Source organism: Battus philenor, unplaced genomic scaffold (assembly GCF_028537555.1).
Source record: "Battus philenor isolate CCGP_79_NKW_IND1 unplaced genomic scaffold, ilBatPhil1.0.hap1 SCAF_1, whole genome shotgun sequence".
NCBI classification, from domain to species: Eukaryota; Metazoa; Arthropoda; class Insecta; order Lepidoptera; family Papilionidae; genus Battus; species Battus philenor.
The window spans coordinates 13,489,290-13,762,801 of record NW_027181661.1 but is presented as its reverse complement, the minus strand read 5'-3'; the positions used below and the strand labels follow the sequence as shown (position 1 = coordinate 13,762,801).

The following is a 273,512-nucleotide window of genomic DNA, read 5'->3' as shown; positions in this document are numbered from 1 at the left end:
AAAGTAATTTTAAAATATTAAAAGTTTATAAAATTTCTTTAATTTTCCAAATATATGGTTTATTACATGTGGCCGAAAAAAATGGAGATGTTTTTTAGATTTTCGGTTTTCTGTAACTCTAAATTGATGATCGATGATAAATCATTGCAAAGCCATTGTTTTTTTATTACAAACTCTTAATTAAAATTATAACGTGAAAATGGAAGATAACATTTTCGAAGGTTTTTGGTTTTCGATATAGACGAGATTAATCAAAAGCATTACAGGTCAAATTTTATAAAATTTCGAGAATTAAAATACATATTATATAAAAAATATATAGTATAATACATTAAGATTGAGAATTGAGAAATTGACTCATTGAGAAGTGTATTGTTATTAAAAAAGGTTATTCTTTTAACCAAATCGAGCGAGTGCAAATTTTTTCCAGAAACCGACATCAAAACGGAATGTGTCATATCATTGAATAACCATATGACTAATCGGATCGAACTAATCATAATAATCGACCGCTGATCCTTGCATCGCATCACGCGGACATTGCTATGCAATGAGGATATACTAAGTAACTGTTTTGCACTTGTGAATTGACCGGCACGCGGGACGGATCTCTGTGCCGGGGTGTACTTACGCGAGTGTTTTGTTACTGTATGGTTAAGTGACACTGTTGTGATGTCTAAAGACGGTCCCAGGTTAAGCAGGCTGGGAGTACTGGCACCGGCGGCTTTGTCAGCCTGCATGGACGCGTCGGTATTGGCCGTCCCAGCTGCAGGTGCCATAGTTTCAACAGTCCTGAAGGAGCTTAGCAAAGCTTTTATGCTTAAAAAGTAAGTTCTTTTTATAATTTTTACTATCAATTGTAGCAAAAAAAATTTGATGCATCAGCGAATATTTCCTTTGCAATTTTAATATGTTGTTACTTCTATATTTTAAATACAATTATTGAAAAACTTTTTAACTAAAACTCTACTGGGGTCTGTATATTTTTGATTAATAATACCAATTTTATAATTCCTAAAAGTAATATTGATAATTGCAAGTCTCATAATTAAACCGTTTGCGTCGAATATTTAAAATGTAACTACATGAACACATACATACTTGTATATTGTTATCTGCTAGATGCATAGCGTCGGGTACTGGGACTTCATTCCGTTTATAAAGCGTGCTGGTTTTTGTAAAACTTGTCTTTGTGCTTGATACCCGGTGTATTAATGTTTTATTCATTTTAAATTAAAAAATTGTTAAGATAATATAAAGAATTTAAAAGATTTGATATTATATTTTTTCATTTTTTCAAGTTGTAGTGCAAATAAAAAAGTGCCATGAATTCAAACGTATTTATGTTAGTAAATATTATCATTCTTTAATAATATATATTAACTTCTTGTACAGCATGATTAAATATAAAAAAATAATTACAATAATTAGGATGTTTCTTTGAATTCGACATTTAATTTTCTACTTGAGGGAAGTGGCACCTTTGTATCGTTTTGTAAGAATCCCCGGAGTTAGTCATTCGTAACCGGATTTAGTAGAGATAAGAAAATTTGAACATTCTCTTGGTTTACGTAGGGTCAGGGAAATCCAGTGCGTTGTCTTCCCATCATCATTATAAACATACAACCTAAGAAATTAAAGCACGTTCTACTGTTAATTAAAATAAAAACTATTTAATGATAAACCAAGTTATACTTTACGGTATAATAAAACTTCTGACGTTATGCATTATATCACATATCTAAACTGTAGTGTTTTTTCTTTATTCGAGTAGACAACAATCGGTTCAGATTAGACAACAATATAGAAAGTATAAAGTAAAAACACAATCAAAACAAAGAAGATGAAAAATGAAATTGAAAAATTTCCCTAAACATCGAATTTTTTGTTAACTAATAATGTACACTATTTTTTAACTATGTAGCAAAAATATTTTGTATTAATATACCTTGGTAGATTCTTTACTGTAATATCTCGTAATTAAAGTAACACTCGTCTAGTGCACTTTCCTAATATTCAAAATAGATAATATTTTAAAAAGAAAACAAAAATCAATAATTATGTTGTTATTCTTTGATTTATATACCATAGCTTATGTTTTTATTTATGTTTAAACAGATCACGTGATTTTTTCGGAGGCTAATGCCCTATTAGTATATAGGTTTTTTTATTGATATTCATTATTAAGTAACGAAGTAAATTCAGTAAATTCTTAACGATAAACATGACGTAAATATATTTAACATGGACAGTCTACTTCTTAATCATTAAGATGTGGGTGGTCGGTGTCAAAAACGACTGCAAGGACAACGCGGTCGGAGGTTAGGAAACGAGACGTTACTGTTTCTTTTAATAGACATTTATTTCCGATTTGTAAATATTTATTTACAAAACGACTAATTTTTTAAAAATAAATAGTTATATATCATTGGTTCCTGCCATGTCTGTAAAGTTGTAATCACATCATAAAAATCACATCCTTACTAAAGCAGCTTCTTAGTAGGTATGTGATTTTAAGCTAAAAATTGTGTTTACTTAAAGTGTACTTGATTTATATAGGATTGAATTATACAGGAGTAATGGTCATGACCGCCAGATAATCAAGAAATAATTACTTTAAAGTAGTATTGAGTACACGGTTCATCAAAAAAAAAAAAATCAGATTCACCTAACAAAAGGTTTTACTGCGCAACATTCTAGAGGAAGCAGGAAATTATTTGGGAGTTCCTGCAGGAAGTAGCTGTAGCTGTTAGAGCAAATTAAGAATATCTGGGAAACGAAGCGGAATATAAACTTTATCTTGCTTAACGTTTATTACTCATATAATTTCTAACAATAATCGCTTATTTAATCTTATTATTTAACTAATTTATTTTTATTCTTAAGAATATATTGTTTGTCGGATCGACACCCAAATATACGCAATATTGTCATCTTATAATATCAATTAGTGACATGCTTATTATTTCAGATTGAGCGGAAATAAATATAGTAAAATTATTTTGTTTATTCTTGTCGTCATAATCAGCTAAAAGAAATAGAATCGAGTATTAATATAATTTGGCGCCATTACTTTTAGTTCTACACGTTATAAAAAAATATTTTAATAATACTCATAAAAGGTACCCAAAAAAAAACTAATATGATTGACATAGAAACATAAATCTAATCAAAATATACTTAATTATTTATTCGAGTTTGTCAAGAATTTCACAAATATATATTAAATATATTCCACGTTATACGTAAAAAACTAAAGATGATATTAACATATTTAAATATTAAACACCTCTTCATTTCATTAACAGTGTGCTCAGGTTTTAGTTGTTTTGTTATTTTACTACGATGAATAAGTGCTCCTTTATGACATACTTATATTAGTTTTAACACTTCTAGATTAATACTATTCTAGTCATAGTCTATTAGCACTTAATTCTTGATCTTTGTATAAATTACTAAAATTTACATACGAATAAAGATTTAAATTAAGATTACATAAACAATTAAATATGCATAGTATTACGTTAAGTTGCGTGGCCTGGTTGTTTGCACATTACAATATGGCAATAAATTAGTTCGATGCTGAAATAAATTCATATTTTATTATATGTTAAGTGCAAAAAGTTAATAATGGATAATATTTATTACATACGGTTCCGGTATTTAGTTTAACAACAGCAAGAAGGATAACCTTTGAGTTATTACATATTGAGGTGGACTTGAAGTTTTACATCACATAAATACTTCGCCTGGGAGCTATCACAGTACTAACTGACAAACATTATTGAATTTTCTCAGAGTTTTGAATGAGAGAGGAGTAACTCTTTTAACATACTGTAACATTTTAAAATTGTTAATAAGGACTTTATTATGGTTCTCATTTAACATTTACTTACAAAAGTAAACAAGTAATAATACCTTTAGTTAGTAAACAATTACTAATAATAAATTTTATGACAGTTTCTGTATATTCCGTCAGATCTCAACGAATTCAATCTTTGAAATAACGTTAATTTTTCAAAGTCGATCTAATAAAATAATTTTGCACCTTGTAAAACATCTTTTTACTACTGTTGGAACTTTGTCATTACAAATATTTGTATTTACAATGAATATATCTATTTGTTGTGCTATAAATACTTGCGCTATTAATAGACATAACTTTTGTAATTTATATACTTATTAAAAGATATAAAATTAATGTTAAAATCATTACAAGTGTATAGTGCTACCTCAAACAAGTAGCAGTTAAAACATTTAATTCGAAATCTATCAGTTATTATGGCAAAAGAAAATGCGATTGCATTGTTCCTTGTCAGGAGAGTTTGCAAAAACTCTGAGAATTGTTAGTGTGATGCACGCAAGTCGCCGTGCGCAACCGGTTCCCACGTTCGTCGAGATAGATAAAGAAGAAACATGTTTCATTCTGGTTTTAGTTTCTTATATTGAGTATAGCTATTTGATACATATGCTAAATTACCTTTTAAAAGTTTTAGAAGATACTGAACAACAAACTGATTTCTTCCTTCATTACCTTGGAATACACAAGATTTTACTCGAATTTCCTTGTGACTGTAAGTTGACGCAGGAAAACCAGGTTAGATGGAGTATTTGTAAAATAAAATCAGCATTACTTGATTTAAACTAAGTATTTTAAAGAGTTATAAGTTTTTAATTTTTATTGTATTCATTTTTGATAATTGTATTTAAGAAAACTTGTAAATATTTTTATATATCCGTGTCGTATTTAGGAAATAGAATTTACTTTTTTGTAATATGTATCCAATTAAAAGTCTGCACTTGTTCGTTTTATTTATCGATGTTACAAAAAATGTGTAACGCATACGTAACTTTAAAACGATAAGTGTGTATGTAAATACTATTCTACGAGTATATGCAAGGTCGTTCGCTCTAGCAAGGTTCACGAATGTTAAGGTTAACGCCAAATCTGACTGGACTTCTAGCATTTCATTTAAAATATTTAAACAGCTTTGTATTAAGACATTTGTTGTAACTTGCACTGTCAATGCTTAAAAGCTTAGAGGACAATATATTGCAATATAAACCACACATCGAGGAGAGGCTTTGAGAAACTCGACAGTTTGTCTCGATTGCTCAGTAATTTACATTGCAGCCTTCAATGCCATTCGGCAATGGTAAACGCTGTCTGACAGTAAATAGGAATGCGGTGTATTTACGCCGAGTATTTATAGCGTACGAAATTTTCTTTCGGCAAACATTCAATTTTTCATCTATAAAAGTACCGCAAGTCAATTTTTTAATAAATGTTTATGTTCTTTTTCCTAACTTTAACGTGTCAATTTATTTCTTTATTTAACTTAAACTATTGTTTCTTTGTAAAGATTTGTTTGTCACGTCGAATTAATATTCGCGTCATAATATTCTTATTTTTAAGAAAAAAGCTTGATATGAAAAAAATTATTTATCATACATCATTTGTTAGATCAATGCATAGACTATCATTGATTGTTTTTGTCAAACGGACTACTGTTTCATTGTGCAAGTTTATAAAAATGGGAAATAATTACCGTTACAATAGACAACTATTGTAACAGAATACGCGAGTAATTGCGGTAGTCGCCGTTATTTCAAAACATTGCCTAGGAACGTTTTATGATAATGATTTTTATCACAGCTGTTATTAAAAGGTGGTGTCAACTTCCTCAATAGTCGCCCTAAGATATAGTATATATACTATTGTTTAATAAACCCAAGAAACATCAATAAAATATATGTATTTCTCAGGTAATAACTTAATTGATTTGTCTAAATATATTTAGTTTATTATATATATATTTATTTATTTATATATATGTATGTATGTATGTATGTATGTATGTATATATATATACATACAAATGTTTAAATATAGTCCTCTGAAAAGTGAGTTGTAAAATGACCGACCTTTACACGATAAAACTATTTACGTTACAATCATCCTTATAATGTATGAACGCTTTAAGAAAAAAAATTGAAAATGGTGTCCTTCAACAGGTGGTTCCATGGGACTATGTCGGCTAAGGAAGCGGAAAATCTAATAATGGAAAAGGGAAAAAATGGGTCATTTTTAGTGAGAGAGTCGCTGACCCATCCCGGAGAGTACGTTCTGTCAGTACGTGTCAGAGGCCGTGTGTCGCATGTCATGATAAGGAGACAGGTAAGATAATTATAATACAATTTATATTATAATTTATATATACTATAATTTATTTTCTTGTTTCTTGAAAATGTAACGACGAACTCACTTTCTCTTTGTACAAAACCAACCATGTTTTGTTAAAAGCACGTAAATATGTAATAGAAATTTGACCAAAGTAAACATAAAGAACGACTTTTTCTTTGGTCATTACTCAAGAAATCCACCTTCGACGACTATGAATCTACTAGATCGCAATTGTTATTTTGTTCCTATATTGTAACACCATCCTTAGTAGGTCCATTTTGCATATGGTTGGGGGTCACATACCACTATTAACTTCACATAACACTTTTAACTAGCGCAGCAGCAAAAAAACAAAAAACATTGAGAAAAATCATTTATTTCTTACTCTTTTATCGTTCTTCGTGTGATCCATCTTTCTTTTTTTTCTTTCTACAATTTTCTATCATTCGTGCTTATTTTTCGTTCATTCATCGCCTCTTTCCTCAAATATCGCAGATCCGGGTTATATCCCATTTCTTTACCTTGATTTATATTTTTTTTGTGCTCTTTTCTCTACCGCTTGTTTATTTACGCAAGTAACTGATAATAAAATTAATACTGGTCGGTCAGTATCACTTTTATTGCCTCTTCCACTATAGTCCTACCAGCATTTGAGGAACGCTGGCCTGTTATTGTCATCTTTCATTAGTAAGCCGATGTTGTCCTTTTTGCCTAACCAGCATTCGACACAATAGCCAGTGCTTCGACATGGTCTCACGTCAGCCGCGGCGTCAATCCTTGCGTCGGCGTCGACTATAACGAAGGCGTTGGCGCTTCATAGGTGATAGCGTCGGCGTGGTCTAAAACGGAGGCGTCGGCGTCGGCTATTAGGAAGCGTCGACAAAGCATATAGCGGCGCTGTCGACGATAACGAAGGTGTCGGCATCGGCATATTGGAAAGCGTCGGTGTTGACCACAACGGAGGAGTCTGCGTCGGCTATTAAGAAGCGTGGGCAAAGAGAATAGCGGCGGCGTCGACAATAATGTAGGCGTAGTCGTCGAAATGTTGGAAAGCGTCGGCGTCGGCAAAGCAGACTGCGTCGGCATCGACCGGAATGTAGGCGTCGATGTCTTCGGGTAAGCGCCTGCGTCGACTAAAAGAAAGCGTCGGCGTCGACATTGGACATAGCGTCGGTTTCGGCATTGTTTATAGCGTCGGCGTTGTTATAGTTTACAACGTCGCCGTCGGTGCGGTTGCTAGCGTCGGCGTCGAAAACACCGTAGGCGTTGGCGTCGGTGAGGAGAAGCGAATGCGCCGATAATAAGGAAGCGTCGGCGTCTGCGAAGGTTATAATAGCGTCGGCGTCGACTGTAAAAAAGAATCGGCATAGGTGTTAACATCGTTGTCGACAAAAAGGCGTCGTCGGCGTCTGCGAAAGCACGTCAAAATCGCAGGTGTCGACGACGGTACATGCACGGCAATGGCAACGGCGTCCAGAATATCACGCGTCGGGCTCAGTAATGCATCGATATCGGCGTCGGCAATGATCCATGATAATATAATTTTAATTTTACTTAAATATCATGATTCGTAAATTCGGAAAGACGGTCATATGATATTTTATGCTTTGTTCGTCAGTTAATAACGTAATAGAAATAATTTTAAAATCTAATAATACAGGACACAACTTTCCCATTCCACTTTTTGACACTTTCACGGGTACTACAGACACCTGTTACGTACGACACAAGTTCACTTGTAACTTGTATCATCGATAGCAATTTGAAAATACGACTCGCTTATACCAGGACACCATGACTATGCAGGATGGTTAACATATAAGAAAGTACTAATCGTATGGTTATATTGTATATATTACTTATGTTTAACATAAAAGAGAGAAATTTTTAGAAATTAACTTAAAAATTATTTTAAACATATTTGAAAACAACCTGAATTGTTTTGCATAAAATGAATTATAATGAAAATATTAGATTTGCAACAAACAAATAATCATTAAAGAATAAAATTTGATTAAAATATATTAAGGTAAATTTTTTGACAGAGCGTGACGTAATCAGAACGAATGGTTACGATGTCCAAATACAAGGAGGGCATGAATATTAGGAGGTGTTACGGAATGTTCCCTTTGAAAGCATGCTGTTTGACATTTTAACTTGAGTTTTCCCGCTACGGTAAAAACTTCTTCGAGTACACAAATATAAGAACTAAAATAATTTTATTGTAAAGTTTCTAAATAATCACTATTTTTAAAAATTACCCCTAAATGGTTTCGTACATTTTTCTTATAAAGTGTCCTTTTTGACTTCTTTTTCGTCGTATAAACCATGACGACTGGATTTTAGTTTTTATGGTGTATTTTCGTATTTTAAAATGCAAAACGAACGTGAAAATATGTCTTAAATACATACCTAAAATAGCATTTTACGTGTTTGTTTATTTTTCGTGAATGAACAAGAGAACGACTAGTATGCCAAGCACGAGCTTTTCCGATGAAATCATTGCCATATCTAAAAAAAAGTAATTTACTTCTTTAGCTATATGGATTCCTTTATCAGATGATTTTTGGTATTTAGTATCTCTTTTATTTAAAAAAACAGTTAATTTATCAACCCTGTACAGCTAAAATTCTATTATACTGTAACTACTTACGCAGTGATATTTATTAATTAATTGTGATTATGACAACAAAAAATAAAAAACAACAATTAAAACAAACAAATGTTTATTTATGTTTGTGTTTTTTTAAGATTTACTAAATTAAAAATTGACGAATAAAATATTTGACACGACGTTAGTAGACATTTTCACGAGCACCACGACGACACCTACCGATAATTTTAATGTAACTAGTATTGATTGCAATTTGAAAATACGACTCGTCTGTACCAGGGTACCATGAATATGCAGGATAATAAACAAACACCTTAATAAAATAAAAGTTGTCTGACACTAACTAATATTTTTTTTTTCGTTAACGTGGAGAATACTTCTTTAAAACTACTTTATCAAACAAAATACCAAAATAAATTTTTCGCATATTTTTATTATTAAATTTCAAGTGATTTTTTTTAAATATATCGTTTATGACTAAGTAAATGCATTGTGAAATTTACGGCACTCATAAGGAAAGGAAGTTTTACGAAGGGCTCGGTTTGATATTCGCGCCCTTTGTAAAACTGTCTTTTAACGAGAATTTCAACATTCATCAAGAATCTTAACTCACAATGAACTGCTTTTGTTAAATGAATAAAATTCCTTAAAATGTATATATACATAACTTTAATGTTAAAATTAACGTCTGTCAATTTTAGAGAGAATAGTCGTGAACAATTTCGATTCACCAAGTCAAATTAATGCTTTGTTGACAGTAAATTTCTATGGAAATGGATTAAAAAAGGCTTTAGCTAATCCTTAATGACTTTAGTTAATCCTGTGAAAACTGTATTCTTTGTGTATTTGTGAAAATCGCTGCAGCTAAGGCTAAAGGCTACCACTGTTCAATAATATCAGCACCGTATTATAACTTTTATTTTTATTAGACTTGTAAAGTTGCTATGACGTTCCTAGCTACCAATAATCACGCAACACAATATTTTAAAAATATGGTCGGCATTTTTATGACTTCAAAATTTTTATGTAACGGTGTTTGTTACATTATTTCCTGCAAAAAAATAAAAGAATTTCCAATCTCATTTAGATAAGTAATAATATTAAATAATAACCTTACGGATTATTAATTTCCCTTTTTGGTTGTCTACAAAATATAATCGATTACCTAAATTTAACGCCATAGTGTTTTACTGCCTCTTCCTAATATCTTAGAAATCGAAATATCTCTATCAAACAATAGTTCTAGGAGCAAATTCACATCTGTGAAGAGGAATGAAGATTGGAGATGTGTCAGATTTGCACTTGGACAGTGTTGGAATTTTTTTTAAAGGAATTTGTATTACAAGAAAAAGTTTCAATTTTGATTAATCGTTTTTTTTTTTGTAATGAATTATTATTTTGTTTCTCTATAATATGAAATGAACGTTGTTCTCTTTATTATGTTTGATTAAAACTAAGTAAATTGTAGTATTTTTTTCTTTTTGTATCGTGTGTTACGTATAAATTCGTTTTATGTTAAAACTAAATTTAAAAATCAACTGCTTTGTCATTTTATACCTTAATGTTGTACATAGAACGCGAAAAAAATTAGAAAAAATTATTAAAATGTGACTAAATTAAAACATACGATTTTACTACATTTTACTATTTTGCCTTATTGATATGAGATTCTGATCCGAGTTAAATTTAAATTATCGTTGTAAACGCTTGGAATAATATTAACAAAACTTCTTAATTAGGTTTCTTTACATAAATCTCTGAATTAATTTTATTTGATACTGAGGAAATTTTAATTCAAAAAGATTTTTTGACATGACGTAGGTGGAAAATTCGTTCTCTTATATCGGGATTTCATAAATGTTTCAAAGCCTTCTGTGACGAATGTTCGTAGTTGAGTAAAAGGGATGAGACAACCTGTAGCGTTTATATTGCGTCGCATTTTGGCGCCAATTTCAAATATATTTCCATTATTTTAAAAAATGTTCTGCTCTACAATTGTTATTTACGTTTTAAATTAAAATATATTACAAATTAAAATTATAAATCAAAATCATACAAAAAACTACCTTCCAGGCACTACCATGAAGCCTCTTTAACATTTTTTTTTATAAATAAATACATGTATTATAAGGAACATTTAGAATCTGAAAATATAAACAATAAAATCCTATATAGTTATGCTGTCTTGGTAATGCGAGCTGTATTTTCATGGTAGGATCAATACTAGTTACGCAGCTCCACCGCTTGGTGTCGTAACCGCAACGTACGAACGAATGTTAGAAAATTTTCTTCAATGAAAGCCGTCATTCAATTAAAAAGAAATTTCAATTAATTTTCAAATAACCACCCTGATATTACCATTGTTATAAACCTTTACTTTACTGCTTTATATGTTCGAAATACCCTAGTCGTCTGTTGTACTATATGGTTTTAAAAAAGTTCGTAGTATATGACTACCTAGTTTCTGTTATCACTACGAATAATTCTTAATCTTGCATTTAAATAAAACGAACGAAGAACGAACTTGATATGTTAGAATATACTTGAAGCAGAAGCCAACTTACGCAAGCAATATTGCTTTTCCGGTGTTTACATTCTTTTTATTTAACTTGAATAATTAATTGTAGTTGGAGCGAAAGGAATGAAGTTTTGTCCTCAACAGAAACCATCGTGCGTTTATAAGCCCCGAGTATAGAAATATACTAAAAGCTTTGTTGATTGATGTTGATTGCTTTGAAGAAAGCACCTAAGGAAAACGAATATTACTTGTAGTCAAGCATCAATTGATAATGGCTCATGATAACAGAAAAAAATGAACAGTAAAGAATTTGAGGGAGGGTTTGCTTCGTGTCGAAGAGTGTTTTTTTTGTACATTTCAATTAGACATACTGGCATCTATCGGATAACATTATGATCAATAGTGATTCGTAAACTTTGAAAATCAAGAAAAGGGAGAAGAGAAAAGGTTAAAATAGCTATACATAAATTTTGTGGTCCTTTTTACATATGATATTTTCTATAAAATAAGAAAAAATGTTCCATTTTGTCGAAATTTCTCCAGTAATGACGGTAATGTGCAATTATTATTTAATAGAATTAAAAAAAAAACTGCTTAAGTAGCGAATAACTGCCAAACATTTGTGGCATTGGAACAAATCGTTTAAGAATGATTGAAGATTATGTATTATTTATTATCACGTAGCTGTTGATATTCTGTTTATCTTGTTAATGTCTTGTAAAGTTATGATCTCCTAGTATAACAGAGTCGTAATTTCCAAAAAATCAATAACCTATAGTTTGTTTACTTATTTCACCGGTAGAGGTCGTTTGTAGGTTCTTCGAAATTTCAAAAATAGTGTCAAATATTTATTTCTATAATATAATAAATATTTTCTTTGTTCAAATTAGTTCCTTCATTTTGAGTAATTTAAAAACAAAAACCTCTTAAATGAATGCTGTTTTTATTAATCAGATTACATATTTTTAGAATTATTAGATATTTATAAGCCAAATTGCGCATGCAGTTTTAAGTTACTCGCCTTATCCCTTTCAGTCAATAGTAAAGGAGGTTCCTAGTATTTATGAGCTCTGAATACAATAAATACAACGACGATTTATACTGATCGGTCAGTATCACTTTTATTGCTTCCTCCACTATAGTCCAGCCAGCATGTATGATATTTTATTCTTTGTTCTCGTCAGTTAATAAATAATATTATAAAAAATAATTTTAAAATCCAGGACACAACTTTTATTCACCATTCCACTTTTTGACACTTTGACGACAAAGTTCAATGTAACTTGTATTGATTGTATTTTGAAAATACGACTCGCTTATACTAAGACACCATGACTATGCAAGATGGGTAACATATAAGAGAGTACTAAAAAGAGAAATTTTGAAAAGTATTTTTTTAATATACTTAATTTTTCATATTTTCCTAAAAATAACCTGAATTGTCTTGCATAAAATGAAATTTAATGACAATATTAGATTTGCGACAAACAAATTTTATCATTAAAGAATGAAATTTGAATTTAAAAATAAAAAAGAATGTTTGTTGTATGTAATAATTTTTTTTTAGCAGAGCGTGACGTAATTCAGAACGAATGATTACGATGTCCAAATACAAGGAGAGCATGAATATTAGGAGGTGTTACTGAATGTTCCCTTTGTAAGCATGTCTGTTTGACATCTTAACTTGAGTTTTCCCGCTACGGTATAAACCTCTTCGAGTACACAAATATTAGAACTAAAATAATTTTATTTTAAAGTTACTAAATAATCTCTATTTATATAAATTATAATATCTACAAATGGTTTCGTATATTTTTATTATTAAGTCTCCTTTCTGAATTCCTTTTGGTCATATGAACCATGACGACTAGATTTGAGTTTTTATGGTCTAGTTTCGTATTTTAAAATGCAAAAGGTAACGTGAAAATATGTCTTAAATACATATCTAAAATTCTTATTCTTTTTTTACGTGTTTGGTAATTTTTCGTGAATGAACAAGAGAACGACTAGTACGCCAAGCACGAGCTTTTCCGATGAAATCATTGCCATATGAAAAAAATGAAACTTACATCTTAGCTATATGGATTTCTTTGTCAGATGGTTTCTGGTAATTAATATTTCTCTTATTTAAAAAAAATCCGTTAATCTATCAACCATGTACAACTAAAGTTCTATTATGCTGTGACTACTTACTTACGCAGTGAGATTTATTAATTAATTATGATTATGACAACAAAAAACAAATAAAAAACAATTTAAACGAACAAATGTTTAAGTTGTTTTTTTAGGATTAACTAAATTAAAGATTAACAAAATAAAATATTTCTTCACATGACGTTAGTAGACATTTTCACGAGCACCACGACACCTATCGATAATTTTAATGTAACTAGTATTGATTGCAATTTGAAAATACGACTCGCCTGTACTAGGATACCATGAATATGAAGGATATTAAAGAGACCGTAATAAAATAAAAGTTGTATGACACTAACTAATATTTTGTTTTTCGTTAACGTGGAGAATATTTCTGAAAAACTACTGTATCATCACAATATTTTAATTATTGAAATTCAAGTGATTTTTTTAAAATATGTTTTGTTTACGACTAAGTAAGTGCATTGTGAAATTTACGTCACTCATAAGGAAAGGATGTTTCACGAAGGGCTCGGTTTGATACCGCGCCCTTTGTAAAACTGTCTTTTAACGAGAATTTCAGCATTCATCGAGAAACTTAACTCCAAATAAACTGCTTTTCTTAAATGAATAAAATTCCTTAAAATGTATATATACGTAACTTTAATGTTAAAATTAACGTCTGTCAATTTCAGAAAGAACAGTCGTGAACAATTTCGACTCACTCACACAAATTAATGCTTTGTTGACAGTAAATTTCAATGGAAACGGATTAAAAAGACTTTAGCTAATCCTTAGAGAGTTACTTGTGGGTTTTCGGTGAACATAAATAAAAACTAGATCGAAAAATACTTAAAAAAAATTGCCCTATTGATATGAGATTCTGATCACAGTTAAATTTAAATTATCGTTGTAAACGCTTGGAACAATAATAATAAAGCTTCGTAATTAGGTTAGGTTTCTTTACATAAATCTCTTTGAATTAATTTTCACGAGCAATTGACGTAGGTAATATTTTCTTTGATACCGAGGAAATTTTAGTTCAAACTTTTTTTGATATTACGTAGGTGGAAAATCCGTTCTCTGATATCGGGGTTTCATAAATGTTTCAAAGCCTTCAGTGACGAATGTTCGTAGTTGAGTAAAAGGGACGAGGCAACCTGTAGCGTTTATATTGCGTCGCATTTTGGCGCCAATTCAAAATATATTCCCATATTGTAGTCGACGCCGACGCAATCGCCGATGCCGACGCCTACGTTTTTTAGTTTTGGAGACGCCGACGCTGTTTACAAAGCCGTCTTCGATGCCTCCTTTTATAAATGCCGACGCTATCGTCCAAAATACGTCGGCGTTATCGTCTTCATAGACGCTGACCCCGACGCCTCTTTTTTGATTGACGCCGACGTCGACGCATCATTAGTGTAGACGCCGTCGCCGACGCGACAGTTTTGGTCGACGCCGACGATGTTCACTAAGAAGACGCCGTCGCTGTCCCCTGGGCAACGCCGCTGAATCCGCTGGGCCTACGCTGATGCTTGCTTTTTGTAGACGCTGACGCTATCTATAAAGCAGAGGTCTACGCCGACACTATCGTCTACGAAGACGCCGACGCAATCGTCTACGAAGACGCCGACGCTTTCCTCTAGGCTTCCGACGCCTCCAGTTTTGTCGACCTTGACGCAGAGACTGACGCCGCGGCCGACGCGAGACGATGTCGCAGCATGGGACGTTGCTTCTGAATGCCTGTTAGGCAAAAAGATGAGGACAACATCGCCCCGCCAACACTAATGAAAGATGACCATTGTCATTACAGGCCAACGTTCCTCAAATGCTGCAGGACTATAGTGGGAAGCAATTAAATAACAATAATAGCAGTCGACCAAGTTTTTGGCTCCGCTAGGCCCGTAGTGTGATGATAATAATTAATCATATTTCTCCGGATTTGAACGCGGCCGCGGACTTATTATATCGACGCTCTATATGTTCTATGTCATGATAATGTCGGCGTTACATTTTGCTTATTGGTTTTATTTGATACGCTGGGTACCAGGATTTTATTTTTTAGTCGATCGTAAAAAAATATATCGATAAAAATAATTGTTTCGTGTGATTTGTTATTGCTTCTAGTCTAATAGAAAGTTTCACCTCGATCATTATGCCTTAGAACCGTAGTTGTGTACGAATGTGTTGTCATAGTTTTGACAACCGGCGTTAGCGGAATATTATAGGGTTTTAGCTGATATTATTTCTTGTTATCCCTTCGGCAGTAAATTGTACATTTTCGTCAAAGAATTGAAAAGGCTGTGTAACCGAATGTGTGTAAAAAAATCTTCTAGAGGTATGTCTCAATTAAAAATTCAGTTTTTTTTTTTTAATACGGGATTTAACAGTCTAAATAACTATTTGAAATTGTAATATCGTTACATGAATATATAAAAAATATTATAAAGGTTTTCCACTAGTTGAAAGTCGTTAATTGACGACGAGAGGATTTTATTTTCTCTTTATGAGAGTCTTGATATTTTACGTGGGTGGATGAGATGATACTTGAACCTATATATATTGCGTGCGCTAATTGGCTCTAATTTAAAATTTATTTCATTTGATTACATCGTATACCGATCAGTTACTGTGAAGGAACGAACGGTGCAGGTTTGGTTACAGTGTTCGGGAAGATATGATGTAGAGACTCAGCTCCGCGGATAACCAGAAAACCAAGTCAGTATAACATGATGAAATAGATTCGAACTGCGCTATATGCGACAGGCTTTAGTGTAGGTGTCGAATAATTTTTAAAATTTTTCCCCCAAATTTAAAAAGCTAAAAACCCCATTGCTTTTAGCTTTTTAAATTTGCTTTCAAAAACCATTTGCTTTCAACGTTTTTATACAGTGATAGTTTTTGGTTGGGAGTTCTTATACATTGTAATTACAATGAAAGCCGGACTAGTTGTAGTAAAGTAGCTGAGGCTTTTCTAGCCAGAAATTTTCATCCAATACAATATAAAACAAAGCTCTTGATGTTGAAATTGATAGCAACGCTGTATAATTCAGAATTGATACTTATTCTCGGTTGATGTTGCTGGGATTAGCCCATGGGCTTTTACAGCTTCATCGTAGCTGAGTTCATGGAGCGGCGAGTCCGTGAACTTAAAAATTCAAAAACAAACAAAGCTGAAAGGGCGCGTACCAGTTGCATGAAGTCGTTCGCACGTAGAAAAGCACTCTACCCAAGTAGACCTGTGTAGTGTTGATTTTGTGTGTGTGCGGCTTGGGACGGCAGCGTGGACCACAAACGGGCCAAGGAGGGATCAGGATCTAACCTCGGTTCGCCCACCCTGTTTGCGGTCAGGAAGCAGGGCGGCCGCTCCCTGAAAAAGAGTGTTGTGGAGAGGTGAGTAGCGTTTGGTTCTGTTGTGTATAACCCAGTGCCCTGTGCGGAGTGTAGTAGATGCAGTGTTCGCTGGTGCTGTGCAACGACAGTTCAGACTCGAGAAGCTAAGTATTTCTCAGGACTTTTTCCTGAGACGTAATCAATTTTATTTTTTCAACAATTATATAATTTAAGAAACTATCTATTAACACTACAATCTTCGTTATTCAATACACTCTCATTATTTTGCCTTTTTAACTGCTACTAATGCGCGCCTCACAACACTCATTGGACTGTGTGACCGCAAACCTTAACCCTAGTTGCATAAGTTATGTCGTTTTAAAGGTACATCCAAATTATTTTTTCCAACATTACCACTTGCTAAAGTACCACACTTAACCATCACACAATACATTTAAAAAGATTTTTTATCAAACACTTTCAGTAACTACTATCAATCCCCACCGTACAAATTAATATTTAATATCCTATTGACACACTGGGAGATTATGTTATATCTATTACAATATATGGAAGTCTTAACGATAGAAAAATAAGGCGGCAAAAGATAAAGTGAATAAAAATGGGAAATACGTTTGAATTTGACGCCAAATTGCGCACGCAGCTTAGAGTTTCATATCGCCTTATCCCTTTCAGTCAATAGTAAAGAAGGTTCCTAGTATTTATGCGCTCCCAATACAATAACAACGACGACTTTACCCATTCATACATTGTGCGGACCACTCAAAAAAAATTATTTCCGACATGATCTCTATTTCAAAAATAACCCTGAAAGCTGTTTCTAATTTGAACGAACGAATTCTATTAATACTTTCTATTAAGCAAAAACACAAGCATACCTTATAATAATTAAACAATTATTTAGAAGAAGGCTTAATTTTTATAGATATGTTCATTAAACTCTACGCATGCATACGCCTGGGACCATCACACCTCTGGGGGTGTTCTATGATTAATTAAAAAATAGAAACGAATAAGTAAATTAAATGGCGATTCGAACTGAAATCCTATCACATCCCATATGTGCATTGCAGAAAAGTCACAACTATGATACTGTCACTGGCGCGCTTAGGACAGAAAATATCTTCTGGTGATACGAGTATGTTCATTATGCACAGAACCATGATATAAATATTTTTGGATTTTCTTTGTATTCAGAACTTAGTCGTAGCACGGTCTATTACCACGGACATAGGCCTCCTCATGGATTCACAAAGAACCCATTGGAAGCGGCTTGCATCTTGTGTCTTCCGACGGCAGTCTTAACAAGACATGCTTGTGCATGTTGTGCAACTTGTGAGGTGCATACATGCTCATTATATATCGCCTATAATTGACACTATAAGGTAACAATTAGCCGATACAATATAATAACGTCAGGCGACGCATGTGACGTAGATTTTATTTTAGTGTATTAGCTTGCGGATTTCGCATCCGCGTGCCCTGAGTCTGATGAAGCTGTAAAAGCCAAAATGGCTATCAGCGTGCAGCAACAATCGAATATAAACATAAATTACATATTATATTACATTTTAACACAAACAATTTTGTTGTTAGCGAAAAAAACAAATGAACTTTCATGTTGGGCTTTTCCTGATTTCATTTCACAACCTCTTTGATTATTTTTATTCAACTTCAAAGAAAGGACTTTCGTGGATTGATTCCCTCTTCCGGTATACTGGAAGCTTATAAACGTGTGAAGTTATTCTTCGGCGAACTACTGTAGTTGCGTAAAAGAGATGAATCTACCTGAAGCGATATATTGCGTACGGATTCAATTTCAAATATTTCCACATTTCTTTGATTCTTACATACTTTACTATCCCAACATATTTACCAAAATATTTGTATTATTTATAAATTCGCACAAAACTATGTCTACTTCGGTTATTTATAGGCATCACCAACATTTTTAAAAATCATTATAATCCTAATTTAAATAATAAATTACATACAAACGTTACACAAGTTTAATGTTCTAAATAAATATGCCACAGGTCGTAGTTGATGCACCTAAAACTTTCAGAACTCTATTGTATTTTTTATCAATAGGTTCTTCACGGGTAAAGGTTTTTTTATGTTTTGTCTCTTTGCGTCTCCTGTGGCACTCTACTTCCGTGGCTTTGCAAAACAGCATATTAGCAGGAATCTTCCTGTTAGCCGTAGATCTGCTTATAGTGTCCTTTAAAATTATCTACAACTCTTTCAGACCGGGGAAACTTTTTCCTAAATGTTGAGAGATATTATAATGTATCGTAAATAATTTTAAAGCTACTATCGCAGTTAAGAGCAAGGAATCTTTAGTTGATTTTCTTAAATAAGACATTCACTAGAGGTAACTAAACGTTTATGAGTTCCCAGTAAAGCTGAAACGTAACTCCGCCCTCGCAAAAAGGATACATTTTTTTTTATTCACGGAGCAATAAAAAATATAATCATTCTTTTGATTGACGGACTCTTATAGTAATTTGTTTTATATGTAATAAATAATAACTGTTTTTTTTTCTAATACTGTTTTAATTAAGAAAAATAAGGCATACATACCATCCTTTTTTAATCTCTTTAAAACCTAAAATGTTTTTTGTTCTGTTCTTCTATTTCTTAATTAAATTTCTGTAATTTAATATTACATTGAATGACGATAACTAGGTTTCCAGCTATAATCACTTCACAGAGAGAGACCCGCATAAATAATTCTTCTCGGCGGTAAATGCTCGTAATAAATAATGTCTTTCCAATCCTGAGGAGTTTGGAAGGGCGTTGTTAATACATACGCAGAATCACATTATTGTTAGATAACCTGGGTTATGCCAGTTTGTGAAGCCTGACTAATCTTCGACTTCTTTCTTTCGTACGTTCTTATTGTATGTGACCTATTTTTCATCACCAGTTATCACTCACTTCAAGAACGGTTCGGTTTTATTATGAATGATTTTTTTTAATTATTTAGAATATCAAAAATAACAAACCGTCGATAAGGTTTTTTTTTCAGTGGGCTCTTGTGCTATTCAAATTCTGAGCTTGTCAAGGGTCAATTTTCAATTCTATGGCTACGTGCTTATTGACACTGCAGTACATATAAACAAATAGAAAAATACCTTTCTAACGTAAGAATTTTATAGAAAACTGTCAAATGCGAAATGTTACGTCAATGTCAAATGCCAATAGTCATTATATTTCTCAAGATTTTACAACCTTCATACAAAAAAATATAATTAGATCCTAGCGTCAGTCAACGGTACGGTCTTGTTATCTTGTAAAGTTATGGAAACCTAGTATTGGCCAGTCGTATTTTAAAATAGTAGTCTAATTTGTACACGCTAATAATAACCGTTACAAATCGCACCACCCACCCCTTTTAGTTAATAGTAAAAGAGGTTCCTAGGATTTATGAGATCCTAATAAAACAGAACAGTCAGACCACCCACGTAGCTATTTATTTCATTAATGGCGCACTGGTTTGTATTATTTGAGTGTAGTATAGTAGTTAGTATACTTAAATATCAAACGTTCAAAACTATAATATTATTGAAAGCATAGTTTAAAACTCTAGCAAATATTTTTAAGTTTAGTACATTTGGTAACACACTGTGACCACCTTACTAGGAATATTCTGTGATTAAAAAAAGAATCGAATAGATAAATTAAAGGTTCCATATTCCATAAGTACAATGCAGAAAAATCACGGCCATGTTTAGGGATGTCGAATGATAAAAACGTAACGGGTTGGTACGATCTCAGCAATAGGTTTAGCACGTTGTTAAAATGTAATTTATTATAAATCCATGACAGTTTGTGTTTCGGAATTTCAAAATATTGGCGTAATAAATTTTCTGATTAGGGTAACATTTTTCTTAAATATTAGGAACTTGCTCGAAAAGCAACTTTAAATTTATGTACGGAACTGTGCCGAGGCTCCCCGAGGTGCCCTCGAGCTTCGCCACCTTAAAAGTGATTTTGAATTATCTGCGTCGGATCAGTTATCCCATTAGTCATGATATTTTTGAAGTTCAAAACATAAAATAATTTCTAGCAAGCGTCAGACAATATTATGTGCTTGATAATATCTTATAAAGTTATGGTGTCCTAGTATTACCGAGTCGTGTTTTCACATTGTAATCAATACTAGTTGCATGGATTTTATGGTAGGTGTCGTGACGTCAAAATGTTTGTCGTATGGACGAAATTATTCACATTTTCATTCCTCTTCAAATAAATCAGTTCTATCGAGAAATCTAAATAAAACCTCTCGAAAACTGTTTTTAGTTATAACCAAAATTAATAAATTCATTTTAATTAGTAAGAAGTAGTAAACAACAATAGTTGTTACATTATAATCAGGTTTGACATTATTAAAGTCACGTAAGATCGGTCATCGCGGCGATTTTTAAGGAAGACCTACGTCTTGCGGTGTATGTCTGTTAACTGATGAGATTATGATATCGTCGTCGTCGTTGCGGGCCATAGACGCCCACTGCAAGACACACAGGCCTCATTGGAAGATAACCATAATCACTCCATATGGTAGGCGGGTTGGCAATTGCAGTATGGTAATATATGCAAAGATCTCTGCTTGCCCATCCTCTGAAATATTTTTTGTGAGCAGCGGTAATCCTATATAATTAATGAACAAAGTGCGATATAAGATATTTAAGACTGTATTTCTGGAAACGAACCCGCAATCTACGATCACAAGTCTCTGTCTTGTACCGCTGGAATACCACAGCACAACTTGTAACGATGTAATTTCTATTAAATCACTTTAAAGGGTGCATGGTGCATATCAATAACATAAACAGAAATCACGAGGAAAACTTAACAACAAACATGTATGGTAAGAGTGATGGATTTTTTTAACAAATTACTTTTTTAAAAAAACTAATACGAATTAAGTGAATACAAAAAAAAAGCTGAGCGCGTTGTTTAAATTTTGTAAAAATGGCAGAATTATACAAAAGTGTACATTTCGGCTGGGTAGTCATTCATACGTAGGAAGAATAAAAGGAACGTTTTTTTGAATTAGGTTGTAGAGATCAAAATAGCTACGGAATTTCAATTTTTTTTCAGCGTCTTTATTTTTTGTTAGCTTATGAATAACATTCTTAGTAACACCCCATATACCTTATTTGAATAAAATAATTGGTTTATGAAATTACTAAACTTTATGACAATAACTTTTATTATAACGGATAAAATAAATTTGAAGTAAACGATGTCGGAATCTGTCACAAAGAGTTTTTGAAATTAATGATTACGATGCCTAAAAACAAGCAGTGTACAAGAACTGGTTTCTATTGTAATTAAAGTACATTATAACATTTCCACTTGAATTTCGGAGTAACGGCAATATTTTTTCACGAAAACACCATTGTCTTTTTATATAGTACTGAAATCATTGTGGTAGTAAAATCCTAAGTAGTAAAAATTATTCAATACTATTTTTCTCTCATAATTTCGCCTTCTGTAAGTTCTATGGCGGTTTAATTATTTTTAGAGAATATTTTAAAGTCCTGATTGCGTCTGCATATCTTATTTAAATGAACAAGAGAATGACAAATACGCTAAGTGCGAGTTCCGCATTTTCTTGGCAGGTTAAAGTTGCTACAATAAAAAATGTAAATATTATTATTTATTTGCTACACACACTTCTTTCTCAAAAAATTACTAATAACTTTTAAGGAAGTCTTATTATTTAGATTTTGTCGCTTTTACAACTAGTGCGTAACATTATACTTAAAATATTTATTTTGTAATTTACTTATTACACTTAATAAAATTAATAAATTTATCATGGTTAAAAACAAATTAAATATTTTAAAAGGATATTTTTAGATTTTTTGAATTAAACTAGATTGAAAACCTATAATTATTTGTAGTGACGACACACGCCACCTACCGTCAAATTCTATGGAACTGGGTATTGATTGCAATTTGAAGATACGACGAGGCTATACCAGGACATCATGACATTACAGGATGTTAACAAAACAATAATTTATGTCTTCTAGACATGTCTTTACACTATTGAGTAATTAATGCTCATAAATTTTAGGTCAGGTTTTAAAGTATTAAAAAATATTGAATAAGTATTGATACTTAATAGCGACAATTCAAATAATTCTCGACATGTGTGTTCGTTTCAATTAAAGGAAGTTTTCGAAGGTTTCGTAAGGATGATAGGTTAATTACCTGAACGCAATTTAATAAAAAGGTGACAAATAATATGTCTGATTCAAATTTAGTTTGTCGTAATTTTTTAAAAATGTTTTAATGCTTTGACCCAACAAATAAAATTTGAATTATTTTTGGCAATCATAAGTGATCATTATGTTGCTTAGGCCCATGATACTGAATTTTCAACTTCTTATCAAAAAGCACCAGCATTACTACAGACGTGTAAACTATGACGAGGAAAATCGCAAATATCCGGCTTGATTTGGTAAATTGCTTGTCCTCTCTGCTTCTTCACCAACATTTCACTATACAAAAGTCGGTTTCCAAGTTATCATATGATTAGAAATTTTGCATCATCAACGGTATTCATAAGACCTTGCTCCACCAGACTTGGACCCTTTCTAAATTTGGACCACCTTTTGCCAGGAAAAAGTCCAATGTTTGAGAAGCAAAAAATTTTAAATATTTTAGGTAAGTAATGAGTGATTTAATGACACAATATAACAACGATTTAAATCAACACTATAACTGAATTTTTTTTTCAAAACTACAGTAGAGATTTAATAAAATCATAACCATTAATCATAATTATATATGTTATTTGGAATTTGTACTAGATATCATATCTCATAAATTTTACAGCAAGTGCTCTAAATCTTTCATTTTTGTTTTACTATTTGTTAAATACACAAAAAAAGTAAAATGTATTTATGGCTTTCCAAATGACAATACTTGTTTGACAGAGACAAACGTCATTGATGTGAACAAATAGGTCGTTCCTAAAAGCATTGCACAAATAGTGTTAATTAATCACCAAAAAAGAAAATATAGTATCAGATATTTTAAATTGATTTTAGTATTTTTTTGGATAGAAGATTCAACAAAAAATAGAAGTCCATCGACTTGGGCTTGAGCATACACCAAACAGCAAGAGAACAAGGCAAAGAAATTGTTATTGATGCGGTGAAAATATGGTGATATGTTTTGGTTATGTAAAAATCACGACTACTGCAAATAATCATCATTACGATATGATTGAGAGAAGTGTTTTTGTACCAAGTTTATGAATAAACTTATTGTTTGTTTGTCAACTGATTTTCAAAGCCTATAAGAGCTCTAGCCGAAAAGAACTAGTTAGTTGTTACAGATGTCTTTAGCATGATCAGTGAGGTTAGGAATAATATGGCATTATTGAATGAATATTATTTCATTGGGTGAAGAAAGTATTGCCGGGTTAAGTTGTGCTGTGCACTTGACGAAAATGTTGTGATAAAGAAGTACTCATATACATATTGCGAAGAGAAACTGCTGCATTACAGAAAAGCAGTGATCTACTAGATATTTAATACACAGACAACTATGTACCCATGAAGAATTTGTTTATAGGTGGCTCAGGACATGTTGTCTGTTTACAAACATAAACAAATGATAATTTTGATTAATTTTCTTATGTACAAAAAATGAGGCTTTGAAGCATATTTTTAAATGTTACATGTAAAAGAATTAGATCTATGCAAATTTGGGTTCAGAGTCTTGAGATGAAGACACCACCGATTCACCAGTTTTCTTCTTAGTAGCTTCCTCATGATCAATTTCATTATTTTTTTTCAGGCTGTTCTTTTTTAGGAAAGTTTAAGGAGCAGTACTAGGTGGTGTTGCACACTTTGAAAACTACATCAGCCCAGTGAGAAGGTGACCATCCATGAGTCCTTTTGCTCTTTACTCGTCACCAGTTTATATACAGATTCTTTGTAGCAGTGGTCTAAATTATAAAACTCCATGTGAGCTTACTTACCAGGGTACTACTCTATCAGATTTTTCATTAGCCTTGTGATGATGGTTCAAGTTACTAAAGAGAAAGAAGTGGGATAGGGTATTCTCAATGTATCTTTAAAAGTTATTCAGATAATATAACAAGACATTTAGTGATACATTGGTTGTTAATCTAAATCCTTTTGATTTAGGATAATAAGACCTGTATTGTCTACAGTTTTTGTAGAATTGCTGTGTAACGCAGGATCCAGTTACCTTATGCACAGTAGAGTAATTTTAATCAGACTAGTCAAAATAACTATGAAAGTTTTAAAGATAGCTTTTTACTTAATTGTAAGTTATCCGTTTCTAATGAATATGAATATGCATATAATATAATGCTTAGTTGACAAGGAAGCACAGTACTGATCTAAAAGAGTTATGAATGTTCCTCTGTTTGATTATAGATTTCGTTGGAACAGAAGGAGCAAGGAAAGCAGCTGTGATAAAGGAGTTCCAATGCTTCAAACACAGCATGGAAGTTATATTATATATAAAGTAGAACCATCTGTGAATATTAAGATACTACATTAAAATAATTGTCACACTGTTTAATATATTTTTATATTATTATAACGAGGTTGAAGCGTGTGCTGGTATGTTCAATTCAAAATCAACAACTTGAGATATATAGGAAATAAAAAGAATATTGTAAATGTTCCTGTTAATAAACTAGAGGTTATAATGTTAATAAACGCAGATGCTTCCAAACAAGCATTTTTGGTAAAATCAATTCATACTGTATGAGATAACAAGAAATGAATGCTATTGTTCTTTTCATTTGCAATCCGACTGAAAAAAATTATGTAAATCTAGTTTTTCTTGAAGAACCAAGCTCCATACTTTAAATAATTTTATTAGAGAGTTTATTATCATTTCATATAACAACTAATAATTACAAAAAAGAGATTTGCTGTATGTTGAAATGTTTGCTGTCTTGTTCACGAAATATTTATTAAAGCAACAATTGTTTTGTAATTATTCAATGAAGAGCTGTGTGCCATTTTTCAGTATTGTTGGTGGTTATGTAATATTTATTAATCAACAAAATGCATCTAGTAGTGCCATCTATGGTTATGATTTGTAAGTTCTAATTCTTATAATGGCAACTGACTGTCATATTATAACTATAATTAAAAAAAATAATATCACTAATGTTCTTTGAAAATGAAAATAAATATATTCATATATTATTTATTTAAAGGAACCCTTTTATTGGTAGATCATCAGCTATAACATAGCAGCTATAACCCTATATTGTTATGCTATCCTGGTAGTGCTAAGATTTATTTTCATGATCAATACCAGTAACATACATATATTTTCCTCCTCAAATGTTTTCGTCATTCAAATCTGGTCACATTATTCAATCAATGAGAAACATCGAAAAAACTTTACAAGTTCATTTAAATTATAATTTTAAACTTTATTTTCTAACTATTTATAGCATGTACATTTATTTAGATTGGTATTGCTTAAATAATAGATAACAACAAATTTAAAAGCAAATAATCAAAAAATAAAACTTTTCTTTAATGAGAGAATGTCTTCACAACACACCTATGCTTGCGTTAAGTTTATGTGTAATTCATTCTGTTTTATTTAACAAATACTACTTTACTTTTTACTTTCGCGAAATACCCGATTTTTCGCATATGTGGTTATGTCAAGTTGTTAAAAAAAGATGATGACCGAGCTTTATTCGAAAGAAAAAACGACTTGCATTTGGACAGGCATGTGTTGGCGCATGGAGTGTGCGCGTGCGGAGTGCAAAAGTGGAGTCATGTGAGAGAGTTTTGCTGTTATCGAATGGTAAGTCGGTCACAGACCTCACCTGGTAAAGTTATCGTACGATGACAGTTGGTTAATACTTACCCTTGACCCGGATAAGTTGAACAAACCATTTGTATTTTGATTATTATATAATGATGTATAGCGAGAAATAGCTTAAAGACCTTGTTGTGATGATGGTGGTCGTGGTGGATCTGGAAGGGTGAGTGTAGAGGACTCTTCCGGATGAGTGATCCGGCCTTGTTAGTCTATAAATCCTAGGGCGATGGGCTTGCCTGTTTTACATGGAAGCTGTGCCCGGGGTTTTGGGACTCCTGGGTTGAACTGGGTATCCTATGGTAGAGGTTACACTATTTATGACGGTAGAGTCTTAGTGTAGTTTTCTTTTACATTATAAATTGTAAGGCGGCGTCAGTACTGGTCTTAAAGTATTATACATTTTTTATTGTCTATGGCCTGTTTTTAGATCATATTCTAAGGTTTCTCAAGCTATTACATAAGGTTTTTTCATAACTATTACTATCGCATGTACTTACTTTTTGTGAACCTGAGGACAAGCACGTTGAGACCTAGATTTTCAAACTAACAAAGTTGAATGCAAGTACAGTGCAGTAATACCAATATACAAGCGATCTCTACCTCCGATATATAGAAGATTCGGTAGCGTAAAACGCAAAGTAAAAGAGGTCTAACGTCAAACCCTAATATGGCAAAGGTAGAGGCCTTTATAAATAGGGTATATGTTTCGATAGTCCTAGCCGTATCTTGCTCTATTATTTTCTGAAATTATTTTTTAATTCATCTAACTTATTTTGTACGTCACTTCGAAAACCTTTGAGAAATGTAATGCATAAAAAATAACATGAATTTATTGTTTAATGTTAATATTTCTTTACTAGTCCAGATTAATTATAAAAATATATGTATAATACAAGTGGATATATGTGACAAATATGTTTGAAATTGGAGCCAATTTGCACACGTAACATTCGCTTCAGTACTTTTAGTCAAATATAAAAATTCCTTAAGTTTTATGAAAAGTACGAAAACCTTTCTGACAGACCTTTCTGCACCTATCTACAGATATTTTTTATTGACCAGCAAACGTTTATGAACTCCCAGTATAACAAAAACGTGAGTCCACCCACGTTAAAAATATGAAGAAAAACGTTCTCTCTTGAATGAATGAGGTAAGTCGTTCGTTCTAATTGAAAAAAAGGTACAAAATAATATCTGATTCCTTTCATATTTTTTTAATACTATTATTGAAATTTATTAAATGTGTCACACGTTTTTTTATATCTATTCTTCATTATTTAGTAGCTATCGTAAAGAGAAACAAATTAATCAATCAAAATTATGATTTTGAGTAATATTTAAAAAATTCTTCCCTCAAGTATAACGCAAATGTTTTTTCAGTTCATTTTTTCCATCAAATTCAATATCACGTCGAACTCTGTTTTTAATATTCATATCAGATGATGGCTGCAAACTGGAAAATGATGTAAGGTTTTTTGTAAAGTAATAAATAAATACAAAAAATATTCAGGCGCTGTAAAATATATCTCTTCCTCTTATATTTATAACTAAAATTGCGTACATTCGCATGCACTTCTGTTTTTATTTGTCATCACCCCATTCAGCACCGCACAAACTGTAGATTTCTGAAATATGGGGAATGAGACAAATGTGAGGTTTTTAAGGCACCGGTGGCCTTCCCTTCGAAAATGACAACTTTAGAAATCAGCCTTATTGTTTTTAATTTGCAAAGAAAATAAGCGATATGAGTTTTTGTAGGACCTAATGTTTTAAAAGTCCTTTAAAATTATCTCCTCTCAATCATCATAATATCTTGACTGTCGTAGGTTTTATAATGGTTCCTTAATCATTTTCTTTAAAAGTTACAGTTGACAAAACATTTAACAATAAATAAAATTGCGTAGAGGGATATAAAGTCAACTGTCTTTTTTGTTCTCCACTATTTCTCAAGCCACTAAAGATGTTAAAACATAAATGAATTTTTAGATCACAATATGTAATTTTAAATTATAATTGGAAAATAACGTCTGGCACATGATAACAAAGCTTTCGTCGCTGAAAATAACATTCTGACTGGACAACCTTTTTTTATTTCATGGGTAAATTTCTCGCGGGATAATATTCCGTTGCGGGGACACGATATACCTTGGCATGTGAAAACTACGCGACGCCTTCATATACTACCCTTATTTTAACAGGGGTTGCCTAGCGCTTGGTTTAAGGGTAGAGTTGCATATCCCCACCCATTATCATAATGACGTGTGTAGAATTAGTTCGCGCGCCACCGCAGAGCAAAAATATGCGTATGTCGGATCACCCATAATCCGTCGCTAATGGCTTGTTAGTGGGATTGGCGAAGGGTATAACGTCCTTTGATGCCCAGGCCACGGATGAGTATAAGTAGTTCTGATACTCAGATAGCACGACCTATTGTAACTCTGCCTACATCAACAGCCGCTGCAGCGTCACCTAAATTTTATTCTGAAAAAAAAAGTAACGGTAAATTGATATGAGTAATTAAGTGACAGTCTTACGATATAGAACTGTATTTTTGTTGGTTTTCAGGACTTTTCCTAGTACTGTAATACCGATTTGAGTTTTTTATGGCGGTAAAAGTCTATAGTAAAAAATGAAGCATTTATTGTAAATTCATAAAATATTAGAAACATTGAGAATTTTTGTAAAAGAATGTGTATATTTTTCTATTTAATGGCATTGTAACTATCCAAATGCAAACCATGTCTCAAAAGAAATATTTTTCTCAACTTTTTTTCTGTAATAATTCAAAAGACTACTATTAAAATAGTGAGGGAAAATATTACATTCTCAGTCATCTTATGTATTAAGGTAAAATAGTTTAAAACGCAATAAAAGAGGTATAAATAAAAGGTTTTTTTTATTATCATCAAAAACTTGGTCTTAGTACAGTCAATACTTCTTTTCAATAAGTGAATAAAACAAAGAAGTATCCGCCGGAAACAACATGTTGATAGACACTAAAAACTTAGTGCTGTGGTGAACCTTTGATCCTGTGATGTTCAGCAAGACGTTTAGAATAAGGAGGAGGTCGCAGGAGACCATTAAAAGTATGGACAAATCTGAAGGAGTAGATGAACTCATTGGACGCAAACATGGAAGATCACCTTCACCCGGCTGAAAAGGATATGTACAGTAATAAAATTTATTTTAAAGTTTAACTAAAACGTGGACAAGATTATATCAGATGTTTTCGTTCTTTCGCGAAATTAGTTTTGAATGAATACTATATTAGCTGCGATTTTTTAAAATATATGTATAATCTAAATATATATAATTTTTAGCTAACCACAATAATACTAACTACTAAAAAATAATAAGAGCACAACTACAACATTTTTGATGAGTATCCTTGATGATGCTTATAAATAAAGGCCGTTATATAAAGTTAATAATAATTGAAAACCTACATTTGTGTGAATTTGTAAGCAATATATATTATAGATAAGTCAAGATAGTAATGTTACTTCAATAAAAATAAAAGTGCATTTGTCATTTGAAACTGCCGGGCATTAGAAACGCAGGAAATGTTTTGTCCTATATTGGTAGGATCGTCCACAGTCCGAACGCATGATGTCATGAGTTTGTTGCAGCAAACTCAAAAAGGCAACGCGGCGACGTAATCTTGACACGATTGAAGAGTTAAAAACAAAAAGTATGAAGGTTATACCGGAAAAACCCTATTCCCATTGTTTCAAAGGCTGAAAAAAGCGTTTGCGAAAGTGCGTTCTATCGGATGGCGATACTTTGAAGGAGATGAATTTGATTTGCAAAAATAAATAAAAGATCTACATTTTATAAACAATTTCTCCTTCCTTTTTGATCACAGTATTATATTAGAATAGTGGAAATAGATAAGTGCCGGTGGCAGTTTACTACTTATGATGTAAAAATAATTGGCAATTCAAAAGTGCTTGTAAATGCTTAAATGAATAAAGATATTTTTAATTTGAAATTTGAATGTAATAAATAACTAGAAAATTTTGTCGGAAAATTGTATATACGAATATGTTTGAAATTGGAGCCAAATTGCGCACGCAATACTTAGCTTCAAGTCGTCTCATCTCTTTCGCTCAACTACAGTAGTTCGCCAAAGATGACCTCCAAGCGTTTATGAGCTTCCAGTACAACAGAAACGTAAATCCTCCTACGAAAATCTGATCATTGAAAAAAAATATTTCAAGTCCTTCAAATTAAATTCGAAGGAGTAGTTAGTTACGTACAGAAATGCAAAAAGAAGTAAATTAATAAACCTGAAAGCTATTATTAATTTTCGATCAAGTATCCGTAGTAAATCTTTAATTTGGTAAAAAATAAATAAATAAAGAGATATACTATAATATATTCGTGTAAATTATTTTAAGGTGCAGGGTTTACGAGCAATTTTCACATTTATGTAATAATTAAAAAGAAACACGCTATTTACGTGAATACCACGAAAAACATAGTATTTTGTGGAATTCAGGAAACAAAAATTCGAATTTGGATCGACAATGCAAATGCGAAAACGTAACGTTTTTGTTGTGTAACGTAATGATTGCGTTTTAAGAAAGAGCATAGGTATCGAAGAGATCGTTCACCTACCAGCTATGTTTTTATATTCGGTCACGTACGCCAGGTATCGACCTCACTGTAATACACATATCACCATCTTTTCTGTTCTTCGGGTCAGTAAATAGTAAACATGGCTGTGACTTTTCTACATCGTGTATATGGAAGATCCATATTGCATATCTTCTTTGATTTATATTTAAATTTACATTTCATTGATTTATTCGCTTCGCTTATTACAAAACTCCCGGTGGTACAGTGGCCCCAGGCAGAATTCATAGTAACCTAAATAAAATGCAAATAATTCTTGTCTCCTATAACTTATTTTAAGAAAAGGTTTTATACTATTTTTATTTAATAAGCATTATTTGGAATAAAAACAAAAGGCTGTCAAATTTACTCTTTAAACTAGTTAAAGAGCTGATGTCGGGAACGTTTGCTTTTTATTCTTCACTGGTCGGTCAATCGAACGTATTTACGTGGGTGGACTCGCTATTGTATTTTATTGGGAGTTCATAAATACCAAGGAGTCACCACCTTTAAGGAGTAAAAGGGATGAAGTGATCTGAAACGTGAAATTGCGTGCGCAATTTGGCTCCAATTTTAAAACATTAGTCTCTACATTAAGAATAATGATTTGTGTCGTTATTTATTTACATTAATCATTAACAGTATTACCTGTGAAATAATTAGACGTAGAAATATCACGCAGCGTTTCACCGAGGTTTTAAATACAGATTTTCTTGAAATGATTGCTTGGATTAAAAACAAACTTTGAAACTAATCCTATTGAAAATGCACCGAAATAAAGATATGCAGCTTCTTGGTTGAACTGTCATTCCATTTCATTCTTTGTGTAAAAACTTATAACCTTAAATTGCGTTCTCTACAATTTAAAAACTTTCGCAATTTTTTTTACCAAAGATTTTTTAATTTTTTTTCATTTGTATCTTTACTTAATTAAATTTATTAATCGGATGACCTTATGAGATATTGCTGCGTATCCAGAGGACTTGATGTATTATAAAAAAACTTGGAAGTCGCTAAGAAAATGCTCCTTGCACATAAATTAACATTTCAAATAGTGTAACTCATTAACCTTTTTTTAAAATATTTTTTATAGAAAACGTTACTGATAATCATAACATGTTCTTCAAATTATCTATTGTTATTTTCGTTTGTTAGTTTCCTCTTTTTTATCTGTTATAACAAATAAGCAGCAGTGTTTGATTATATAATAGAAAAACACGTATCCTTTACAGGCGTGCCCTACATATCAGTTTTTCAAGTATGCCGATCGCGAGATCACGTTACGTTATAAAAGCTTAAAGCTTTTTGTTATATATACTTTTTTCAAATAATATCTATAACGTCAATTGAACTTTTATTTTTTAACACAATTTAAATATTTTCTTGTTTATATACCTATATGTATTAAGTAAGATTTATAAATTGATTTTAGATAGAATTACGTATAGTTTTCACGAGGTTTTTTCGGTTTCTATAAAATATCAATCAATTACTGATTTGATCAAAGAATATCTGACATGAAATTATTATGCATGGAGCCCCCTCCAACCATACCGGTGAAATTCTATGAAAACTAAGGTTTTATATAATATAAAATATATATTATTTATTTATTTGATTGCATTTGAACATGCAATACGTCGCCGCTGTACTAGGACACCATAACATAGATAGATATTAACAGAACAGAATAAAATGTCGAATATTACTTACTAACTAGCTATACCTATTCGTTTTTTTTTTCATTAAAAATTTTTTGATCCAATATTAAACCACGACTGATTATGAATTTATTATTTTTTATCACTTCGTTTTGTAAACGATTTATTGCAATGCAAAAGTATTGAGACAAATGTCTTTAAAGCAGTTGTTCAAATTATTTTTGTGAAATTTTAAATAACACATTACTACGGCATGTCAAGAAAATTGCCAGTTATAATGAGTCAATAAAAAGACCTACCCTTTCAATATCTGTTCCCAAAGTTTTCGAAACACTAATATGTCCATTTACCAATCATATTTCTGGTAGTTTTTCCGAGTTTCGGCATGGATTCAGAAGCAGTTTCGGCAGCACGACGCAACAACAACTTGTTCTGTTTCTGACTTGACTCCGTAGTCTTGTTCCGTAGTTCATAAAGATAATAAGGTAAATACTGTCTATGCTGATTGATTTCTATGGCGCTTTCGGGATATTTAAATATAAAATTTTACTTTACTCACTGGTGATTCAGAGAATACACAGTTGGTTGCAGTCGTTTCTCTGTATATCTTCAAAGTTTGGGTTAAAAATAAATATCGTTTGTAAAATTAAGCCGAGCATTGACATTATTCATAATTTGAAAAAAAAAATAACGAAGAAAATACTTCCACTGTCCACTGCTGGACCTAACCTCTTCTAAAGGTTACCAATAGGACCGGTTGGAAGCGGCCAGTCTCGAATGTCTTCTGACAAATCTGTTGACGTTGTTTTACGTGCGTGCTAGAGCCTGAAGGCTCCAGTAGCTATCTGTTCTGCGTGCCATGCGGCATTAACGCTTCAACTTGTCAATCCGCTGGGCTATTTCAGTTACTTCAGTACATCTAGGGATCTACTAATTCCTGATTCGATCTTAAAGAAATCCTGAGCATAGCTGTCTACATAGCTAAAAGATAATCTTAACTAAGAAACTCATTGTTTGGATGGACACCCGTTTCCTAAAATAACAACTTTCACAAAGTGTAATAATATTTGTTAAACTTGTTAGCTTAATTAATTTATATTATAGCTATTGTTCTTTTTATAATAGAAACCGTCTTCTGAACTTACAAATAATATTTATTTGTTTAAGAAATGTTTTCGTTTATATAAGGAGTTATTTTAAAAAAGGTTTATTTATCTGTTTTTTTTTTCATTTAAATAAAAGTGGTATTGCGATCGAAAACATACTTAATATTAATAATATAACTTTCAAGATTATTTTTAAACTAGTTACAGAGTCCACCAACTGTCGTCGTCAAGAATGTTTATTTTTCTTTGTGGTGGGGTCATTCAGTACGTATTTTACGTGGGTGGACTCGCCGTTCTGTTTTATTGGGAGCTCATAAGTACTAGGGAATACCTTTATTATTGAGTGAAAGGGATAAAGCGATCTGATACAGGAAATTGCGTGCGCATTATGGCTCCAATTTAAAAGACGTGCATAGTTTTTTTTATCAACGGAATGTTAATTATTGCTAGATTAATATAATATTATGAAAACAACGTTAAGACGCCTCAAGAGCTATGCTTTGATATAATTATATACTCAACTTCTCGTGTCTATCTATGCTGCCATTCCATTTCATTATTCAGTTAAAAATTAATAAAACTATTTTAAACAGACTAACTAAAATTACTTTTTGTAGCCATGTTAATTACTCAACTTTAGTTACCTAAAATGTAATGTTGTTGTAGAAAATAATTTCCACTATTATTTTCATTCGTTATTTGTTATGACTGATATTAGAATCGTGATGTAGATGTTTGATAGGTCTTACAATAACTTAATAGTTATATTATATTTAATGTGATAAGTATCGCTCAAGGATATTTAAACACAATTTTTTAAGCAAACTTAACTCGTGCCGTTGTTTCGTTATGAATTTAGATTATTTACTACACGAAAATACCAAATACATGCCATTTACAATACCTGTAAAAATATTTTTAGTTTTTACTACTACTAACACGTATTTATTATTTATTTAGGTTATAATTGAGTACACTTTTAATAGTTTTTCTAGTTTTTCTAAACAATAAACCGATTATATCAAAGAAAATATTAGAGGTGAGGTTAGATACTACGACGACCTCTACCGGTAAAATCTATGTAACTGGGTATTGATTGCAATTTAAAAATATGGCCCGGCAATACTAGGACACCATAACTTTAGAAGATATAAAAATCGTGAAATGTCAGAAACTAACTTATAATTTATTTCAATTTTTATTATATTTATATTTTATTTCAATCACTAAATAAATATTAGTTCTCCAGCACATAACAAGCTTGGCAGTCCATGGTCTACTCATGAATCTTAAGGCTTCAGCGGTTATCTGTTCTACGCCTCATTGCCCTCCTATTACCATTTCCATTTCCAATCTGATGTTGGTAGGCTGTGTCAATTGCATTCTATGAATCTTTCCATTCCAGAATCGATATCGTAGAGAAATCCCGAGGATAGCTCCTCCATGGCTAAAATGTTTTAGATTATCTCAATTATACAACTCATTGCGTGCTCTCTAATCAAAAATAAGAAACAATGTTAAGAATTTGTAATTTAAGGTTTCAAACCTTAATTATTTCAGACTGTAATGGCTATTGCGCTTTTTTGTAGAATAAAAACTGTATTGTAATATTTGTATATTATATACGTTGTTATTATTTGCCACACTCTCCAAAATGTCACTCAGCGATAATTAAAAATCCGCATCAATAAACACTTTATTATATATGTACGGTCCGAGATCCTTATTATTAATAAAAAGAGGATCTTTGGGATCTTTTATGTATTTATTTATGTTTGTGTCATTTTCCTTGATGTTTATTTTTGAACTTATTATTCACAGAACGTTCTCTATAATGCTGTGTTTCTGGCACAGGCCTATTCACAAGATATGGTAGAATTTACTAACTTACAGAAATTGAACTATTTTGTAAATAAGTATTAGTTAATTCGGATTTGTTTAACTATTTTTTCTCTTAATTTAAATTAAGTATTTGTTACTGAAACATACCCCTTTCAGGTTTATTTTTAACGCATTAACTGTTATCGTGATTTTTTTTCAGTGGTCAAATCAGATCATTCAGTCAGTGACAGTTCATTCATTCATTCTCACTCACGTACGATTGATATTTACGTAGATGAACTCGTTGTTCTGTTTTATTAGGAGCTCATAAAAACATGGAATCTCCTATAATATTGTATGAAAGAGATGAATGAAGATAAGAAACTGCGTGCGCAATTTGGCTCCAATTTCGAATATATTTACAATTTTTATTAAGAATTATGAGTATTTATTTTTGTCCAAAGTTCCATTACTATTTTCTATTATAGATTCTATTCGATGAATAAAATAATAAATTGATAAGTGACTACGATATTTCTCTTTTTGCATTATTAATTAATTCTGGTTATAATAAAGTTTAAATTTTTATTAATTGCTCTTTAATAAACTTTTTTGATGTAAGAAAATAACCTGTGGTGAGTGAGACACATACGACCCCTATTGGTGCAATCTACGTAACTTGGTATTATTGATTGCAATTTGAACATACGATTCCGCAATACTAGGATACCATAACTACAAGACATTCAGAAGAATAAAATATTATCAAACACTACTAACTATATAAATAAGTTCTTATTATGATTATTCTTTTGATACATAAATTAAGCACATTAAAAGATTTCAACAAACATAAAGAACTATTTGATATAGAGAAGATATAGTAGAATATTTTAATATATCTATTATGTTTGAATAAGTAGTGTGCTCCGCGCTCTTTATAAAAACTTTATTATCAACGAGTGTTTTTTAAGTAATATTAGAGAAGCTTGACGCAAAAAAGACCGTAGAGGAAAAATACTATTTTTAATAATTTCTTTTCCTTAACGGTTTAATGCAACATTACAAATAATTAGGGATATTAAATTATTAATAATTTTTTTCCAGGGACACGTTCCAGGACACGAACTTATGTTTCTATTTACTTTGAAGTGGATAAAGAATTAGGGAGACGCTGTCTACACTGGCTTTAGTAGCGCATTCGAATTACTTGCACACAAAATTCTACTGTACTCTCTGTCCTCCTTTACACCGTCTTTCACCACCATCTTTAAAGTAGGATGCATATTAAGCAAGCTATATAAATATAGAGTAGCAATATTCGCATCTATGACCTCTGTTTTCTGTTCTTTTTTCTTCTATTCATATAGTTACTGCAAGACAATTTTAACGTGTTGCACTTTAGTTGTAGAACTAAAACTAAAGGTTATATTTTTTAACATCTAAAGAGGCCGGTCACTGTTTTTCTAAGCCTTTATTCAAGAAATAAGTAAAGTACGTGGGTGGACTCGCCGTTCTCTTTTATTGGGAACACATAAATACTAGGGAATACCTATATTATGGAGTGAAAGGGATGAAACTATCTGTAAAACAATTTGGCTCCAGTTTGAAATAAGTTCCTAATTTTTATTAAGACTTATGAATGTCTATTTTTTACGTTTTTTATTTACACCAATCGATGAGTAAAATCACGTGGCGTATCACCGTATCAGCGTATTAAATATAGATTTGCTTGTAAGCGTTTAAGAAAAAGTACACTGTTATAAACACTACCAATCGGCTTGTCGGCGGTCTAAACTGTCATTCCATTTCATTCTTTGGTTGAAAAGACGATGATGATGTGCACTAAACTTTTTTAAACGTTATTGCGTAACTAAAACAGAATCGCTAAAGTTATGACATTTCAATTACTATTTCCTTACTTGTTTATTTTTTAAGTTTTCCTTTTGATTTTTGATATTGAATTATGATGATAATGTGTTTGTTATAAGTAATTTAAAATTGTATTTTTACACACGCACCTTAAACAACAATTTTACAAGTATCCCAATTACCTTCCCAAGTGATATTCTTTTTTTTTTTCAACTAATTACTTCAATTTGCAAATTTTACTTTATTAACTAGGATTCAAATATTATTTTGCAATTTATACCTACTACATATATTAAGTAATGTTGATTAAAAAAAAACAAATTTGGATTATAATTAAGCATAGTTTTTAAGAGGTTTTTTACTCACGATTATGGTAACTAATTTGGTTGTAAACATAATACGACGTTTCTTATTTGTATTATTATTTTTTAGATACTTGCGTATTGCTCGTTAGTATTTTTTTGGTATTTTAATGATTTATGTATAATGTTATAAGAGTTATCAAAAAAACTAAATTAAATAATTGCAACATGTAGAATTTTTAAGGAATGATAAAGCTTGGTAATGAATTTGAAATATAGCTCGTTATTAAGGCACATTATTATTATAAATAAATAACATTCTGTATTTTCAGTGGCACTTTGTCCTTATGGAAATCGTTGTCTAAATTTTACGATCTTGGTTTATGTCTCGGTGGTTACTTAAGGTGCGTAGACACCATACTGGTGAAAACTTTATAATAATTTTTTTTTATTTTGAAAATTCGATTTGGCCACACCAGGACACCATAAGTATGGAAGACAAAACTGTAGCAAAATGGTTATCACCACACACACTGTATACAATGTACACTAAATATACGACGAAAGGAAATTGGTTTGAGCAAGTCAAAAATTTCCTTATGACATTTTCCGACAAACCTTTATTATCAACGAGAGTTTTAGTAATGATCAAAGTTAAGCTTCTAGATGATTATTACTGAAGCATAATTTACTGAAGAGGAAAAATACTATTTTGAATAATTTTGTTACCTGAACCATTTTATAACTACTAATGATTTGTTACATTACTTACGCAGTGGTTGAATCTTTTTAATGATAAGCGATTTGCATGAGCGAAGTAAAGGCTTACGTATGTAAGTACGTACGGTTTCGAGAGCTTTATAGATTGCCATTCTATTTCTCAGTGATATTTTACTCCCGCTGTTTAGCAATGGATAGAGCCGACGGAGGACGAAGGCTTTATTTACATTTACACCTGTATATCTACGCAAATCTTAGTATCTGTCATTAGGTACCTACAAGGTTCTATTCTTGTAAAAATATAAGTTAATAATCAAATTTATAGTTGGTTCGAAAATTTAGGGAATTTCATTAATTTATTGTCTTTTCATCTTTAGTGATTGGTTGAGATCAGAAATGGTGTCATGAAAGAAATTGATATAGTATTTATGTGTACCGGATGCTGAGCTGTAATATGACCTCGATTGTTGCTCACTTCTAGAGTTCTGATACAAATAATATTCATAGCATAAATATTTTTCAGTCCAGTTCAATAAAGCTATATTTTCCGATACATTGCGCTGATGGGCTCATAATTCTCATATATTAGGCAGTAATGAACGTTTAGATTACGTTTAGGTCTTCTTTGAGGAAAATGTGTAGTTAAAGTAATAAATCAACCTGTAGCCAGCCTTAAAACAAATGATTTTTTTTACTCTTATATCAAAAATGTTTCGATTGTATCATATTAAAATTTTTATTGCCTACTTATATTAATTTTTAGTAAAGGTTGTAAAACATTGTACCAAGCGTGTTGTTTTCGTATTTAAGTAATAAATTGACTCCTCGTAGCCTCTTATTCCTGAATTCTGCGGGTTATGATCTCACACATTCCGCTGTATAATCAATCTCACGGATTAGATCGCTATTATGTTGGTTAACTATAAGGTGCCGTATACCGATAAATTATACATGTCGTGTCAGTGTGGTACAAATAAGGCCTCTGAATTGGGCTGCGCCCATATTCTCTTCTGTCCTCTACTTCGCGGGTGATCAGGTTGTCGGACTTAGACCCTCTGCAAGGTATAGTCCTCCCTCAAAAATCGTCACGCTGACTTTTACTATGTCGACAGTTCACCTAGTGGGGGTTCCAGCCACGCCGCGTCTACCGGCTCGGGGTCGGTACTCTAGACTCTTTCGGTCGCAGTGGCCATCAGTTGTAAGAGCGATGTGCCCCGCCCACCACCACTTCAAACGAGCAACATACTTTATATAAATCTTAAATTAGTTTTAGAATAATTCAGTTTTACTTCGTTAATTTCTGATACCTAAACAAAAGTATAAAACAAACGTTGTTTGGTAGAGATTGCCTCGAGAGATACGGCCGCCTCTTGCTCCTGTTAATGTAGCTAATTTTTTTTAGTTATTAACTTTTTTACATCTAGAAGAAAATCTTATATTTCTTCTAGATGTAATTTTTTTGGTGAATAAAAATATGTAAAATAAATAAAATAGATAAGCACATATAATATTTTATAAAATAATGTTATATCACCAGTATGGGGAGACGTTACATATAGCGCTAAAATATGATGGGTTATCTATCATCTGCTTGGTTCATTTATAAGCCTGTATCAAAAATTAAAAAGAGTATGTTATCTATAAATATACTATGAGTTGTTGTTGTTGTACTATGAGTTGTATCTATGTAGATGTACTGTATGTTGCTTTATCTAGAAGCATTTTTACAAGGTTTATTTACTAAAATTTATGACAATGAATGTGGTACGCCTTATTCATAAATCAATGGTTACAGATACGAATATATTAAATAATGTTATGAAATAATACACTAATTAAAAGCGTTTAAAAATTTTGGATTACTGCATATTATACATATATAATTATTATTTACTATCTGTCCCTACAGAAATTTTTTGTATTGTCTTAAGTTAGTGTAATCACTTTATATAGAATGATCGGAAATAGCTAATACGTTCTGTAAAGCTGTAAAGCTTTAACAACTATCACCCATCATTCTTTAAATATCATATTTATAGTATTATTTGAATGACCAAGGGATTCCCTTGAAGTATACCAAGTAAATAAAGGCTTTATACCACATTAACTAATGTAAGGATAATTTGATAATTTGATATATTTCTTTCCCGAAAGATTTTTGATAACTTTCAAGTATAATTATAATTAGGCAGACTTTGAAAGGTTTTTTTTAGGTTTCGTACGCCATCTATCAAAAAATACAAGTAACTATTAACAACTTACTCTCGTATTGATTACTTTGAAAATACGACTCGGCAATACTAGGACACCATAACTTTACAGGATATCAACAAGAGCATAATTTTACGTCATCTGAGACAATTGAAACATTAAAACGACTTCACAAATATTGCTTTTTGTCATTGATTCTAGATGTTCTGATATTCGAGCTATTTTACATGTTTCATTATTAAGGTAATTTAAATAATTTTTGAGTAGTTTAACACTATTAACCAATGATGTTATATTATTTTCTATCACTTCATTACAAAAACGGTTTGTTTCAATGCTACAAGTGTTACAAAATTATGCAGAGCCTAAATATAAGGTGTATTTAGAAAATAGATAATAATCCTAAAGTCTATATGATCATTCTATTATTAATACAACCAATCATTTTTTTACAAGTGCACTAATTAATACTTTCTTCAAGGTTAGTATGAAAAAAAATGCGATTCTAGTGCAGCTTGCATTTGCAATATCAAAAAAAATATTCGTAAGCATTGCTTTTAGAATTTGCGGTATTGATTTAAAAAAAAAAACAATATTTTTCACATGGTTCAAATTTTATGTTTCCTGTTGTCGTGCTGGAACAGTATCATCATCATTTATTTAGACACCAGATACCTACCTAACAATATTCTGTATCAAAGAGTAATTACTATAGAAAGTTTGTTTCATAAATATTATTACATTATTTAAAGGTTCTCATCAACGTCATTAGATTAGCAACGTTCTTTGTATAAAAAATGTTAGTTTTTAGTCGTAATGTTCATTTGTGTACAGGATTTGTTTAAAAGCGTCTGGAAAATCTATATTCATATTCACTCGCTAGATCTATCCTTAACCTGGTTTATTTATTGTAAATCGTTGTAGCTAAGCAGTAAGTTCGTATGCTGAGAATGTCTACAAGTAGAGACGGTTAAACTAAATAGTGCAATACCTATGCAGAATGCATGTTGTTTAAATGCAATATCTAAAACACATTGGTGCTGGCCGTATAAATAAAATAAATAACTGTAATTTTTTTACTTAAGTCGATATTGATCAGCGTTGTTTGTGTTGTATAAAAATGGTGCTTTTAAATTTTTCGTGGGTGGACTTACGATTCTGTTATACTGGGAGCTCATAAATGTTTGAAGATATTCTTCGAGGTAAATCTGTACCCGAATGATAAGGATGGCGCTACCAGCGTTACATTGCGAGCGCATTTTCGTTCCTACTCCAAATATGTTCGGATTATTATAAATTAAAATATTTATTTTGATTACATTCGTAACTTTACTCGTAAATTAAATCGATTTAAATTACGAAATTAATTTAAATCGAAGAACTGATGATGCGTGCCCGTTTGAATACGTGACATTCGCGGCGCGTGTGCCGGGACAAATTTGATAATTCGCAAGCAACAATGTGCGTACTTTGGTTTAACGGAACGTTTAAATAAATATTATTAAAATCCTTTGCAAATATTTAAAATACATGCATTTTTAACACCTATGAGTTCTTATAACTCACGCATATTAGATTTTTTTTAAAGTGATTAGCAATATTTTCACTTTATTTTCTAGTGCTGCGTATTATTTAAAAATACTCGTGTATCACGATTTTCATAGAGAAAGTTTTCTCTTTTATGTGTTGGAAATAATGTTTTTGCGTGTAGAGTAAGATTATTTAGTAACAATATACGTTATATATAACAATAAAGTTATAAAAGGAATTATATTCCGTAGAAAAACTTAAAAATTTAAGGGAAGAGTTATTTTTAAATTAAGCACTTAATAATTAAAAGTATGTATGAAAATAAAAAAGTTTTAATGTTTGGTATACGGTTAGAAAAAAATATCTTTTTACGTGATAGTGAATTTACAGCAATCTTTTTTAACACTGTTTTGAATTACTTAAAAGTATTTAAAATAGATAATAAGTTTATTTATTTTAATTACTTTATCAAGGTAAATTTTTAAAAAGAAAATTGTTATTGGTAGCAGGAGCAAAGGTTAAATACGCCTTAACTTGTGCGAAATTTTTGAACATGCATTCTTCAAAAACCTCTCGTGAGTTTTTATTTGGGCATATTTTTTACAAGTGTTGGCAATTATAGGAATGCTTAATATTGATAAATTTAATTAGCGGAAATTTTGTTTTAAAGGAAAATTAGCAGCTATTTATTGAGTTTGTTTGTTGGTCAATTTGAATCTTGATCTGTTCATTAAATAGAGTGATCTATAAGGTAGTAGAGATGCAAATATAGGAGAAGAAATGCGCTGGCGGTTCATGTAACTTGGGAATTATAATAAGTAATGATTTTTATTGCAGTAGAAATATCTAAAAACACTTAAAACAATACTTACGAAATTTGTCATACTTTGCTTTAATTTCGCAGTAGTTTTTCGAATTAGCGGTGAAGGAGGGGCAGGAGGAGGAGAGGAGTACTAAACAACCAATGAATGACAGACACCAGCCGTTCGTTAACTTGTATTATTGATTCAATTGTAGAGTTATGACACAGGCCTACCAGGAAACAATAAACTTAAGAAGTATTCCTGACTAGCTACCAAATAAGATTTAAAAACGATTAATTTATTATGAATAACGGCCGGCTATCATGTGGTGTCTCAAACAGTAATCTCTGTTAATAAACTAGAAACTAAAGTTTTTTTTAACCTGATGTCTTCGTCTTTAATCGTCCACGTGGGTTTTCTATTAAAAAGGGTAAATTTTCTGACTGACGTCGCTCAATAGCTCATTCTTCATAAAAAGTAGGCATGAACGAGAATTGTTAATAAATTTGTACCAACAAGGAGTGATGTAATAGGATATATCATTTAAAAGCGTTGGTCTAATTACTGCACTATCTACATTAACTACACGCTCTTCAACAATGACATGCCATTCGTCAAAAGTGTATTAGACCTAGTCCTTTTTGCAGACGACACCTGCATCCATACATTTGGCGTCGCTACCAACATCATCACTAAATGCTTCCAGATAGTAGGAAAATGGTCGCGGAAATGAAAAGATGTCTCTATCTGTTAGTAAACGGCTGGAATAAAATGTAAGCTATAATAAAACCTGTTCTAACATATACTAGCCTGTGCTTCGTGCATGCAAAATCGCATGTCATTCACACACGTAACATCTTCATGCGTAGAGTCACGGGATGTAATGCCTGTGTCTGTAGCGAAGGCTTGCATGTACTTAGGACTGTCAACGATCACCCAGTTCTTAACACGGATACATAACATAACATGGGTGTATATGTATATATATATATATATATATATATATATATATATATATATATATATATATATATATATATATATATATATAAGTATTTATAGACCTATTATTTTGATAGCAACCAACTAAGTCGAGGTTCGGCTCCTTCTGGGTACCCGTGAGTCGGAATGATAAACAGGTAGTATCGACGAGTGATAGTCCAAGTCCAAGTCGAGGTCCCTCATGGGGACCCTCGGGCCTTACTATGATTAATAAAAATGGCAATTATAGTAGTATGAATAGAAAAACCTCATAACTAATTTTTAAAACAATTTTTTTTAAAAAGATTTGTATGATTCGTATTGTTGTTATGTTTGAACTAAATTGATTTTTTATTATGGATATTTGTTCGCTATACAATATTTTACAATGATAACAATTAAACGTATCATGACTTGTTAAAAACGTTCTGTGACATAATAATTTTTTTGAACATTTATTAAATAGATAAAAGCCTAACTGGCGTTCGTCAATCTTCATTATGATGTCTCTTTGATCGAAATCTGTTGATGTAACGTACTTAAAAGGGATTTTGATGCAGTTGTACTGCCGATACTGAATGAAAAAAGATGATCATAACATACTAAAAACCTTTATAATTTTATAATAAAATTTAGCCTATTTTAACAGGAATTTCATTTTCGTTCAACATGTTTGGTATTTACGATTCCTGAATACAAATTAATTAAAAGTTCCTGAGTAATCAGTATTATAAATTAAAAGTGTGCGAAAAATTCTTATTTCATAGGTAAGAAACGTTACAAGTAAGTTTTACAGACTATTAGGAAACATTTTTGTTCGAAGATAAGAAAAAGAGCAACGGGAAAATGGAAAAATTGGATAAATCGCTTACAAAGTAATCATTTATTTTTATTATAATCATGGAATCATGGAAAATAAACCGAAATTGTGCTACGTTTTATTTTTGTAAGTAAACTAGAAATTCTTAAGAATATTTCTTACTAGTTATGATATAACGATCGCTTATTATTGTACAAAACTAAGATTAAAATATGGAAAAGAAAGAAATTTAAATAGCTCAGTATTATGATTGACAGTATTTAAACTAGTTCACTAACAACGCACGTGAAACAAAGGTTGTCACGAAAACGGAAAATTATACAAAAATGCGCATGTAATTTCACAAACACGATGTTTTTGTCTCTTTCTTATATTGGCCTACTTTGTTCGAAGTCATGAAAATATGTACATAATTTTGAATTTAAGGACGCTGATAACTTCTGATCTTCATGAACTCCTGGTACAGATAGATAAAAGCGTGGACCCGATTCAAGGTAACATCTGTCAACCACGGCCAATTCAAAGTAAAAAAAAACAACGGATCAGTTAGTAGCTAAGCGAAAAAGGAGGTTTTGTTATTGATTTTAAAGTAAATTTTCGGATGGATGGGTATTGTTTTTATTTTTTCGATATTTTCAGATTCGATTCGTGAATTTTATAGCTTAATTTATTTGTATATATGTGTATTTTACATCCGGGATAGAAAATTAAACACAATGACGTACTTTGAAATTAATAATTAATTAAATTGTATTAAATAATTATTAAAAAGATTTTATGAACGTTATTTGTAAATCGACTTTTTCTTTTTTAATAAATAAAGGCTTCATTCAATTTGGCGTGGAATCAATGTCTGGCATATGATCTTAATAACATGTCAGGATATTATAGGTGTTACCGGAGATTTTACAGAATTTATAGGAGTTACCATGTGGTAAATTTTGGTATTTTGGTATTTCGGTAGTTTGGTAGTTTGTTTATAGATTTAGGAGTTCTTACATGTGTGAGTAAATTTAGAACACGCCTACTTGTCTAGTTTCATGCAATGCCAGAACTGGGAGTAATATCACCTCTCACTGTTTATGGACTCCTTGTAGTGATGCATTAATTTTTTGCAATTCTCGCCAACGGAAAAAATAACCGGGGGGAGGAAATTGAAAAAAAATGTACGCAGACGCTTCAATAATACATTAGTAACACACATTCAATAATAATAATATTTTTAAATGTTTAATTTTAACTAACACAGAATATCTCACCTGTTGTAGTGTGCTTGCCTGTGTGCTTAGTATGTATATTATAATTGTAGAAAGGAATACAACATACAAAATTTGTTAGTATGTTGTAAAAATTTCAGAAAAAGTTTATTGACTGACCTACCTGGAGAAAATGTTTGCTCTATTTTGTTGAGGCTTCGTGTAAATTATAACTGAAAAGTTGATTAACATTATAATTTTAATTTATTTGCTTAAATATTTTTGTGATTTAGTTGTTTCTATCGAGTTAGAATTTCCAATTTTCATTACTTTATTTTAAAAGGTTGAATCGCTCATTTGTGCGTAGCATCCATCATGAATGAAAAAAACTTTATAACCAATAATGCTGCTCTACGTTCATGATTTCCTAGTATCAATTAAAAACTTTTTAACAGATGCGCGAGGGCTTATTTAAAATTTTTAAAGTGTATGTATGTATGTATATATATAATATATTATATAAGGTTAGTGTAAGTAGTGTATATAGTAAGCAAGCAAGAAGTGTCCTATTTCTTAATAAATGTTTTTTTTTAATAATTCGGGTTTTACGAAAGAAGAAGATGATGATTGGATGGATAGTTTTGAAAGTAAGAAGCAGCAAGATTTGGTTACTTAATTGCAAATAAATGCCTCTCCTGCCTAAGGAATTTTAAACGACTAATTTACCATTTGATCACGACTACTTAAATAAAGTTCTCGTTTTTACGGAAATTTTGGATATTTTGTTTGACCTATTTTACAACTAAAATGCATTTAAAAATTGAAAAATGTAAACTGACAATTATAAGGAGTCATAGAGGCAGGAGATATATTTTATATTCAACAAATTTTATATTTTAAAAATCTCACTCTAATGTTTTGTTTGTTGTGCATGCAACGAAAACGGCAAGGGTTTTTCATTTTTGGAGGTTAGAAATGCATATTCATAATGCAGCGCAACAAGGAATCCATGAATACAAAGAGGTAGGAGGTTGCAGTTCAAACTACTATTGCATTGATAGTTATGTAAGAAAAGAAGGCGTGTCCAGTTCTTACTCACACTACTGTCGTCTGCATAAACCGTGTGAATAGATATGAAAGTGCACACCTATCAGAGAAGTGGATAAAATGACATGCGCAAAGAAGTTCTTAATCCGCGCTGAAATTGAAACTTATTTTGCAGAGATTCAGAATGTCAAATGTGAAAAAAAGCTGACGGGTAAACAGCATTTTTCCGAAACTAAAAACCAATACGTGGAGAATATTGGTCACTTTCTGTTGGCACAGTGCTCAAAAGTATATAATTTTGACATTTTTCGGACACACAGCAAAAACTGTTGACATTAAAATACAGATCCACAACATGTGGTCTTCTATGAAGACTGCCACAAGCGGGTTAAACGGTATAAATAGCTTGAGAAGTAGTTGCCTAGCGGCAGAGGACTAAGACTTGCGAACGTAGGTCGCAGGTTCGATTCTCGGGATACAATTTTATGTAATTCACACTTTGTGCATTAATTATCAAGTTTCAGAGGACGAGCAGCGTACCTGTGTGTCCTCTGCTTACCATAAATACCACAGTGCGATTACCAACTCATCTGTTAGCGTGGCTAATATGGTGTTATCCCTCGTAGACATATTTGAGCGAGGTCTATGCCTTGCAGTTGGTGTCTGTAATTAGGCGACGATGATGAAAGTGCACAAGGGCTGAACATATTACTGGGAGCGCATCTGACCTCATAAAAGAACTCACATATATTCCCTGTGTCAGGAAAGTCTACGTTTCATCCGAGATAAGCCACAAACTACTTAATTCATAATCGAAGCTGGGGTTCCACACTCCTCCATTACTTTCCTACTTCAGTAGCTCTAGCCCTAGTGCCCCGTGTGGGAAAAACAGAGCCCGTTATAGTATTATTCGGACATGAAATCATTCATGGCACCCCAAAAAAGGTTGGAACGTTTAAAGCAACGATTGTAGTTTTCAGTGAGGACATTAAAGTTGTACAAGAACTCCAAATAGTCACAGAAATGGAGGCGGAAGTCTTACTAGTCATTGAAAATATGCTTCGTAGAGGAAGCAAATGACATTTATCGATTGACTCTTAAAAGGTACAAAACGCTTTGTACCGCCGGTACAACGGGTGTAATTTTTTTTAAAATTTAAATGAAACATTAAAAATAAAAATATTTTCTACATTTAAAAGTGTGCACTGCAGAAAGTGTTATATAAAAATTACAACTTTATAAGAAAATTTCTGAGTTAAAAACTACATACATGCGAATCTTTGATCAAATTATAATCTTAATTCTTCTAAACATGTAGTAAGTAGTGTTTACGAAAACGATCTAAAGTTTGTAACGAAAGTCAATTTTTTTGTTTATGAATAAAGAAAATGAAATACTCTTTTCTTTAAATAGAATATATATGTATTATACCGTAAGGTAGGACAAACCAAAAAAGGCAGAGGTTATTTATTAGGTACATGATATCCAAAAATCTCTGTCAAAGAGATATGGCGCTCCTTTTAACATAAAATAAGACTACCACATAAAGTAATAAATTATGTCTAGAAAAAAAAGTAGAAAATATTCAACGCGATATTAATTTCTTAATGATTAAAAATTTTAATCTACAAGTTAAATAAAGTAAAGGAAAAGTTTAAAAAACTATAGAGAAAGTCCGTTAAAAAGTTACAAAAACGTTACTAGGAGGCTATAAATTATAAAGAGATTGATGATATTGATTGAAAAATGTAAAAGTGATTCTAATGCGCATGACAGTCAATGGGTATAAGAACTACCAATATAAAAACTCGACAAAATTACGAATAATGAAATAAACTCCGGTTGTTTACTTTTTTAATAAAATTTTTCAAAAGCGCATATGGTATATGATTTAAAAATAACTTGGTGAGTAGCTTAATTAATTATTTATTTCTGCATTAAATTTTAAACTCCTTTTTATCTTAAATCTGCTTTTATAATAGTCGATCTAAGTCATTACAATTATACCGAAAATTTACTGTAAAACTTTCCTACATTGATGGAAGTTACCTTGATTAATAAAAACCTATATTAATGACGTAAGTAAAATGTAAGAAGCTAATAAATTTAAGTGTCACCAAAGTTTTTAACGATGACCTGCAAAATAAAAAGTTAAGTGTTCAATTCTCACTAGGAGTTTCTAACTAGCGCTTTCTAACGAATCCTTAAAATACATAAATTTAACTTAATGGAGGATGTATTGAGTTCGTGAATAATTGAAACAACCGATTGATTTCACACTGTTTAGTATTTAACTACAAGCATGCAAAATGTTTATAAAAATTAAAAAAATCCAAATTAATATGATAATTTCATAATTAATTTTGGGCGCCAGCAGGAGTATATCAGTGTATTTACTGTGTGAGGAGTCTTGGCCGATAGCCTAGAAGACCAGAGGTCACCCAAATTCTTACTCGTAGACTCCGGGCAGATACCTTTGAAACGTGGATCGAGAAGTAGAAAAGCGCTTCTGCCAACCTAAACGGGTTAGATGTACTCTGTGATTGTATTCACTGTTGTTTCATTGCTATTATTTTTTACTTTTATGTATACTTATTTCATTCACTTCAAAACGATTTTTTCAGTTACTTCTATGTTTGTGTTGTAATTGTTTTGAAAAAAAAAATACCTTCAAATCCATAAAAATTAAAAATTATTTATGGCAGAACAATATTTAAGAATGAAAACCTTTTTGGTAAGCATTCATTCACGTACGGACGGAGGACATAAGGCTTGTTTAAGTAAAATTTGCACGACGAAAAAAGGTTTGATGTAATTTTAGTTTTTTGGTTTTGTATTAGGAGCTCATAACACATTAGAGATAATGATACAAATAATTGTGGAAAAAAAAATATTTACTTTTTTTTGGTTTTTAAATAACGAAAGTCGAAAATCGCATTTGTAAACAATTGGTCATATCAAACTGATCTGTACCAGGAGTATATAAAACCGAAGAAGTGCCTTTGTACAATGTTGTTTTGTAAATTTTAGCAAAGTTAGTTATATTGATTGCATTTCATACTAGGTTTTTTCAATAATATTTTTATATAAAAATAAGTAACAAAACACTTCTAAAAGTTTTAGTGGCTCCATCTAGCGATGTATATTACGTTTTATTCACCAGTTTTAGAAATTAAATTACTGAAATAACAAATATTAATGGTAATCGATATTGAATTAAATAAATTTTGGCTACATATTTAATTAATACAATTCCGTGCCCAAAACTTTTTCGGTTGGCAGAAAGTTTCAAGTTTAAAGTTTTCTGTCGAATTATAATTAATTTATTTATATTCTGATAGAATTTGTGTAAATATTGTTAATGTGTCACAAGTTTTGCAGATGAAAACTAAGTAATGTATTATCCATTAAAATTATATGACAAAGATTAATATTTAATGACAAAATAAATTTATATCTTATCAATTATAGCGGTGTACAAGTAATTTATTTTTCATTGTTATTTGTCTATGCAACAAACCGGCTATATTAAGTTTGTTTGTTACATGGGAATACTATTATCAGACTATTATAACAGTAAGGAAAAAAATCAGTCGAAATAATTTAAGTTCATTTGCACGTTTGATGTATTAGATGTTGTGCTGCTAGCCGGTCTAGGCTTTGTACAGCTTCATCGAAATTGAGCCTGTGGAAACAGAGGACCACGGCTTAAAAATTTTACGCTGGGGATCATACCTCAGTTACTATGAAGACGTCTACACGCGTAGAACAATGTGCATCGAGACCGCCGGGGCTCAATGTGTCCTGGCGTTGGTACGGGGGAGCGTATTATTTAAATACCGCTTTAAGGGCGGCGAGAAGGGCCGAGTGGTCCGCAATACAGAGCGCTCCGAGGGACCGGAGGCTGTGCGGAGTTATGCGGCAAGAATGCAGACCTTGGCTAGGTATTTTGCGGGGGCTTTAAGTTCCTCTGCAGACGAGAGGGACTCGGTTTCGGATTTGGAGGGTTTCGGTTTCTCGTGAGCAACTGATAGGGCGGTGGCGTGCTTGCGTCTCGGGTAGAGTGGCTTCGTCCAAGCTGAAGTGGCTGGGGGCGGAGGAGTGAGAAGAGGTTTCGAAGCGAGCTTCGAAGTATTCTCCGCGAGAACTGAAGAGGTTGGTCGGACGGCGACTTTGGGAGGGCACGAAGGTCGACGTTCGACGGAGGTCGAGGGGCGGCCTGCGCGGCGTTTTTTAGGCGCCTTAAGACAGCCCCTGTAGTTGACAGGGTTGCCTTCGGTCTTACAGAGGACACACGCGGGTGGTGTCTCTGTGATCCCCTAGGCACTTGACGCACCGGAGGCGGGAGAAGCAGTTGCGGGCTGCGTAGCCGCACAGCTGGCATCTGTGGCACTGGCCGACAATGCCTCTGCGGTGAGGGGCCTCGAATGAGACCCCTGAAAGAGAGCACATTTGAGGGCGAAGATTTTCTTTCCCTCGGAGACAAGCTCTATAGTTGCCATAATGAGTGGCATGGGGAGCTTGGTGCGCAGAGATGTAATGCGCTTCGCGTCGATGACGGGGATGTCCACTTTTTTGAGGTCGTCGATTACGTCGGCGATCTCTATTTCAAGCGGGAGGCCGCGGATAACGACTCGAAGTCGCTTATCCTCGGAGAGGGCGTGCGTGTGGAACAAGATGCCTTCCTCACACAGGTGGCGGGTGAAGCGACGGAAGTCGTCGACAGAGGTGGAGCTAATCATAATACCTTGAGTGGTATTCGTAGCTTTGGCTTTACCCATCTCGTTGGCGAGAAGCCACGAGTGAAAGGATTTCCTCGCTTGTTTGTCGTGGAGGAAGACGGGCGTGGAAGGTTTAGTCTCATTTTCGGGAGGGCCTTGGGAGGCCACTTGTTGGGGTTGGGCGGCCGGTTGCTTAGGAGTAACCGTTAGGGAGGGCTTGCGTACGGCTTTTTTGGCTGAGCTAGCTTAGTTTAGAAGGTATTGCCGCGGTGAGTGGGGGAGGTAGCAGCACGAAGTGACCTCTTCTTCTTGCCGGTGACGAGAGTGAAGTCGTCGGTTCGGGTGACAGACTTCGGTCCGTCGATCTCCATCTCCGAGTCCGAGCCAAGATACTCAGACCCGGAGGTGTAGTCCGACGAGCCGTCGCTCAGGTGTGGGTCCTCGACGGGGAGGGATTTTCGCTCTACATAGCCAGGGGTGTCTGGTGACTGCGGGGTCTGGTGTCATTCAGGAAGCGGATGGGACGGCCCTTGGCATCTGCCTTGTATTCGTTCGGGTATTTCATGGGCATCTTATGACCGAAAGTAATGACCGGATATTCGCCGAAGGGAGGGCCCGTATAATGACGCCAGGATTGCGCCATTGTTGGGTGTAGTGGTGAGGTTGGGATCGAACTACTCAGCATCTCCCTGCCGAACAACAGTGGGGAGGTAAGGACACTGCGAGCACGGAACGAAGGAGAGCGTTGGATCGCGGTAGTCGAAATGAAGTGACCTCGGAGGTAACTCTGGCCACCACTGTGCCGGACGGCGATGTCCGGCGGGTTGTAAACCTGCGTTCCTGAGCGTCATAATGCGTCAGCAAATCTAACTAAGCTCGGCGAAGACTGAACCCTAAATGGTCGTACGGACGCGGAGTCGCCCGGCGTCCGTAAAACGCGCCTAATGGCCCTAGCTTTACTTACCTAATTCTCTAAGTAACTCAGGCGGGGGTGCCCCTGGCGGGGAGGACAGTGCCTAGTCACACACAGACTGCGGCCTCGCCTCGTGGCGGCGGATAACGGCGAAGACGCGCGACGGGTGTTGGAACGCGGAGGCTCAGAGAGCGGGCAGGCCGCCAAATGTTGACCGAACACGTGGCTTGGGTGCGGCTTGCTTCTTGACTTGGCACGACGAAGGAGCCGTCCGGACCGAAGCGACAGGAGCAGGGCAGTTTGCGACCGTTCACTGGCTGAACGTGCGTTCACTGTCGGTTTCTCAGGGACGACGTTAGACGTTCTCTAACAGTTAGAAACAAAAATCTGTGTCAGCTACTAAGGGAGGCGGGGAAGTCTGAAGACACTTCCGACACTCCAAACGCTGATTGCAGGGTTTTCTCGCACTGAAGTGCAAGAAGGCGGACAATACGCCGGCAACTACGGGACGCGGGAAAGTCCGAAGACACTTCCGACACTCCAAACGCTGATTGTAGCGAATCCGTGCGCAGGGGCACAGGATTTGACGGGTAGCAACAGCAGAGAGGGCGGCGGGAAAGTCCGAAGACAATTCCGCACTTCCAAACGCTGTGCGCAGGAATTCCTTGCACCGGGGTGCAATGCAGCGAATCTAATTGCAACTAACGGGAGGCGGGAAAGTCGGGAGACACGTCCGAACGCTCCAAGCGCTGAGCTCGCAATGATGCGTGTATTTTATGCAAACTAAGAATTTCATATGTATAGCAAAACAAAAATTTTGACTAATATAACATATCTTATATTGATGACGACAATGATGTTTTATTTCATGATAATAAGATTTAATATATTTTTATTTTTGATAGATACTGATTTTTGTCAGATACGATATTTTGATCTTACATCGTATTATTAACATTGTACGGTGTTATTTTAAACATGTATAATTTGCAATAACAGATAAAAAAATATCAAAATAAAAGAACATTATATTATTTGACATTAGACCTTAAATATACGTAAACGTTTTATCATTACATGTTTAGAAAATTTGGAAGACTTTTTGTAGTAACACATTTTAAAATATCATGAAAAGAGAGAGGACATTAAAAAGGTTGGTAATAAAATCGCAGTGAGACTATTAATTAACAAGAAAGAAAATAGAGTTGAGAAGTTGAGACTACCAATTCTTTGGGTGAAATGCCTCAGACTTTAGTAGAACAGGCACAAGAAACTATTTCTGTTTTTGCATTATTCTATTGTTTATATTGTTTTAAATCTGCCTAGACCTCCGGAGGCGAACACATCACGGCCTAGTTGTGCTATTATTATCTTTGAAGTCAATTTTGTTCTTTGACGTTTTATGGGATCCTATTATAAAAGCGTATAATTTGCCCATATAAATAATTTTTAACCCGAATAATCCTCGAGTATAATAAAAATAACTAAACACAAAAACAATAAATAAAAATAAACCACAGTTCCTGGAAAAATCGGTAACGCTTTTAGGGACATGTAATTTTTAAACAAGTACTGAGAAGTAACCGTCAATATTTTAATTTTTTAAAAAAATATATAATAAATATATGGATGGCTTTTTCTTGCAGTACAAAAATCGCGTTTATAATAAATGATATATCTGCTCCAATAACTAACTGCAAACGCGGGCAAATTTGTCCTTTGTTAAAATTTCTTCGTTAAAATTGGAGTAGTAGTTGCCTTAGTTAAAGTTAACTGAAATTTATTATTAGCCAAACTACCATAAAATTTAATTATGCCTAATAACTAATGTTCTAGTTTAAACACTACTTTCAAATTGGGTAAAGTTCATATTTATGTAATGTAATATTTATATTTAATAATAATGGGCATATTACGAAGATAAAACTTTTGAGTACATATCGTTTGTTCTTGTATATGAATACTTATAAATACCACCAGAAAATTGTGGTATTGATAAAGTGCATACACAAAACACGAATATTTTCACTAAGTAAATATAATAACGTATTTATGATTTTTGGCGTAATCGTACTTATGATAGAAGGTCCACAGACAAGATTTTTTGTGAAATAAACACAATTTCACTTTTTTATTTAATTGCAAATATCACAAACTTAACTGTAATGTTACAAAAACAGAAATATAAGTAATAGATTTTAAAAATAAGATTCTCCTTAATTTAAAATTGAATATCTATACGACCTATGTAATTGGAATATATAAAAAGTAAAACCCAAGCCAATCAGAAAAACATTACAGCTTAATTAAACATTGTTTTCCTTATGGTCTATTTTAATAAATGTTAATAACGTTCCTGTTCTTTTTAAATAAACCATCGAGTATAGTTTTGTTGGGGTGTAGAAAAAATATCTGTTGATGTTGAAGCTAAGAAAAGCTTTAATATTAAATACTTCTAATATATTTATTACATTATTTTCTTTTAAGACCAAAGTAGCATGATTCGTTTTATTATCCAATAATCTATAAATACTTTGAGCTTTTGCGATTGCGTTTAAAAGCATAGAGACCTTAGTTTAAAAACTTGATAGTTGTTCGCGCCTATATACAGAAAACACATTGACGCTTCTATGTATGTATACGCTTCTCGGAAATCTAAATTGACAATTTCTTGATTTAGTAATACGGTCTTTAGTATTGCAAAGCCTATATTATTAAATATACAAATGCAGATAAGATAACATTTTACACAAATAGACATATGATATAATTTATCATGAAAATAGTTCTTTAATTTTCTTTTAAAAAAACTATATCCGTATTTCTTATTAATTTTCTTAACTGTCAATGGGATCTTTGTTGAAGATTCTGAATCGATAGTGATCGAAACTCAGACGTACACAAGTATAATACACGTTCCAAATGGGACTTGATTTTTCTATCTAAGGCGTTTTAGATCTGCTTTTAAAATGATTACTGTGTTCAGCTCTATACTGCACAGGATTGATTTATAAACACGATTGTCTTTTTAACGTCATTTTAATACAAGGAATGACCGCAACCATTACGAGTCTGAAAGTATACTAGTACAAACAACTTATGTTAAAATGAGCAATTTAAGTAAAACAGGATTCATGCACAGGCTTTTTATAGTAGGTGCTCTCATTACTATTTTTTTATACAAATATATGGATAAAAATTTATTTTACAACCTCTGTGGTTCATAAAAAAGTTGAAATCGATGTTGTTTGTGTGACAAAATCAGTCAGTGCATCACAGTGAAATCACAGTGCTCTGTACCAGGAACTCATAGAATCAAAAAGGTGTAATTGTTAAATGTTAGATACAGATGAAAAGTTTTTGATAAGTAATAATTTTTGAAGTAATTAAAAAAATAATGGAAAAAATTTCTAAGTAGCTGTCTAGATGACATTTAACTGGCAGCCTATTTTAGGCACTTGAATTAAAGTTAAAAAATCACATGAGATTGACGTTTTGTGTTGCTACTTTTTAAACATTAGATGATATACCTGCTCAGCTAGGTACCGTTACCAAGTTCTGCACACAAATTTACTAAAATATGCTTTATGCAATGTTAATGTGAAAGGGGGTTATTTTTTTTAATCCATAATTTTTTATTGAAATTTCGTCAACCGATAAAATATACGCAGTTTTCATCTAATTTAAAACTATTCTCAACGTGGTAAGTCTTATTTTAAAAAATAAAATTAGTTTTTATTACATTTTAATTATCAGTTTTTTTTAGATATAAAAAATATAAAAAATTATCAGTTGAAAGAAAACGTTACAAAGCATAATTGTTCCAAATATGATGAAAGTTAAAATTAATTGTTAATGATTTAATCATTTGATTTATAATGTTTATATTTAACATTAAACAAATTTTTAAAATATTGAGTGGTGGTGAATAAGCCATTTCGTAACCGCTTAGTTCTATAATTAAAGTAAAAATTTATCAAGGCTTAATGAAATTAGTTTTTCATGTTTTTTTTAAAAGAAAAATGTGCGGCAATTAAAAGAAAACCCGTTTAATATTTAATATCCAATCAATCAATCAATCATAAAAAAGAAAACAAAACAACTCTTCTTACTTTTGAAGTGCAGAGGTGCATAGTCCTGCGAAATAAGTACTAGGAATATATGAAGACCAGAGGGTTAATACTGCATTTTCTTAGCTATAGAAATAATTTATTAACTAACGTATGTCTTCCCTCTCGCTTTTCCTAGAGCAATTTAATGAGATACATGAATGACCGCCGTCCGCCGAGACACGCCTTTTTATTGATATCAAAACTGTTGTTTTAAAAATAATATAAACGCAGTCTATGTCTATCTGCACAGCAATTTTTGGTTTATGATATGACTTGTACGTAACAAACGTACAAGTTTCAAAGTTTATCGAAAAAATACTAATAAAACCTGACGATTTTATAAATCTTTTGACATTACAAGAGATGCCTATTATTATTTTTTAAAAAAAATATCAATTAAAACATACATTGTTATTGTAGACAAAATGTAAAAAAGTAAAAGGTCTATTCAAAATGTCTGAATGGTGATATCGGATTTGCAGTCCTGATATTTATGGGAACGCTTAGTATTTATTCAGTGCAGTGCGTTGTTACGTTGCAAGTGTAGGGGTTGAATGGCGAAAGCCATAACAAAAATAAAAGATTATTAAGGTATGGATTGTATGTATAATATTCATCATTTACAAAAAAATTGTTTTAAAACAATATAAACCTATTTATATTATGTCAAATCATCAATATCGATTATATTTGTCAATGACACAAGGGAGAGTCCGCAGAAGTTATATTAAATAAGCCATATTATCATAAATATAATGCGACAGTAATTCCGCTTTTGAAAGTTTTGTAAGTACGTGTTACATAAAATATAATTATCTCTTGTCGTTTATTAATGAGTTTAATTTAATACATATATATGATAATACATAAAACACAAATTGAAGTGTTAATATTTATAGTATTTAATTAACATACATATACAGTATACATAAACTCTCGTTGGATGCTTGGTAAAGCCGTCAGAAACAACTTATAAAGTAATATGATGATTGATTTGGTTATCCGTACAATGATCAAACGTCAAGCTTCGTTATTATTGTAATTAAAAAGTAAATAATGGCTAGTCATATCAACGAATCAGGAACCTTTTTGTCAGTTACGGCCGAAACTAAATATTATAAAGCAATCTCAAAATAGCACTACCAAAAACTTTTTTCTACTGTTCCTTTTTAAATATTGTAAAAAGCATAAAATATTAATTATTGTTTTATTTTGTTAAAATAATACAAACAATGGGAAGTCAGTATCATTCCTAACGATAAACCATTCAGGTCATATGTATAAGTTCAAAAGATAAAATATAAATTATTCGGAGCAAGACTTTAAATGTTATTTGAAGCATATCAAAAACATCGCACGTGCCATCATAAAAAGTTTATTTATTATTTATTATTACAATGGCCTCCTTTACTGTATTCATATACTTTAATGTACAGTTTAATAATTTTTATGCATTATACCTTATACTTAAATTTTAAGGGGACAATTTTTTTTAATATTTTAAACGTAAAAAACATTATTATGATTGAAAGACAATTGTTAAAATTTAGCTCTGTACTGTACATAAAACAAAAAACCATTCCAAATTATTAAAAAAAAATAAGAATAAATAAATGTCTGTCGGTTTATTTTAAGCGTATTTAAAAATAAACAACTATCACCGTATCGATTATACAACTAGTCTAGACAACCAGTTGTCGTCACGAGAAATGTGAACACGTGTTGTCGTCGATTGGTCTGTATGTGTGAGATTCTAGTCTGTCTAGGTCCAGACTAAAATCTAGCCTTCTATATTGCCTGAATCTACCAGGATCGCATAAACGATAAGATATTTAAATGTTACGGAGCATGCGCAAATCGTATAATAATGTAGGCGTTGTTGTCGGCCAACTAAATAAATAATTTTGGACCTAACTTCAAAACCTCTGTTTTATGGAGTGAAGTTAGCAGTGCATATTAGCGCATAAGAAATACTAGGGGAACATAACATTGATAGAGTAATAGCGAATGGTGCGACATATCTGCTTCGGCGCGAATGTAGCAAAATGCAATCTGCATCTGCGCATTAAGCACTGTCTAGATTTCCTCCTCTTGCAGGTTAGTTGCAGTGCTTGCTCGATTTAAGCTAAACGTTATCTGGACTTACATTAAGATTTAATGTATTTTGTGTTTGAGTAAACATATTTTGATCTCACGAGACAGGTAATATTTAATTCATTATAAAAATTTGTCCACAGATTAGTTTTTTGTATTAGTAATCACAAAACAAATGTTCTAATAACTTACGCGGCTTTAAAGAGTATATACAGTGACCAATTTTAGTAAAGAGCGTCTTATGTAGAGTAATAAGTGAAATTTTCCTTCTCTTCTTATTTTTATTGTCAAACAAAACTATGAAAACTGTAAAAGTATTTCCAATGTGAAGTTTAGCTATACCAAAAGTAATCTATCAACAACTCGTTCTCTCATTTCGCGGTCATTGAATAAAGTATTCAAATTAGGACAATATCAAATCAAAGTCAAATATTTAAGACTTCTAGTATTTATTGATTTTTTAACTGTTATTATTTGCTATTCGAATCATCGTCATCCTGCAAATTAAGTGTTTAGTAAATAATTATAGTACATCGGTAAGTAAGTTTACCTGTTTATTTTCATTAAGTTCAATGCAAATACCGTATTGTATCATGCAGAATGGCCAGAAACACTAATGACTGAATTTATTTATTGAATAATTATTCAGGATACAAAAAGCAGATGAATAAATATGTGTTTTTAATTGTTTAAATGAAATACCTGTTGCTAGTACAGCCAGTAAAAGTTATTATTAACTTGTTATTATTAAATGGACTCTATAAAATTTATAATTTTGTTTAAAACAATTTTCTTTCTGGTTGATTACCATTTGTAACTATCTAAAAAGGCTAAAGAAATATTCTTCAGTACAAACTTCAGTAAAATAATGACATCATTATTTTACAAAAATATTGCCAGAATAAAAAAAAAAAACATTAATATAAAGGTCATAAAAAATCACATTATTTTTTATTACTATAGTTTCCATAAATATAAAAATATCATCTCCATCATTTTAGAGGAATAAGTTATTATCTGTATTGATCACAGGTCTGAACGTAACCGCCTTGCTTCTGGTAATCTTAAGAATGTGGAAATTTTTTCAATAAATAAATGAATAATGCTATTGATAAAATACAATATAAAATACAATAGAATTGATAGTATATTGTACGTGTACACTGTATTTATAACAAGTCATATAATCTACTAGTGGTTTGTTTTAATTATAAAAGAAATAAAAACATTTATTTTCATAATATTAAAAATGTATTGTACAATAAAACGTAACCAGGAAGCAAATATTTATCATGATAATCATCAACCATTATAATCATAGCAGCCGATTGACTTCATGTGCCAGGCATAGGTGTCTCCCCAAGAATTTTTTTATAGAAAGAAGCAAATAACTATACCAAAGTTATAAATACAAGTTAATAATACAAATTGTCATTTATTAATTTTATGGTCAATATAATAGTTTAGTAAGATGAAGAGCTTTTTAAATAACTTTGACGTAATTTTAAAGTTAAATTATTGTGCAAATAATAAATTTATAATTTTCCTTAACGATTGTTGCACCTACGTTAATATGTTGGGTTAAAGAATTGCGATACAAAATCCTTGAGATACGATACACAGTCTGATTAGTTTAATAATTTTGTACCTGTTGCGCCTCGCATGATTCGCAACAGCTGCGGTGTAAATTAGACTGTCTCTTTTAAAAACAAAGGTTTCCATTATACGATGTAATTTCCGGTGACCAATTAATATTAAATTTTTAATTGTTTAATTATCTCCTTTCGCAGCAAGACAAATACGACGTGGGTAGCGGTGAACAGTTCGACGATTTGGTTGGCCTCATCGAGCATTTTAGGTCTTACCCAATGATCGAGAATTCAGGCGACGTTCTTCGTCTATTGCAACCAGTAAGCGGTACCTGCCTCAGAGCCAATGACATCGATCAAAAAGTCCTGGTTAGTTTAAATAGTATCTGTTAACGGATGGAGTTAATGATAGCTTATAATATTTTTAACATTAATTATAAATTGTAGGCCGTTGATCCCTCTTACAATTCTATTTTTTTCCAAAAGTACGAAAAATACAACGGAATTATTTCTGAATTAAAAGAATTACCTATAAAATTGCAGCTTTTTATATACTGGCTAATGCATTTTAGGCGTAAAAGTAATAACAGGGTGAATAACTAAACTTTTGTTATCAACTAATGTATGGCACACTCTGTCCAAAAATCAATGACTCACGAAATAACAATATAACAAAAAACTACTAGGCGCAGGCAAAAGTTTCATCCATACGTTATCGACATACTGAAAAGTCGAACTTAACGGCTTGACAGCTCGTTTTTGGTATGAGTCGAGATTCGGAACAACCTGTCTGAGTCTATTTTTCCTGATAAGTTGAACTCTTGAGCCTTTAAGAGTAGAGTGAACAGGTTTCTTTTGGATGAGCGTGTACCACTTTTGTCTTCATCTACACTTTCCAACAGGTGATATGGAAGACAAACGCCTATTCCATTACAACTTTATAAAAAAATTAAATAAAAGGTAATATATAGAAAAGGCATCTTCAAAATCTGAAAAAGCTTTAGAGCTTTTTGTTGACAAATAAGCTTACACGTTCACCTCTTCAAAGCTTTTACATTCATGGAAACATAAAATTTAATTAATATAGTTCGTTTTGGAAAAAAGCCTTTATATCATTGTTCATTTACACTAAATAGTAATTGTAAAACTCATTACATTAATCTATGACTTTTGAATTTCATAATTAATTGCAATGGAAAATGTATGTTTTTAATTTTTTTAAATAACTATGGGTTCCGTTGCTTTACGCAAAGTAAAATTTCGTCTAACTTTGCAAAACAAATAATAATAAAAAAATATTCATTGAGTTTGTATCCTATGTACATAAGTGAAAATTACAGGAAATGGAAGATGTTCAAAGGCAAGAGAATAAATGCGGATTCGATGGAGAGTTCCACTCCCTGAAAGTAATTGAAGATTTAAACGTTTTTACTGCTAACGAAGCTATGAAGTTGGAAAATTTGAATAAGAATCGTTACAAAAACATACTTCCATGTAAGTCGTTTTATTTACATTTTTAAACATTTCTAACTTCCTAAGATCAAACAATTTCAATTCCTATAAATATGGTAATAAAATGAAAATTATCAACTAACGGTATAAGATACATGTAAGATGTAAAACTAAAAAAAGATTAGTTAAAAATGTGTGAGAGATTCACTAAAAAGAGCGTCTGTGGAAAGCGGTCATTTAATTATATTAATTTTTGAAAATTGTTAACAGATGATATGACAAGGGTGATATTACGTAAAAGAAATGAAGATCCCAATAATTCGGACTATATCAATGCGAGCCATATTCGATTGTCAAGTTTAAGCAGTTCATCGAGCTCCGTGCAGTCGTCAAACGAGAGTCTCAACAGCGTCCAGTGTATGAAAATTCTTTAGATTACCACTTATTCGCTTTCCTCTTGTTGAACAATTTTATGCTATATATACAAATAATATAGAGTACAAAGAAGAAAAATGATACGTATTCCTTATCTCAAAAAATGGAATACACTTAATTAAATATTATATACGTATGTCTTCGTATATGTTATAGTCTTTATTTATGTTATACATAAAAACTTACATAATATTGAGTAACGTTAATTTTTGGCTTGGTTTGTTAGTCTTTGGTTTCGGTATTTTCTAATTAAACTGATCAATAACATATCCTTTTCCTTCTTCTTTTGTTCGGCTTATGGACGCCCACTGCAAGGCATAGGCTTCCCCCAAAAGATGATCACGATGACCGGTCCTGCGCTGCCCGCTACCGGCGACTTCCCGCGGCTTTAACTATATCGTCAGTCCACTTAGCGGGGGACTTACCCACACCGCGTCTACCGGCTCGTGGTCGCTGCTTGTGACCTTATCGGCGCTAATGGCCATCAGTTGCATGAACGATGTGCCCTGACCATAACACCTTCATACGAGCAATTCCTCGAGCTACGTCAGTGATCTTGGTTTTCCTGCGGCTCTCCGCATTTCAGATTCGTTCTCATAAGAAAATGTTGCTCTAATACAAATATTTGTTTATGACTTATTTTGTTATCGCGCTGTAACACCCACCTATTTTCTCCCATTTTCTTTACATACAATAACACATAACAAAATTATAATTTTATTTTATATTAATAATTCTGTATCTTTCAGCTCTTATAATGAACAATGACACGAGAAAGGTACCGCCACTCGTCACAAAGTCATTGTCAGATGACGCTCTCAGAGAAGTCAAAAAATGCATCAAGTTAGACAAAATAAATGGAAATCTTCGTCGCAATATAGGTAATGTGTAAATACTTAACGATATTTCATATTGCAATGGAATACTTATATATATCTGAGGCCAAATTTTAAAAAAAATTTTCGTTGGTGCAATCTAAGCAAAATGTGCTTACGTTATATTGTACTAAAAAAACCGCCTTTTAAAGAAGCCTGCTATCTAGCAGAGTTAGCGATGTAAGGAGATCGTTTCCAACCAAGGATAGTTTAGGAATCTATAGAGATTTAAAAACAACAGCTGCGTTTTAACAGATCTCTTTGATATCTGTCAGGGAGGCCACATCAGCATGGGAACTAATAATTCATGTATTTATAACTAAAATCGATTGTACTGCGATATCGTGAACTCATTCTGCATATACCAACAAAAATTGTTAACAAGTTTGTAGGTACATCAGAATAAATATGACACATGGACGTCCTCTAACTCAGTCCTTCGTGACTTTGAAAGCAGTCGAAACTTCGACAATACTATAATAGTATTATGAATGCTTTATAATCAGGACACGTAAAGATTTTTTTTTCATTGCGGGTAAAAGTTATACGGCAATATAGTAATTTAAACAGGTTTGTAAAGAAGGAAAGTCCCTTTCTATGTTTTGACTGTTTTGCTTTGACTATTGACTTATAATGGTGATGATCAAAGGGGTTCGTTAAGTATGTGTCTAGTTATTCTTGGAAAAATGCACTAATAGGTTTTGTTCGGTCTAGTTCAAACAATATTTTCTGTTAGTGGTTACAATGTTGTACAGTAAAGGGATTTTAGTGATGGCAATATTTTACAAAATAGTGCTATTATTTCAACTTAAATTCTTAAACAAAGCAATAGACCAAAATTGAGCGATATTAAAAATTAATTAAAAAATAAGCAGGAATTTAATTTCCTAACAAGTCATTAAAAATGAATATTAGCGTTTAAAATTAAAAGATATATTTATTATAAGCAATGCATTTGAAGCATCAATAATATTCGTTTTTTCTGATCCGTTACAAAAATATCGCACGAGCTATTAGAAATCGGATACATGCCGAGAATCGTTACGCAAGAATATTACATATTAGGATATGGTGAACATATTTGGATATTTTCTTCATGGATGGTAGACAGCTATGTTATTATAAATCAAACAAAATAAAATGATTACTTAAGTCTAAATACTCGGTGGAACTTTCGCCGAGCTCGACGAATTCTCTATTTCATTATCTAAATAATGTAATGGCCCGAGCTTAAAATTACTTAGTGTTTTATATTGAGCGCGTTTAAGGTTCGTTTATTTTGAGTCCTATAAAACTTAATAGATCTTGACAGTGACCTTGTAAACTTGAACTTGAATACGATATACTTCATCAATGTTTTTGCGAAAAATATAAACAATGTTATCTAATACCATACATTAAAAATACTGACATTAATAAAAAAGTAATGTCTATGTTATTAATAATAATTTCAGTAAAAGATAAAGCTTACATAGCTACTCAAGGTTGTCTAACAAACACCGTGAACGACTTCTGGCATATGATATGGCAGGAAGATGTCAGGGTTATTGCAATGATCACGAACGAAGTCGAGCAAGGAAAGGTAAGTTTTTTTACTTAGTAAAAGGTTTATTAAACGTTCCTGGATTTACGAATAAGAATAAAAATCTGCTTTTTATGAAGTTATTATTTTATTTTTATTAATTATTTTTAGAGCTCGCTTTCCGAACTTAAAGCTTACCTCCTAGATTCTCCTTATGAGTGAAATTTCATAAAAGCCGTTCTTAATTGGCCTTTTCATAAATCGATTATTTTTATTAAATTTTAAGTCTTATAGTTCTAGATACATTGCAATAAGTTCGTATATCGATTGAAATCTGTTATATATGTTTATGTAGATAACTACCCTAATAAACAAAAACGGAAATGTACGATTTTTTATTTGTAAGATTAAATATTTTTTTATAATTATGAATTAATATTTAAATAAATCACCAAAATGTTTTTGAAAGGATAGAATGAAAAATGTTTTATTTAACAATATCTCTGCCTATATTTTAAGCAATCTTAGCGCTATAGCAACTTAAGCAGTGGTATTGAATGAGTAATTATATAAATTTAATGATAAGTGATATCGCAATTACATTTCCAAATAAAAAAGTAATCAGCAAAAAATTAATCGTAACAGATAGCAGTTCAACAAAAATATTTATTTATTATCATTTGCTTATTTACATTTTATGGATCCATATTTAACTATAAAAAATAAATAGTTTTCATTTCAGTTAAAGCAATAACATTTTCCTAAAAGCAGTGAAATGACTATTTTCAGAAAAAATGTGAGCGGTACTGGCCGCGGTCGTGTCAAGTAGAACGATACTGTAATTTTATAATTAGATCAATATCAGAGACATGTTACGAAGATTACATTCTACGAGAGCTTGACGTCAGCGACACGGTCACGTCAAGGACTATATATCATTACCAGTTCACTGTAAGTTTACACCCTACAATTATTTTAAATAAAGTGAAAACAATTCATTTATAATCACACAATGATCTGTTTTTGATTTGACGATTTTTACTTGTAAATATTATTATTTAGTTTTTTATACAAATTGGCTGTCAGTTAGTGAGCAATAAAAAATGTTGTTTGTTGTTTTGAAAATATTCAAAATAACTTTCACATTGTAGAAACATCTTCCTTTATCAGGACAACTCATCAGCAAGTTGTTTAGTCGTTTGAATGTCAAATAAACCACCGACTATTTCACTATGGCAGGTGTGCATTTTTTTTGTTCATCTATTCTCCTTACAGATCCGACCCTGCACCATGCGGCATTCCTAAAAATAAAAAGTTCAAGAAATTTTTTTTGAATTCATACAACAGTTTTACAGATTCAGTGATGTAGAGACTGTCAAAGAAATTACTTTGAAAACTAATAATTCATTTATAATTACGTTCTGACTAACTTGGGAACTTACACTTGTTATTTGCATACTTACATATGATAGAGATAATACAAGTAAATATAATTTTCCATGTAATACACAGGAACTCTCTGGTATCTAAAACACAGGCAAGGTCTGACTTAGATACTAGAGGTCACGTAATGTAATATAATATTATAATTATTAAATAATATAACATATATTTTATAATAAGGTTCCAATCCTTTAATAACTATTCATACGTTGCGAAATAATAAAAAGTTCTCAGTTTTAGCGGTCATCGGTAATAAAAACTGTAATATCAAATAATTTTGTATAATACTTTGTGTAAGAAGTGTCTGAGCTTATATAAACAAAAGCTTGAAATTTAGATTATTTTTACCTGTCGAACATGGTTATTTACAATTTCCCAGAATGTCATAAATACCAAGTGCCACTCATAATTACGATCCAATCAATTCCCTGTACCGAACAAGAAAAGGTTTGTTTACACAAATTGAACGTAAATTAATGAGTATTTAAAAAGTACGTAGAATTCTAAATTGTTATTTATTAAAATGTTTCGGAATAACTTTACAGGCGTGGCCGGACCATAGCGCCCCGCCAGAACCAGATGGATTACTAGCATTTTTAGATGATGTAAACAGAAGAATGTTCCAGAACGCAGAAGACAGCAACGCACCGGAACAGGTGAATAATTATCATAGCCTTTTTCTTTTAGTAAAAGTTTGTACGGTGACTTAACTTTTGTTAAGACGAATAAACACAAGAATGTTTCACAATTATAAATTCCAAAATTATATACCTAATTTTTAGAAAATTGTTTGTTTGGGCAATTTACGCCTAATTTTAATTGTCACGCTAAAATCAAGTTTTACGAATTATAGTCGAGACGAAATGAGCTTGACTTTTAATAATTTACAATTGAAGCTATGAACTGGAAATTATATGAAAATCTGAAAATTTCCTTAACAATACCTTCCATCACCTTTTTAATATTTTTTTCAATATGTTTTCATTACCACTGTTTTCCTTTTTGTCATTTTCAGTGGTAAAGATTGAGCCATTTACACCTCTTAACACCGATAGTATGGTCACCTAAAATATTCTTAATGGCTAAATATAATTACGACAATTTATTACACCTAACTTATTAGTACCTTATTTACAATGGCTGTACCTGCACAAGGTATTAATTTTTGACAAAATTGACGTATTAACACTTGGCACTTTAATGACACTGAAACTTTTTAGAACTGGGCAGTTTAAAAACGTATATTTTTAATGCAGTTTCAGTTAGCAAAAAAAGTCACGATCGCCTTCGATTAGCTTTTGATTATGAAGTTCAATCCTATTAATAGTCCGCGTGAGTGATGCTATTTTATAGTGACTACTCAAACTAAGGTCTAAGTTAACTAAGTAAGTACTTCATAGAGTAAAGAGATAGTCTATACACCAGAGAGAAAATTCAGGCAAGCTTAGCTATTCTTATGAGAAAAATTCAAAATATCTTGTATAACCATTCAGGAGTTACGAAATTTTGTACTAAATGAATATCTCTCATTTCGACTGAAGCTTTAAAATATAATCGCATTTATTGGTGCCGTGAAACGAATAGTTGGGGCTATTAGTAAAATTTGAATGACGAAGAAGCCTAAGGAAAAAGATTATCTTCCCATTCTTTCGTCGCACAGACAATATGTTTTTATTCATTTAAAATATTCATTATTGTACAAGTCAGAAAGGAAATATAAACATGTATATTAAATAAAAACAAGAAGTCGATGTGTACATACAAACATGCATGTAGTTATTTATATATTGAATATTTATTTATATATACTAATTATAAATACCAAAATCGCATAGATAAGTTCGCACTTTGCCTGAGAGAGAATAAAAAATTAAAAAAGAAAGTACTTAAACAATAGATAAGGTAATACAAGCGTTCTCGACAATATGGAAACGATAAAGGTAGGGTGATACACAGTGGCGTAGCTAGGGGGTGGCGAGCGGGGCGGCCGCCCCAGGCACCACAAGTAGGGGGGGCACCAAAGTTGAAAATAATTTTTTTGAATTTTTTTTTGAATGATGAATAATGAAATGTTAAAAGAAAAATGAAAACCATAAATTAAAGTAAATAACATAAAAAGAATATCGAATTTTACTATTTTTATGCTAAAAAAGTTGTTAAATAATATGAACACTAAAAAAATAAACGGTTACGAATTATAATATACACAGTGTTTAAGCCTTTTCATTCACAAAACCCATAGTGTTTTTTAAAAGGGCCCTAAATGACAAAATAATAAATTATTACATTATTGCAAGATTATTTAATGATAAATAGATTAAATAATCTTGCAATAATGTCAATAGAACATGAACTAGACGACACTATTGATTGCAGGCCAAAAAGCGAGAAATGTTCGTTTATAAATTTACCCAATAAATTTTATTAAGATCTAATGTTATTTTATATATATTTATTATTATTTTGAACCAAAAAAAGATATATTAACTACATTTTGTTCTGAATTTTGAAATTATTTTGACTCTTTAGGGGGGGGAGGGGCACCAAGCCCCAATCTGCCCCAGGCCTGAAATACCGTAGCTACGCCACTGGTGATACATTAGCCAGAGATGTCCTATTGCTTTGGAAAAGTTCGAGAATGTTCGTGCATCACTCGGTTCGCCGATTGAGTTTCGGACGTACAACCGAGTATTTGATTATAGCAAGTCTGTAATTGTTGGGTCATATTTCCTACAATCCCGATTTTGAACTATGCGCCTATATAAATAACAAAAGTAAACTTTCGTAGAGAAAGGTAATGATTTCTCATAATATTTTTAATAGGACTGTTTTTTAAAAAAAATAATCATTTTTAACTCGAAATTTCATTAATTTTTATAAAGGTAAATCTTAACTTTGAACTCAGTTTATTTTCTTAAAAAAATTCTATAATACGACCTATCCAAGGTGCTTTACTTTTTGCAGATACTCCTAAATACAAATTGCTGCCAAAAATTACAATCTTCTGTACCGAACTAATAGATCTTGTTTACATTAATAAAACCGGCGTATTTATAAAGATATCAACCTAACTTTTGATTGTATTCAGACTTATAATTTTATGTGTGTGAGATGATCGCTAATAACAGCATAATAATAAAACGATGTTAAGTGATATATTCTAATCTAGATTTATATAATACATTTACTGTTTTATGATATGTGTTCTCAGAACGTGTTGTGCGTGCATTGTTCAGCGGGCGTCGGTCGCACCGGCACCTTCATTGTCCTTGACATGCTGATCGACAAGATTAAGACCTCTGGTGAGATGACTAATTTTATTAAAACTCTATATCAGTGCATATTTTCCCAATTTTACCAATTTTTTGTTAGTATAAGTATAAATCAATTTGAAATAATGCCAGTTGCTTTTCGTTTCAATGCCTAGCGATGCGAATGCTAATTAAAAATATATATTTATTATTATTTTTAGAGCAATACATTGTTTTAATTAATGTTATTAACGTAAGTTTTGCTTGGCAGCGGTATGTATGTATACAAAAATATTGCGTAGACCTTATACAATATTATAATAAGTACTTTTCAAAGTATGATTTTAGCACGAATCATAAAATAACAATATGTTTTTTGTATTCTTAATAGTTAATGTTATTAATTCCTTCGCCTTGCAATGGGAGTCTATCGGATGGAATAGAATTCGAATGGGCAGAAGTAATAAGTCGTTACTTTTGTTTTTTTGCATGCTGTGCTACAATAGTGTCAAGGATCTCCTAACATGAAAATATCATAAAAATTCCTTGATTTAATACGAAAAAGAAATGTATTCTTAATTATAATAGAACTACAAAACAGCAACTCAATGCAATGCAATTATTTATGTGCTGATAAATTATGCAGTCTCTTCTCTAACTACATATATGTGTGTGTGCTTAGCTTATCTTTTGGCGGTTTCATTAGTTTATCAAAAAACCATGTATTTATTTGAATGTTTGTAGGTTTTAATTGTGACATAGACGTCCATAACACTGTGAAGATGGTGCGGTTACAGAGGAAGGGTATGGTGCAGAACAAAGTACAGTACAGATTCATTTACCTGGCACTTCAGAACTACGTAGATAGCAAGAGTATACAATTTAAAAAAAAGGTTGGTAATTTACATTTTAATACAAACCTTAACTCATATTATACATAAACAATTATTATAAACGATTGGCAAAAAATGCATATTTTAAACAAAAAAAGAAAAACTGTCAACCAAAGGAAGTAGGAACTAAAAGAGCAGAGGCCTATAAAAATAAACGTTAATAAAGTATGGGATTTGTATGTAATGTGTGTAGACATACGTGATTAGTTTTTTTTAGGTTTGTTTAGTTAGTTTTATCCCAATATTAGGTTATTTTTAGAATTTCGCATTTTTAACTTGACAAACAAAAAAACATTATGTTAAAATGATTATTTAACTAATGATAAAAATCAATTTTACTCATTTATATTAATTATGAAAATGCTAAACTCGATAATAATAAATTTCAATTTTATTTTTATCTCAAATTTTAAGATTTTTTTAGACATCTGGCTTTACTTCAGTTTTATTTATATATAGTAATATAGTCCCTACATTTTCAAAAACTTTCTAAGATTTTGGACTAAGTGCATAATCATCGGAATTGTGTCTGTCGGGAAAAGTTCATATAGATATATATGAATTGCTTTCACGCGTTAGAAACGCGTAAGCCCTTTCCCCTCTTGTGTCGGTAGTCGATCGAAGCTTCGCAGGGGTGCGTGCTCGCTCCTTGTGTATCTGTTATTGCGCTCGACGAAAATTATTGTCTATTTTCATTCAGGTTATTCGTGAACATCACAAATAATCTTTATCTTTAAATAGCTTAGAATTAGAAGGCGATTTAATGCCATCTAATTGATGTTATTATAACTACTGACTAGATCAAATAAGATTTAAATTGTATACGTAATATGTATACGTATACAAAAATATGTAATTTATACAGATTGATTGAAATTTTAGAATTAAATAAAACGAAATTGCGATTTTTCTGGGTTTATTTCATAATTTTAACAATGATGAATTTATTTAAGATAAACATTTGCGTTAAATTAGTTAAATCTTATAGAAAAAAAAGTATGTTGAAACTACCACCAAATTATTTTTAATTTACTTACTCTTACGTATCTATATAATATACACTTTTATAAGTTTTTGGTTTCATTGCTATATACACAGACACACCCATTTATACAAACGTCACTATTATATGCACTTATTGCACACGCACTAATTTCATTGCGGGATATGAAGATGCGGTACACTATTTTACACGTGTCCATACATGTATTTTATTTTATTTAAAATTTATTTTGTGGTTTTCAATTTGAACCGCATTTCGACAACAAATCCTTGTGACCTATTTTCACGCGGCTCTAGCCAAGACTGGCATGCCTACTGCGTGAGCTGCGTGCGTAGGGTGTTTCCCCCTGGTTGAACACTTAATGAATAGCAGCTGACATAAATCTTTATCAAAACATGTATTAAAAAGATACTTAAAAAGTATTTTCTTTTCTTAAAAATGTCGATTACAATGTCCAGTAATTAAACTATTTTGTATGAATCTTGTTATTAAAAATTGTGAAGATATACTTGTAGAACCATGAAGTTTATCATAATTACGTTTAACTATTAAACAAGTCATATTTCCTTAAAGTTGAAGTCAAAAAATGCAAAATAAAATATTGAAGAAATCGTTGGTTTAGAATAGAACCGAAAACCTACGCTCTCGTCGCTTATTTACGTTTCTGCCGACAGAACTACTAAACTTAACATTAAATCTCTCGTGTACCTTCAACTGTGTAGGGAATACCGTAAAAGGGTTTGTTTTTCGCAATTAAGTTAAGTTTTTTATCCTTTGTTTGTCGGTATATGTGTTCTGAAAAAGTTTTTTACTTTTTCTCCTTTAACATACGTCTGGCCAGATTTGTTTGCTTATGAAACCAGTAGTATATTTGTCTGTCTAAAAATCAAACATTGAATATCATTTACATTTTCATTTAATTGTTTCATTTAACAAATTTTATACGTTTTGAATCTACTAACACTTTGCAATGAAGGTAAATTCGCACACGGCATCTAGGTTCCAAATTTATACCGGTTTCGTAGTTGGATTCGCAAACAAACGTTCATTTGTCTTATTTATTATATTTATTTTAGAAACATTTTATATTTTGCTACTTTTCCTTCTTCGTATAAATTGTTTATTTATTTGTTATATTTTTTTATTTATACTTTACGGTGCCATTTTCACTTCTTTCCGTAGAAAAATATGGAATACTGAAAAATCGTTTGTTTGTATAGACGACAAAATTAATTAAAGTAGATAATATAATTTTTTCATATATTTACACTAAACAATATTAAGATTTATATGGAAATTACACTGTTTACAAATTTGTAAAATTGACTATATTCTGTGCATTACCTTTTGCGGCACAATTATTTACGTGCAACGTTTATAATAGAAGTTAAAAAATATAATTACCGACAACGTGACAATATCTCCAGTTACGTTTATTTTTTCTATCGTGAATTTTAGCATTTGTTACAGACATCTATTGAATAGCAGCGAGGCAGTAAATTCGAGACATGAATTATAAAAACAGTTAATGTTATCACATATATAAGTGAAAACACATGATATTCACAAATTTGTATCAATAACATAGTAAACACAATTGTATTAATACATGTAATTTAATACCACAGATCCTTGCTTCTCTGTATTTATCGCTAGAATGAATAGACTATGGATATATTCGACTGTTATTGGGCGCCGTTAAACTTTCTGGATTTTAAATTCTCGCAACATACACTTTTACAGTTTGTTCAGTGTTTCCGTATTCGATATGTCGTTTTAAAATGAATTAATCTTAGGGTACTAATGTAGAGGACAATAAATCTTATTGTTATTAATATTTCTTTATGTTCATATTTTTGAAAATAAACCGTCGCGATTGCAGATTAAAATAGACGAATCTAGTGTATAATAGGAATTTAATTGATATTATAAATGTCTAATCAGTACAGTAATGAATACTACATTAAGTTAAATAATAAGTGGTTAAATACGAAAGTGCAAAGCCAGTCAAGCATGTCCCTTGCGTTGGGCGTCCACCGGCTAATATGATGACTGTGATGTATCACTACTTAATATAAAGATTACCATTATCAATATATTTATTCATTTTACGTGAAGTTGCCTATGGTAGAACACGTAATTTATGAGTCACGGTAGAAATTTTTTATGAGATTCCTTTAAAAAAATTATTTTAAATGATATTTACTTTCCCTTACGATTTTGGCGACAGACTGAGTCATTTAAAACCTCTTTCAATTTTTTTTATTCTTTTTATATTGTCAGTTTGTATTGCTATGCATTTTGTCTTGCTCGTTAGTTCCTTAAGTCTATTGTTACGTATTTTCCTGTTACCAAGTTTTGTAAAACTATATTAAAATTGCCACCTTCATTTTCATTTATCTAATCCGTTTATATAGTCCACACGCTCGCCAACATTTTTGGTCCGACTATATTACTTTTTGTGAGACTACAAATATAAACCATATTTAAATGGTACCTCTGTATCAATACATCACTCTAACGACCCGTTGCAGTTAGTCATCAATATTAGAAATAGATTGTAAAAAATTTATAAAAGTGGTTTTAATTTTCTTTTAATTTATTTACAGCTGGCCATACCGACACCGGATGCATGAAATTCTAAGAAGACAGTACAGTATCGGACCAAAGTGCTAATATAATGTAAAAACTATACGAGAAGTGATTTTTATCAAAGAGATTTGATTTCAAAATAATTCAATTATATACATTATTGTAGCGTCAGTAGATCATGTGTGAAATATCATTGATGGTAATAAAAATTGCTGTATATTTGCTTAGTGATAGTAATAACTTTTAAAATTATACGTCTTAAAAATATCCGTATTTCATTGAATTTAGAGAAATTTATTTTCCTCTTGATATCTCTTTCCATTTAGATCTTCTTTATTTTTATTTCTCTTAACACGGCAATTACGGAATAGATTTTTTACTGTTCAATAAATGACAAGTAGTTTTGCGTGCGTTTAAATAAATTTTAAATTCTTTAAGCTATAACCACCCGCTCATAAAATACTATATATCGTGATCATTAGTTTTTATATTTTCTATTTTTGATTTGCGAAGACGTGCGCTTATATTTTTCTACCTTTCACAATCGGATAGTTCTTTTTTTTAAACATTTATCAATCATCGCAATGTGTTGTGGATTTCTTTACATATAAACCACTTGATTCTTTTGGTAGTGAGTAAATTATGATTTCATCTTTTCCATATCTATTTTTATGTACGACCTCTTAGTTTTTGAAATATATCTTTATGTACATCAAAGTTAATTTAATCCCCACTGCAAATTTTTTTACCATTGACGAGATATTTAGTAGTACTTGACTACTTTTCTAGTAGTACTTGATTAAATAGGAATATGATATTCACGTCCGTCTACTAACAAAACTTAATATTGTCTTGTTAGAATGTTACAAAGAGCTTAAACAATGCTTGGGCTCTACATCAAATTATACGAAGGCTAACGCGATTCTATTTTCAAAACACGATGTTGCTATGCTTTTAAACACGGATTAAAAAAAACATTGACGACATTGATCACTTTTCTGAAAACATTTGCTTCGCATTTACTCTAAATTTTAATAGGAAACTTAATTCTTATACTAAATTCCTAGTATCCTGAATATAAGCCTAGAATACAGTTCAGGTATGTAGTTTTTTTATCTTATTATTCGCTCTACCTTTTGTTCCTTTAAGTTAAAATCGACATAAGCTGCATATTCAATAATTTATGCAACTTGGATTTCTTTCAAAAAGAGTGTAACTGAAGCTTTTAGTAGAGTATTATTTCATTGCCTAGTGCTGCAATAAACAATTGGAATTATAATAAAATACATTATTAATTTTTTTATTTTTTAAATTTATAATTTTTAATTATATACATTATATTTAAATAAAACAAATAAGTTATTTTCTTTCTTATTTAATTTTATTTATTATTATTTTCTTTTCTCTTAAATTAAATTTAAAGTATCTAAATTTAATATATCTTAAATGGATTTTATTTTCTAGAACACATATATAACACAGTAAAAGCTAAACATGCTATTATTCCCTATCCATCAATAACAAACGCGGGAAGAATGCAAAATATAACGGTTATTCAATGTTTATTTTTCCCGCCACTAAAGATTATCTATCTACCGAAAAGATTTCGAATACCGCGCCAAATGGTATAACTAATGTAGTAGCGAACTATTCGATAGCGAAGGAAGCATGCGCACGTTACGACTTGCTCATTGGAACGTATTTATAAATAACGAAATCGATATGTCTTCCGGCAAATCACAAGGCTTTGTGGAACAGTTAATGTAGGTCACCACAGATAACCAAAAACGCTATTGCGCCTGCGTGTTTATTTAGCCTTGACGTATCGATCTAGGATCAAAGCGCCACCTTTCGGCATATGGCATAACCTAGGAATATTTTATTTTATTTTAGCCCCCCGAGATGTCGCTCGGATTTCTTAATGATGAAATCGGAAATTTCAAACAATTATCTGATGTGTATTGTGTTTATACAAATATTAAATACGTTAATAAGTAAACCATTGTTAGTTTAACTGTAACCTTTCTGTGGTTTGCCACGGATAAAATGGTTTTATCATACTAGAAATGAATAGATAAATAATACGATTTTTTTCTATGTATTATGTAATTTTTGGAATCCAACTGATAATAATATCACGTATTATTATAGAGCGATTTTAGTTTTATATAAATTCATCCAGTTTATCATGACCTACCTACATTACACGCAACGAAACAACATTATTTGCTATTACTTTTTATACGAATATTTAGCAAACTCAAACAATTTTGTTGATTTCACAAATCTGCTTGCATTTGAAAACCTTCACTCAAAATTTCCCAGTTCTATAAATAATAATTAATATACTATAATTCATAGAATCATTGTATATAAACTGCTTGATGAACCAGTAACGCAAGTTTCTACTTCTATGTATTCGTATCTTCACTCCGCAAAACATTGTAACCGATGTCTTGCTTTTTGTCATCCAAATCGTAGTAAATCATTTGGTATTGCTTAATAACATACCAGAGGAAGCATAGTCACCATAAATTCTAGACCACGCCTAGCCTGCATTTTTGCAATCAAAACGGAAAACTAAAACGTTCTAAATATCGTTTTTTTACTTAATTCGATTGAATCAACATTATAAGAACTAGTTTTTACTATTAAAACTATGCAAAATGGATAATGATGATGTAATATCTTTATAAAAAATGTTTTAGTCTCTATATAATGTTTAAAACTTTGAGCCCTGTTAAACGTAATCATTGTTCAATGTTCAATTGACAGTTGGTTTACTTTTTTTTTGTTAAACGCGTTTATAGAATAATTAAGTAAGTCTTACAACATTCCGCCTTAGTTAGCATGATTACATGTGTAATGAGATGTATAATTTTGTCTGATAAGGTGTTTAGTTCGTATAAGGTTTAGGACAGGTTTATGTGTTTCTAAACTACAGTGTAACCGTCGAATGAGTACAAGTATCACAAAATACGAATCTTATTTACCCAGTTGATCCATTGTATGAAAAATTATTTGTTTTCCTAACTTTTTTACTTTTGACTTCAAGAAGACGCAATACCATATATATTGATTGTATCATCAATTAACAAAATTCCTTGTAATATCGCAACCGAACTCTCATGTGTTAAAAATTTTTATAATGTAGCAGTTTATAATGTTTAAATGCTGACCAAATGCAAAGTCTAATTCTTTTATTTGGGATATCGTACGTTTTAAATAAGTTGGTTAATTAAAAACTGTTCTGTAAAGTATCCTTATCTGATTGTATTTTTATAATAATCGATTGTAGTGTGTACATATAAACATACAAATATACTTAAGAGGTGATAGGTCTGTAATATAGCACACGTGCTCAATGCATATGGTTCCGACATGTAATATCTATATTACGTAATTACATTAATTCTAATTATGTCTCTCACGTTTGGGAGAATACTAACCTAATAACCATCATCGAATAATATTCAAACAAATCAGCGAAACGGTTCAACGGCTAGGAAATGATGTGTCTAAAATATAAAATAAAACATAGTATGCAGACTATGTTTTATTTTACTGACATATTAGCTACATTTAAATCTTGATTTCAATGTAATTATTTTAATAACGGCAAAATAAGAAGAATAATACGACCAAGAGATAGTTTCAATCGACGATAAAATTCTTGGAAATATTTTCGTTAATTTTGTTTCTTCGTTAAGATTCAGAGTAGGTAAAGACGATTTCTTTTCTATTGTCGCTACATTGCACTTAATAACATTAAAACTGCTTTTGCCCATTAATCAGAATAGATTGGTTTAAATCGGCGCGTTTTTAAGCACATGCGGTATATCTGTACAGGAAGAAATTATAAACCAACCGTTTGGTAGATCATTTCTTGGTTGCAGAAGTATTAAAAAAATTGTTTGTTATGTCCGTGACCTTATAAAAACCTAGATCATATGTGCTTGAGGTGAAAGAGTGACATGAGTGTTGACATCGGTCAATCATTTTTAACTTTCGTCTGCGCAGTTACGTTATATTGCATGATCTTTTCCATAAAATTTTCTTTTTTTGAAAATGTTTTATATAATACCACTTTTCGATTTGCATTTTACTGTTGAATAAATCATATGTTATGTGCCTCCGTGAAATTAATTTTAACAACAGTGTCCCACTTCCTCCTAGCATGGGGGCAAACGAGGGGGTTAAGTAAAGAAAATCGATTACAAAATTTCTCATTTCCTGGAAACTGAATGGATCCGCCCATAGCTCTCTTCTGATGCAGTGGACCTATCAGAGAAAAGGTCATGTCACGCCCCCAACCAGTATAAGCCACTCGCTGTGTAATTCGCTTTACTAGGAATTTATGGAAACTAATTTTGCTCTACATTTTATAAAAGTGGAATTATATTAAAAAGAAATATTTTATATGATAAGTGAAAATAAGAACAATTTCCATTAAAACGAGACAATCGCATTGAAAGTTTAGAGTTATTACATATAGTTAAGTCAAATAATCGCCCTGAGCAGTTAACACAGCACACTTTTAATAATTATTTGAATGACTGATGCATGTGCTGTCTTTATATTGTATTCGGTTGTACCGTAGTTTGCTGCACCGACGGTTTGAAAACTGTATTCACGCGTTATTAATTCACACGTCGTAAATCAGTCTGATGTCGACAAATATGTATTATAAAAACTTGTACACTTTGGAATCTGTTTAGCAGTAATCTACTTGAACTGTTCATATCCATTTTAAATGTGTAGGCTTTTTTTTTAAAGTATTAAAATACTAAGCGGTTACGCGTCATACAAAATAGGAAAATTGTAAAGGTGTACAGAATTATTAATATATAGATAGACTCAAGCAAGAGAAGGATGGATCTTCTGACATCAAAAAGTTTTGTTAAAACAGACTGATTTCCGCACTTTATTATAGCCGGTCTAGCTCCCCGAGAAATTAAAAAAATAACGATATAATTGATGACGCCGGCAATCTGGATTAGTACGTATGTTGCAGTCTACTTCTGTTCCCTGCACAGAGGATTACTCTTACCACCTAAAATAAACAGATTTTTGTTATAAAGACCATGAGTAGGAAAGGCCGCTGTCACCAGATACAGTCAGGGTCGCAACAGCTGGAGCAAGATTTTGGAGAGTCGGCAGCAGATAGTGAGCTTTTATCCATTGTAGTGTTACAAGGTTCTTCCTGTTTATTTTAGTATTTTATGGCTGTTTTAGAGCCTCTCGTTCTTCCTATTTATTAGGAGTTTTAGTTACAATTTCGGGACAAATTTTGTTCAGTTTTACATATATTTTTTATTAATCTTTCTCACTTCATTCTTCGCAATTTCTTTTTGACTTTCCTTACATCCTTTACCATCTCTTACATACATCGCGCTCTGATCTTCTTTTACACACCGCCCTATTTCCTCCATCTACATTCTTAGTAATATTTATCTTTTATTTAACAGTATCTTTTTTCGTTTTTTATTCTTTATAAATAATTTTAATTATGAACTTTTATTTATTTATTAAATTACATGGGGTAGTTGATTTGATCTATACATTATTTTCTGTATTTATAGTCGGGCTTAAACCCGACCTTTTATTTTTATTCCTATCCTTAGTCTGCTGCACCATTTCCTTACAATATTTAAGAAATGTAAGGCAAAATTCGTCGTCGCTCAAGAGGCAGGCGACACTTTCTTCCATTATTTTCTTACCTCTTTCCGCCCCGAGATTAAAGTGTAGCCTTCCAAATACAGGATAGCCGGCCATAATGTGCACCACGGTCTGGTTCACTTCCGGGTCACCCATGTAGGTACTCAGAGAATTCCCTGAGAAGCATCCGGCGTCCCAGAAAGGTGTCTGGGAAGAATTTCCTCGCTAAGGATGTCGTCGCTCCTTCCGTATACCTCCTATTCCATTCGTTAAGTGTGTCCAGACTAAACTAACGCTTGACGAAGGAAATTGGTTATCTCTTGTATTTCGGTCTTTTTTTGGCCTTTTATTTCTATTAGACATGTGTCATTCATATATTGACCTAGAATTCATAGTGTGAATTTTAAGGAAATGTCAAAAGTCTTGCTTAAGCTTTTCTTTTAACACTACGATACTATCGAAAAGGATTCGAATGGAAGAAATTCCTACCTTTCTCCACACCTCATTGGCATCTTATAGTCCGCGGCCATTAATGTTAGAAAATCTTCGTAGACTACCTCCGGGATAGCGGTATATGGGACGTTGCTTTCTTTACATAGAATGTTTGTTTTACATAATATACAAAAAAAATACATTTAATGCAGTTTCACAATAAAACCTGCCCTCGAAGGCTGCGATAATTTCAATGATCATTATTAGAAGTAATAATTATAAAAGTATTGCGGTGAATTAATTATAAATTTGCAAAAAGTCTACACTTACGTTTCAATATTAAAAACGCATCGAATTTTATTTCCGATTTTCAAATTTAAATAGTTATCTGTTGTTTTCTACATAGATAAATTAGGATTTTCTACTTAAGTCGCCTGGTAGTTAAGACTTAGATGTCCGCAGAATAAATTTTATAGTAAAGCGGTTATGAAAGAGCCGCTTTTCAGATTTTTATTTGTTCCCTTTTTGTTTTTTTTTTCATTAAAACTTCCAATATATTTTTAACAATCTCCATTTAATTTAATGCAATTTTATTATTATTATTATAATAAATACTTATTAATATAGATATCGTTTGTGTGTGTGCATGTGTTATATGCTACAGTTATAAATTTTAGTCTTTATGTGGCTTTAACGCTTTCTATCAAAAATTATCCGATTTTTTTTCTCACAAATGCTTATTTTTTTAAATCTCCAATCTAGACGGTGTTGCAAAACTTGAAAAAAAATATTTAAATAAGTTTGAATTCATAACCGATAATATTTAGTTTAAGCAACTTGTCTTTTTATATTTATTTAACGCGTATTTTTGAGTGTCTTACGTAGCTTTTCACGGTTAACATTGCAATTATGTAGAAGTACGATTTCAACGAAAAAAATGTTTTTGTATTGTTTATATATTTATGATATTCATAATCTTACTATCAATTCCCGGGGAAGAGAGAAAAGAAGAATGCTTTATCTACCTTTTAATAATGCATTCTTAAGAACTTTTCCATCAATATGTATCCACTCACGAGTATCAATTTTCAGAGCCGCTTAAGTTTTATGGATACCATTTTTAAAAATGTGAACTTAATTAAAAGAGTGAATTTATTTGACACTTGAATAAGACTTCGGAATTTACTTTTTCCGCACGCAAAAGTTCACTAATTGCACAAAAATATTCTTATTTTGCAACTTCATACTATTTTGTTTCTTACTGTGCAACATTTAATTTTATCACATCTGTTGTACATCTTTTACATTTAAATCATAAAATTGACCGAAATTTGTTCTGCAGTTATTGAGTAAACATAAGGTTTTTTTATTTGGAGTAGCTTACAAAATTATTTAACACTTTTATAAAGTTTTAAAGCTAAGTTCGTTGTAAATAACATTCGCTAAAAACATTGCATACGAAAAATTCAGCGCGTGCAACGGGAGATACGTCTACTCTGGGTGAATGTCGGAGACAAACTGTCGCTTAATTACGTAATAGTGATGTTCTTACTTGATTTAAAAAACAAAGTTGTTATTAATCGAGTTTTTATTTTCAGAAAAAATATTATCAAATTTTTTCTTAATATAAAGTAAGTAAATCATACGTTTTTTTTAAAAAAAAAACTACTCCCCAATAGTACTTCAGTATTATTTTATTCATACTGGTTGAATTCTTTTAATACTTATATTTATTGACACAAGCATTAAATTAGCTCAGTAATATTTATTCCAAAACAACAAGAAGAAATGACATAATACGAAAATTCAGTTATTGAATTTTAATTTAGTAGAGTAAATCACCGAATCCCAAATTAAAAATAATTTTATATACACTTTGTTCTGTACCCGTAGAAAAGTTCACACATGAATTTCAATCCGCTGAAACCATTACATACGTTATAACATATTTTTTACTTAGTTAATGAGCAACAGATTTTGACCAAGCTGGCGGACCCAAGTGGGCCTTTGCATGAGCGGAGAACACCTTGCGCTGCTTGGCTATCACGCATCAATAGTTTTACTGTATGACATTACGTATAATTACATACAGCAGTTCAATATAGATCATTGAGATCTTTTACGATCGTTGAGAAGATGTTAAAATATTTATTTGAAATACGATGTATGGATATTTCACTATCAATTCACCTTGAATAGTACACAGCCAAAGTTGATGCTGTAGTAAACAAACGATTGTAATATGTAATAATATAATATTAACTTACATTATTCTCTTAAGTGACCTCTTTTACTTTTAATCTTCCACGTTACATGCATTACAAAAGATGTTTATCATTTTATTCTTCAGATTATATATTCATTTCAATTTATCGATTCAGAAAGAATTATTATAATCTGTTATTTCGTAGATGATAAACATCACTATTGACGATTTTTCTGTTTTATCTATTAGCAACGAGACATTTTTCCTTTGGTCGCGGAGATTGAATTACGTATGATACTTTTCTTACAGAATGTATATTTTCGTATTATTTTATATACAACTTAATTGAAATAAATTGTGTTTATCTATATACAAAAATATTGTATGTATTTAGGAAAAAATATTAAAGTCCGCATTTGAAATGTGTTTTTCTGTTTAAATGCTTTACATAATTGTTTTGTAAATTAGGAATGTAAAAGGAAATGCTATGTTATAAATTTGTCTTTCTGTCTGGTCAAATAAACAAATCTAGTTTTTAATTAGAATTAAGCACTTTTATCCCTACATTATGTATACAAACTGTCGATTATATTTAAAAAATTTCGATAGAAACAAGGTTCATTATTTCATTATTTATTTACCAATAATATTGGTTTTGTTTTCACCTGTACGTCATCTCTATAAATGTGTCGTATCTAATATTATTTTTGATGCAAGTCATTAAATCTTTGATCTATGATGAATGAAGTTGATCGTCAATGTTTGTAAAGTATACCATGCGTGATTGGCTTACGCAATATATTTGTTTAGATGTTTTTTGATAACAACAATCGAAACAAACCACAGTAGCAATAATAACGTACGTATGACTGTCATATTTCGCCGGTTTGCTGAAATATCAAGCTTTATTTTATTATAGCTAAATGGGTTTTGCAAATCAGTCACCAAAAATTGTTAAGGAAAAATCCTCTTCTTCTTAAATAAAATCTATTCTTTATATAGTTAATCTATATTACTGAAATTATTATATATTATAATACTTAAAATCTGCAGCATTTTTAACAAGAAGTGAAAACATGTAATCCAAGATTCGTTCATTCCAAGAGTAGTTAAATTGAATTCACACAATTGGTATGATCCCTTATAAAATATTTTCAATTTTATGGAGTCGTCTTCAAACAGTTAAATTAAAGAAATCTGTAATTTCATTTATAAAAGTATAATAGATAGCGAACATATTTTTAAATTTGTTAACATGTGCCCTGAAATTGAGTACTTTGATAGGAGGTTTATCACAATGAAACAAGAGTTAACTTGACGTGTATATATTTATTTAAATCCACATTAAAATATTTTCAAGCTATGATGGTTTAAATTTACAAATAACATGTATGTACTAGTATAAGAAAACAATAATAAGTGTATAACAATAATTAGCAAGGTCTTAAACAACAAAAAGAATATCTATTGTTTTAAGAAAATTAATTGTTTTAGGCTCCAAAATTAAAACTACAATTTTTTGTTTACATTTGGCACATTATAACTTGTCAAATTAAAAAGAACATTGCTGTCTAGTAAACCTGAATTTAGTTAACGAAATAATGCATTAAAATAAGTTAAGCTTAAGCTGAAAGATAACTTTTAAATAGGAATGTAAAATTAAATACAAAATAGTTCATATTAATAAAATTACTTTGAATATAGACTGACGAATAAATTCCCATTGTCTTTTCAAATTGCACATCACTACAGTTAAAGCAGTGCACAAAAATATTCCACTTTGACTGGAAACAGTCATAGGTAACGGTGAACCTTGTGCTTAGTGAGTATGCAATTCTTTCGTTTCGTCTTAGGTGTAAGTCTGATCAGTGATCGGAAATCAAATTATGACTTTTAAAGTAATTATAATTACTGTATCCCTTAAAAAAATGATCATAAATGTGCTCTAGAGTATATCTGGTATGAAAATTAAATATTAAGCATGTTCGAGTCAAACAAATTTAGCAATATTTTGCAAAAACAGTAATTTTGTGTGCTTAGTTGTTATGAGTCATTTTAAGCTAAGTAATTAAGTATATTCTAAAAAACAAAGTGTTTGTTAAAAATACTTACACAATTTTGATTCATAAACCTGCCCGATATAAATTTTATTGAACTACATTTCTATTATTTTCTTATTTGTCGAATATCGATTAATAACAAAATATCTTCTAATGTCGTTGTTATGCCAAATGTCTAAATAAAGATATGATGTACAACTTGAACAGATATAAAAAAACGTTTTTTTTTTTCAAATTACTTCATTATAAGGTAACGCGGGAGAAAACAAAGTAATCAATCAAAGGTAGTCCAGAATTTTTTGCTTGGAAACGAACACTTATAATACCTATAGAGTTACCAAAAACAAATGATGTACAGTCACATGTTCGTGATTTAGACATAATTTGATACCTATATCTCTAAAACATAATCATAATTTAGATGGAGTAACAAGGTATTTCATATTCGTTTATTTAACACTATCGGTATAATATTCATAAGGACAATGGGTAACTGTCATTTGAATTAAATTAATCATAAATATGTGCTCAAAAATTGTGTGCAAATTCAAATAGAATATTATAAGTAAATGTGAGCAATTACAGCACGCGTTCAGAGCTCGTCAGTAACGTTCAATTCGTAGCGACATTCTTAAAACAATTTATTATATTGTTTTTTTTTTTTACAAATTTCATAAAGCTTTTTTTACATTACACTGAAAATCGAAGTTTACGACAAAATGACTGAATACAAGAAAGCAGACCGCGTGCTCCGATTGTAGTGCAACAAATAGGATAAAGCCGCTAAAGTCCAATTGATACATATCTAGTAGTTCAGTAGTATTATATACCAAAATTCTAGACTAAATATTTTTTGATGAAAATATATCCGAGTCTAAAAATAAAAACACGATAGCGCACAAGATCAATATAGCAATATCATTGTTTGTTATTCGATTTTACCAAAATCACTTTACTATTAATTAAGCGAAAACATTTTACTACACTTGTTGACGGTTTGTCGGTGCGAGTACAGAAATTTTTATGATAATTTACTTACATCAAAAATTACACAAGGTTTGCTTACACAACTTGACATTCGTATCGTAAAATTATTATAACCAATTAATTTATTTCTAAATGCCGTAAATTATTTTCAATATTGATTACATACATGTGTCATTTATCAGGATAATATATTAATGGTATATCACAAGTATATAATATATAATACGTATAATAATACATAATACGTAACAAAAGATAATAAATAAATATGAAAACATTTAATGGTGTTGAATGTATCAAGAATTACGGAAAATATACAACTTATTAATATAAAAGCAATAATCCAATATTTTCAACAATTCCTTCAAATACAGTTGTAAAAAGTTTAGTCAAAAATATTAGCTTATTATTAATATTATAATTAATCATTAATTACAATACTTATTACGCTCTTCCTACGTATGTATATTTCGTTGTGCCAAAACTTTGCGTTAAATGGAATATCATAAAAAGAAGACCACATTCATTATATGACAAAAAATTTAAAACTATTTTTACAATAAATGATTTGGCACAATCCATATAGGAGAAAGATATGGAAAATATATGAATGTGTTATTTATTATTAGTCATATTAATTATTTATGGTGCTTATTATTATTCACTGTTTTCTATAGAGTAGATAGAAATAGCGAGTGGCTGTCGATTATAATTTTTCAGTATTTGATAAGGTTTATAACGTCTTATGGTTTTATTCATATTTTGTGACAGTAAATATATGCTACGACTTGCTCGTGTGCCTTAATACTTTGTATTGGAAAATTAAACTCACGAAGAATCATTATGACTAAACATAAAAAGCTAAAATTTCTCCTTATGATTAACTTGGAGAAAGTATTTTCATAATAAATATGTGTCGTGATGTTTTTTTGTAAATAAATATTTCTGAAATGATTAAGATTAAACAAATTTTAAATATTTAATATAATATTATATAATCGTAATATATCCAATAACCAAAGAACCACAGCAGTTTATAAAATTAAAAGTAAGTTATAAATTACTATTAAGTCGGACATCCTAATAAAATATTTTAAGTCAAAATATTACAATATCGTATCAACAAATAAAACAATAACATAATTTTCATATTTAACAATATTTTAAGCTATAGTTTAATTTAAATCGATACCATTGACATAGATTGGGATTATTGATATTAAACTACATTTTTTTTTAATTTTTCTGTTACATTTACTGACGTCAAATTAGGTGGTAACGTTATATCTGCCAACTCTTTCCGGTTTCAAATTTATTCAATTCTCAAATTTGAAACTGAATAGGAAACAGGAGTTTATTAATTATAGGAGTGAGGGACTTATAGATATTTAGGAATAGGATATGCTTTACACTACGATCCCGTACATCAGCGTAAAATTTGCTATTGCCATCAAACAAGAACAGCGCTTTCAGACAAATCAAGGGTACGGAATAACTCGCCGCTACTAATAGATAACATATAATATAAAATTAGAATCAAAATTAAAACGCGAGTATCAAAAGCAGTGACTGTACGGTCACAGTATGTCAGTCTCGTAAACTTTATTTGTGGTGGCCAGCGCATCGGACGTTTTGGGCAATTGTGAATTATGGATTTCAGAAGCGTTTATATCGTTTATTTTTCTATCACTATCTGCTGCCAAATGAGTCATACTGCCAGATATGTTGGTAGGAGCTAGGTTTAAATTCATTTTGCTTAGTAAATTTGACTCACTGCCAGTTTTTTTTAGGTCTAATTGAACATTTGGCGGTAGAGTAGGTCCACTTCTATGTATCATTTGTAAACGAGCGTATTGTTCTTGAAGAGCCTTTTGTTTTTTAAGCAGCTCTTGATGTCTCTGTTCAAGAATTGCTTGTCGTGTATTGCCCTTTTCGTCATGGTTAGCGTCAGAGTTTGAGCGGCAAGAATCGGAATCGGCCTGGGGTGGGGAAGAAGGTGATGTAGGAGAAGCAAGAGGAGATCTTGATGTTGTTCGGGGTGGCGGAGGGGGTGGCGCTCGTCGCGCAGCCATTGCTAGTAATTCCGGATGCCTCTCGGGCACGGGCGGCTTTGGTGGATGCTGGCCACGTGCTCGAACAGGTGGCGAAGCATCTGTGTCGCTGCCACTCGGGTATGAATGTAACCGACGCAGAGGACCATCTCCCCTCCCGCTACGCTCCGCTGGTTTTGAGAAGGTTTGAAGTTCATCTAATAGCGCGTCGAGGGCGTTCTCTGGACGCACATCAGTTGTTCCTCTGTTTGCTGTTGTTCGCACGGGGACGACGCTACCGGGGCCCTGTTTATTAGTTCATTTATTTTTGATTAAGTTACGCATTTACTGGTAAAAAAGCGAAGTTGCAATATTTTCTCGAGAAGAATATAACTTTCGTGATACAAATAACATTGAACTCGTTATTAATTGCAACCACGCCTTTAATTAATATTTTAACACATACGGAACCAAAAACATTTATAACAATCATTCAAATTAATCCACTGATGGCACTCAATATCCACGATAATTATTGATAGACTAAATTAAATGCTTCCACAATCATTCAAAACAAAAAATTAAAATTGAAAGATATTAGGCTCTTTTTTTGTCGCCAAACTTTTGCCACGTCCTTAGAAGAGATTGCTTGCTTTCGCTAATAAATATTAACGAGTACTAGGACTACTGTTGTACTAACCAGCAATTTGGCCACAAAAAAAGAAAAAGTGTAATTGATCTGCTTATGATTTGTGATAAGTTAAATGTAGTGACGTTATGGATAAAGGGTACAGGCGAACATAGATGATTGTAAGATATTATACATAAAAACCTTATGCTATATTCGAATGAAGTGATACAAAAGAGTACAATATTTATCAAATTTTAGTGATTAAAAAAATGCACGAAAATACTTTTAAAAATAATTAAACTCTTAACAATTGATTTGATTTTGCCATTAGTCAAAAATTTATATGAAACATCTTGTTTTACGTGTCCTAATGTTAGCAACCCACTACGTAACAAAAGAAGCTAAACCGTAGTGACAGCTTTAAGATATTAACTAAAGTAAAAGCTCATGTGATCCGCACAAACTACTTCGAAAGTTAACGCGATACTTATGATTCACTGTGCTCCTTTATATAATAATTCAACATATTAATATAATATCATTATGAAAGCAGATAAGGTTCTAAAGAATATTAAGTAAATTACCTGTGCTCCAGATGCTTGGGTTAGTCTATTTCTTATCACGATTTCAGTTAAAAAAGAGTGACGTTTGTGAATAAGGATAAATAGGAAATTACGAAACTTGAAATTCTCAACGTGTCTTTTCTTTGAATTTTAAGTAAATGGAGATAGAAGGAAAAAACTGACATACTTTCAAAAAGACTCAAAAATTAAGATATTATATGAGTAACACCGCAATGAGAGGAAGAGGGTAATGAGAAAAAGGAATAGGCAATGGAAAGATTACTACGGAGTTTATTGCAATCCAGAATTTCTAGGTTGTGAGCTGCTTCTTCTACAGTGCTGCAACAAAAATAAAACAGCAAAATGCACAAACTATTACAAAGCAATCGTATCAACAAAGACATGCGTGTTATATCTAGAACAACAGTTACTTGGTCAAACAAAATCATAATCGTACGGAATTATATATAAAGTTCATTAAACTTTTGCATTGTTTGTCCAATCGACCTTAAAGAGTGATCGCATTCTTAAAATTTTTAAATCGTCAATATGATCATATTGATAGTATCAAAACAGGTTAATTATTTGTTAACCTGTGAACATTCTCGTGGATAAGGAATAAGTTATTTTTTAAGCTTACCATAAGTTACAATAGATTCGTACTAATGAGAATCCGCAATGACTCTTTAGTTTTAGTATCTAAACATGTTTATATAATACAAGTCATTTAAATTTTCGTGCTACAATAAATATATGATTCTACGATAAATATCTAACTTGTCATGCGTTTTATTTTCTTATGCATTCGTATTAGATATTTTGGACGTTCCGTACGTAGCCAGTGTCACAATCATACAATTATATTTTTTTTCTAAAAATATTAAGCTGCGAATCGATTAACGGCCACGATATATTTACAAAATTTCGTCTAAGTTTTAAAAATGTTTACACACTGTAGCTGAAAGTTGTACAATGATTTCCTCAATAAAGCTAATGAATTATTAAATAACACTTTATAGCATTTTGTAGTTTTTAGAATGCTCGAGTAATCATAAGACAACTTGACACCACAGTGCTTCTTGCAAGTTACGTCTTCTTAAGTAAATATACGTAAATATATGTAAGCATGCGTACCGATTTTTCAAAACTGAATGAACTGTAAAAAATATTTAAAACTTCGTGAGTTCTTAATTGGTCAAACAACTTGAATTCTTTTAGTAGAATTTTACTAAAGCATCGTGTACCATTGTGCATCGACATGCCTACATAAAGTAAGCGATGTGTTTAATTACATACAAATATATGAATACTTAAAGATAAAAATAATGTACGGACGTGGAATAAAATGTTGAAAAAATATTGAAACGCAGTTAATGAATACAATAATGATAAAATAATAGTAATAATAGATATATTACGAAGAGATGTATTACTCGTTAATAACTATGGCTTCCCGGAAGTATTGGCTCTGTCTCCAGGCGAACTGATGGGTACCATGACGGAAAAAAAGACGATGAAATCCATAATTAAAATAACACGATTATAATGACACATCGTAAAAATTATCTCACAACAGTTCAAAAGCGTTTAACGAACAGTGTTAAACAAATTAATAGAAGTGTTAGCTCTACTGCATATTTTAAATTAAGTTGTTTGTTTTTTACATGAAATAATTTGAAGATATAAAAACGACGTTTTACGTAAAGGATCATCTGTCGGCATATTCCGGTTTTATTTACTATATTTATTGGTATTGAAAAATCTATGCAAACAGAACATAATTTAAACCGCCTTCCATCTTTTTCATATTTATTAAAATTGGCATTATTTTCCGGAAGCAAGGTATTTTAATTTGTTGCAACGTTTATGGACAGTGCATTGGTTGCAGGATATGTGCAAAAGAATTTTAAATTTTGCTGTATTCTGTTAAGTTCAAGTCATCACACTCTGTACAGTTAACTTAAAACTCAAACTTTAAAGACTTGTGAAGATTCTTGTTAAGATTCTTGTAGCCTTAAAACAAGGATTCTAGGAAAAAAAATAGCTTTTTTTTTCAATATTAAACATTCTTGTCGATGTTTGCGTTTCATTTTAATCCTATTTTTGGGTGTACCAGAGTAAAAAGGGTTATTTTTATACATGTAAAAATAATACGCGTATAATTCAGAAAGTAAAACCGTATATTTCATAGTAGGAAACTATGATATGCAAAAAGTATTTCAAAAAACTCATTTACTGCAGAGCGTGATGAAAGGTAGACTAGTTGAATATTTTAATTTTGATGCCAATTTCGTTTTAAACATTTTAATACAATGACGAAATGCAAAAGGCATTTCAAAAGTATAATTTTAACGCCGATTTCACAGCAACACTCAGAATACATCGGAAATTGAGACAAACATATATACATACAAACACACACACATATATATATACATACATACATATATATGTATATATATATACACATTTTTACGAACCATACAATATGAAGTTAAAAATAAATGGATTTTTCTAATAAGTTTATGTTTCTTAAAATTAAATGAACAATAAGCTACTCATCTTGACTTTCATAAAGTGAGAAAGTAAAAGTGTGTGAAAAGAATAGAAAATCTATATTTCTCCTAGGAAATGTGAAGAAAAGCATGCGATTGGAGACAGAGAAACAAAAGGGGGCATGCACAGTTGAAGAAGCGTTAAGTCAAACAAATGCACCGTTAACAATGTCATATACATAATTTTAATATATGTAAGAAGCCGTCAGGGTGACGGGGAGCAAAAAAAATTATCTTTAGTCTCGCAAATAAATTTAAGTGTTGGAAAAAAATGCAAATTTTAAACTTTTGGCAAACCTGCAATTGTTAAGCGATACAAATTGTTTAATATTTCTAAAACTGAATTAGCAGCTTTATTGGGCTGTAAATTAAAGAAACTGTCAATATCATCAATAAAATCTCGTTGGTTAATTAATAGTAAAATCTGTTTTCTTCCCTGCAATTGTTATTTGTTTGTTAATGATCTAAAATTTAACATTAAATTAAAATATTTGGCAGGAACAGTTCCGTTTCAATACTATGTTGGTTCTTTTTTACCTTATTGTGGGAAGTAGGTAAATGGCAAGTAGTTTCAGGTATAAACTCATCGGACGCTGGGCCGGTCGTGAGAGAAGAGCTTTGAGACGACACCGGGGAAATTCGACCATCCGCGATAGGAAGACGTTGTTCTTGTACGCAGGCCAACCTGAGTACAAATCTTAATTTAAAACATGCTTACTCTTAATAGTTTATACAAGAAGTCTAAACTCTTGCGCTATATTTTTATGCGCTATATAATTATAAAAATTGCTAAAGAAAAAAAATATAAAATTTTGTAGACTTAATGTTGAAAATACCTTTTTAAGGTTACTAAAGTTCCTGTTAATTTCTTGCAACGACGTAAAGCGAGTTCTAAACGTTCAGGTTCATCTTCAAGCATTTTTTCCTTGCGGACAACCTGTTGTAAAAATAAATATTCAAATGAAAATGTTTATATATAAATGGTTAAATAATATTTGTACTTACTTTTTCCATTTCAGATGCTAATTTTACTTTCATTGTATCTTGAAGTATTGGAAATTTAAGTTTCCAATCAGCGACAGTCTTACTACTTTTTGAGAGTACCATAGCGATTCGTTCAATGTCAGCCATATTCACTCTCGTTTCCCTAAGATTTTAAAACATTGCTATTTATATATTATATCGCTTAAAACTTAATTACACGGTTTATTTCATGGGTTATTAGTAGTGAATGCCATTCACTCTTTAGAGCTTACCTGTTAGCTGCTTGGCCACGGAGTCTCTCAACTGTGGCTTCTAGCTCGTAAAGATCGTTTTCAAGCAGTAACATGTCTTGTCTGTAAATTTCTTCCTCTCTCGTCAGTTGCTAAAAGAAGTTAATAGTCGAAGAAAAAATTAACAAACTCATTAATTTCCATTTTGAATAGCAATTTTAATTATTGACAAGAAAAATTATTAAAATTAAATCACATATATTAAAATAAAAATAAGTTTTTGTACCGAATCAGGATCGTGCTCGCAGAAACTGGCCGCTAACGCACCTATTTTCACAATTGTTTCGGCCATCAACTGCCTCATTTGAATAGCCTGTGATAATGTAGATCGTCGTAAATTGCGTGTCTGTGAATCAAATCAACAGGAACTTATGACATGATTTTACCGAAATCGCTTGTTTTAATTCGCATTAGCCATTATAAAATCGCAATTGCTCTTTAATAATTTCGCATCAATCAAAGTAACCAAATCATAGAACACAAATTTCATGAAACCAACCTCAATTCTTAGATCGTGACTTTGCTTTTGTAGTACGCGTAATTGGTTAAAAAAGTCAGGACCGACATTTAGAGTATAAGTCCTTTGAGGAGCTAAAGGTAATTGTTGTCCGACTAAACCGGCAGGTTTGGGAGGAGGTGCTGGTTTCAAGCGGTCACGTTCTGTAAAACAAGCAGCGATGTAACAATAAACACTTTGGTTAGCGTACGTTTAAATAAAAACATAGTTTTGTTAATTTTGGTTAAAAGCGTGGAATAGTATAAGCTTGAACTGGTTAAGTATCAGCAATATTATTTGAAATTTACACCCATAAAGCGGCTATTAAGAAAGATTGTTGACAAGAGTCTTAAAATATGGTATCGAACGTTTAATACGGGAGTGTAAAAAAAAGGAAATGGTGGTTATGAATTCAATAACATAAGATAAAACGTATACTTATACATATGGATATAATAGTTATACCGAACAATGTTTAAGTGATGCGTGTTTAATGTGAAGCTTTGTTTTCAAATATAATAATTAATTTTTAAACGTATTAAACATTGGATTTCAAATTGTTACCTTGTGAAGACGTCCTCGGCAAAGTGGATGATTTGATTGCCGGTTTAGCTGGTTTGGTATCAGCTTGTTATGGCAAAGAAGTAAGCGGAAAGAAATCAAATACAAGAATTATGAACATGATTATGACCATAGTAAGAAATGTAACTGAGATAGAAAATGAAAACATAATTTTGATCTTGTTAAAGACGAATTTATTAATTTACTATTTATTTTTAATAAGTAGTAAATCAATTGGTAGAGAATATACCCTTGGAATCAAGTTCGCGTTTGAACGTCGGACGACAAGTGTACAATAAATATGTAAAATTAATTGAATAATTAAATATTATGAAACATTTTGTAACGTAAAAAAATGATATGTTTGAGAAATTGACAATGTACATGACTTCACCGGTCATTCTTTTATCTCAACTTTATTAATTTTATCGATATTGATGAGCTTTTATGGTTCCTGTATACATCTACACTCTCATCAGACATACCTGTACGTAAGACGGTTGTAACATTAAAATAATTGTTCGATCTTTACGTAAATGAATGTTAAGGTCGACATATACATATACATATAAATGTTTAACGCATTTTAATATATATACCATACAATATATAAATAAATTAGATCATTAATGTGTGAAGATTACTAAAGCTTTAGTTTTTTATCGTCAATACTCATTGATGCTCGGATCTATTTTTACAATACAGGCGACAATAACACACGGTTACATATACCGCCAGTTAAACATTTCTAACCGTCACCAGCATTCAGTTTTGTAGTTAAATAAGTTGTACTGGAAAAAGGACCTAATCTTAGCCAATGGGTTAAATTAAAACCTTCAACTGTATCAGTAAAGAATTTTCTCTTTAACGAATTTTTTATGCATACCTGAATGTTGAGGCGAATGTTGTTTGGGAGAATTCATATCTGGAGGGTCATCACTAAATGATACTGATTTCTCAAATGACACAGATTTTTCTGAAAGAACAAATTTTTCATCTCAGTAATAAATATATCTCTTTTGATATACGATTGTAATTAACAATTGTTCCTTAAGTACTGAATTGTAATAACGATTTTCGAATTCCAAAAAAATTTCGAATTAATTTTAGTGCCGTAATTAAAAGTGGTGCAAGTTTTAAGTGTTTGCAATGATTTTCGATTATTGTTGTATATATATCTTTAAAATATGTTTTATAACGTGTATGTTTTATAAGTGTTACGAGCAAGATATAAATGTGAATATTAACAATAAAAGAGGTTCAATATTTCAGTTTCAAAACAATTTTTTTAAATAATATCTACATAAGAGGTAAAGTGTACGAGTGCAGGACTCTGTAATTTTAAAAATAAATACAAACAAATTAATAACATTTTATTGTTGTTACACTAATTTTAGTCAATAAACGTTGAAGTTGGAATTAAACCATATCAGAAATCCTTTGCGCATAGGTGATTAGTATAAATTTGTTTCCGTCTTAAGTTTCTCAGGTCATTGAAATGGCCAGAAAGCTCTATTATTTTAAAAGATTATTTTGTCACAGTTTGTTGAAAACTTCAAATTTTTCATCAACTACTATTAATCATAAAATATTACAATTATCTTAACTACATAAAATATCTACTTTTATTCATTTCAGCAATTAGTAAATGACTAATTTATCCAAGCTGATAGTCACAATCGGTCTAAACACATATATGCTAACTAACCACAGCTTCAATAGCGATTTGTAAATAATCAACGACAAGGATTTTAAATGCACAAATAAAATAATGAATGGTTCAAACTGTCTTTATCGTGTGTTTTCAAAGCTGAATTGGAAGAAATATAAGCCATGACGTTACAAATGGTTTTGATCCAAATATATGTTAACCGTACCACACAACGAAGCTGAAAGTGAAAAATTTCATGAGTCAGCAAGCAGGAGTTCAGCATGATAATGGGATATGCTCAATGCATTGCGAATGTTGCTTAAACAAAAATTTAATTATTGCTTGTAGATTTTTCAACATCCTGAGGCACATTCATGGCAGTATATATAAAGCTTACTTCGTTAAGCAATTGCAACAATATATTTATTGGTTTTTATTTTTTTTTTTTACTATAAACCATGGACTTATTACATTTATCTTATAATTCAGCTATAATACGAGAGAAATCATGATAATTACAACTACCGTGATGCACAAAGTTATCGTACAGTACCATTAGCAATGCATTTATGCTTTAAACGCGTTTAATTTAACTTACGAAATCGGTCCCTCCCTAATTTGGGAGGCCTCTCGTGGCTGGAAAATCTCACCGGATCTGAGTGCAGGAAAACGCAAGCCACATTAACGAACTAAGCAATTATGAATAAGCTTTAAAGCCTAATTTATAATTTGTCAACGAAATATTGAAAATAATTGTGATCCGTATGATCACAATTATTTTGTCCAAGTATGTATAAACACCCCTTAATTGAATCTTAAGTTATGCACGTTCCAAAGTTGATTTATTTATATATGTTTATATGTAAACATATATATACATGTATAATAAATATTATTATACGTTTGTTGACGAACATTTCGTTAAATATTATTGAAGTGAAATTTTTACCCTGAGTAGCAGGTCGCGGTTGGTACGTTTGAAATTCTTGACGTGGTGCTGCAGCAGGTGGTGCTGTTCCAGGAACTTGCAGAGCTTTCTGCACTAAACCAGTTAGGTTGGCAAGCTGACGTTCCATTTTTTCTACACGTAAGCGTTGCATATCGTCAGCTTGTGTATTTAGTCTGTAAAATCACATGTTGTCACGAAACTCCTTGCAGTAAGTATTTCGAGTTTTTTTTATATAGTTAATATATACAGTTTGTATATAATTCGTACGCTAGCTAATAAAATCGCTTCGCCATAAACTAGTATTGTGGCCACAATAACGCTCAGCTTTAAAAGAATAGAAAAACAACCCATACTTTTAAGACGTTTTGCAATTGTATGTACGAACTAAATATCGATTATTTGTAAATCTATAAGTAAAAGAGATTTAAATCTGATATCAAATTGTGTTTTCTTGTTCAAGCTTGGTAAGATTTTTTATTACCTGGCATCAAATGGTGGACGAGGCATTGGACGCGGAGCAGTAGTTATAGCATTAATGCCATATAATTGATACGTATCGTCGACTATAACAGTTTCACTGCAAATCGTTTATTATTTTAAGGAAAGAAATATTTATTTATATTCATGATTTTCAATGTTAATGTGAAATACCTTGCTTCTTCATTGATTACGGGTGCGATGTTCGCTCTCCCAGCAGTTGGTCCTAAGAACTGTGTATAATAGGGATCTTCGTAGGGAGGACGAGAAACACTCCGTTCTGGAGACGACGCATATCCATCTCCAGCAAGCCCTGAAGGCGAATTAGTCGATAAAACTCATTTTAAAATTTCCACCAGGAACATTGTATTATTTATTTAATATTGCATATGTTTTAAAAATGCACCTCTACTATCGATAATAAAAAATCACATTTATTTTATTAAATAACATAAATTGACATTTTTTTATACAGAGCTAAAATTAAGTACAATAAAAAAATAAAAATTAAATAGGAAACACAATATTGCAATTTTGAAATCAACTTACAAAAAACTTACATTTGTTATTGTGGTATTATAACTAATTACGGATGTACATTAAAAGCATGCATAAGGTGGGAAAGGTCTTATAAAACAACAATTTTAATATAAAATGTCAATAACTTAAATAATTTTAAAAACATTATTAAAAGAAGTTATATTTAAAGGCATTGAGTACATCGGCTTAAAGATTTTAATTTAATTACTAATTTTCTTTTTAATATTACATAACAAAAGAAACTTATTTAAAGCGAATAAAGAATTTCAGTATATTAGTTTGTTGGTGGAAAGTTGAGTTAGCACGTGGAAAACTTGCTAGAGTAACAAGTATTATTAAATATATTTTGTTGCGTGTAGATAAAAATTTTAATATTTCAAATACAAACAATCGACAGACGAATACATTCTTTTTAATCTAACATCAAGTTGTTACATTGTAAGAAGTATCGACAAAAGCTTCAAGCAAATTAACGTTTAAAAGCAAAATGAATGTTTTTTACAGGCCGATACTCGGGTTACCAGTAACGGAGTAAAGCTGCTCTGTCATCCGAGGACAATCTGCGGCAGCGAAGGGGAAACAGCGCTCTGAACCAGTGCCGGGGACGTACGAACGCAACGGCTTGGTCGGCACTGAGGGATACACACATCTGTCTGTACCTAATTCGACAGACCCTATTTGGGTAATCTGTTATTTAGCAACAATATCAATAATACAATCTTTATTCACTCAGAACAGCGTATCATTTGGTCATAGAAACGTATTTAAGGAATCGAGAGAAAGGGTGTTTAAAAGGGAAATTAAAAAAAAATTGACCATATAGCTTACCTGTTGTTGGAATAGTGTTCACTCTGTCAGCGGGTACTGGCGGGGCAGCAGGTGAAAATGCACGCAACATTGATCCACCGCGTGGCAAAGTGCTAGGCGCTGGTGTTCCCATGTAGTATGCAGGTGCTTTAACCTAATGTTACGTCAAATCAAATATTGTGGATTGTTTTTTTGAATTCTACTCGTAGCTATTATAATAAAAAATGTTTTATATACCAACATCATCAATAATATTTCATTTCAAAAAATTTTGGAAAGAAAATTCGTAAATTCCAAAAAGATGATATGTAATTGATGCCGTAATAAATATGCACTAAAGATGAGTTTGATCGACGAAAATCAACAGCAAAGAAATATTTTATGAGATTCGTTTCGCTTAAGAAGTGACACATTGCAACTTTAGAACTGATTTGAATAATATTTTGATGTTGAATGGTTGATTGTTTTTTACATTATATAAACAAATACAAGTCTTGTGTTTATTTATTTAACAAAGAATGTCATTGTTTTTAAAACAAGCTCTAAATATGTAAGCACAAGTTGAAATTTGTTTCGGATAGAATTCGAATGAGGTATTATATAATATAATAATATTTATTTAAGTATCTACGAACACAAAAAAACTAGATAGCTATCAATTTTTGATAAAATTGATTCCGGTGTTAAATAGTGTTTTATAACAATTATAAACAATGCTTTACTCTTGACTGTAGTTTATGAAATGTGTATTTCGTATGAATTAGAAGGTATTAGTTTGATGCATGTCCCTAAATAAATGTATTGTAATTTTAAATTAAAACCTTTTAATCGACAATATGATTTTCAAAAATATATTGTTACACCTAATGTGTTTCCTTATTAATACGTTTTCGTATAACCATTGAAGATGATGATAATTTTAAATAAAGTACTTCTCAAAATTTACTTGCTGTTAACCGAATGTTCTAAAAAAAAATTTAGAGATGACAATAGACATCCCTTAAACAGATAGCGACTGCATGTTTTAAAAAAGTACATTTTGTTTATAAACAACGAATTGTTTCAACTACTGTAGACTATAAACATGTCATTCGCTCGAAGCATGCCAGTCGGGAATACATCTACATGCTTTACGCACGCTCTTGTGGCCTCCATGCAAGGCAAGAGTCGTCAAACAGTGAGTGTTATGGGTTTATTTTGTTAGTTTTATTTAGAATGCATTGAATTTTATTTGCAATAATAAAGTGTTATACAAAGTTTCCTTTGACTTTAGATGAATTATAAAACGTTTTTCTTTTTCAGTGTCAAAATTACACAAACCAATGTTTTGGACAAACATAATCACCATATTAAGCATTATAACTTTGAGTTATTGCATCAATAGACCAGTTTACAAAATTGTCCTTACTCAGAAAGGGTTTTCTCAGGTCAATATACCTTGTGTTTTGTAATTTTAATTAGCAGTATGATCGAGAGCAGTAGACAGTAATAGTCCCAATGAGGTATTAACAAGATTTTTGAAATCATTGCAGTATTCCAATATAATTATAATAAGAAGTACATAAAATGTTGTTACAAGCTCTTAATCCATAAATACAAAAATAATCTGAAATTTCGTTTGACCGTCATATTCGGGCGATAAAATGTTGTAATTGAATTTAAGTGTTATAATTATGTTATATTGAATAATATATTATTGACAATTTAATTCATTTGGAAAATTAATTGGAATTTGCAAAAGTAAATTGTAAAGACGTCTTAAGTTATATTGCGTTGCTAAAACGAAAATTATTACTAAAAAAAGTAGTCTAAATATCAAGAATACCTAACAAAATTTTACTTACGAAAAATAAACGAACTTTAGGATCTTAAATCTTTGATTTCTCAGTTTATTCAATACGATATTGATACACCGCCAATACGAGAATTTACATTTTGCACCTGGATTCGACTTTATGATCTCGATAATGAACAGGGCCTGTTCTCGTATGTAGGTAAGTAATATTTACTTGATAAAATTTAAGTTCTCATATACTAGTTTTTTTTATTTGTTGGACAATGAGTTAGAATTTCATTTGAAAATATAAACCTCTGTAGTAAAAAGACCAAAACGAGCAATTCTTCATTTAGTGTAACATACCGTATAATGACGTCAATTTAACATAGATAAAGTTGTCCCCTCAACAAGTTGGCAATTAAGGAAGCTTAACTTTCCTGGAAGCTCTAAGCTTACTTTGAAGAGCGAAAAAATATATTCGCGACATTTCGAGGAAATATTCTTTGATTGAACGTTCTCAGAACGCAAAATATTCTATAATTTACTATATATTGGTATCTATTACTATTAGATTTAATTATCCATATAAAATAATCACAATGAAAATTTGGGGATTGGTTAATAGCCCTTTTTGGTCAAAAATAATATATTCTTATATTTAATAATAAAATATACGCTACTTCCTTAAATACCTGGTAAAGCAGTAATAGCGTAATAGTGTTTAAATAAATCTCTTGATCAGCTTGTGTCGCGAACAGCAACGTATTTTTTTTATGATGTTTTAATATTAATGGCGCAGTCACTTTTGCAACTATGTTATGGTTTACATTACGAACGGTCGTAAAATCACACCGGTTCTTCTAAACAGAGGCAGGGCACGGACTAAATATGTAGGCCTAGTAAAGGCTTTTGTAAACATAAAAGGGGTAGTTCTGCGTAAATTTTCATGCCACGTTAAGTGTGGTAGGGTTATGATAATTTTAGTTTGTTAACATCATTTCTAACAGAAAAAAAATGTTACGTTTGTTCTGCATCCATAAAATTTTAAGTAAAGTAAATTAGTCAAACAAGTAATTTTGATTACAAATGTATACTTGTATAATCACGAATTGGAGTTAAGTTCGTAGAATGGGCTTTTACAGCAGTTGTTCTCAGTTAATAATCGATAGATAAAATAACAAAAGAAGAATTTTAAAGTTGTGAATATTTTCGTGCGCACGTTTTAAATTAAGACAAACATGCCGAGTTTGAAGGTTTGCCCGTACCAGTGCTCGTACACGTTTTGCACACATGATGTGAATGTATTTTTATGTCGCCGGTACGTGCCCTATCACTAGATGAATCGATCTTTTAAAAAACTATTTTAACAGAAAATTTCTTTTACAGTTAACGGAAATCGAGTCATAAGACTGTGGTTGGATTCCGGAGGGCACTTTTTAAAGGTTGCTATAAATGAAAAAACACCATCTATGATTTCCATAGAAATTGTAAGAGATGTCTGGAGGCATATTTGCCTTTCTTATCAATCTGATTATGGAGCATGGGCTCTTTATATAGATGGAAGACTTATAAGCTGTGAATCGTTGCAGAGTGTAAGTTTGGTTTTCACATAAAAAAATCTCGATTGACATTTTTGTCTTCTGTATTACAGTTTCATTAATTTATAAACTTGAAGAACACAGAACAAAATAGAGGGAGTTTTAGTGCATATAAAAAAAATATTGTACATCTACAATAATTTCTTATAATAATCAATTAAATATGTCGACTTATTAAAAAAAACACAGTCTAAACAGATAGAGTTATATTATAAAAAATTAAAAGTAAAAGTTGTCACTATATTTCTCGTTCATTTGAGTATTGCAATAATCGGCGAGAAGGATTGAAAAGTGTGTTATACATATATGAGACAAGGCTAGATAGCCATGTCTTAAATAGCCAGTTGACTGCTTTAGATAAAGCTGCGAAATAGCCAACGGCGAAATCGTGTTTTGCAAGTATTTATTAGTAAAACACATTGCGTAATAGATAATTTCATAGGTTAGTTTAATAACAAGTAGTCAGTGGTGAGATAGGTTGACAAAATAAAAAGTAAAAAATCTTTAAACTTGTTTTTACAGCTTAACGGTTTCGTCCTGCCAGGAGGTGGAAGTATAATAATTGGATATGGCACGAGTAACGGTAAAAATATTTCATTACAAAAATAGACGATACATCTAAATAAAATGACAATTCATTATTTTTTTTTTGTAGCAATACCTAGCGGAATAGAAGGCGAAGTATTTGGAGCAAACATGATTTTAAGTTCTACGATAGAAAGAAACCATACATTAAAAAGAGATCCACTCTACGAACAGAAAAAGTTTCTTCAAAATAGAGTATTTGGGAACAGAAATTTAAAATACATTATACTCGGTGAACTAGAATCTAAAGTAATAAAAAATAACTTTGAAACAAGTAAAATACCACCGGTTCCTAAAAAAAATAAGTATCCTTTTAGTTTATTTCCTTATAGTTTTACTGAACATGGCAACTATTTATTAACTACATCTTTATATAAATCTAACATTTCGTATAGCTCGACAGAAAGAGATATAGATTTTGTCATTACCGAAGAAATGGGAACAACAGAAAAAATTAATTTCTGGAATTTAGTTAATCGGGCGAGAAATGAGATTAAGAACAAAGACGATTTTAAAATTTCTTCAGAAGGTGTGAAAAATAAAACAGCTACTTTCACAACATGGAATACTCTGTCTCCATCCGAACCGAAAAATATTAATTCAAAGTCATTGAAGCCCAAGAGTCCGACTGGTAGATCGTTTTACGCAATCAATCAAGACATGGATAATTTGGTCGATAAAGAAATCGAAATTCAACCAGATTTAAAAATAAAAAATTCTTCACATTCAACTAAATATTTAGCAGAATATAATCAAAGGTCTAATTCAAAATTGGCAGGAAACGTTTTGAATTATTTAAAAAGAATTAACTTTTACGTTAAAGAACCAATAAAAGTACCTGTTAACGTGCCATTAGTTAAAATTCCTGATAATTTTGAAAATTTAAGGGAGTTCAAGGGAAATAAAGTGCGTCAGCCATTAAAATTTCAAAGACGAAATTTCGTTAGTACACACTTAAATAAACGGGAAATAAAAAAAATTCAAACAAGTGCTGAAATAAAAGAAGACACTGTAATAAAATATTCAGATTTCAATAAACTTAATCCAGCATTAGAAACAGTAATGCGTAAAAATGTAACAACAAAATCAAACGATGATCAAAGATTTCACAGAAACGCAAATAGGTTGCCATCTAAGGAACGTTCATATAATGAAGAAATAGATAATCTGCGCTCTTTCACTTTACAATCTGCAAATAGGCATAATACAAAAAGTCATACGAATTCCGACGAAAATAAAAAAAAATATCAGCTTACCATTTTACCTTTTATTAAGTCTATAGAATATTACAATAATAAAAAGGCTAACAATTCAAATGAGGTCTATAATACGGACATTGTTAATGACTTAATCACAAGGAGCCTACTACAGGGCAATAAATGGCATAACGTTCAAACCTATAATAACGATTATACCCCGCGCCGTGTGAACATGGAATCTGGTATTTTACAAAAAAATTCTGACTTATCTGAAGTAAACAAAAATTTTCCCTCTATACGATTGAAATATAAACACGACTTTCATAAGTTCTTAACTGGACATAAAGACGCATCAATCATTGAGGGTCGAGCACTTGCCAAGGAAGTATCAAATCAGTCTAACCATGATACATTTTCAATACTTAAATACAATCGTGGATTTTTGCCAAAACAAAGAAGAGATCAAAAATTGTCGGGAAAAACAAACCGTGTTTTGAAAAATAATCTTAAACAGAGTTCAGAAAATAGTAAAAGCAGTGTCGTTACGAACGTAATACCATCGAACGGCTTTAAAGATCCTCGTCTTTTTAATGAAGATTCGAGTAAGAGAAGGCTTCCGGGCGAGGTATTTAAAGTCCCTGATATGAGCAGACCCAAAACCGAAGTGGATAGAACTATTGAAAAGACATCTGCATCCCATGGGCTAAAAGTTTGTACAACTCTTCAATTACAAGATCATAATTTATACGTGCAACCTGACGGTAGCGTAGATTTAACTAGTATAGTATCACCGGTGAAAGATAAAAATATTGGAATAGAGTTTATAATGCAAAATTATAAGCGGTGTTCATTAAAAGATTCAAACCTTGAGAGAAACTCATTACTATTTATAGACTGGAATAAGACACCCGTTAGATTATTTGGAGGAGCATATCCAAAAAAAACAACAGATCTTTGTGGATTTTTCTAAAATTCGTAATTATAAAATAATGTTCCCTCATTTAATCAATAAATTGAAATATTTCTGTTACAATAAAAGTATCTATTCTTGTATTCGATAAGATAATATGTATGTATTAAGAAAAGCAAGAAATTAAACATAATCTATTCTCCCTTCGGAAGTTATATCGTTTTTTTTTAGGGTAAATACTCTTAATTTTTTTGTTTGTTTGTAACTTAGTTAAAATTACTAAAGAAAGGTAAAACTATTCGCCCTTTAATGTATGAATTACAAAATAATCGATATTAATATAGTCGAAATGTCTTAACGTTGAATATGTTTGGTGAAAGTAGAGTATATAACGATACAAGCCCCTTAGCGAAATTGTGTTTTTTTTTTTAAATAAAATCAACGTACTGGAAATTTTTAACACCTTTTGCTCCCCTACCATACATGCAAAAACGTAAAGCACTCAACACTGTTTGATGTTGCCTTTGTTATTATCGACGAGCTTTCCGTTTGAAATATTTCCATGAAAATGACGGATCTCAAAATCAATCTGAAAATTACCGTAATCTTTCGCCTATCATACCCGAATTTTAACCATTCTTAACATTTGCACTTTTAATTTGAATATTGATGAAATACGATGAAACTAAATTCTTTTGAGAATTGGGAGTTTGTTATGAAGCATAAATTTATTCCAAAACCATATTTGAAATGTTACGCTTCTTTACTTTTAAATAATATAATAATAACACAATTAAGAATAGTTGTATTAATCAGTATACAAAAGTATATTTTAAATGCTAACTAGTAAATTTCACCAATTTGACTTGGCAATTCTAAGCAAAAATGTAAATATTAACGTTTGAATTACTAAAATAGCGCATACGTTATTTGATAATAAAATCGTAACGAGCATGCCGATGACGTAATCAATAACAGACAACAGAGGCCTGCATTTAACAAAATAATACATTTGTTACAAAGGGAAATATATAATTTTAATATTTTTAATCGCTTAACCGGCTTTTATGTAGTTAGTAGTGTTATGTGATATCCGTGATTGGTCTTCGATTTCTTTATACATCATACAGAATAAAACTATGATAAGCGATTATTTCGCTAAAATATTTTGTAAAATACTCATAGTTCACCGAGGAGAACTTACGAATACTGTCTAGTTTATTTTATAAGTGAAAAAATTCGTCTGTTTATACTTGTAATAATGTTATATCAAATGACGATATCATCTTATTGTTATCGTAATATGCCATCTTTTATATATTACATTAATGATGTATTTCTCAACAACTGTTAATTGTAAACTGGAACGCAGCTCGAATAACGCTTATATAACTATTAACATAAGTAGCAAAAATGTTTTGAGATGATGGCGCAATTAAAATCAGGTCAAATTCAGAAGGTCAACATCGATCAAGATACAAAAAAATTTCATCAGCAAACCTGTTCGAAAGTCAGATATTTTACTAATTGTATAAGGACCTGTTGACTAACCATTAAAATACGCAAAAACTATAAGTTGTGATATTTTTTAAATATTATTACATAATCATTATTTAATAATTACGGTAAAACGTAGTATGTGTTAACTAGTAACAAATAATATGTTTCGGAATTTTAAATAAAATTATTTCATTGGCGTAGGCGTAAAACATTACGGTTATGTGGGCATACACAACTGTACCAAGAAATCTAAAATGAACATAAACTGTGGTATAGTGTCATTTTTAAAACGCAATGATTTTTAGGTATCAAATTGAATACCAGAAAAGTACCCGTTAACGTAAAATTAGTTAAAATTTCTGATAAATGAAAATTTGAAGGGGTTTAAGGGAAATCAAGTAACTACAATAAGCCTTCTGTAGAACTATAAATGCCATATTATTTAAACCTATAATAACGATTTTATAATTTTCTTTCCGCACACTGTTTGCATTAAATAAATTCTACGATTTACTTACTCTTCTTATATTTATACCGAACTTAGGTATTAAATTTTACAGATCTTTTTATATTAACAAAGACAGATTGTTCTACTATAACATAACAGTAATTTAAAATGCCAGTGAAACCCATCAATGGTTTCGCATCCAAAATCTGAATTACAACATATTAAAATTAATTATTAGTTAGTGTCTATCCCTGCAGACTTTATACTGCCAGAAGTTATTGACCAGTTGCAATGTAAAAGAAATAATAAAGTAACATATTTCAGAGCAATCAGTTAATAGAGGATCGGCTTTTGCTGTTCAATCAGCTTATAAATTCACCTTTTAGCTTCTTTTCCTATAACCAACCACCCTGTAGAGACAATAACGTAAATCGCACGTAACTTGTTACATAATCTTAGAAAAGAAATCAGTAGCTCGTGATTTTAAACTGGTATTCTAATTATATAATGAATCCTGTAATTAATAATATTATTTCATTTTATCTAAGCTTGCTTATGTGACGTAATGCACAGCAGAAGCGGACAACAAATAGATATTTAAATATTAGTTGTAATAGTGGAACAGCTAAATAAAGAGCGAAACTAGAAAGCATCAAATAAATCCCTCGAACCGAGAGGAAATCACGAAGGATCGTGATCGTTGATGTGATTTTTTAAAATTTATAAGATCCATAATATTCATCCGAGGTAATCTAAATTTATCTTTATTTAATTTACTTATTTAAAATATTAAAAATTAAGCAGATATGATTCATTCGTTTGCCTTTTTAAATATTCGGTACTCTAATTAGCACTAATAATGTTAAAGCTAGATGCAAAATATTAATCAATATGAACGTATTTAAATAACAAATAATAAAAATGTTAGAATGTTTCTCTAAGATTAATATTATGCGAGTGTTTTTACTAAGTATATTACACTGCTACGTGTACATATTTGTGATACAAGTTAATATAAATACTGCGAAATTATTACCAATACAAACATTACAAAGAATGTACTCGTAAACTGTAAAGAATACTGATTATAAGGTGAATACCATGTTAGCCTATTGGTACAAAAAACTAAAACAAATAGAAACTTACAAATAAATTATAATACGCCAATGTCCCCAAAGCAATGTCAATTATAACATCACAATTAAACCTCTATAAAAAGCAAATACTGATATAAAGGAAGATTTTTCTGTACTTAAAATATAATATTCATAGTCATTTTATAAAAGAAATAAACTGTCTTTTTTGCTAGGCAAGTGACCGATAAAACTGTTATTTGATTTAGAAACTGATAAATAAACAAAAATAAATTCAAAAACACAAATTGCTAGGAGTATGAATAATGAAATTAATAATATCAAAACATAAATTTATACGTATTTGCCTATTATTAATGTGTATGATTATTTATTTAGTTACATTTCCGCTTCTTCAAGTAAAAGTTCGTTTACAGAAGTTTGGTTTAGAAATGTTCAAAACGCCTATACAAAGGGGACTCGGAACATTATAACCAGTTCAATAAGTTTAAGCTACGACTTCAAAACTAGGAGCAGTGGTTACGAGTGCACTTAGGGGAGCAATATAACGTCGGAATTAACTTCTAATTTGAATAATGAATAATTTATGCAATGTTGATAAATATTGCATTTTTTTAAATAATTCACTTGATGAAAGCCTTTCAAAATTTTTGCTGCTGCTGAATAAATAAATACTAATCGTTCATATAATTTCAGAAAAAAAAATTGTATGTAATGTTTGACCATAGTAAGCGAATAAAATACCTATTAAAATAATTTATTGGTTTAAGCAAAATATAATTTGAATGAAATACCATTTTTGACCTAGAAACAGAAAATCGATATACATCTTGTTAAGAGACGTTACGAAAAAATCAAAATCGAGTATTGGCACTTCGTTGTTTAGAAATTTTAATTTATGTTAGTTTTTAACAAAAAAAGGAAAAGAAAAATTCTACTTTATCATTTTCAAGAGTAAATTCAGTATTTAACAATAGCTATGTTTCGGTGACATTCGATTCACGAAGATAAAAATATGACCTAAGATGTTCGGTCAACATTTACTACAGTAGTAGTACGACACTAGTGATATAATCTGTAAAAAATTATACTTGCGGAATAAACGATGTATTCGTTTAATAAACACTTAAACTTTGAAAGGCTGCAATTTTCATATTCTTTTATTTATTTTTATGTATAAAAAACGCCGAAATTAATTCTATGCCACTTTTTATATACGAATTTCATAATAATTTCTGATATTCTGATTTAAAATGTTGAAAAATATGACAGTAAAAATACTTATATATATACTACACTAAAACCTCCAGTTTAAATAATTATGCTGACGAATATGATAATTATATTTTGTGTGAGTTACATAATCAAGTTTAAATTTTGGCGAAATGTATAATACAACGTAATGATGTAACTATGCCATATTTAAAGATTATTAAAATCAAGTCTCAATATTGACTTTATTTCACCACATAATATAAATTAATCTAATTGAAATAATTTGCCAGCGGACGAGAATGTTTGTTGGATATTTTTTTTTTCGGTCTGACACGAGGCAACGTCAGCATCTGCCATTGTAATATTAACGAAAAAAATAATAAAATTCTTTTCTGTAGCTGTTCTTTCATTAGAATTATGTCAAACTATCCTTGTATACATTATTTCCTCCAATTTAAGTATTTTTTTCTTATTACCAACGGTACTGCACTAATAAATAAATTCTTTCTTAAATGTCAGTTAAATCACTCTAAGAAATTAATAACTATTTGTAATATAATATACACTAGTTTGTACAATAACAGAACGTATCGCATGTATTTTTGTGATAAACAAAAAATTAAAAACAAAGTACTCTAAATTCTGTGTGATTATTAGCCGTAAAAAAGCGTATCACTGGCGATCTACTTTTGAATGTTTTATTTTGTTTTTAAATTATTAATCACGTTTAAACGCATTATATATCACATCGCTAGCTATCTCCGGCCCGCTTCGCGTGCTTTTCTACTCCCTTTTCTATCCAATATTTCAACTCCAGCCTCTGCACTACTCCGGATTAACAGGATTGTTCGGGAAAGCCTATAACGCATTTAGTCCACGACGAGTGCGAAAAGAGTAGATTAACGAATAATATACACACACATACACCTTTAATATGTTCATTCGCATATACTTTTCTTGTGAGAGTAAGCGTAAAAGCTTATATATTTTGAGTTTGATTTTTTGTTGTTAGATGTTGATAGAACTAGTAAGTTACGAACTTTATAACCTTTTTGAATTTTTTAAAGATATTTTTTGACAAATTTTGAAACCTAAATAAACGTAAACAGAGGATTGCGCGAATTATCTTTGTCTTGTTGTATATGAAAGTCAAGTGACGGAGAATAGCCAAAATGTACTTACATAAAACATGTTACAGAAATTATTTTAGACAAATAGGCCAATCATAATTATATTACATTTTAAATAAATAAATATTTACACACACACATATATATACATAACACTTAATTACATTGCGTACTCTCTATTCGTAATGAAGTTATAATATAATATAAACAGTAAGCTTGTCCTTACATACAGTAAGTCTAATGCAATAGATATTATGAGACATGTTTGAGACTTTACGCTTGAATAACGCGTGATAATTATCTCTTTATTATAATAGATAGTCAAGAAGTTAGCTTTAGATGCGATCGATAGATATCTCCCGTCGTCTTAAGCATTATGTTTGTTTTCAGATAAGGGAGACAATAGTGCAGAGAAAATACCAGACCTATCTGGAAGCATTTAGAAGGTTTCCTTTAATTTATGATTCTTAGTTCTTTCTGTATCTTTCCTGAGACAAAGATCCACAAAAAATCTAACTATCCAGAAAATTCACTTAATTTTACTAACAACAAAATAAAATTCTGACCTTTTGTAATTTATATATATTATTAATTAGTAGTTCAACCTAGAACAAATTTGACAAGGACGAATTAAAATCAATTTTACAAAAACTACAATTAGAAACAGCATAGATTTAATTTATATAATAAATTGATAATATTTAATAAATTGTTATCAAGGACAAACTCGAAAAAAAAAAACATAAATACTGTACAGAACAAGTAATACGAATCAAACCTACTTTGACGCTTTGAATAGGTGCACAAATGAGGAGACTCGTAACGAATTTCCTGTGATGTGAATTGTACAACTGCAAATGTTCGTTGCATCGGCTGGACACATGGGAGACACATGGGATACAGTCAGCCTACGGCCATAACTAAAATTGAGTCAAAGAAGCCGTATGCGAATATATTACAGATATCTTTGTGATTTTATAGTGCAAATATTTAGTTAATGACAATCACTTATCAATAATAAGAGAAAACCATTGTTGGTTGTCTCTACCTCTTCCATAAAGAACAAGCTTGCAGCCAAAAAATGATATCGATATAAATCAATAAAAATGTTATTAATAGAAAATTAATTGACAGTTGTGTGTCTTGACTGTAAATGTAACCTTTAAATAGAAACACGTTCCAAAACTTTTGTGAAAAAATTTAATTTATGAAAAGGAACATTTTACACAATAATTTAGACGAGTAATTAAAATATAATAGAAATATTTTGTAAATATTTGTAGCAGGTTTTTTTTTATAAATAAAGTTGTCATTAAAGAATTGATGAGAGATATGTCAATACTCAATACACTATATTCAAAGCGGTATGTTACAGTTTTACATCATTATGCATTTAAAGGCTAAAAATGTTTTTTTTTTTTTCTGATAATCTAACTTATTTAAGTAAGGGTTAAAAATCTACTAAATAAAATCTGTTAATTGGGTTGGATTGAGTAAGCCTAACCTAACCCCGACACAAAATGTGCGCAGTGCCGCTTGGTTGCGGAAACTAGCCCGCAGAGACAGGACAAGACAAGACAAGTTTGTTACTAATAAAAAAATAAAATGATACTCATTTAGAGTAATTTTCATTGAAACAATCCGCCCTGCCATAATGATCTGAAAAATTTATAACATAATGTAACGTTTAGCTATTATAAATTCAACAAAGTCAAAATGAGACGACGAGTCTGATAAAAGCTAGCACATAAAATTGAGTTCAAAAGCGTTTGCATATACATTTAACTCGAGTCACCTTTACAAGGTGTAAAGGCATACTAGCGGAATAACGAGCTGTTTATGCGAAGTCTTGTCGATATCGTAGATAATAAATGAGAAAAATTTCCTTTGAAATCATGAAGCGAAAAAGTGCAATAAATTATTTGCGTTAATTATCACTCAGTGAACATTCAGCGAAGACTTAAATGTCAATAAATATAGTTCTACAAGAATCAGTGTATGTAATCCTTTTTAGTGAAAACTTGAAAACAATTTTTACAGATATTGTAAAATCTAAAGTATTTGTCAAGCCAAGAAAAACATATATTTGATGAAATAATTTATTAAAGTAAACCAATAAGATAAATTTAACATATTAATCGCAACAAATTGTTAATGAGTAGACCATTTTCCAGGGATAATTAAAATACGATCTCAACTCAATAGCGTATATGCATTGTCTAGACACAACGTGACGCAATACTGGTTACCAAATGCGATATTCGTGTCACACTTCGTGAAATATCGAAGATCTCTAAAGACTTAGGGGCAGCACTGGTGGGGAATGTCGTGGTGACCACAAAGCGACGGCTGCTCAGTGCTTCTCTTGCTAGTGATCGCAGTCGCGCGTCTCTGGAGTGTGACATCCCATCGTTACATCTAACCGTAAGTTAAACTTGCACTTTATTTAAAATTACAAGTCGCCATCAATAACTTAGGGAGTGTTTTGAACTCGAGTTGTTTGCGGATCGCTCGGCGAGTTAACATGAGATTTTTGTTGCTTAGCGAATTTGTATTGCTTTCTTTGAAAAATACCTTGTGAAACACATTTAAAACGAATTATTAGGTGCCTGATACACATAAAAAGAAAAATGATAAAAACAAAAAAATAACGTTTTAAATTCACTCGAAGTGTAAAATAACCTGTGACTATGTGACAATGTTTTTAAAAATCTTATTTATTTACAATTATACAATAACTAATATGTGTCCACGGTAGTTGGAGCTATAAAAAACGTTTTCATAGATAATGTATTCTCCCATTCTCCAAAACTGTAGGAAGAAATAGTTGGATAATGAGAATTTATCGATTGGCTTTGTTTTAAAATTTTATAGACAAATAAAGTATGACGGAAAATTTAATTATATTTCGTTGGGTTTATTAATTATTTATAAAACAGAAGTTTTAAAACTCAGCGTTTCCGTGCACTTTTCCCGCTTGTAACTAATACGGAGAAGAGTATCGATTGTTAAATTTTTGATTTTTTTTTTAATTTACTATAATACACGCGTGTTCACTTAATTCAATAAAATATTGCGTGTATTTTGTTGTAGCCCCTAGCTTGTACAAAGACATCAAATGGATTTCAAAAAGTTTTATGTAATATTATACAATGCTTTCGTTTGCTTTGGTTATTTTGCGCAATCGTATAAAAATTGTTGACGATAATTTTTTATTCACATATTTTATTATTTTTATTATGTTTTTTTCCAGCTTATTCTTCGATTTAACTATAATTTGTAATATGTGAGCAGTGATGCACGTTGTTACCAACTATACAAGTCGTTATGCGCTTTCCCTTTAGACATCTGCTTTTCACGACACGTTAGCGTTTACGTAAAAGAGAAGCATAACCTAACCATTTCATGTTTAGTATTATTCATGGGATTTTATTAAAGAAATTTGATGGAACTATTACATAATGGACTTATATTAATTATAATTATAACCAAACAAGAGATCTCGTCAATAACGCCACTACGATATAAGAATATTCAGATGTCTTTATTTGATATACAAGAGAGTTATTTTATTTAGAAGGTTGGACGTTTTACTACAAAAAGTTTCTGACGTCCCGATGGTAAAACTTTTTACATAGGAATAAGACATGAATGTTTTTAAACTTGGGGTCACTTTGTTGACAGTTGGGTTAAGAACGGAATTAGTTCGACTAGTCAGAATACTTTGAACAAGCTAGCGTTATTTTACCTTTAATATTTCTTGTACAGTTAATATGAACGAATTACAGAATGCTCCAATAAATACTTACATTTTGGACAGGAAAATGTCTAGAACTTTTTTTTACCGAGTCCCTAAAGATTGTCGTATTTTTTTTTCTACAAAATTCATTGTCTCTTAAAAATAATGAAATTTATAAGCCCAAGTGTGCTAACCTTTATACAAATAATTTATAATCGCATTAATCAATCAAAAACTAAGATAGTCAAGGTTGTAACTACGTTTTAAATATCGAGACCAACACAAATTCAATCGGTTACGAAATACATCACGTCATTTCCACTGGTACGAATCAGGTTTTAAAACTGTATCAAGGAGTTTGTGGGTTACATAAATTCATTTTATTTAAGATGTAATTAACATGTCTTATAACCAAATATTGATGTGTAAATATCTGTATTTACATATCACCATTTGAAGAAATTATATATTTTTTTAAAAACTTTAGATTTTTTTAGAATTTATTCATAGTTGCCATAAAACAGAGTTATAATATAGAGTATTCTTTAGCAAATTAAACGTGGAATCGTTCCAATTGCTTAAAAGTATAGTACAACGCATACAAATCATCGGTCCGTACGCCTCGCCCGAAATGCGGAAGCAATGATTACGAAAGCAGGTTCGGGCGTTGTATGTAATTTCACTTAAATACCTAGCACCGGCCAGCTCCGCGGTTTTGACCTAATACCCAGCCTTGGTAATTCTTTTTTATTAAATAGATTCTTATTTTGTAATTATACATATGCACACACACACACACCCCAAATATATATATATATTTGGGGTGTGTAATCGGTTTACGGTTTACCACTTATTACTAACGATAACTCTTAACACTGTATCGTAAAACATCAAATTAAATGAAGTTTTCGTAATGTTATATGCTGCGATTACAGGGAATTATTTAACAAAATAAAAAAATTAAAACTAATCACGGACCTCCTCATGATATCAACGAAATTATTGTTGCGAAAAAATTCGGAATAAAATACATTTTATTATGTCATAAAATATGATGAAATGAGTTGCTACGAGCAGATATTCCTGCTTATTCTACAGAGGATTATCCTGTCGTATCCCAACTAGTTTTGATACAGCAACTGTGTACCGTAAAAGATACATAAACTTGAAAAGTATCAAGGAACACATAAAGCACTTTTATTGCACTGCTCCGAAAGAAATTCAAAAAAACTAACGTATACTTGTGTGTTTACTGTTAGTTGAAGTAATGAAAAATTATAAATTAAAAAATTAAAGGTTTTGCTTACTGAAAAGGAAAATTTTCTGTTGCATTTAAAATAGTAGTAGTAATGTCACTTTTTCCAAAAAGAACATTAAGTTAGTAAAAAGAGTTTTTCGGTTGACTCAAAAGATTAAGAACATAAGCTGAATAACGTATATTCGACTAGTAAATAAAATATCAAATAAATAGCGAATACTTTTCGAGGCATTATATATACACTTGCGAACGGAAAAGCAGGATTTTAAATTTCAATAAAGAGCGAGTCTTAATCTTGTGTAGGCACTAAGGAAAGAGGTTACGAACGTAATAGCTAATTCTAAATAAAACTAAACGTGTAAGATTTTTTTCAGAGCTTTCCTTTGCCTTTATTTGCAGGGGTTACATTTTAAAAACATAAATATAAATGTCTTAGCATTAATAAGAATTTTGCTATGCAAATAAAATAGTAAATAACTCGAGCGAAAATTGAAGCACCGATTTGAACGTTTATTTAAAGATTTGATCTAACTAGCGAAAATTTCTTGTAAAATGCCGATCTATTTTTACATTTTGCTGTAATTATGCAATACAATACCGGAATATGTTACAACATTTCCATCACACGCCAATAATCTAGAGACCCGGTCTCCGTATTGAAACGTTAAATTGATGGACAGTAACTTGGCTTCTATAGAATTAGGTTTGATATAAATGTTAACAGCGGTATATAGGTATGGTAAATGAGTTCATTTCTCATATATATATATATATATATATAAACATACATATTACGATCATGGCTACTAAGCACAATGTTTTCAACACGTATGAAATGCAGAAAAGAATTTGCATATTAAAGAAACGGAATATTGTTTGTTAACTGAACATATATTACGGAGTGTTTTTTGCCAAAATCATAAATATTCTTACTAAAAGCTCAGTGAAATTGCAAAAAACCGTCATAAAATTAGAAGACGCAGTTAAGTCAGAAAGAATAAAAGTAAAAGTGACATTTAATTAAATAATATGTCTCTGTTTTAAAGTATCTTTTGCAATACGTACATTATTGTGTAAACACTCGAAATAACGGACACTAGTTAATATTTTTACTATTTTTTATGTAACAAGTATTTAAAGGTTTAATTACTTGTTAGATTGTTTCCGATACAAATGATCGGAAATAGATTTGCATGTGCATCATAAACAAATTGGGTTACTCTGTTTAAACCTGTGAACTAAATCAACTATAGTTCGAACTATTTTACAAAGAGCCCGGGCGGACCAGTAAAGTACAATCAATCACAGAATACATTTCAATTGTTTGACGTCAATTACATCTTTGCCATGCAAAGTGCCTGTTTCATCCCAAGTGTTCCGTACCGTTAACACAATTAGCGAAACGTGAAAAAACAAAGTATCTCACAGCAATTGTTGCGCGGTTAAAACAAATTAAATAAAGAAATTTTATTTCTTTTTCGATCGAGGAAAGAGCTAAAAGTAAAAAGTACTCTCAGCATTAGCGTTTGTTTATCGCTGTTATCTCAGCCATATAAAATTCTAACAGCGCATTTTAATTCACGTCCACATTTAGAACTGAGAGCTTCTTTTCTTCTTTTCGTCGAAATTCTTGCATAAAGTTTTCCAGAGGTGAAATTTAAGAACTTAATTGCAATTTATCAGGCGTCGTACTTAATTAATAAATTATAAAATATATTTTAAATAAGGTTTACGTCATTATATGAAGAAAAAACTACTAAAATTAAATAAGAAACTTCAACCTAAGTTTAATTAAATAGACAATAAATCTTTGCTTTATTTTTAAATCTTCCAAATACCGAAATGTGGCCTGTAAAATAAATAATTCAGCAGCCTAAATCTTTTGTACGTAGAAAGTATTAGTAAGCTCGTTGTTGTTAAATTTTAAAAGAGCTAACTGTCACCGGTAGAATAAATAATTAATTAACATAATATTTCCGTGTGTAGAAAGCATTCTCTAAAATTTGTTCACGCTTCTCGGAAATCGAACACTTATATAAAATTATATCATTTATATTTTTATTTTACTAACATGGCAAAAGCGGCGCTGAGATAGACAACACTTTCCGTTACACCTGCCGGTAAAATAATGAGTCGACTTTCACTTTTACGTTTGTGAGATAACGATTACAATGTCATGCACAGCTATGAGTGGTTACGAGTGTCGGCACACCACAACTAACTACATTTACAAAAAAAAACTGCAAAAATCAAGTTCAGTTTACAACTAGTTCGTACATGAATATATATTTTAATTGACTATGAATGTAAAAGGAGTAAATAGTGAACATATAAATCTTATACTTATTATATAAATAATTACTTTTATTCTCCACGAGACATAAGGCCAGTTAAATTTAGAAGGAAAGTGTGGATAATTTGACAAGTGTATAACTATCGTCAAAAATAGTAAAGTATTTATATTATTTAATTACGTATTGATTATTAGCTATAGCGCTATTATTATAGGTTGATAAAAATGTATATATAATGTAAATAATTATTATTATATATGTTATCAATAGTTATTAATAAATAAATAACTGTGTAAATGTGAACTAATTTAACACAATCCTTTTAACGTGTAAACACGTCAAAGAGTACAAAGAAGTTCATGACTTAAAAAAAGTCCAGTTAACGATGTTGCCCAGTTGAAATGATGTTGTGCAATAAAGCTCGTTTCCGCTCAGCAATCATAACCAAAGTCATATCTGTACACTCACGCTATATACGAAAAAGCTGGACCACTCTTCCGATCGATTGAGGCCTGCGTCGCTTAGCAAACAACGCTGGAGATATGTCATTTTGATGTCTGATAGGTATCACTTCATTAAATGCGTTTTAATCTCTTTATAGATTTATTCCATTATTACAATAGAGCCATATTCGACATACGATATATTGATCAAGTTAAACTATAATATTTTGTACGATTAATAAAACATTAAAAAAAGTACAATTGGTTTGATATCGTCGTCACTTTAGTTGTTATAGCAAATTTTCGCAAAAATCATTTTAATAATTAATTTGGAATCATTAAGTTTTTTTTTAATAAATTATCTTAATTTATTTAAAAGGTATGCATGTATTTAGTAAACAATATAACTGTGCGAAATGTAAATAAAGTGTCGTCTGTAACCTAATACACGAAGAATTAGATAGGAGAAAGCCGGATTGAATGTTAACGACATGGTAATAACATTGTCGATAGTTTCGAAAAGAATGATGTGTATATACTAGGATGTGTTTTGGGTCAACGTAGTCACGAACATGTTTGTTTCTTAACCTAAACCTTATTGGGTAAAATATTGTATATACTGTGTGATTAAAAAGTTGCTTTTGCAAATAAAACAAAAAAAATTGTAAATCGCGATAAACTCGATCCGCAACTAATCTTTATAATAATTAATATAATTGGCGAGTATAATGACAGAGCTGATGCGAAGTGTGATTTCGAACACGTTACAACATGTTTCCGCTTTCCCTTCTACGTTTATTTGTGGATTTGTTCAGCGTCAGATCGTGTAACCGTCAAACATTTATTATCCCTTCCGTAAGATGGAGAAAACGTTTAAAAAACAAGCTTTGTTTTTAGCCTTAACGTTGTGTCTGGTTGCAGACTTATGTTTTCAAACTTAAATAAAAAAATGTAATTTTAAACAGATATTTTTACTAGACATTGAACGATAGAATATAAATGCGGTTTATATTTTTTAAAGAGTATGTCATCCAAATGTCTTATGCTCAGTTACACACACTATTCTAGACAGAGCCTTGTGTTCTGCGCCACACTCTCAGTAAACTTTGTTCAATTAAGCTGATTACTCGACGAATATATTTTTAGTAACTCACATGCGTTCGAATATTGTTATTGTCAATTCTCTATTTGTAGCAGCTCTATAAATATTTCTTTGGAGTTAAGTCGAATAATCTCGGTGATTACGGGATATTCCCAAAGCGATTGCTCAATTTTTGGTGGAAAGCTTTACAAAACAAATTCAACCTGTTGGAAACATTGGTGTGTGATGGGTACAATGGATGACGACGCAGTTTTAGGAAATATAAATTCTTAATTTTCTTAATTAAATTCTAAATTCAGGCGGCCCGGCCTCCCAATTATCCCATTTGTGGTTAAGGCACACCAAATCTGTCGTGAGTTGCGGGTTTTTGGAGACCAGTAACTGCAGTTTTGATTATTGCCGTGGCCGTTTAGGTGAAAATAAGCTTCGTCGCTGTAAAATTGGGATTTAAGTAGGAAAACGCCCCAACATCGTTTAACAAAAATGTTTGTGTGTAACAAAATCCCTTTCTTTCAGCTCTTTAAAGAACACTGCTCATTTCCGTGGTAAAAGTCTTTAAAATTTTCATGTAAATTGTTTCAAACCAATACAATGTTTTCAGTAGTACTTGAAAATCGACTGGGCTCTAAATGTGAGAAGCACCGTATCTGTCGAATACTGAAGTTTGTTTACACTTAGACATTCCTCGACGGTGAACCCGCGATGTTTACTGGACAATTGGAACATCATGATTTATAAATCCGCATATTCATTAATTACAACAGCACCATTTTTATTTACTTTATTGGTTACTTTTTCAAATAATCGTATTTAAACATCGTAAAATTGCCACCACACACCCTATACAACATGCATGCAATATCGTACTGAAGAATAATATGAAATAAATAATTTATATGTTCTGTATGTTCAGGAATGTTTTGAGCAGTACAAAGTGAGCAGTTGGTAGCGAAATGTTACGTGCATTTTAAAAGTACATTCAAATAAAACTGTACACCATAAAAAACTTCGTTTCGCTGAGCTTCCGTCCATGGTTTTGAATTATTAGCATAGTCAAATTCAACCATTTTTTTATTCATTTTACAAGCTGTTTTGTCTCGAAATTTTAGGTAATGAAATAAAAATATAAAAACAATTCAAAAACGAATTTCTTATTTTTAGAGCATGAAGGCGTTCGTGTTGTGTGCCTTGTTAGGCATAGTTACGGGCCGGGAGAATGACTGGCAACCTATTGTATCAGAATCCTCTAATACATATCTCAGTTACGCAAAGACGGCTGATAAATCTATTGAAGCTGGGTAAGTAAAGTGTTGGGATGTTCCTGTATAAATCTCTAATTTTGTGTAATATCCGATTTTTTTATTATTTTATCTTTGATTTGCGCTGCTGCGTCCGGCGACTTCCCGCAACCTTGACTATGTCTATGTCTTGACTATTTACATATATAAATGTATATTATACAGTAAATATATAGTATAATGCAAGTTACAGAGGATATTATTTTGTATTAGCACATTGAGAAGACTCACAAACCAACTTTTTTTTAGAATATTGATATCATACATATAGCATGTTAAATTTTGAGAAAAAGCAAAAAATGAAATCAAAATCAGATTAAGGATAATAAACAAATGAATTACAAAGAAAAGAGGATATAGGGATACAGGGAATAATAATCCTTCCATCGCTCGAAAGATCAATCGTCTAATTGGGAGCGATAGCGAGGCAACATCAAGAGATTTAATTTTTAAAGCCCCTTGTTAGAACTGCTACACCTTTTACTTAGGTGTAAATTTATTATTATTTTTATATTTACATACATGTAATGTACAATATAAACCTCAACAACCTATTATTTGTTCTTCTTCTGTTTCCATAATATATTTATCTGAACTCTAGTTAAGTATTACATTATGTTTGTTTTTGTAATTCATATGTAAAAATTAATGTTTTTATTCATAATTGTGAGAATATTCATATTTTTTATTAGCCATCGTTCACGTTATTGCTAATTTATTCTGACTAACAGCGGCTTTATGAATTATTAACCAGCGCTTTAGTATTGGACGACAGTGTATTTTATCTCTCACAAATTCGTGAAGAGTAGTGGTAGCACGTCAGATGTTTAATATTACATCATCAGACTATTCTGTTAGAGATATCTGTGTATTAGGTATATCTGAAATCATATCACTGATAAAGCTCGTCGTCAGGTTTGGGTCGTTAACAGCGGCATGTGCTGCAATGAGACGCTTGGCCTTATAAACGATCTCTTCATTAACTTTGCACTAAGTTTAGTTAAATATCGATTTTATTTTTCAGACCTCAACTCAAGATATTAAACAGAAGACCTTTACAGCCGTCCTACTCCACAAATAAATTAGCAAGTTTTTATAACGTGGCACCAGCACCTTCTTCTGACACCTGCAGTGTATACAAAGTATCTATGAATCAAGAGCTTTTTTATCAATATTTGGAATATGACAAAGAATTGCCTGATCTCAAAGAATTCACTTTGTGCATGTGGACAAAATTCCATAACCATTCTGAAGATCATCCCCTGTTTTCTTATGCTGGTAAGTAAAAACTTTTAAATGATTACGTTTTTGACGTAAATTTTAGGTAAATAACCAAAATTTTATATATATAAGAGTAGAAATATTCACGCATAGAAGAGTAGAAATATACCGTGATCAAAAAGTAAGGAGAATTTGTTTATAGAATGTAAATTCTTTATATAAAATTGATCCCCGGAGGATTAAGTGTACTTTTGCCAACTTTTTTTTCAGTCCTCGAAACAGTAGCAATATTCTTTTTTGCGAATATATTGTCTTCAAGATATTTTTGGTTTTTATCTCCTCATTTATGTCAAAACGACAACCCCGCATGGCCACTAGCCAGGAGTTTGAAATGACAATTTCACACTACTTTTTAATTACAGTATTTCATAGGTTGTTCAATCATTTATATTTCTTACACAATAATGATATAATTGATCGTGGCTTCATAAGAGTTGTTTTACGTCTTAGCGATTAATGTAGATTATGAGAAAGAGGCCGAAAATGGTTTATGTAAGCAAATGAATATTTTATGTTGAACAATATTAGATACGAATTTTAATTTAAAATTTAATAATCATTTAATTTCGGTACATTTAAAAAACTTAAATTTTTCACTTTAAAATAACGATTCTTAATTATTGCGCAGCTGCATTCCAGCGAGTCACGCACTAGGAAATTCACGCCCATGTGGGTTTTTGTCGATCTACTTGTCTGATGATTTCGTATATGCGATGTCGTAATTTTATTAGTAAAGTGATAGCAATGCAACAACTTAAAACAGGTTTACATTACTCAATTAAACGATGAACGTTAATACAAAAAGGCGAGTGGTCCTTACGCGAATTTGTAATTTATTCTTTTAGCACGCAGGTTTTTTTTGTTATCAAGCTTGGATCCTGCTAATAAATTTAAATCAGTTAGCAGTTAACCGTATGACGTGTTAAATAAGGAAAAAATAATTTATTTTAAAATGGGTACGATTTAGGAATTAATATATAAATGAATATTATGTGTATATGAATCATAAATGTTTTTTTGTTTTATATGAACCCTGGCGTGTTATTTATTAAACAAGAAGTTATTGAACGTTATTTCTCTAAGAAATTCACAGAATTTTTTTTAAAAAAACCTAATGTATAAATACAAATTATGGATTTCAATGTCAAGATAAAGCTAATGATGTCAGCCGACATTTAACGATGACATAAGAGAGAATAATAGGTTAAATATTTTAAGGTAAATTTGTTCTAAAAACATGAAAAGTTATATTATCAAGAGAAAATATGATGAAAAATGTGATTGTTACATTTATAGCTTCATTTCCTCCACCCTCCCTTTGTGTGTACAGAGAATACATTTTTAAGACTATAAAATTTATAACACAGGTTGGACAATTGTATGTACACCATCATAACGTCTTTTTAGACGAAAATAATTTACATACTAAAAACGTATGATCTTGACACTCAGGCCTGCATCACAAAGTAGCTACTAGAATGTTTTTTTTTTATAAATTTTATAGACTATAAAACATACAACTGTCTGTGTATAAGAGTGAGTGTGTATGCGTGTGTTATTGAAACGAGAATTTGCCTTAATTTTGTGACACTAGAAATTTAAATGCTATTATTCTAGAAATGTTTCTGCACGGCAATCTACAGAATGATTAAATAATGTTTTAGTGCATGAATGAAGGGCAGCAAAACTTTATACTCTGTGCTCAAACAATTTTAAAATAGTTTTACATTATTCACTTCTGCTTTTTTACATATTTTTTTTGGATTTGCTTTAACAAAAATAATTAATTTCAGTTGACGATAACCCGAAAGAAATTTCATCATGGATATCTAATACACAAGAGGCGAGTTATTACAGTATGGCTGTGCATGGCCAGACGTTCTTTAGACTTAACTATCCTCTTAAACTAAATACGTAAGTACACTTTCTATCTTTCTTCGCAGAACTGTAAATATACTATCTAACTCAATATATAATATCGGTCGTATAACATGTGCATAAACATGTTAAAATTATTTTTTTCTTTGTTATCTCCTATAGACATCAATTATTAACTTTGTCATAATTATATATAAGTACCTTCCTATTAAAAATACATTTTTCAGAAATTTTTTAAACTTCCTATTACTTGCAATTCGAATTTGATTCCCAGCCAACGAATGTTTTCTAAAAACTTAGGCCGCCACAGCCCGCCCACTTGAGAAAAAAAACATTGCAAGCGTGAAATCCGTAAGATGTCCACATATTACACGTGATATTTTACAGCCCTGCCTTATATTACAGTTGTAAAATTTATCTCTGAAACAACAAATAACTAAAGTATTTAACATTATTCATTATTTGTGCACTGAATCTGACTTAATAAAGTGAAAATACATTTGAAATGTGGAAAATGATAGTTAAAATCGAAATAAATTTCAAAATCCCTATTAAAATAAATGCACGTTTAAATCACAACGAAATGTAAAATTCAACGGAACTGATTAACCAAATTTGCGAATATCATTACGCTTTAATAAGGTTTTATATTATATGGTACATTTGATACAATAACATCTACACGCTTTTAAAATCTACTTACATGTTTATATGCCCGTATGCCCTGTTTGAATTTATGGAAAACATTAATTAACTTGCTCCAGTTGTTGAACTCGCGTTTCATGCGTGAACAGAGAATGTCAGCTATAACTTAAAGGGAGTCGATAATTGAAGAAACGTCATGTCAATCTTGATACTTCTCGGTTTGAACAGTAAAAATGTTGCCTTTTCATTTCAAATTTAAATAATAAATAATGGCTTACTACAATCTATTGCCATGTTCACGATAAAAAATTTAATTATGAACTTAAGAAAAATGAGATATCAATAACTAATTTTTAATAATAATGTTTATGATTTATAAAAGGTGTCCTACAAAAAACAGTAATATTCTTTTTATATATAAAGGCACTTACTAATTGTAAAAGCCTCGACCGTAAGAAAGAGCAATTTACGATATTGTGCAATGTACCAAAGAAAAATTTCTGAGTAAATTTTCATATAAACTTGTATTCATGATTCACCTCATTGATCAGATCGGTCTACTTAACGAACCAATTCATTTCAATAGATGCTGATAGACGACATAGCAGTTGGTTATCTCTATATGTTCATATTACTTTCAAATACATTGAAATAAATTATTTAATTTAAATTATTCGCATAAATTCAATTTAAAATGTATCAATTTAAATGGCCTTTGGTGAATGTAAAATTCATTCATAATTTCATATGCTAAGAATCTATTCGTAACATGTTTAATACCAAGCAATGTAGAGGATCGAACGTAATATTCGAACTGCATTAGTTCTCAAAGTATTGCAAATTAACTGGGACAGAAATTGGAGTAATATTACGATAGACTGTACAAAGTAAGCCGAGTACTGACCGTACTCGCAGCAATTTTACATTCTTTCCTAATGCGAAGAGCATGACTGATTAGTAACTTAATCAATAATTCCATAAATCATCGAACATTAAGGTTTGTAAAGTCTTTTATTTTGATCTTAATGATTTAAATAATCTAAATAAATATTTTATCGAATATTTACACAATAAAATGTATTACTTTCATTTATTTGTATTATTATCTACTTTGGTGCATTTTTAATGATCACTTGTGTGTACGTCAGAATAATGTTTGAGGAGTCTACAAGAATAATACTAGATTCCTTTATATATTGTAAGATTTCCTTCTACTACTACAGACAGTACTTTTTACTTGAAATATATGATAACGAAGGTTTTGAACGCGCTCTGATCCAGTCCTAAGTAGAGCCTACAACAAACTCGGTGGTGTTCTTTTTATCATTTTTTCACATTCACTATCATAAACATATTTAATCAGTTATAGCAATTAATTCTCAAAGTTATAACTTAAAATACAGTATTTTTGCGAGGTTTTGTTTTGTAATTTTTTTAAACTTATTATATGAGTTTACACTGGCTGAATCGTACACAGTTGTCTATAAGATTAACTAACTTTATGAAACGAACAAGTGAATGGCATAACAAGCTTATTCTTTTTCTAGTGCTAACCTTATTATGTATTTCGTTACGTTATTCATTTTATTACGTACTCCACATATTATTATGCACGTAGACATGATTATTACATGTATACATTGATATATTATGTTAATTTTTCTTCACGAAACTTTTATCTGATAGTCTTTATTTGACGAACAACATACGAATAGTTTTCTTCTGTACCAGTACCATTAACCAGTAAAAGTTAACTGTGTATAAAAGTAGTATGTAAAGCTGTAAAAAATAACAATAATAAACAAATCATGCCATATATACATTTATCACTATCATTTAGGTTTCAGGACTTTAAATATTACGCAAAGTGAAGTTTACGGATGTAATCCTTTTCTTCTAAGGACACAAATTAATTATCAATTGCTCATCTTTCCAAAGATATTGATAAGATTAATAAGATTACATGAACGTGTTACCATAGATGTAAAGTCTTTTATTCCAGTTTAAGAAAATAATTATCAATCGATTACGAACAATAGTCTTGTGTATGTCTAAGATGTGACGAGATAAACATGTTATTAATATTAACGACAAATAAAAAATATTGGGCCCTTATATTACGCATTGTGGGACGCCCATTTTAACTAATGATCCCGGTGAACACTTTCCGTTTGGATTACTAAATATTATGTTGTATGTCTACTTTCCTAATAATTTAATTTCCTATCTTATGTTACTATTAAAAGCTATTATTTAGCACAATTTACTTTATTTATCTGTAAACCTCACTAGTACTATTTATACTAGATTTATTTTTACTACCGATTTTTGTGTGTATAAAAATGATTTTAAATAATCTTAATAATGTCTGACAAAGAATCTAGTTCTCTTGATAATGTTGGTGAATTGTATAAGAGCTCTCAGTTCTTAGTAGTTGGTAAAGTTTCGTATTTCTTTTTATAGCATGTTTCTTCAGTATTTTTTTAAGTTATTTAATTATTAACAGTTAATTAAAATTGTATTTTAGAGTGTAGGAGTGCGACCACTAAAATATTATCAGCGTAGTAGCGCTTACAGAGTTGACTCCTATAGGTCTCATAAATATATTCTAGAAATTGTGCGAGGTGAATAAATATAAAAAATTAATATAGATTAGTTAAATTGAGATTTGCGCTAAAATAATAATATTGAAATCACCATAACCAGCCAACTGTTTATTTATCTTAGATAATTTCATTAAAACATCACCGTTACTTTTTCATTAGAATCATATTAGTGTTGTGCACATGTGTCGCTACAATGTGTCGCTTCAATTCTATTGAAACAATTGTTCGTTCAACAGGTAATAATTAAATCACGAAGTTTCCGTTCACTGGATTTTCAGTTTTTCAGTAATATTAACACGTTATATAAATATTATAATTACTTATTATTACGATTTATTGATTTATTGCTTATTACGATTTGAATTTTCTGAATATTTTTTTCATTATTTCAACTTGTTTCAAGTTACTTTTCTTTTAATTTTTTTATTTAGAATAAACTTCTCTTCTCTATTTGCTACTAACTATCCTATCTTTCTCAGATGGTATCATACATGTCAATCTTGGAATGGAAAGACTGGCGAATGGCAAGTGTGGGTAAATGCCGAACGTGTTGGCAGAGGCTTTCATAACCGAGTGAGTACAACAAAATTCATTTATTTTAAAGTCACAAGTTTATCAAACTAATGATTTTAAATAAGTTTATGTGAAAATAAAAATGTGACATATGAAAACCAAAATCAAATAAAATTAATCTAAAAAATTAGTCGTTTAAATGTAATTGTTGAAAAATAAGTAATTGTAAACATGAAAATTATAAACAAAATTAATTAAAGCATATATTTAAGTGCAATTTCAAGTAGTACAAAATACAACGTCAAAGTATTCCATGTGGAGATGATATCAAATGAATAGACTTGTAATAGTGTATTTAAAACGCAAGAAGGTTGATTTTGCAAAATAATATATCGATTTTATAATACTTATTACATCCACTAACGCCTCATAATTTGTTTGTAGATACGCACACAGGCAGCAGTTTTTATGTACATATGCAGATGTATATGTATGTATGTATATATATACATATATACATATATACCTATATACATATATATATATAAACATATATATATTTGTAAACTGAAATTACGTGTTAGTGGGAGCAAATTGTGTCAAAATTCGAGGCACTGTGAAATACAACAAGCTTGACAGTTTCTCCCAGATTAAATTAATCACCTATTCATCAATCACGAAAAGTGGTAGGGACCTTTGTAGGCGTTTGTATTTATTTAATTTTTCTAAGTAACCTAGAAGATATATTGTTTATTTTCACGTAAAACTTATGTTATTTCGTTAAACTTTAATGATTGTTGAGAAATTGAAAAAATATAGAGATATTGGTTTAAAAATTCATAAAATAAAATTGAACTAAACACTGAATCTAGTTTTATATCCGATCAGAAACACACGTTAACTTTTGTAACAGTAAATTAAACATCGGTAGCTCGCACCGAAACAGTTAATAGAGCGATCAACTAAAATTGTAAACGTTTTGAAGTCAGCGTGTAGTTTAATTAACAATTTTCACGAATATTCCTGTGCATTTCAAACAAAGCTTCGCAAAGCTGAAATCAAAAACGTTGCAACAGATGAGTAAACAAAGCAGTTTAAGAATACATTTGTAATTGTGTAAAATACTTTAAAGAGTTATAATAAATTTCAGAAGTTATTAAATTTATATATATATATATATATATACATATATTTATTTTTATCTTTACCTTTGTTTTAGCTTGTGGGTCACGTGATAAAAGGGGGCGGCAAAGCAATATCTGGCCAAGAACAATCTCTATTGTATTCTAAGGATACGCTAGATCCCGTGAAAAGTAAGCTTATTTTCTATCATCTTCATTTTATGTAACTGAATTTAGACAATTTTATTTTTTTTCGTCTTAACTCAATAGGCTGGTTTCAGTAACCACGCGATTATTGTGTTAATTTTTCGTCAGGGTTAACTTCTATCAACTAAACCCCTTCAATTGCTATTTAACCAAGTTTTAAAGAGTAACTCAGCTTTTCATTTACTAAATCCTCTGCTAGGTCGCAATTTAAATATTCATTGTCATGACTCGTTCCGCTAAAGCGTTTTTGAGTACATGTCACCTTGCCCCGTTTAAGGAACCAGTGAAATCATCTTGTGATGTACTTTAAGGTTAAAGAGCGCAATCTCGGTATTATACTATTTAATAGATTGTCAGCTTTATTAATAATGATTCATAAGATATATTTCAAAGATTTATTTGAAATATAGCTTAATGATTCATAAGATATATTTTACCACCGCGCCTGCGAGTTCGGTTTATGGTACAAAAAGTAAATTTTTCAGTGTCGAATTAGTTTAACTATAATTATGTACAATTTCTCTGAAAATTAAAATAATATTTTCATTTAAATTAGAATTTGAATTAAATTAAAAAATAACACTAAAATTTAATTGCAGAAGAATCTGGTTTAATGGGCGAAATCACTATGTTACAATTATATCATGTGGCATTGACGGCTGGTAAGGCTCACAAGGATCACAAACATCATCACGCGCATCACTTTAAGCATGACGGTAGCCCCTTAGATTTAACAACAGAAGCGGCAACTGAACCGCCACCACCTCAAGCAACCCCGTTAGGAAATGGAAACTTCTTAATTGGCGGCCAACTACAGAGAGCTCCGAATTTGAATTTAGCTGGAGCTCAACAGCAAATGATTCCTGTACAACTTCCTAACGGTATACAAATACATCAACAATATATCAATGGTCAACTTGGCAATCGCATCGTGTCTGAGCAACTTATCAATAGCGTACCACAATCAAATTCGCCATCGCAAATTCCATTGCTCGGACTTTCAATAACACCTTTACCACAAAATTCAAACTATTCCCCAAGGCAAACTACCAAAAGTTCTACTGTTCTTTTATCTGGCTCTTTGTTGAATCCGGCCAATGTGAAATACGTTGATGGAAGTCAGGGACACAAATTATTTAAAAGAAATTCAGGAATTCGTGACAAAAGAGACAATCCAGAAAAAGCGCTTAACGAGGAAAAGAGTGCAGGTAAGTAAAATACCTCAATGCCTAAAATTAAATCTTATACATTCAAGATAAGTAGACAAGATTCATTTATTATTGACTTTACATGATACAAAATATCAACAAGTAGAATATTGTATTCTTGAATCGAAGTATAATCACCATTGCAAACAATGCGCTTGCGCCATTTCTTAGGAAAGTTTCTTTGGTAATAATTTCGTGGAGCCAAATTAAATCCTTTAGTGTTATCTGGCTTTTTTTGTACTTGCAACTAGTTATTCAAATTCCGGAAAAGTGGCAATTGAAACAATTGAAGTTTTGTAGAGCATGGAGGGAACGGAGACTTTAGAGTCGCAACTCTTTTTATTTAGCAACCATATGGTGTGCAGTACGTAGGTGAGTGTTGACTCAAAACAACAGAATAGAACAATTTGCAGATATTGGAATAGCAAAGTTTTCTTGCCAATTGTTGACAATATAATATCCAAAGTAATTAATTGTCCAGATTTTTTAAAAAATGTGAGAGTTTTTAAAATTTTTTCAACATTTCAAATTTGACATAAGTGAGTTAAAAATACTTTGACATTAATTTTTTTGTGGTTTGAGATGAATATAATTTCACGATTGGCACCAGTTCTTTATATCGGCCCACGTATTTTGACGTATTCTTTTAATTTACAATGGTTACCGGGATCTCCTTCGGAACACAGTAATGTAGTCGTCAATGTGCTCCAGAACTTTGATAGGTAAAAGAATTTAAACCGATTATGTAGCTAACATAACATATTAAATCGTTCTCTGGTGATGAAAACTTGAGCTAAAATACTACTAGTAATATGGTTCATAAAATGTTTATGAACTTATTACCTGTTAAATGTTACTTGGTAATAAGGCACATTTAATTTAATAACTTAGAAAGCAATTTGTTAGTTTTATGCATAGTACGTATTGTTTCCCCTACAAATTTCTAAATTTTTAGGTAAAAAAGATAAACGTGGACTCATAGCATTATCAGACGGGTCTGTAGTGGACGAGGCTTTGCTTTCACCTACTATTATTGAAGATAGCGACGATGCTGTATTTGAAAGATCGTTATTGCAAGGACTCGCCGGAGTTGTAGGAAATATACCCATACAAAATTTACAAAAACAAAATGTAAGTATCAAAAATCTTACACACAATGTGCCTACTAACATTGTTGTGTTAAAATATTTTCATTCATAATAATATTTACAATATCGTGTTTACTTTTTTTCAACAGAGCGATGAGAGAGAGCCAGCTGAAGCTGAGGTTAAAGCAGTGATGCAAATCTGTAGTGGTTGTGTACAAGAACCTTTTAAGAAAGCTTTAGTTCTTTCATGGAGGTCGACTCCAAAGAAACTCTACAGCGGGGCTCACTATTATAAAGGATTGCCAATTTGTCGAGCTTTTTAAGTCCTTTTTTTATTTTATTTTAACGAATTCAGATAATTTTACACCATGCGAAACGGACGCTTTTAAAAAAATCTAGTAAATTGTGTAGCCCAAACAAGCCCTATCTCGTCTTGCGTGATTTTTTGTTTTAACGAATTAAGTTTGTTAAAATTCCATCTAATTATGTTACATGAAAGTGAATGCCGTCGTTTAAAGTAAACATCGATTATTAATTCAGTCGATTGATTTCACAAGATTTATAAACTATAAATCGCATAAAACTTGTAACCAGAATCTTAATTTTGACTATTTTGATTACATATTCAATGAAACATATAGTCGGAAACTAAACATGAAAACAGATGTTGATTTTCTATTCGGAAAATCAATTTCTTTTTTATCTAGTGCCGAGTATTTTATTTATTTGTAGTCTTAAGATCAATTTCTACACCGTTATTTCTAAATACTTTGTATAAACACTAGATATAGGTTTTTTATAACTTTGTTACCTTTTTTAAATAAATCTTGAAATACTTAAATTCTCACTTGTTTAATTTATTGTTTATGACTTTTTAATTATGTACGTAAAAAAGGATTCTTTTCGAAAAGTATTAATAGATTCAAACCTATATAGTCTATCACATTTTTATGTTACTTTAACAATACATAACCGTAATTATTATTTCTACATGTTAATGAAAAATATATTTTCTATGATCTATATTTCTCATTTTTGTTAGTTCCGTGTCACGCACATGGAACACCGCGCGAACCTAAGCTTGAGTTTAAAACTTTAAAATCTAAACTTGAAAAACTACTACGACAGATTGTTTTATTTAAAAATTCATGAAAAATATTGCTATTTTGCTTACCTTAGATTTATGCACATGGTGATGGTATTCTGAATCGATTTCTGGTTCGCTGAAGTAATTCTGCTCCTGTACAAAAAAAAAAAAGTTAAATTGTGTTCTAAAATTGTATGTTTGCTGAAGGCCAAAAGGCGGTGCATACATCGGTTTCTCTACAAGGAGGATATAGAAATCGATGTGTGTGTGGGCACCGCCTTTTGGCCTTTCATGTATTCACGTATTCACAGATACCCACATGTAAATTTTTGTCGTTGTGTGGTCTTCATATAGATTTGTGCGTTACTTTTGGCATTGGTATAAATTTAAACGTTACGTTACCCTTAAACAAGCGCACAAATTTCATTTAATAAAATTCTTCTATTACGATACCTCTATACTATGTAGCAGATTTTTATTTACTTTGCAGCAGTAAAGCTTTAGTACGTTTTAAAATCCTTAAAGTAAAAAGTTAAAATTCTCTTAAAATATTTAATTTTCTTTAATGACAATCGCTCTTTACATGAAACATTGCTGTTAATAAATAAATTGGTGAAGCTCTATTCAAATTTATAATTACATTACGATGTTCAATGGCTTGTGCCTCCCACCGTTTCTATAAGACATTATCTACTAACAGCTTTGAAATTCTCAGAGAACACCAAACTGTCACTTAAAGATCATATTTATTTAACATAATTGAGGACTCAGGGTGTTTTCCATCTTCATGTTTTCAAATAACGCTTCAATTCTTTTTTAAATTTTACGCCCATTTTTATATCAAATTTTTTTTTTATTTAGTTTACATTTGAAAAATTCCATCACAGAAAAACTATCAAATTGATCATATTTACAAGCTAAAAATTTTAAGGACAGTTTTACCGACTATAACATCGCAGCCGTTTCAGTTTTTATCTCACTCTTTTCTCGTAAACTTTCAGTACTAGGCACTACGTCAATAAAAATCTTTTTAACACACCTAATTAACTTAAATTGCCAGAAACCAATAAGGTGTCCATGAAAGGATCGGTCGACAAAATAACTACTGAATATAGAATCACTACTTTGCGACTGCCCCTTCATAGTGCGAACTAAACCCAAATGAGTAAGCTTGAACTCGAGTTGATGCCAGTCGCTATAAATAGAAATAAATTATAAATTAATAAAATACAGAGCCTTTTTTAAGTTTCGTCAAATGACCGCAACGGTTACACTGTATGAAGCATATGTGATTAAAATTGAGGATGAAATGTGTCATCTGTGCCATGACGTCACGTTAAAATTAGGAAGTTACATTCATGATTCAGAAATTTCCATCAACATGGACTCTCTGGCTGTTAAATTAATAATTATATGTAATTTAGTAATTTACAATATATGTATATTTCACATAACTTATATACAAATCTTAACAAATTTGTATCAGTATACCCGGACCTACACATTTTCCTGATAACTTATTACAAAAATATGCTTGATTTTATTTACGTCGTTTTGTGATAATGTAAAATACTAAATACTAAAAACTGGCATTGTATCTTACGTCAAAATCATCTCAAGGATATAGAAATAGCTTGAAGTAGGTTATTGTTTGTCATGGAATAAATAGTAATCAACGATTACCATGCCTGCACCAATTGTTTTTTTTTAATCTGCCTTACACTGCTGCCCAAGTGCGATTTGCTGATTCCGCGGGTTAGTTAAAGCAGGGCGCAGAGGGCGGTTAGCCCAAAACATCTCTTGCCCAGGTATAACTAGATAGCACTCGCATCACGTGTGATTGTAGTCATTCCCAGAGAAGATTGTGTTGACGTGGAATGCTCCGACTGGCTGAGGTGGTGATCGTGCGGTATACCTTTAATCAACAGCTGGTTCCTTGATATATATTTTCTAAGTGACCCGTCTTACGTACTCTTACCCTTTAATCAACTTAACAAGCTAGTGCCGAGGACACAATGGAAAGTGGACAATTAAGTATTTTCTTAAAGAATATGCGCAGCCAAATAGTGCTTGTTGTGTATTTCAAAAACATCGGTATTAAGCATTATCACTCATACAGTTTAAAAGAAACTTAAGTATGGTATTATAGTTACTTCTAATGTTTCTATTGTAAACTATTTTATAATAGCTACAATTAAATAATGTCAATTATTTACACGTGCTTGAAAACACAAGACATGAAAATTTTGTTTATTATGTATTAGTATATAAATACAGAAAATTTCTTTTATAATTCTGCGAAAAAAAATTAGAGCGCATCCTTTTTTGGTTACATGAATATAAACATTTACACAGTTTGTGTTATTTGCAAATAAAATTTCATTTTCTACCAGTCGAATATGTATAAAAACAGCCAATGCTCTCGTTTCCCTCAAACAATTTAGTATAATGTATTACACATTTATTCCTATTATAACCATAGATTTATATAGAATATTAAATAGAAAGTCGTTTTTATCGCTTACTAGTCCAACCGCTTTAGACCACCAACTCGCCTATTGGAAAGCGACAATTTAGGCGAAGATGAAGCGCACAGACTCAATAAGTAGCTGTTCGCTCTGATCTTGAAGAGACCTGTGTTATATTTCTCAGGAAATAAGAAATCCGGCAGAATGTTCCATACTCAGGCTGTGCGGATCAGATACGTAAACTAAAAATGCAGAATTTAAATAACTCAAATGATTTTGCGACTTACGTGAATTAATATTTAATAACGCAATATACTATTTTTAAATATAATAAGTCGGTAATTCTCGAGTTTTTATATAAACGTAACATATTAAATTTATAGGATCTTGATCTCGGTACTGCGCAATGACATTGACTACCGGTAAAATGTGTTTTTTTTTGTTAAAAAGGGTTATGACGACTAATATATTATACAGACGAGTGTATTTAAACTAAAAAAATTGGTCGGGAATGAAAAAAATATTTAAAATATCGACCGACGACGTAGTTGAGGTAGCGGGAACTTGCTAGATGCGCGCTGCGCAAGGCCAGTCATCATGACGATCTTTTGGAGTGGCCTATGGCATGCTGAAGGCGTCTAACGGCTGGCGCTATGATGATGAAATTAATCTATATATAAAAATCTGACCTGATCCCAGTTAGAAGCGGCAGCGCAAGCACCAACACCAGTGGGCATGGATACGGAACCCACGCCCATTGCTCCCGGAAAAGATCCACCGCCGATATCATTCGACTCGAAAAGTCGAAGTACCGACCGATCGCGGATGTCCCGCAGGTGGCTTCTGCAAGTAAAAGGAGAAATGTAACAATCTTATTTATTTTATATACCACATAAATTTCTAAAAGACGCAAGAAAGTAAGATTTGTTGTTATTATAGAGAAAATTATTGATTACCTCTAGCCATAATGCTACAGATTTTTTATAATTATTAATTAGGATATAGTATTATGTTATAGCTTTTAAAAACACATGTGTTTTAAATAATTAATCCCGTTTAAAATGAATCAATTGAACGGGTCATTTCATTTTATTAAACGAGTTCTATTAGCACTTAGTACAAAGGCTTTAGTACATTTCCATCGAATAATATAATCGTTTAAATATTATTTTAATGTGTCAATGACTTAATGTCGAATTATATATTATTATTTATCTAACCACTTAAATGATGTAGCAAAATCTCAACGAAACAATCTAAGATGATAGCAACATCTTTACGGATAAATGTGACATTCACACGAAAAGAAAGAAAAAGACTTATGCAGTAGTTACGTTAAGACAAAGAGAAAACTTAAGAAGAAAAATGTAGCTTTTTGGTAGCTTTTAAAAGATATTTTTCGAGTGGTGGAAACAAAATTAGTATTTTACTACATAATATCGAGTGAATGACAAAATATGTACTGCATATTTTCATTTCGAAACGGCTCTTTACAGCAAATTACTTGAAGGAATTAAATTATTTTTAATGCTATACAATATTGTTAAAAAATGTTAACGTTCAAAATAATTACACTTAAGAAGACATGTAAAGAAATAATTTTACCCAATTTTATTTTAAAACTTGGCAATTTAAACAAATCAAATTACATTATAATCAAATCAAGGTAATTGTTTGCCTTTTTAAAACTAATAATATTTATTAGTTACATTTATGTTGCTCCCAGTCCTGAATCTATGATTTCTTTATTTTTTGTGGTTTTAATAATAACTAAAATATTAAGTGTAATTCGGAACCACAAAAAAGATACAAATTTATTTCATGATACCGAATATTGTTCTGTGAGCGACATCACTGGAAACGATGAACGCCATTATTTGAAATTTTTTCTTGCTCTTGTATTTAAAATGTTTTACGGCAGTTTATTTGAATTAAAAAACGTAAAAGCGTATTACTCGATTAATTTTTTACAATATTTCAATATATTTGTATCAATAATATTTAAAATTATATTTTCAGTAATAAGAATATCTATTCAAAGGTAGCAATACAAATCTTCCCGTTATAAGTTATTATTTATACGAATAATTACTATTTATTGTTAAAGGTAAAAACACATTTGCGATTAATGAACTATTGATTTGGCGACTCACGAAATTTCTGATGGGGTATGCATATAACCTACAGACTATAATATATTATATTATTTATATAGGAACTAATTTAAAATATTTAGGTAAAATTATGTAAGGCATTGGACAAAATAATTTCTAAGTAAAAATGTTAAATATTATCCATCGTTTTAACTTTCCATACGTCCTATAATTTTTTTTATAAAATACGTATATCATTTTTATTTTTGAAGTATATGAAAACTGGAACGTGGCCGAAGTAGTGTACTTATGGTACCGAAGCAGCGGTTCATGAAATGGCCGTGATTATGAGGTGAATTTTGTAATGGCTGATTTTTAGGCATAATATGAAAATAATTTTTATTTTTTTAATTCAAACTAACATAAAAATAAATTAGTAATGAGAAAAGAAGAAAATTAAAAAATTGTAAAAAAATAATCCTCAAAACGTAAATTAAAACTAGATAAAATTAAAAAATATTATAGATAACTTAACTTCATATAATTCATAAAATTGAAAATGAAAATTTTCTAATTACTTGAAAATATTATACATATCACTGTATATTATATATTGTTTCTATTTAAAAAAAAAAAAAACAATACTTTAAATGAAGCAGTCAAGTAAAACTCGGAGGTCCGTTACTATAGAGATGGAACAAATGTCCTTGAAGCCGCTTGGAAAATATGTTACGATCAAATCACTTACGGGCAGCGATAGTCGTGCTCGTGTTGAAACTCTTTACACCCTTTCATATTTATAATAATCACCCACTACACTATAAATATACACTTAACTCACTAAAATTAAAACCGTCCTTGAACTGAACGCTTTATCCCGTCCGTACGATTATGGCAAGGTCGAGTCTGGTACTGATGGAAATATCCAACAAGCTACAGGGGCGCATTGAACACGGCGCATAGCCGCCGCCCTAAATGATATAAGTATCCTCTCTTTTTCCTGCACATATTATGACATGAATGAACTAATATAATGTACATCATTATGCTGCAACATTCAATTGTATAAATATATTAAAAATCCTATCACATGTTAAACAATGAATAATATTATGAAAAATAATGGTGTTTTATAATTTCACTGCGTTTCATTTAAAAAAGAAAATGTATTATGATTCAAGATAAAAAATATCCTCGGTAACCTGCAAGGATATGGGGTGAGCATTATGAAAAAAAAGCGCTATACATTCGCACTGAGTATATACATACTCTCTTATACAATAATTCTTCTGTATCACGGGGTGAGCATGACGCAACATAAAACTATATTCAAATACGACAGTTATAAGCAATATTAATTGACAAATTTGTCTTAATTATTCTTGTAAAGAAATAACTAGGCAACTTGAATGTTCTTAAAAACGCTTCAAAATCATGTCTTTGTTATCGTGAAAATACAGCTAGCAATACATTATAAGTTTCTTCACCCACTCTAATTTCTCATATCTTACGCCGTTAAGCGTTTTATATCGTAAATATTATTATGTTTTCAAACCCGCAATAATTTATTTAAAAGTTCGAACACACAAATCATGTTTGCTATTTTGCTTTTAATTAACATGTCGCATCAAAAATTTTTCGTAAAAAAAATTATTAGATTCAAAATAGAGATACATTTTATAAGCAGTGTACATTTTAAATAATGCACAGGTTTGTGCCAGAATACATAGTCAAACCAATTTCATCGATACTAAAGCAAGGATATGAAGTACTAGCATTCGGTGTACCACGTCATTGGTAATGACATTATAATGTCTTCTCACTTTTTGCACTTATAGGACAATGGTTCCCTGTAAAAAAGGAGGAGCGTTAACTACCAAACAAGTTCATTGCCGTTTCACGGATTGTACAATTCATGACAACGCGCCTTTCATCAATCAACGGTACCACGGCTTGCATATAATATAACCCTGTCTATCTTACTCGGTTCATGCTTTTCATGCTGTAATGTAATGCACTTGAATTGTACTGACAGACTTAAATTATATTTCATAATAATCAATAACTTGATACATTTAATGATTTGCACAAATCTTCAATCGTAGTTTTGAAATAAAATTTAGATTAACTGTGTGCAATTACGCAGTTTAGCTGCATAGTGCAACGCGTTATTTTGGCAAAATGAATTGGCAATTTTTAAATAACCTAAATTTACAAGGTTTAATGTACAACTGCAAAACAAAATAAAATAGATATTTAAAAATTTTGCCCCAAATATATGCATGTAAAAGTTAGTTTTTTAAATTATTTATGTATATCATGAACATTGTAAACTCATGGTAAAGCATTACGCAGTTATGAGAAATATTTTAAAAAAATGCTATGAAATATCTGAAAGTAAACGACACCATTGTACGCTATATATATAACAAAGTATACAACAGTATGTATATAACAATAAAACTGACCGAACATCTTCCAATTCATAAAACATATCTTTCGAAGAGTCGTGGATGTAGATCTTCACCATAGGAGACTCCATATACTGCATGGTTAGTTGCTTAGGAAAACTTCTGACGAACAAGGCTTTCACGGTATCAATCGATGTGATCTCGTTAGGTAGTAAAGCACGTTTAGTTTCATTTCTGTACTGCAGAAAGACGAGACCTAAAAAAAAATCTCATGGTTATTTATTTTATACTTGACTTATTTTATTGTGACGTTTTAGAAATAGAATGATTTTAATGAATGTATTTCAATTTCAAACTAATTATAAATAACATGCAAATTATATGAAAAAAGCGATCTTTATGGTATATAAAATATGGCTTTATGCTTTTATGTAAAAATGGGAAGCTATCTTACCCAAAGGTCGCTCCAAAGTCTTACTCGGCGTTCTTACAACGGGTAAGGATGACCTCTGTTTTCCACCTCGACGAAAACCCGTAGAGGCTGTTTCCACCTCAGACATAACCCCGGGGTCATCTTCAAACAGAAGCGCGTTGTTGCCTGCGGGGTAGTTGCGTGGAAGCGGCGGCTGAAAGAAAATATTAATAAACATATTGTTCGAGGTCCTCTTCCGTAAAATGTCTTTTATAAAATGCAGTTGTTTTTTAGTTTTTGCTACGTAATATTCTAAGGTTTATTAGATTATCAACCTAACTATATTTATAACATATTTCAATTTAAAGGTTTTAAAATAAATATTTTGTTAGGTAAACTTCTCTATTTTTTAATTATTACTTATTTTCACACTTTGCTCATTTATTACTGCAAGTTTAATTAAAATTCAATATGGATATTTGGTAAGTATTAACCTTAAGTATATTGTGCACGTAGTTTCTCGTAGCATTCAAAACCAAAAGTGTGGATAAAGATAATTAGTCAATAAGGTTAAATTTAAAGTTTTAACGTCCTATAAAAAATCCCAATTAAATGTACATAATAGCGATGCCTTACATAATCGTTAATAATAAATAAGAAACATGCTAAACAAATAGAGCCAAAGTGTGGTAAAAATGTCGCGTCACGCGAAGAATTAATGTGACACTGGACAGATAATTCAAAAATATTGATAAGGGTATTGCTGACTTTTTCAAAACTACTGACATTGGAAGACATTTGGTGTGAATTTAGTACGCAGTTTTGTATCTCCAATTATAATAAAACAATATCTGTCCAGTAACAGTGAGAAGAATTTAGGTGTTTTTACTTTTCCCTACCAAAACATAGAACCTATGATAATTTCTTTAACGTCGTATACCGGTGAACGCTACATTAAAACGTCATTAATGATTATACAAATTGCCATAATTCTCTACTATTTTTTCACGCAAGCCGTGGAACAATAAACACCACTGTGTTTGCGATTTGTATAACTTCGCACTTATTCAAAAATATAATCATTTTATTTCGTCCAGCGACTATAAAATAGTTACTAGAAAATTATACTTATAACGCTGACAATTTTTAGAACCTAAATTAAAAAATAATGCTGTAATTTAAAAAAACAATATTGGATTATACCATTCCTTCACATATACAGTTTTAAAAATAGTCTGTCTGCGACATAAGGAATGAAAGCGCTCTAAAATTTTCAAGACAACGTGTCATCGTAAGCTCCTAAATGAACAACCTTTATTTGACTATGGCAGGTATTATTATAGGTTAATTGTCCGCACAATCACAACTATACTAGGTAACTTTAATTTATTCTATTAAAAGCAAAAGAAAAACTGCGTAGAATAATGTTTCATGACAGCGAAGAGGCGGTATCTGCCTTCAAAAATGCCGTCGAAAAAACCTAATTGTGCCTACTGGTCCTCACAAAGGTTTCACAGGATTCAACGGTTGTCAAGAGGTCTATTTTGACTTTAAAACAATAAGGTTAAATACATTATATTACATAAAAGAACTAATATTTGGTCATATTAAAATTAAGCTAAATACAATTACACATGAAAACAAATTGAATAACATACATGCGAATTATTGCAGGCACAAAGATTTAACACACAATTACAACTTTGTATTCATATAGTTGTAGGTTATTATTTTATTTTATCTTATAACAGATATGATCATTTATTTTTCGTTTTATCTCAAAATAACGCAGGTATTGATTTAAACAGTTTCGACTATTAAATATTTCTAAGCCACATTCAAAGTGGCTAAAATATTTTTTTTATAAAGGTAAATATATAATTGTTCTTAATTTAAATTTCTCAGTAAATATTTCATAAAGAAAATATAATGTAGTAATGTAAAATCGATCAGCTCGGGGAATAATTTCGCGCAGCTATTTATTATGACTTCGTGAATACTAATGAAAAGTTTTTCGCTTTCTCTGTATCTAGAGTACAAGGAATTTAGTAAAAATATCTATTCAATAAAACTTTCGGATTACATAGTTGCTTACTGGGCTATAATTTTTATGTTTAACTATGGTTATTTGGATAAACAACAAAAATCTTGAAAATATTTCAAATTATTTTAACAATATAATTTACACCTGGAGTATTATTTCAAGCTTTGTCTAGATTATTGATACTGTAATAATATGATTCGAGAAGATTTAGCACAATCTGCTTATTGGATCGGAAAGTCTCTCGTGTTGGGTACTCTACAATTTCAAGGACGCCTTCACGATTAAGGAGAGGAACTACAGTCACACTACAACAGTAAAACTTTTAGTTCATCCTCCTTACAGTTCTGATGCATCCGTGTGGCTTGTTCTAGACCCTTAAAATAAAAAACAGCCCACAAATTTAGTTATCATCACAATTCAAAAAGCGCTTACTGCGTTCAAGAAGGCAATAAGTAGTTGTAATACCGGTTGCAGACAAGAAAATATGCTTTGCAATATGGATCAAAGGCATATAAGGCGGCAAAGGCATAACTTTGAACAGAGGATGGAGGAGAGTTCTTTAAAAAGATTTAATAAAACATGTAACCCAGGGAATTACTTTTCCCTCATAATATTCTGAATGACTTACGTAGGACGTGAATACTTGTTCAATATTTTAAATAAGACATGGTTTCACTTTTTAGTTTTTTAATGTTATATTTTTTTAAGCACCATTTCAATTATTTGTTTATTAACATTTAAGTATGGGTAGCGATGTCAATTATGTATTACGAACGAAAACGTCATAAGAAGAAAGGATCTCAAGGAGTAGAAGTTTTTTGTTCACGGATATATTGATTGTATATAATAATCTTTATAATGTATACAATAATGTTATTAAAAATAAAAATAGCTACAATAAAAATGCACTTTAGAATAAACTGTTCTTTAATACTTGTGGAAATCTAATGAAAGATCGGCAAAATTATTAAAAATAGAAACTACGGTTACAAGATTCTTTTAACACCTAAAAAGACAAAGTGTCTGTCCGTATCAATTTTTTTGAAAAACACTCGACACATTTTTTATACACTATTTAGTAATGTAATTGATATATAGTTTAGTGATATTGATAATAAGAAAAGTATATATATGTACATGTCGAGGAATCATAAACAAATATATAGCTGGAAAGTTTTACATCGATAAGACTATGTATATATAGGACTTAGTTTCAATGACTTAAAACTTTCTTAAAAACAATTTATTATTTCAGTATTACATGTCCAAAGTCGATTCTTATGTAGAGAGTTTTGTTCACGTTATCTAAATTGTACCGAAATGTTGTAACATAACTTAGCTTCAAATTTCTCTTTGTCAGACAGGCTGCACGATAAGAAAATTAATTGAAATTTACGACAAAATAAATATTTTAAAATATTGCTTTGTGGACTTCAAAAATTAAAAATACATTTTTGTTATTACGCAATAAAATTGGTTCTAACTAGTTTATAAATATGACATGTGACATTTAGATTTTATGTGTTAGTTAAATTAGTAGTATGCTTATTTTTATCGTTTTAATTATTAGTATGAAAAAAGTTTTAAATGGGTTAATTATAAGTAAAGAAGATAATTTAAAGCGTTAAAAGTCGCTTACGACCGATGCACGTAAGATATTGGATACCTTTCTCGTTCGGGGATCTAAAATTTTCTGTCTCGCGTCGCGGAACTTGGTGACCGTGGCGTACTCTGGCATGTTCATTGCAGTATCCGCGTGATCACAATGCTGAAGATTAGGAAAGATGACTATAAGATAATAAAATGCAAAAGAAATACAAAATAATAATATTTTAATAATTTATAATAATTCTATGAAAAAAGTAAACGAAATATGATATCCTTTTCCTAATTACGTGCTATATCCGATCTAATGTTAATGCCAACAACATTATTACTAACCATTTTTGGCAATATTTTTGACCATCTCTATATTCACGTTAATTAGAAATAAAAATCAGCCCCTGTTTAAATTAACTTCCTCGTTCGTAATCGCAATGTCGTTTTAATTATTTAATATCTTTTAATATTTTCCAAATAAACTATTACCGGTTAAGGCATTACGTACATAAAATTAAATTACCTATAATACTATGGCGGCTTTGATTTCTTAATACGAGATACTTATAACATTGACATATTGGTTGTAAGTCATATCCGTATCGAAAATATATATTTTTTTTTGTAGATTGTATTAAAGATTATATAATCTCATAATTTTTTATGTAAACAGTCTGACTGATTAATGCAATAGAAGATTATTCCGTCGTTACTACTATTAATTCAGTCAAATCAATGTGGTTTCATAGACTAAGTTGTTATTTTGGTTAAAAAAATAATGAAGAGTATGTTAACACGTCATGTTATTTGGAGTATATCCGTCGAAAAATCAGTAGTAATCTGGTCAAAAAAGATACAATCATTACAATGCTTCATGAAAATGCGAGCTAATAAATGGATTTATATATATAAAATATGCTACGCTTTGTTTTTATTGTCGTAACCTGTTGTTAGTCTGTAAAAAGGTTGAGTAGTATCTTGGATACAGCAGAATAATACCTGTTTCTAACGCTGAGCAGGAATTATGGATTTTCGCTTTAACGAAAGCCGCAGTTAACTAATTTATGAGATCTATTATATATATTCTCACACAAGTATATGTAAAAACAGGTGACACTGTATGGCTTTGCATTTAAAAAAAAAGGTAAACATCACATCCCCATGATGATAAAGTTATAATTAAATTCAGTAGTAATAATCATTGAAAGACGAAAAGGTGCGAAATGAAATCTATTAAAATGCGCCTTTGTTTCACAACAATAGAAAAACGAAAATATTTCGATCATAAATGATACAATTCGCTTTTGCAAAGATCAATGAACTTTTTTATTTTTTATTAATATAAGTTTACTTGAAAATGAAAACTAAATAAAATCATGGTTTTTATTGTACAATCATTTCGAACATGCGAACTTATAAACAAGAAAACGACCTTTATTTGACGACAAATGTCAAGATTGTATTGAAATACATAAATATTTAAAAATACCTTCTTACTATGAATGAAATTAACTCTTATTCATAGTTGCAATTGCTCTACGTATAGAATTCGCATTGGTAGAAGTATAAAAAAAGTTCGATTACCGTTCATTCACAGAAATGAAGTTCTGCGGCTAGAAGAGAGTATTAAAAACTGACAAACGAGCATAATATGAATGAAAAATTATGTAAATGTTGCATTGGCGTCTGTAAGTTAAAAGGAAATTGGTAATTGAGGAATGGAAATTAATACTGATCTTACTGCTGCTTGTAAGATCTTCGCACATACGACGAATAAAAATATAGGAAAACTAAACGTATCAGTCTACGATTTCAAAGAATTAATAGATACAATTAATGTTTAAAAAATTTCATTCAATTAATATTATTGCTCTATATATTTGTTCTTAAAGAAATTGATAAAATGTGTTTTATTGTCGAATAATTATCATCTTAATGAGCACAACAAGTCCAACGTATTGACCACAATAACATGAAAATAATAGAAAATGTACATAGCTCACTACTTAAACAACAGTGATCAGAATTTAAATATCAACCAGTAAAAGAAATTGTTTTTATAAAGACGCGATATGCAAATTTTCCAGTATAAATTACCAGTAAAAGCTGCTAAAATAAACTAGAGACTAGATATAAAAATAATTACTAGTATAATGTTTCTACAACACTACGGACACAATTCTGAAAAATTACATTTTACATGTTGATATGAAATGTGAACCTAACCTCATAGTTAGATTTGTAGATTTAATATTAGAAACATTGACCTAAATGTAATTTGTTATTGCTACGGAAACATTTATTATTGCGACTTAAATTTGATTAAAACAATATTCTATATAAAACTGTATTATTTATATTATTTATATATTTTATATTATTATGAATAATTAAACGCTTCGTCACACTTATTTGCCTATATTTTACTAACTATACCTCGTTTAAATATTGTAACTTGCGCTTCCTTTTGGCGGCAAATAAATAATATTCAAAGACAGTAAACATCCTTCATTTTAAAAAATTTTAACGTATATAATATACCTTAGTATCTCGGTACTTATACCATCGTGTATTACATAGAAATTTTAATGAAATAGTTTCTTGTGTCAAATATGTTTTATAAAAATTATAACACATTTTATACTCTCTATTTTTCCTTTCCAATAGCTTTCTTTTCATTTTCCTTTCAAAATGCATTCAATGTCTAATGAATGAAAAGAGAGTCTTGATATTAGATTAAATATCTTTAGAAATATAAAATGGTGTTTTAGACAATTTTTGAAGGAACCTAAAGTTTTTCTTCTGTGGGATAGAACCGGTGCACTTAATGGTATAATAAATAATACGCTATCCTTACCTCAAGGTCTTCAGCATCAATTTGATTAGAGTGATGAGGATGTACGTAGAGATGATTACCAGCCAGAGTATGGCGGCGAGGATCTTCCCGACGAGATGGACGACCTCTTGGAAGGACACGCCCAGATTCACCGTCCGACATACCACCTAGGAACAAAAATATACACATGAAGAACTATTTCAAATAAAATCAAAGCACATAAAAAATTTATAGTTATGTAGTAATAATTTTTTTATAAATAAATAGAACATAGATATCAGAACATCAGCTTTATCAAGTCAAAAATCTGATACCGTAAAATCCGATTAATTTTACGATGAAAACGTTCGCTAAAGCAACCACACAAAAGGACATAAAAGCTACTATAAGATTAATTGCGTCATCGTGCAAGCATTATCATTAATATAGGAGCGTCAATAATTTCATGAGATTTTAAAATATTCGACAAATATTTTAAAATCTCATGAAATATATTCGACAATTCAGGAGCAGAGGACAACAAAAAACAAATAAATAACTGAAGAATAACTTAAGTCCAAAAGCTGGCAGCTTTTAAGACAAAACAAAAAATGCAATTGAAAATTTTGGTTCTACACGAAGACAAAAATGAAATGTTAAAAAAGACTCCTGGTAATAACTAATGTCCGCACGGAGACTTGTATCTATTACGGAGTAGATTCTGTAAAGTGTAAAAACGAATATCACAGTAATTTGATTGCAACATATTATTTTTTGGTATAATAATGGCTGACATTCTAATAGCGCAGTGTTAATTGACTTCATTAGAGTATACTGGTAATGCAGAGAGAGAAATAATAAATATTGGAGCAACATTTCTACAAAACAGATATTAAATATAATTTGCTTTAATAGATAAACAAAAGTACGCTGAAAACGTCTATCAAAATAGAAAATTTACCCAGTAATAGAATGTGCAGCAGAAAAAGAATATGTTGACAATATTACAATAAAGTAGTATTTCAATTTAATGATTATTAAAGAGCTCCATAAAAAAGTACATTACGTTTCTGACATCGCTATTCTCGCACTCTCTTGATTTATGTGTACAGCATGTAGCAGATTGTCATGTAGCAGATCGGCGTGATCGACAAAGACGGTAAACCAACACACGAGTGCTCTTTATGACGACCTATAAGCTATACTTCCGTTCTTTAAAAAATACGAGAAAAAACTTTTCATAGACTCGGTTTACACATGAACGTAGCATTGGCCCTAAATACCAATTTGATTTCCGTTAGTCACGTTTCCATAAAAAAGTATATTTTGTTTATAATTTGGTCAAACAATACTATGGAAAAAAAAACAATATTTCTCTGCTGTATTTTTAGAAGTGTAACAAATCTTTGATCGCGTAAGGCTTAAAATATTACAGTACAAGATTAAATGAGAATTTTCATACTATTGCTTGCACGTTTTAAAATAATACCTGTAAAAATTATTTCAATTTAATCAAAGCAGGTACATCACAAAAATTGTTATTCGAGCACGTATTGTACCAATATCTACACATTTGATATACCAACGACAGGAGACAGCCAGAAACAGGTAATTCATATCGTGCCATCCTCAAAGGATAAGTCAAATCATTGGAGTAAATTTTAGTAAGGGTTAATAAGAAACAAAAAGACCTGTATAAATCAATGGAAAAATTAAGACTGTGCTATCAAATTCATAATCTTAAAACAGTAATTATTTAGGAACACGCAAAGGTGAACAGCCAGCCGAAGGCTACATTATTTCAATAACTGCAAATTTGATAGCAACCCATTACTTAGGATGATGCACATTATAAATAAGGTATTTTATTATTAAAAACACCTTCAAAAGTCAAACTAAATGTCTTAAACATTAGTCTCGTCTAAAATAAATGACAAAGTAGTATTCTGGAGGTTTAGGCGAAGTAAGGAAGGTGATGTAAGAAAGGAAAACAAAGCATGCCAAGGAATGAAAGAAAGTGTGACTAATAAAAGAAAGATGTGTGAAAAATAATGTGAAAGATTAAAGATGAGGATGAAAATAAAAAAAATCTTTCAAAATTTATTGAAAACGTATTGTGCCTGAGAATGTACTAAAGGTCCTAAGTGATGGGGACTAAAAATAAATTTGATCCCGTGTGGTCATAGAATGACAACTAAAGTTTAGTGTCATTATCTCGCCAAAAGACAACAGTAGTTTTTTTAAGTAATGTTGATGTGATGATGTAAATTCAAGAAAATTTAACGTTGTAAAATTATAGTATGGAAACAACTAAAAAAACAATTATCAACAATTAAGTTGATATCAAAAAGGCGTAAAAGATATTGCTGCCATATAAAATATTGTAACGGTTACGAAAAAAATAACATAATATAAGGTAACATACATAAGAACATAATATATCGTAACAGCGTGTTACCGAGCAAGGGGAGATTGAAAATCTCTTTGTAGGTTTTAGAGATGGATTTTGTTAAAGGAACGTCTGAAGTATTGGAAGTAAATCCCAATTAAAAACTGATAGGCGTCTAATTATAGCAAGAGTTATATGGAAGTTGTTTTGAAAAATAATATAAGTTTTGGATTAATCAAATAAGTAAAGATGTGATTCGATCTAATGAAGCAGTTCAGTTAATTAAAAATTAAAAACTGAACACAACACAACCGAACTAACCTCTTTCTTTTGTACTTGATAAGGTGTACAAGACTTTGAGTGAAAAGAATTTTCGAAATTTTTAACTACAACTTTACTAAGTATATCAAAGAATTGCATCCTTGTTTAGCTAAATATGCACGTATTTTGTTGTGTCAAAGAAAATATATCTACGTGAATGTGAATGAAACTTATTATCTTAAATTGTTTCATTTAAGAGAGGTGTAAAAATTCAATATAAAGAAATACTGACATATAAATTTCTTTAATTTTGTAATTGGTAAAAAAATGGTGCATATGACGATAGTAAAGGTTTTTGAAGAAAAGATTCTGCAGATTGTATGCATTTATTAAGACAAGATCAAACATTTTGTGCGGGCATGTTCGTCTAAGCTAACTAAAATGTCTTTTTTGTAATTTTGCACAAAAACATTGCTTCGATGCTCTGCAGGGTCCAGGCTAGTTTTTCTCGAATCCTAAAGATGATTGTTGGTCGGTATGAGTCATCTCTTTTCTACCATACGAAGGTGTATGTTTGTTTCAAAACTTCAGTATAAAATTAAGTTTGTATAAAGTATTCGTAAAATTTGTGTGATCTTTGAATTGTATTAAATACTAGCCCATCACTAACGTAGCCTTTAAGCAAAAAATGTTTCTGACTTACTTACATTCTATTGACATGCTAGAGTCCAACGTAAGGGTTAATATTATAATGATTAGATTTGAACAAATAACTCTTAATTGAGGAGTACAGTGTTTGTATTTTTTGCAAACACATTATAATATGTTGTTATTACTAATTATTATATCAATATATCTTTTGAGTGAAGATGTGATTTAAAGTGTTAAAACAATTTTTCAATCTTTTATGCAAAAGGAATAAGAAAATATCGTTCGTCATTTAAAATGAAACAGTATATCGTAGTTTTTTCATCGACATCATAATTATATGTTACGCATTATAATGCATAATATGAAAGTACAGTGTTCTAGTAAAACATTTTAATATAAGCTTTTTTTTCTAATTGATGGTAAGTGGTCCTAAAATTGTTTTATAAAAATCTCTTTTATTTTTTGTATAGTTAATGCATATAATTTGTTGTGTTGTGTTTAAATAAAATATGACAAAACAGTAATAAAAATATTTGTATTCATTTCAGTGAAGAATTTTATTGAAAATATTTAAGGTATATGTATAAAATTAAATTTTAAGGAGTTTATTTTGTTTTTCAAATTGTATCGTCATCAAATTGTTATTATAATTTTACTTGAATTTATTGTGTGTCAAAAATATTAGACCGGACTATAATTAAATATAATTATTTTCAAATAATGAAGAGTTTTGTTTACAATATTTAAAGTTATGTGTGTAAGATTAAGTTATAAAAAGTTGCATTCATCATCTTTATTTTTATATCATGTATTATTTTTATAGCGTGTGTGACAGAAAAGTGTATCGAAACAATAAAAATATTTATTTTCTATATTACAAAGAGTTTTGAAAATATATTAATGTATGTGTGTCATTATATTGAATTTGACTAACGTATATTAAAATAAGAGTGATGAAACTAATATATTTCTTTAAAGGAAATCGTTTGAATTTAATTTCTTTAGTTTGATTAGTATTTCGAAGTTATGGGGAAGTAAAACCACATTTAAGCATGATCTTTATTGATTCAGTAAATAAATACATTGCTTCCAATTTAACAAAGCTAAAAGAACATCACCATTCCCGTAAAATTATTACCAAAGTAATAAATACTTTGCAAATCAACGTTATTTAAAAGTGCTCAATTTTTTAAAATATAGTAAAATAAATAAATTTTAAAAATATAGTGAAAGTTGAAGATCTTGAAGCAAAATGTTTTCTTCTAAAGCGCGGCTGCATTTCGCAATTATTTTACTCTACAGGCACAGAAACCACATTATCTGAAAAAAACGAAATAATTAGTATATAACCTGCGTTGTCTATACATACAACTATTTTTATGAGAAACAATTTATTATACGTAAACCGGTAACTTGAGTAATGTGCACGCTATAAGTTAATTATAACTGACATAAATTAGGATTCCACTGTTTAACATTTCCTTTGATTAATTTAGAATTATTTTTTATGATTTGATTTGAATTTTCAACATTAGCTGAGTATCAATTATTAGAAAATTATGAAAGTTTATTAATAAGAAAAGTGCGCCAAAAACATCACTAAAAATAGGAAGTTTTTATATTTTGCCCGTAAATTGTATAAAGTTTCAGTCAAAAATTAATTACAAGCTATTTACACATTTTAACGTAAAATAATCACATCATAATTTAGTTTAAAATTAGGATTTGCTTTTTCACTTCACGTAAAATAATTATTTATCAAATAAAAATGAATTGGAAAACTCGCAATGTACGGAATCAGAGAATTTTGAATTTTTGGCTCTTTTAACCAATTCGACGTCGTTACCTGGATCGGACGCGGAGCTACTGCGGTTCCTAAAGCAAAAGTACTCACGCATCCACGCAACGGCATTCGCAATGCAATTCACTTGCTACAAAACAGTAAAAGTTAGGAAAATATTAAAAAAAAAATTTCACAATATTAAATTATAAGAACTCAAATGTATATATTAATTTGTTAATATATTATATAAATAGAAGAAAAAATTACCAAAAGTAAAGTACAAAGTCTTTCACAACAAAGTACTATCAGTTGACACATTTTAGTACGATATTAATAAGGTATGAGAATGTAATGGATATGGAGCGACGATTTCAGAAAAAATTCTGCGGTCAGATGTGTTCAACCTGAATTTTCCTGAAAGAATGAGGTCTCTAAATTTCTGTAGCTGAGAACATTCTGTTCCCGCCGGCCCACCGCCAACACATCTGCGGGGCCCTATAAACACTCCGCCTGTCTTGTTTGCGAGATGGATAGATGGTGATGACTATAGATAGAAAGAGACAATTATAACTATCACAGTTACGTACATTGTATTATCCGCAGGATGTAAACAAATCAAAATATATTCTTTAAATGCAATTAAAACTCGTACACTTTTCTGTTTTCCTTTTTAAATATATCTTAATACTTTTTATAATTATTAATTACAGAATACAACAATTACAACAGGTTTTTCAACGTTTTTGAGATTTTTAGATTATTAAGTATCTCAAGTTCAAGTGTACGCAGCATCCGGTCAGACATGCGCAGTAAACCGACTTTTGTGATTGGCTGGCTCCTTAAGGGAATGGGGAATTGAGTTTGTATGTATTTATTCAGCACTAACACATACAAATAATTTCAAGAACCTGTTGGAGCGTCCGCGTGTTTGTAAACAAAGGATGTAACGATGTTTTGAGTTTTTATATAATTTATTACACCTTTATTTAACTTTAATAACACATTAATAAAACTGAAATTATAAGTTTTAGTGCTTTTAGTAACAGTTAAATTTAATTTATTTTTGTAAAAGATTACTGACTTTAAAAAAAAAAAAACTATAATTAAAAAACTAATTACTAAAGCTTAACGATTATGTGTATTACAATGGTGAATCATAAGATTAAAAATCAATTTATTCCAATTATTACATTATGTAGTTATATTATTCTTTTGCCGCCGCAACAAGTGGAAGGCCCGTCGCATTTAAACATGAGCCTTTATTAAACCGGGTGAATTTTGTCCAAATGACATTGTAAAAAATTTATTTATTTTCTTTATTTGTACATATTTTAATACAATATAACTATGACCAATAAATACTCACGATAGAAAGTAATTAATAAACACGATAGAAAGTAAGTAATTAATTGACATTACGAATAAATAAAATAAAAACTTATTGGGATTCCTTGCTCTAAATAAAAAAATTCTGCTGTTATAAATAAAAAAACGTTATTAATCTTTCGGAAATATTGAATTATTTTTAGATTGCTTTCTCAATGATTTGAAGACGAGAATTAAATTCTCGTAATTTCTGGCGCTTAAATAATTATCTGCGTTTAATCAATAACTACAAAAAATAATTATATGAAATAGAATAAATGTGCTTAATATAGAAATTTAGATACATATCCGATAAAAATAAATAATAAATATTTAATAAAAAAATTTAATATCGATTTTAATGTTAAAACTGAAGTACCGTTTTTAATAAATTCGTAATACGTTATTTTTATTTATACAGAGATTTTCAGATTAGATTTTTTAAAATTGTTTTTAGTATGAATAGTAAAAATATAGGTCAATCACAAGCCCTCTCCTCGACCTAAATTGAAATAGAGGATATTACAGATTTCAGGTCCAGTTTGCAAACATAGTTCTCGTTCACTTTTTATGAACAGTGAATGTTTTTGGTATATGTACATAAAGTGTGCGCGCCTGTATTTGGTGGTGTTTTGTTAAATAGTTTAGTAACCGATTTTTTTAAGTTTTAACACACGAAATAAAATTATTATTACTAATTCTGCACATAATTAACACATGGAGTAAATCACAGATTTTTTTTATTTACATATTTTAAAATTACAAAATGATTGTTGGAGGCTATTTTATAGGTTTGTGATATTAAAAAAGCGTTAAGAAAATAACTATAATAAAAGATACAATAAATAGGTTCAAGAGTCTTCTATTTGTATAATTTTCGTAATAAATAATCATTTCTTAATTATTTACGAAAAGAGAAAAATATTTTGCAAGTTTTTATGAATAATATCAAATTGTAAGAAAATCTGTGCTCGAATTCTGAGCTATAACCTACACAAGGTGTTTGGTTAAGCGTTAAGAGCTTTAAAAGTCAGTTGAGTTGTTCAGTTGAGTCAGTTTTTAAAGCTACATTTTTCCAATCGCTCTGGATAAAGTGAAGTATGTTATATAATTTTTTTTCTATTGAAATGTGGCAAGCAAATAAATTCATCCAGTACAAAGTTCGCAGGGATAGATTGATTTTCGAAAAGGGCACCTTCTTAAAGTGCCATCTTCTTACGAAGGTCGGCGGCCATTTGAGCAATCTAAATTTTTGACTTCGAAGTGATCGTTGCTTTGAAGTTCGAACGGGATCTTTTCAAACCAATGGCGTAAGTTTTTAGCCAGGATATTCGTTTTAAACCAATACTTTGCGTGAATCTTACTTTATACGATTAATTGCAGTAGCTCGTATTTTGAGTTTCTCGTCATGTACCTCAAATATCGTAACTTTCTCTTTTCTATTGTACATAATACTTTTGATTTTTTTCATGCTCCTTAACACTGATTAATTTTTAACTTTATCTCTCGGGGATATCCTCAGCATTCTCCTGTATACCCAAATATCAAAGGCTTTGACTGTCTTCCGCATCGATTCTGTACGATTCAACGTCGTACATATAAAAACTTAACAGCGTGCTAGTCGCATTCGTAGCACGTTGTTCAGCTTTTTATTGCAAAGAAATGACCTAACCTAAAGAAAGCGTTCCAGTTTTGATTTATGCAGCATTTAATTTCGAGATTATGATCTCTTAATCTACTCAATATCCCAAACATTTGTAATTACTTACTATTTGTAAAGATTATCCATTACTTAGAAGGATGGGGTTAACATACGGGACTTTACAAATGCTTATAATTTTTGTTTTTTGGAGTTGATGTCAAGACCATCGATCTGACTGACTGAACCTTATTTACAAGTATCTGGAGTTCTTATATCGTTGACGAAATAATCTAGTGCCGTCGACATAACGAAGCTTGTTAATCTGGCCATTGAAAATCATATCCAAATAAATATTAAACAGGAATGGCGATAAAATGCATACTTAATTAGTCCATATCTCTGCATTAAGATGCATTGTTTGATATCCAAAAAGTGCATCTCTCGATCCCAATCCACCGATGAACCCTAATTGTGACTTTGATACTTGTTCTTTAGTGAATTGCTACAAAAATATTTTTAGGATATAACTCATAAGAGAGATAGTTCTATACTCATTGCATTTCTTCGTAAAACCGATGGTACAATGCCCGAATCATGAACGGAATTAAATAATTTTACTATAATTTCCAAATTTTCACACCTAAGCGCTTTTCCAAGTTCCACAGGTTCCACCTGCCGATTTATGCTCCTTAGATATTTTAATTGCATAAGTAATTTCACTTTTCTAACAGATGATCTAGTTAAATTTATTTCTGGTAAAATTGAATCCAGATTAGGACTTTCGTCAAAAAAAAAGTTACTATGTATTTTGACCAAATAATAAACTTGCATTGAATTATTTTGACAAGATTGCCCTGGTCATCCCTGGTCAAACAAAGGATAGGGCGTACCGTACTTTAATTTAGAGCAAATGAGCTATACATTCGCCCCTTATCCTGTTTTTATAACACATAATAATCAATTTTCGTCGATATTTGCTGAGTGGTAGAAGAATAAATCAGCGATACGCATAACCAAAATTCACGTATAGTTTTTCTTCTCCCCCCGTAAACACCATCATTTTGCGAATTAATCGTGATATTGCCACAGCCTTAAAGTGGAGCTAGATTGCCCTTTGAATCTTTTGGCACCCCATTTTTATTTAAACTTTGTATAAAATTTCCGGGCTAAAACTGTGGTGCAATAACTACTTTAATTACTCCAATCAAATAGATTTTATAGAATTTTCAGTTTCTCGCGTATAAATTCATACTCTCTCTCATTTATTATGTTTTATAACGGATTCAACAGATCAAAAATAAAGGTATATAATTGTCAGTAAGAGATAGGCAATCTTGTCTCTACTGTCTATTTTTTATGCTACTGCCATGTATTTTTACATACATTTACGGCAACGTAAACGATAACACAAATTAAGTAAGTGATTAAACAAAAATTTTGTGCCCTAGGGTAAAATTTTCTGTTACTAGTGTCAAACGATCTAAGTAATTTTTTTTTCAAAATCCAGAATATGTGAACAAAATGTTACTAACATTTTCTCACCTGGTTTAAAACGTCGCGTTTACTGGTTGTTAGCTTTGTGGGTGATTGAACGAAAATAATTAGAGTGACTATTTGCTTTCCAACTGAATAGTAATAACTGTCTGATGTTGGGTATAAATAACGACGCAGAGTCGGCATAATTTTAACCTTAGTTATTAGTGGTAAGTTATATCTTGACCCTCCATAGTATTTGGGTATCTCATGACGTTACTACGCTATGGATCTAAAATAAGAAACATCTTCGCAATTGTGCTTTTATGCAAGTGTGTTGTAATCAACAAAATCATATTATTGATATCGGCAATATAAAAAAAATATCACCTTTACTATTTTTCCTCTTATAAATATAATAATTTTTTTAAATGTGATAAATAAAAAACGTAGAAATAGTAATTATTATGTATTATTTATTTGTATTAGAATGAGATTTGGTTACTTACCTTAAAACAGTGTCCGCCGTGACGATAAAACTCTTGCCGTGTCAATATCACTTTCCAGTTTCTATGTTTTTAAATTCCCTTCAAAAATATGTTTTGTATTAATGCCAAGCAATTTTTTATTGTTCTTGTACGAAAATATTTGTAAGCTCTCTATGAGAGCGTAAAATATTGGTATTGACATAAAAACCATTGTAAGATAAATTGTAAGAAGATAATAAGTCGTAAAATAATAAATAAACAATGTTAAATGAAATAATCTCGGTAACTTGTTTTTGCTGATTCAGATATTTTAAAAGATAAAGATTCGAAGACTGTACCCATGAGGCGAATATACTACCGTACGAATTAACGGATTGATTTAATTTTTAGGCACGATTTTATTTCATATAATATTAATTTTTAAATGCAACATACGTATTGGCATAAGCCCAAAATTAATCTTTTTTAAAAATTATGAATGACGATTTCGATTGAAATTATGTAACGCAAATAAGTGTTGTAAGATATGCGATATCACGAATCTTTTTTTTTCTCAGAAATCAAGGTGTAAGGTAAGGAAATTTTTAAGTGTTCCTTCGGGTCACCCTTTTATCATAATGCTAAACGAGTGACATCCCAAAGCCGAACACCCTTTGAGGGGACCCTTGAGCGTCATTCTATGGTGCGAATAGGCGGATGCCTAGCTTTGCGAAATCCCAACTCTGTGAACTGCAGTACGCAGTGGCCCGGGCCTAGGCTTTCCAGAGTCCTCGAGGTTTAGTACCTTAACTTAAGTTTTCGGCTTAGCGTACTCCGTACCCAGCCCTCCTCGAACCAGCAGAGTCTGCAAGCTACATGGGCTGCAAGACATAAGCCAGTTAAAAAACTTAGGAAGAAGTTGTGGAAGTTAGGTAGGTCGCCTATTGATTACGTTCGAAGGGTAGTTTCCCTTTTTAAATAAATACAACTACGAAGGGAACCCATGTCAGCATTTCTGTCTTGATACTCTTAAGTGTTATCCTCCATAACCATATCATACTTCAATATTATTCTAGAACAAATTTCTATAGTTGTTGATTTTAAATGAATACGCTTTTCACAACATATTGAATAATTTTATGGAGCTTAGAAGGATAATTTTTGATACAACATCGATATTATAGTGTCGGTGGCAGAATTCGGATTAAAAATTCGAAATAAAAAAATTTCTATAATTAAACCTTTACCTACATGCTGACTAACTCGTTGGGCCACACTCTTGGAACTCGCCGTAGAAGTGATCGTTGAATAGCACTAACTTCAACCTCGCAAACGATATCTTCTTTAAGCGCTGAGATGTATATTCGCTATCATGCCATGCTTATTATGTACGCTGTATATTTGCGACTCAATCCGGCACTCGAAAACAATTTGTATTAAAAATACAATTAGTAATTTCAGCTATTGGGTAATTAAGAAATATCAAAAATATAGATAATAATTGAATTAGAATGAATTCACTAATTTCATTTGATTTGTAACGAAAATACTTAAAAAAATCGGTAATAATTTTTGTACTGATAAATAAGTAAATATATGAATCCTCATACAATTCAACCATATTTTCAATTGAAATAAATCCGAATAACAATTACAACATTTTAAAATTAGTTATTAAACTACTCAAAACGATCTCTATCGTAAAGCCGTCAGAATTTTCTAAAAATTAGATTTTAAGTTAGTGGAATGCTGCAGAAGATACTTTAACGACCCTGAAATTTATAATAATAACTGGCCATTTTTTAAATAATATTAAAACAACTTCAGAAGAAAAAAGTGTAAATTTGCTTAATCTTAAAATAAACAACAGTACACAATAAAATAATACAATATAGAAAATACATTTTTGAGTTTAAATTACAATAGCTAACCAGATACAGATGGTAAAACCAAAAGTTTATCACTGATGTTCCAATTTCTACTGAAAAATCTTTAAGACCTTCAATCGATATCACAATTTAAAAAAAAATGCATAAAAAAGAGTCGATTTTAATTTTTAACGTGAAAGCCCGACAATCATCAAATTTTAATGATAGGATAAAAAGACACGAAAAATAACTCGATTTTACCAGGGGTCGCTCGATAATGATTCTGTAATTATGTGAATATAAAAAATACAAGAGACCTGGGGCGAAGAAAATTAGGTGACGCCCATGGCGTTTTCGGTGATTTCTTCAAGGTTTAATTTTGTACGAGAATTACCCTATGGATGATGAAAACAGAACTTCAGATTTGTCAACTTCTTATTTGTACGGTAGAATTAAGACGTGGAAGAAAAACAATTCCACCGTACACACAACACACCTTATTGAGAATTAAACCATGTTTTGCCAGTCTGTGAAGCTTAACCGATCTTCGATCACGCCTTTTTTTCTTACGTTCTTGTCGAACGTGATCTACTTTTTATATCTATTTATTAATATTTGCAGAAATGTTTCGGTGTTATTACTTGCCAATAAATAATCACAAATAAGTTCACGGTTTACTAGACATTTTTCAGTGAGCCATAGCGGTACTCAAACGTAGACCTTTTTTGTAGACTTTTTTTCAATTCTTCGGCTATGTCATGTCATTATTACTAAAACGCAAAAATCAATCAACTAGAGCGAGATCTGCATAGCATCATAATTTTCTAAAATTATGTACTTATTTTTCGAGATTTAATATTATAAAATTAGGCGTCCTATGGTAATTTTGTGTTTACCAGAGTTTCGATAAAATTCACAATATTCTCTATAATTGACACCAGATTTTCTTTTGTAATACGATAGTGTTTATTTAATTAATGTTGATTTTGCATAAAGTTTTTCTAGTTTGTCTCTAAGCATTGAGATCGACTTTAATAAATATTCAAAGAGCTACAGTTTATTTAAAACACCTTAAGGACGTTAAAAGTGCTACCATGCAAGTCATGCATATATCCACAGTATTGCGTATTCCTTACAATATACAATACTCGTCGAAAAAACCGATACCATAACAGGAAGAGGCTGCGCTATCAATTATATATAACGATATAGCATAGCGATAGGCTCACATATTTCAAGAGCCACAGAGCAGTGAAGAAAAAATACTACCGAATAAAGATTACAAGATTTTAGCTATCACGAGCAAATGACACAGTGAGATGAGGTACAATTTCCTGAAAATCAAGATTCTTTTTATCTCTGCATTTGGTGTTTGAAACTACTTAGGAAAAATAAAATTATAACACATAAAAGTCATTTAGGCAAAATCAACTGATTGTAGCACTTAAAAAAATAAATGCTTAAAGGCACATAAGGTTTAAATTATAAATGAGTGGCCAGTTATTGTAACTAAATAAAAGTTTAATGCGTACCCTTTAGTTAAATTTTCTAGACTTTAGTTTTCATAACGCGTTAAAGTAGATTGCTTATACAATATTCTATCTCCAAGAAAATTAATTCTACATTGTAAAAGTCACGACATCAAAGAGTTTTCCTTAGAGGAGACATAACCTCGGTTAAAATTGCATTTTTCCGATTTTTCTCTTGAGCGTGATTGAAATTAAAAAGAGAGAAGAATAATAAATTAATTAAAAAATAATATTTTATGGACTGCATCCAAACGCTATACGGCTTTGCTTAGTAACTAAAATTAGTAAAAAAAATTATTACTTAATATTTTTAACTTACTAAAGAGACGAATATGCGAGTGTTTCTCTCCACAAATATACTAATGCGGACTAATTCGAGCCGTTCATAATATGTTATCCCACAATGTGAGAAGACTTATAGAATGAAATTTGGTGTGGCATAGTCGGTTTTGTAGAGCTTAAGAAACTTTATAACCATGGCCTTGACTTTCTTCCACTCTATGTGTGTTGATATGTTTTCATTCCGCCAGATCGACTTCCGTCGCAGAACGCATTCTCAACTTTATTACTTGGTTTAGGGGTAACTCTTATCACGAAATAGTATTCCAGCTGACTTAACTGCATCATTTTGCGAGATAGGCTGGGCCGGATAATAGGTTTCTAGAAAAGCATTGTTGGCAATCGGCTAAGCATCGTCGTGGCTAGAGTTTGAACGTATGAGAGCAGATATGCACGAGAAATGCTTTTTTAAAGGGCGACATAATAAATATTGTGCCGAGTCGTCATAGCAAAAAAAGCACACCAAAAGATTTTACTGTCCCACACATCAGGTTTGAGAAACGTTTTCTGCACTAAACTTACGTTCATTTTATATTTTAAAAGAAAAAAGTAAAAAATGATTTATTATATCCGTTTGCATTATTAATCCTACGGTAAAAATCTTAATTACGATCACAATTACAGCGAATTAAAACTACTTAAAACTAAAACTATCTAGGCTATAGCGATTAAACATCACTATAATTTTTTTAAACTATGTTATAGGCGCATAGAATTTAAAAGTACTTTAATTTATTCACCGCCACGTCTGTTTGAAATTCCATGATGTAAAATCCATTGAAGAGCGGAATATTCGTGTTGGTTGATTCATTTTTACTTGTGATAGGATCAAAGCGAAAGCAGAAATCGATTTATGCAATAAAGGGTTTAAAATGTAGATAATGTAACTTTTAAGAAATTGCGAAGAAACGCCTGTGGAGGCAGCTAATCAAATCCTCGATCAAGGCTTTTCAAGAAAAGCGCGACGTTCAGCAATAAAGAAGATAATCAACCAAGAAGAATAAAAAAGATGTAACAAAATATTAACATCCTACGGTCAAATTTAATAACTACATGTTACGAGTACAAACTCATAAACCAGGACATTTTAACTGGTAGAAATTTCATTGCGATTTACTTCTGGAGTTTAACATTATTACCCAAGCAACAGTTGATATGTCGCAAAGCGACGTTGTAATGTTGTTATGTAATCATGCAAATAGCACTGTTATAGTTGTAATTTGTGTTGTATAACAGTGACACAAATTAATTCTAACGGTCAAAGTTTTAAATTCTATTAGAATTTCTCATTTTAATGTAACAAAATTAAAAAGAACTTTGTTATAATTATATCATTCAAATATAAAGTTAAAAAATCTAAAGTAATGAGTTTATTTTAATGAGTAATACATATATTTTATTACAACTCAAATTATTATAATGTCTGCATATTGATTTTCGTTGCTGTTTTTAATACCCCTGGTTCAATTTCGTAGTAATAAAATAATGCCATTCAATAATTGGGGCCGAAACGTTCGAGTAGCGACGACAAGCCGGTAGACGCGACGTGGATAAGCCCCCCGCTAGGCGGGTCGACGACATAATTAAAGTCGCGGAAAATCGCTGGAGGTGGGCAGCGCATGACCGGTCATCGTGGCGATCTTTGGATGAAGCCAATACCTTGCAGTGGGCGTCTATCGGCTGAAAAGATGAAGAAGAAGAATACAATAATTATGTCAGTCTCGCCGTGTCATAGCCAACGTTATCTTAAATTCATAAAGGATTTTCTAACATTTTCTATATTGTATATATTTAAATGGCGCTTCACCGAAGAGATTAACAATTTCTTCGGAGGAGTTACTATGGTGTCTGATTTCAATAATAATTTATTTTCATATTTTTGTTAGTAATTAAGACAGTTAAGTTTTTGGGTAAAAATCAAATAATATTAAGTTTTCAAATCGTAAATAAATTGCCGTTTATACTGCGCAAGTGCAGTGCCTTTAAATATTGCAAGAAGTTCATTGTGCCCAATTGTGATACGATACTAAACTATCTTTTGATACTTTGATAAAAACGCTTCTTCTTTTATAATATAGAGCATCTAATAAAATAATTGCGCTATAAAAACATGCCATAACGTTAATAATAACATATTGCTAAAAATCAACGATTTCTATTTAATTAGACAAAAATTGCTCCTTTAATTGCAGACAGCAATAGAAAGGTTGATTGCGACAAACGAATGTCTTAAAGCAACTGATTTTCAATATATCACAAATAAATTATTATTATTATTATAAATATTTTTAATAGCGGATAAAATATAAAATGACGGGTATAAAGTTATAATAGATTATTATATTTTTCAAATATATTTCGTTATATTCTATAATTTGTTTTTTAAATATAGACACAATTACGACATGATACATATGTTACACACAAATGAACAGCGGCGTATACACAAGTTATATAAGTGTGAATTAAAATAAAAATTACAACTACTATTCAGATTATGGCAAAAATATAAAAATGACACGGATATTCTTTAAACAAACTCAAAGTGTTGTCTTTTACCTCCAAAGCTGTTTTACACATAAATAGACTGAAATACTTTACTCGGAGCTTGAAAATCCGACTATGATTAAGTTTTAAAGTGAAAATTCTTTCATGTTATATGAATATAACACGTAAATTTTAAAAATACATAAATATATATAAGCGACAAATATTAAGGCTAAATTAAATAATACATTTAAAGAATTACGTACACCATCAATGTATTTTAATGACGGTTCAATTTTTAACACAATACTTTCATTTTTAGAACACTTGTTAATCGTATAGTTATAGGTTAATAGATCAAAAGTTAAAAATAGCACGTAATTTAAGAAAAAGTACACAAAAAGTCGGCATATCATTTTCTAAATAAAACTAACAATTATTTAATTGAATTCACTTCACTTGTGTTTACGACGTTCTAATCAACAGTTACAAAGGCATACTCCAACTACATAGGTAAGCACTGGGATATGCAATTTGTTAGAACAATAGCTTTATGGTTCCTTAATGATTTCAATTAAATAGCACTGTATTAAACCTGCAGTGTCTATTACGCTGCATAGTAATATATTAAATTTACTTGTAAAAATCAAAAATAATTACATGTACACCTGTAGTTATCTTTTGTGATAAATCAAATACGTATACAATGGACTATTTTCTCGGTTTTAATTGTTAAAAATGTATCTACAATTTTTTTTCGATAGTAAACGTACACAAAATTCCTTGTATAATTATTACATGATGACATAAAGTTGTGAAACTCCTATACTTTAATTGATACGATAAATTTACTTATGTGACACCGAAACGATCTTTTTTTCTTTTTTAGCTTTATGCAAATGAATCGAAAGATAAAAGAAATTAATGCAATATTTTATTAAGTTCAATTAAAAGGTAATAAGTGAAATATATCTAAACATGGAACTACTACTAATATGGAATACAGTTTTTCATGACTGTAAGTACTAATTTTCCGGTTTTAGTCTAAGTATCGGTGTGCGGATGTACAATTTCAATACATAATTAATTGATCTTTTAATATCTGTCATAAATTAGATAAACTTATTTATTTACTTTTTGGTGTGTAAAATTAAGAAATAATTAAGTAAATTAAATAACGAACCAATAAATTTATTACAGACTACGGCTTCCGCAAAATATTGAATATTAATTGCATCATTTAAAAATTAATTGAAAAAATTTTAGACTTCGTTTATAGGAAATTTAAAATACACAATATTGACTAATGCATTTTAATATGCTGTTTGTCTACTGCAAATCGAAGCCTTAAATACCAACTGCAAGCAAGAATATAATTTTTCAGTAACATCGAAGTAAAACAAACAAAATTGACTTAAAAATTAAAATAAAAAGTTTATTAAAATGGCTTTATAAAATAGGTGCAAGAATTCCGGAACACCGAATAAGAAAATAATTTATTTCAACGTGTAACATAAAAAATTCAAATTTATGCATAAAGTTCAAACATTCTGGGGAAATGTTGTTAAATATTATTTTATGTCTATCATCCAAAAAATATTTCTTTTTAAACGTGTTCTAACATAGTTTCTCATTATAAAAAAGCCTCTAATTGGCGTTAAGACAACAACAGTACATACTTAATTACATTACTTTAAATAAGAAAATGAATCAATGATGCCGGTCTCTTATGTTTAGTTTTTGCGACACGATAGGCTTACTCTGGTAACTTTGTAATTAGGACTCAGGATTTGCGCAGGCCGTGCAAGATCAGTCATAGTGGCTATCTTTGTGGGAGGCCTACGTGTTGCAGTGGGCATCTGACATGATGACTATGATTATAAAAAAGATACTATACGTTTAATAATTAAGTAGTTGTATATCAAACTACATCATATCATTTCAGGTATAAATACATATAGAAATGCAATGATACGTTATCTGTTATATTTAACTGTACATATATATCGCGCAGGAACATATCTATTCTTTTAAAATTTATATAACAATAAAGACTTATCATCAGATTTGAAAGAAAGCATTGAAACTTGCGCGTCATTCAGTTGAAAACGAGGAATGTTCACATTATATTTTATAGCATTTATTACACATATATTACATACATATATTCTAGCAAGACGTTCACATACATGAACGTCTAGCTAGAAACCAAATCAAGGAGCGGTTACGGCCTGATAGAACAAAGCTCACATATATATCCACATATTATTTAGCAACAAAACAGTTGCTTTGAATTACTGGTTAGGTTACAATTATGATTATATTTTATATCTATTTTTATGGATTATTATTCATTACATATTTTACGATTAATGAATTCATTGTAATCATTAGCGTTAAAATGTATCCAGCGTTCGCTGCTTTGTCCATTCTGTATAATAAATTGTACTGTAAAAAAATTTCCAGGAATTTTAAATCAGTTTTCCAATAATTAACAGTGACAAAGCTTGTTATTGTTAATTCTGAGGGCGAGCCAGCGTCCGTTGCTGAGCGAACATCCGGTGGAACAATATGAAAACCTTTTACATTTTACTCTTGTTATTTATCCAATTTAACGAGGCTATATAATGGACGTATTTGAAACAGTGACAGGTTAAGATATAATCTAACCGAAATAAAGTTGTAAGATACGATTTATCTGTCTTTCTAACAACATCTTAATGATAGCTATTTTTGTTCTATCTGTAATACATTAAAATGCACAACTTTTTATATATAACGTCAATGAAAAGTCGAATAATAAAGCATTTTCAATATTATAATGAAAAGATCAAATATAATTTAAATTATCATTCTAAATAATTGAAATTCTCTTACAAGAAATTATACTGTTTGTAGATCGTAAAATGTACACATCACAACTTAAAATTTTATTCAGGTTTATAAAATACAAATTCGTGATTTTAAGAAAATGTATCTTTTTTACATTAATTTTTATACTTTATAAAACAATATTAAGACAACGAATGGTCGAGTAATAAATTTCAAAGTTTAGTACGGAAATGAAAAACAATCTTAGAGTTACGATCTCCAAACTAGAGAGAAGGAACTAGAAACTTTCTTTGATCAAATATTTAATATTTTAAAAGAGTGCCAATATGGCTCTGTATTATTAAATTTCGATAATTATTAATTACTATTGTTTTTAGTGTACTTTCACATTATTTTTATACGAAATATTTATGATGGTACGCAACAAAAAAATCTCTGCAACACATGGCGATTTATAACAGCCAGTGCCAGATTTTCGAATTAAATGAAAAACAATAACGATTATAATGAAAATTTAAAACAATATTTAAAATTTTGAAATTTTAAGCTTAGTCAAGTTAGTTACAAGACATAAAGCTAAACATTGCATAAACAAAATATTAGCACTGAAATACAATACTAGTACAGCGAGAGCTTCGCTCAAAAGCGTTTCAGAGATTTTTCATTTATCCTGTCCGTAAAAGGTTTTAAATGCTTCGATTGCTGTATAATCTTTTGTTAATTTCTTAGTGACAATTGATACAGAAACAAATTGAGATTAATTTATTTTAATGCGACGCAAAATCCGAGCGTCATCATATAAACTTTACCGTTAAAGATTTTTGTAATATAATTTTATTTATTTTGTCCATACCTAGAAGTACTTGATACCATATGCTTTGAAATAAATATTGTAAACTGTAAAATTTAGTCGGCTTAAAATATGTTGGGTCAGGCAATGCTAATACTTCGTGGTACCAAAGACGAGGATGGGAAGGTAAAAGAGTAGAAAGTTAATTACGTTCGTGTGACAAGACCAACGTACAGAGTGGGTAGGAAAAGCAAACTAGGAATCTATTTAAGCCCGTCATATTCAACAATTTTTATTTAATTTTTGTAATTCAAACGTAAAAGAATCAAATTTATAAAGGTTAAAATAATTTGACCCGTATAAACGTTAGACATTTATATTACTTCCGGTGCCTAACAAGTAATAATTAGCTAAAAGTAATAATAGTTTATAAAACATATGCCCGTTATTTATTTTCAAGCTTTGAATAAAAATAGGCAATTTCACAGAATTAATATTTGAATCCAGTTTATTAACATGGTTTTGAGACTTTTAAAAACCGAATATCCAAGATAAAAATAAACAGAATCAAAACCGTTATAAAATGTCAGCTTGCATGCAATAAATAATATTTATTTTGAGAAATAAAGTGTGGTGAAAGAGACAGGGCCTCAATATTAAGAAAAAGTACTCCCATAAAAGTCTGGTGCTGAAAAAGGTTTAGTAAAATGACTGGTAGTCGTCAATTTTATGATGTCGTATGGAAACTTTCTGCAAGTGTATTTAAAACCAGAATAAAATAATTTCTCGTTGTTACTTTTTTTGTTCTTCAACAAACTGTCGTCAAGATGGTTCCTAAAATCAACAAGACACCTCCACAATACGCTTTCCGTGGTATTTCTAAATCTATATACTCACGTATTTTTAAACGTAACTGACCTACTTATATGTATCTTTTTTCTATACATACATGCAATATATAAAAAAAATATTATTAATTTTTATTTCACCAATTTGTAGTCTCTATTTTTTTATAACATTATTTATTATTATTATTACAAACGATCGTTTGTCATATATTCGCGAATAATAATGTAATATAACATTTTTTTAACATTATTTTAATGTGGGAAATAAAGTCAGCGACAATTTTTGCAAAAGATAAAGAAAATCGATATAAATAATAAAACTTTAACTATTTTTTATAACTATATGTTCATAGTTAAACGACGTTGATTCGCCAACTCAGCAAGTTAAATATTATCTGTGGAGCGATAAAGGAATATTTAGATGTATTGTTCCACTAAACTTAACTTACTTAACACTATGCCAACTGTCAAAAAAAAATAGTGTACACAGTAACGACATTAGTAAAATGTTAAAGTCATAATACTTACGTAATAGTATAATTTAGAATTGTACGATGAACTTTTGAGGGTCTTGACTGTTACTATATGTTTTTTTAAACAGTAATAATACATGCACTTATAATTTTTAGTTGATTAAATCGACGGTGAACATAGAAACTTTTTTATAAGGACTACAAATACTCGTATACCGACCACCTTTTACATCCAAAATCGTATACGTAAATAGGAAGTCTATATAAGTTGTCGTGCGATTCAATTCTAACGGGCTGATTGATAAATCTCTTTTGAATAATTTTTATAAATATATCTACCAACGTACCTTCCACGCGAGTGCCATCTCCGTGCCAGTCTTCTTCTGAAACAAAGCAATCATTTTAGATATATACTACTAGCTAATAAAGAATAGCAGCAGAGTTAAGCACTAATTTCTCATTAGAAATTAGTGCTTAACTCTGTATATATACTATACATTTTATATTATATATAATTTCCACATGAAATCGTATGAACTACGATTAAAGAAGTAATATTTCGGAATAGCAACATCGTTATATCAGGAAAAGTCATTACTGCAAATATGCTCAGAATACTAAAAGACTTAGCTAAACTTTGAATTCGTTTTATGTATATCATGCCAATATGTAAAAACATTAATTTCATTTTGCTATTACTTGCAAAATTTTCAGCGATATCGCATAAAAACGAGATCTTGTAACTTGTACACGAATATTCCAAAAAATTTCTGGCAGGATTTTTATATATACAATAATTTTAATGTGTTTTATCTGATTTAAGATTAATAAGATGAAATGATTGCAAAATAACCTAAATATTTATAATAAATTTTTAGTTTACTCTAATATCGTGTGTACATTTATTAGAATAAATAATAAAAAATTAAAGTGCTATTAAATAATGTTATAAAAGAAGAAAAATTGTATTTTCTTCCGACTTCAAATCGCAAGCTTTGTTAGACACGGCCTCACATAATTATACATTGATATACATATATTAGGAATAAATCAAATTACCTGCTGATACTTTGCAATTTATTTAAAATTCAATTAAGCCTTTTATCATGGAATAAAGCTTACAATGTCAATGTACAACTTTCGTCTCAGTGGATTTAATATTGTAAACTATCAATAATGTTACTGTAACTATTGTATAATGTTTTTTTAGATTATAATCCAGCATTTGTTTCAATATAATTAAACACAATGTAATACGAGATTTTTAACATAAAAAAACACAAAACATAAAAAGTGTTACATGTCGCTTACCGTTATCGCGACCTTTTCTCTTCTTCTTCCCTGTTGAGCTCGAAGATTTGCTGCTCTTGTCGGTTTTGTCTTTACTTTTCCAGCGGCTCAGCATTTTGAATTATTTTAATTCTTATTTAAAATAACACATAGCATTTTATAACCCCCATTTCCACAACAATGTTCACTATTCTTCTATTGACACATTTTCGTGCACTTCGTAACTTGTTATAACAAATGTTTTTTTACACTTTCAATATTACGCAGTTTGGTTTAGTAGACAGTATTAATAAAATTGTTAATAAAGGCAAGACTCTATAATTTTACCACTTTACAATAAAGATATGTAAATTTGGTTCAATTCCGGTATTCGCTTCAATTTCGGCTATTGTGGAAGTTACTAGAAATCTGAGGAAAATGCCATGCCATGAAAAATATTTTTTATAGAGATGTAGTACATAATGGTTAATTTATTTTGGATAGAGGAAAAGTCTTCCGGTAAATAGTACGTATCAACTTGTAATTAAGTGTCTTCGATTATACTATTTATATCTGGTTTCAATAACATTAAAAAGATTACATTTAAAAAATAAGAATCGAGCGGATGAAACTTAGTTACGAGTTATTTTTCTTTCTGTCACGATGAAGTAATTTCATGCATTTTAAATTTTACTTTTCCAAAAACAAACATATTGCGACGCAAGACGCTAATTTTGGTTTGAGAGATGCAAAAATGGACGCTATTTTAAAAATGTGAATTAATAGCGGCATCTCAATAGTGGCGCCGTAGTTGATTAATTGAAAATTGGGCGTAACAGTTTTAACCCATTTGAATAAAACACATGAGCCTACTAACTAGTATAAAAATGGATCACATACGAGCAATACGCGCAAAAATGGTCATAGTTGAAGATCTATTAGATTTCGCAGATTTTTAACCTGGGTTAACTCGCTATAAGGTCATACTGTGTGTAGGGTGGGATTGGAAGGGCTATTTTTATAACGAGTTTTGACCGCTGTGTACACAAACATTGATAAGAATCTCTACTGCCAACAACTAAATCAAGAAATTGGGAGAGAACGGACGGAATAAATCAAACTGCAGTCGATCTTTCATCATAAGGACCCTAGACCACACATATTTAGCCACTTATCATATATAAAGATAATAGGGCTGGGAGGTGAGTACGCATCCGTCATATACCCTTGGCTTTGCTCCTATAGATTTCCTCCTGCTGCTTCAAAATTCGTTAGGCAGTGTGAAGCTATCATTTAGAGAGGACAGACTATTTATAAAAAAATTTTCGGTCCGAAATTTTTACAGTCATACCATGCCCTATAAGATGTAAAATGGAACCATGGAACAAAATCGACGCTATTTTTGTAAAAATGTATCGAGTTACACATGTAAAGTATTAACTTGTAAAAAATTTTTTTTCGAATTTTAATATAAAATGCGAATGAACTTTCCGCGATCTATTAGACCTCATGATAACTTGTTATAAATATCCTACTCAATAAGTCCTTGATTTTTTTAATTATCTACTCTTATATCGAAATTAAAAGATAAACAAAACTAAAAGGGTTAAACAGTTAAACATAATATATTAAAAATAAATAATCGATAGTCTAAAAATAAAAATTGTGCGGAAAATGAAAGAGAAATGATAGAGCGAGATCTAGTGGCGGACGGAAGAACCAAAATGGGACAGGTACGAATTGCGCATATTTTCCGGTTTTCCGGTAGATGGAAGCGGATGTGCATAGTTTTACTAACACGCCGCAGAGAAGCATTGCAGCACTGTAGCAAAGGATGTTGGTGGAGTGACAAATTAAACCGAAAATATTAATTTTAACTATGTTAATCTCATTTAAGCTATTAAAATAGTAAACTTTTATCTCCTAAACCCGTTTAGTTGTAAAGATACATTTAAATTAGAAGATAACAAAGGGCTGTGTAAATAAAATGACCATTGACTAAAAAAACAGATAGTGCCTGTGGTTTCATATAAATAAATTTCAACTAAATTTAATTTTAAATGTATTTTGTTTATTGAATAACGTTATTGTCATAAATTAATGAATGTAGAGACAATGATGTAAATTGTGGTATGTGCGCTGTAAATCAATGAGCATCAGTTCAACAGGTAGGTTATAAATAATCGCAAAGCTCAGAGGCTCGAAATTTTCAGATCAATAACTCGTGACATCGGCTTTGGTAAAAGCAGCCTCGTTAAATAATTATGCCAAAATACGGATAAATATTGTGTTTAATCAGGTAGTATTTTATGCATTATTAATATAAAATAGTTTAATAAATGCTATGAATTAAAAAAACAATATTTTCGTACTCGTAATGTTATGATCTAGTGTACTTGTATATTTTTACAGCGACAGCAGCTGATGAGAACAATATAGTTCGATCAATTCAGTCTTTAAATAAAAAGTTAGTACATTTCTGATTAATAAGTTTTGCAATTATATTCCCATTCATAAATTATTGTACACAAAGATGTTTCGCATTCAGAAGGTTTATTAAGAAAACCGTGATAAATATGACTATGATATTAAAAATACTGTTCAATAAATGTATAAATAGTGATTTTTAATGTTATAACAATACTAAATCGGATGCAGAAATAACCTCAAAAGTTTCAATGAAAATAGTTTTTGTTTTAAATAAATTAAATCAAAATACCGAGTGGCACATATACATAATTATGGGCAAATTTTTTATTTTTCCATGTATGTTACCATTCAGGTAGCACTTTCATACAAGCCTTCACTGCCCCATGTTTAGCGTAATAATGACTATTACCAAACCATTGACGAATGTCATTATACATATTTGTGGTGAGCGTATGGTCTTTGTGGTTTTTTTTTTGTAGATACAATATTCCACTAGAATAAATGGTTGGTAGTTATAACTAAAAACTACCCGTATTCATTATTTTATAACAAAAAGTTTATGGACCACATTCTTTAACTAATTTTATTCTTTTAATTAAAATGTAATGATACTTGCAATCTATAATTCGAATCGACTCAATAATGCTACTAATGTTTTGTGAGTTATTTTAATTTAACACATTATGTTATAAAGGTATAAATTTTATTTATTTACATAAACTTTGAGATAACTTATTTCTGGGATTGTATAAATGAAAATTTGATCCCCAGTTAACTGAGGGAAAATTCCTGCGGTAGCACAGTGTGACTCGTTGATTCATATTAAAGGGGTTATTACCGCGTCGTCTAGTAAAGTATTTACTTCATTATATATCAATTAAGAGTTAGATTCTGTTTTACTATTTAAAGGTGTACGTACTATAGGAAATAACACTTATTATTGGGTTCTATGATATTTATATTGTTAACGATTTCTTTATGTATAAAAAATTAATATGATTACTGTGATTAGCGTAGTTCAGATATAAACGTAGAAGAGATTTGTTAAAAATAATTACAGGTTATTAATGAAATTATTAGTCGTAATGATGTTTCAATTAACAGAAAATTTCATAATTATAAGTTACATATAAATATTACGTATAAGTACAGAGTTTTGTAATGTAAATGAATAAAAGATAAACCCATTGTTTTCTTTTTTCTTGATTTCATTATAATTTATAAAACATTTTCTTTGACTTATACAGTTTTTAGCCAAAAGTTTCTAAATAGTTTTAATAATATTAAAAATATAGAACACTTTTTATTTAATATTTTAAGTGAAATATCAAAATACATTTTTTATAATTACCACATGATAACAAGCTACCGTATCTACATAAAGTGTGCTTCTTTCGTTATTTTGTCTTATTTTCTTTTTTTATTCTATTTTTCAGAATAAGGACACGCACCATAGAGAACCGACCAGTCTTTCCCAGCTACTTTCTTTCTCTATAAGACGACTCGCCTTATCGTACGTATTTACTTTTTTATAATCTAAATATTAAATTGGCGCGTAAATTGAAAACGTTTTTTAAAACAAATTCGATAAATTAATTTCAAGAATTTTATTGTCTGTTTAGATAAAAATCTGTCTAGCGTAAGGCCGTCAAAGCCGGTTTCGCAGTAGAAAAATATAACTATAGTATTCCAGTTTTCAAAAATAGAACTATCATAGCAGACCGGAGCACTCACATCATCATATCAGTTTTAGAACGTCCGTAAGATATACTAAGGCGACAACAAAATTCAATTGGAAATTTAATGATATTACATTTATGATATAGTAATAAAGTCATTTTGTTAGAAATTAAATGTGATTGATAATTAAACTATAACATATTTATCAAGAAGCTATATTTACTTATAAATTACCGATCAGAATTTGTCACTAATAATAATAAAAAAAATTAAACTTGAAATAACAAAAATTATAAATACCTTTATGCACTATACCGACCGCATTAGCATAGTCGTAGACAGATAAAATATTTAGTTACCTCTCCTGCCGGCCCGAGAATGCATAAACATATATTAATATTGTGTGGTACCGGACGTTCTTCTTTATCATGTTTGGTGATATATAATATATGTAGCAAAATATATCAAGTTGAAGAGAAAAATTGCACAAAGGCTACTAAAAAGTTCGTGAAAATTGTTTTAATTTATGTGAATGTAAATATATACTGGATATATAATTACAGTTGCAGTTATATTAAGTATACAAAGTAATTTAAAATTATACAAATTAAGGATAAATATTTCAATTTCAGATGCTGTGTACTCGCGGTGGCCATGAAACGTTTTAAAAGAAATTTTTATATACATCAAAAACGTAAGCTATAACAATATATATATATATATATATAATGCAATTCCATTGTATCTATGATTATATTATATATGATAAAATAGGTGATATAGAAAGAATCGTTAATTGACATAAGTGTGAAGAATGGCTGATGTTCTTTGGTTACAATCACGTGCAGTTTTTGTTATGTAATACTACGCCGACTTAAAATGAAAAAAAAACCCGCAAGTATTTTTGAATGCATAATGATATTTAAATAAAAAAATAAGTTCAGAAGTATAATTAACAAGAATTATATAATAGTCGCATAACAAAATATGAAACTGAAAAAAAAAACATAGGAACGATGTGTTGAAAGTAAAGAGAAATCAATAGAGTTGTTGAACGAAACTTTCTATTCTACCGGAGGCAACATGCTTGAGGCATATAATTTTTGAAATAATAACTTCCGCCGACGATCGACATTAGTTTTCCTTGTTTAAATAATATTACGTTTTCATCAGCTATTTCTCTATGTACCCCCATGGGTTAAACTGTTAAGAGTAACTGTAAGTGTTACAACCGCTGCTAAGATTAAGAAGCTTCTTGAAAACCAAAACATTACCTTATACAAATTATATTAATGTGATGTGTGAAGGTAACCGACAGAAAATCAACATATTTTCAATGTTATTTTAAAAAGTGTTAAATGCCATTCGTTAACCTAAATAAAAAAATTGAATGCGAAATTTTAAAAATGCGTAAAATGCAAAAAAAAAAACATACATAAGGTCAATTTCACTGAGAAGTTTAAGACAAATGAATAAGATGACGTAAAACATGTATATTTTTTTTGAGTAACGGTTGTTGAGTAAATATCTTCTTAAGTAAGGATAATAAGGATATAAACCTAGCGGTTATTTGAGATTTTTATAAATAAAAATTCAATTAATATGTATGTGAAAAAATCTATAAAATTATCATTTAAAAAACATTTTAATTTAATTGATTTTTAACTTCTATTCCAGTTGCAGTTCCTGCTACTGCCTGTAGAGGTCGTCGCACAAAACCCATGGTACCTTTAGGTCTTAAGATTCTAAATAATTATTTTCTTTCAGCAAACTACGTACAAATAAACATAGAATAATAAATCAGGATCTCCAATAAATGTTTTCCCTTTTCTATGAAACAAGATTAGTGTCAGTATGTAGAAAAAACGTGTCATTAACAGAAGATTTATTAGTGAAATAAAATACAAAAGGTATGTTTCTTTAGAAAGAACCGACCTGTTTTGAAATATTAATGAACGTAGAGAATTTTAACAACGATATACACTTTCCACATGAGCGTCATAATAAAAAAAATCGTAATATAAAGAGATGCTCATCGCTTATAGTAAAAAACTTATTAATTGCATAAATCCAGCTATTGTTTTTGTAAATAAAAGCTTTTCCGGAGGTACTAGCATGTCAGATTTATATTTGCTTTCAATGTATTTATTTTTGTTGCGGGCAAAACTAGTGGTATATTTGATGCACTCTAAACGCCTATTTAATTTTTACATATTTTTAAGACATGAAGACCGAGATCTATTTTTTTCACGGCCTCTGCAATTTTTTCGCTAAGTACAAATAAAATTACATTACATTAAAACACTTATAGTTATTCACTGAATCATGAAATACTTCACACCACTGTAAAACACATCGATTACATTATACATGTAAAAAAAATTTCATTCATTATTAATTACTATTTACTTTGACATATTATGTTTAGTGCAGCTTTTTGTCTCGAGTTCCATTTTTTTTTTATAATTACTTTATAAGTGTATTTTTGTTTGCGTTTGTGTGTATGATTGTAGTATGAAATAATTGTTAAGCTTTCTATCTAATCGTTATTGCCGTTAAAATAATAGCGACTTTTGTACACCGAATTCCCAAAAAAAATTTTATGGCTTTGTTTTCAAGTGAAAATTATTTTTTTAATGATTTTTATTTTTAATATATTTATAATGTCTGATATACCAAAAGAAGCATATAAAAAATTATACATACTTAAAGCCAATACAGAGTTAACGGTAGTTCCTTACGCAACAATATTTTAATGATACTGTTACCAAAGGCACAACTTAATTATAGTAATTTTGTAGAGTTCATTTCTTTTTATACGTGGATTTATGTTTATTAATATAAGATATCTTCGGAAACGAGAAACAGAAAAATATTAGAAACACTTTTCCTCCTATTTCATTGAAAGACAAGTTTTGTAGTGACTGATGTCAGATGCGTTCGCATACGTTTTAATTTACAAATGTACCAACTATTTCCAGATACAATCGATTGATATAAATAGCTTTTACTAACAATCAATTGAAAAAGTTAAACACAAATGTTATTTTTTTTTATATACAGTGGACTATCTACTTTTTTATAGCAAGATGAGTCTACTTCGTGTTCGTTTGATAAATTCCACAGATCTGACAAGAACATGCATAAAAGAAACTCGGGGAGACTATTTTTTTAAAGTATATAAGATTACCTATTTAATAACATAACTTAGAATTAAACTAGCCCTGACCAACACATAATTATCAAAGTGTATCTATGAAGTCATTTATAGTGTAGTATGGATATAGCGGCCTAACGTTTAAACATTTTTTAACCAAAAAATCTAATAATATGATCTTTCTGAACAGTATCTCGGATACTATTGCAAAAGCATACACATTGCCCATAGTAAGATTTACTAACTCGACGAAGTCGAGTTTTAGTTACAATTTTTTTAATAAACTTATTACCTGTTAACCCTATCTCCTTTTCAGATTTTTTATATAAGAGATAAAACTAGTATCAACGCTTTATAAGTTTTCTGTATGTATTACACTTTCAAATTAAAAAAAAAAAACAGAGATTTCCCGGCCTTCTACTGAATATTTTACAAAAAGTGACAAAATCGTAACCTTAAAAATGAAAAAACAATCTTTGGCAAATACGGCGCTCGATTATTTTTTTTTTCATTTAAGGTATTTTGGTCAGAAAATGTATGAATGTATCGAGTTTCTTCTAGCTTCCTCTCTACAAGTATAACACCTTGCGAAGCAAAGAAAAAACAGAAAAAGTTGAATAAATAATTATTAACAGTCCAGTTCCAGTATTGATTATAACAATTTTATATTTATCTTTAAATCAAAGCCGTGTTCATACTAAAATTAAATAGCATATAATATTATTATATGCTATTAGCGTGCATATATATACGCATAATTATATTATATAAGATAATTTGATTTATTTTGCTTCACAACTTGAAAACTCATCTATTTCGAATGTACTTTTTTTATAAATATGGAAAATTTTAATCACTAGACTTACCACACTTAAACTTTACGGGTGTGTCCTTGTTATAATTTAATAGTATCATTCAAACATTTTTTTACTCTTACTTTAATTTGATTTAAAAGTGTTTTGTACACACGCACATTATATTCTTATTTCTTTTGATTTATTAAAATTATTTTCTTGTGATCATTCAAGTTTGTTATTTTTGTTTTATCATTTGATTTTAACATTAAAGCGTACAATATTACAATATTTATTTCTTTTTTTTTTTTTACTTTCTTTAATAAATAAAACACTATCCTCAAGCTGCTAATAGCAATTCGTTATCAAGCTTTAATGAAGTACCCGACCGACATTTTTATGCAATAATGAAAAGTTTGATTCTACTAAAAGTTTTGAAAGATCGACGGAGATCTATATCAAATTGTTATAAAAGAAAGCTTTCGAACCTTTGTAATAAATAACTTTCTTTTAATTAATATTTTAGATTTTTATATTATGTTTATATAAATAAATATTTAAATGAAAGTTACTGTTAAAATTATGCATAATAATATCAAATAACTAGTTATGTTATTTAAGCGGAGACAGAAATAACATTACTGTAATGTGAACATGTCACCGAGGTGATATTTTTTTTAATACTAATATTTGGCTTAAACTACGGATTTCTATGTATAATCGAGGACATTTTATAAACCTTCCCGTATTTTTTTCGGGTGTGTTTCAATAGTACAATTTATTATTTGTCTTAATTTACTTTGACTTATTTTGAATCAGATGTTAGTTCCAAAATTTCTATCAGAAACTATATCTCTTCATATTTCACTAATCCTATCCTATTTCTATTCTATCCTATTAGGAATTGTTAAGTACATTTGATCACACACTCTTGAAAACAGAGCGAGGATTTTTTTTGTGCCTTTGGTCCGTAAATCGAATTGAAAAATAAGCCCTAATCGTATTAGTGTAGTATTTACAGTAGTATTTACAGGGTGTATATGGTAAAATTATAGATCAAAACAAAATCTTCGAAACTTCTTGAATACTACCAATGTTACGTATTTGTATATATTAAGAAAGAACGTAAGTTACTTAGTATTATTATTTGGGGATCCGTTAATCCATTATAGAAATCAAAGGGAAAAAAAAAATTCAGCGACGATATCTATAATGTGTTTATATCTAATATTTACATCATTGTAAATTTTCTCATTTTGTAGAAAACCCAGATCTTCTCCCCAATTGACAATCATCTGCTACTTTTAGGCATTCAAAAAAGTTTGTTAGGGGCGGCATTATTTGTACCGTGTAATGCTAGCTTTTGTTAACAATTTTGCAAACAACTCTACAGGGAAAGAATGATGTTTTCGAACAACGTAAATCAAAGCAGCAATTTTTATCCCTAGCCATAATAGCTCGTAAGTTCCAAATTGACAATACTAATTATATGAATCGTCTTAAGTACAAAAGAAAGCAATTTTCGATGCCGATTATTTTAAACTTTCAAATACATTCAAAGATTATTACGAACGATTTCCATAAATAATAAAGTTAAGTCTCTCTTTGTAGCTCCCTTTATTGTCCTCCAGGTGCAATCGAACAATGACATATGACCTTTTATACCTACATAGTGAACTATCCTCTGAATCTTGACGCATCTATAGCACATCCGAGTTTAATATTTTTCTGTTATTGCTCTGTTCGGCTACACATGCAATATCAAATTTTAAAACAGAGACATCTGTGTTTACTTGTATTAAACTACCCGTTAAGGAATAATCCACGCCACAAAATTTAAAACATATTGCTAAAAGCGCCATCTATGTTTTTAAAATACGGATATGCAATAAAAGTTCGTTAAACTCTTTAGGAAACTACTCAAAAGATGGCGCTATTTACACGTTTTTGAAGGATAGTTCGATGATGGTGGCGCCAGAGTATGAAACCAATTAGAACGAATCTCGGTAGTCTAACCATGCTACACCATCTCGCGGGCGAATATGATTCCAGCTGAAGATTGGATACTGTTTTCATAAATAAGGATAGATGATGCACTAGCGATCAATCTGTAACATTAGTTAAAAACAACATTTTCATAGATGTCGATAGTGTCAATTTTTAAAATATATTTAATGACACACTCGCAATATTTAATGAAGTCACGATAATGTTTTACGTATATTTAAGATTTCATGATAAAAGAGGTTAATGATTAAACAAACTGCCATTTAATTTTTAGTTCTCAATCTTAATATTTCTTATTATTAAAATATAGCTTTAAGACTAACTAGACAGAAGGCGAAACCACCATAACATAATTATCTTCGACTTGATATAATACTAGTGTATAACAAAGATGAAAAAAGCCGAAATCTACGTCACTTAGGCTAGTTGACATTAAAACCTTTGCAATTGAGCGCAGTAGTGTTATTATATATGTTAATATAGGTGGCAAAACCGCAGATCGCAATATGCGGCTTTTTGAAGTATTATTTTTGGCTTCGATTAACTGTTGAATTATTTCAATATTTTAATTTATATTACCACTGTCAGCTTCTGAGAAATTGAAACAAATTTAATTTTCGGTGAATAATTATTATTCCACCATAAAATAAATAAAATCCAAATACCGATCATAATTAATTAAGCGGCATCTTAAGTATTATTAGGAGTGCTGTCAAATACGTGTGCCATTATTTCTAACTTCAATACACATATTTTGTGGTTTTATTTAAATAATTTCAATAAATATGATTTTCGTTAAAAAAAAAACATTATTTTGCGTGTTTTAAATACGTATTCAATTGCGGCAAGCAAAAATTTATAATTTCGAAAAATGGCTAATACAATCAAAGAGCTTGGCCACCTCTGCTTTATAATGTAAAGGCTTGGGATAAACCAGCAACGACATATTGTAAATAAATATTCTAGACGAATTTTGATCATAATATACTATTCATTATTCCGTGATTAATTAAAATCCAGTCTAACCACAAAAGCCGGTGAAATGATCGAGAAATTTCGTTATGCAGATTATGTTCATGATGAATGAATATGAGTGACAGGGAGGGTTGTGAAAAAAATACTCCCAGCATTCCTTTATTTATATATATTGTTCGATTTTATAATCAATTTTGAAATGCTAACACGATGTCACATTTATTGCATTGCATTTTTTTGTATTTTGTATTACTTTTTTGTTTCTTTTAACAATCGTATTTATGACGTACTATTTACATTACCTGTTTAAACTTAAAATACTCAGAAATTGGATAAGTAATTCGGTTTAGCTATGTGGGTGGAATTTCAACTAATGTGTTTTGTAATATTTTTAGCGATATTAGTCAAATAATTCCTAATATTTTGCTATCTCACATTCTTTTCCAATATGTATAAATTCATTTTAAATGAATCTTTCTTATACTATTTTTTAATAAATGTCAACTCTAATGTTTTATTATACACAATCAAAAGATTATAACTTTTTCCGAAAAATGTACTATTACTTTTACTTACTACTTAATAAAACTATATCTTAACTATAAATAGCACATTCTTTACTAGTGTGGAATTAAAAATGAAAATGTAACGGCATTTTAGTAACCAAACTGATTTTTATTCGGCTAAAAATATGTAAACTACTATGCAATTTGTAAATAGTTCGCTAAGCGACGACTTAATATAATTAGCAGTTGCAATAATAGCAAAGCATGTTATATATATACATACCGTAGACACTTAATTGATTTTTTTGAACTTCAATAACAGGTAAAAATAATATTTAATCAAATTTGTATACAAGCACTTGGAGTTGACTGTACAAACAAAATTAAATAGGCATAACATTACATATTTACGTGCATGTATTATGAAGTGCAATTAAAATAAAGAACTACATTTATGTTACTCTAAATCAAAACTATAATAATTGGTTTGTTTTTGTCTATAAAAGATTATAATATTTACATGTATATATACAAAATTAACTCATACTATTAGGATATAATACAATGATCTTGTAATAATTTTATTGCAGTGTCTTTTACTTATTTTTTTTATTAAAGCATATACTTAAAATTACAAATTATATATTTGGCAATCGCAACGCAGTCGGCATACATCACCTGTCCATAGTCAAGCCTAAAATCATATCTTCTGTCCACTTAACACAGTAGTATATTTAGCCGCACAATAGGCACACTTCAGCCGAGATAGAAACATTCCATATCCAAAATTGATAATCTTGCCTCCTTTTATACACACATATACCTATATATTACATAAGATACCATAATTTTATACATTGTTACATAAATACAAATATATTCCCTAAACATATTTATTACAAATAATACTCAAGCAGATCAATATATTAAAAAATTACAGTAAAAAATAATTATACATAAATATGTTGTATAACCAGATCTACATGAAATATTCATCCATAGTAAAAATATAATTGAAATATTTGTAAATAAATGTATATATTTTTAAACGGTATTACAATATTTTTTTCTAAACCTAGCGTTTTAACGTATGTGCGATATATTTTAACGCTGTAAGAAGTTATGTCGGTAAAGTAGTAGACATTCGATGAAGTATTAAATAAATACTTTATTAAACCGAGAAAATAAATTTACACTAGGCATTTGTTTATCGATATAAATTTTGTATTGATAAATATTTGAAAAAAAAAATTCTATCTTCATAGTTTCACTCCGAACTTGAAATTCCAATTTAGATATAAAATATCATCATTTGTACATATTATTACCTAAATTAGTATCATCTTTTTTAATTACATTAATCTTGCAATAATTACTTTAAATTTTTTTTTAATATAATTAAAATGTTTGCATTGCGTTAGTATAAGAAACGGCGATAGCCATAAAAAGAAGTTAATTTACCTAAAGGATTATTTTTATTTTTAATTACGTAAAAGCTTATTTAGTTAACGTTGATCCAGAATTGCCGTTCCATGAAATGAAGCGTTAATAAATGAAATACTGTGTGGAGTCAAAATTAGTGCTGACTCTCGACACTGCTCTGAAAGGAGTTTGAAACTAGAGCGACTGTAAATATTTAATATCGTGCTTTATGCACAGGCGAGAATACTCAGTAATTTATTATCTGCTTCCAATGGAGCTATCTTAAATAGAAGGGTCGGGTTAGCGAGTTAGAACTATTATACTAATTTTGTTCATATAATAAATAATAATAAATATAAAAATTATTAAAACTATTAAACATAGTAGTAGGAGAAAAAAACAACATTTAAAAAACGATCGATCGATCCTACACGTGTCCTGAACGGCGCAGTAGAACAGATCATACAGCGTGTTGAACGGGATGACGTGTTAAGTGAAAATTGTGTTGCGTTAAACCATACCCGTCAAAAGTTGAATACACACGTGGTCCACTATTTACAGTGCACATTTAGCCCGTAACAACTATTTTGACAAAGCCTACTTGCGGTTCTTTTAACGAACTATCATATTATTACCTAAAAATTAGTGTAACACACTCTGTAATATTAATAATAATAGTAAATTAAAAATATATCAGTATTGAAGTTTTATTTATAATTATTTCAGCCGTAGGATATCCACAACTGGAAATACGTCTCCTTCATAGATATCCAATAAGACTGGTCGAAAGCTGCCTGTAGCACGCGTCTTTAGATGACCTTAACACGGTCGTTTATCAAAATTTTAGGTGAACGCCCTTCGCTTTGTTTGAGATTCCGAGATCACCTCCCCAGAAACTTAAAACCCCTGTAACTATTTATTCACTTCATACTTCAACTTGCCAATCCACTGCGATATAAGTTAGTTTATTTAGTTGTGATCTTTCCATTCCAGATTGAACTCCTTAGATTTTATAAGTTTAAAACGTTTTGCCGCTGCTGAAGATTTTGTTATAGTAATCCAATTGACGACGTTCTCTAGAAAATCGATTAAGGTCTATGTTTAAAAGTAGTCTCTTTGGCTAAATATTTTTAACCTCAAATATTTAAAAAAAAATATAACTTGGAGTCCGCATTTTAATATACTCGTACGTAAACAGATGCGTCTTTTTACAAAAATTTAATTTTGTTAGATGTAATTTTAAAACAAAAAATGTTACAGGCGGTATGTGGGCATTCCTGCGTATGTACACGTAATAAATTTTGACAAGAGTGACTGTCTATGACTAGCATTGCGGATTAAAATTGAGCTTTATAAATGGTACTCCTTCCCGGGCTACATAACAAGTTAAGTAAGGCTAACGAAGGTGAGACAAATATGTGCAACAACTACCATTTCATAGTCAGGTTTACAAGTTAATTTGTTATTTATCAAAGTGGTACGTATGCAGCGCTTAATTCTAACGTTAATTTATATCGCCAGGGTTATACTGACATGGTAAACATGAAAGGATTATGCGAATTTAGGTCAGTTGAAAATTTTATTAACGTCGTATTACAAATTTTCGATAAGTTATTTCTAACATAAACAATAACCAATTAAATAAACTCCTTTTTTATATTTAGTTTCATCAATTTAATATTAAAATACTAATTAAATATAACGTTAACTTGTAATGTTATACTTAACCCTTTTAATAATTATGTGTAGTATTTTTTAATAATATTCTTTCATAAACTCTCATATCCTCACGCAAATAATGAGTTTCAAAATAATTACTGAAAGAAAACACGATTCTTTTCATGTTTGTTTTTTAATGAATATAGACAAGTGCACGGTTATGATTCGACTCAATGTAAAGTGGTGATGCGAATTCAAAGCAGCAATAATTTTATTAATAAAATAAGATTTGAGCGCGATTTACTGCATTTGTAGGTAGAAATTTCTTTAAAACTGTGCTGAAATGAATTTTTTTAATTTACGATAATAAAGAAACAAATAAATAATAGGGTTAAGGTTAAAGGTTAGGAAATAAATTTAAAGGTTTACGAATACTCATTACCAATTTTTATATCTCGAATATACACATTTCACGAATCTAATAAGCATTTTATAGTGAAATAATACGGATCCATATAACCAAACAAAAGTGTTTTTGTGCGAAGCTGTACTTTCTGAGTACTGAAGAAAATTTAACGTCTTTTTAATTACATTCAGTTTGTTTAGTCAATGTTGTGTTCTGTTTCTATTACTCTAGTTCTCGAAGATGACTAATTTAACTTACTCTAGCAACTTAACATTAACTTAATGTATAAAATCATATTTGTCTCTGACGACGAAATGAAGACATGAAATGCATTTAAATATTCCAAAAATTATTATTTTCTGCTACTGTTTATCTATAGCAGTATAAACTTTATAACAATGAAAATTTTATATTATTTTTAAAAAATATAGAATTTAAAAAACGTTAGCCACATATTTTTCATAGTCGCTTCTTCTTCATTCTCTTTTTTTTTTACTTGTTCTACCTTAATTCTTTTATAGATACATAGGATTAATACGATATCAATTTTTTTAAATACAATTTAAATCATAATGTACTAACGTACGAATATAATTATTTCATCAATTTAAAGTTTACCGTGTTTCTGAGACGCTCCTCACTCTAAACAAAAACAGAGAACCGAGGTGGTTATAATATTACCAAATTTTCCTTAATCATTAACAAGCAGGGAAAAAATTGGACTAAACAAAATATTTTAAAAATATTTTGTTCTCAATGTCACCATTAAAATAATAGTCGTCTATTAAACAAAAGAATTTAAATTATCGTACCAAGACCGCAAAGTTAATTTTTAATATCATTATAGGAGACTACTTTACATTAGCAACAAAACATTTATTTTGTGTAAGTGTAACACATTATCTAAACTGAAATGTAAAATATCAAATAGTTTTATATATTTACAATACAATATTTTAAGTTTAAGCAAGTAGAATGCGACGGAGAATGGCTATGACTTGAATAACGGATGATTTTTTTACTAATGGCATAAGTATGAATCGCTCATTCTTACAGGCATAATTATACTGAAGGTTCTTCATATTCAGTACTAACAGTACATAACGAAATTTCAAGTTATAAACATTTTAATTTTTTTTTTAAATTAACAAAAATAATGGGCAAACATAAATGAAGGGCGGGGAAACTAAACTTTATCATGAAAGTTTAGTCTTATTATTTAAATAAGTTCTTGCAACTAAACTTCCGTGAGCTTAATTAGTTCAATTCCACGACTTAAAATGCCAACAAGTATAGAGATGGTATGAAAAATATTTCCGAGAGCCTTATCTGTATAGAGGAAGGTTGAAATTATGTGGCAACCGCAAAGCTCAGATTTGTCGATTTCGGAAACTCTCCGAAAATAATTAATTAAATGAAAATATTTAAGAATAAATGACAACGATTTTAATAGCTTCGCTTCCAGGGTTTTTTTTATAAACCGTCAATGGTATATGGAAGAAGTTACGAAGATCACAAGGGATATAATTAACATAATTTTTTTAAAATAATTATTTCCCTACGATTCTTTAAATATAATGTATGTATATTAAAGCAATACGTATTTTTTTAATTTGCGTTCAAAATTGTACTTTATGACTTAAGTAAGTAGTAGCATATAAAATAAGTTAAGTAGCGTCTCAATAATAAATAGTCAACTTGTTCTTCGCATTGAACTGTATCCTTTATGTCCGAAATAACTACAACCTGAGAATATTTTTCGTTCACCTTCTTCACTCGCTGTACAATATTTGAACACGATAAACTAATATCACAGCAGTTTTCAACTGAAGCCTGACATTATCATGAATGCGGACTTTTCTTAAGGGTGTGCGATGTCTATACATTTACAAATCATTGAATCCATACAAATCTCTACTAGATAGATCTATAAATTATTAAACCTACAAAGTTACGATATAAAGGCGGTAGAAAGCTATGTTTTTTATCGGTTTTTAGTTTATTTTCGATAACACGAATAACAGCCAAGAAAAAAGGAGGTCTTAAATTTATCACATAATGTTAACATAAATATCAGTGATGTGTAAAAGCGTTGAAAAACATTGAGAGTTTTGTTGGTTATGAAATACAATTTTATATTATTTGCTATATTATTTAGTTTAGTAGTTATTTTTATTTAGTTTAGTTTTGTATATATATTATAGCATTACAAATCAAATATAAGGTAAAACAGTTATCAACAATAACAGCTAAAGTTACAAACGTAATAATAACTGTTCTGTTACTTTATTTTGAAATAAACAATAAACGCCGCAGTATTCGTATGTTTAAATGTTGGGTTTGTTTATCTTTCCCGCCTTTGTAACTTCGTAGAACTGGTGAATTCAGAATTCGCGATAACGTGTATTTTAAACTTTGTTTTATTCGCGGGCTATTTAGAAACTTTATTGAGGTGTACATTTTAACAGCAATTTGTTTTCTTTGAATGCATCAAGTAAATGTAATAGCGATCTAAAATGTATGCCGATTACATAATTGCTGAAGAAAATTCTTTACAAATGACTAAACAACTATTTCTGTTAGACGAAACTAAAGCATCATTAGGAAAAAATCTTGTGTCCCTTATTTTTATATTATTGACAGGTAATACAACTATTGTATATTTCGTTCAATATAATAACTGTAACCCCTTTCGATTTAAATTTTATCATGCGTGAGATGATGGTTTGTTAATTCAACAAACTCGATTTTCTAAAGTAATAATGAATCATAGAAGTAATATAAATATATATTACATAAATTAAACTAGAGAATTAATAATAATTGAGACCTATAAGAGCAATTGATCCATGTATATCCCATAGACATACTAAGTTACTACGTACTACGATTACATCATAAAATGGAAGGTCGTTTGCAATTCCTTTTTCTAATATATTTCTCTACGCTTCCACGATAGCTTTTTCAAAAAAAGATAATCAAATAGTTATTCCCTGAAATACGAATTACACTGTTTCTGCATTACATAGATTCCCCAGGCTGTCAACACCTTTTTAATAGAATCACAACAGTTACAATCAGAATATAAAAAGTTTTAGTTAAGTACATGATTGTTTTAAAAGAACAGTTAATTTAGTTCTAAATATTATATGGGTCACAAATGTTACAATAAAGTTAACCTGCAAATACATATAGTAGTAATATTTCTTTGCAGTTCTATTTTATTCGTCAATATGCTCTCCTCCGAGAATGATAATATATATTTATTCATACGATCCTCTAACTTTTTGATGTTTTTAAAATCAACCCGTACGTTTTGCATAGTACGTTTTGCATTGCCACGCAGATAGTTCTTTTTCCTTGAGAATTTTTTACATCTACAATATTGGTAGTCCCTGAGGGTCAAATATGTAAGTAGGCGAAGCAATACAAAGCGTAATTCATCAGCCTTTTTTATTCTTGTACCTTTTTTGTTTGTAAATTCTATTCTTTTGTAAATTTCTAGATTTTCGTTTGTAAATTCTATTCTATTCATAGTTTTGAACAATGTTCACTGGCTGCTGTCCACTTACTTTATAATTACTTTGATACAGGTTCGTTGTAGTGGCATACTTAAATTTCAGGCAATTGTAAATAAAAACTACTTGATATTTTATATTTTCGAAACTTGTTTTGGGCGGTTACAGCGTTCAGTATAATTTGTGCTCTACTACAGTATAGAAGTTAATAATTTATTTTTAAATTATAATTTCCACCGTTTAGAGTCTCAATGATAATGATAATGTTTTGCTCACACACAAACAACACACAAAATTCCTTTCTATCTATTTTCTTGTAGGTTGTATAACATTAGCCATTAATTCGTCTGTGTCACAATAAGAGGCCACGATTTATGTGTGGTATGCTGTTTTTTCTAATAAAGTAGCACTAAAAGTTCCACATCACTTTCGTGTTATGAAGATCATCACCAATACACTTGAAAACCGACCGATCGGAAATAGACTGCATTCGTCGTCTTCCGATGACATACAAGGTCGTTTGTCCACTTTATGGTTAAAGTCTTACGCTGCGCCTGGCGGTCTGTATTCTCCTGTTCAGAACCTAAAAGCTCTCGCAGTCATCCCTTCTGCACGCTATGTGGCTCACACGCTTGAAGGGTCTACATTTTGCAAATCCGCTAGGCTTTGTTTGTTACTTTCCTTCCTCTATGGATCTCCTCATTCCTTCTTTTTGATTTTATAGAGCGAATGACCTGTACCACAGTGTATTATATAGTTTGGACCGTATGGGAATTTTACGACGGACATAAATTTCTTTATTGTCAATATTCGTCGGATGTAAACGAAGCGTGTATATTCGTGGTTTTTAAAACGTAGCCGTTAATAAGTGAAATATATTATGTACCCTGTGGGGTCAATACTGGTGCGCTTATTGCGTTTGGATACAATTTTTTTGGATTGTATCGTAAATAATACTGGAGTAATATAGGCGTTTTAAACAGTAATGCAACTGATTTAGTCTTGTTACTAAATCACGTCATATAATGTAATAAGTCACTTTCAAACAACAAGTTTATGCACAGAATAGGCACTCGCCGTGTTTTAATTAGGCGCCATACATTAACGTGTGAGTGCCCCTTGAGCATGTCCTATTGTTTAACTGCGGTGATTATGTTAAATTGTATAAATCTCTGAACGATGAGAGCAGTACATTATGGGCGGTAGAGATAGTTTTGTTCGTGTATGCTTAACTAGCGTTATCTAGTATATAAGACTCCGAATTTATGCACAAAATTTACATATATAACCATATGTTTTATATATTTGTACTTTCATATGGCTGGAGTCCATTTTTATCGCCGTGAAGAAAGGCAAAGTGATAATTAAATGACAACGTATGATACACTTAAATAACAAATGATAATATTGTTTTTCTGACAGTGCATAATTATTTTATAGTAACGAAAAATTGCAAAGCGTTCTTCTAAATATCTTAACTGACGTCAAATATCGCTCAGAAATACAAGCGCATCTTTACGTTCAGAAAGGAAGACTGTCCACCTATCCGTTTATAAAATAAAGTATTGCCACAAAATGGAATGTCTCGTTTTCATCTAGAAGTGAGCGGATTGGGTATCCGCTCACCTCTAGATTATTTAAGGACACCGACGTTGTCAAATGATTTAAGAGAAACCAAGTGTTTTGATTAAGTAATAAGGCATTGGGCTCCTGCTCTCTTAAAACCGTAGAGGATTTTTTTTCAGGTATCAACCCCGTCGCCAATAACACATGCAGCGCACCCAAACACTGCGTTCATAGATGGTCACAGACGTTTTGCACAAAGTACAACTCCTGCCATTCAATCGATAGATGGCGCCTCATTTGTTAGTTGCAATAAAAAAAGTGTTTTTTTGTTGGGAACAGTAGCAAAATGGTTGATAAATTGATGGTCAGTACTAAAGATGATATATGATAACATTAAGTTAATATTTTTGGCTACAATAGGTTTTCTAAAAACGTATGTTAGTCGGTATGTTATTTGCAGGAAATAGAGGCTAATACAAAATCGCATGTTATTAAAGTTTCTATTCGTTTGAGTTCAACTACCGTAATTAAAAGTTACGTTCAATTTAATCATTAGCTTATATTTGCCCACGTTACAATGCAACTGGGCAAATAGTAGGTCATGTATTTTAAGCTCGACCTTTTTTGTACAAATATTATTAATTAATCTGTGTAATGCAAATTTTACACAATTTGTATCGGAACATGCCATGTAAGTTTTTCTGGCGTGGTGGAAAATATGTTTTTTATTATCTTGCGCTAAAAGTAGTTAAACAATGAAAAAAACTTATGTTTGTTTCTTTTACAATCAGTGTTTTTTTACTCAGAATTAATAGTAAAGTATTACGGATATACAGTTATAACAAATACTTCATTATTCTCTACCGCAATGTAGCTTCAGTGCGGTACAAACAAGAATAGGTATAATGGAACGGGATAAAACCTCGGTTACTAACTAACTACGATTGTTAATGAACCTCGACTATAATGATTTTTGGTTCTTCCATTAAAATTAAAATTTTTAAACGAACATATAATTACTCCATTAGATAAACGCAGTCAAGATTTCTTTACTCTCTGTATCTTGTCATTAAATAAATGTTTTGAAACATGCTCTAATTTTATTATGGTCGAAAAATTAGCGAAAACAAATGAAAAAGTTATCGGCAAAAAATATTATCATTTGTAAGGTTTCCGTTTCAAAAAAATGCCTTCAATATGGAGACGGGTTATATAATTTATTAGATTTTCATAAGAGCTTTATGAATATTAGTAATGGATAAAAATCGTGATCATTGCAGTAGCAAAGAAATTGTTAAATAAAATTTGTTTATACATAGAACGATTGAAATATAATCTGTATATTCTTAATATTAGGAAATTAAAAATATCGAACAAATATACATTACAATAATTTTGAAAACAGTTTTTATATTTTAATTTCAGTCTAGAGCGTCCAATGGCCAATTGACATCTAAAAAAGTGCTAATTTATTTAAGCCTCGAATTAAAAGCGTAATAGTCGGAATAATAAGAAATCATTATAATTTTTTTATGAACAACTGTTTAAAATGCTTAAAATAAAATTTATTTAAATATTTTTTGGAATGTATTATAATAAACAATTAATTTGTAAAATCCTAATTGACTACGATAATATTCATTGAATTTTTTTATCAGCGTCGTGAATTTCACTTTAAGATATGTCTATTTATTCGAGTGCAGTCTTTGGAGAAATCCCGAATATTCTATTAATGGCCGTTCAATCAAATATGAACATAGATAATATACGCAAATCGCGAAAAGATATATGAATTTAAATTAGCCTTTGTTTTTATTTAAAAAAATATAATATTGGCACACTAGTAAATTTCGCAATATATATTTTGAGATCCATAATTATTAGTTTATTTATTTGTTTAACCGAGGCTTGCTGCTTTTTCTTTAATTGAATACTTAGTATAAAATAACATTACAATAAGATACATTCCAAAAAGCGCCTATAAGAGTATAAAAAATGTAATTTTTAAAAACATAACTAAAATGCAAATAATTAACAGAAGGTATATGTATTGTGTTGCAAACAAAGCATAAACTACGAGGCTTTTTAATTATTTACTAAAACAACGCCTATGTATACTTTACTACTGTAATAATAGCATTTATTACCCATAGTACTCCATACTCACTTTTTAAATTGTACAGAACGGCGTGTTAAATTTATTCCTGTTAATTATGAATTCTATATGATATCGTGGTGGTGTAAATACATTCATTTATTTTATTTTCTTCGTCGTTATTAATTCAAACATTGTATGTAATAATAATAACCATAAATTAATAGTTCATTGATTTTTAATATCTGAATGCCAAAAACTGTTTAATGATTTATCGCTATTGCGTTACTACCAAAAAAATCTAAAAATTTTAATTTACTATTATCGTTTCTTAAACCACAATTCAACTTTTTACTAAACCTCAACGTGTAATGACGATACACTAACGTACTTAATTAACTGCAGAAACCGGACGTTGGCGTAATAAAGCAAAACTCAAAAGACCCGATAAAATTATGCTACTAAAAGTAATAGAAACCACAAAATAAACACCAAAAGTTATCTTGTAAATAAAATATGTAATTTCCAGAGAATTACAGCAGTAATCACTGAAAAAGTTGTAATGTCAACGAAACTATTGTAAACTTTCATTGGCTAAGGTTTAGTTTTGCGCAGCTGCAACACGTGCTTAACCCCTTTCCCCCTCCCGCTGCAAGTAAAGCTTTAAGTGTATAGGTGCAACGCTCAGAATCGGACAGTTGCACCGCCACTCTCGAGGGGAGGGCGTCGGCGTCCGTGCCATATATCACGTGGTTACCGCACCCTAAGTACTGTTCGTAAACTATGATTTAAGTACATTGGAACCACACCCGGAGCTAAATAAAAATACGTAACAACTTAATAATTAACATATCAATCCTATGGTCGGCTGAAGATGCAGGAACCGACCTACCTAACGTTACTTGGTGTTTAATATCACAGTTAGGGGAGTAGCGGGGTCATCGACGCGTTGCCGGTACGATCGCGACGGCTCGGGGCGCCGACTGCGCCCTCGGACGCCCTCTTCGAAACTGAACATTCTGTGTTTTTACTATACACAGATAATGTTAGTTAGATATGGCTTGTTGCGCGGCGTGTGCGGTGCCGCACAGGCGCGCCAGTTGTCGCCAGCGATCGATGCGGGCAACGACCTTGCGCTGTGAATATATCCGCTATGCCGACGCCACCCGTATGATCCTACAGGCGGTAAATTTCGGCACAGGACAAGCAAAAGACCAACCTTAACGTCGGTCCAAATCGGGTCCTACACCGCACCACGTTTACCGGTACAGAGCGCCGCCAATCGAAACGCCACCACGGCGGCAATGAATTTCAAATTGAAGTTTCGGTTAGTCCCCCGCGTTGCTTAAAAGTTACAAACGAAACTCGGTATGTACTCGGTATTATTAAAAACGTACACTGGAGAGAAATTTGAAAATGTTTTAACGTTTCAAAATATTAGCTTACCGATAACTGGTTTTTTTGTCGTTTTAATAAAGTAAATAAAAAAGTTTTAACGTAAAAAAAGTACCAGAATAAAATAAAACTGAAATAAATTTTAGTTTCTTAGACCTCTGCAGACACGGTATTACGTGTCGGTCTAATGATTATGTTTGCTTGATAAGTTATGGTAATCTTTTGCTATATTTGATGGGTGTTGGGCGCTGCTAGCCGTTCCGTCTTTTACAGCTTCGTGGGACTCAGGGCTAATAAATTAATTAAGTATATGGTTATATGTGAGGATCGTGCGTTAATCGTGCGTTAAAATGACTATTAAGTTAAATTTAGGGTGGCGAACAAAAATAAACTTCTATGGAGTTTATCTCAAGGCATAAGGTTTTAATTATGAAATTCATAATTTATTTGAATGCTTAACGAGAATACAAAGAAAAATTCGTGGAATTATGTCTGATAAGAGATTAAAAAGGTCGATAGATTCCAGGAAAAAATGTTAAAATTAATGTTGTATTTTACTCGCTATATTTAGTGCAAAATAAAATGTAAATAATGTTTATATGGTACTGGACTGGTTTACATTCTTGAAAAGGACTATATATTGAGTATTTCCAAAATTAGTCTGTTTTCCTTACTTCTATTAGTATTTCAAGAACAGAGAAAAATTATTTACTCGATTTTATTTGCATTGAACCAGATTAAAAAATCTGGACTGAATTATAATATTAACTTAAAAAAAATTCTAAGTACATGTTTCAAAGGCACAAACGTTTACAAAACGATAAAAGATTTAATGTCTGCTTGTTTACAAAATATTATAGAATTTATTTGTAATTATGGTTATGTAATCATCATGATCATCATTTAAGACGTGGAATGTCTACTGTTGCACCTATGTGTTGAAAATCTATGAGGGAGGCCTACGCCTTTTCCAATTTCTTCGTCACGTCAGCTAATAGACGCCTACTGAACACCCCAAAATCACCATAATGACCGGCCAATAAGATGTTTAACTTAAGAATCATTAAATGAATAAAAATATTTGATTAGGTCAAAATCATTTTATATACATTTCTCGGTTATAACGATGCTTTAACAACGGATAACTATAGCATTCTCATATAAAGATGTATTAGGAAACGGTTTTAGAATAACATTTTGGTGTATTATTTTCATTTCCGTTAAATGTGACATATTTATTATTAAAAAAATAGGAAAACAAAGATAATTTTAAACCCAAAATCCGTTGCAAATAAAACATAATCACAGGACTACACCACTAGAATTTCTTGTTAAAACTACGAATGGATAAAATTTGCTTTAAACAGTCTTTAATAATATCACACTTGAGTTAGAACTTGGTTGTGTAAGGAGTAGAATATCGAACGGATTCCAATTTTGAAGAGACGATGGATCAACTCCAGAGTGATCCGATTCATGTGATTGATATTTTATTTTTTAACATAATCAACCTAATATTTTACAATATGAACGTCTGTGTGAAATAGTTTATTTCACAGCGTTGTTAATCGATACCTTGTTAATATAGTTTTAAAAAGTTTTGTGTTTAGGATATATAATCTTCGTTATCATCATTAACAAGTCGGCCGAGGGATTTCCAATACTGGTCATAAGAATTTTAATAAGACCAGTTAGCAGCGGACTACAAGAAGAGTTTTCTGACTACTTTATCAAAGTAATCTGTTGTTCTTGTTGGAGGATGTTCTACGTTGCGCTCGCCGATTCGTGGTCTCCACTATAGAACCTTTAGACTCGCTCAGAGAGCTGAACGAATGTTGAATTGGCAATAAGCAAGCCATGTGGCTTTCATTCGATGCAACATTCGTTGCATTCGTTTGTCTATAGATCTCCATTATAAAATGTTATTATTATTATCAAATGTTATTTTAAATTTATTCACTGTAAGCACACAAAAATATATTACAGAAAGCTAAATAAAATCATAAGTATAAGAGGCTCTATACAACTACATGCGTAAATTTGTAATAAAAGGTGATACATTATAACAAAATTTTATAATGATAACGGTAAATAATTCTAAATTCAAACACTAAATAGAACGCTTAATTTCCTCATTCACTTTAAGACCACATGCTTGCCGCTTTTGAAGGAATGCTTTGAGAGAGAAGTGTCGGTAAATTCCCGAATACCGTAGTCAAGTACAACATGACTAACCGCTTCCAATTACAGCCTTACCTGAAGCCTTACGTACTTATAAACTACGCAGCAGCTTTAACTCGGATTACAGAGCGTTTTAATGCATCTATTAAACTTTTATAAAATATAAAAGAAGGAACAATATGAAAGAAACTTTAAAGTATAGAATCATCCAACTAAATTGTGTAGTGCATTTTAGATTTCTGTACAAAGTTAATATGACTTTGTATTATAAATAAGTCAGTACAGAGAGTACAATATAAAAGTTTTACTACTGAATCCACCGCAATAGATCTCTGCCTGAATTTCAGAGAATTCTACACATTTTAGTAACTCAAGGCTTTGTGGTATTATTGTTTAAAGATATACTACCAGACATGTAATATCATTCAAAAAATTGTATATGATAAAAATTAGAATGCAAAAAGTCACTCGTTCTTTTAATGCATGCAAGATGTATGCATACATATATACACACAACTTAACGATTATATATACAAGTATTACATCCTATACTAATCTTCTTTTAATACAGTAAGTCTTAAATAAGCTTACAATAATATTACACTAGCATAAGCTGTTTATTTTGAAATTATTTAATATTGAGCATTTGTCGAAGATATACATGTGTGTGTGTGTGTATGTATATATATATATAATACATATATGACAGTTTTGTTTCCTATGTGATGACTACGTTTATTTTTATGGACAATGTTATTTAATCAGGTCCGGGGACAATCGTTGGATACGAGCAACGCAAGAACAGTCCTTGTGTCCTTGTGACGATGACGGTAGGCCTATGCCTTACAGTGGACTACTACTGACTTACATGATTACGAAGTCGAAGTTGACTCGATTTAACTACCTTCCATTAGCGTTGCTTACTAGTTTCGTAATAACTTTGTTGTATGTTGCGACTATTCTACTTAATTATTAATACTTACGTCCGCAGAGCTCTATGCTTTACTTAACATAAAACTTTAAATAAATATAGAAGTAGTATTTTCTTGAAATACATAAAAAATACGGTCCCTGTTACGGTGCTACATGATATAACAAAGTTTCGTATTTGAATATGTACTCGTAGCTCATCAGTTATTAAAGTGCTGCGGTGTAGATCGAATGCGGACAATTTTTAAAGAAATATCTTTTTTTCCGAAAGAATATTGATTGGTATCTCTTGGACAGTAGTTATTAAATTATTTAATTTTAAAACCATTTCATGACAGATTTGGTAGATACTGTGATGAAAGCCATTTAAATTTTATTATTCTTGCAGAGGATTGCAATCAATGTTTCTCAATCCACAGACTGAGATATAGTTGATCGAGTGTCTAAAGATCGGCGCTAAAAAGAAATCTGTTGCATCAAGAAAATCCCTATTTCTAAATTCTTTTAGAAAACTATGTCTGGAGCCACATGATGGTTGTTTTGCAATAAATCAAATCAAACGTTGATAAATTGCAAATCTTGGTTTGCATACCTTAAGGAAAAACCTCGAAGAGGTAATAAATGTGCGAATTAGTATTTAAATGGCCACACGTAAGCTCCTTGCTGCCAACTTATACTGTAATCACCCGGCTATATACTCTATGAGCACCAAGTTTCCAGGCTTAACTTAGCTAGAAATTCAGGATCATGAACTCACACAATGAACAATCTGTAGAGGCCTGGCTTTAAAAAACGAAACCTATAGGATAATTAAGTTTCACAGTGAGGGATAGGATTCTTTGCTAACGGCAACTTAATGTGTACTAACTAGATGCATCACTCAGCTTGTTCGTTCTTGGTGAAAACTCAATTATTATGACCGACAACGCTGACGCTCACTGATCTGGCGATGAGGAAGCTTCATAATTTTCATGTCAGCGGATAGAGGCCCACTGCAAGACACAGGCCTGCGCCAAAGAGCGTCACGGCTAGTCGACGATGACCTGTTCTTAGTCGCTACTCGAAAACCTTATGGTCTCGACAGCTTTCGCCTGCACGAGCGATATATCTCGTGAACTGCCTCTTCAAACAAGAAATTTTTTGACCTATATCTGATTAACTTTTTATTATAATAACTTTGGTTCTTCTGCATATCGTCATGATAGATATGTCAATGTATAGAGACATTGAAATTACTAGTCGAGGAATATTAAAGACCGGCCATATCTGGGTTAAAATGATTTAGACTCAGAGCACGAAGCGTTTGCTTGTTTGCAGTTTTTGCTACTTGATGAAATTTCATTAACACCAGGTGTGCTTAAATTTTTAAGGCACTACGTATATTAAATTAATTTAAATTGTTAGATTTAGTATTGTTATTTAATTACGTATTAAAATTTCGATACATGTATATTTAATAAAAAATGGACATGGTGAGACAGATGTAGGTAAGATACCGAGTGGTAAGTGAAACGCCTACTGCATTATGGAAATACAGATGACTGGAAATACTATAACCTTATGTGCAACACCTCCCCGCCCGTTCTTTAGTGCAGATGACTCAACATAATATAGTCTGGCAGTAAACATGCGCTAAAATGAAACATACGTAGACGACGCCTACCAAAAAACATTTAAAAATATAAGAAACTTAGAAAATAATAATGTTTATTTACATCTAAATATTTGGAATTGAAATGGATAAATTTCCCGAAGTCTAAGCACAAATACCTTTACACGTTTACGACACAAAGTAATGAAAAGAAAGCTTAACATTGTACAGATAAAAAAGAACGTTTATTTACTTTAAATTTTCTTTCTTACAGAAAACGTAACGCCCCGTGGGCTTTTTGCTATTCTTCTTTTTAACTTTATACAACTAAAAGAAGTAAAAAAACTGGAAAACTGTAGTTCGGGCTGCAATGCCCTAGTAGCATTAAAATTTATGATTCGTTTAAATTCAGACACTGACAATATCTATTATAACACGTTTATGGACTAGATATTTCATTATTTTACTTTGTTTACTGTGGCCTTGCTCCGCTTTAATTAACACGCTAAAGCGGACCCCATCATACTAACGATGAAAGTAATGAGCAAACTTGCGGCGTTGCTAGCGAAAAAAAAAACTTCATTAAGCTCCGCGGTCAAACAAAATATGGACTAACTTATGTGCAGTATTAGAACGTCGAAAATTAAAACCATTTATTGTTTTTAGTTACACAGCGTTATAATCAAAAACTTTTATATAACATATATTTCATTACATTTAATTAAATCTAAAAAAATAATATTAAACCAATATTTAATAATTTAGGTTTTACTATCAAAATTAGTTTAATTATTGAAGAAATCTTTACTATATCTTTTAGTACAATGTTATTGTTAATTCATAATGATTAACTAAAAACTGTTTATGCTCAACTAGTATCTTGCTTATAATTATCTGAAATCGTTACATTGACTATTATAATTTTACAGTGCTGAGATGAACTAATATTAAATATATTTTGGTTGTACTTTTGACCGACGTAAGCACTAACGTGTGAAGGTATTCCGGCTCCAATAAAAGATTTTCTAATCCTAGTCCCAATAACCTAAGTGCTTTGTGTCTGGCCCGCTTTGCTGCCATATAACTCGTATATCTATAGATATGGCCATACATACTAACAGCGAAGTGCTTCAACATTACGTGCCGCCGGAAACGCAGGCCGCATTTTCCTTGCATATATTCAATAACATCCTATTTACAGGTTCAACATTTCAGTACTGAACAAATTTATATGGAATTCTAGTTCAATTTTGTCAATATATCTACTTGTATAAGTAAGGTTTTACAAACGAAACCTGAAACCATATTTCTCTCATTGTATTGTAATACAATGAGAGAAATATGGTCAACTCTGTATCTTGAACATTATATCAAGAAATCTTAGCATTATACATTCTCAAACTATATATTTATGCACCATTCTTTAGAATCTTATATGAAAAATAGTAAGAGACACATGATAAATACAAGAAATAAAAATAAACTCGTAAGGCCTAAATTTTGACCCCAAACAGTTAACAAATCCTTCATGCGGCTAGGAGTGCGCACATATAATAAAGTTTCTCAACATATCTTAGATCTTTCGTTTTTTAGTATTAAGTCTAAAGTTTAAAGTGTGTTATTAATGTTATTTGGAATGTGTGGAAATTGGTTTGTTGACTCAGTTACATGATTAATATTATAATGAACACAAAATATATGAATACAGCACTAAATAAGTTTTTTATGTTTATAATTTTAAGTTTTGTAATATAGGGCGAAAGTTGCATATAGATTCAAATTTAAAATATTATTTTGTCTTTGATAAAAGTGTCCTGTTGCAATTTATACTGTTTTTTTTTTTATTTTTTTAAAATAACTATTAATTTCAAATGATCTTTTCAGCGTTTAAAATGTAGACTTAATGTTACAGTTGCATAATATGTTGAAATAATTTATTCGCGACCACTAATGAAATAAAATTAAACCCTTTCGACGAAAATTATTCCACTCATCCCCTATCAACCGACGCTTTCAGACGGGCGTATGTATAAATAGGTAGGTGAGTACCCACAGTTACCAAGGGCACTGTAATATAAATCAATAGATGCCTCTGATATAACGATATTTATAAGTACAAGTAATTAATGAACAAATTCACGTGTAGTGAAAGCTTTTAGCGAATTATGTGAATAATGACCAAATCCTCAAAAATAACCCAAGTTAAAAATTTTATGAAGACAAGAAATGTTTGAATTTTTTTTTAAATAACAGTTTTTCATGATTTTTTAGAGTACGCGTTGCTTATCGTAAAACCAAAAAGATTAAAAATTTACTAAATATTCTAAAAAAACATAATTCAAAATGTCTTCATGATATATAAAATATATACTTTATAAATTGTAATATAAAATGTACAAAACTTGTTTTATGTAATGCAAATTTCGTTATTTTAATAAAATCTTTCATTTAGAAATTAACCTTTGCTCTCGCAAAGCTGTAACAGTAAAATTGTTTCTATTTGCCTGAATATTAATCTTCAACATTAACAATCCTTTTCAAAGATAACAAAGATTAACTCGCATAAGGCACATTTATCATAACGTAACGGTTATTTTTAGTGCAAAATAAATGAAATAAAAAATACATTGTAATTTTCTCTCAGAATTCGCAAAATGTATGAACCAAATCTCTAAAGGGACTGCTCTGCCAATTATAAAAACTTCGAAATAAAACAAAAGAAGTAACTGAAAATAATGTTTTGATAAATTTTTATAACCTTAGGAAATAAACAATCGCCAACTGTCTGTAACAGAACACTATTCTGACTAACTTATTCTTATATTCATGAAAAAGTTTAGAAGATTAGCTTTATAATATTAACATAATGACAAAATTTGCAAGATCTAGTAATCTGTTAAGACTAGATAGAAAAAGGCAAGAATTTCTTTTGCAAAAGTTATATGCAAGTATGTGCCCGGCAGCATTTATTTCCGTCGCCTAGTAAGGTATAATAAATTCCGGTTGACAGAACACCCAAGGAAGTAAAAATAAAGGGGTAATGGGACATTGCGTCTAAAGGCAAATGTATTTTCTATGTAGCATTGAAATGCTTAAATTGCACCACGTGCAACGAATGGTTTTACACATGAATACTTCTTAAATGTACTTGGAACGCGAACAACAAAAGAATAATAATAAAAAATAGAATAAATTATAAATTAATATGTTTATTTGAAATTGTGAAAACATTTTCTAATTTCACATACCACAACTATCCTTATTAATAAAAAAATCTCAAATATCAAAGCCTCCATTAAGCCAGTGGGCAGATACGAGTATATTAATAACTGATTGTGTTTGAAAAAAGAACTGAAATTAAAGTTAAATTATAAGGTAGTTAAAAGTAGTTAAATAATATATATATATATATATATATATATATATATATATATATATATATATATTTAAGTTAAAGTAGTTAAAATTATTTTAGTCAGCATTAAAATAAATATAGTAGAACTATATAAAATTTCAGACATTTTGCACTCCATTTCATCCATTATTACTAAAATTTCGCAATCACGCATAAATACTAAGCAAGCATTCAGCTAAAAGCCTTCATAGTCCTACATAGTCCCAGCATTTCACTACACAGCTTATGTATAAAGTATATTAGCTATTTTAAGCTCGCTTATATAACTGTACCAATAACATCGAAGTCCCATAACCGCCAAAGATTTCTTTGTAAGTCCACGGAAACTTTCTACAAAAGAGTTATTTTAATCCTTTTTCAGTGTAAAGTAGTCCAATTTCTATTTTCGTACTATGTTATATATTAGTTTATAAAAAGGGCTGTAAATTTAAAGAATAATAAATCATATTATTTTAAAACCTGAATTTTGATAAATATATGTAAATGTTTTACTTTTAGTCTGCGGGCGTTCCTGCCACTTGCCAGAGTAGATTTAGACAAAAGAAAATAGTCAAACGATATAGAAGACACTTTTTCATGGACAATGAATGTTTCTTAAAAATCTTGTATTTAATCGCTGATGTCGATGCCCACGCTGGGTGATAATACCTATACCGACACCGACGTTTGCCCATTTACGGACACCGATGAGGACGTTGAATCGGCTGACAACGATTAATCGGACTCCGGTTCCGTAGCCGGGATCTTATCCAGTGCAGACGCCGAAGTTAAAGCCGTCGCAGACGTCGTCTGATGCGTCGGATATCGCTGTCTATGCCGAAGCTGAAACGGACTCCGATGGAAAACAACGTCGGCATGGTCACTGCAGCCGACACTACGGCGGACGCTGACGCCATTACATCCTTATACATTGAATATATGTGCGTCAAACCGGGGCTACAACCCAATATTTCAGTACAATTTTTCGAAAACATCTTATAACGAAATTGTTCATTTTTTTTTAAAAATTTATGGAAACTTTTTTTTTATAACGACACCTTTTATAATCACGGCTGAGCGATACGAAATATGATTTTAAATAAATCGCTATAGCTCTCTGGCAACCCGATTAAAATGAAAACGGTCAAATGTAATTACTACTGTGGTGCATGTTTTTTTTTTATAAAGAATGGCGTTTCATCTACTTTTCATATTTTTGAATGAAAACTTTTTTAAATAAAATGAATATACGGCAAACGATAAGAACATATTCGACACAGAAACTAAATTCTTTAGTAGGGCAACACTCACGCTTTTTAGTTTTGCTATAACGTTAATATCAATCAAATTAAACCAAGCTACTGGCGGTAGAGACCGAAATCAAATAAAATCCGGCGTCAGCCAATCGTTAGTGACTAAAATAGTTAAATGTCATTACTACAGCTACTTAGAAAAAATAGTTGCTCCCTTTACTTTTCATATTTTTAAATAAACAGTACTGTAATACTTGGCAATAATACAGGATATTTCCATTACCGACCCAAAAAGCTGACAGATTAGTCTAACCAAGGACGATTATATTTTGTTAAATCGTTAAAAATACCGTAAATTATTTTGAAAAAACCTTTTCGCGATAAGAATTTTTTTAAAGAAAGTAGATTCTTTTTTACAGATTAACTGTGTTGTTAATCCGAGAGATAAAGGTTATAGGCAAAGAGTAATATAAGTATATAATAACATTACATATTGTAACTATATTTTTTAAAACAATGAAAAATAAATCGGGTTTAAATACTTATCCTGAAATTACATATTTTATTTTTAAAAAAGTATTGTATGTTATATTTTCACATAACAAAACGATACTTTTTACTATGAACGAGCGTCTTATTATATTCGATTTTCATTTCTGATTTTTTAAATAAAGAAAACACTAAAACGTATCCATGCGATGTGCTCTGATCTGAAACTAAAATTAAAATAGTTTTTCAAAATGTACCAAGATTTACGTACTTGTTTTTGTCACATTTTAAACAATATCTTCTGCTATAGAACATTTTTAACAAATTATTTAATAATCAGAACGTCAATTTAAAGAGATAATAAATCTAAAGTATCGTACCACCTAAAGAAATAATAAATCTGCGGATAATAACCGAAATCTGAAAGCGAGCAATACTTTCACTAAATATCACTGTTGAATAGCACCATTAAACAAGATTAAGTATATCTCGGTAGATTAGGCAAGCTGACGGTGGCGCTTTAGTTCCGAAACTTCAAGAGCGTAGAGACACGTAACATCATTAAGTGCAACCTCATTGCCTTTAACTGCATTTTATAGCGAAATGTGATGAGTTATCGATAATGGTAAATATATATTGTAATAGTGTGTTAGGAATAATTACAAATGATCAATATGTAATAGCCATGGAAAAGAACCGGTATTTATTATTTATACTTAAAAGGTTTAACTTTAAAAGTCACATGCCCCGCAAAATTAATGATTCATCATCATCGTCATCATGCAAGCACATCCAACGACCTTAATAAAATCGTTAGTTCACCTTGTCAATATACCTCTCATGCTTCGTTGCACTTCAGAATCTTAAAAACCCAGCAGCCATCTGCACTGCGCACTGTATGACCTGCCCACTGTCATATTAACTTGTCTATCGGCTTCGTATTAATTAATAAAGGGGCTAAATGTTGCCATCGCAAAAAAAATTAAATCACCATATGTCAAATATGTTTATTTTTTCTACTTAAAAATTGGCCGAAATAACGAATAGCTAAAGTTAAATAGTCGAGACAATTATCTCCCTTAATTAAAACAGTGTGAATCACGGCACCTAATAAGATTACTCGCATTCCAATTATTGAACCATTAATAAAATGCCATGATTGGGACGGTGTAATTCACAGAAATATTTTTATTCTTTTTCCGGTAACATTTCCTGTACGCCGTATACTACCGCGGCACCTAGTTATTTAGTGATAAAATAATAACGCACACGTGTAACATGTTGGACGTAATAAAATGAACTACATAATGGTTTAAGGTATAAATGTATAAAACGGAAATTAATTAACACATTGTTTGATGCTTTACTCTTTAAAATTATTAATTATAGTCAATAGATGTAAACAAAATTACGACAGTAAAAAGCGAATAGGTAACATGCTTCAGTGTACGTTATCCGCTTTTTGAATTTTTTATCAACACTTTAGCTGTAAGATCAACCCTGTAAAGATTTCAATTAGAATTAATTGACTTAAAATTAACTAAATCAAAAAAACTATAGGGTGAAGTTAACTCGGATGTGGTTTAAAATGGATCCTTTTCTATCCTTCAATCATTCACGGGACACGTTTTTCGAATCAAAATTTCTAGAGCGGAAATATTGCGGCCGCCTACGCACACTGTGTACAGATAGTCACTGCTTTATATTAGTTATTGTTTGTTTGAGGTGTTTCTGCAACGCTGATTTCACAGTGTATTGTTTTGTATTGTTTGTAATGAAGTTAATGCTGGTAACCCGAGGGCTTTTATAGCTTCATCTGAGTTGAGTTCACGGAGCGGAATGGTCCTTGAACTTGCAAAAACTTTTACTGGGCTCTCTTACCCCGTTCGATCCACCGAACCAGATCCTCCCTCGGATCGTGAAGGCGAGGGAGTTAAAAATTGAAATCAGAAAGAGGATATGCCGAGGAGGGAGGATTTTTAGGACACTGTTGGATATGCAATCAGGTCCTGAGGATGATTTATATTTTAAATCTTTTATAATATCAGCGACCACGTCGCAAGTGTTACTGGATGATGACTGGCCCAGTCTAGGACGTAATCCAGTTCATGAAGTGTGAATAGTTGATGCCCTATGGGGAGGGGGCACCGCGGGTAGCGAGTGAGTGTAGGAAGAGCTCTAATGGCTTTATTTAATTTTACGGAAATGCTTAAAAGTTTTGTGCCATTATTGTTTGAACTAGTGGGATTCCAACTATCGTGTTTACTGTTGAAATCGCCATCAATCAAGAAGGCTGGACCTAGGGATGTGAGCGTCTTAATGTCCGAAAGTAGTATCTCTTTATGATAAGGTTGGTAAGCCGAGATTAGGATGAGTGGAGAGTGTCCCGTTAGGTATATTCTACACGCTGGTTTCACAGTGAAGCTCGTTTTATATTTTGTATAGTTGTAAGCTGAACGGTGGTATTAGGACATATAATGACGCTAATACAAATTGTTAACTAATTTCGAAACAAAATTGTTTGAGCTTTAACGAAATTTGACGAAAATTTAATAATTGTGGTAATGAGTTCAAAATTTAATTTGGAAATCCTAATCACAATGACAGATGCAAGTTCAAAATTGCCAGTAATATAAATAGGCACGGGTTCCAAATATTTCAAAACAGGCCGAAGATTAATCGAAATTTTATTTTAACCATTTTATACTTTTTTAATGAACTGAATGTATTGTCTTTAAGTCATTCCATTTTCAAAAGTAACCTAGAATAGTAAGTTACGTTAGCATTTGAATAGTACATTTTAATAATAATTTTAAAGACGTACATATCTTTTTGTATTTTGATCAAAATCAGAACCTTTTTTCTATGTGTAAATGAGAATATTCGTTATTTTTGACGCTTTGGTTATGTTGTTAATCTCGCATGACATTTTTTAAGAAATAACAAGCGACAGGTTGAAACTTTTTCTGACGACTGAAATTTAAAAAAACAATTTATGTATATGACACTCAAATTTCTAACTTTATCCGTGCATGTTGTTAATATTAGTTTTAGTATAAATTACTGTGTCTATTGTCGTTGCCTTTAAATTTATTAACAACAGGTATCAAGTCTATAGAATATCAAAATTGATAGAGCAAAGAAGAAATTTTAAAGAACAAGAAATCTATTTTTACTATTTTAATAAAGTAAACGAAGAAATTAATAAAGTAATATATTATTAAAGAAAACAGGGAACACATATGTTCGTTTAACTTTACAGTAGCGCACTATAAACGGATATAACAAGACTTTAAATCTCGAAACATGAAAACTATAATATAATGAGCCATAAATACCGAAACGAATCACTTTAAACGAATCACTTTCACCGTTATACCAATTGAATATATTTCGACATTAATTTCACTGGGTTGAAAATTTAAACTACGAAGTCAGAAATTGAAAATTCACAATATGTGTCGATATTTTTGTACAACACTAAATTATTTTGCTTTTATTGTTACTCGTATTGTTTTGGGTTTTTAGCGTCGGTTTTTCATAAATTAGGGAATCGATGATAGATACAAAAAGTAAACGAAAGGGACTATAAATTTACTTTATAAAGGGTTTATTAAGTATTAAGTATGAGAAACGTTCCAGTTTCCAACTTAAATAACGCGTGCGTAAATCCCTTGATACGCGTGTTTGTACGTGTACAATGTTATAGCGAGGTACTAGCAGAGTTGTAAGTGAATACATCAAATTAAATTTAAGTTCGTTGGTGACAATCATATTAATTAGTATAAAATTTAAATTAATAACTGATTTATTTCGCGAAATGCCTTATCGAACGGATCAAACTACAAGTAAACGATGTAATAAGTTACTAAAGGTAACGAGAAAAATATTGACTTAAGACACAAATTTGATTCATTTAACAAAAGGAAAGGCTGAACCAAATACTAAAAACGCAATAGATACAAAGATTTCTATACTTATTAATCCAACCGACGCATTAATTATTTTAGGTGATCAATTCCTTGGTTATAGCTTATAATTAAAAGAAACGTGTGATTTAATAAAGTGAGTGGCATTTTTCGATCATCACAAATGCCAGCGCAATGGTCCTAAAAATTTTCTAACTCAATGTGTTGCAGATAATCACGTGATATAAGTAAAAAAGAGAACGCCTATGTCCTGCAGTAGACGTCTTATGGCTGTGATGATAATGATGTATAACTTTAGCCAGTGTGTTACTTTAAATCTATTATCATTCCTTACACAAAGTTTTAATTACAATTATATTTATGTACGTGTAAATATATTTTTAACAGTAAAAACTCACCACGTTTTGTAACTTATCGCGTTTTGTATGGTTACATATAAAATAATTCAATAAGATAGCGGTAAATACACGTGATATTTTTCGCGTTCAACGTGATATTTAATCCCGACTCAGACTGCTCTAAAAAAAGTACGCCCTGAATCTTGAAGCTTTTGCAACATAAATTCTAACACCCACCGAATAGGATACAATTTCGCATACTACATAACATAATTTTGTAACGTATTTCAAATATTCACATATCTGTATTTAAACATTTCAATTATTATAAAAATATTAAAATAAGTTACATGTTCGTTTTACCACACGTGACAGAGTTAAAATATTGATTAATTTGGATTTCGCTTTTTTTATTTTTGAATTTGCAAAAGAGATAAAATTTCTTAATCTAATATTGCCTTTAATATCTCTCTTTAATCTATAAGTAAAAAGGTTGTACCTTTCCATCCTAATCTTTAGGTAATAAACTTACACCCTGATATTAGATTTTGGCGAGTCACCAGTACGTTGTACATCCAATATGATAATTAAACAGAAATGAAAAAAAAATGTAATTTTTTGTGTATTTACGAAGAAAAAGAAAATATATTGTCTCCGTTTTTCTTATTGTATGTCATTATAAAACGGAAGAAAAATCTATACCGTACTTGTGTGCTTATACCGACGTAGAAAACAAGATTTTAAAAAGAAAACAGCGATTTGATTCCACAATTTTCCAAGAAACAATATCTCCATAGAAGCTGGTAGAAAACAAAGCACTAATCAAACAATGGGTATTCTCTGCGACAGGGATATCAATAAAGCATTATAATGTGTTGCGAGGACACAAAGGGATTATATTCTTTTTGTTGTATCTTGTACCTATTTTTCTGTTCATATTTTATCACTAGACTGCTATTGTATGATGCTATTTATACATTATATGTACATATTCGTAAGTAAATTTAAAAAAGTAGATAAAAGCAACAATTTTGAACAGATTTTTTTAAGTTTAAAACTCCACAAAGCTTTGATCAAACGAAACGTAAACGTAAGGGAACTACAGTGATAATCTCAATATTTTGTTGCAATAAAAATTTGAAATTACTAAACTTAGTACAAAAAAGGTTCTGTACACCTACCATATCGAAGAGCAAATTGGATTTTTCCCATAAAAGACTTTATATAGTGATGACCAAAGTGTTACCAAATATCATGATTTGTCTCATTCCACTAAATAAAAGTCAATAAAAACTAGTTTTGCAAAGAAAAAATCAAAAGTATATTTGAATGGGTACTTTTTTGTTTGAAATGGTGCCCGTCAACATTTATACCTTCACCGGGTTATAGTTGACATATCGCTTATGGCGCTTAGCCTGGATCTCTTTAAGGGTATTAAAGCGACGACTATTTCCCCCGTCATAAAGTAGTAGGCAAGCGTTGCTGTTTTTCATTTGACGGCGTCCCTTTGAACAGTTATTTGTAAGACGTATCTCTTTGCTTCAGACGAGTTCTTTTCAAAACGTCATTTTGAATTGAATTGTTGAAAAAATGTAGAGCATGTATGATATCAAAATATAGCTGGGACATCATAGTTTAAAGAATTCAGTATCAAGAAATATGTACAGACAATCAATAAAAATAGTTATTCTAAACATTTGGTAAGCACTGTAATAATTACGTAGTAAAACGTTTAAACCGTAAGCTGCAAACACAAAGAAGAAAATTTAACGCTTTACAGACAAACGTTGAAGTTCACAGAGAATGAATTCGGCTCTTTATAGCGAATTATAAGAGGCTCCGTCCTCTGAGAGGTTAATGGGTTTTGTTGTGTGTTCGCGAGTCCCAGTAAAAATTTTCAGTTAAAGTGGACTCGTGCAAAATTCATAATTTAGAAGCAGTTTTCGGCTTGGGGTCTCACAATTTATTACTATACAACTGAATTATCGATTCAAAAGTTTATAAAAAATAAAATCACCCGTTTTTTTAAAATGTAGATTGAAAAAATCGACAAAACTTTTAAACTTTTGAAATTTACGGTAGTATATAAATGTTACAAATATATAAAATGTTACAAGTAATAAAAAGGTGACGGCTGCCTTTATTTTCCTTAAATATGAATGATTTTTAATATTATGTTTATAAACAATTAATTAATATCGGTGGAATTTATAAAAAATATACGCTATAAAAGTTTATATTAACTGAATGAATATTTTCATTGGCCGTGATTTAATGATTACATAAGAAAATATGTTTTTAGGTAGATTTTGTAAAAATTCCGTGTAACTATACAAATCCGAAAAAAGGTTTTAATTTAAAGTTGTGAATTTAACCAATGAAAGATTATTTATTTGTATTATAGACAAACGCGTGTTCAATTAATCATCATTAAGAAGTAATCGCAAACAAGATTGTAAGACATGGTTTTCCCTACACCAAAAACTACTCGACTGAAATGGACTAACGACTGTGTGGCAAAGATAAGAACTAGGATATTCGCTCTAGCGAATAAAGCTCCCCGAAGAGAACGACGATTTTAATTCAATCATAATATCAATAGTAATGATCTTTAATAGGTGCGCCTAACACTTTTATAAAAAATTCATGAGTATTAAAACATTATACTAAAGATAATCCTATGCAGAAATAATAAATTCCGTTTTTAGTAATCATAAAACATCGATGAGTTCATGTCTTAAACTAATATCTGTTCTTTAAAAATTCAGAGCATTATAAAAGTTACACACATTGTGTAATAAAAATATATGCATGTAATACGCAATATGCAGGTGCTGTTAATTTTTTTGAAGATTATCTGTATATCTTCATAAACCTTAACCTTATAGGTTAAATGTGTATAAATTTAATTCGAATATTTCATAAAAAATATGGTTTTCCTCAACAGAACTAAAATCAAAATTCGAAGAGGTTTAAAAACTGGAGATTTGACGTTTTCCTACAAAATAGTTTATTAATCGATGAGAATTTTCCCGCGCTATTATTAAATAAGCGATTAGCGTATATTCCACACGCCAAGAAAACCATTACTAACATAAAATACCAGTAAATGGATAAAAACAATTTAATTCGTAAACACTTCTTCCGCAGATTATTACTCTTTTATTCTATAAATGATTCAGACACATTTCAATAAAATAAAGAGCAGATTAAACACACACATATATATAAATATATATATATCTAAATATAAATATAAAGAAAGTAATCATGCAAAACTGAATTATCTTCAAGATGTGCAAAACTTTTAACTTTTTCTACTTTTGATTGAAGTCAAGGATATTTGCATTTATTCTGCAGTTTGCTGCGTTGTTAAAAATGAAGCAATGAAAACTACATAACTAGAAGATGGGAAGATATAAAACACATGAGTTTTAATATTAGTCTAGTAAACAATACACATATATATATATATAACTTTCAAGGATATATATATATATATCCTTGAAAGTTAAAAGTTTTGCACATCTTGAAGATAATTCAGTTTTGCATGATTACTTTCTTTTTCATGCAAGAGATAGCAAGTCAGTTAATAATCTTGACGGCGATGAAAACTTGGAACTCGCTAGCTTCAACTAAAAACTCTTTTCTATACTTAATTCGCGATGTACAAATTTTCTCGAAGAACACACACGCGCGGTAGTAGCGTCAGGATTCTCAACATTTTTGTGGTCGATACAGCGGATAACGTAAGTTATTTACCTCATAATTCTCTTCGGAGAAATATTTTTTTTTTAAATAAATAGAAGTAGAATGCATTTAAGGGTTAAATTACTTTCTTGACAACTTGTTATGTTTTATTAAAAAGCATTACATTTTTGTCATTGATAAATTAATTATTCTAACAAAGCCATTTTAAAAATTTAAATAATATAGTGTTTAACATCTTAATAATTTGATAATGATAAATAAATATCGATTAAATAATTTGTTTTGGTTACAACAATGTAAAACTTCATTAAAGTCCCTTTAGTTATGTTTAGTTTTGGTGATGAAGAGAACTTTTTATTTTTATTATTCTACTCATAGCCATTATTAAGGATCAGACTGTTAAATCTCTAAAAATATAGTTTACCAAATTGTAAAATTAAATATATTTTGGCGTTATAAAGGCTATAATATAGTTTAAGTGCACGCGCTTCGAGTAGCTTGAAGTGTAAAATTCATTCGATCCAAGTCCTGACTCATGTAGGTCATGGTCTGAATTATTTTTTTTCTTCGTACAAAATTTTCTTACATAATGTTTGTTATGTGTTATATTATTGTTACAAGAACTCTGAACCAGTATAAATCCAAATAAAGACTTATTCCTTATATAAAATAATATATTAAAATATATATATATATGATACTTATATCTGTGTATTTTAACATTGAAAGAGATAAATGGATTATTTCAAAACAGAGATAGTGATTGTATGTACCAATAAATTTTACAGAATGTTCATTATGCATTCAATATTCATTTTATGTGCGTGCAGAACATTTGAATGTAAACAATTTACCACGTGCTCTTTGCAATATAGTTTCAATGACAAAGGTTAACTTTCAGTGTCGAAAGTCCTTGAGATGGGCCGAGGTTACACTGGAGTCGATAGTTGCGCAGACCGCCTTGATTTTCAGGTGAAATTTACCCACACTTCGCAGCTCCTGCCTCCCGCCCGACTGCGGCAGACGGCAGATATTTCATTCAAAGTTTATAAGTCTACGCCCCGGCAAAATTGTCTGTAGAACGTTAAATAATCTACTACGTTTTTATACTTTGTTTATTTTTCTTTTTTCGTAATAGTAATATTGAATGTACACGAGATAACGTTTAGAGGAAAAGTGTTATTATTTTTTTAAAATTCTACTTCCACTTCTTTTCTGTTCTTTATTTATTTCTAAAGGTCGTGTCCGTCTTCAACTATTTCACTTTACTTACTACGGATTATTTAACCTATCCGGTTGTTTGCGTGTAATTAACATAAACAAGTAAGTTACACAAGAGTAACGAAGATCATAACATTACAAAAGCAACAAACATTTGCCTTAAAAGAACCTTCGTGTTTCTTGACAGTTTAAAAAATGTGGACTGTAAAGCACGGAGAGTAAACTAAAGCGCATTGTTGCCTTAGAAGTTTACAGCTGGAGAAGATTGTTTCTGATTGCATGGACTCAGGATCTTTTAGTTTCCAGCATCTAAGATCAAATATCTCTCGGGATTCGTTTAGTCTCATATTTTAAAATGTTTTGGTCGTTTTATGCGAGAACATTATCCAGGGTATAGTAGCTCAACATCCAGAGGTCGCCCTTTTTGCAGCGGACGGATAAAATTATACGAACTCCAGAGAGGAACGCTCACGAAATCGCTTTTGGAACAAAGCGGGCGAAGTGCCTCGAAGAGGGAGAGTAGCCGGGGAATGTGATAAGTGCCGTGGATCGATCCTACTTATCACGACTGATCTGCCAAGAGCACACAATTCATTAATTAAGAAGTCTTTAACATAGTGTAATTAATGATATAGTAAAATTCTATAAAATTATGACCAATCTTATAAAAATAAAAATGTATCAGGGCATGTAACATATCTAATGTAAATCCGTCTACTTCTTTCTTTTTTGACGTTATTAAGTATATATATATATATTTATATTAATGTAAGTAATTACGAATACTAAGACAACATGTATTAAGATGTATTGATTATACTCGTATATCATATAATCAATACATCTTAATATATGAGTTGGTTATAGAGCAAAGTTGATCGGAATTATGGATAAAAAAATCCTTTAAAATTTTTTGTACACGTTTCCAAAATTTTTCTCGTTGACTTTATTAAATAGATTTCGTGTTTTTAAAAAGACATTTTCTTATTCAACTGGATAGATATTTAATAAATCTATATCTATAACGAAAAATTAATTTAAGTAAAAATATCTAGGTTTCGGGCACAAAATTCCGGTATTTTTTTGTCAAATTTACAGTAAACCATGCATATTTCAATTTACGCAGTGAAGCGTTTACTTAATATCAAAGAGTAGCATCCTTTGGACAGTAAAAATGAAATAATTTATCATTCATACGTTATATTTTCGAAAGGATAAATATAGGATAGATTCAAAATAATGTATTTATTCGTAAGTAACATATTTTATAAAGAACGTTCACTTTTTTATCTATTAGGCCCATGTTAGTTTAATATAAGTACAGTTAAAGATAACTAAATATATATTAAATCGCCGTAAGCTCCCTGTATTCAGAAAAGTAGTTAAATCAATAAACACGCTTTTATTATTTTTGTAACAAGCTTTAAATTCTAGAAAGCAATAAAAAAATAAAGCTTGGTATTGAAATTTGTTCAGGGACTTTATGTGGTATGTCCGAAAAGGTCTTCCGGTATGGGATCTCCATTTATTTATAAGGCAGAGGTTTTCCTTTGTATCTATCACCATGGTCGTTTACTTTTACGAAGTAAATTTTGACTAAATAAATCAAATAAATTGTCAGGCTACGTAAGAGTTTTATTTTTCATGTATTATGAGTTTCGAAATATTCGTCATGATATAAAAGCGATACGAATTTTTTGGCAGTTCATATCACAGAGTAAATAAATAAAAACAGATTCAGTCGTTCTATTTTCGTATCTGATTTTAATTAAATAAAAGTCTTCTGGTAAAAAGAGCTACTTTAAAGGATCTTCTATCTGAGATAACCACATAAAAACAGTAATTCGTTATTTAAATAATTACTACAACAGAAAATTGTATAAAGTTCGTACGAACAAGCAGGATGATTCAACTTCATAAAAATTGTAAAGAAAAATCTTATTTTCACAACGATGGGAAGTTCTTCAGTCTGAAAAACTTTAAAGCCCATTCAGCAGTAGAAATGATTTATTATTAATGTTATTTTTGCAATTAATTTCATAGTTTTATTACAATGAAGATATAATGCCATTTCATTCAATTTCGTCCGTGAAGCCGAGTTCAATGTCCACTTCCCACGCGCAACCATCGTACTTGTAGTATCTGTACTCAGTACCTACCTACGTCAGTAGGAGTGATATCTATAGACGTAATTCTCGGTACTGTGTTGGGGTTGGTGTTGGGGAGGTGAGGGTCGGGTGCGTTTACGGCAGGCGGGGTGGAATGCACTAGTCCTATCCCAACTACTAAAACACCGTTAGAAACGCCCGTATATTTTAATTTATGTAATTTAGAATAAAAAAAAACCTTTATGAAATAATGATTGAATAGTTGTTGAAACCTATACGTTCGCTCTTCATTAAACACATGTAGACCATCATCATCTTCATTTCAGCCGCATGATGGCTATAGGACTGCCATCTGAATTCCTGACCATATATTTCCATTAGGCCTCGTTGGAAGCGACCTGTTAACCGCTTCTTTCGACCACATTAACAAGATTGACAGTCCAACTTATGGATAGTCGTCCTTCACTGCGCTCGCTGGTCAGTGGTCTCACTACAGATCTTTACGAGGACCTTAGTGGTCATCCGTATTGCGCGGTATATGGCCTACTAAGTCATCTTCGGCAATGCGTTATGGTGTAGGTAGATTAAACACAATAAAATTATTTACCGAACCTTCAGATCAATATTACACAATATTTAATTTAATAGGGAACTAATACACAGTTCCGGTTCCAAACTTTTAACCAAATAATATAATATACGACACTGTCAAGTTTAAGCTTGCGTGTACGATTTTATGAAATAAGTTTTAATTACAACCGATGTCTTTTTAGGGTTTTTGTAAAGATGCTTTAAAATTTGGCTTACGAACTCTATACTTGCGTTGATTAGAATTTAAAGTTTTTCATTAAACTTTCATGTTATGTGTATTTAAATCAGACAACAGAACAATATGGGAAAAAAGGTTCGCAAGATCAATTATGTTTTTAATGTTTGTTGTATAAGTGATGGTAACGATGAATGACTGAAAAATATAATTAACTATTAACATTTTTGTATAGGTTTAGTGTTTAAAATTTCCACCTACGCACGTACGAGAAAATCGATATTATTTGAATGGTATGGTGTATCACAAAAAAGCGTTGATTTTATTTCTAAAAGTATTTTCTCGTTGAACTTTTACATTAGACAATAGACCATTGTCTATTGATAATAACACACAAAAGACTGACACCCTGACATATTTGCTAATGGCTCTAATTCTATTAGGAAAATGTTGAGATATTTATAAATTATAGTACATATATACAATAACCTTGATGATAATGAATTTAATGTTTTTCTAGTAGGTAATTACCACACCTTTGTGACTATATCAACGAGGCGGTTACGCGTGGTAGGACCAAAAATCTCCAAAATCTGTGATCACATGCAATTTATCTACTTCCTTCTGCAAGCTTAACAATTTGTGCTCTTGTTAAGTGCACGATAAAATAGCCTCCAACTCCCTACAGTCAAATGCAAAATCTCCATTGCTAACAATTTTAAGGATACATTATAAAGAATATCAGACTATTTGGTGGCATATGTTTTATAATGTTTTACTACTTATTTTAAAACAATATTTTTAAATAATTTTAATAGCGACATACTGCGATTTTAAGATGTACCCGTTTCTGGTCCGAAAAAATATAATATGCTGAATATGAAAAATCTGGAAATGTTTTAATGCTTTAAAAGAAAAATAACGGTATTAAATAATGTTATCTATATTTGGCAAAGAAGCAAGTGTACAAGTTGACAAGGTTAAAAGCAAATTGGGGTCGAGTCGTCACTCCAGGTCAACGTGTTGTTGTTCGCTGATCACAAAACCCGACACTTGCGTATTATGGTAGTATAATTTGTCTGAGTTTTTTATCATTATTTATTATCCACGCCTAACAATTGTTTTAATTTTTTCAGCTGTTTTAATTTTTCAGCTGTTTTAATTTGTTTATTTAAGAAAAGCGCCGATTACTACACCCATATCATGGGATTATTCTTTTCTATTCTAGCCAAATTAATAATTATAGTATAGTACATGTATTTTACACGAAAACATGGAATGTCAAAATAATTCTTATAAAATTTTAATTATCATTTTAAGCTTGTTTTTACTTATATAAATATTACATATCCTGTAAAATAAATTATTCGTAACATGAATTGTCTGAAGCATAAGTTACCAGACTTTAACTGGTTCCTGTGGACTCTCTGTAAATACATACCTTCCATATTCCCAAAACGCTACAAAAAATGTGAACATTTGATATATCTATGGGAATTTAAATTCAAAACAACAAAGTTATAGTTTTTTTAAAGAAAATAAGAATTGGTTGGTGAATTAAATAAAGTTGGTCTATCAAAAAGTGATTCTAACTAACTGTATGAAGTTTTTACACATCGCTGAGGTTTTTAAAGTATTATCTACCTACTTTGATAGTCGTAGTAAAGCCGACATTTTTGTTCTTCATTATCGAAAGCAGATAAATTTTCGTGGGTCTTCACTTACCAATTGTGAACCAACATTTTTGTCACGCCAACATAGATCTCGTTCGGGCTTCCCAGGGATTCCAGGGATTCCACCTGGACAATTTTAGAAATTAAAAAAGGAGTGTTTCTCAACCTTTTTTGTGCCATTCCTCATTTAAGCCTCTTTAAAATTCTTACGCCCCCCCATGTAACGTATCTAATTTTAAAGCAAAGGGGTAACAGCGTATCGACTTGATTTTCAAATTGCAATCTAAATTCAATTAAAATCAAATTGTTCTAATGTTGGGAAATACTAGCCTAAAGTGTAAAAGATAAAAATGAAAAGTTTTTCATAAATCCTATACATTAAAACATCTGTAAAACGTTTGACACCAAATCTTGCAGTGTATTAAATAAAATGCTTACTTTAGTAAGTATTTTTTGTTTATTTTTTTAAATATTAAATCGATAAATAAAGGGATCGATCTAAAATACTTTTTATTGTGTTTTTCTATTGGAATGCTAAAAGCCAAGAACTTTTGACAGTAGGTAATTGGGCCAGTTAGTGTTTAATAAAAAGTTCCTGTGTTAAACTAACAAAGTTCCACCATGTGTCATGTTTACTCAGTACACGGGGTAAATTTTTGAAATACTCCGCCTTTGCGCTGCGTGTCAGAATATAAACGACGATCAAATACAACATTAATATGCATATGCTTAGTAGTGTCAGTTCAATGTTGTGTTTCCTTTTCCACTCTATTAATTTTGTTTTCATATTAGGTTAGTATATTTAACGTGTTTTAAAAAATAATATATATAAGTATTGTTTATTAACATAGTTATTACTAAACTTTTATAAATTTATTTTTAATTCCGTCCGTCACATTACTAAGAGGCCCTCCGAATGGAAACCACAAAAACGCCAATATATATAATTATGGTTTCTTACTATTGTTACTGTAAAAGTTTACGTGGAAATATTTTTATAGCCGATAAATGTTAATTTCTATAAATATTTTCTATGTTAGGATTTTTTTCTAGATCTTGAATCGTTTATTCTTCTTTAGTGAAATAGAAACTTTTTACTAAGAGAATCACTTATTATTAGGTAGAACTCAAGGGTCACCTAGTTTATCATCACAATCGTAAAAGTATTAAGAAAGTATTCTAGAAATTCATCAATTTTACTATATAAAGATATTTTTATTTCAAATAAAATGTTTCGTTATTAACCACTACCTTTACCTATTTTGTGTAGCATTTGTTATTTTGATTTCTAATCATATTTACATTGTTCTTTCAATCTTTCCCTAATAACCTAAATAAATTAATAACTCTTAAATTTAACAAGCGTGTTCTTACATTATTCGTAAATTATTAGCTGTTAAGAATATTGTGGTCGGATCTTAAGTATGTTTTACAAAGCTGACATTGTTTAGTTTTGAATTTTCGTTTTTGAAAACTTATGGAAAACATATATATATAAACATTATAACATATCAAATAAAAGAAAGGAAAGATTATTTCAATCTTTTCCAAATTTTTCGTTTACTTCTTGTGAACTAATAATCATAATATCAGCTGGTGAAGTAAAGAAAGTAAAAAGTTAAGAGTTATTGAGCATCACAAAAAGCTTACCTTAAAAGTTGAGCTTGAACTTGAATTGATGTTTCTTTATAAAATATATCGTAGCAAAGTTGGTTGAATTTCTTTATGAATGATTTCAGCCATAGGACGTCTTAATAAATAGTCTTAATAATTAAATATTAATTACGTAATATTTTAATAAAATTACTTTTTTCGCTAATAAATCGTAATCATACTTCAATTATCTATTATTTCCTAATTCACCACGAACTTATAGGAAGTTTTTGGAATCAAATTTGCTTAATACACAGATGAAACATAAAGTATTATGTTTATTAGGATAAACTTTCATTTAAATTATCATGTCAGCCGATACATACTCACTGCAAAAGCATAGGCCTCTAAGATACCCAAAATGGCCGGTGTTGACCCGCATGAAGCAACTTACCGTGAGCTTAACTATTTAGGTTCTTCTCATGTTTTATCATTATTTGTGTTTATAGTTAATTATAATTTGAAATACCTTTACTTGTCAAATAACAGTAAACCTATAAAATAACAATTATCTTTAATTGACACGTTCCTATGGTATAAATTATTTTGCAACATTGTTAAAGAAAGAAATGTACAATGCCGATGCAGTGTCACAACGGGGGCGCCACGAGGAATGGATGCAAATGTAATTCAGGCGTCGCTGAGTGAACACTTTTGAGACGCTTTTAGAAAATACGCTGGAGCAACATTTCTTTAAGTAACACATTTCTTGTAGTAGCGAGAATCTAAGATATTGCGAGAAATTTTCCTTCATTTTTTACCGTTGCTACTATTTATCTTTACAATAAAGAAAAATAAATGGAATACCATAATGGATGTTTACTTAAAGACATGTTTTTCGACTATTATATGTTGGTCGTTTACTTATACTCGTATAATCTGGCTTATCTGTGAATAATACAATATTTTTTTACTTTCAATAGACGTGGATTCCCTTTATTACGTTATACAAAAATCATCTTATAAACACAAGGACCGTTAGTTCTAAATTTACTTACGTTACTAATTGAATTTGCATTTTCAGAACAACATGTAGATTTTTAAAAATTGTTATTTACTTTTAAAGACTCGCACATATTTTTATAATTTATATACATTTTACTTCTGCAGTCCAGAAGTTATTTGAACGTTTTTTTTTTTGCCATTTTAATTAATTTTAAATCCCCCGTATCAGTGTAATTTGTACTTTGGTTTTATATTTTAATATACAGTTTATTATCTCTATCTATTCCGTCAGATTTTGTACTGACTGACTGATCATGACTCGTTCCAATAGAACAGTTAAATGAAACATTAATTAACAGATTGTCACTCTATTTTTTCGAAATGGGATATAATTAAATTAATTTTATGATCGTTAAATATTGACAGATGTAATTAATAAACTATAATATAAAATAAATTTGCAATGCATGAACTGTTAAACGCGTGAAGCTTAAAGCGACGACAACGTGGAATATCATTGTGATTTGCAACATACACAATGTTTACCTATTTCAATGTCCGGCAACCCTCAACTCATGTTTTAAACCTATGTACATGAAGAGCAACACAAACCACAGTAAATAACAGATTATTTGAATACCTATTTGATATCGACAAACATCCAGTGTTATTTGAACGGTGCTTTAGATATTATTATTTGAAGTAGAAAAGGACATTTCATTTTGTTTTGTATCATTACCTCTGTCGGTGTTTACAGTGTACACAATTCGATTATAAATTAATTCGCAACGAAAATAAATATTTGACTCGGTAGACGGAGAAAAGTTATCGTGTTTTCGTCCGTATGAATCGTTTTTATTCATTTCTCTTTTAATCTTTTATAAATTGAAGAAGCATTTATTGTCGGAAATAAATGTTTGTTTATAAGCTACGGAAGTCAATAAAGATATTAATAGTACTCAGAGAATCTTTCTTCTTTCTTGACTTACAATATTAAAGACATTAAACTTGTTTAATTGAATGTTTCATTACTAGAACTTAGATAAATCACCGAAACGCCACACACTTACTATAAATCTAATAAGTGTCAGCGTGTACGATTTAATACAACAATAAATACTGCGTAGATAATATTTTAATTAAGAATTCTTTTTTACGTCTTATTCAACCATATATCTACGATCTAATTTTAAAATTATTATTTACTGGCATTAAAAATTATATTAGTTATAACTTTGCCTGCTTAAAAAAACGTATTATTATACTATTGAGTATATAAAATTTGCCAATATGTACTAACATTCTTGATGAATATTTTTACAAAACTAAGGTCTTTACGACATAAGCTATGATAGATTATAAGAATAGAAAATTTGTTCAATCTGTTATGATTTGTTTTACAAAAATAGACAAATAATTTTAACATAGAAATTTAAAGAGTAAGCGATCGTATGGCACCAAAGTACGAGCTAATTACTTAATAGTCAACCGAATTACTATTATAATTGTAATGCAAATTGTATAACACACGCTGTCACAAAATTTTACAGCTTAAAGCCAACCGAATGAGATAGTTAAATTAAGCGATATACGTATAATGCTTATGCACAAAAGCTCAAAGTATTTTTGGGTCAAAGTATCAGTTTTTGTTATAAACAGCATGTTATATGTACTGTTTTAAAAACAAATGATGTTTTTTTTATTTTAATCAAACTAGTATAAAACGTACACCATACTTTTCACAGAGATCGCATAAAAATTGAGATCTTCATAATGAAATTTGTGGTAAAACAAAGTAGATACACAACTGGTCACAAAATGTTGTCTCTATTTATATTTATTTGCAAATAACGGGTTAATTGTTTATTGAGGGCTTTCTTGTATAATGTAAAATTATGAAACGATACTAAAGGAAATGCTATTAATTGAGCATTTAAAATATAAATTTGCATTAACAACACGGTTGATCAAAATCCATATGATCTTATTAGAGAATATAAAGAAAATTTTATTAATAATGCTACTTCCATTAAACTAGTGTTCATATTTTCACGGGTACGGTTTATGCGTTAAAGTCACTGCTTTATAATGATGATTTTAATCAGAATGTATTAATTATATTTTATAACTACAAAAAAGCAATAATGGTGTAGGAAAATTTAAGAATTCTTCTAAATTAGCGGGCAGTGTGACATATAAAATAAAGTTTATTGATAAATCCCATTAGTATATTTTTATGTCATAAATACTTTCGTTAATTCACCGAAATATGGTATGCTCGGTAACATTGAATTTGTCAGAATAGACACCAAATCAAGTAGATTAAAATCCAATTAGAAGTTGAAGATTGTACTTAATTGCTACATGTTTACATTTCAAATCCAAATTTAAAATTTCGAACGAGGACAGCGTAAGGAATATGCTGTTAAATATATAGTCATATTTGAAGAATTGAATACGCAATCTAATGTAGCATGTTTATTGTGCAAGAAGATCAAATTTGAAAGCCTTGGCGGCTACTGAAATTTATTGGCTTACGAAAATAGTCATCTTGACTTTAGATTGCAATCACATAACACAACGTAGTTTAGTAAAAGCATTATCATTTTATGTACAAAAAAATTACGCTTTTAAATAAAGAACAAATCAAAGACTCTTTTTCATGTTTATATGGTTACGGGAGAAAGAATCTTTTTACATGTTATAAGAAAAATGTTTCAGTAAAATCTCCATCCTTAAACCTTTTATTAGATAACCTTTAAATGGAAATCAATAAATAAAACTTTTTATAAACGGCTTCATAATATTTTTATCTGTTTCCTCAATGAAAAAGGAAAATATTTTGGGATTTTTAAAAACAAGCGCTGTCTATAATGTAAGCAAAACAATAATATTCATCGACATTATACTATCCGTAGGAGGTTGTTATATAGATGCCTAGGGATTAAAGAATTGATGTTATAAGTACCGTAACTAGACCAATTACTAAGTAGTATTTTGTATTTCATAATTCTCCGTACCGTCTTGTCTCGAGACGTTGGTATTCTAACCAATTTAAAATATTTTTAAACAATTCTAGTGCAATATTACTTTAGATATTACTAATGTTCATGATATATTATCATATTTCCATCATCATTTCAGAGATAGGCCTTACATTTTTAATAAGACCGTGTGAAAACGGTCTGGATGTACCTTAAAAAGGACACCTGTCCACCTTGTGACATAAATGTTACCTACGCTAAGGTTATTTGTCCTTGGTCTATACTCCAAAACCTTAAGGACCCTGCTGCTACCTGTTCTGCGCGTTGTGTGGCCTGTCTACTGTCACTTTGCCAATCCACTAGGCTGGCCGCTCCTTATTCCTGATTCAATTTCGTAGAAAAATCTCGAGCAAAGTCATCTTTGCAGCTCTTTTAGCAACTGTGAACTAATCATAAGTCTATCTGTTTAAAACGATGTATTTTTTTTGATCGATGTATTTATTGCAAATTTAAAAATAATATTTAATTTAATAATTATATATTATTACATTTTATTTTAAAAATTATACATCATAATCAAGTTGTATATTATTAAAATAAAATATTCATTTAATGACAAAATACAAATGTAATCATAGGTATGAATTAAAGTTCGTAACACATTTGAATCCATAAAATATTTCGCTGCCGTTTCCTCTACAGAAATCTATGGGGGGATATACCATAACCGCCACGCTTGGTAGGCGGATTTGCGATCGCAGTGCGGTAAGTACGCAAAGTGCGGTGCTGCCTTTCCTCTGGAAACTTTTTTATGAGCAGTGGTAATCCTATGAAAGTAATGCACAATTAACTATATAAAATCGTATTCTCGGAATCGAACTCGTGGCCTAACGATTGCGAGTCTCATTCCTCTATCACTGGTCACTGATCTTAACTTTAAAAGATATTATTAAAAGTCAAATAATCCATTAATTTTAAAACATATTTTATCGAACATGAATAATGTAAAACTTAAATAAAAAATAATTGTGTTTCTAAGTAAGAAAATTAGTAAAAAAACCCTTTAGTCCGCAAGTTTATTTAAGAGTCTCTTAAGATGCTTATCGTCAACACCTCTTACAAAATTTCAATAGAGCTTTTAAAAGTAAAGTAGTTTCAGTGACTTCTTTACTTTGAAAATCATCATTTTGTCATTGAATGTTTTTATTTTTCTAAAAATCTGTACTGTAGGTAAAAAAATCTTTGTAACTTTTTAAAAACGCTTCTATAACGATTTATAATTAGAAAAATAAATTAAAACTTTGATTTTGATGAAGACGTTACTTTAATTATTTGAGTTGTTCTTGGCAAATTTATAAATTGTTAGAAACTTAATGAAAAACTCAAAACTTAGTTATAATTGTGTGGATTGTTTATGTAGGGAAACGATACTCGTACAATTTATTAATTAAGTAACGGTGGAACCGAAAGCTGTGAGGATCCGAAATCCGAGTGGCGACTGCGAGTCGGTAGACGCGGCGTGTGTATCCCCCCAACCAGGTGGTCAAGATCACGGAAAGTCTCCGCTTGCGGGCGCTGCATGACCGGTCATCGGAGCAACCTTTGAGGGAAATGAACGTCTGTTGGCCTTCGAACGTCTGTTGTCAAAATGCTTTCGCTTATCTGTCAATCCATCAATCTACGCATGCGCAAAATGTAAGGACGCGGCGTATGATTTGTAGGCGGTTGTCAAAACTGCTTCTCACGCCGAAAAATATGAAATATAACAAGGGCGATCAACGGCGTCAAGTGACATATACGTTGTTGTTTGTGAATTTGTATTAAATCTTTAGCGCTTGATAGAATTTCGAATTAAAGACTACATATATTAATTTTGAATCAATGTTTAATATGTAAAAATGAATGGTGAAAGTTTTATATAAAAATTATTTCATTCGAATGACAAATAATTTATTACGGCGTTGATGTGTCTGAAGTTGTAGGCGGATGACTTTTAAAATAAACTATCTTTCCTCCAAGCGTTTTAATGTTTGTGCTCCAGCTTGTTAGGTGTTGTCCCTAACATTGCCTACCTAATCTGTTAAACTCCACCACAACTTTTTTAACGGGTTCGATAAAGGATTCGGTTTAAACTTTGATTACATTATATATCCGTACATGCATTCATTGTGATTGGTTATAGGTGTAAAAGCTTTGAAGTGATGAATGAATAGCTAATTTGCTCTCAATCGATGTACTTACATCCTAATAAAAAATAAATGGTTTGAAATATAATTAGAAAAAGGATTTATTCAATCATCACTTTATAACATATCAGGTATATTTGCTTCTAACAAAAATTTTATTCGGAATCTAAGAGAATAATAAAAATATTATTTGCAAACTTTTATTTAACTAAAGAGGATTTTATCGAATATTCTCCGAACATTTCTTTCATTGAAAATAAAGCCGACTCGTATCAAATTTATAAATGGAAGTAATAAACCTCTTAACGTCAAGAGCGGAAAATATTCTGTGTTCAAAAACACGGATCCTCGCATTACTTTTTATATTGGGCGCCGTTGCTATACATGTATGTGCAAATAGGAGTTGCTGTAAGGTAATATTATGTAATAAAATGTTTTACTAAAATATGTAATATTTCGAATTGTTTTAATATGGCTAAAATTTCGCAACCTTTGAAAATTGAAAAAAGTACGAATATTTTAAGAATGACGGAAAGGTCAGGCTTAACTCTTTGAGGGTTCTTTGGTTATTAAAGTTTTCTCAAATACTAATTACTAATCCAGTTTATTTATTTTTTAAATAAATGGTTATAACCATTTGCTCTAATTGAAACAACGTATGTCATAATTGTTGACTTGCTACAGATCGATTTTGATTTGAAAATTGGCAAATAGGGTTAGAATGCAGTGAGTTTAAAGCTTGCAAAATTTCTCCATGTATATCTTACTCGTAAGATTTCATAGCTTATTATTACAGCACTACTTTTCAGGAAGTTGATTGTCTTAATGACTCGAGAGTAATTTTGGACAGGATATTTAGGTTTTTGCTAAACATGAAAAAACCATTCAGATAACGCTTCTATATAATAAAAAGAACATGTTTTCGGAAACTTAAAACGAAAATTTTTACACAATAGTTGTGTTAATAATGTGGATACCATGAAATCCAGACGAACCCAATAAAGATATATGATATATATGGCATATTCATACATATCATACTCGGAAGGATGAGATAAAAATTTAGAGTGTAATGGTCTTGGCTTTGGTTTTGGCGCCGAAAGGTGTTCGAGTACGAGAGGGACGAACGGTAGAAGCGGCGCGGCCCCTCACTTGGTGGACCGACGACATAGATAAGGTGGCTGGAAGTCGCTGGATGCGGGCAACAAGTCCGGTCATCGTGACGATCTTTGGGGGAGGCATATGCCTTACAATGCTTGTCCATGGGCTGAAAATAAGAAAGGTTTTGTACTTCAAAATTTATACACTTCACACGAGCCAAGCATTTGTCCTCAATTATTCCAAAAACTTAATATAAGTATGCTATATACGTATTTTACCTCTAAAACTTGTCTTTCTTTATTATCCACGCTTTCGTTGCAATATTCGAAACTGTCTACCAAATTGAATTCCGTTCTAGTCCGTACTACTACACTGAAACAAAATACCGAGATATCATTCTAAATCTTTATACTCGTATCCGCATTTATATTGCCAGTTTTCAACATTATTTGCCGTTAACGTTGCCTATAAATTCTGTGCGATGAGGCTGTGTAACTTTTTGAAATTATTTTTTAAGTTTTAAATTATTATTGTTGAGACTTGTTTAAAAAATTTATATCTAAAATGATTAGTTTTTTATCTAAGATTTTTATTAACAGCGCAAATGTGATGTATTAATTACAGTTTGTATTCTTTTTAGATCTAATATATAATATCCCTTTCAATGGAGTCAGGATACTTGTTTCGCTTTACTTATATAAAGCTTATTTTGTTATGTATAACACATCCTAGTAAAAACAATTCAAATATGCTTCATAAAAAAAAAACGATATTTAATAAACTACAATATAATCTCTTTAGGTTTGTATAATCCTGCGTAAAATTAAGTACCTATTAAGAACTTCCACAGCTCTACGGTATGCATGCATGCTTGCGCAAAATAAAGATGTCGTGTGCTCGCTGAGTTCACGTCCTGTACCATTTTTCTTCAGAGCTTAATGTCTTATCTTCTGGAAGACAACCAAATTTCATTTAAATTTTTCTTATTCTCGATCCATGCTCGAGTCAATCTGGTATTAGTTTCAAATTTTGGGATTTACATTGCAGAAGAATATGTAGAAAATTTAACATGATGTTTAAATTCTTTTTAGAATTAAGACATGTTGTTTTTCTCCCTACTAGCGCGGATCAAATGCTGAAATCCATCCCAAAAAATTTTAGAAACAGTTTCCCACTTCTTTGATTAATGAATGTTCGTAAGGCACACAAAAAATTTTCACTGTGCATAATTTTCATGCTTATATTATTGGTAGGTTTAAACCATTAGATCACGTTTAAACAGAAGATGAACAAATATTTATAGAGCTACACTCGATACAAATTATTACCGGACATGTTCATATATATTTCGCCCTTTCAAAACCAGAATAAAGTATCATATTTATCATATGTATCAGTGGCTACAACTTTATGAAATTGATGTTGAGTACACACATTTGAAAACGAAGGTTTGTATAAAATCCTCGAGCCTTAAAAAAATAGCCATAGTTATTATATAATTCTCTCATCTTTTTACATAAAAGGTACAATATATTAGTTGTTTTTAATTTTACTCTTTTTTCTTGTTAATAACTATAACAAAAGTACAAGCATTATTAACACTAACCACGTCATTACCATCAAGGACTTATTCGAGATTATATAACATAAGTTTATACTAGGATACCATCAATATAAACAAGTCGAAATAACATAAGGCAAAGGTCCGACATGAATCATCCCCACAAACATTCTACAAAGTAGAGGTGAAACAAGGTAAAAGAAAGATTAATTAGAATCGATGTTTCTGAGACACACCGACGCGGGGTTGCGGTCAGCGCTTGTTTCAAAGAACACGATTAAACAAGACATAAAGTCATCTTCGCCCCGGTTTACGCTTACATTTGCATCAAAGGACATCTAGGTTTTAAATGTAACTCATCAGATGCAAGAGAGATATTTTAATTATATTCTATTATTTGCATTGCTAACAGTGAAAAGAGTGCTACGAAGTTGCTTTACTTAAGGACTGTTTCTATAGTTATACATCGACAGTACATTAATCCATATAAAAATCGTAGATTACTTAACATTAACTAACAGTTTTAAATACGGGAAAAAGACATGCCATAATACAGAGATTGGCTGCTTATAATAGGAGTACGTGTTTTCAGCAATATAAAGCCACTCATTATATGAGTATGTAACGAGTTCTTAACAGTCCTTAAAGAGCTGTTCTTGGAAAAAACTGATTTCTATAAGAAGCGATGTTCTGCGACAACCACTGGGGTAAGTCATGGGTAACCTGTAGCACATACATTGAAAACACATTAAATAATACATGTAGCACGATTAAAATATATCAGCGTGATAGTAAATTATTGTTTTTATTTACCGTCACAAAAACAACTAATATATTTCGAATGCAAGCCCTAATAAACTGTAAACAAGTAAACATTAACGACAAAATTAGTAAAAAGATGCTTTATCAAAAACACTGCACAGCTATGGGCGCATAGGATATAATATAATAGTTTACTAGTCTGCTTTAATGAGTAAAAAAATAAATAGTTTCATTAAAGTGGTTTTACTATAAATTATATGTTATCATCAAATTTCAATCGATTATTATTTTTAGATATGTATTCGGAATTCCCCACGCGCTGTAATACAACATTCCGCTTTAATTTTCGACTTTGTTTGCAATTTCAATTTTGGAATTTTCTATATTATTTCCCTAATGGATAAGCAATTATTAGAAGAGCGATCCATTAACTTTTTAATTTCTATAAGTACTTGATTATCAAATAAAATAAACGTATTAATGCGTTTAATGGATATTCTATCAATATTATTTTACTAACACAACCAGATGTAATTCTTTAAATATTAGCACCGTTTTTTACAATGTCCACCAAATAAACTATAACTCTTTTAAGAGCTATGTGTGGACTATAGATTATTTGCTGTCAATTTGCAAATATTGTTTTATCGATCTAAAAGTTAATGGGTGTAATTATAATATTGTAAAAACGTTTTCATAATTCGAATTAATTAATATTAAGATTAATTGTAGTTGCCACAAGTAATTAACCTATCGCATTCCAATAGAAAAAATCATTAAATATTATGAAATATTTTTTCAGGGTGATTACTTTATTCAGTTTAAACTAAATGCTTTAAAGTTTTTTACAGGCAAATAAGTTATGCATTCACCCCTCTAAAACTTTTACACGTATAACGAATCATCATATATATGGATCAATGACTAATCTACAAAGCTTGAGATTAAACGTATATGTTACTCAACATATTATTGTTACATAACATTGCATCGACAGAACACAAATTTGGCACAACGCCAGCAAGTGAAGAGAGTTTCTAGAAAGCCATCTGCAGTTTACCGTACATTTAAACCTCTCGTTAGAGACATTTTCAACGCCTTCATCTTTGATGCTACAGCTATGTTTCATATATATAGAACACAACCAACAGATAGTTGCATCTGTTACTAAAATAATCTCTTTATAAAGTTTAAACCTATCTTAATTAACGAATTATTGAATCATTAATACTTAGATAACTGTTAATTAAATATTATAATTATTTGACCTGGCTTACATTGCTACCCAAGTGGCATTAGTAGATTCCGCGGGTTCGAGAGGGCAAGGCACAGAGTGCGCTTAGCCTAAAACCTATTTTTAGATATTTATGATAATTAACATTGGGTAATAATTTTTGTATTCTCTCAGAAAATATTATAATAATCTACTTTTTATCTGCATGCTTACTAAGTTTGGCTCATTGTCACAATCTGGGGCGATATGCCTGTGCCTTTCAGTGGGCGTCTATCGGCTGACATAATGATGACGATAATTAATAGCTTCAGTATTTGTTAGTAAGGAAATAATTTTAATATTTGCCAACGTTTAGTAAAAATTACAATTTTTACCACTGAGGCTTTAGCGATTCCAGCTTCGTCATTGAAATTTGCCATTGTATTCAATTCATTAAAAAGTATAATACAATATTTCATCAGGCAACAGCGATACGCCTTCTCCAATAGGTGGGCCGTCCCCACGGGAGACTTATTCTGCAGAATTCTAATCAAGATTGGTATACATTCTACCCTTTCTTTTTATACCACAAAATAATGAAAGATAAATAAGCCCACTCATTCTGAACACAGTAGATGTCCGTCTTATAAAGATTTAAAACTAATAAACGATGTCTTGCCAATGGCTCTTAGAACCACTACACTATTGCTAGTGTTCGACATTATTATCAAGCGGCCCGTAACAGACTCGTAACTCCATTTTATGAAGTGTTATCTTTTATTTTTAAAAGATAGATTATTGTTTTTTATTAATATTTATTTTATGATAATTAAGGCAATTTATATAAAATCTAAAGTTTTCATAAAGTAATCTTTAACTCCAAGAAAAAATTAACACAGTTATTGATGAATGAGTCTTTTTGCCCTAACAATAACATTATAGTAAATAAAGGTTTGGATTCACTTGTATAAACCCCAAATCACTGAAGTAATAAAAACAACGCCACAACATAAATTTTGTGACGTATATTGTTAAGTAATGAGTCGAAAACTTTTAACTAGCAGTTCAATTTTTAATTATTTTTGCTTAAAAATACATTTATAATATACAGAGTGATTTATAAAAGCTTTTCAGGGGCGATTATGTCATTTTTATGAAGAAACTTTAACTTTTACAACTATTTCCAATCAACCTGTTATAAATAAATTGATCTAAATCTAAACTATAACGTATGTTATCATAATTCATGTTTTCTAATTTATTGCGGCAGGCTAATAACTTCTAGCAGTATAAAGTATGCAGTGACGGATAATAATCAATAATTAATTTTATTATGTAGTAGTAAAACAATTATTGAAAAAATCTTTGTATATTTTCATTACGTTTTTTTATTTCCGAAGCCAATAATTTTTATAGAGTGCATCATATATTAGTAAAGAGCAAAAGAGCCGTACATTCTCTCATTTACATATATAACGAATGACCCTTTGTTATAACTTTCAGAGTCTTAAATAAAAATACAGTAAAGGCAAATTTGTTAGGCCAATGTATCATTAAGATCGTAAAAGTATTCCTTTTTTTTAATAAAACTAGATGTAAAGAATTACAATTTTAAACGAATACTTTTTGAATTAATCTTCATCATAATAATGTCACTTTATTTCACAGAATACTTACAAATATAGTGATTTGTAGGAGTATAGAAAGAAAACGGAAAATTTTAAAAAAATGAGAAGGAAGAATTTATCCCAAGTATTTATTCATAACAAGTAAAACATCATGTTGATGTAGTTTTAGTTACGGATGCTTAAATATTTTTTCTTGCTGAGAATTCAATGTACGTAATATTAAACATGGAAAGAAAAGGTCGTGAGAGGAAAACATTCACTTACTCGTTCTCTTTGACTTGGTCTTTAGTAACGTTTTTTTTAAATCTTTAATTTTGAGTAAGGTTTTATCGATGTTTGGACATGACAACCATTGTGATCAAAATATTTATCATTATAATATTCTAAAATAATTATGAAAGCAAGACGCTATCCTGCAAAATCGTTTAGCCGTTTAGTCGTTCTTGTAGAAAGAAAAGGAGATTTGACAGGTACCCTAAGTTCGAAACAAATCCGACACAACATTACGCAAAACTTGGGAACGCGTCAGTACTAAATAAACATAGTATTATATCGTTAAAAGAGACAAAATTGAAAATGTTTCTCCCGATTTCATGTACTTCGTACTTCGGCATCAAAATAACCCGTCTAATTTATAAAATCTTGTCTGTGTCATTTATATTTTTTTTTAACTTTACACCGAAATAATATGAAATAACATTAAATAATATACCTACCTAAATAACAAAGTTTATAACCAAACATTTTAATGTCTATCTATTAATATGTATTACTTATAACTAAATATTTTTTATTACACTTTTACTCGTATGTAAGCATACAGAGATCACTAAATACAACAAGTTATATGTTTTACATTGCGTACATTATACAAAGAAATGGATTAAACAACACAATATTTCAAATTGGATGTACTACAGTAAGGCTGCGGACGCTCATGAAAATCATCCTGGCGGAAGAACAGCGCTGTTTTGTTTAACGCTCGGTACTAGCTACTATTATCTCAGTCAGCGCCTCAGCGCCTTTTAAATCGGCATAGTGTTGCTAATAGTTCGATATATTCTAGCTTAACTTGTTACTCTGTTACATGTACCTACCATCTTTATAAGACTCATAACCATTTTGTTAATTAATTAAATATGTAAGAAAATTGTGATAACGCTGAAATTGATTTGATTCTTCAGTATTCATATGGTGTCTAGATTTATTAATCCTCCCAAAAATAAAAAATCTTAAATCACATGACATAATATTGATTATTTACATACAACAGAAAATTTATGACCTTTTACAAATGTTTAAATGTTTCTACATCAACTATAACATTTGTGTACTTATTTGTTATAATATGGAGCATGAGATCCAAATAAAATAAGTATAAACCACAAAAGAAAAGTTTGAATATTGAATATACCATAAAATATGGACGAACAAAGTTGATAATTCCAAAGTTCTTAATACAATTCAAGTATTATTCTCGTTCAAACATATTTTTGTTGGGAACAGGTAAATAATCGCCCTGCTTGAGCATAAATACAGTTTGCAAAAAATCGTCTTAGATGAATCCCTTTCCCTAATGAAAGCACTTAACTTATACAAGATGTTTTTTTTTTAAAAGAAAAGGGCAAAAAAATTTACAAATAATTACTGTCGAACTACAATTGCAAAAAAAATCTGTATAACATTGCTATATAAATTGCAACAGGTTGGTGTCGATATCAAACGTCACAAACTATGCCCATCATCACTAACCTATCAACACTAACACTAACCTGCATATCTAACGCGTCAATAACATTCACACCCTTCCCACCAATACCTAAATGTCCCGTCTATAACGTCTACTAAACAGAAGTAATCATAGCTGTCCAAATAATTCTTCATTTTATTGATGTGTGACAGTAACAATGACATAGTGCTTTTTTTTAAAAAAAGTCGATATTTCACTTAATTATAACAAACTAATAATAGTTTTAATTATAAACATGTTAAAATGTGTATTTTATATGATTATATTTATATATTATTACTGCTCTTATAGTCTAATAATAATAATAGACCACATAATTTTAATCTCAAACACCGTTATTAAATAAAAATGTCTTCTTCCCCTTTGAGGATTAATATGTAAATTCCGAACAGTGTATATATTATATAGATACCTGACAAAATATCCCTAAAGGATATTCAACATGAAAACTATAATAAGGTAAATATCGCGTATGTAGTTTCTTTCTTGTTGCTTTTTAGATTTAATATCAACTACGGTAGTATATTCTTTTAAAATGACAATATATATGAGCCGTTTTTGCATTTGAGTTAAATACGCTGTAACTTCAAAACCGAGACTCGGTTGTCACACCGTCCCATGTCTAGTATCTGATATAGGATGCTTTGATGTTATTACTAAGATGAGTAATGTCTCGTATGTTTAAAATGCTTCGATACTAAGTCGGTAGTTATGTACCGTCGTATGAACTTGCCTAATAGATTTCTATTTGCTTTGGTGTCTATAGACGTAGTCAAGAGCGGGTGTTCCTAAAAGACGTAGCATTCCTTTATATTCGTAAACAATTTCGCCGTTGCATTTATGCCTTCGCTGGTCACTGTCAAGCTAGACTTTATTACGCAGCACACAAACAAAATGTATATACATGGGCAACCACGTGCTCACATAGTGCGTCACGTGAGCCGAACGTCCGTTGATAACGACTATGTGACTAGCGACTTTCTCGTGACGTCATTGTTCTGAGATATCCCTGGGAACTAGAGCATTTATTTCTTGGTGTTTCTTTACAAGGAAACAAAACTGATTATAATGTAGAACGAATATATAAAATATAATATATACAATATAAAATATGTGACGACAATTAATAGCAAAGACAAATTTCAGACGTAAATTCTAGTGTGCCACAAGTAAAAATTTAAAAGAAACATGTCTTCTTGCGCTTTGATTCGAAATCGCAACGAACAATTTTTTACTGCACTAAAAAACGTACTTTCTAATTAACTCCGACAATTTTAACTTTAAGTATATAAAATACTGAAGATTCTTTACTATCATACTTGTTTTACTAAGTGGTTAAAGCTTTAGATAACGAAACACTTTCATAGACTTTATTAAAGTTTATGAAACCGTATCTTAAAAATAAAAATATAAAATGTAGGTATTCGTGAACATGGGATCTAAATATTCAAAAATTGTCATTAACCATTGCTGAGTACAGAGCGCAAAAGTATATCCTGTCTTGAGTAATAAGCCGTTTTAAACTCACCTACCTCAGAGTACCTCAGTGGTATATATTAGTTTCTTAATCTTTCCTCATCTATGTACTTTAATTTTTTATTCCACAATTGATATATTTCCACTTACGCTGACAATACCGTCTTACTTATAGATAGTCGTGATTGGCTTGAAACCTAACTTTATCTAGATCATTATCTAGATCACCTCATAAAGTCCAAGTTTCTACTAAATTCCTTACATTGCTCTTGTTCTACCATAGCTTATTCTTCTGTCATAAAATACTTTGACAAACACATAGACAGTTTGGTATTTTTTAGTTATGTTAATTATAAAACATTTCGCTATTCACCGGTACCCAATATTCCGAATGTAAAGCAAAGACTATCAAAAAGCTCTTTATTCTTCAAAGAGCCCCGAGAAAACATAGCAGTTTAGTGAATGAGGCAATTAATTTATTGAAACGTAATTCCTCTTAGCTTTGTTCTTTAGTGGTACATGAAGTGCTGTTGATTTAAATTTCAACATTACTAGTAACTATCTATAGATATAATAAAAAAGCAATTTATGCAATATTTACTCTCACTGAAAAGTACAATAACAATTGCAGTTCTAAAAAGTTTTTCACTGTCTATTAGAACTTGTTTAAGAAAAACTGAATCACCGATTAAAATCTTCTATAACTTTATAACATCCCAGACATACACTTTTACATCACCACATAAACATTAAAAATACTTCAAACACAATTTTATTACAGATTAAGAACAAGTTACACGAGCAAAAGGGTACTACTAATAATTTAAATTTTCACGGTTAAGTTAGGTTAGACACAGACCCGACATCTGCACCAGGATAGGTTTTGACCATGGTTATATTATTACGATATCTTTTGTGTATAAGTTAGTAATTCATTTAATTGCGTACGACTTCATTTGGCGATGGCACTGGAGACGTCAACCTTCTTGGAAGTAGTTTACATTTGAATTTGGAAATAACAAGCCCATGTGCTTCACAAAACCGTAGAAGGCGGTCACCGCGATCGACTCTGTGTCAATGACTGAAAACTTGCTCTCTTCGATTTTTGCGTGATCAGTACGACCTAGACAAGAGTGATGTTATGTGGTTAAGGCCTTTCACTATAAATTATACTTCATCATAGAAAAGTTAATTATACTTGCTACTAGCTTCGGCAATAGATTCATAAACCTGGACAATTTGAACAATTCTGAGTTTGGCTTTTATCTCTAGGACTAAAATTCTGTCCAATATTGGTAAAAAAAACTAGTGACCTAAGGATGTAAATGTCTGTTGATGTAATGGCCATTCCATTATAATAATTTCTATCAATATTTCCACTATAATAAACTACTAAGTCCTTACATAGCAACACGCCAGTTCCTTGGACTCACTCACTCTAAGAATATCAATCTCAAGTCTTAGCATTTCCCGTTCGATATTTATTATTTTTAGGCGTGATGTATACTTTTGGCGTTCCATGTAGCAATCATCATGGCTGACCCGAAAATTCTTCTCAACTTCTGACCATTGAAGATCTGCCAGAGTTTAAGAGCCCTTTTCTTTTTTTTCTCAGCCAGCTATAGTAAATGATATAAAAATACAACGCTAATACCACAATTATTATTATGCATTATATGGTAATTAAATTATTTCAGCCCCAAAACATATAATTTAAATTGAAATTAATATGATACTTGAAAAGTTAATAAACGCCATCTATCAGATTGCCAAAATAGTGATTTGAAAATAATAAAGGTTTGTTACAGACTTTTCTTAGCACGAGACGCCATTGATAGTAAGAGTTGTGCGCGCGCCGAGAAAAAATCAATACAAAATGATTAAATACGGCTACTGAAATGCTCATTTAAGTTTTCGTTATTCATATTTAAAAAAAATGTTACATAAAGTTCGACTATGTCACAAAGATAAAGTAATATTTATATACCAGTGTTATGATGGATCCACACATCGACTCTACAATGTTTTTATACAGCAACAGTTGGAACACAACTGATACGCCAATTATCAAATGACTTTTTCCTTGAATTTTTTATGAAATAACTAATTGTTTTAAGTCATTGTTAATCCACACAATTTATTAAAATGTTTTTAAACTTATCAGAAAATGTATGACATATCTAATCATATGCCGGGATTATTTAAAAAAATATTAATTATCTGGGCACACGTATTACGATTGTGTTTTTATGAATAAAGAGCTACGTAGTTTGAAAATTATATTAGGGAAGTTCAATATGATTTTAGTTTCTGTCAAATTGGACTCTTCTGGCTTTTTGTCCCATGACGTTCACAAACATTCACTCTTATGGTGATGATCGTATGTAGATAGTAATACGAATCAATAAGTAAATTTGAATCGTATTATAAATACTATAAATAAATAGACGTCTGTTTATTCACAAAGGCACATCGCTGACAAAGTGCATTACATTTTTATGTATCTAAGATATTACTTTACCCGTTATTCAACAAAATAAATATTATTTCTATGTAAACTTAGCCATTTTCCGCAACTGAGCTTTATGAAACAGATACTAGTGAATGCTTTATTACAATGCGCCTGAAAATATGAGAGAGCAAGTTGCCATAGTTTGTTTTTATGTTCACAGAGCAAAACAATGATCATTTTATTGTACTCTACCGTCAACAATATCCCATCGTGGCATAGAGCTTTATTTTGTGTGCCTTAGTGGCTGTTACAGTTCTTTTTTTTTGTTTAAAAAAAAATACTGAATTCACCCAATAAAAATAACATTGAACAAATTAAACTAAAGGCGTCTTTTATATTATTTTCGTAATTCTAAATATAAAAAACTCAAACATACAAAACTTAAAATTTAAATTGCAAGCCCATAAATGCGTTGCATTGTACAATACGATAATGACAGCAATAATGTATTTTACAGGAGACTTAATGCCTATTTAAACTTTACAAGACTTTTGTAATAAAACGTAAAAAAAAATTACAATCACTTTCGTAGAGTTAAACTTTTAAGCATTCCTACTAAATAAAAACAATGGCGAAAATATTTATGATATAATATAATATATTTACTATTATTTTCACTTCTAAGACTTTTAAAAATAATACAAGATCCATTTGGTGTTGACTACAGTTTTCATATGATGGTCAGCAATATACATTCTGTAAATATTAGTTGTCTTTTGAATCATGTGTTTGAACTCCTTGAGATCGAAAAATAACAGCCAATCAAAAGCCATATTCTTCTTTTTCTTTTTAGCTGATAGACGCCCACTGCGATGTATAGGCGATGATCGGACTGGTACTTCCCGCGACCTCAACTATGTCGTTGATCTACCTAGTGACGGGCCTTTTCACGCCTCATTTACCGTGGTACCGTTACGTGGGTGCCATTCGAGACTTTTCAGCCCTAACGGCCATGGAATTCATAAGCGATGTGCCCCGCCCATTGTCACTTCGTCGAGCAATTTTTCAAGCTACGTCGGTTATTTAGGTTCTTCTGCGGAACTTCTTATTTCTGATACGATTTAGCAGCGAAAATAAGAGCATAGCACTCTCCGTTGCTCTATGGATGACCTGGAGCCTTCTTAGAAGGACCTTCGTTAAAGCCATATTAAGGAATTTAAATAAAGGTTCGATTTTTACTAAAATAAAAACGTTTTATCTAATGGCAGAATAATGACTGACGTACAAAGCGTTTACTCATTAGTAAAACCTAACGAATACTAAAAACTAGTCTAATTATAGTGTTTCGTTGATAGAGCAAGAACAAACCTCCATCGTAAATTTTTAAAAAAAATCTAGAAACGTACGAAATATCCAGTAATAAATGTTTCTATAAAACAAAAGATTTTCATCACGGTACAGCTTAACGTACATAGACCTCTATCTGCGGTTTGCGTAGTTTACGTTTTTGTATGTATTTTCATGCTTAGAACTCGTATTGCATGAAAACTAAGGCTCACGTTCTTTTATTTGTTTAAAAAAGAAGTCTCTTTTTTCTTTGGACGTGAATAACTTTAATGAAGTTCTGTTCTGCTATAAGGTAGCTCGATATTATCGCTAAATAGAACATTTTTAAAACTTTTTCAAATATTTATTAAGAGCATTTATTTACCCCATATTACATAATTATTTTATCTGTTTTATTTGCATGTCAGTATTTATATATAATTGTGATGCGTTTTTGTTTTCAATTACCAATATTGCAATAAATATTTTAGGCTATTAATTCACTATGATTTGACTAATATTAATTCACTTTATTGACCTCCTTTCTAAAACGATGTCTGTAGTTTTTATTTACTGAATTTGATTAATTAATAGTTCTTTTTATTAAGAATTAGGTTTTCTTTCTCAGAATACAATTTGATTTTAATGATAGAGATTTGTGACGACTTTTCCGTGTTTCCACAGAATTTTGGTGCACAAAATGTACAGTTAGTGTAGTTACAATATTCAATATTTCAAAGGGAAGTGGGAGAACAATAATAATGATAATAATATAGTGCAATACTTTAGCCAAAATAATCCGAAAATCAATTCAAAATTTTATAGAGAATCTCTCACAACGCAACGACAAGGGCATACATAATAAGGCGCATATAAATCTAACAGCAGCATTGACAGTAACTGTCATATGACGCCAGCAGAGTTTAAAGTCTAATGATCGTTACGTTCTTTTTTAAATAAATTGCTATGAAGCACTGTAAAGAAAATCTTAGGCGGTGTAAACTTTTAGGCCTGCAGACAAAACTGTAACTAAAAACGCCACGAAGTCACATTACTTTTCAACATATAAAGGTATTATGTGGAGCAATCTTAACGCCAAAAAAATTGATACACGAATAACGAAAAAAGAAAAAGATAATGGGCTTAAACATTCATGTGTCCGATGCATATTTTCGTACAAAAAATGCACAAAGTATAAACATGTATATACACAAGTAAATATGTTTATAAAAGAATATAACGAAGTGAAAAGCAATTGATCTAAATAATATTTTTGGAATGGATAAGTAAACATTTCGGTCAACGAATAATCAAAATTCGTTCTCATACGAATAGTAAAATCCGACATTTATTCATTTGACCTGAATCTCGAGGCCAGTTCGTGATATTGCTGGTTAACGTATGCTTTATTTTTAGCCGTAGAAACGTTCTAGCGTAAATCACTATTACATTATGCAGTGGGTAATGTATCTCATTTTAAAGCGAGAAAACAAAATGCAGAATGAGATTGCGTCATCTTTTATCCGCCATAACAAACATAGGTCTATATATTCAAAAATCATACGATAATCATAAGAATTCAAGCTAATTTTACTAAACTTACATAAATTACTACAATCCTTTGTAGTGTCTTATTCTAAATTCACATTAAAAATAACAAACACCGTACTCCATCTGTTGATTAAATTATAACTGTGATTTGTCTTATAATTTTAAAAAACTTTGCTTACCGTAATGTCGTGTGTCCTTCAATATTTTTTCAATTTCAGCTGCCTCCGAACCACTTTCTGATTCCGTGTACACTGAGTGACTATCACCCGAAAGCCGAGTGTTTTTATTCAAAATTTTATTGCTGTTATGAATACTACCAACACTGGTTGTCCTAACAGGAGGCTGAGGCGGGCACCTGTGTAAAGCGTTAGAATTGTCACTTTTTCTTGCACTGGAGTTAAATGCATATTGAGCATTTAATAATTTATAACTGTCATTAGATAATTTAATATCTAACGGAGCACTTTTAGGAATGTCACTGTCCTTTTGCGATGTTCTTCTTTTATTCTGTTCCTCAAAACTCACTCTTTTTGGCCAACAATTTCTTCCCTCCATTGCAAAAGTTCCGCTTTGTAAAGTAGCCATTTGTCTGTAACCAATGGGTGATCCGGTTCCAGAATTTAATTTACGCAGATGACTATACACTATATCCGTATCCGTGTCGATAGTGCGGTTTCGTATGAATGAATCAGTTCGTCTTTCTGGAGCGCCTCTCGTAAAAAGTGGAAGCGCGTAAATTGGTTGAGTCATGTTGCAATTTAGATCCCTCCCTCGCTGTAAACTACGACTTTTTGTCTCAATCGTTAAAGAATTAGGAGGGCTATTACAATAAGAACGAGAATACATAGTGTTATATTTAGAAGGCGAGTGCAAATCAGAATTTATTGAATGTCTTAAATAATATTCGTCCTCTTTCAATTTCAGTTCTTTAAGTTTTTGCCAATAAAATGCCTCGACCTTCTGGCGAGTCTTTTCTTTTTCATTAAGATTTTCCAATTTTAACGTCTCTCCTTCACACGTAGGGGTTGGGGTTCTAGCTTCACCCATATGTTGTTGATTTGGTGAATTAATAAATTTGTTACGAACATTCGACCTACTTATTGAATTTCGTTTTTCTTCTGTTTCTATCATTGTTCGTTTAACATGTTCATAAGGAGATACAGTTTTCGGAATATTAGGCCTTTTATGAGTAACGGCTATAGGTGACGTTGGTGCGGAGTAGATATAAGGTTTCTTAATATCCTTAACAAAATGGCTGTCATCATCTGGTCTCTGTATATTCCAAGTTTTATCCTTGTCTAAGGAAAGACTTCGGGCTCTAATAGGTTGTATAGTTCTTACTTCTGCTTCCTTTTTTGGAGAAATAAGGAATTTTGTGCTAACTCTTTTAATCTCAGCACCAACAGATGCCGGATTTCCTTGAGCTTGCGATGCTTTGTAAATTTCAATTTCGTCAAAAGGGGATATTCTGTCGGTTATTTTTTCTAATGAGTGGTAATAGACATCAGGGAACTGCGTCCTCTCAACACAACTTAAGGTTTCGTTTTTGGGTTGTGAGGGATGTAATATTTCACTTTGCGGTTTCGGTGGTACCTGTGGTCTTGCTATGTAACTGACATATACTTTTTCATTTTTATTTGGATCCGGTATTCCAGGTTTGTTACTTAAATTTTGCGAAATTAATGTACTACCTGAAGAATTATCACTTGAAATGTCCGCACTGTGATTGTTTTGCGAATACGTCATTGATAAGTTTTCATATATACGTTCGTTCGTGTATTCTGTTTCTTGAATTTTTGTTTCTGTATCTAGTATTTTACGCGGATTTTGATACTGATTTTTATTTGTTTTACTTTCTGCTATTTTTTTTCCATTTTCAAAATCTTTATTGACACTTTTATCCCTCGAACGATGGGAAAAAAATAAATTTGGAAATATTTTTCGAAAACTACTTGTTCGTTTTTTATTGTCATTCATTTTATTGTGCGAAATATAGTAGTAGCCAATCTGAAAAAACAAAAACGTCAATTATCTTTATGCAAAAACCGCGCTTGACACATATATGTGCTACATATACTGTTGTTATTAATATGTAGTTATTGATATTTAAATTAAGTTAATTTATTATATTTGTTTCAAATGTAAATATAAGGTGAATATGTTAAAGGAAAACACTAGACGTGAAGCCGCTGTCCGTAATAACCTTGCACGTGGGCCTTGACTGACAGCAACCTGACTCTGATATGAAAGCGGATTTAAAGTCAAAGTAAATCATTTTAACGACCTTTAAGAGTCATGTATACCACAAGTTTACTTAATCCGTGGACTATAAGTCTAATGATTCTTATTTTAAAAAATCTTCTACCACGCGTAGAAATTAAAAATAATATGCATTATATAAGATGAAAGCGTAAGCTCACTTTAAAAGTAAGTTAATTTTTTTAAAAGTAACTTATTGTTTTTAAATATTACGAGTCTAACGAGTCAATTAAGACCTTTATATCCTGAAACTAATCAATCATCTCGCGCATATATCGAGTACTAGAATTCTTGTTTTTAAAATTGTTTTCATCGATAGTCAGCTTCTTTAAACGCACTTTTATCCTAAATAAACAAAATCAAGACTACACGGAACACATAAACCCTAGACTAACCTTCTTCTGCCTAACGAAAGCTTTCGTCCCTATTTGGTATCTCGATAATTTTTTAGAATCTTGTAGGCCCTTTAGTTTAAAAAAGGTGTTACGCCAGGTCTTTGGATCAATACTTTTATCGTTTAAATTTTTAGATCTGCTATAAATATCACTGATTAACTCAAAACGTTTTGGTTTCGTTGACGTCTCTGAGCAACTTGAAAGAAATTATGTTTAAACAATAAATTCATTACTTAGTACAATATCCGATTTTATATTTTGGCGCCAAACACTATGTCAGAACTACTATATTCAAAGAACTAGTCAGTAGTACCGAGATCAAATCAGAAATGAGGAGATCCGAAAGAGAACCGAGGTCACCGATGCAGCTCGAAAAATTGCTCGTCTGGTGTAGCAGTGGGCGGAACATATCGCTCGTGAAACCGATGGCCATTGGGGCCGAAAAGTTTGCGAGACGGGTTTCCTATCACGAGTCTGAAGACGAAGCGTGGGTAGTCTCCTCGCTAGGTAGACCGACGACATAGTTCAGTTCGTGGAAATCTCTGGGTACGGGCAGCGCAAGACAAGTCATCGTGGCGAAATCCTGGGAAGGCTTATGCTTTGCCTGCAGTGGGGGTCTATCAGCTAACATGATTATAATAAAACAATTAGTAGATTACATTCTTTTTTCCTTATTGTAAAAATTATGAATTGTGTTTTGTAATTTTTGTGTAATACTGTACCGTAAAGATACACATTCTTTCATACAGTAATAGAAGATAAATGGTCTTACTAATCATCAGATTTACGTTATAAGGTAAAATAAATTTATAATTTATGCTACAAGCATGTGTGCCTTTTTCGTAACTTGTGAGTGTTTGCTGTGTGTTGATAAGATAATCTTAACATAGGTGTGTCGAAAAAGATAGAACCCAAGAGCTATAACGATGTACATAGAGATACGATATATATATAGATATTTGATAAGAATTTTCATTGATAATTTTTTTACTTTTGTTTTTGTGGCCTTTAGCCTTTTCAGTTTTTGCATAATTTTCGTATATAAGATAATTTCAAGACGTAAATAAAGATAATTTTAAAAAATTTAATAAAATAAGATGATACAAAAATTCTAACGAAAAACATTAGGCAATAAAAGGAAGGACGAGGACTAAGACTAAAACTTGTTTTTCCCTTTGTAAATATATGAAAACATATAAAGTCATTATATTATTATAAATGCTATTTTAGATTCGGTTATTAAAATCGTTATTATCCTCTCAATATTTCCTTATCTTATTGATTACATGATGTTATTTTATAAAGAGTATTACTGAAGATGTAATTCAAAAACGTTTGAATTCGCGGAACATAAGGAAAGATTGTTGATCCAAGGTCAACATCGCGCTTGTTGTCCCTGACAATATATGTGTGTATACAAAAGCCGCGATAATAACATACCTTCAAGACAGTCGTGACACAGTTTGGATAAGAATAATAAATATAATATATTTGGAGCGCATTTATGTTTCAGCATTTCTAGTGTTGATTATAATTATATTTAAGCGTTTTTACAGAGAATGAGAACCTAGTATAATTGTTGGTTTTATTAAAGACGATGGGGAAAATAGGTGTAAGTTACAAATTATATGAGTCATAACAAAAATATGAATACGCCTTTAGTATCATAATTTTCACATTTATTGTTGGATATGGATAGTGGGTAAAGCCTTGTCAAGTTAACAAAGGAGATAAGTCTTAAAAAAATTCTTTACACAAAATAAAAGAGCAGAAAGATGACGTCATATCAATTAAACTATACAAAAACTTTTATTGACTTCTTTGAATTTAGAACCGTACGAACGGCTCGAAAGATAACATTATTTATGTAAAGAAAATTTACTCACAATCTATAAATTTCCTAAAACACTGATAACTCTTTATTTGTAATATAATATTCAAATTATAATTTTCTTATATACTTGCTACAAATGATACTCTGGAATATATATAACGACTAACAACGGAACTTATGTGTCAAACTAAAGTTATACCTAACAACATAAAATAACCTTTTACGTGCATGTATGTATCACCGCTCTAACATTTTTAAAGTTACAAAGCCATGCTTTATGGGAGGAAATGATGCTTTAGGTCTTTTAAGTAGAGTCGATTTTAGTTATAGCTTAATTAAAAACGTTCCGTTCACAACCGGCACGTTTCGTTTTTAAAAGAGGGATAGGTTGAAAATATTTTGACATTTTACTAAAAACAATACGGTATCTAGTAAAATTTTAATAATAAATTATTAACATATAAATTGCATTGTTAATCACTTTTTACTTAAACTTTTTATTTACATGTAATATACTTAAAGTTTGTGTTTTATTTAATACTGATTAAAATTTAAACCATTGCAATTATCAACTCTAATTAATTTCTTCGCAAAAACCTTTTTATCAGCAAAAAACTTTAACTTAAAGCGTACAACATAAATTAATTCAAAGACATAAAAATTCATAAATATAATAAAATCTTAAATAAATAAAATGAAAATCTTGGAAAATGAAAACATTATTCCCATAATAAGAATAATATGCACTTTCGTTAAAAATAGATATAATAAAATTAAATCAACGTAACAAATTGATTTCATTGAATAAAATTTTAACAAAATATTAATATTTATTATTAAGTCTTCAATAAATGTTGTTGCCTACAGGATACACATACAGAAGTTTCATTGACTACGGAAGAACAGATTTAAAACATTTTTTTATTGCAAATTCCATCAACGGCAATATAATTAATAGCTGATGTAGCGTATATCATTTTACGTATTACAAATATTAGGAAACCAGTTCCATTCGATTTGTTTCTTGAATTTGGAAATTCTTATGTCAATTTGATATAAATATTTAGGCTTCATCGTGGACTAAAAGGATGATTCTGTGATAACAATTGTAGTTAAGAAAAGAGGGGTAGTTAAATTTTTAATCTCGTTAACATGGTTTCATAATTCAAGGAGAAATTTCTATAACATGAAAAAAATTACATTGATAGTACGGAGAAAGTATTAAATTTAATTGTAATGAAAATTGAATATTTATCTCAGATTTTTTTAAATTTTATTTATGTTTGCATCCAAAGGTGTAGGACACATTATATATTAATTAAGTTAACATAAATATGAACTTTGTAATAATTCGTGTTGGACACATTACTAATAAGCTGATATAAATGTTAACTTATGATAAAACTCTTATGTATAAATGTTATGACATAATGTTAATATACGCGAAAAAAAAATTTTAGCGGTAAATTGCCACGTTTTGTTTATTTGTTATAATTTAATTCTACCGCCACTTAGTAATACTAATAAACAATAGTCTGTAATATTTCGTGGAAGAAGTCTATAGGTGTTTACATAAAAAAAATAATCTATACATGCAGAAGAATTAATTTACATATTCTGTTTATGTTGATAAAATGTTCAAATACGTATTGAAATATACCTTTCTTGGAAATTACTAAAGACTACTAAATCTATAGTGATAAGTTAAAGTTAGTGTAATTAATTAGGATTAATTTCTTCTCCAAAAAAATTCAACCATATTTCGAACAATATACATTTATTCTTTTTTAATAATACGATTGAATAAAAATATGTATATAATAATTAATTTTATCTGTAACTATTTACCACAGGCCAATAGTTGATGACACTTCATACGTGTTGTCACCACATTTGTTGGTTTGATTTCGTTTGTGCAAAATAAAATCATGTACGACGTGTCCAATTGCCTAGTTAAAGTACTGAGGTTTTAACCTTAAGCTTGTTAACTAATATTTACTATTCTAATAAAATTCTGTGTTAATTTTCTGTCATAAATTAATCATAAAATTAAGTAAACATAATGCCAAAAATAAGAAGCGAAATTCGGTTCGTGTTTTATTCTAGTGCAATATTTATTTGTTATTTTATTTTTGCATTATTACAAGAGAAAATCACCCGAAGTACTTATGGTGAAAATGACAAATTTACATGTGCTTTATCTTTGGTTTTAGTACAATGTTTCGTAAACTACATATTTGCACAAATTTTGGTGGTAAGTATCACAAATGCTAGCTATAACTAAAATTATCTTTAAAACATACTTGCTGATGTAAGTGCCATATCTATTAAAACACTGATGCCTTATAATTGTACTTCCTTTTGTTCTACATTTGTAAAGCATTTTCAGTTTAAAATCAAATTTGTTTCATGAAACATGTTTTCCTTCAAAGAGTAATGACAACTACACGTATTTTTCGAATTTATTTAAAACCTCAATCTATATGAAGCCGATCTCACTTCTCCAAGCCGGGAGCATAGCTTTACTGTGTTTATTATTCATTCTGTTCCTTTGTGTTCTAAACAATTGATACACAATTTTGAAACATCTTTAATAATATCAAAAATAATAACTTTCATAAAGATATTTTAATAACCACAAATATACAGACTTTCATAGAATGACAACAAAAATATGCAAGAATTACTCATAAAAACTCATTAATAATGGTAGAACATGTAGTTATGTAAATAAGCATTTTACCATATGTATATTTAAAACATTTAGTTACAAATATTTTTGTTAGCTCTCAAAGTTTTGGACAGTATTGTTTATAACATTGGAAGGATACAAAACCTTAGTAGTAACTTCTATAGTTTCTACTATAGAGAATACATCTACACCAACACTTTTTAACCTTATATTTAACATTCCACTATTACTGTATGATCTAGTAATACAAGATTAACTAATGATATTTGTTTATGTACAGATGTCCCGGAAACATGAAACGGACACAACAAGAACTATTTACTATTTTTCATCGGCATTGACATACCTCCTAGCCATGATTTGCTCAGTAATGGCTTTACAGTGGATAAATTATCCAACACAGGTAAAATGTTAACTGAAACTATGTGATTATATATTTCGAACATACATTTTAAATGAATCTGTCGAAATTTGATGACAATGCTATAATTTCCCTAATTATGAAATTATTTTTTGTAGGTTGTGGGAAAGGCAGCAAAACCAATACCTGTCATGATTCTTGGAGTCTTGATAGGATCTAAAACATATCCCGTCAAAAAATACTTTTTTGTATTTCTGATTGTTGTGGGTGTTGCACTCTTTATGTATAAGGATCATGAAAAAAATATTTCCAAAGACTCTCAGGGTATAGGTGTTGGAGAAATCCTTCTTTTACTTTCACTGACAATGGATGGACTTACAGGTGCTGTACAGGTACTGTTATAAAATTAAAAATGTTTAAAAGTTAAGAAGATAGTTTTGTTTGAAACTTTCATGTACATGTTTATAATGCAAGTTCCATTTGCATATTTTCTATAATCTGATTGTAGATACTCATTGCTGTATTTATAGGCATAATTTTTTTTATACAATATTAAAATTGTGAATTTTTAATATCCTTATTGAAAGCCTCACCCTGAAAGCGAGTTCAGAGCTTAGATCTCATTTAGAGATATTTTGGCATCGTTGAATGAGTTTTTTAATTTTTTTTATCTTCACAGGAACGAATCAAAAGTGAATCGTCTCCAACTGCATATGCTATGATGTTGAATACTAATTGGTGGTATGTATTTTATAATTTTAACCTTGGCAGATACCACTTGCTATATTTTGATTATTACTAATGAATTTTCAACGATCACTGAACTTAATAGCAGTAAACTGTAGTATAGCTTTTATTATTGTTTTATTAACAACTGCTACAAAATTTTACATTAGCAGTAATCTTTTTAACAATTTTTGCTTTAAAATCTTGATAGCCGACCCTAAGGATGGTCACCGGGTAATCCAACATGCGTTTAATATCTTAATGGACAATACAACAATTTAATTAATTCCAAATGTGTATCAGTTGCAGTTGCCTTAACACTAACATTTTGAAATAAATTGATGTTATTAAAATAAGTTGATAAATTGAATGAAAATAAAAGAAAGTAAAGCTGATCACTAAAAGTATATTTACATTCCAGGTCAACAATAATTTCATTAATTGGAGTGCTGGTAACAGGAGAAATATTCAAGTTTATCACTTTCGTAGCTCAGTATCCAGAGATGTTGCTATATTTGAGCGGTTTTGTACTAATGGGTGCGCTGGGACAGTTATTTATATTTTATATGGTAAGCTGAAAATTATCATGAAATTTATTGTAACAAAATTTTTTATGAAAGTAAATTTGTATAATCGCGCCATCTACAAAAAAATCTTGGGACTAATTAAATAGTGATATGGGAATACACATTAAATTTCATCATTTAATTAAAAGTTTTTTTGCAACCAATATTAGAAATTTTATAGACAGATTTGTCAATTATGTTATAAATTAATAAAAAAAAAATTGTTTGATAACAGGTTGCAGAATTTGGACCACTCCCGTGTTCTGTGGTGACGACGACAAGAAAATTTTTCACTGTGTTAACATCGGTCATCGTTTTTGGCAACGTTCTGCTAACTCGCCAATGGATTGGTGCAATATTAGTATTTTCAGGTACATACTCTTTTTTTTTTTCGTTTGAGAGATATTATATGATATTATGCATTAAATCTAGAAACATGCTTTGAATTACCACAGGCTATCCTTAGTGTTTTTATATAATACAAATTTTATACAGAAATTTGTATAAAATGTTTATTGCAATGTTGTAATTATTTAAGGTCTCAAGTAATATCTTTTTTATATCAACAAAGTTTTCCTTTTGTTTAGCTTCGATTTGTACATTTTGTCTAATCTTTACCTAACATTACTATTACTTACTTAAGAATAACATTACAGTAATACAATAAATTTATAATAATTGTAACATAGTTATACAAATTTATTTCTTTTCCAGGTCTTTTCTTAGACATAATCTACAGTAAAGGAAAAAGTCAGCCAGCGAAACGTACTTCTGACAAGTGATGAGTAGGGAGAATATACATTTTTTAGATAATTGTTATTTTAATCAATTTAAATTCCATAATATTAAGATATCTTTAAACATTTTTGTCGACGGGCTGAAGTCTATAGAGAAAAAAAATGTCTCTATGAATCTATGTAGTTCTTTGTAAGAATGACTGAAAACCCTTTTTTATAAAATTTTATAAGCAATGTACAGCATATTTAGTAACAAAAACGAAGTAAACGTTTCAATACAGTTGATTTATAACATAGCTATGTAGTAAATAACAATAAAAGTGGAGAATTGAAAGTTAATCCTTTCTCTAGTTTATAATTTGTTTAATAGTAAACACACATTAAAATTATTTAAATATTAGTTAACATAATTATTTTTATATTTTTTATGTAAACAATGTAATAAATTTGTATGTAATGTAATTGAAAAATTTTTATTAACAGAACTATATTTATATCCAAACTTTTAAGTAAAAATGTAAATGTTACTATTCTTAATGTTCTGGCCATTGGAATGCTTCTTCTAAGAGTTACTGTAATAAAATATTATTGTACAAGGGATTAATATTGTATGTAAACATGTAAAAATATTAATTAAACTGAATATCATAGTTCAATTAAATAAATGGAAATCAACTGTTACACAGGTGTTCTTATTACCAAAAGTTTACCGTATGTTCCTCTTACTCTTTGTGTTAAAAACTATACGGATGAATTACCTTTTTACACTGATATTCCATGCTTTTTTTTTTTTAAATAGTGAATTCGTGATGTAACAAATACATTTTCCATATTTTAGTAAAAAGTCCGCATATAAAAAGTTTTAATTAGATTTATATTAATGGGAGTGTGTAAACAATGAAAACTTAGATTTTTCTCTAAATTTTAAAACAGCATAAACTTTAGTTAAAATCATAAATTGTATAATTACTAATTCGAAGTAATAGCTACAATAACATTATAAATTTTATAAACATCGTATATACTATATGTTAAAGTAATGTAAATTCAGAAAAATATTGATAAAGATTCAGTGTCTAAATTTATTTTAACGTATTGGTAATTAATTTAAATAATATGTCGTACGAGAATAAAACGTATCGGAATAAATAATAGTGAAACTTCTGACATTTAAATTATAAAAAATTGTTTTACGAAAGCAGCAAATAGGGGCCGAATGTTTACAGTTGCTAAACTTTTGACTGATTCTGTAATAAATTTCTAAAAATAGATGTCAAGAATTCCACGTAGCGATTATAGTTTCAATGTCATCTAAATATTTACACTTATATTATGAAATACGTTATGTTTTATTGTTTACATGATTGGTAGATTTTAATAGCGAATAATGATTTAATTTCTTATTCGATTAATAAATCCAAAAATTTTCTTTCTTTCACCATGTCTCCTGAAAAAATATCTTTATTAATGTACGTACCATTAGAAACAGGAAAAACAACTTAAATAACATAACATTGAAAGTTATAATAAATGGTGTAATTCCATTGACATTTATCAACTTATTATTAAAGTTTAGGCGTAGTCTGCGCTCTCTACATTTCATTTTACTACATATTCCATGTGTAATACATTAAAAACTTTATTTACATTTTTAAAGTAAATGTGTCAAAAATATTGAATGGTTTATGCTTAGATTATAACATCAACCGGGTAAAAAAGAGATATTCAAAAATATTTCAGCTTAAAAAATCGACTTAATTGCTGACGTGACATTTTACTCACATTCTATTTATGTATTAACACCTTTAAATCAGATCCAGTATGCGTTGAATTATTAGCTGTTGCATCTGTCGGGACATCTCCAGCAATGTTTTTTGGTAAGTTGTCCTTTTTATTACACCTGTAAAATTATTTTTTGTTACGTTTATGTATCATTATGTTTATCACTGAATGCTTTACTGAACGTGCTCAATGCAATGTAATTAATGATTTTATTTTAAAATATAAATTAGGCTTATGGAATTAATTTATGTTCCTCTGACATGTAAACTTCTCGCAATCTAGGCATGCGTGGCGTGTTATTTGCTATCTATATTTTATTAAAAATATATCGTTGAACTTACTCCTGACTGTCTGCCCCGGTATCCGTCTCTGTGATCTCTTTACTTTCTTTTGAAAAACTTCTCTTCAGTTTCATCTGTTTTATATGTATCCAGGATGATGCCTCCCCTTCGTCTCTGCATCTGAAATTTTAGTTTTTATATTGAACCCTGTGCAGATGATCATTTTAATAAAGAAATTTAAAAAATCCTTTTTTTATGTTTAATGAATTTTAAGAAAGAGTTTAGTATTTTAATATTCAATAAAACTTTTATTGTCGCCTTTTTTAAATAGAATTTTCGTTTTTGGAATAAATCTATGGCTCAGACAACGTTTGAAAAATACCAAAATCATGTGCTATAAATTTTAATTTCTAGTTGTCTATAAAAATTGTAAGCAGAGACTTTCGAATTGTAACTTACTCCTTCCGTATAGATGTACGATTTTCTGCACAACTTGATGTGCGCAGTCGACGACCATCTCCTCGCATAACCATATAATCTTCATAATGTTTTCTTAATACCGTACGAACCTCAAATCGAACATATATCAATAAATCACATTATTTCAATATTGCCGAGATACCTGAGAGTTGTAATATTTTTTATTATTCTTCTCGGGATAATATATAGTTACGAGTATATATAGTTATGAAAGTAATATTATACAATATACCTTTGGCTTAAGCTTTTGATAAGTAAGAAGGTAAGATTTTAGTATATACGAGTATATTTCTTATCTATTACCAATTGTTTGTACTAAAGTCAATAAAAAGTGTCGCTCTTGTATGCTATAGTTATTATTAATATTTTATTACTAATATGCTATTTTTGGCTCTGTTCATGTAGTATTATGTATTATAATATGTGTTAAATACAACCATCAATGACCATGCTGTCTCAAATAGATAAGAAAAGTGAAACCAGCAAGTATTATATCCTCATCGCTAAGTGCTCTCGTTATGACCCTCGACATTCTTGAAGACCCCTTTTATACGAAATTTAATGGAGCGACGAACAAAAGTCCTCTCGAGATTACTTTTAAATAAGCTATTATTCCAAAATTTGTACATTTAATGGACAATACATATTATCTTATGAGTATTGAGCCTATGGTAAATGCAACAGAAATTAAACGTATTTGGTTCTATCCAGACCTTTTTTGCATTTTATATACCAACAAGACATAAAAGAAATCGCATGAAATAGACCTATATATAGGTATAAAGGGCTGTCTCATCACAAAAGACTATCTTGTATATATAATCTTGTAATAGTACTATTGTTGGCACATAATTTCTTTCAAAGAAAGAGGTCGTAGTTCACCTCGCGTCGTACGCCGATTTCGTCCCATATACGTAATAGCCAATGTTCAGCAGTGGACGTCTAACGGCTGATAATGAAGTTGGAATATCGATGACGGAAATCTTCAGTAAATATATGTAATTCCTAGTTCACATTGCCACAATTGATTGAAATATCCTGTAATATCTAATAGTGGCGTTTATATGGGAGTGTTTTGTAAGTTATAAAGTGTAGTGAAATAACTTCGCTATTCTAATATGATATAACATCTTTGATTTTTCTATCTTTAGACTTCTTTATGTAATATCGACATTTAGTAAAAATTTGTAAATTAAAAATTTTTTTTTTGTAATTTAACATAAATTTTGTATTGGTTTGGGCATTCCTGCTATGACGTACAAATGGTAAACTATAAAGGATCTTGTGTAAAGCAATATAAATAAATCAATGTTAGCTTCCTATATTTGCGTAATTTAATGAAAGATGGACTTAATTTATGTATTTAATCAAACTCTGAAAATTTAAATATTTTATTTTGTTTTTAATTTAATGTCAACTTAGTTAGCACAGGAATAATCCGAGGTGGCCACCGCCGTTGAAAATAATAATAGCGTAATTTTAACCAAAGGCTTTGAGGAAGACCGTGGATTTAAAGCCGTAATGAGTCCGATATAAGACCTTCGTTGTCCCCTCAACGGAGGGATATCCCCATAGAGGATTTCCGCACGAGAAAAAAAATTACGAATCCGAGTAGTTTATTGTGCGATCTTATTATAATCGTAATTCTTACTAATAATAAAAATAAATATGTAATTCTTATAATATTCTTACCTCTCCGTTTAGGAAGCAGTAGATAAGTGCAATAAAGAAACCTTGAAAGGAGCGTAGGAAATGTGTGGTGTAACTCCAAAACCCAAACATCCAAACACTGCTATCGAGTGGTGCCTCTATCATGTTGAGTAAGTTGGTAATGCCCAAGAGAGGTAAAAGAACTAACGCCGCTCGAACCGCTTTCCTTTTAACAAAATAAAATTGTATTTTAGCAAATACGAAGCCCGCTTAGAATGTAGCTTGTTGGACCTTATAGCTCAACCTTTTCTGTAATGGATCCTTTAATATAACGCTAAACAAAACTTAATAAATATTCATAGGTGATTAATATGATAGTTAAGTTTAATATTTAGTTAAAAAGTTACGAGAAGCTGGCACTTATCCTAGAATAAATTTCTAGCTCTACTAAGCATTGTTTCGTAAAATCTTATAACACCTAATAATTTACCGTTAATCTCTTTCTCCCAATCGATACAGCAAGGGCGTTCTTCTGGCATAAAGCTTTATGCTTTTGTATAATTTTTCTTGAACTTAACAAACTCTTCCATGATACTGTACCAATACAAACTTTACAGATATATCAACGCTTTAGCGTGACGGGAATATCAATCTTGTTCGTACGCGAACGCTGTTATCTTTTGTTTTGTTATGGGAATTGTAACATTTTCATTTGTTTTTTTGGTAAAGAATTGCGCCTCTAAAAAAATAAAAATGCTTCTTGTTCTGTTTTTAAGAAATACCGAATACATAGTATCATAATATAGAATTACCATACAGTATCATTAATAATAACGTCAAAAATCAGCTAACAACAAGGAATTGAAAAGTTTATTGTAAAAAATAGTCTCGTTGTTTGCACATACGAACAACAAGATTATTTTTATTGAATTTAGCGTATTTTCTGTTTCGGTTGCGTTAGCTTAACTTCTGCGGTGGCGTAACGTAACTGCAGCTGCGGTGGTGTTAGTGCATCTTCTGCTGCGATGGTGTTAGTTCTTCTTCTGCTGCGGTGATGTAAGTGCACTTTATGCTGCGGTGGCGTTAATACGTAAGTACCAAAAAGTAAATTTAGGTAGTACCTGAGTTTCTCCATTTCTGAACTTTGAGTTTGGCGCAGCTTCAGTATAAGAACTCTCATAATGTTCAACAAAAACAATAGATTAACCTGAAAAAAAAAGTTTCTTTAAAATTCAGAGACAAATTGTAATTTTGTGGATAAAATAATGAATTACGAAAAATAATGACAGAATAATATATTACCTAAACTAATCATAGTATCAACATTTTTACCATTATAAAGTATCTTACCATTTATATATAATGCTAACATTATCTATAACTTTACCTCCAAGAAGTATTACAAGTGTTACTCCAACTAGTAATACTTCTACGATTTATTGCATTAGAATACTTATTTTGCCTTTAAGAACCATTAATTTTTTGTAATATTTTATAAATAATTTGCAAATCATTAATCGAACTTAAAGAAAACAATTTCTGATACGATTGCATATAAATTATGAGACTTAATATAATATTAGTCAGAAAAAGTATGTCTTTCAACTAAATCTTCACTGAGATTAGTACAACCACAATTGAACTGATTCTAAATTGTAGCTTGAGATTAAAATTTATCACCGAAATTGACTTCATTCAAAACTGGATCGGGACTAAAATTGTTAAAAAACGTAAATAATACAAAGATGCTATGTATAAGTACTAAGAATATTTCCAAATGTTAAATCAATATAATACCAAACGCTAAAATATATATTAAGTTACTCTTAATTTATAAAAATTAGTGGAAGAATTCTGTACCTTAAAGATAAATATATTTCTACGTTAGAATTTTAAAATAATTTTTTTTATAAATATTACTGTGGTCTGTTCTTAAAACCTTCAGTGTCACCAACGTAGTTAATTTTTTTAATATCGTTAATATATTCTGTTAATTTCCTAAACATGTTTTATGTTTGCTGTGTTATTATAAATAGTTATTTATTCCATTATTCATTGTGTTGTGATGGATCATAGTACAGGAAAACCAAAAAAATTCCATTATAAATTTATACTTGTTAAGATGTTTCGTTGATATTATTTACTCACTATTATCACAGCCAATCGCGGTCCTTGGACTATCCAATACAGTGGGCTGAAATTGTAACCATACCAACACCTGCAAAACATAAACACTTCGGAACAGATCGCCAGCTGAATCACGCCCGCCTAAATAGATCCGCAGGCGATCCGACCGTACGTTAACATATTCGTGTGGATGGACGCGGACATTATTGCGTGTTACGGGATTATCATCTCTACCGTGGATCCTGCACGAAAATACACGAAGTAAAATCTTCTTAAAACTCAAACTCTCTGTTTTTTTTTAATATAGTTTAATTTTATTGCCTACAAAACACATTCGATAATTTTAAAAACGTGTTAAGTACTTTAAGATTTTGTAATTACAATTGGATTCATTTACATGCTCTAAAAGCAAAAAAGAATGAGAATTTAAGAAATAAAAAAAATAATATTTGTTTATAAAAAAAACAATCTTGCTGTTATTTTGAATAATATTTTAATGCAAGTTTCATTGTTCGTAAATTAGTGGTTTAAATTTGAAATTTAAAACGAAAACATGTGAAGTATGTCTACAAATGCTTAAGATTTCGCAAAAAAAAAACACAAAGCTATTCTTTTTATTATAAATTTTCATTTATTTATTCATTTAAACATCAATAAGCGTTATAATAATTTTAAAATTCTGATGCACCTGCTTCTGGTAAGGCGTGTACAACATTCACTGTATTTACGATGTACGATAACAAATAACTAAAAAGATAGGTAGAGATCTAATAATTATACACATAGGATGATCGTGATGATATGTACCTCGTGAAATTGAAATATACAGTAATGGCGCTTACGTCTTAATCCGTTCTCGTTGATAGTGCAGAGCAGTCATAGTGGCCCAAATCGCAGTCACTACAAATGGCAGCCCCCAGCCCGTGATGTAATAAAGTAAATATGATGTTCGCTCTCTTAAAGCATTTGCTGTGACGACATTATGTAAATAAAGTCCCTCAATAAACATCCACATAAACATCACTGTTATAGCATATTCCAGAAGCACATAAGACGTCTCGCAGAGATAGGGCTGGAAAAGGATAGTAATACAGTTGTTACATTATTATTCTTTAATGCGAAGATGATTGGCCGTTAGCCGGTTTAGTCAACTATTAACGCTTCAGCTAGTTACATCGCAGAAAACTTTACTGATAACGACTGTTAACAACTTGCTATAAATATTTATTTTCTACTCTATTTTCATGGATTTTATTATGATACCATTATTCAAAAACACAATTAAACATATATTTTTTATATTTACGTTCGCAAAAAAAAACAACACAATACTAACATTCGCAAATGCAAAATAATATAGTGCTATAGTTTGAAGAATATATCAAAAGTCAAAGTGAATATATAAGAGAAAATACAATGTTAATAGAAGCCCACCAAAAATAGTTGAAGCGACGAAATAGTAGTAATAGAGGAAGTAGAGTGGAGAAAAAGGCAAAGAATAAGTTAAGCAGGTTTGGTCTGAGCTGGAGGTGTGCTATACCCAGTGCCGTGTTCCAATGACATATACACACATATACAGACAATGGCTAATTGAAATTAAAGTTTTTTAGGTTGATGTAAATAAAAGTTTATCATTTTATTTTTATAGTTTAAAGTATAAGTTTTTCTATTCGACAAGCAATGAAACATAAGTTTTGTTGGTTGAGTCGGTTCAGAAGGGCAATAGGCGAGATTAAAATAAGATCGTATTCGCGAGTGTTCTCGAAACTTTACCTAGAAGGTGAACGTTTCGTAACGACTTACTACATTTTTCCACTTGGAATAGACTTATGTCCCTTGATTATCAACACAAAATGTATGTTGTAATTTATTTTATAAACATTAAGAGCCAAGCACACGTACAAAATATATATACTTCATAGTAATTTGATGATACGTCTGCATTGTGGTCTGTCATAATCAATTTTAACAAAAATTGACGTTTCAAGCTCATAAACACAGTTTTTGTTTCTTATATAAATATAATGTGAAATAGATTACACACTTACTTATTTAAATAATTATAAATGTGAATATCGCAGTTGCTATTTTTCTATATTTTATCAAGTATTAATTCATATCCACGCTGAATATCAGAAAATAATGTCAGTAAATAATGTTAGTAAATAAATTCAAGGACTGTAAAAAACTCTCCAATAATTTTCACATTATTTAAAGTGATATTTATTTTAAAACAAACTTTCCATTTCTGCCTAATATTCTTTTTTATAAGAAGAGTATTCTTTGACTTTAAAATTAATATTTAAAATGTTTATCAATAGCGATTATTCAAACATAATACATTTATCTTTTTTTCAAAATTCCTTCTCTCATGTACGTAATCTTATAAGTCTTTTACCGTGAACTTAATATTATAACTTGAATGACATATAATTGAATATGAAATTTAATTGCAAATCCACAAAGTATCTTCTTACCATGTTGTCAATTCCTTTTAGTGTAACGTTACCACTAGTCGAGTGTTCATCTTGGTGACTTCTAACGAGTACCTGGTCGATGTAGACAGTTAGACGAATTACAACTTGTACGACCATTGCGCTGAAAAGACTTTTGTGAATTCTAGTTCTGTTGTTTCGCAGCGATCTAGGACATTAAACACTAATTACAAATGTAACAATTAAAAATGTAATTATGATCGAAATTCAATTTAAATATGTAACAAAAAAATAACACCATTATTCGCCGATCGCAATACAATATATATACATAACATAATCAATTCTCTGCACATAAATGTTAATTTAAGTACTATTTGTTCATAAACAATCCTCTTGCAAAAAATAATATATGTCTTATGCTATGTTTTATCATAGCTTAAACAGAATATCATTGTTATGTTTAAAGTTACGAATAAATCAACGATTGATGGCATTAAGATTTTACTGTTAAAGTCTTTGTTTGCAAACGGTACTAAAGCTTTTATTTAATGTTTCAAGATTTTCATTGATGTATTAAAAATATCACATGATTTGAAGTAAATAATTTTTATTAGTAATTGATTTAACTTTAAGGAGTATATGTAGTTTTATTTCGATAGAAATTATTTACTTTATAAAATCGATTTTAACAATTACCATTGTCAACATTTAAAAGAATTTAAATTGCGGATATATAATCTGTTGTCATGGAATCTTTCGGAGATGAAAATGAAACAGAGTTTCATGGTCGCCAGTGATAAGTACCATAATTGAGAGTACCCGCGAAATAAAACAGGCCGCGCGTAAATCACGTTCTATATGAAGTATGTATGATCAACAAGCATTTATGCATTGTAATAATTGTGCTTAATGCAATTAAACTACTAAATTTCAATTTATCGCTTATGTTTATGTGGACCACATTACGATTATTTACGGGTATACATATCATAGTAATGACTATTTTTTTAAAATTATTGGAAAGTATTGTAAGTTATTTGAAAAGAAATCTATAAAAACCGCGCTGACACAATGTTCTTAAGACAAAAGCTGTGTCAGTAAGTATTATTAGTGTTTACTGTCTAGATTAGCATTTCATAGTCCGTCTCTCATTTAGTCACTGGTTTCATAAAATATCTATTAAAAATAAATTATACCATCATATATACGTGATTGGCTTGGGTGTAGAATAAAGAAATGTTCTGATGACTGATGTAAAACTTAAATAACTTTTATAATTTGTTTCCTAAATTAAAAATGAATTTTCAAATAAGATATCTAAAATATAACAATAATGTCAGTGAGCTTTTCGATAAGAAAATATGGAGAAGTAACCTTGCACGATATATAATATTTTCCATTAAAATATCTTCGATTGTTATTATCACAAATAGAGCAAGTATACTTTGGCTTACACGTTACATACGCTAGTTAATAATTTATTTTGTTATCAGTCGTTAAACACTGTTGGGAGACAGGCCTTTCTTTGGAGAGCGATTAAGAATAGTTTACAGTAAATGTTTAACTTCCTACTTTGTAATCAGATGATCACAAACTAGGGAGCTATGTCTATGACACCATAATTCATACAACGTGTGAATATTTCTTATCGTCTTTAAAAAATCGTTACAATTTGTATATATTCGCACGGTGTCAGAAGTGACAACAGTTAGTTTGATTCCTTGGTCGAATCTTTCTTTATATTATTCGCAAGTAAATTAAATAAATTCCAAAGGGTTATTATTGTAACACAAGTGACGTCCTGAGTAGTACATTCGCTCACATTAACTGATATAATCAAAGGTAGTGCAGCTGAAGGCTTTAAGATTTTAGATTTTGCCTCGTGAAGCCCCCAGAGTGTTTATAGTCGTCATGTAAAGATGTAGAAGAACAATGTCACTAATGACGGTACAATCCGTCAATCGTGTCGTCTACACAATCTACCCGGAACATAATGTCACCCTTTGGGTCGTGGTCACCAAGAGTCGTCGGTTGCACGAGTGTTGTACCTTTCCTATTGTCACACCACCTCGATAATATTAGTAAAATATAAATTAATTTAATTGTTCTAGTTACCTGTAGTAGGAAAAAATGATCAATGATATGATCAAGGCCAGCATCGATATAGTAAAACCAGCTATTTCCATATATCGTGTACGCTGCGCGATCTCAAATTTCAACTATAATAAATAAACAAAGCATTATAGAAAATCAAACTTGAACTTATAGACATGAGAGTTTAAATGTTAGCCGAGCGTAATAATGTTGTAATTGCTAAATAAAATATGCTTGTAACTGTTTCATAAACCGCGTAGAGTAAACTCCTTTCAAAGCAAAACTTCATTCTAAGCTAAAGCTATTTAATGACTTTCCTAGCTCTGTCACATTAAATCCCGAAGCAATTTGTACACTGCTAAAGAGACTCAATTATAACTCGATTAAGATCCGGAAAATCAGTGCTTTAGTTAATTGTTGAAACCACTTTGCTGGATTTATGAGTTAGATATATACATACCATGTTACATGAGATTAACATATGTATAACAATAAGTTATATATATTTTACAAAATATTTTTCGCATTTTAAACTGTTTTGGGATTGTTTGAAAAATTAAATCACTTATCAATCATCATGATATCTTTAGAACCATAACACAAAGAAGCTTTTTCAAGTAAGGACGCAATTTGTAAAATTCCACCGGCAAGGGCGTAATGGGTATGTCATCAAGTTCGTAAAGCTGTGACAGCTAATAATTCATAAAAGAACAACTTTGTATTACTGTGATCGATAGTATATTGGGACTGACCTGTGCTTCCTTCTCGTCATCATAAACCTTGACAAATAGCGTTTGCACCTCTGGCGGGAAACACGGAGTGTAATTAGTCCATCCGATTAGGCTACTCTCGTTTGCACGTCGACCTTCCCATAGACCTGATTTACTACACCGTCGGTGAGCAAAGCCTAAAACAAGCAAGCCATTGCACTAGTAAAGTACCATATAAATTTTTGCGAGAAAGGTACTTTATTTTGAGTATTTTTGTTATTTTCTTCTAATATATTGGGCGTACGTACGCGTGGTGTCACTGAGTCTGGCAGGTGGGCAGTTTTGACTGACATCTTCGCCCGCGGGCGTTGGAGGCCAACACAGGAACCTGTCGTATGTGGCATTGCAGTAAATTTTACCTGAAAAAGATATCAATTCCATTGATGATTATATCTTCATCCAGTAATGTTTAATTTCAGTGTCCTTGACCTTTACCTATTTTATCTTTAGACCTTGACAGTGCTTTGATTAATACGTTTTTAAAAATCACTAGACAACCCTTCAGACGATCGTTTGTGTCATTATTATCTTCATCATCATTATCATTACAGCTGAATAAATTCGCCGCTGGGCTTACAAAGGCTATCTGTTCTCCTTTTACTGTGCTCTTGGCTTCACGACTCCAAAGTGCGATTCGCAGTCTCAAATTTAGACTGAAGTTTGCAAACCGGCTTGAATAAAATTAAAGGTCTTAGATTATGTTAAAGTATCAGACCTTTAAGGCCTCAGCGGCCACCTGTTTTGGGTACTACGTGGCCTACCCATTGCCACTTCAATTTGTCAACCCATTAGGTATTAGCTAGCATAGCTCTCTCCTAGGCATGGTCCCTTAACGGAGCGACTATATCCTGCGTTGTTTGTAACATATTCTAATATAACTTAAAATAACTACCCCACAAGGTGAACTGGTGAAGAGTCGTGTGTTAACACTTTTTTATATTATTGGTTGTGATTTATAGTAGATTAAATAATTTTTTTATTATTTATTTATATTTGTACTTAATGTCGAAGGCATTCTCTAACAGTTAACCGTTTGGGCGGTGCAGAGATAAATTGATAAAGTAGGTGAAACTAGTTAATATCATAAAATACTAGAAATGGAATCAAAAAATTAAAATTACATTGAGAAGGAAGAGAATGACATAAAAACATACAATTATACTAATTTAATGTTTAAATATCTACATATGCTATTTGTATAAAGTGTCATACAACAACTCTCGAACCTTCGCTTTACATGCGCAACTATTCCTGATCATTCTAATATGAAGGGGGACGGCATTACAGAGAAGAATAACTCGTATTAGAAAGAAGGAGTGGTAGAAGTATTTTTTCGTTTGTATTTGCTATGAACTAGAATTGTGATGTTAAGTAGGCAGGTGAAATGGGAGAAAAGTGTAGTTAGTGCACGCAAAGAACGGCGTTGTCGGCTAGGCAGCCATTTTAGATGTGAACGGTAGGAAAATATGTGGTCGACTTTTAGGAGATTGAAAATGAATCGAATACAGTTACACAGAAGGCATCTAGTTTGTTGAGGTCTGCATTCAGATCAAAATAGCACACATCGCAATAGTCAATAATAGAGAGAATAAGTAAGCAAAGTTGCAAGGCTTTGCATTGCCTTAGTTTTGGAAGGAAAAAAGTTTATTTTTATTTACATTCAGTTTTATTATTTTTACGATGACAGATTATATATTACATCATCAGACAAAAGATCGTTATGTTTAATCCAATCCCTCTATACTGCCGAACGATTCGTTGTATTTGAATTTAAAGAAACATAACAAATAATGATGTTTCTATAGAGTACTTAGATATAATGTCCAATTTGCTAATTGACTATTTATAGAACATTGGTTCATCTCCGATAAAGCTCACTTATCTTGAATAAACACACATATTTTAAATAAAGAATAACGTACTCGAACATGAAGAATATTTATTTTCACATAAAATTTAGTTAACAATATTTATAAAAATTATATTGTTTTAGAATAATGCTTTCTCCTTAGGTTTGTACGTAAGGAAAAAGTCTCTGTACTGTGGTACTACTACGGGTGTTTGCCCGGGGAGGCCGCAATTTGTTAAAGTTTCTTGTATTTTCTCTAAATCCAGGTCCTTCAGTTCGCATAGATCTTCAAGGAATTCCGACCATTCGGTCCAGTCGATTTCCGATTTACTGCAAAAAGTAAGCTTCACTCATAATATCGGTTACTTTAAAGTCTCTGCAACAATACATTGCATTTCATTCACCTACTTGAACTTATTGAACAATATTCCTGTATCGGTCATTGTGATCTTTCTATCGTCGAGAATCTTCGTTTGTCGTAACCAGTAATCGGATCTGTAAAGTGTGATGGTCGTGCCATCTCTTTTGTTGTCGAAAAGTCTAGAAAATTCGTAGAATTGGCCCTCAAGAGTCGCTGCTTCTTCATCACCCATGTTAGTCTAGTTGTCGTGTACTATTCGACTTACTTCAGGTGAGGGAATTATTGTCTCTAATTGGAAAGATGAGCATTTGCTTAGTTTCCTAAACTGACGATAAAGCCTGCAAAGTCAGGCCACAATAGCGAGCAATGTATATAAATATATATTTAACATATATGTGTATAAATAGATATTGTATTCTTCATTGTAATGCGAAATTCGACAGATAAATAGTGATTTATGCTTAAATTATGGCTTTATTAAAGATTTCATACTTTAAACTATTACATCTATTAAGCATAAGTTGAAAGAGTTTGTTGAGCAGAGATTATGTTTTACGGAATCTCTCAAAAGAAACATACACATGCAAAAAAATATATCAAGATTGTTGACATAGATTTTTCGGTGACGTCATATTTGGATACGAAGCATTCGTTTATAGTGTAAAGTAATCGAGAGATTTGCCTTAATGGATTTTGACTGATCTGTATAAAATAAATGGCCAAATTAGCTTGGAAGCTTAAAATTAGAAAACCGACTTATTTATATGACAAGATTTTCAAAGATTATCTTTAAGGAAAATTAGCTTACAAAGTAGTAGAAATAATATTTATTTCCTATACTCACCATACAGCTTTGCAAAAAAATAATCATACAAAGAAAAATAATCAAAAAAGTATAATTAGTTTATAATTAACATGTCAAACCAATTAATAAAGTGATCACTATGAAATCAATTTTATTTACACATTTTTGCTAATAATGACTGGGTATGACCGATAATAATTTATGTCGTTGTGAGTTGAGGCAGATTTGAAAAATGTTATTTTTTGAACAGCTTTTAAAAATAACCAGTAAAAAGTAAAACAATATCGAAACGAACTGGGTGTTAATCTGATCGTATGTGATGAAGCCCGCCTACGTCAGTTTACAATATAGCTCCTGGAAGAATACTCACTGTTTATAAGGACAAAAATTACAAGTAGTCAATAATAGAGTTAATTACGACTTTATTTGTTGCTTAGTTACAGCGCATGCGCATTATGTACTGTAACAGATAAAAAAATATTATTTGTTATAGATTATAATGTATAAAAAGCTTATTAGAATTTTTTAAATTAATATTAGTAAATAAATAACGATTAGTTTTTAATTACCAGCAAACGTGCAGGTAAATGACGTTTTAAGACGCATTAAATATTTTGCGACGAAAAATTTTTAACGTGGAAATACTTGTTGTGTTGTTCTATAATGATATAATCTTTCCGTTCATGTAGAAGAAAAATTGGGAGTTAGTTTATATTTCTTTCGAAATATCTTACAGTAAGCAATACGCCAAGAAAACTGTTTACGTAAACAATTTCAACAATCCACCACAACCACCACTTATAAAAACAATGGATTTAAAATGTTTCCTTACCTCTGAGCATTTTATAATTTTTCGTCGTTTATATTTTTTTTAAATTAATAATTTCTCTTTGCGATCATCGTAAAAATAAATGACGTTATTTTATCCAGACATCTTAAGTGTAATGGATTTAGATCAATAAATGATCTTATCTTTATGAAGAATCCCAAGGATAAACATGGAATAGCCGTGGAAGATTTATTATTATAAAAGATGAAGATTTATAACTATTATTTCAAAGCCAACTCAATTAAAGTTATATGTTTGATTTTAAAATTTTATTAACGGTGAGGATTGGCTGATTATTAATATTTGTTTAAAAATACTTTATTAAATTTCCTGAATATTGTGAAGGAAATAGATTCACCTCGCATTTATAGTTACTAATTTAAGAGTTTCAAAAAACAATATAAAGTTTAAAGTCAGATATCTAAAGAGTTATTGATGAGTGAGTTTTAGTTTTAGTTTTCGGGGCACTTCATTGATTTCAATTTTTCGTTGACGTTAATTAAATTCTTTTTCAGTAATTAAGATAAATAACTTTGCAATTCTATTACACTTATAACCGCCTACGTCCGAATACGTCACTTACTTTATGCTTACATTTCATTTTTATTTATAATATTTAAGAAATAATTTAATACTTCATAAAAATATGTAAGATATCATATAAATATTTGGCGTTGACGTATACCATTGCGGCCTCTATTTCTGTCGCAAAAGTAAAGCGAGATTTCTATTTTAGTTAAAAGAACGCTTTTTAAATTACAGTGATAACACGATGTGCCATCTTGTCTCGAGAAACTACTCGCTCAGTTATTCTTTTTAAATCTGAGACGTATCACATTGTTTTGTACAGGATTTTTTTTAAAGTGTTAAAAGTATATTCTGCACAACGCGTCTTAGGATATTAATATGTTTTTTATCCCTGCTATTGAAAGAAAAACGTCATTATTCGCAATAAATATTCTTTATCGACACCAACAATAAAAAAGGTAAAAAATTCCCAACACCAGATATAGTGTTTCGTAGAAAACCTCCGAGGTCACAATAGAGCTGATGTTCAGTAGGGGTTCCTTTCGAGTTTAATCACTACCAACATGATATTGATCAATAAGTGTATATAATATGTTATAGTATAAGAATATTTACCACGGCATAGAGTTCGTTATTTTGTGTTTCATCAGAAGTTAAATCGTACATCATCACCATTTTAGTCATATGACGCCCACTGCTGAACATAGGCTTCATGGATAGATTTCCAACTGGATGCTTTTCGAAAGCGACCAACATCCAGCGTGTTCCGACCGCTTTTACATGATCGTCTGTCCACTTTGTGCGTGAACATCCTGCGCTGAGTTTACTGGCCCGTAGTCTCTACCCTAGAGTCATGTAGCCACTGCAGACATATTTTCTGCACACTATGTTTCTTACCTCCTGTCACTTTAACTCGCTAATTCGAGATAGATTCCATGTATTAAAATTAAAAATATTTACTACGAATTGATTCTTTACATTGAATTAGATCTTTTGAAGTGATAAATCTAATAAATTTGAGTGTTTATTTGAAAGGTCAAAGGAAACAGAAACATCATCTAGATCAAATAAACTAGGCGGTGAAATGATGGGTTCCAATACTATTGTAATTTTATCGGGTAAAGCCCGGTAGTAATATTTTCAATATGGTAAGTAATATGATTTTATTATAGTTAAACAAACACGGGTTGATGAAATAGCCAGAAAATTAATGAAAGTACAGCTTCTTCCACATAACTTGTAACAAATTAAAATTGGTATCAATATTGATCTGTCCTGGATAAGCGATTTAGCAAAGTAAACAAGCCAATTAGGCAAAGGATTTATTTCAATTAATTAGAATAACTTTCAGAAAGATCTTACAGGAAAAAATTAATCTCGATTCGTTACAATTAAAATTAACACAAATCCCTAATTTTGCGTTCTTTCCTTATTTGTTAGAATAAAGGTGGTACACAAGTTTTAAGTTGAAAGTAATTGTCGTTTCAGTCCTAGTAGTATTTACGCTATTGTTACAAAATCTTTTTCTCGTGAGAGAATGTATGCGTTAATCCGTCATACAAGGATGCTGAATGTCATACATGAGTTTTAATGTTTACTTATATTACTATTGTATATATGCTGAGCAGGCACAATCGGCAGATACAATCTAAAGCCTCCGATGTTTTATACTCATCTTTATATTTTTTCAAAATATTTGAACATTATTCTTTTTATTATCACTAATGGTATACTACCAATTAGAACGGAACCCGTTAAGAGGATTATGATTCGTGCTCTTTCTATAAAAAAGAATGCCTGTAGCCACAAGAGTGATTAAAACAGACTAGCGCATATACTACACACTTATATCCTTTATTTACTACCTTACCTGCGTTGTATGTGAAATTCGCAAAGCTTTGCACGCAATTTTGGTAGAGCCGTAACAGCTCATCTTGTTCCTTAGTCGCTGACAGTTTTGCGCCCGTTTTGTAACTCTAGAAATAAAAAACCCTAAAACTGAAACAAAAAAAATGAACATTTAAGAAATGGACAAAAAATGTTTTTAGAAACAAAGGGAATTTATAATGTGTGATATTTATTTTTATTAAATTACTTTATAATACAATATACAAACATCACTTCGTGTTGATTTTTATCCAAATAAATTTCGTTAATATTGAAGAGAATAAAACAAGAATAAAATAAAAATCATTGTGTAATACAATTTTTTGGAATTTTAGATGTGTTTGGTGTAATTAAAATGAATTATGAGTATTGCTAATCAATAATTGAGCTCCATAACGTTCATGGATTAAAATTGTGAAATATTAATAACTCTCTGTTTCAAATTATCGTAGAAGATATCGGATTTGAAAGCGAATACTAGACGTTTCATTCTATTTGCTTAAAAAAATAAATATAATTTTTCATTGATATAACAACATTTAAATCATATATTCTTCAATCTAGTAATGGTAAATATATTAAAGCTTGTTCTTGATTATATTTCATTTTTGTTTTGTACATACTATAATATTTAACGGTTTATATCAAAATGCATCAGCGTTACGTTGTATTACATGCTGTGACAACCAACTACACAAAGTTATGTACCGTATGTCAATGTTAACTTTTAATCATTTCTTATTTAATCTTTTTTGGAAAACTTAAAAATAAAGTAAAAATGGAGCTACATATTACTTCCTTTATTTGTAGATTATGATCATAAAATAACGGAGGTTCTTTTTTTCAAAAACTATTAAATTTGGCACTGCTTTAAAAAAGAACAATAGACGTATTAGTTCTGTTTCAATGTTTGTTGGTCCAATGTTTGTGTTCGTTTCCGCATTACACTTGTGTAAAGAATGAAAAAACTAATAACCCATAAAAGAAAAATTAATTTTTGTTTTAGCACGTCTGATTAGGATAACGTCTTCCTGTTTCAGCCACGTTCATCCTGTTATTCAGTTTATGTGCATTATCTAATCGTATTAAATATTTATAATGTTACAAAATATGTGTTTTAATATATTTTGTCTCAGGCTAATATTTATGTTATCTTATGCAGCTACGCCCACTGCAAGGTATAGGCCTCCTTCAAAGATCGTCACAACGAAAGTACTTAAGCTGCCCGCATTCGCCGACTTCCCGCCACCTTAGCTGTATTGTCAGTCCACCTAGTGGAAGGCCTACACACGCCGCGTCTACCGACTTGTGGTTGCCACTTGAGTGGCAACCGTACTCAAGGGTCATCGGTTGCAGCAGCCACTTTAGACGAGCAATTCTTCCAGCTGCGTCGGTGACTTTGGTCCTTCTGCGGATCTCCTCATTCCTGATTCGATCTCGCAGCGAAACTTTGAGCATAGCCATCTGCGTAGCTTTCTATACGACTTTGAACTTACTTATAGAGCCCATTGTAAGCGACCGCGTCTTCGATTTATATATCACACTGGTAACACATAATGATCAAAGACCTTCGTTTTCAGACATTACGGTATTTTGGACAAGGAGATGTTACAGAACTTCTCGAACGCCTATTCGTCGTGAATCCTCGAAGTTGGGTTTACTATTGACTTGTGTATAAATGGATCAAACATATATTATACATCTTATCGAGAAGCACTTAATACGTTAGTGAATAAATAAGTGTTGGTATAAAATTTTAAGAAAATATTTGGTGTACCTACACTGAAATATTTCAATTCGCACATCATATAATACTGATTAAATTACTTCGCCGCCACGAAAGAATTTACGAAGTGAGTAATAATTTAGAATCCTATTTATTTAAAAAAGGTTCATAAAATTTCTTTTATATTGGTCAGTTATTTTATTTAAAACTGCTTCAACGTAATACCTGTTGTGTGAAATGTGTTTTTTGATTAAATGTGCGAATTAATAGCGTAGGACTCACTAGGTTAAATTTTGGAGCAATGTATTCGAAGTACTTCGAAATTTTGAATTTGTATTTCGTAGGTGGAAATAGAACTTTACGAGGGTAATTGAAAAGACCTATTCAGTTCGCGAATTCGGTATCTAGAAACTCTTACTTCGATTCGTAAAAGCTGTTAAGGTGAAAGTATTAAATATTCTCGTACACAAGTAAAACATAGAGTTGTATTATAATAGTATATATCCAGAGTGACAGTTGGATAGGTGTAAAAGCATCAAAGGGGTGAATGTATAACTCCACAAAAAGCTTTAAAGCACACATATTTCAGAATCATCCTGTAGAAAGTGATCACTCTAAAATTCTATAGGAAAACGACAGGCTAATTACTTTTGACAATACCAAGTCTGCAGGAACGGATAGTAAATAATTATTTTATTTATAGATATTGTAATTTTGAAAAAGTTTCTTCACATTATATTAACAATCACTGATTTTTGGAAAGGACTGTACATTAATTGACAGTAAATAAGCTATAAGTTCACCCATAGTTTATACCTATTGCCAATTACCGTGTGCAAATGTCATCGCAATCGCGATATAAATTATTCTTTCGTAAAATAAACAGGCACCTGCGGCATAGATATAATGGTTGCTTGAACCGCCAGATCGCTCAAGACATACGCTCAAGTTATTACGTTGTTAATCGGATCCAAGAAGATTCAGTATTTACTAAAATATTAAGAGTGGCGATGCTTACATCATGCTTTTTAAACATCTTTCGAACAACTCCTTTCTAACATATGTAATATTTGAATACTTTATTATAAATTTTGTAATGCTATAATCTTTTACACTTTTAATGAACAATCAACATAGAAATAATGCTTTAGCATGTAGTCAATTTATATATATCATAACCTAAGCGATGTAAATATATTATGACCTAAACTATAATGATTATTTTGATTTTTAAAAGTTTTTATTGTCATCATTATTCATTGCCATTGTATTTATATTCAGTAGATGATTCTAAAACAAAAAAATAATATACGAAGTTAGTGAAATTAAAAGTCAAAACATTAAAGGTCACCTTAGTATCAGTGTAGTCTAGTCCATTAGTGTGAAATTAGCATAAGCTCGAATTCAAATGGTCGTGAGTATCTAAATACAATTTGGGAGTGTCTATGTGTCCAGGTTTTATGTCAAATGAATCGCCACCGCACCCAAAGTAACACAGAGGATAGGTTTGTTAAAACAAATAATTTTTGGAGCTACCTATAGATTAAATGAAAAAAAAAACGAATGATTTGTCGTTCCTAAAACTTTTATTATCTTTACCCACTCCATGTTACATATATATTGGTAGTACTTTGATTTGAAAACATTCGTACAGAATTTATGCATATTTTTCTATTCTTTATCCGTCCCTAACATATCCACAACTTTCTTCTCTTTTTGTGTTTAATTTATTAATACGTTTAAATACGTGCTTAAATCAGGTAAGTTCTTACATTTTACAGAACATTGATATAGTGTGATTATTAATTTGATGCTTCAATACTAAAATTAAAAATTAGTTTTAAGAACTGTGAAAGCAAAAAAGATTTTGTAAATAGCTTCGGTTAATAAATAAATGTATTGTAATAGATAGTGATAAATAAATAAAATATCGAAACCTATAATATTCTTTTTTAAATAAAACTTTTCTGAGTTTTGTTATTTATATGTAAAAGACATACATTTTTTTATTTAAAATAATGGCCTAGACTTTATTTAAATTTCTTCAATGGACTTTATTACACTTTTCTACGTGTCTTTTCAGCAATGTCTATAAAGTTTATACTTTAAGCAAGAATTGAAGTTTAGCGCTTTATCTTATAAATTATAATGCTTGTATGAATAAATGGTGGACTTAATCATAATATCATTTTCTAGTTTAATAAAATAATATTTTAAGAAAATATTGAAAAGAATGTTTTAAAAAAATTAGATTTAATACTATAATTTTATAGCTGTTTATGTTAATGTATGTGTTAATATAACACTATATGTTACATAAAATAATATATTATTAATGTTTCAAAACATAAATGATTTACCCCCACATGAAGAGTCCTGTCTTTGTTTTAGATATACAATAATGCTGGTAGTAAATTACAAATGCTTAAAAAACTTCATGTTTTCAACCGTCATTTTATATCCTTTTGATAGTAATAACGACATAGATCTATATTGAACAGAATCTTTATAGTAATATCCTTAAAACTTGCGTCTTAAAAAATTGTCGCGTGGGATAAAGTATATGTGGTTGCCGTAAACTTTACGAGCTTCGACTTTGATTTTTAATACATATAAAAGGAAATGGTCTGTGATTTTCTTTCCGCCACGTTAAAATCACTTTGGTGTTATTTTTTTAAAATATCTTTGTTATAAATTTTCGTTACTTGAATGATTTTAGCCGTTCAATAATGATGGTAAAATATCTTTAGAATTTTTTAGCCGCGTTATGCATTACTGTTCCGGCTAATCATAAGTAAAACTTGCCACCAGTGTTCTCAGCTTGTTTCATTATAGGTATAATAAGTATGGATCGCTACTCTATAATCCTTGCTGTTATGAACATTATTATGGTTTATAATGATAAAAATAACTGGACAGAATTACAAACTTTTGGTTTATGTATTTGACATAGGCAACTGCTAAAGCGCTTTTTCACAGGGATTTATTGGTTTTTGCGACAAAAAAACATCGAATCCTTTTATTTAATAAATAATAAAATCTAGTTTATTTATTAAAAGAATGGTATATTCTAAGAGATATGACAAGATCGATCATAAATCTTTTTGTTTTAATTTCAATAACTAAACGTCCATATCTAATAAATGATAAACAATTTTTAAATTTCTACAGTTAATCTTATTTAAAAAAATTTAAGGCCACGTATTTTATACGTTTAAACAAGCGTATCTCATACAATAATAGTATTCATTATAAAAGGTGATTATAGTGTTGTGCTATTGATGATTAATAATATAAGATCCCACCTACGACACCATCGTTGATTATTTTTACTCTTCCATAAAATTATTAAGAATTTTTTAATTCATTTAAATCTTATCTAAATAAAAATATAAGTTAATATTTACCTGTTACTCACAGTAACGCACACTGGGCCGAAAATACACAAATTTAAAACACACAACAGTTCCAAAAAAACTAATATTAAACTAGTAGCAAGGTATTTAACATTCGGATGATTCGCCTCTACGAAATTATAAATGGAATAAACTTTGGAACAAAATGCGAAAATCACGAATAGCTCAACCTTTTGCAAGTAACGTCCGCCGTTGCGTGCCGCGCAAACATGAATGAATCGGAGATACGCCTTATCACGCATCGACTTATGTACATTTATTTCAAATGTCAAATAATAGTTTAAAGTTTTATATTATTAGATAATTAGTATTGTAAAAAATGTTATTAATTAATTACTTTAGTAAACCGAGCTTCTGCATACTAAATTTTCAATGTATTTTTTCTACATATACAGGATGATTAGTTACAGATGTAAAAACTTCAAACTGGAGAAATTATAGCTCTTTTGCTGTTAATAATAGTATAATAGCACCATGTATCTTTCCAAAATCAATGGTTTCAGAAATAATAAATAGTATAGTAAGAAAAGAACGTTTTCAAAATTCGGAATACTACATGTTATAATTATTAGTTGTTTATTATCTTTCCATGTAGACTTTTTACTGCCAGAAGTTATTGGCCTGTAACATTTCATGAGAAAAAGGTGCACCAAAAACTTACACTTTATACGTGGTGATTGGGAATAAGTGTGAAAGCTTTTAAGTTTTTTGTTGACAAATAAGCTATAAGTACATTCAACCCTTTAAAACTTTTAGATCTATAACTAACCACCCTGCCGTCGGAAGAAAAGAAGATGCTGGGTGTCGCTTCCAATGTCGGTCCTATTGGAATCTCTTGGGGAGGCTCATGTCCGTCTGTGGGTATTTACTGCTGAACGCATGATGATGATGGTGATATATTCGGGGTAAGTTATGTTGCTTAAAGTAATGTTGCTTAAAGTAATGTTGCTTACTTAAGCTAAATTCACATGACTACATTTTTAACAAGTTTGTTTCTAATCAACAATATGTTCCTTTTATTACCTTTGTTATCAACAACCTTTTGCCATATAAGCCGGAGCGGTAAAGATTAATTGGTTTTTCTGTAAAATATGTCGACAGAAACGACACTACTTTCCCGTCCCCCTAATATGCAACGTTGTAAATTTTGAAACATTAGTATAGCGTTGTTATAGTTAATATTAGCATTATATTTGCATTACAATAAAATCAAATATTATGTTTGTCTCGTTTGTTAGCTTTGTTGCAATCATGATTGGCATTAGAATTTTGTTACACGAAGTGTTAGTGTTATGTTAGTGTTAAATATGTTGACCATTTGTCTTTGCGAAATATTTATTTATTCCGATTCACAAAATTGAAGTTTAATAAAATAATTAGTTTGCACACTTGTGTTAACTTATTTATTAGTTTTATATTAGTAATTATTGCATACTTTTATTTAGTCTCAAGTCACTTTCAAGAGGTAGTGATGGTTGTAGGAGCACGTATTTTTCGTATATAGGCATATGCTATAGATTTGGAACTTTGCGCTGTTTGATGACACTAAAGCTTGCAATTCTAAAAGACTCGTTACAGGACTGACTCATTCGATATTCTATGGGTACACAATATAATCAGCATGTGTTTAAATTTGGAGTCATCAGTTGCAAAGGATTTTTTACCTTTCACGCCTATTTTATTTTTTGTTTTATTTATTTGAGGTACGGACCGAGAAGCTATTGATTGGTTATTCTTTTTTTTTCAAAAACGTTAATATTAAATAGAAGAATTGTTACTTGTTTTCTCTTTAAATGGACAGCTTATTTACTGTTTGTGTAACTGTTGAATCCACAGAAGTTTTCTTCTCTGGGATATTAAGTTATGGAACCATTTATTACTGGAAATCTTTCCCTTCCATTAATAATGCACTAGGATATGGTTTTTTATTTCAGAATGTATAAAATGTTTAAAAATGGATTACTCTCTTTCCCGTTTAAAGTATAATCCTGTAAATTACCGATTTTTTACTTATACAGTTCGCCGTTTGATAAGTAAATTATATCAGTTTTATCACAGCCTTTGGTATGCTGAATAATTGGTTTTCATATAATAAGGAACGTTTTAACACAGACAAACATCTATTAACACGAAACAATTTACTAAAATGACTAACCACATGAACATTATTTTTAAATATGTGTGGGGTAATATTTAAATTGCTAAATATTTTGTTTAAAAATATTATAATTTCTTTAATATACACACTCATTTATTTCAATCTACGTATTGCTCATAAAAGAACACCCATTTCGAAATTAGGTTTGTTTAGCGACCCCATTGTCACCAAACATGTTCTAGGTTGTGTATAAATCACTTTAGTATTAATGCAACGAGAAATGTTATCGTCGGCGCTTTTAGGAATTCTGACTTTACTTCGTTAATTTCACGCATAAATGAAGAATGAAAAGACATAATACCTTAAAGAAATTAATAGCTTTTAATGCATAATACACACGCGTCTCCTAAGAGAATGTTGCTTTTATTCGTAAGTTTATATTCAACATTGAAATTATTATAGTCCCGTATATAGTCCACAGCCCAAGAAAGTTATAGTAATAATGATTTTTTAATACCTTTACAGAGTATCTTAGCAGCTTTTCTAGTTTTTCAGAATGTGCTTACTATTAACGTCCAATCGTACAGAAAGTATAACAGGAGATATCTAAATAATGAAGCAGATAAGCTATTATTTGATTTTTTTATAAATAACTTCCCCGATGGCCGTAAATATGATTCAAGTGAGTTTAAAAAGAAGTACCTCCTCGACACTTTGAAAACAAACATTCCCAGACAGGAATTTAAGAGTTTGTTACGACAGCAAACATCAGAACCGACATTTAGTCCACCAATGAGGTATAATAAAGATTATCTGTCACGAATAGTTGAAAGTGAACTTAAATATGCCCTCGCTAAGAAGTCCTCTGCGCTTTTCGATCGACCAACTTTGCAAAAGCAAGGGAAGCATGAGTTTCTTGTTATTCATCCTGGCGACTTAGACCCATTTGTGACAGTGATACCCAACGATATTTATTACAATCATGAGAAGACTTGTGTTAATTGGTTAGAAGATTGTAACGCTCAGGGAATAAGATCGAGGCTCCTGCAAAAACTTAAGTCTCCTTACGTGTAATGTCATGATGTTAAAAAAAATTTCTTCATAGAATACTTTACTTACTTTAGAGCTATCTAAATGCAGCTATAAACTACAGCAGGATACACAATACGATAGAATGGAGTAAAATAAAGTCTATTTCAAATGATCTAGTTGCTCTCTTACAGCGTTCCGACGAAAAAAACGTCATTGACATCACCACTATGAACCCTTGTAATAATACCAATAATGCGTTGATTATAGCTGCCTGTAATATTAATAGTTAACCGATTAATTATGTAGTCGAACTTTTCATCATTCTGTATCATCATCATCATTTCCGCCATCGGAT

At 30.5% G+C, this 273,512-nt stretch overlaps 7 protein-coding genes across 17 annotated transcripts; 4 read left to right on the top strand and 3 right to left on the bottom strand.

Annotated features, from left to right (window-relative positions):
- Positions 1-614: 614 nt before the first annotated feature.
- LOC137918494 (tyrosine-protein phosphatase non-receptor type 11-like) lies at positions 615-74,462 on the top strand. The gene is made up of 12 exons (XM_068761319.1): positions 615-827; positions 6,016-6,178; positions 60,979-61,146; positions 62,118-62,271; positions 62,500-62,646; positions 63,414-63,545; positions 64,994-65,121; positions 65,851-66,012; positions 67,050-67,160; positions 69,716-69,806; positions 70,500-70,648; positions 74,261-74,462. Exons 1-12 carry the CDS (start codon positions 673-675, stop codon positions 74,285-74,287), a joined length of 1,587 nt encoding a protein of 528 aa, XP_068617420.1. The 5' UTR covers positions 615-672; the 3' UTR covers positions 74,288-74,462.
- A 12,286-nt stretch (positions 74,463-86,748) lies between these two features.
- LOC137922244 (coiled-coil domain-containing protein AGAP005037) lies at positions 86,749-242,055 on the bottom strand. Of its 11 annotated transcripts, none has more exons than XM_068765197.1 (24): positions 241,975-242,055; positions 237,614-239,441; positions 166,731-166,766; positions 145,229-145,374; positions 142,439-142,540; positions 138,771-138,942; positions 138,374-138,572; positions 134,502-134,655; positions 131,432-131,497; positions 98,142-98,274; positions 97,835-97,945; positions 96,948-97,086; positions 96,778-96,873; positions 96,297-96,469; positions 95,946-96,002; positions 94,583-94,672; positions 93,700-93,762; positions 93,139-93,299; positions 92,866-92,985; positions 92,622-92,731; positions 92,371-92,512; positions 92,202-92,302; positions 91,903-92,050; positions 86,749-87,922 (listed from the first exon to the last, which is right to left on the bottom strand). In XM_068765197.1, exons 2-24 carry the CDS (start codon positions 239,409-239,411, stop codon positions 87,164-87,166), a joined length of 5,076 nt encoding a protein of 1,691 aa, XP_068621298.1. In that variant the 5' UTR covers positions 239,412-239,441; positions 241,975-242,055; the 3' UTR covers positions 86,749-87,163. The 11 variants fall into 11 exon arrangements, with proteins under 11 accessions (XP_068621298.1, XP_068621306.1, XP_068621372.1 ...); XM_068765205.1 differs by having other exon boundaries at positions 166,731-166,763; XM_068765271.1 differs by lacking the exons at positions 237,614-239,441; positions 241,975-242,055 and adding exons at positions 167,695-167,988; positions 234,093-234,120.
- Positions 99,443-104,249, top strand: LOC137922309 (protein PFF0380w-like). The gene is made up of 5 exons (XM_068765289.1): positions 99,443-99,547; positions 100,009-100,114; positions 101,284-101,489; positions 102,018-102,078; positions 102,151-104,249. The coding sequence occupies exons 1-5, from the start codon at positions 99,443-99,445 to the stop codon at positions 104,247-104,249; spliced, it is 2,577 nt and encodes an 858-aa protein (XP_068621390.1).
- Positions 111,956-130,760, top strand: b6. The gene is made up of 9 exons (XM_068765301.1): positions 111,956-112,000; positions 119,574-119,710; positions 120,735-120,988; positions 122,785-122,905; positions 126,600-126,693; positions 127,853-127,946; positions 128,561-129,169; positions 130,125-130,300; positions 130,407-130,760. Exons 2-9 carry the CDS (start codon positions 119,577-119,579, stop codon positions 130,578-130,580), a joined length of 1,656 nt encoding a protein of 551 aa, XP_068621402.1. The 5' UTR covers positions 111,956-112,000; positions 119,574-119,576; the 3' UTR covers positions 130,581-130,760.
- A 1,788-nt stretch (positions 242,056-243,843) lies between the features above and the next one.
- On the top strand, positions 243,844-247,658 carry meigo (Solute carrier family 35 member B1 homolog meigo). Its single transcript, XM_068777174.1, has 7 exons — positions 243,844-244,176; positions 244,895-245,017; positions 245,134-245,367; positions 245,655-245,716; positions 246,123-246,270; positions 246,503-246,638; positions 246,982-247,658. Exons 1-7 carry the CDS (start codon positions 243,985-243,987, stop codon positions 247,047-247,049), a joined length of 963 nt encoding a protein of 320 aa, XP_068633275.1. The 5' UTR covers positions 243,844-243,984; the 3' UTR covers positions 247,050-247,658.
- Positions 247,659-248,118: 460 nt separating this feature from the next.
- Positions 248,119-266,349, bottom strand: Pdfr (Pigment-dispersing factor receptor). The gene is made up of 14 exons (XM_068762733.1): positions 266,173-266,349; positions 264,869-264,974; positions 258,875-258,985; positions 258,609-258,763; positions 257,878-257,981; positions 255,802-255,967; positions 254,167-254,396; positions 253,346-253,415; positions 252,319-252,404; positions 251,240-251,423; positions 249,527-249,636; positions 249,128-249,247; positions 248,787-248,904; positions 248,119-248,451 (listed from the first exon to the last, which is right to left on the bottom strand). Exons 1-13 carry the CDS (start codon positions 266,347-266,349, stop codon positions 248,790-248,792), a joined length of 1,734 nt encoding a protein of 577 aa, XP_068618834.1. The 3' UTR covers positions 248,119-248,451; positions 248,787-248,789.
- LOC137921461 (tubulin polymerization-promoting protein homolog) lies at positions 260,616-262,067 on the bottom strand. Its single transcript, XM_068764230.1, has 3 exons — positions 262,012-262,067; positions 260,884-261,124; positions 260,616-260,805 (listed from the first exon to the last, which is right to left on the bottom strand). The coding sequence occupies exons 2-3, from the start codon at positions 261,066-261,068 to the stop codon at positions 260,616-260,618; spliced, it is 375 nt and encodes a 124-aa protein (XP_068620331.1). The 5' UTR covers positions 261,069-261,124; positions 262,012-262,067.
- Positions 266,350-273,512: the final 7,163 nt, after the last annotated feature.

Coding starts and splice junctions, on each gene's coding strand:
- b6 (XM_068765301.1), top strand. CDS start 119,577: ATGAAGGCGTTCGTGTTGTGTGCCTTGTTAGGCATAGTTACGGGCCGG. Junction 120,989..122,784: donor TCCCCTGTTTTCTTATGCTG/GTAAGTAAAAAC, acceptor AATTAATTTCAG/TTGACGATAACCCGAAAGAA. Junction 127,947..128,560: donor TACGCTAGATCCCGTGAAAA/GTAAGCTTATTT, acceptor ATTTAATTGCAG/AAGAATCTGGTTTAATGGGC.
- meigo (XM_068777174.1), top strand. CDS start 243,985: ATGCCAAAAATAAGAAGCGAAATTCGGTTCGTGTTTTATTCTAGTGCA. Junction 244,177..244,894: donor TATTTGCACAAATTTTGGTG/GTAAGTATCACA, acceptor GTTTATGTACAG/ATGTCCCGGAAACATGAAAC. Junction 245,717..246,122: donor ATGTTGAATACTAATTGGTG/GTATGTATTTTA, acceptor TTTACATTCCAG/GTCAACAATAATTTCATTAA.
- LOC137922244 (XM_068765197.1), bottom strand. CDS start 239,411: ATGAATGACAATAAAAAACGAACAAGTAGTTTTCGAAAAATATTTCCA. Junction 134,656..138,373: donor TATGAATTGGAAGATGTTCG/GTCAGTTTTATT, acceptor TTTTACTTGCAG/AAGCCACCTGCGGGACATCC. Junction 97,946..98,141: donor GAACACTATTCCAACAACAG/GTAAGCTATATG, acceptor TGTATCCCTCAG/TGCCGACCAAGCCGTTGCGT.
- LOC137921461 (XM_068764230.1), bottom strand. CDS start 261,068: ATGGGTGATGAAGAAGCAGCGACTCTTGAGGGCCAATTCTACGAATTT. Junction 260,806..260,883: donor ATATTGTTCAATAAGTTCAA/GTAGGTGAATGA, acceptor TACTTTTTGCAG/TAAATCGGAAATCGACTGGA.
- LOC137918494 (XM_068761319.1), top strand. CDS start 673: ATGTCTAAAGACGGTCCCAGGTTAAGCAGGCTGGGAGTACTGGCACCG. Junction 828..6,015: donor AAAGCTTTTATGCTTAAAAA/GTAAGTTCTTTT, acceptor GTCCTTCAACAG/GTGGTTCCATGGGACTATGT. Junction 69,807..70,499: donor CGACAAGATTAAGACCTCTG/GTGAGATGACTA, acceptor GAATGTTTGTAG/GTTTTAATTGTGACATAGAC.
- LOC137922309 (XM_068765289.1), top strand. CDS start 99,443: ATGTTTTGGACAAACATAATCACCATATTAAGCATTATAACTTTGAGT. Junction 100,115..101,283: donor GGGCCTGTTCTCGTATGTAG/GTAAGTAATATT, acceptor TTTCTTTTACAG/TTAACGGAAATCGAGTCATA. Junction 102,079..102,150: donor TGGATATGGCACGAGTAACG/GTAAAAATATTT, acceptor TTTTTTTTGTAG/CAATACCTAGCGGAATAGAA.
- Pdfr (XM_068762733.1), bottom strand. CDS start 266,349: ATGGCTATGCTCAAAGTTTCGCTGCGAGATCGAATCAGGAATGAGGAG. Junction 254,397..255,801: donor TAAAAGGAATTGACAACATG/GTAAGAAGATAC, acceptor ATCCTTTTCCAG/CCCTATCTCTGCGAGACGTC. Junction 249,637..251,239: donor ACTGCTTCCTAAACGGAGAG/GTAAGAATATTA, acceptor GTTCGATTTGAG/GTTCGTACGGTATTAAGAAA.